This window comes from Muntiacus reevesi, chromosome X, assembly GCF_963930625.1.
Source record: "Muntiacus reevesi chromosome X, mMunRee1.1, whole genome shotgun sequence".
Classification (NCBI taxonomy): domain Eukaryota; kingdom Metazoa; phylum Chordata; class Mammalia; order Artiodactyla; family Cervidae; genus Muntiacus; species Muntiacus reevesi.
In genome coordinates this window covers 11431302-11675094 of record NC_089271.1, presented here as the reverse complement: position 1 = coordinate 11675094, position 243793 = coordinate 11431302, and the positions used below count along the sequence as shown (strand labels likewise).

At 42.4% G+C, this 243793-nt stretch overlaps 5 protein-coding genes, 1 non-coding gene and 2 pseudogenes across 17 annotated transcripts; 3 read left to right on the top strand and 5 right to left on the bottom strand.

The window, feature by feature from the left end:
- Window positions 1-2827: 2827 nt before the first annotated feature.
- Window positions 2828-67296, bottom strand: OFD1 (OFD1 centriole and centriolar satellite protein). 7 transcript variants are annotated; one of them, XM_065916214.1, is made up of 24 exons: window positions 66798-67296; window positions 64493-64634; window positions 64094-64218; window positions 54807-55007; window positions 51925-51993; window positions 51806-51836; window positions 43551-43658; window positions 41890-42026; window positions 41388-41561; window positions 35238-35344; window positions 33320-33439; window positions 31604-31677; window positions 30282-30373; window positions 29075-29264; window positions 24469-24599; window positions 23829-23940; window positions 14400-14999; window positions 13812-13932; window positions 12253-12353; window positions 7196-7315; window positions 4704-4861; window positions 4074-4232; window positions 3260-3327; window positions 2828-2970 (listed from the first exon to the last, which is right to left on the bottom strand). In XM_065916214.1, exons 3-24 carry the CDS (start codon window positions 64184-64186, stop codon window positions 2928-2930), a joined length of 3009 nt encoding a protein of 1002 aa, XP_065772286.1. In that variant the 5' UTR covers window positions 64187-64218; window positions 64493-64634; window positions 66798-67296; the 3' UTR covers window positions 2828-2927. The 7 variants fall into 7 exon arrangements, with proteins under 7 accessions (XP_065772286.1, XP_065772287.1, XP_065772291.1 ...); XM_065916215.1 differs by lacking the exon at window positions 66798-67296 and having other exon boundaries at window positions 64558-64765; XM_065916219.1 differs by lacking the exons at window positions 64493-64634; window positions 66798-67296 and adding an exon at window positions 55178-55327 and having other exon boundaries at window positions 64094-64198.
- LOC136154875 (U6 spliceosomal RNA) lies at window positions 37941-38047 on the top strand. The gene has a single exon (XR_010660581.1). It is a non-coding gene; the product is annotated as a U6 spliceosomal RNA (small nuclear RNA).
- TRAPPC2 (trafficking protein particle complex subunit 2) lies at window positions 64834-77178 on the top strand. The gene is made up of 5 exons (XM_065916229.1): window positions 64834-64934; window positions 71658-71767; window positions 74168-74316; window positions 74736-74817; window positions 76050-77178. Exons 2-5 carry the CDS (start codon window positions 71675-71677, stop codon window positions 76146-76148), a joined length of 423 nt encoding a protein of 140 aa, XP_065772301.1. The 5' UTR covers window positions 64834-64934; window positions 71658-71674; the 3' UTR covers window positions 76149-77178.
- Window positions 77179-80837: 3659 nt separating this feature from the next.
- On the bottom strand, window positions 80838-114369 carry RAB9A (RAB9A, member RAS oncogene family). 4 transcript variants are annotated; one of them, XM_065916226.1, is made up of 3 exons: window positions 114245-114369; window positions 85413-85443; window positions 80838-81925 (listed from the first exon to the last, which is right to left on the bottom strand). In XM_065916226.1, exon 3 carries the CDS (start codon window positions 81892-81894, stop codon window positions 81283-81285), a length of 612 nt encoding a protein of 203 aa, XP_065772298.1. In that variant the 5' UTR covers window positions 81895-81925; window positions 85413-85443; window positions 114245-114369; the 3' UTR covers window positions 80838-81282. The 4 variants fall into 4 exon arrangements, with proteins under 4 accessions (XP_065772298.1, XP_065772297.1, XP_065772299.1 ...); XM_065916225.1 differs by lacking the exon at window positions 114245-114369 and adding an exon at window positions 99947-100132; XM_065916227.1 differs by lacking the exon at window positions 114245-114369 and adding an exon at window positions 94241-94644.
- An 8585-nt stretch (window positions 114370-122954) lies between these two features.
- TCEANC (transcription elongation factor A N-terminal and central domain containing) lies at window positions 122955-134123 on the bottom strand. Of its 2 annotated transcripts, none has more exons than XM_065916222.1 (3): window positions 133997-134123; window positions 131085-131191; window positions 122955-124131 (listed from the first exon to the last, which is right to left on the bottom strand). In XM_065916222.1, the coding sequence occupies exon 3, from the start codon at window positions 124106-124108 to the stop codon at window positions 122972-122974; it is 1137 nt and encodes a 378-aa protein (XP_065772294.1). In that variant the 5' UTR covers window positions 124109-124131; window positions 131085-131191; window positions 133997-134123; the 3' UTR covers window positions 122955-122971. The 2 variants fall into 2 exon arrangements, with proteins under 2 accessions (XP_065772294.1, XP_065772296.1); XM_065916224.1 differs by lacking the exon at window positions 133997-134123 and adding an exon at window positions 133542-133986.
- Window positions 134124-145928: 11805 nt separating this feature from the next.
- Window positions 145929-200446, bottom strand: EGFL6 (EGF like domain multiple 6). Of its 2 annotated transcripts, none has more exons than XM_065915727.1 (12): window positions 200145-200446; window positions 183198-183310; window positions 176916-177008; window positions 173067-173186; window positions 170234-170353; window positions 168510-168644; window positions 164191-164313; window positions 155067-155378; window positions 152988-153068; window positions 151213-151317; window positions 148898-149163; window positions 145929-146529 (listed from the first exon to the last, which is right to left on the bottom strand). In XM_065915727.1, exons 1-12 carry the CDS (start codon window positions 200216-200218, stop codon window positions 146419-146421), a joined length of 1653 nt encoding a protein of 550 aa, XP_065771799.1. In that variant the 5' UTR covers window positions 200219-200446; the 3' UTR covers window positions 145929-146418. The 2 variants fall into 2 exon arrangements, with proteins under 2 accessions (XP_065771799.1, XP_065771800.1); XM_065915728.1 differs by having other exon boundaries at window positions 151213-151314.
- Window positions 200447-208757: 8311 nt separating this feature from the next.
- LOC136153966 (FAST kinase domain-containing protein 2, mitochondrial pseudogene) lies at window positions 208758-211008 on the top strand (annotated as a pseudogene).
- Window positions 211009-218937: 7929 nt separating this feature from the next.
- Window positions 218938-236760, bottom strand: LOC136153958 (aldo-keto reductase family 1 member B10-like; annotated as a pseudogene).
- Between the last annotated feature and the right edge of the window lie 7033 nt (window positions 236761-243793).

Below are 243793 nucleotides of genomic sequence, written 5' to 3'. Positions count from 1 at the left end.
TACAAAACAATAAAAAAATTAAATGTCAAAAGTTACATACCTATCAAAAATTACTTTAAATGAACTCTGAAAAACAGAATGAACTGAATCACTTTTCTGTACTCTTGAAACTAACATTGTACAGTAACTTTACCTCAATTAAAAAAAAAAGTGGACAAATGGATAAAAACAACAACAACAACAACAAAAGACCCATAAATAATGCTGCCCACAAGAGACTCAACTTTAGCTTTAAGAAACAAACCAGATTGAAAATGAAGGGAGAAGACAGCTGGCAACTCATGAGCAGGATGCATCTGGATGGCCGGGCAGATACTTGTTGCTGGTCCCGATCTTCCTGGTGCACATCTCTCCACTTGGGGCTGACTGAGGAGCCGGCAAGATTATTTTTGAATGTCCCTGGATGCGGTATGACTACAGGTAGGGGACAGATTCCTCCCTCCCCAACCTGCCTCCTGACCCATGCTTGGCTGATTCCGGGGACTGGAGTTCACTTCCAAGTTTCACCATAGGTCAGCCTCAGCCAGCCCAAGGAGGTTGAGCAATTTTCACCATCATCCTTGGTCAGCATCACACTTTGTGCATGCATGAAGAAAGCTTCCTTCCCCCCTGCCGCACTGCCACCACAACAAAAGAACATCCATAAATGAGACAAAAACATAGCAATATTGAAAAAAAAATTTTAAAAGCAGAGGGAAAAATTCTATGCAAATAGAAGTCAAAAGAAAGCAGAGGTGCTATACTATTACCATACAAAGTAGACTTTAAGCCAGAGACTGTGACAATACAAAGGAGGTCATAATGTAATGATATAGAGGTCAGTTCAGCAAAACATTTAACATTTGTAAATATTTATGCAACCAATATAAAAGCACCTATATCACGAAGTAATCAAAACAGTATGGTACTGGCATAAAAACACACACATAGATCAACAGAACAGAATATGGAGCCCAGAAATAAACCTATGTATATATGGTCAACTGATTTCCAACAAAGGAGCCAAGACTATGTAAGAGGGAAAGAACAGTCTCATCAATAAGCGGTATTGGGAAAATTGTATAGGCACATGCAAAAGAATGAAACTTGACCCCTATTTCATACCACACACAAAAATCAACTCAAAATGGATTAAAGACTTGAACACATAAGACCTGAAACCATAAAATTCCTAGAAGAAAACATACAGGGTAAACACTGGTTTTGATGAGGACTCTGATGTCACACCAAAAAGAAAAACAAGTGAGAAATCAAAAACCTTTTGCACAGTAAAGAAAATAATAAACAAAATGAGATGGCAATCTATATAATGGAAGAAATATTTACAAACCACGTTTCTGATAAGGGGATAATATTCAAAACATATAAAGAACTCCAATAACTCAATCCAACAACTCCAACTCTCACATCCATACATGACTACTAGAAAAGTCATAGTTTTGACTAGATGGACCTTTGTCAGCAAAGTAATATCTCTGCTTCTTAATATGCTGTCTAGGGTTGGTCATAGTTTTTCTTCCAAGGAGCAAGTGTCTTTTAATTTCATGAATGCAGTCACCATCTGCAGTGATTTTGGAGCCCAAGAAAATAAAGTCTGTCACTGTTTCCATTATTTCCCCATCTATTTGCCATGAAGTGATGGGACCGGATGCCATGATCTTAGTTTTCTGAATGCTGAGTTTTCAGCCAGCTTTTCACTCTTCTCTTCCACCTTCAACAAGAGTCTCTTTAGTTCCTCTTTGCTTTCTAAGCCATAAGAGTGGTGTCACCTGCATATCAGAGGTTATTGATATTTCTCCTCGCAATCTTGATTCCATGTGGTGATTCATCGACTCTGGCATTTCACATGATGTACTCTGCATATAAGTTAAATAAGCAGAGTGACAATATACAGCCTTGATGTACTCCTTTCCTCAATTCTGAACCAGTCTGTTGTTCCATGTCCAGTTCTAACTGTTGCTTCTTGACCTGCATACAGAGTTCTCAGGAGGCAGGTCACGTATTCTGGTATTCCCATCTCTTTAAGAATTTTCCACAGTTTGTTGTGATCCACATAGTCAGAGGCTGAAGTAGAAGCAGATGAAGCAGATGTTTTTCTGGAATTCTCTTGCTTTTTCTATGATCTAACAGATGCTAGGGCAAGTTGATCTCCGGTTTTTCTGCCTTTTCTAAATCCATCTTGCACATCTGGAAGTTCTCGGTTCATACTGTTGAAGCCTAGCTTGGAGGATTTTGAGCATGACCTTGCTAGCATGCGAAATGAGTGCAATTGTGCAGTAGTTTGATCATTAGAAGCCTAAGGAATAATAAACACCCCCAAATCTCCTTCCCGTTTTAGTAAGGAACTTAATGGCCAAACAAGCATCACCAGCAAAAACAACTAGCCCAATCTGAATATGTAAAGAGGAAGGAATCCTCTAGGGTTTCACTGGGAAGACAGAGTAAACAGACCCTGCCTGTGTTATGCTCTGGGTGACCACTGGTTAGCACTGAAACTCTAGAACAGAAAAACATGTGTTTGTATTTTCAGGGACAAACCATAAGGAGAATGTCAGGGAAGATGGCCTCCTGTTTGACAGGTGGGAGCCCAACACTTAAGAGGAAGTGACACAACTGAAAGTTCGAAAAGGGAGGCCTAGAACTTGACCAATAAGATAAGTTCTCAAGAAGATATAACCTAAGACAAAAATTGAGGGAAAAAATAGCAGCTCATTTCAGTGTAATGAAAGGCCTAAGAATGAGAAACCCTGAAGAGGTGTCACTTGATTAGATTATTTTTCATTTATATACTATATTAGCAAATAGAAGTAAGAAAAAAAAATCACACTGGATTTCACATGATTTTTATTGAGCAGTTTGTCTCACTACAGAGAACTCACAGGCCGTTAATTATGATATCGGAGTAAGAAGCTGGGCAGCAAACACGGCTACCAAATGTCGTCTGGTTCCTCATGGGAAAAGGCTGCAAAACTAAATTAGGGAAAGACAAAAATTTTTTTAATCTGTTATATTCTTGTCAAGTTTATTCTGTGATCTATCATGTTCTCATTCCTTTCCTGTGGGGTTTCTGCCCTTGCTCATGATTTTTATCAGTAATTTGACAGGTTAATAAAATGCAATAGATTTTTTTTTTGAAGTCAGTCATTTTGACTGATTCAGTTACAGGCAGACTCAAATATCTGAACGTTCCCCTGACTGACAATGAACCAGCAATATGATAAATGGTTTGCATAAGAACACAATGTTGGGGACACCATACCTTTCATCTTTGTCACTAGATGGCAGCGTGTCCAATTGTGAGCTCTCTCTGAACACCTTTTTGGAACTCTGACACAATGAGGCGGGGGGAGAGGAATTTTGCAATTAGATGTATATTCAAAACTTTATGATTTCTCTAAGAACTGTTTTTGAAACATATAAGTAATTGAGTCTATAAAAGCAGTGACTTTTAAACATGACATTCAGCAAGCACATCAGAATAAACTACCTGGAAGGTATTCTCAACATAGTACATTAGACTTAGATAAAATATTACTGTCTCAGGACTAACTCATTCATTATTCAATCATAGAGCTTTCATTTTATTTATTTCTTGTTCTGAAAATAATAAGATATCCCAACTTTTACAAACTTTGACAAATCAAAACTTTTTCAATCTTTTACTTAAACAAAAGCCATGATTTGTCAGGAGTGTCAGATATTGAAAAGGCTGGAACTCTATGTGACCTTCAGATTCTCTATGCTTTTCCCTTTGTCTCCAATGGAGACGGCAGATCTTTATCACAAGGTTTTAAAGTAAACCAGGAATTCCCTGGTGGCTCTGACGGTAAAGCGTCTGCCTACAATGCGGGACATCTGGGTTCGATCCCTGGGTTGGGAGGATCCCCTGGAGAAGGAAATGGCAACCCACTCCAGTACTCTTGCCTGGAAAATCCCATGGACGGAGAAGCGTTCTAGGCTACTGTTCATGGGGTTGCAAAGAGTCAGACATGATTGAGCCACTTCAGTTTCAAGTAAAACACAGAAGCCCTCAGCATTCCCCACCCACAGACGCCCGTCCACAGCATCAGCACCTTATCCGTGGTGTCCTGGTCTGGATTCTGTTGCAGGATTTTCATGTATTTCTCTAGAGGATTTTCACCACAAACAGATTTAGATTTGTCTTTCATTTCCTGAACACTTGATTCGTATTCTTTTCCAATTTCCAAATTCAATGATTCTTCAATTAGCCTCTGAAACAGATGGGTACCAGAATAGGAACTATACCTCTTTTAGAACTTCTAAGGGCTGAAAAACACAGTATGGTAATCCTGATCCTTTACCTACAACCTGCATGCCAGAGAACTGTTTTTTAATTGAAGTTACTGCTACCATCAAAGGGGCACAAGTGAAGTGGCCTGAGTAATCTGGGACCAGCCTAAGGGCCAGGAGCACATCCAAAAAAAGAGGAACCCTGAAGCAAGAGGCTCTTTTTTTAACCTCATTTACAATGAGAAAATCAACTGCAAAACAAGGCCCTCCTCATTCATGAGCCTGTTTTCAGGACCAGATGAGGATGCACGGGACTGGGCTGACCCTCTACCCTGAACCAGAAGGCCTGTGTGCTCCACAGCTGTCCTCAGGCCGCCTAAAGCTGGTTCACTTCCCCACTCCTCCTAGGACTTGGAGACACAGGGGACTCCCTCTCCCACCAGCATCACTACCCTTTGCAGCTCCAGCTTCTCAAGTTCTCGCCGCTCCCTCTGCAGAGTTTCCCGCCACTCGCTGTGCCTCTGCTCTTGTTCCTGCCTTCGTTCCCTCGCCTGCTGTTCTTGGAGTTTTTCTTCTTCCTTCTGTTCTCCAAGTGATTTCTGGTTGACACCTAATGGGACAGAAAATAAAGAACAAATAGCTTCTGACAGCAGATTTTTCAGACAAACACAGGATGGGTACGCAGGGGTCTTGCTGAGCCCCAGGGAGACGGTGCGACTGTCAGCCGCCTCTGCTGGCCTCTAAGCCCTCAGCCCCAGACCTGGTAGCGTGCCCTGCCCACCTCTCAACTGTGTCCCCAGCCCCTCCTTCCTCACCGAGGGGAGCCCTGTATTTCTGCCTCTGCATCTGGTTCTGAGCCCGCCGGATCCTTAGCATTCTGACCCGATCATTCGTCCCCATATATTCCCACAGCATTCTGGTCACTACCCCCACACTACTTCCACGGGAGTGCAAGAGTCTCCTGCCCAGAGCAGGACAAAACCACCAACCACCCTCCCCTCCTTGCTCAGGACACCTGGCCATCACTCCATTCCCTCCAGGCGGATCCCTCCCTGGGGTTTGGGGCTGCCTCTGTCCCCATCATCCCCCATGTTTTCTCTTGTCCCTCGCTGGCCTCACACCAATGCTTCTATGGGGAAGTTCTCTGCCACCTGCATGTGGCAATCCCACAATGCTGGCTTCCTTTGCCGAGCTCAATCTATGCTCTGTCCACCAACCTCCAGGGCTTTGGGCTCCCACCTCTCCTTGTCCTGCTGCTGCAGTGAGGGTCCTGACCACCCTTCACCGAGAGTACCAACACTACAGTCTCTGCACTCCCTGACACCAGTCTCTCAGCCTTCAAGCCCGTATGTTTCCTTAGCACCAGTCACCTCCCGAAGAGAAGGGAGGGTGGCACTGAGCGCTGTCTCTGCTGCGGTCGAGTCCAGACCATGGCAGCCAAGGCCCCAACAACTGGTCTTTTCCTATCAGACTGACTTCCTCCACCATCACCATCACTTTTGCACATCCGACCTACACACAAAGACCCCCGGCACGTTCACTATCACCTGACTCCAGCTGCTCTTCTCTGCCCCCGCCTTTGCTCCCCCAGTCTCCCCAACTCGACGTGCTCCCTCCCCATCTCTCCCCGGGGACTCTGCCCTCCTACCAGGTGAGCCCCCACCCTAGTGTACCCCGGTACCCCCACAGGGGCAAGGAACCTCTCCAGTGCCTGCCTTGCCCACAATGGCGTGCATCTATTTCCGTTCCTTCTGGCACGGCCCAGGCTTCATTTGCTGACTCCTGAGAGCCCACAGCTCAAGTCCCTGTACCTCATGGTTGAATCACCTTCCAACCCCGCTGATGCTTGTGTGACCTTTCTCCTGCAGCCCTGGCTGAAAGACCTCATCTCTGACCCACGCTACCCCCTACCCCCAACAGTGTGCAGAAGCAGACAAATTCTCTAGTTCACCAGAGGATTCTGAATCTCTGTGCCGGGACCTGGTTCCACGCCACCAATGGGAGACAACACAGGCTTGTCTGGCCCTTGATCCTGGCCATGAACCTGACTACCGGAGGCAGCCAGTACTCATTTGCACAGGCAGAAAGGCAATCTTCTGCTCGTTCCTGGGGGAGAAGGGTCACTCCTGAATGGTGCAGCCACACTTCTGAATACTCATTTTAGAAGACCTTATTATACTATCTAGTACCTCTCAGAGGCAGAACACCTATCTCCTCAGTTGGTTTCTCTTACTCTGTTATTTTTATTACCATCTCCTCCAGATGGCTGCCACCATCCCTACTGACTACCCATCTGACTGGGGCTCCTTGGTGATGGCTTGCTGACCATCCCCTCCTCCACAACCTGCCCACCATGAGAAGCTCCACAAAGCATGGGCTGCTTGACTGAAGGATGCCCAGCCCCCGGGAAAGTGCTTGGCATAGAAAAAGCTCTTGAGCAAGCCATCCTGAATGGATGTTTTCCACAGTGATTTACGCTGGCTCAGCAAAATCAACCCTCTCACAATCTTTCTTCCGTCAGCAATTCTTCCTGTTCCTGAGTACGGTGAATTCACACTGCCTACAAGAGGCTTTGCACAGCTTTGGGGGAGGATGGTTTTACTAGTAGGTAGTTTTACTTGAGGAAGGGTGTGTACAAGGCTTCAACACTTTGGTCCAAGGAGAGAAAAAGGACCTGTCTACTGGCCAAGGCCTGAACTGCTTCCACACGCTGGTGAGGGAAGGGGGAGTCTGCAGAAGAGACAGGGAGAGAAAGTGGGCCAGACGGGAGGGAAGGATATAATGACCACTTTTCTTTCAGGGTCATCACTGTTTTGAAGACTAAAATATAACAGGTTAACCATCCTAACTTTTTAAGCTTTGAAGGAAGCAAACAGATAGAAAGAAAGCAATATGAAATGCTGTTATTGACATACCTCGTTAGTTAAAACAGAGGAAAACTCACCCGAGTAATGAAACGAGATGGGCCTGGTGGGCACAGGGGCTGTAGCGCCGTCCACATGAGGCATGTCGCCAGCATGATGGAGGCCATCTCTCTCGAACTGCCTTGGCACACTCCGTCCATCTATAAGAAGTGCAAGTGAATCTCCCCTAGCCCTCAGCAGCAGCAGGAGAAGACAGGGTGGGGATAACTCCTTGCTGAGCACTGAAGTTTCAGACAAAGCAACTGGACCAGCCCTTTACTTACAGGGTTCCAGGAACTCCTTGGAATCACTCGCCAATGTATCTGCTTCTTAAAGCATTCTTAGGAGATTCATTGACAAATTTGATTTGTTACCCAGGAGGGAAATCAGTCTAGTGACAGCAGAATTCATCTGACTTGGCGAAAAGCATCAGAAGTCTATTTCAATAGCAGTGATTTAACAAAGTTAATGAAGTTGGTTCAAAGATTTCATAAAATATACTAAGCCCTTTCATTTCCCTGTTCAAAGTACTAGACATTCAGACTTGAGGATGGACTGCTCAAGGCAAAACTATAGGTTAACGCACAAATATAAAAACTTTCTGGGGGATGGGATCAAGATGGTGGAGGAGTAGGTCATGGTCATGTGGGTCACCTTCTCCCACAAACACATGTGCATGTGGAATGATTCTCACTACTATGAAAACATCAACTAAACACCTCAGACTTAACAGAAGGGCAAGAAAAACTCTAGGTAACTGGGTAGAATGAAATAAAGAAAAAAAGAAAGGAATTGGGAGTGGACCTGCACCTGTGTGAGGGAGCTGTGAAAAAGGAAAGGTTTCCACACCCTGCAAGCTGAGGCTCAGCCTTCAGAGGTCAGAACCCGGGAGACAGCCTAGGGCTAGAGTGTGGTACGCCACAACCAAGGGGGTACGGCAAGAAGCCTGGGATCAGCCAGGTTGTTCATGGGGTCTCAAAGAATTGCACATGATTTAGTGACTGAACAACAACTGATGGATACCTAGGTTGTTTCAAGTTTCCGGCTATTATAAATAAAGCTTCTACAGCCAAAAAAAAAATAAAAAAAGACTCGGTAACCCAGAAAGAACCTCAGAGCTGGTTGACACTACATTCCTATTGTTTAGTGAAGCAGTAGGCTCCGAGGTTAAACAATCTAAGGCAGGACCAAAGCCAGGAAAACAATTTCTAGTCTCTTAAGCTCCTTTCTGTAACTCCTCTTAATCTCCTTTCTGTAACTAAGGAAGGTATTTCTAAATCTGAGGCAATTGATGGAATCACTATAATTCAAAGAAAAGTCACTTAACATGTTCACATTCCATAAAAGCGGGGGGGGGGGGAAGCAAATTTTAAGAAGTCACTTACTTTAAATCTGAGGCAATCCTAACCTTCACAAAATAAGGATTCATTTACAAGCTTCATTTACCCCATGAACAGTATGAAAAGGCAAAAAGAAATGACACTAAAACATGAACTCCCCAGGTTGGTAGCTGCCCAATATGCTACTGGAGAAGAATGGAGAAATAACTCTAGAAAGAATGAAGTGACAGGGTCAAAGCAAAAACACCACCCAATTGTGGACATGACTGGTGATGGAAGTAAAGTCTGATGTTGTAAAGAACAATATTGCATAGGAACCTGGAATGTTAGGTCCATGAATCAAGGTAAATTGGATGTGGTCAAACAGGAGATGGCAAGAGTGAACATCGACATTTTAGGAATCAGTGAAGTAAAATGGGCTAGAATGGGGGAATTTAACTCAGATGACCATTATATTTACTACTGTGGGCAAGAATCCCTTAGAAGAAATGGAGTACCCCTCATAGTCGACAAGAGTCCAAAATGCAGTACTTGGGTGCAATCTCAAAAATGACAGAATGATCTCTGTTTGTTTCCAAGGCAAACCATCCAATATCACAGTAATCCAAGTCTATGTCACAACCACTAATGCCGAAGAAGCTGAAGTTGAACAGTTCTATGAAGACATACAAGACTTTCTAGAACTAACACCCAAAAAAGATGTCCTCTTCATTATAGGGGACTAGAATGCAAAACTAGGAAGTCAAGAGATACCTGGAGTAACAGGCAAATTTGGCCTTGGAGTACAAAATGAAGCAGGGCAAAAGGCTGACAGAGTTTTGCCAGGAGAACACACTGGTCATAGCAAATACCCTCTTCCAACAACACAAGAGAAGACTCTATACATGGACATCACCAGATGGTCAATACCTAAATCAGGCTGATTATATTCTTTGCAGCCAAAGATGGAGAAGCTCTATACTGTCAGAAAAAATAAGACCAGGAGCTGACTGTGGCTCAGATCATGAACTCCTTATTGCCAAATTCAGACTTAAATTGAAGAAAGTAGGAAAAACCACTAGACCATTCATGTATGATCTAAATCAAATCCCTTACAGTTATACAGTGGAAATGACAAGTAGATTCAAGGGATTAGATCTGATAGACAGACTGCCTGAAGAACTATGGACAGAGGTTCGTGATATTATACAGGAGGCAGTGCTCAAGGCTATCCCCAAGAAAAAGAAATGCACAATGGTTGTCTGAGGAGGCCTTACAAATAGCTGAAAAAAGAGAAGCTAAAGGCGAAGGAGAAAAGGAAAGATATACTCATTTGTATACAGAGTTCCAAACAATAGCAAGGAGAGAGAAGAAAGCCTTCCTTGATTATGAATGCAAAGAAATAGAGGAAAACAATAGAATGGGAAAGACTAGAGATATCATCAAGAAAATTAGAGATACCAAGGGAAAATTTAATGCAAAGATGGGAACAATAAAGTACAGAAATAGTATGGACCTAACAGTAGCAGAAGATATTAAGAAAAGGTGGCAAGAATACACAGAAGAACTATACAAAAAAGATCTTCATGACCCAGATAACCACGATGGTATGATCACTCACCTAGAGCCAGACATCCTGGAATGCAAAGTCAAGTGGGCCTTAGGAAGCATCACTTTGAACAAAGCTAGTGGAGATGGTATTCCAGTTGAGCTATTTCAAATCCTAAAAGATAATGCTGTGAAAGTGCTGCACTCAATATGCAAGCAAATTTGGAAAACTCAGCAGTGGCCACAAGATTGGAAAAGGTCAGTTTTCATTGCAATCCTAAAGAAAGGCAATACCAGGGAATGCTCAAACTACTGCACAATTGCACTCGTCTCACATGCTAGCAAAGTAATGCTTAAAATTCTCCAAGCCAAGCTTCAACAGCACGTGAACTGTGAGCTTCCAGATGTTCATGCTGGATTTGGAAAAGGCAGAGGAACCAGAGATCAAATTGCCAACAACCACTGGATCATTGAAAAAGCAAGGGAATTCCAGAAAAACACCTACTTCTGCCTTACTGACTATGCCAAAGCCTTTGACTGTGTGAATCACAACAAACTGGAAAATTCTGAAACAGATAGGAATACCAGACCACCTTACCTGCCTCCTGCGAAATCTGTATGCAGGTTAAGAAGCAAGAGTTAGAACTGGTCATGGAACAATAGACCGGTTCCAAATTGGGAAAGGAGTATATCAAAGCTGTATATTATCACTCTGCTTATTTAACTTATATGCAGAGTAAGTGAAAGTGAAGTCACTCAGTCATGTCCGACTCTTTATGACCCCGTGAACTGTAGCCAACCAGGCTCCTCAGTCCATGGAATTTTCCAGGCAAGAGTACTGGAGTGGGTTGCCATTTCCTTCTCCAGGGGATCTTCCTGACCCAGGGATTGAACCCAGGTCTCCCGCATTGCAGGCAGACACTTTTACTGTCTGAGCCACTATATCATGCGAAATGCCATGTTTGATGAAACACAAGCTGGAATCAAGATTCCTGGGAGAAATAGCAATAACCTCAGATATGCAGATGAAACCACCCTTATGGCAGAAAGCAAAGAGGAACTAAAGAGCCTCTTGATGAAAATGAAAGAGGAGAGTGAAAAAGCTGGTTTAAACTCAACATTCAAAAAACTAAGATCATGGCTTCTGGTCCCATCACTTCATGACAAATAGATGGGGAAACTATGGAAACTGTAACAGACTTTAATTTTTTGGGCCCAAAATCACTGCAGATGGTGACTGCAGCCATGAAATTAAGGCGCTTCCTCCTTGGAAGAAAAGTTATGAACAACCTACACAGCATAATAAGAAGCAGAGACATTACTTTGCCAACAAAGGACCATCTAGTCAAAGCTATGGTTTTTCCAGTAGTCACATATGCATATGAGAGTTGGACTATAAAGAAAGCTGAGCGCTGAAGAATTGATGCTTTTGAACTGTGGTGTTGGAGAAGACTTTTGAGAGTCCCTTGGACTGCAAGGAGATCAAATCAGTCGATCCTAAAGGAAATCAATCCTGAATATTCATTGGATGAACTGATGCTGAAGCTGAAGTTCCAATACTTTGGCCACCTGATGCAAAGAACTGACTCATTGGAAAAGACCCTGATGCTGGGACAGATTGAAGGCAGGAGGAGAAGGGGATGACAGAGGATGAGATGGTTGGATGGCATTACTGACTCGATGGATAAGAGTTTGAGCAATCTCCAGAAGTTGGTGATGGACAGGGAAGCCTGGCAAGCTGCAGTCCACGGGGTCACCACCAAGTGTCAGACACAACTGAGCGACTGAACTGACACGCTTAGCTCTGATTTGCAGTTGTTGTTTTTCAGTCCCTAAGTCATGTCCGACTATTTGTCAACCCATGGACAGCAGCACACCAGGCTTCCCTGTCCTTCACTATCTCCTGGAGTGTGTTCACCTCATGTCCGTTAAGTGGGTGATGTCATCCAACCATCTCATCCTTTGTCGCACGCTTCTCTTCCTGCCCTCAGTCTTTCCCTAAGTTTGCAATTTAGTTATCCTGAAATTTTTAACAATGGAACTGAGAACCTAAAAATCTTCCTGATACAAAAACATGGTATTATACCTGTATCACTGATTTTATCAGAAAATAAAAATGTATTACTTTGTAACTGCTTTGCATTTTGTAACAATTGGTATGTTTTGCCAAAATGTTTTACATTTTGAAACAAGTTCTACATATAAAAGCAGGTATTAATATTTAAACTTACATTCAAAAGATGGTTCAAATTCCTCATTATCCTTAAAAACGAGCTTGTCCAGATTTGACAATTCACTTTTGTCTTGAAGTTCTGCAGGTCTTTGATAAAGACTGGATGGGAAGAATAAAATTCAAGAATGTGAAGTTTAATAATGTAAGACACAAGAGCAGAGGGTGATGAAAAGCCTTTTGTGACTTGAGAAAATACTTTAGAAAATTAATTTCTCATGGACACATAGTGAATAGGAGCTACTCTGCACTGGGCGCTCTCCATGCACCAGACATCATTCCAAACCATTAATACGCATTAACTCAGTCACTCTTCCACACTGCCTCATGCCATGAGTTGGGTACTACCATTGTTAATAAAGAATATCCTGGCACTCTCAAAGCGGTTCCAAGGAGGAATTTTTATTTAAAGAACCTGAAAAATTTTTCAAAAAGCTCTTTATACCATTACCATGAGCCAGCTGAAGATGCCATGCATCACAGTGCCCTAACTCAGCCCACATGTGCCCTGCGCCTCTCTTCTTGGCTTTAACACAGAAGGACCGATACGAAAAAAAAACTACCTACTTTAGGACCAGACAAGCACCTGTGCTAGTTTTCAACTTTGTACAGTAGATGAGCATCAACATACAGATGCCCAGGCCTGAGCCCAGAGAGGAGGAGTCAGAATCTCCCACCGTGGGGAATGGGCATAGGTAGGAGGCCCACCCTGGACTTGAATCCCACCTGCTGCCCACCCCCGCCCCCAAGCTTCTCAATACAGTCACTCTATTCTGCTTCAGCCCATGTATCCTAGGACTCACTACCACTTTTGAATTTATTTTAATGATTGACACTGTGGAACCTTATTTGCTTATATTTAAATTCCTAAATATTTATAAGTGACTTTTTAATGATGTACAAAACTATTTAACGTTTACAGTGAATTGGTTTGCATTTGCAAATTTTTTATGTCTGTTTTATCTTTATAAACCAAGTCTATTCATGGAACTATGAAGATGCTTATTAATACCCAAGTACATACACTATAGGGCTTCCCTGGTAGCTCAGTTGGTAAAGAATCCGCCTGCAATGCAGGAAACCCCAGTTTGATTCCTGAGTTGGGAAGATCTGCTGGAGAAGGGATAGGATACCCACTCCAGCATTCTTGGGCTTCCCTTGTGGCTCAGCTGGTAAAGAATCTGCCTGCAATGCAGGAGATCTGGGTTTGATTCCTGGGTTGGGAAGATCCCCTGGAAAAGGGAAAGGCTACCCTCTCCAGTATTCTGGCCTGGATAATTCCATGGACTGTATAATCCATGGGGTCACAAAGAGTCAGACACAACTGAGAGACTTTCACATATACACTATACATCAAGTTTAGCAAACAAGTAGAATTTTTTTTTCCTCCAGGCAATAATTCAAATGATTCTCAGAGATGATGCATCTTATAATCTGATTGCAAATTCTATCCTGCCACATGGTCTTTAACATTACCTAAAAAAACGGAGCCAGTCCTAGCTGAGACCACAGGAAGCTAACCAGCCTCAGCAGAGGCCAGGCAGACAACGAGGTACTTACCCGGCCTTCTGCTCCAGAGGGCTGGACAGTGAGTGCACAGAGAGGTTGTGCCTGGACTCGGCAGGCGAAGGCTGTGGCTTTCTGTCGGGACAGGTGGCAGTCACAGTGGACCGGCCCAGACCTACGTGGCAGGAGGAACCAGGACAAGCACGTTACAGATTGTGTGGAGAAGATGGCAGTGCAGCTTCTAAAGATTTCTACCACTTTGAAAATGTCTTCGATCATCTTTGCAAGCAGTAGGGTATGTGAAAATCATCCACAGAACTAACAATTCAGACATGAAAATGAAACTTCAGTGATAACAAGAGAATACATGAAACTAACCAGCAGCCAAGGAAAAGCCACAGTCACTCTCTGAAAACCTCCACATGCCAAGCAAAATGCCGCACTTGACCCTCCCTCCTATGGCCTCTACACCACCTGTAACCTGGGGTGGGGGAGCCATGGTTTCCCAGGAGCCCACAGTTCAGAGGCTCCCATGACTCCCAGTTTATCAGCCTCCAGCTGCACTGTTACCCAGAGGAGAGGGGGGATGAGGAGCAACCGACCCCTGTCCAGAGCATCCACAGGCCTGTATCCATAGCTCACCTTCTAGGTACATTTCACTATCAAGGCTTCTTGATTTGGGGAGTGGCGTGGAGGAGAGCCGTCTGGAGGCTACGCTCTTGTGTGACCTTGAGGCCATGCTGCTGGGCACCTCGGACACCTCGCTCTCGTCCCCTCCGCGTGTGCTCACTGGAGGCTGCTGAGAGGTGACTTTGGCATCCACAAACACACACCTCTCGGGAACAGCTGCAGTGATATTCTTGAGAGTCCCCGGCAGACGCAGCAGGGGTGGGCTTCTGGCTGCCAAGCGGCTCTTGGCAGGGCACTGACTGACCCTTTGATGGTAGCTCTGGAAAGCTTTTTCCAGACGCTCTGCCTCCTCCTCCAGCTCTCTCACCCTTACCTTGGTACTGGCTACAAACTCGAGTTCAGAATCAGGGGAACTCCCCTCTGCGCTGGCATTTGGGTATTTGGGGATCCGCGGTACAACTGGGCCTGCTGTCACCTCCTCTTGTCTCAGTGAATTTTTCAAGAAATCCCCACTGATGTTGCCATCACGAGGCACCACCCTGGTGCTCAACCCGCTGATGGAGCGATTCAGCAGACAGTGCTTCGGGTTGCGGTACACTTCGTTCTCTAGTGCTGCAGGTCACAAACAGAGTGTGAGACAGGAAGGGAAAAGGTGGAGAACCAAACTGAAATGTTTCAGCAATTTTTTGTTGAAAAATCAACTAGCACATTAAACAGTTTGTGGCGTGTGATCAAGATGCTGGAGTAGTAAGAAGTGAAGCTCACCTCCACCCACAAATACATCAACAAACAATACATCTATGTGTGGAATGATTCTCACAGAATATCTACTGAATACTGGCAGAAGACCTTAGACCTCCGAAAGGGCAAGGAAATCTCCATAGAACCAGGTAGGACAAAAGGGGGAAAAAAGGCAAGGAAGAAGTTGGGACAGGATCTGTATCCTCAGGAGGGTGCTATAAAAGAGGCAAGGTTCCTGCACCCCACGAGATCAGCCAAGATGGAGGTGAGCTCCAGAGTCTCGGAGGAGAATGCAGCCTTTGGTGTACAGCAGCTGGGAGGGAGAAACCTGCACAAAAGGTCAGCACCACTGCCCTATACTCCCCAGCCCGAGACATGTGTCCACCCCAGGCAGGCAGAAGCTGGGTGCTGAAGCTCACACTTCGGAAATCAGACCCAGGGAGAGGGCTAGGGTGGGCTATGTGGAAACAGCCTGAAGGGGCTGGAGTCTGGAGCAGTCGTTCCTGAGGGTGTACATGAAGGAAGCTTGGGTCGCCTTAGAGGCCAGGTGCTACTGATGGTTGGGGTGTGTGAGGGGAGTGGTGGGACACACCACTGCAGCCTTTTCTGCTGTGCACACTCTCAGGTGGCATGACACGGCCTACAGGAGCTCTGAGAGGGGTCACGAGCAGCAGCAACCGCCACCTGCGTGCCACAGGCTTCAGGATCTGTTCTGAGCCTCTGCTGTGACCTACTCCCTACCTCAGGCTACAGAAGCAGTCTCGAATGGCCACCACTGCCGCCCTTCTGGGCTCCAGGAGTGGTCTCAAGCCACCAATGATCCCATCACGTGTCCTGGGAGTGTGTGAGATCCTCCACCAAAGCTGAGAACCTAAGGACTGGGCACCAGCCACCACATCTGCACACTCTGATTATAAGGTGATAATGACCGTGGCTAGCACACGCTGAGTAAAGAGGTCACAGTCACCCATACCAAAAACAGCCCTCATGCCAAACAAACACTAAACCCACAGAAGCTACACAGTGATGCTTCCACATATAAATAGTCTCCCAAGACCACAGTAGATAATTTCTCTTCTGTAAGTTTGGGAGAGAAAATTACGTAAAATGAAGAAGAGGAACCACTCCCAGCTAAAAGACCAAGATAATTCCCCTGAAAGAACAAACAATGAAACAGACCTCTTCAGTTTAACAGACACTGATTTCAAAAAAGATAATGAAAATACTAAAGGGATTAAGGAAAAATTATCAGTAGAAAAGGAGAGTATTGTAAAAAGGGAATAGAAACTATAAAGAGGAAGCAAGAAAATTACAAAACTCATTTGCTGAGACAAAAACTGAACTAAAGGCAAAGAATAATATAAAAAAACAGGCAATTCCCTGGTGGTGCAATGGTTAGGACTCCACACTTTCACTGCTGAGGGTGTGGGTTCAATTCCTGGCCAGGGTACTAAGATCCTGCAAGCCATGTGGCATGGCCGAAACAAAACAAAACAAATAATGCTGAAGAATGAATAAGTGACCCAGAAGATAGAATAATGTAAATCACCCATTGGTTTTTACAGACAGAAAGCCAAATGAAAAACAGAAAAAGAAACCTAAACAAGAGACCTGAAAGTAGTAAAAGTGAAAGTTGCTCAGTCGTGTCCAACTCTTTGCAACCCCATGGACTATACAGTCCACGGAATTCTCCAGGCCAGAATACTGGAGAGGGTAGCCTTTCCCTTCTCCAGGGGATCTTCCCAACCCAGGGATCGAACCCAAGTCTCACACATTATGGGAAGATTCTTTACCAGCTGAGTCACAAGGGAAGCCCAAGAATGCTGGAGTGGGTAGCCTATCCCTTCTCCACTGGATCTTCCCAACCCAGTAATCGAACTGGGGTCTCCTGCATTGCAGGCAGATTCTTTACCAACTGAGCCAGAGACCTATGGGACAATAAAAAGCATGCCAGCCAATCTATACATAACAGGGATTCCAGAAGGGGAAGAAAGAGAAAAGATAAAAAATGTACTTGAAAAAATTATGGCTGAAAACGTCCCAAACCTGAAGATGTAAACAGATATCCAGTGCAGGAAGCAGACAGGGTTCCACATAAGGTAAACTCAAAGAGACCTACACCAAGGCATATTTTAATAAAAAATGGCAAAAGTTAAAGAGAGGATTCTAAAGGCAGCAAGAGAGAGTAAGAAACTGTAAATTTCCCCCCTTTCCTAGAATGTGTTAGCGCCTATATGGCTACCAGTCTAAGGCAAGTAGATAAAGGATGGAGTTAACATACTTGAAAAACAGGGTAACTACAAATCAAAAATATACAACAGATTCACAAAAACCAAAAAGAACATAAAAATAATACAAAAGAAAATCATCAAACCACACAAAGAAAAACAAAAAGAAATGGACAAGTATAAAATCAATGAGAAAACAAGCCTTAAAATGGCAATAAATATATATCTAACAATAATCACCTTAAATGTAAATGGACTGAATGCTCCAATCAACAGACACAGAGTGATTGACATTGATGGGATTAAAAAAAACAAGAGCTTAGGGCAAAGGACACAGACTGAAAGTAAAGAGATATAAAAAGATATTTCATTCAAACAGAAATGAAAAAAAAGCAGGGGTCACAATACTTTAACCAGACTAAATAGACTTTAACACAAAGGTCATAAAGATAATGAAGGACACTTTATAATGATGAAAGGATCAACACAAGAAGATTTTACATGCGTTAACCTAAAATATATGCACCTAACATAGAAGCACCCAAACACATAAAACAAATACAAACAGATATAAAGAGATAAATTCACAAGAATATGATAATGGTAGGAGACTTTAACACCCCACTCCCATCAATGTACAGATCTTCTATGCAAAATAATAATAGAACAACAGAGATCCTAAAGGGTACAATAGAGCAGTTAGACCTAATTGATATTTTCACGACATTATATCCAAGAACAAAAAACCAATACACATTCCTTTCAACTGCACGTGGAACAGTCTCTACAACTGACCACATACTAGAGCACAAAACAAGCCTCAAAAAATGTAAGGGTACAGAAATTATCTCACACATCTTTTTCTGACTACAAAGGCATGAAACTAGAAATTAACCACAGAAAAAGAAATGGGGAAAAAATGACTACATGCAGACTAAACAGTATGCTACTGGAAAACCAATGGATCAACAAGGAAACCAAAGTGGAAATTTAAAAATACCTTAAGACAAATGACAATGAAAATGGAACCATACAAAATCTAAGGGCCATAGCAAAAGCAGTTCTTAGAAGTTCACAGTAGTACAGGTCTTCTTCAAAAAAACAAGAAAAATCTCAAATAAACAACATAATATACCACCTAAAAGAATCAGAAAAAGAAGAACAAAACCTAAAGTCAGCAGAAAGAAGGAATAAAGACAGAAAATAAAGTAGCAATTAAAAAATGGAAAAAGTCAATAAAACCAAGAGCTGGGTCTTTGAAAGAATAAACAAAATTGATAAACCTCTGGCCAGGCTCACCAAGAAAAGAGGCAGAACCCAAACAAACGAAATAAGAAATTAAAATGAGATACCACAGCCAATACCACAGAAATACACAAAAAATACACAAAAAAACCCTAAGGGAATACTAAGAACAATTATATGCCAATAAATTCGATAACTTAGAAGAAATGGACAACTCTGTAGAAATACAGAGCTCACCAAAACTGAATCAAGAAGAAATAATTTGAACAGACTGATCACTAGGAGTGAGAGAACCTGTAATTAAACAAACAAAAAACTCCATACAAAGTACAGGACCAGATGTCTTCACAAGTGAATTCTTCCAAACATACAAAGAACTTATACAGATCCTTCTCAAACGCTTACAAAAACTTAAGGAGGTAGGAACACTCACAAAGATCTTCTATGAAACCACCGTCACCCTGATACCAAAACCAGACAAAGACACCACCAAAAAAGAAAATTACAGATCAGTATCTTTGATGAATATACATGAAAAATTCCTCAGCAAACTATTAGCAAACTGAATCCAACAATACACACAAGAGATCATATACTACAACCACATGAGATTCATCCCAAGCTCACAAGAATGGTTCAACGTACACAAATCAATGTGAAACACCACATAAACAAAAGACAAAAACCACATGATCATCTCAATAGATGCAGAAAAACCATTTGAGAAAACTCAACATCCAGTCAAGACAAAACTCTTACTAAGGTGGGTATAGAGGAAACATGTCTGAACACAATAATAACCATTTATGAAAAACCCACAGCCAACGTAATACTCAATGGTGAAAAGCCAAAAGCCTTTCTAGTAAAATTTAAAACAAGACAAGGATGCCCACTCTAATCTCTTCAATACAGTACTGCTTTCAGGTATCCAAATTGGAAAGGAAGGGGTAAAATTGCCACTATATGCAGATGACATGAAACTACATATATAGAAAATCCTAAGGACTCTACACAAAAGCTACTATATCTAATAAATGAATTCAGCAAAGTAGCAGGATACAAGATTAACCTTCAGAAACCAGTTGCATTTCTTTACACTAATAATGAAATATTAAAAAGGGAATGTAAAAAAAAACAGTACCTTTTAAAATTACTTCCCCCACAAAAAAAAAAAAAAAAGAAAGAAAAATAAACTTGACCGAGGTGAAAGATTTATACATTGAGAACTATAAAATAGGATTCTTTACCAGCTGAGCCACCAGAGAAGCCCATGAATACAGGAGTGGGTAGCCTATCCCTTCTCCAGTGGATCTTCCAGACCCAGGAATTGAACTGGCGTCTCCTGCATTGCAGGTGAAATCTTTACCAGATGAGTTACTACGGAAGCCCATCAAATATTAATAAAGGAAATTAAAGAGGATTCAAAGAAATGGAAAGAAATCCCATGCTCTTGGACTGGAACAATACTGTTAAAATGGCAATACTACGCAAAGAAATCTATAGATTTAATGTGATCTCTATCAAATTACCCATTATATTTCTTCACAGAACTAGAATAATCAATCCAAAAATTTATATGGAACCATAAAAGACCCAGAATTGCCAAAGTAATCCTGAGGGGAAAAAAAAGAAGCCGTAAGGCATAACCCTTCCAGACTTCAGACAATACTACAAAGCTACTGTAATCAAAACATCATCATACTGACACAAAAACAGACATATGCATTAATGGAATAGAATAGACAGACCATAAATAAACCCACACATCTACAGTCAATTAATCTTCAACAAAGGAGGCAATAATATACAATGGGAAAAACACAGTCTGTTCAACAAGTGGTGCTGGGAAAGCTGAAGAGCTGCATGTAAATCAACAAAGTCAGAACACACCCTCCACCATACACAAAAATAAACTCAAAACAGCTTAAAGACTTAAACATAAGACATGATACTATAAAACTCCTAGAAGAGATCACAGGAAAATATTCTCTGACATAAATCACACCAATGTTTTCTTAGGTCAGTCTCCCAAGGCAATTGAAATAAAAACAAAAATAAACAAATGAGACCTAATCAAACGTACAAGCCTTTGCACAGCAAAAGAAACCATAAACAAAACAAAAAAACCTACACAATGGAACAAAATATTTACTAACAATGCTACCAACAAGGGCTTAATTTCCAAAATACATACACTCAATGGCAAAAAACCAAACAACTCAACTGAAAAATGAGAAAGAGTATGGAGGTTCCTCAGAAAAGTAAAAATAAATTACCATATGATCTAGCAATTCCACTCCTGGGCATATATACAGACAAAACTCTAATCCCAAAAGATACGTGCACCTGTATGTTGACAGCAGCACTATTCACAACAGCCAAGGCACGGAAACAACCTAAACCTTCACCAACACACACACACACACACACACACACACACACACACACACACACACACACACACACACACACAGGAATATTACCCAGTCACACACACACACACACACACACACACACACAGAGGAATATTACCCAGTCATAAAAAAAGGCCAAAATAATGCCATTTGCAACAACATGGATGCAACCAGAGAATACCATACTAGGTGAAGTTAAGTCTGAAAGAGAAAAATACCATGTAGCATCACTTATAGGTAGAATCTAACATGACACAAATGAGCATATCTATGAAACAGACTTGTAGACATTGAGAACAGACTTATGGTTGCCAAGGGGGAGGGAGTTGGGGGAGGGATGGAGTGGGAGGCTGGGGTTAGTAGATGTAAGCTACTATGTATGGAAGGGATAAACAACAAAGTTCTACTGTAGAGCACAGAGAACTACATTCAGTACCTTATGATAAATTATAATGGAAAGCAGTACCAAAAGCAATCTATATATATGTGTATGCAAGTGAATCACTCTGCTGTACAGCAGAGTCAACACAATAGGGTAAATCAACTATACTTCAATAAAAAGAAATAGTTTGTAAATTCAAAGTTATATCTGGTGGCTCAGAGGGTAAAGAATCTGCCTGCAATGCAGGAGACCTGGGTTCGATCCCTGGGTGGGGAAGCTCCCCTGGAGAAGAGAATCGCAACCCACTCCAGTACTCTTGCCTGGAGAATCCCATGGATGGAGGAGCCTGGTGAGCTACAGTCCTTGAGGTCGCACAAGAGTTGGACACAACTGAATGACTAACACTTTCACTTTCACAGCAGAAATCAACACAATAGGGTAAGTCAACTATACTTCAACAAAAAAAAGTCGGTAAAACCACAGTCAAAACAGTAATTATTAACATTTGAGAGCTTATGTGTACCAACTATTGCTTCATATGCCTTCTTTTGTAATGCATGCTATTATTTCACAATCCATTATGCACGACCTTGAAAATCCATAAAGTTCTGAGAACCGAAAAGGCATTCACAATGTATTCAGGGACAAAGCCTAACCAGACTTGAACTCATGTGGTTGAAAAATCTGACCTGATCTGATATAAACCCATTTATAATCTTTATTTCACCAGCAGGAACATTCACACAGTTGACTTCAAAATAATGAATGTGTCTCATTACAGGATGCCACCCCCGAACTCCCAGGGCTGCAGCAAAATCTACTGCATATAGCCTAAGTCTCAGAGAGGGGAAGAAGGGCGTGTGGTCAGGGCACCACCGTGGGCCCAAAACTCTCACTGCTCCCACATCACAGACAGGAGACTATAGCTGGATCACCCAATAGCAAAGCACCAAGTCGCTGGGCTGGCCTAATGCAAAGCCACCACATGTGACCGCTCCTCTCCTGCAAGACCACCTTGATGATGCCAGGGACAGATGCTTGGGAGGCCCGTACTCGTGAAGCTTACATCCTCAATGAACTATTTCTAATGATCTGAGCTCGGGACAGTTTCAGCAGTGGGAAGTCTGGCAAATGCAGAGTTGTGGCAAGAAAACAAGCAACAGGGAAGAGTAGAGATGAGTGAAGGACGGAAATAAAAGCAGAGTGGGAAGAAGGGGCCAAGGGCCTGAGGAGGAAGAAGTGCAAATAGGAACTGAGGAAGGCTCAGAATCACAAAGTCTCACGAACTTCTGCTGGGCTTGAAAGCAGCTCAAGAAAGTGTCAAATTCAGCACTTGTTATGAAGGAGGGGCAGATGTCATGCATCCACAGAAAGACACAGTAATAAAATGACAGCTGTGGCCATTTCCCCAGTGTTTTATGTGCTCCAGGCATTGCACTGGAGCTGACCACATAGCCCCTTCATCCTCCACGGCACAGAAGGTATTACCCTCATTACAAAGAGGGGAATCGAGGCCCAAGGAAGTTGAAAGAAATGTACCCAAAGCCAAACAACTAACTGCAAAACGGGTACAAAACCAATTTTCTGATTTCAGCAGCAGTGCTCTTTCAGCCAGGCCATGCTGCCTCTCCCACTCACATAAACCTGTCAGGGAATGTATAAAATCACTCAAGAATTGACTGGTCGTCTTATTGGGATGTGTGAGTGTTAGTCACTCAGTCATGTCCAACTCTTTGCGACCCCATGGACTGCAGCCCGCCAGGCCCTTCTGTCCATGGGTTTTCCCAGGCAGGAACACTGGAGTCGGTTGCCATTCCCTTCTCCAGGGGATCTTCCTAACCCAGGGATCAAACCCAGGTTTCCTGCATTGCAGGCAGATGCTTCACTGTCTGAGCCACCAGACAGCAAATAAAAAAGGAAAGCCTAAGTCCAGGATGAATTTGGGGGCTTCTGTGTCGCTATCACACCTATCTGTGGTATGAGGTTCCCCCAAGCATGGGGCACCTGTGAAAACAAGTCACGTTAGCTGACCACCTGGCTGGTATCCCTGAAATGGACAGGGAGCTTGACTTCTGAGATGGCACATTTCTCTATGACTGTTCCCTACGAGGTGCTGGTGCTCAGCTGTGTCCAACTCTGTGGTCCCATGGACTACAGGCCGCCAGGCTTCTCTGTCCATGGGATTCTACAGGCAAGAACACTGGAGTAGGTTGCCATTCCCTTCTCCAAGGGAATCTTCCCAACCCAAGGATCAAACATATATTTCCCACATCTCCTGTGTTGGCAGGAGGGTTCTTAACCACTGAGCCACCTGGGAAGCTTCCCCCTACTATGAGAATTACTAAGAATTCAATGAGTAACAATCACATTTTCACAAATGTCAGAAGTTTTAGACACACACACACACACACAGGTTAAAAATGTCTCTAACCTGTCTGAGTTTGTTTTAGTTGTGATTTTAAAATTGAAATCTGTGCAGTTAACCTCTTGACAGAAGCATCATATTCTAATACCTGGGCCTTCAGCTGGGTGGAGCGCTCAATCTGCAGAGAATCAGAGAAGAAAAGAAATGAACATAAAAGAAATCACAGCTCACTTCAAAGGGAGCTATTCTCTCATTGGGCTTATTCTCTTTTGCCCTTTTGCCAATTCTGAGCAGCATTACACCCTTAACGCACAGGGTCCCTACAAGATGACAAACGATAAAACAAGTTTCCACCTCTTGTCACATGCAAGTTAGAGCAGCTACTCCAGAGCAGACACAAGAAAGATGGCAGCAGTATTTTCAAGTCAGGGTGAGAATCAAGACACCGCCACTGTGGGCACCACCAGGACTTGAAAAATTGTGTGTTTAAGTGAGTTTGCTTGCCTCTGGATTTTGTGACAATTATGAATATAAAGTCACATGATCACTGGAGAGTTCTCTCAGATGAGAAAGCACACACTTTAGCACCTGGGGGGAGCTCTGATGTTGAAGTAAACCCCATTTACGCTGGTGTGGCATGTGCCAAGTTCATGTATCTATGCAGCAGACTGGCTCAACCCCTGGTTGCACAAGGAGCAATACTCACTTCGCTTTCAAGCTGTTTTTGTAGAGCTTGCTTGTGGGTTTCAAACTCCTTATGCTCAAGTGCAATAGCGTTTTCTGCTTTCTTTAATTCTTTCTGAAAAATCAGCAGTTCAGGAGACGGCTGAGCTATGCCTAGGAAAGTAGCAGAACATGATTGTTATCAAACTGAAGTTTTCTCACTGACCTTTACTTTTAAAAGCAGCTAGAGAAGTTTCAAATTGTTCTTCCTTTTTGGGCATGCACATAATTTTCTATCAGCTCCATCAAATGGACAACGAGCAATTCTGCCACAGGAATTTCAAAACAATTTAATGCACATAAATGCAAATTTTAGTATTCTTGAGTCCTTCTCCATATAATAGAGTTCTTTTTAATCCTTAAATTAATTTGAAAGCCTGCCTCTCCCCTCTACCAAGCACAGAGGTAGAGAAGGAACGCTCTAGCAAAACCTATCCATGACTGCCCTGAGATCCAATTCGATCTGTGCATCTGTGTCAGTGGCTCTCAGGGTCCAGGAAGAAAGCAGATGGCATCTCCAATTCAGGTCATTGGAGAAGCCTTCAAGGAAGACTGGCTTAGGCTGGTCCCTAGCCACAAAGGATGGTGTAGTTCCCTAGACTGCTAATGGGGCCAGGCTGTTGGCTACCAGCCTTTGGGCCTGGAGGGCCTGGGAGGGAGAAAAACTCCCAGAAATGGGGAGAGTGAGCCTAAGTCCTAGCCACGGCAATCAGAGACGAAAAAGAGATGAAAGGAAAACAAATTGGAAGAGATGAACTAAAACTGTCATGTTTGCAGATGTCATGATACTATACAGAGAAAACCCTAAAGATGCCATCAGAAACTAGAGGTCATTAATGAAATTGGTAAAGATGCAGGTTACAAAATCATTCCACAGAAATCTCTTGCAGTTCTATACACTAACAATGAAAGATTAGAAAGAGTAATTAAGGAAACAATCCCAATCACCATTGCAACAAAAAGAATAAAATACCTAGGAATAAATCTACCTGTACGTAGACAACTGTAAGGTGCTGATGAAAGAAAACAAAGACAACACAGATAAGAGAGATTTACCATGTTCTTGGATTGGAAGATTCAATACTGTGAAAATGACCAGCAAAGGAATGCTCAAAATTCTACAAGCTAGGCTTCAACAGTATGTGAACTGAGAACTTCCAGCTGTTAAAGCTGGATTTAGAAAAGGCAGAGGAACCAGAGATCAAATTGCCAGCATCTGTTGGATCATAGGAAAAGCTAGAAAACTCCAGAAAAACATCTACTTCTGCTTTATTGACTATGCCAAAGCCTTTGACTATGTGAATCACAACAAACTGGAAAATTCTGAAAGAGATGGGAATACCAGACCACCTTACCTGCCTCCTGAGAAATCTGCATGCAGGTCAAGAAGCAACAGTTAGAACTGGACATGGAACCACAGACTGGTTCCAAACTGGGAAAGGAATACGCCAAGGCTGTATATTATCACCCTGCTTATTTAACTTATATGCAGAGTACATCATTTGAAATGCCAGGCTGGATGAAGCATAAGCTGGAATCCAGATTGTTGGGAAAATTATCAATAACCTCAGATATGTAGCTGACACCATGCTTATGGCAGAAAGCAAAGAGGAACTAAAGAGCCTCTTGATGAAGGTGAAAGAGGAGAGTGAAAAAGCTGGCTTAAAACTAAACATTCAGAAAACTAAGACCATGACTTCTGGTCCCATCATTTCATGGCAAATAGATGGGGAAACAATGGAAACAGTGACAGACTTTACTTTCTTGGGCTCCAAAATCACTGCAGATGGTGACTGCAACCATGAAAAGACACTTGCTCCTTGGAAGAAAAGCTATGACAAACTTAGCATATTAAAAAGCAGAGACATTACTTTGCCAACAAAGGTCCATCAAGTGAAAGCTATGGTTTTTCCAGTAGTCATGTATGGATGTGAGAGTTGGGACCATAAAGAAGGCTGAGTGCCAAAGAATTGATGCTTTTGAACTATGGTATTGGAGAAGACTCTTGAGAGTCCCTTGGACTGCAAGGAGATCAAACCAGTCAATCCTATAAGAAATCAATCCTGATTATTCATTGGAAAGACTGATGCTGAAGCTGAAGCTCCAATACTTTGGCTACCTGATGCGATGAGTTGACTCATTAGAAAACACCCCGATGCTGGGACAGATTGAAGGCAGGAGGAGAAGGTGATGACAGAGGACGAGATGGTTGGATGGCATCACCAACTCGATGGACATGAGTTTGAGCGAGCTCCAGGTGATGGTGAAGGACAGAGGAGCCTGATGTACTGCAGTCCATGGGGTCACAAACAGTTAGACAGGACTGAGCGACTGAACAACCCAAGGCAATCTACAGATACAGTGCAAACCCTATCAAATTACCAATGGCATTTCACAGAATTAGAACAAACAATTTCACTATCTGTATGGAGACACAAAAGACCTTGAACAGCCAAAGCAATCTTGAGAAAGAATGAAGCTGGAGGAATCAGGTTCCCTGACTTTAGACTATACTATAAAGCTACAGTAATCAAGATGGTATGATACTGGCACAAAAACAGAAATATAGATCAATGGGATAGAACAGAAAGCCCAGAAATAAACCCACGCACCTATGGTCAATTAATCTATGACAAAGGCAAGAATATACAATGTTGAAAAGACAGTCTCTTCAAGTGGTGCTGGGAAAACTGTACAGCTACATGCAAAAGAATGAAGTTAGAACATTCTCTAACACAATACACAAAAATAAACCCCAAATGGATTAAAGGGCCTAAATGTAAGCCCATGCATGTATGCTCAGTCATGTCCAATTCTTTACGACCCCATGGACCATAACCCACCAGGCTCCTCTGTCCAAGGGATTCTCCAGGCAAGAGTGAAAGTGAAGTCAATCAGTCGTGTCTGACTCTTTGAGACCCCGTGGACTGTAGCCTACCAAGTTCCTCCGTCCATGGGATTCTCCAGGCAAGAGTACTGGAGTGGGTTGCCATTTCCTTCTCCAGGGGATCTTCCCGACCCAGGTCTCCTGCATTACAGGTGATTCTTTACCACTGAGCCACTGGGTAAGCTCAGATATTAAAAAACACTTAGAGGAAGACACAGGCAGAACACTGATATAAACTGCAGCAATATCTTTTTGGATCCACCTCATAGAGTAATGAAAATAAAAATAAACAAATGGGACCTAATAAAACTTCAAAGCTTTTGCACAACAAAGGAAACCATAAACAAAATGAAAAGACCACCCAACAGAATGGGAGAAAACATTTACAAATGAGGTAACCAACAAGGGATTAATTTCCAAAATATACAAACAGGTCATGCAGTTCAAATAACCCAATCAAAAAGCAAGCAAAAGATTTAAATAGACATTTCTCAAAAAAAATATAAATGGTCAAAAAGCACATGAAAAGATGCTCAACATGACTAATTATATTAGAGAAATGCACATCAAAACTACAATAAGATACAACCTCACACCAATTAGAATGGCCCTCATCAAAAAGTCTGTATATAATAAATGCTGGAGAGGGCATGGAGAAAGGGGAATCCTCCTTCACTGATGGTGGATATGTAAATTTGTACATCCACTATGGAGAACAGTATGAAGGATTCTCAAAAAACTAAAAATAGAACTACCATGTGATCCAGCAATCCCACTGCTAGGCACATGTCTGGAGAAAACCATAATTTGAAAAGATATATGCACCCCAATGTTCACTGCAGCACTATTTACAATAGCCAAGACATAGAAGCAACCAAATGTCCATGGACAAATGAATGGATAAAGAAGATGTGGTACATATACACAATGGAATACTGCTCAGCCACAAAAAAGAAATAATGCCATTTGCAGCAACAAGTATGCAACTAGAGAACACCATACCAAGTGAGGCCAAGTCACAGAAAAAGACAAATATCTTACGATATCACTTATACGTGGAATCTAAAAAGTGATACGAATGAACTTATTTACAAAACACAACAGACTACACAGACTTCAAAAACAAGTTTATGGTTAGCCTAGGGGAAAGGCAGGGGGAAGGATAAAATTAGGAGTTTTGGATTAACAGACACACACTACCACATATGAAATAGATAATAAGGACCGACTGTACAGCACAGGGAACTCGACTCAATAACCTGTAATGACCTACATGGGAAAAGAAGCTGAGAAAGAATGGATATGTGTATATGTATAACAGAATCCCTTTGCTCTACACCTGAAACACAATGCTGTAAATCAACCATACTCTAATCTAAAATGAAAAGTAAATTTAAAAATGTTTATTCTTACAGACACTATGAATTATGGAATAGCAAGCAAAAAAGAAGGAATTTCAATCTGAGAATTTTAATTTTATAAAACCTTCCCAACTGAAGCCTCCCCTAGAGCAGTTTCCTGGGACTTCCCCGGTGGTCTAGTAGTTAGGTCTCTGCACTTTCACTGCAGGGGGCACAGTTTTGATCCCTAGTTGGGGAACTAAGATCCCACATTCTCATGGTGTAGCCAAAAAAAAAAAGTAATTTCCTAACATGAACCTAACATGAATTACAAATCATGTAAAAAAAAAAAAAAGACTTACGGTTTAGGAGATGCATGTTTTCACTTTTCATGTCTTCTACTTGTTGTTTAAGTAGTTTATTTTGTGCCTGAAGCTCCAGTTTTCCTTCTTTCAGTAGAGAATAGTCACTCGTCTCTTTAACCTTCTCGCTTAGCATGTGGTTTTGCTTTGTTAACGCCAAACACTGCGCTCTGACAGACTCCAACTCAAGCTGGAATTGGAAAAGGAAAACCTGTATTTGAACAGCGACTGTACAGGACTGAGTAGGTAAATGCTGACAGTCTGCTCTCAGTTTTGTGGCATAATTTAATTATGGTCAGTTCGCTGGTCTGCTTCTCTGTAACAAGATGACTCTAACTACAACAACTTCTGTCTTGGAGCTGGGGCAAGTTCATACAACTCAATTTATGCAGAATCCTGTCCTACACAGCAAGTCCTTCAGATTCTCACCCAACTTTCCAGATGCAACTAAGGACCCAAAAGCCATCACAGAGTTAATAATGTGTCTTTTTTTTAATATGAAAAAGTGAGATAGATACTACTAAGGTGCTGGGAAGTGCTCTCCTTCCCTCAGTCTGATATATCTCATTTGAAGATAGGAGCCTATAAAGTTCTCAAGTAATTCATCACAGTTGCAAAGACAAATCTTATATACAGAATATATTTTAAGTATCTGAAGGTCCAGTTCTGGGCTTTGGATAGCAAGCACAGAAACGAACAGAAAAAAACTAACAGTATCATGTGAAAAATGCCTCTCATTTTGCTTTAATCTGTGAGATCCCAATATAGTGACAGGAACTTTTACCTGGTGCTGAGGGGAAGGGGAAAAAAGCTGAGCAGATACTAGTACATGCCAGCCACTTGCTATGGAAAGGCAGAGAAACCAGCTGAAGTCCCTGAACAAACCATGGGATGTAAGCAATATTCCAGAGTTTACAGATAAGGGATCTGAGGTCACAGATCTTGCCCACAGGCACACAAACAGTGAGGGAGACAGGATTCATGGATGACTCTGGGCCCCAAAGGACATGCTCTTTCTACGCTTCTTTAGGAGACAAAGATTGAAATGAAGAGCTACTGAATTAAGTTCAGCCATCACCCTCTGAATCATATAATAAACAGTCGAAACATACAAAGGATCACTTGAGATAAATTATGTGTGACTGAAGTTAAAATTTCCTGTGTTGTCTAACATCTATTTAAAAAAATAAATATGATTAACAATTACCTCGAGTTCTTTCACACGGTTTATAGAACGATCAAGTTCTTCCTTTTTACAATTAAGAGCTGCAAGTTCCTCTTGCAAATGTACAGCTTTCTCTGAAAGACAGAGCCAAGCAACTAAATATTATAAAGGTTTCCCAGTGAATACAAGTCATTTAAGCATTTACAGCCAGTATGGCAGACCTAATGACCATTATTTCATCATCTAAACTAGCAGAGGGAATTCCCTGGTGGCCTAGTCGTTAATACTCCATGCTTTCACTGCCCAGAGTGCAGGTTTGATCACTGATCAGGAAATTAAGATCTCATAAGCCCTGTGGCATGGCTAAAAAAAAAAAAAAAGATATAAAACAGCAGATACTGGGTCAAAAAAAAAAATAACAGGCAAGTAAGTCCTGTTACTCAATAGGTGATGTGAAGTCAGTTGTATGTGGTGAACTTCCTGCTACACACAAGTCACCAGAGTTACACCACCCTTGTGGAATGCGGGGCCCTCATGCCAACAGCTCTGAATTTCCTTAAAGACAAAGAGTGCTCTGGTAAGATTTTATAGTTACTATTTTGTCATTATCACTTCATCTAATGTAAGGCTATATAGATGTATCATCAAAAAGTCACAAGCTAACTACATGGCAATACCAATTCCTATAGAAGTATTAATATTAGTCTGAGCACAACAGGTGCAAAGGAGCAGCCACACACACCTGGTGACCTTCTGATAAGGAGCATGTTCCCAGCCCTGGTTTACTCCTTGGAATCCATTTGAAATATCCACCCAAAACTCTTGTCACAGGATAGTTCCTTGAAATACATTGCAATGTAAAATATCTGAAAGATCAATAAATTACCCAACTTTCTCATCTCAGGGTAATATATACAAGAGTTTAGGAGGCTATATGTGAAAATAAAATATCATGAAGCATAAATATGTGTTAGAAGTTAAAAAAAAATATAAGAAACCAGGTCATGAGGTACAGAGAAGTTAAAATAAAATTTCTCCTAAGTAAAAAATAATACCTCTCATGGTTTATAGTAGTATTAACCAATAGCAGTAAGCTGCTATCACCTTCTTGACATCACAGATTTATTCATCAAGATATACTGAAATATAGTTAAATAAAATTCTACCAATAAATCACTGATCTTTGTGAATATACAAAAAGTTAAACAAGAAACAAAAAATTAAAAGGACAAAATCTATGTTAGTTAATAGTAACAATGAAGTGGAAGGTACATATTTTTTGGATTAAAGAACAGACCCAACTTAAGCTAATAACCTGTGTCGAAATTGAAAAATACAGTTTCCTGCCCTGCCCCCAAAATCACCTTTATTTTTCCTTTCATCTTCGATCAGTCTGTTGGTTCTAGTGATATAGTCCTCCTTCAGTTCAAGTTGATACCTGAGAATCAGAAGGATGGAAAATGAGTTCCTGGTCACTTCCCTAGACAGACTGCTAACAACGATGGCGTCAGGGCACTGAAGGATACTAAACAGGACAACGCATGAACTTCAGGAGCACTCAGTGCTAAGGCCAGGGGTCCACATTCTGGCTATAAAAAGCCCACTAAAGTCTTGCTGCAGTTCTATAAACTGGGTCCCAAAACTCAAGCACAAAATGAAGGGTCACGTTATTGAGGCTATAGAGAGCACTGTTTCTCAGTTGGCATCCAGTGACACAAAAAAAGTAAATTTACTTACTTTATACTGTATACAGCAGACTCTAAATCCCAAAGGATAACAAGTCAGTCACTTTCAATCTACCTGTCCTGCCTTCCCACCCTCAAGCAGGATAAGACCTTTTGCCCTACGGAGCTGCAAAGTAGTACCAAGAGCTACTGTCAACAGCAAATATATTCAGACTGGTGATACCAGAGTCACATTTTCATGAAATTTTGCCATCTCCATCAGCTGTTAGCAGCTGACTTTCTGGTTCAAAGATTAGAAAAAGGAAAGAAGTACTCCCATGGTGAATACCCTCAGAACCTCAACACCTGCCAAAGTCATATGAGGACACCCACGGACAAAGATACCTGACAATTCCACTCCATAGCTGTATCAAGCTAACACACACTTTTATTCATTTATTCCTAAAACTTTAACAACTATGGATTCTTTATAGAGCTTATCTCTAAAATACGTAGACAACTCCATAAAATATGTGGATAAAAATCTACCACGTCAAAACTGATCCACAGAAAAGTGCTATATTTTTTATTAGAATTATTTTAAAGAATAACCTCCAAAAACCTTTGAAGGTACTATATCATGGACTATCAATGATAAATTATGGACAAAGCAGTCGAGAGAGGCCAATGATGAAGAAACATCGAGAGCCGCTGTGTTGAGTCATCACCTCACTATAAATTCACTGCATCAATAAACATTAAGTGAACACTTACTTTGCACCAGACGTCACACTGAGCACTGGAGAAAAAACTTACCACATATGCACTGAATGCCTCTGCACTAAGATACTATCCACTAGAACACAACAGAACTCAGACTAGAGGAAAGCTGTGGTACCACAGCTGTACATATTTCCCTTTCCCTCTATTGTTTTTTGCTTTATACAGTTAATTCTAGTTTGTTCCTTTTGATTCTGGCTTTACAGAATCTTGAAGGAATACAGATCAACAAATACTATACCGAATTAGCAGAATAATTTACAGATCATTAGCTATTCCATCTGAATGGCAGTATGAGTAGGGTAGAGGAAAACATAAAAAGTGATTATAATCCCCATTTTATAGCTTCTTAGCAAGTTACAAGGTGCCCTAAGAAATTCAAACAAATCACAGGCCCTCAATAAATACTCCAGAAGTGACAAGAACAAGCAGAGGATGCTATGTCCTGTACTATATCTTTTTAAAACCATCCTAACGCGAATATTCACAGGAAAAGCTCGATTTTCAATGAACATGTGCATTTTTTTTAAACATTGGATTGTGCCATAAAATACTAGTCTTATCTACTTTATTAGTGTTGCTGTGTTTCCATCAACTTAATTCAAACTTTTTCTTTTAAAGATGCCAAACAATTACTTTAGAAGTTCGTTCTTGAGCTTTTGGTCATAGGTCTCCTCAATGGTCTTTATATTCAACTCCCGTCTCCTCAGTTCATCAGTCATGCTTTTATTTTTTTCTTCTTGCAGTCTCTGGGCCCTGAAATTAGCAAAAACAGATAAGGCAAAATTGAAAAATATTAATATTGGGGAAAAGACACCATGTGTTTTTAGCCCCACAGCCTCAAACTGTTCTGTGACTGTCATGGCTAGAGAGTAAAAACAAAGGGCTAGAAGTGTCCCACTATTTTAGGAGCCTGACCTAGTGATGATGGATCTGAACTATAGACAGAACTCAATAGTTCTCTGGCTGGGGCGAGTGAGAAAACGCCAAAACCAAAGTGGTGTCTCACAGGAGATGGTTCACACTTTAAAAAAATGGTCACAAGTGGTAAGTGGCCATAATCAATTCAGGGGTAAAAGATTTCTGTTTTAAGTTACAAAGCTACACACACACTTCAGTTAGCATACTCAAGTGCTTATTTCTTTTATAATACTGTTTCTAACTGACTAGCCCATAGCTATTAAAGACATACAATTTGTTCTGGCCTTTCATAATCTACTAGTTCAATATCAGTGAACTAAATCAATACTGAAGAGAAAATACTGAAGAGAGAGCAAAAGATAGATGGATCAATCAGAACATCCCAACACCGAAGAAAGGAATGGTCTTGATAGTGAAACCTCAAGTCAAGCACAAAATCAATTCCAGAGCCGGGGAACTGGGTTCACAGGGACTCAGATCAAGCTAAAACCAGAAGTGCTAGGGAACAGAGACTATTCCAAGCAAAGGATAAAACGTCTGTGTGTTAGCGCCCTCTGCTGGTTAATCTGTAAAACAAAGGAGAAGTATTTAGCTTATATGATATGCTTCCCTGATGGCTCACATGGTAGACAATCTGCCTGTGATGCAGGAGACCTGGATTCGATCCCTGGTTGGGAAGATCCCTTGGAGAAGGAAATAGAAACTCACTACAGTATCCTTGTCTGGAGAATTCCATGGACAGAGGAGCCTGGTGGACTACAGTCCATGGGGTCACAAAGAGTCGGACACGACTGAGAACTAACATGTTCACTTTCAGTATGCTTAGGAAGGAGGAGGAGGGAAAATGGAGGTAAATAAGTGATTACATAATCATTAACTATCAGTGCCAAAATTGGTTTCCTTTTCTCTCTTATGGTCAATTTACCTCTTGAGTACTGCCCAAAAGAGTAATGTTGGCAGAGAGAAGAAATCAAACAAACCTAGCCTATATAAATGAGAAAACAACATTCATGAAAACAAAGGCAAATCTTTTAAGGAAAGAAGATTCCTGGAGTACCTGTGAGTGCTGAATAATGGCAGATACCAAATGGGAAAGAAGGCTTATTCCATAAACTATACAATGCTGAGCTTGCTATGTATCCTAGGTAAGATGTGAAGAATGGAAGACTGGTGAATGTATAGAAAAAGGCAACACACACATTACAAGAAACAGTTTCTCCCAGTACAAGTCAACTCAGAGCCACTGTGTTGCCCTTTTTTGCCAGCAGAGCAGGTCAATCTGGCAGGTCTGGCTGTCTGGAATTCAGTTACTGCATGCACATGAAACTGAGATCTGAATGGTTGACATAAATGGGAAACGTATGATCTGTTAAAGCATTATTTGCTTCTCCAAATTATTTGTCTGGTCCCACTGTAGCCTGATGATGGCATTTCCTTCCACTTTCATCCCAGTGTCTAATATTAAAAAAAAAATACTCATTTTCATTTCTCCTAAAGTGTGCCTTTGAAGCTAGGTGATATCACCTTTACAACCAAGAACTCTATTCTGTAGTATTAGAATATGTAGACATATTTAGCAGTTCTTTTTCATCTCATTCATTCTGAAAGTCCAAAAGGGACACATTTTACTTACAATTCAAAGGCTTCAATTCTTTGCTTCAGCTCGGCTTCTCTGCCTCTCAGCAAATCTATGTCTTTTAGTAGAAGCTGCCTTTGAGCATAGATTTCTTTTGTTTCATTCTGTAGAAGAAAGCATTAATTTTTACCAAGCAAGCTAAAGAAGACAAAGGAGATTTGAACTAATACATTGCTCCTAAATTCTAGAAAACAAAGGGTGGACATTTAGAAGAACAATTTTCAAGAGGTTCCAATGCAAGGTATATGTTTTGCCTTTTAATCCTCACAAAAATTGATTCCCCTCCTCCCTCAAGGACTGTTAAGTTACATTACCCTGTATTTCCAGCATCCCTTGTGTATAATTACTTTGTTATGTCATTAACATCTCCCAGACACTTAAAAAAACTTCGTTAAGTTCTACAGCAAGAAAAAAAATGAAACAAAATGTTCATTCAGCAATAAAATAAAACTTAAAAGATGATGGCCCGAATGAATGGCCACACTTCCATGTATGTGTTCCCTGAACACCTATCACGTGTTCAAGGCCACACTGGGTGCTGGGTACACAAAGATGGACAGATACAGGTTAGTCTCCACCTTAAAAAAAACAACTCAGTTTATTCAGGGAGAGACAGACAAACCAAGAGCTACACTACAGCGTGATGATTTCATAAAGTACATCAAGACTCCATGGGACGAATGATTCCTAGAGGAGTCCATCAGTGGGGGGTCAGGAGAGGTATCACGAGGACCTGGCATTCCAGCTGGATTTTGAAGGGCTGGATGGTTTTATCAGGCCAAGAAGGAGAATGGCATTCCAGGTGGGGGAATAAAGGCATGGTGCTCTTCACAAACCGCAACCTTCTCAAGAGCCTTCAGATATCAGTTGAATAAACCAGGGTTCGAGTCTGTGAACTGGTTGATCTAGTCAGTTGTCTTTTTTTTTTAATGTTATTGAAGTATAGTTGATTTACAATGCTATTTTCTGCTGTACAGTAGTAACTCAGGTATACAAATATATCTTTGTTATTTTCTTTTCCATTATGCTTTATCACAGGATACTGACTATGGTTCCCTGTCCCATGCTGTAGGACCCTGTTGTTTATCCATCCTATATATAATAGTTCCCATCTGCTAATCCCAACTCCCAATCCATCCCTCCTCCACACCCTTCCCCCATGGCAACAATAAGTCTGTTCTCTGTGTCTGTGAGTGTGTTTCACAGATATGTACATTTGTGTCATATTTAGGACTCCTCACTTAAGTGATATCATATGGTATATTTGTCTTTGTGAATTTGGACAACTCAGCAGTGGCCACAGGACTGGAAAAGGTCAGTTTTCATTCCAATCCCTAAGAAAGGCAATGCCAGAGAATGCTCAAACTACCACACAATTGTACTCATCTCACACACTAATACTGTTCAAAATTCTCCAAGCCAGGCTTCAATAGTATGTGAACCGTGAACTTCCAGATGTTCAAGCTGGATTTAGAAAAGGCAGAGGAACTGAGATCAAATTGCCAACATCCTTTTTGACCAACGAAAAAGCAAGAAAGTTCCAAAACAATTACTACTTCTGTTTTATTGATTACACCAAAGCCTTTGACTGTGTGGATCACAACAAACTGTGGAAAATTCTGAAACAGATGGGAATACCAGACCACTTGACCTGCCTCCTGAGAAATCTGTATGCAGGTCAGGAAGCAACAGTTAGAACTGAACAAGGAACAACAGACTGGTTCCAAATAAGGAAAGGAGTACATCAAGGCTGTATGTTGCCACCCTACTTATTCAACTTATATGCAGAGTACATCATGAGAAATGCTGGGCTACATGAAGCACAAGCTGCAATCAAGATTGTTGGGAGAAATGTCAATAACCTCAGATATGCAGATGACACCACCCTTATGGCAGAAAGCAAAGAGGAACTAAAGAGCTTGTCGATGAAAGTGAAAGAGGAGAGTGAAAAAGTTGTCTTAAAACTCAACATTCAGAAAACTAAGATCATGGCTTCTGGTCCCATCACTTCATGGCAAATAGATGGGGAAACTATGAAAACAATCACAGACTATTTTTGGGGGGCTCCAAAATCACTGCAGACGGTGACTGCAGCCATGAAATTGAAAGATGCTTGCTCCTTGGAAGAAAAGTTATGACTAATCTAGACAGCATATTAAGAAGCAGAGACATTACTTTGCCAACAAAGGTCCATTTAGTCAAAAGCTATGGTTTTTCCAGTAGTCATGTGTGGACATGAGAGTCAGACTATAAAGAAAGTTGAGCGCCAAAGAATTGATGCTTTTGGACTGTGGTGTTGAAGAAGACTTTTGAGAGTCCCTTGGACTGCAAGGAGATCCAACCAGTCCATCCTAAAGGAAATCAGTCCTGAATATTCATTGGAAGGACTGATGCTGAACCTGAAACTCCAATATTTTAGCCACCTGATGCGAAGAACTGACTCATTGGAAAAGACCCTGATTCTGGGCAAGACTGAAGGCAGGAAGAGAAGGGGACGACAGAGGATGAGACGGTTGGATGGCATCACTGACTTGATGGACATGAGTTTGAGTAAACTCTGGGAGCTGCTGATGGACAGGGAGCATGGACCGGCATGCTGCAGTCCATGGGGTCATAGAGTCGGACACGACTGACTGAACTGAACTGAATGGTATATTTGTCTTTCTGACTTCGTCACCTGTCTTCAAGATGACACTGTTAGTGCTCGCTTTGGCAGCACATATACTAAAAGTGGAATGATACAGAGAAGATTAGCATGGCCCCTGTGCAAGGATGACAGGCAAATTTGTGCAGTGGCCCAAATTTTTCCTAGAATACTGCTTTGCCATTATTAATGAACTGTGAGAAGAAGCTCAAGACAGTGTTCCTCACCAGTAACTCCAGGTGAGGTTAAGTTGAAAATGACTGAAGAAAAGGCTGGCTGTTTAAGAAAATAACTAAAACCATCAGTTACTGGTTTCAGTTGATAACGGAATGGTTTGTTGCTGCCACTGTCCATGTCTACAGATAATTTATTTTGTATTTTTGAATAAAGACAGTTGTACATTCTTGATAAATGAGCACAAGAGCCATGTACCAATATACTGCTTTCAACTTAAATCACTGAGGCATTTTTACTACAATGCTGTTAAAATCAGGATTTTAGTGCTTGCCATCACCAGATGAGAAGTTAAGAAGAAGTTTTTCTATGGAGAGTAAGAATAACTGTGTACAGAGTAGAGAAATACCCAATTATGTGAAAACCTTTCTGTAATAAAAATTGTTTAAAGTTAAGAAAAACAGATGATATTGTTAGTATAAACACAATCCAAGCCTCGCAAACACCTGTCCCTCCAACATTTATTTTACAGCTTGTTGTTATTCAGTCACTACATCGTGTCCGAATCTTTGTGAATCCCATGGAGTGCAGCACACCAGGATTCACTGTCCTTTACTATCTCCCAGAGCCTGCTCAAACTCATGTCCATTGAATCAGTGATGACATCAAATCATCTCATCACCTGTCTCGCCCCTTTCCTTCTGCCCTCAATCTTTCCCAGCATCAAGGTCTTTTCCAGTGAGTCAGCTCTTCACATCAGGCGGCCAAAGTATTAGAGCTTCAGCTTCAGAATCAGTCCTTCCAATGAATATTCAGGGTTGATTTCCTTTAAGAATGACTGGTTGGATCTCCTTGCAGTCCAAGGGACTCTCAAGAGTCTTCTCCAACACTACAATTCCAAAGCATCAGTTCTTCAGCACTCAGTCTTCTTTCTGGTCCAATTCTCACATCCATACATGACTACTGGAAAAACATAGCTTTGACTATAGGGACCTTTGTCAACAAAGTGATGTTTCTGCTTTTTAATACACTGTCTAGGTTTGTCATAACTTTTCTTTCAAGGAGCACGTGTCTTTTAATTTCATGGCTGCAGTCACCGTCTAGTGATTTTGGAGCTCAAGAAAATAGTTTCTGTCACTGCTTTCACTTTTTCCCCATCTATTTGCCATGAAGTGATGAGACCAGATGCCATGATCTTTGTTTTCTGAATGTTAAGTTTTAAGCCAGCTTTTTCACTCCTCTCTGTCACTTTCATCAACAGGCTCTTTAGTTCCTCTTCACTTTCTGCCATAAGGGTGGTGTCATCTGTATATCTGAGGTTATTGGCATTTCTTCCAGCAATCTTGATTCCAGTTTGTAATTCATCTAGTCCAACATTTCACATGATGTACTTTGCACAGAAGCTAAATAAGCAGGGTGACAATATATAGCCTTGTTGTACTCCTTTCCCAATTTGCAACCAGTCTGTTGCTCCACGTCCAATTCTAACTGTTGCTTCTTGATCTGCATACAGGTTTCTCAGGAGGCAGGTAAGGTGGTCTGGTATTCCCATCTAATCTTCCAGAGTTCGTTGTGACACACACAGTCAAAGGCTTTAGCATAGTCAGTGAAGCAGAAATAGATGTTTTTCTTGAATTCCCTTGCTTTTTCTATGATCCAACAGATGTTGACAATTTGGATCTCTGGTTGCTCTGACTTTTCTAAATCCAGCTTGTACATCTGAAATTTCTCAGTGCACATTCTTCTGAAGCCTAGCTTGAAGGATTTTGAGCATTACCTTGCTAGCATGTGAAAAAAGCATAATTGTATGGTAGTTTAAACGTTCTTTGGCACTGCCTTTCTTTGTGACTGGAATGAAAACTGATGTCTTCCAGCCCTGCAGCCATTGTGAGTTTTCCAGATTTGCTGGCATATTGAGTGCAGTGTTTTAACAGCATCATCTTTTGGGATTTGAAATAGCTCAACTGGAATTCCATCACTTCCACTAGCTTTGTTTGTAGTAGTGCTTCCTAAGTCCCACTTGACTTCACACTCCAGGATGTCTGGCTCTAGGTGAGTGATCACACTATCATGGGTATTCGGGTCATTAAGACCTTTTTTGTACAGTTCTGTGTATTCTTGCCACCTCTTCTGCTTCTGTTAGGTCCTTGCTGTTTCTGTCTTTATCGTGCCCATCTCTGCATGAAATGTTCCCTTGGTGTCTCCAATTTTCTTGAAGAGATCTCTAGTCTTTCCCATTCTAAGTGAGCCCAGTTCTCAGAACTGCTTATACAAAACTTGTAGAGGCGGTGCAATTACCATTCAATACCTGGGTCTTTTTGAGAAGCTCCAAGCAAGGGTGGACGCTGGGAGGAAGTCTCTTACTTTCAACACAACTTCCTGACAGAAGCCCCAGCTGTCCACAGGAAGCAGGGCCCCAGATGCAGTCTGGTCTAAGACATGACCTTAACAAAGGAACCAGCTTTTCCTAAAGCAATGGATCCAATCTCTCCCCACACCCACTCCTGCCACTGGGCAACCTCTCTACCTCCCATCCAGCCACCATTCTGATGGACAGGATCACACGGCCATGTGGCAGCCCTGGATGCCTCCACCCCGGGGACCTCACCTCTGTACCCATGGTTGCACGTTGCATTTTGCTTCCACTCTTGACCTCAAACCCCTACCTGCAACTCTGTCCTCTTGACCCATCTTCTTCTTCCACCCATCAGAATCCCCAGACCTGCTTCTCAGTGTCTTTCAGGCAGCCATGTCACCGTCCCTGTTGCTTTATATTAGCGGCCACCTGCCATCTTGAGCTCCCTTCCCCACCCTGCCCGACCCGTGTCTTCCATGAAATGGGCTGCCTTTCTGAAGCCAAGGAGATTCAGCTCTCTCAAGCTCATCTCCCTGAGCAACTCCATTCCTCCAGCCTTGCCAACACCGCACACCCTCCTGAGAGCTGCACTGGGGCCGTCACCTGGAAGCCCTGGACTTGGTCTACTGCCGGCCCAGGCTGCCCGCCCCGGCTGAGTTTGACACAGCTCAGCAACCCTGTCTGCTTTCCAGGGCTTCATTTCCTTTAGTGAAGGCAGCTACTTCACACCTCTGATCCTCCCCTCCCCGCTGTTAACCAAACCTCACGGCTGCTGCTGCTCTGGTGCAAGTTTTTTCCCACTCGCAGCGTGGACCAGCCCACTTGCAGTCCGCTCCCTCCAGCTGTCTCGGACGAAGGACGCCAGTACATCCTGTCCAAGTCCTACGCTTTCCCTTGCGCTCTTGACTCTGGGCCCTACTCAAGAGATAGCCCGAAATGCCCCCCACCCCAGCAAATGATTTTAGAATGTTACCTCCTGGTGCTTTTGAATTCTCTCGAGGGTTATCTTTTCCTGAGACATCAGGGCTTCAGATTTTGCTTGACAATTTCTCTCAAATTCGTTCCGGAACTCAGCAAACTCCTCCTCACACTTCCTTTTCTCTTCTGTTTTAATTTTCACTATTTCAGTATCTTTAAAGTATTTCAACTGCCAATTAATGACAAAAAATTGTAAATACCAATAACTAAGTAAAGAAACAGTAACAAATTCTCTCTTCACTGTTAGCTTTATCATTAATGCTATCTAAATATATTTAGTTTAATTCATGTTCATGTTTCATCTCATTCACTACACTTACAGGGTGTATTCAAAAGTCATAAAGAACTGACACCATCTGGCAAGAGAAATAGTATGCACAACAGTATATTATCACATTCATTAGTAAAGATTGTAGTGATTTCCCCATATACCGAAAGTGAAGACATTAAAAGACAAACAAAAACATCACTCTTAATGATAACAAGATAAATCTTACCTTCTGACTCATTTCTGCCCGTACCTGCTGTTCTATTTCCCTCTTATATTCATTTAACTTGACTTCTAAGGATTCTAACTTTGGCTGTTGAGGGCAAGCACCGGCAAACTCATTGTCAATAAGCTGAAGCTTCTCCGCTACCAAAAAACAACACAGAAAATGAGGTCAGAGAGACACAGGCAGGTGAGTAAATGGCCAGAGCTCTGCTCAAACACAGTGTATACTTAGGAGAAAGTGTTAAGGATGTCTGCCATTTACTTATTAATACAAATGTATCCAAAAAGTGAGAGAGCTTAATGGACAGACAGGTAAGTGATTAAGCAAGTATAACAAATTTCATGGCAGATTCGAGGTGTGTAAGTGTTCGCCATAAAGTTTTCAACTGTTCTGAAAGTTTGCGAATCCTATCCAAAATATAAAATAGCAGGGGAAAAGAAAACAAAAAGTATACTTTAAGTCAAAAACCAGTGGCATCCCTTTCTAGTGTCTATGTGCCACAGGAGAGGGCTCTTTCACTGCACTTTGCTTAGAGCTGACTCATGCTTTCAAAACACTGACCCAAAGAAGAATAAAACACCATGTGCTTCACTTCCTCCACTTCACAGAGGAAACTGATGCCCATCCAGTTGAAGGGACTTCCAGAGGGCTAAACAGCTACATAATGGCATCAATGGGGCTAAGGCCAGGTCTATGATTGTCTCACGTTCCAGCAGTCTTTCCAGGAGACCCCCAGCCCTCAAACCAACTGTGGATTTGAAACCAACCAGGAAGTACACCGCAAACCTGGCCCTCTCATACAGTCTTAATCATGTGTGACACCAATATCACCAAAAAGCAGGCAGAGGAAAAAACGGCTGGCAGAAGCAGACTAAAATATGTGTGCTCATTTGTGTCCGACTCATGGACTGGGGCATGCCAGGCTCCTCTGTCCATGAGGCTTCTCCAAACAAGAATGCTGGAGTGGGTTGCCATTCCCTTCTCCAGGGGATCTTCCCAACCCAGGGACTGAACCCAGGTCTTCTGTACTGCAGGCGGATTCTTGACCGCTTGAGTCATCAGAGAGTAAAATATTGGCAGTGATGTCTCTGATCGGCAAAATGTTAGGTATGGTTTTCCATCTACTTTTCTGTATTCTACAGAAGCCTGTGGAGTAGAAAAGGCTCTGGGTCATGGACCAGAAAACTTGGACTCTTCTATCAATTCTGACCCAGACAAGGCATTGCCTAGTTGTTCTTCCTCAAGTGATCTTAGTTCTGTCAACTGTAAAATGAAAGGATGGCCCACTGACTTGTCTAGTTCCCTGCAATGCAAGTAGTCTGAGATCTTCCCACTTTAGTGGCTATAACATAAAGTCAGATGAGACACAGGGAAGAAACTCCCAGTCAAGAGAGCTTCAGCCCAACAAACAAGGAAAGAAGTGAGCCTCTGGATCCCCATGAGAGGTGGAAAGCATAGCCCTGGTGGTCAGGAAGGAAGGAACAGCCCTGGAGAGGAGTTCCTGGTCCTGAGAAAAAATGAGCAATGATTCCAGAAAACATGCTACCAGCAGCCTGCAACCCTCTTAGTGAAGCAACAAATACATAATATAGTACATCAGGCTGTCGCCTTCACTGAAAAAAGAAAATGGAAGAAGTATAATTATGGAAGAGGATCACAATTACCAAGAGAGTCTTTGACAGGAAATGTTGAACTTGTCTGGGTTTCCATATTGCGACTTTTTTTATTCTGATGATATTCTGCCAATTCTTTCAGAAATTGTATAAGAAATCCTGAAAGACATAATGTATACAGTTTTTTTTAATCACTTTATTTTTTTTATTTTATTTTTTCCATGGGTTTTGTCATACATTAATATGAATCAGGCACAGAGTTACACATATTCCCCATCCCGATCCCCCCCCCCACCTCCCTCTCCACCCGATTCCTCTGGGTCTTCCCAGTGCACCAGGTCCGAGCACTTGACTCATGCATCCCACCTGGGCTGGTGATCTGTTTCACCATAGATAATATACAGGCTGTTCTTTCGAAACATCCCACCCTCACCTTCTCCCACAGACTTTTGAACTTTGTATACAGTTTTATTTCACAACTTTCTTTCATTCAACCATTGCTCAATCACTGTTTATGCAATCTTGGTTTTATAGCATCATCTTTTTCACATCATGTATCTTTTAAGAATAATTTCTGAGGAAAGGCCTTTCCAAGTATGACATCAAACATGAAAATTAAGAACTTATATAAGGCATGAAATAACAAAGTCAAAAGACAAATGATATACTGGAAACAAGTATTTGCCATAATATGGAGACAGGACTAATTTTCATAGTATAAAGAGCTTTTAAAAATCAGTAAGAAAACAGAAAAATAGAGCAAGATATGGACAAAGTTTATAGAAAAAAATTTTCAGTGTTAAATAAACATGAACAAAATAAAAATAAATGCAAATTAATACTACAAAAGAAAGATTATATTTTCCCAATACACATATTATCAAAGTTTTCATCTTTAGCACTTTAAGTGTTGGCAATGGAGCAGAGAAGCAGGCATGCTCTTTTACTTGGGAGGGAAATTGGTCAGTGTTTATGGATATTCAAAATCCAAGTATTCAAAAACCCTTTAAGCCAGTCATTCTACCTCTCTGAATTTACAGAACTACATTTTCTCAAAAGGGAGTAGCACTGCATACCACATGCTTCTAATGGCAAACACCAAATAATAAAATCTTCATCAATATGGGGATAATTAAATACATTCTTTAAACATAATTAGTCTTAGTACACTGATAAAAATTTATTGCTGGATAAAGGAAGCAAATTGCACAACAGTATAATATGATCCCATTTATGAACATATGTGGTTTAATTACATATAGACTTTGACCCCCATAAACTAAATGCTGGTAGGATACATAAGACACTCCCCATTCTAGTTATCAGCAGAAAGTAAAATTAGAGAATATGAACAGAGGTTTCTATTTTTCTTTTACTTTATACCTTTCTGAATAGTTTGAAACATTTTTTTTCTTTTTGGCTGTGCCACGTGGTTTGTAGGATCTTAGGTTCCTAACTAGAGATCAAACCTAGGTCCCCAGCAATGGAAGGATGGAGTCCTAACTGATGGACCACCAAAGAATTCCCTGAAACTTGTTTTTGTTTTTTTTTTAAGTCATGAGTATAAATTTTATAAGTTTTCACTTTCTTAGAACAGATGACTGGATTTCTGCATCAGCCAAGGACTTTTTTTTCTTTACTACTAAAGATATTACAATATACTAGATCTTTTTAACTGTGGGTGATTGACAATGTTCCTTTCCTCTGTACAGCAAAGTGATTCTGTTTTACATATATACACTTTTTAAAGAACATTCTTTTCCATTGTGATTTATCATAGGATACTGAATATGGTTCTCTGTGCTATACAGTAGGACCTTGTTGTTTATCCATTCCGTATGTAAAGCTTACCTCTGCTAACCCCAACCTCCGCCCCCTCGGCAATCACAAGTCTGTTCTCTAGGTCTGTAAGGCTGTTTCTGTTTCCTTGATAGGTTTAGTTGTGAAATAGTTTAGATTCCACATAAGTGATGTCACACAATGTATTGTTTTTTACTTTCCCCCACTGGACATACAAACTTTTCTTTCATATTCACTGCCTTGTAACTCTTCTCTCTCATCCACCCTCTTCTCCTGACTATTTCCTGTGAGCCTGATCTCACCTCATCCCCCGCCTGTCACGCTGGGGCCAGATCTTGGCTCTCTCAATGGAAAAAGGTCAACATTTGACAGAAACCTCTAAGATCCTGCAGCAGGTCATCTCCAGACATGAGCTCTTCCATCTCAGCATTTCTAACACTGTCAGTTCTGCAGGGCTTTCCACAGGCCCCTAGACCCCTACTTAGTTCCACTTCCCCCCTCCCTCCTCCACAACCCCCCTAAGAAGGATATGGCTAATCTCCTCCTCTATCCACTCATTTCTTTATATGAGTATGAATCCCCTACCTTATATTTTGGTAATTATAATTCATAGGTAATTCTGTAACTCATATATATAACCCACTCTTCTATTCTGTTCCTCCAACTGTTCTAGCTTTGGGGGCACTTTCATCGTGAGTTTTTTCTTAAGTACTTCCTTAGGCTCTTGCACTGTAAGGGGCTCCAGGCTCATTATCTTGGCTAGTCTCTGCTCCATTCTGGGAATCAACTACTGCTCCAAGGAGCCCTGGTTCCGATTATCATGGAATGGTTTTAGAAACTGAATCTTAGCACTGCAGACTGGGCTTGAGGTGTGCTCATTGCGACTGGGGTGTCACTGCTTCTAGCCCCTCAGCCTGCAGAGTAAGGAAATATGAATGTACACTAACCTATGTATACATGCTGCTGCTGCTAAGTCGTTTCAGTCGTGTCCGACTCTGTGCGACCCCATAGATGGCAGCCCACCAGGCTCCCCCGTCCCTGGGAGTCTCCAGGCAAGAACACTGGAGTGGGTTGCCATTTCCTTCTCCAATGCATGAAAGTGAAAAGTGCAAGTGAAGTGGCTCAGTCGTGTCTGACTCTTCGTGACCCCATGGACTGCAGCCTACCAGGCTCCTCCATCCATGGGATTTTCCAGGCAAGAGTACTGGAGTGGGTTGCCATTGCCTTCTCCATATGTATAAATACTTATTTATAAATATCTCTATGTCTCATCCATATCTATGTTAAGCTAAACATGAGTTCATACAGATGTCTCCAATGCCACCATTACCATATGAATCTCTAAGTTCCTGTTTATCTCTAAGTTCCCACCTGGCTCCCACCATCTCCTATTCCCTTACTGTATTGTTCAACTCCAGCCCACACATATAACGGTTTCAAAACTGTCAACCAACACCCCCATGAGAAGTAACTCTCACCTTGACTACATAGCCTATGTATAGTTTCTTCTGCCTTCAGTCGCAGTCTTCATCCCTCTCCAGAGCTAGACAGGTAGGCAGATTTTTCCCCACTCCCTTCAGTGAGGTTACTATGGTTACATTGTTTTGTCACAATCAGCATTTAATCCTGAGGTCACCTGACCTCCTACCCTTGCATACATGAAGGCTCACTCTTTGTAAAGCTCTACAGGATTTGATAAATGTCTAGTGCCATGTATTCTACATTACAGTAATTTAAGAACACTTTCACCACCCTAAAAAACATCCTATGCTTCCCCTCTTCAACCTGCTACCCCTTCCCTCCACATCCTTAGCAACCACCTAGCAACAAGGTGGTCAGGTGTGCTGACCACCTCTATAGCTTTGCCTTTCCCAGGATGTCACATATATGGAATCATAGACCATGGAGCCTTTTCAGAGGGGCTTCTTATATTAACAACAGAGAGTTGTGATTCATTTCTCTCTCCGCTTGATAGCACTATCAAGCTTCATGGCTTGATAGCTCACTCCTTTTAGCTGAATAGTATTTCCCTGTTGGGATGTACCACAGCCTGTTTGTCCATTCACTCACCAAAGACATCTTGTTTGTTCCCAATTTCTGGCAACTGTAAATAAAGTTGCTATAAACATTCAAATACAGTTTAAGTCACTTGGGTAAGTACCTAGGACAAGGACTGGTGGATCATCCAGTAAGACTATGTTTAGTTTTACCACCAAACTACTCCCCCCCACAAGCGGCTATACCATTTTGTATTTCCACCAGCAATGAGTGAGAGCATCTGTTACTCCGCATGCTTCCAGCATTTAGTGTCATACGTGAGCTGGATCTTAGCCATTCCAATAGGTAGGTAGTGTTATCTCATTTCTGTTTGAACTTCCATGTCTCATAATAAATAACATGGAGTACCTTTTGATACGCTTACTTGCCATCTGCTTATTTTCTTTGGAGAGCCACCTGTTCAGACCCCTTGCTCATTTTTCAACTGACTTGTGTCTTCATTGTTGAGTTTTCAGAGTTCTTTGTATATTTTTGACACAAGTCCTTTATGGGATGTCTTTTGCTAATACCCTCCCCTGTCCGTAATTTGTCTTCACTCTCATAGAAAGGCATTTTTAAATTTTAACAAACTCTGACTAGTCTATTTTTTTCTTTCATTTAATCATGCTTTTGATGTTTATATCTCATCACCAAAACCCAGGTCAAAAAGATTTTCTCCTAATGTTTTCTTCCAGAAGTTATATCGTCTTGTGTTTTATATTTAGATATAAGATTCATTTCCAGTTAATTTTTGTGTAAGGTGTAACGTCTGTGTCCAAATTCACTTTGTGCATATGCATGTCCAATTGCTCCAGCATCACTTGTTGAAAAGTCTAAGTTTCCTCCACTAAATTGCTTTTTCTGTTGTCAAAAACTAGTCGACTATGTTTGTATAGACCTATTTTTGGGTTCTCTATTCTGTCCCGCTGATCTATTCTTTTGTCAATCACAGGTAAGGATTTTAACTTTCAGAAAGAAGGGCCAGTGTCCAAATTCTCCACCCAGCTATCTTCTGGGTACCATTTATCTCTGAAAGAAAAAATTAGGTGTGGGAAGGATGTGTGAGTGGAATCTAGGGGAAAGTACCAAAACCATCCAATAGATCCACATCCTCAAAGTATAAACACAGTTAGATAAGACCAAAGATCTCTGTCAGGAAATACACAACTGTCAGGTATAAAACATCTTCCTACATGTTTTTTGATGGTCTCAATTTCTTGATGCCGAAGCTCCAGTACTTTGGCCACCTGGTGTGAAGAGCTGACTCACTGGAAAAGACCCTGATTCTAGGAAAGATTGAAGGCAAAAGGAGAAGGGAGCGACAGAGGATGAGATGGTTGGATGGCATCACTGATTCAACAGACATGAATCTGAGCCAACTTCGGGAGATAGAGGACAGGGGAGCCTGGCGTGCTGCAGTCCATGGGGTCTCAAAGCATTGGACACAACTTAGCAACTGAACAATAACAACAATTTCTTAATTGGAAGTCACCAATTTTAAAATCATTTCATTGTAACAGTAGCTGTTTTACTGTTAGCCAAGAGTTTAATCCAAATTATGCCACTAGGATACCCGACGTGTCTGCAACTCAGTTTTTCTTACTTTCAGGATTTTATTAGGAGGCTGGGTGAAGCTGGTATGAGATGTTGACCCGACGTCTTTCTGAACTAGAAAGACTCAAAGAGCGAGTTTAAAAGCGAAAAGCTATTTTTAATAATATATATACCTAGAAATAAGTGGATTATTAAAAAACCCCTTACAGCCCCTAATTCCTTCCTGAAATAGTAACACTACAGACAGCAGCTATTTACTTAGACTTGTGCTGTCCAATGTGACAGCTAGTAGCCAAAAATCATGTAGCTATTTAAACTGTAATCTCAGTTCCTCACACCAATCACATCTGAAGTGCTCAATAACCCCATATGGTTAGTGGCTACCATATCAGAAAACACAGATTCAGACATTTCCATCATCACAGAGTTACACTAGACACCACTGTCTTAGAATATACAACCTTGGATCACCTATCATCCTCAGCTTCAGTAAGGATGAGCTACTCTGCAGGTGGTTTATCTTGTGATCCAAATATTATATACAGCATGGATAAGCAACAAGATCCTACTATACAGCACAGGGAACTATGCTCAATATCCTATGATACTGGATATGTGGGAAAGAATATGAAAAAGACTTTATATGTATGTATAACTGAATCACTTTTCTGTACAGCCAAAATCAATGCAATACTGTTAAGTCACCTATACTCCAATAATACAATGAAGTGAAGTGAAGTGAAAGTCACTCAGTTGTGTCTGACTCTTTGCGACCCCATGGACTATAGAGTCCATGGAATTCTCCAGGCCAGAATACAGGAGTGGGTAGCCTTTCCCTTCTCCAGGGGATCTTCCCAATCCAGGTCTCCCACATTGCAGGCAGATTCTTTACCAGCAGAGCCACAAGGTAAGCCCAACAATACAATAAAGTAAAACAAAAATAGAATGTCGTGTGAGTCACTTATCCTCACCAGGCAGTTAAGTGACAGACGAATGACTGGCAGAAAGTAGGTACTCAAGTGTTTGCCGAATGGTAATTAATGAATGTTCCAATGAGGATGGTAGTAACGTTGGCAACAGACAAAATCCAGGAGCATACCAACATGAAAGGGCCATTACATCATGTTACAGATTTTTTGAAAAGCTCTAAATAACAGCTAAGCAACACAGGCAGGTTGCTGGCTTACGTTCATACTACCAAGCCCATCAAGTCGAGGCCGTGGCCTGGCACTCACAGCAGCTGTAGAGAGAAAGAGCCTCAGCTTCCCTCCTTCCGTGTAGGCAAAATCCACCTCCTTCACCTCTCCGCTCCCTGTCAGCCTCCTCGGCTTTTACACAGGACAGGGCACCACACTTCACTCCTGGCGCCCCTGCTCACCCAGAGTGTGGGGGTGTCTCCCCACACCAAACCATACTCTTCTGAGGCCAGCTGCGTGTCCTACAATTTAGCTCAATTCTGGCACTTGTCTACCTGGAGCTAGGAACCGATCCCACAGGTGAAGGGCCTCACTCCCACAACACCGATCCCCCACCTCTCTCAGATATAGTAACACATCCTTCAGATGCCGGCCCCAAGCCCAGGTTGTCACCTTTGCTTCTGAGCAATGGCTATTGACAGGAGAGGCCATCCTCCTCCTTGGGCTTGTTGAATGTGTCCGACAGCTCACAGAACTCAGTGACGCAGTTAGACCTGGCAGTTTTTTAAAGGATATGATAAACGATACAGATGAACAGCTGAATAGGAGAACTGCACAGGAGCGGAGCAGGAGCCTGGAGTTCCACGTCCTCTCCAGGCATGCCGCTCCCCCAGCACCTCCACCTGCTCACTGACCTGGAAGCTCTCTGAACTCCGTACTTTTGGGATTTATGAATCATCACACATGCGTGACTGATTATTAACACCATTTTTAGTCTTTCTCCCTTCAACAGAATGGACGGCAGGGCTGAAAACCCCAAGCTTCTAATCATGGCTTGGTCCTTCTGATGACCAGCCGCTATCCAGGAGCATGCCCAGTGCTGGCTCATTCAAGCAAGAGACACCCAGAAACTACAAGGGTTTCTGGGGTCCTGTGTCAAGAACTGAGGTCAAAGACCAACACCAGAACAAGAGCTGCTCCGTGTGCTCTTAGACATTACATGGGTTTGCGGAGCTGTGTGCTGGGACTTGGGGGCAGAGATCAATATATATTTTTTCTAGTATCTCAGAGTAGTTGGGCTTCCCAGGTGGCGCTAGTGGTAAAGAACCCACCTGCCAATGCAGGAGACTTAAGAGACGAGGGTTCAATCCCTGGGTCAGGAAGATTCCCTAGAGAAGGAAATGGCAATCCACTCCAGTACTCTTGCCCAGAAAATTCCATGGACAAAGGAGCCTGGAAGGCTACAGTCCATATGGTCACAAAGAGTGAGACATGACTGAAGCAACGGCATCAGATCTATATAAACACTTGATTACAAAAATAACATACAACATACTGTTCATTCTTCAAGCAAATACGAACACAATACTCGATATACTATACTTGGGGGATATCTAGGATACAAAGACAGATGCCTAAACTGTTCTCTTTGTTTTGGAAATGTTCCATACAGTGGGTATCTTAAAAAAAAAAAAAAAACTAGCTTTCAACCTGTTTGTAGGGCTTCTGATGTTATGTCTAGCTTTCTTATTTGAGTAAGAGCTATCTTAAAAGGTTGAAAATTGGGAAAAGGATCCACATTTGTCAAGACAGATGAATGGTTCTATTTTAAAATGAACTGCCACAAGAAAAATCTGATGATTCAATTTAAATTCCCTCTTTAAATGATTCAATTTAAATTCCCTATTCTTTCACCTAAAAATTATTAGCTTCATATTTTTATACAAAAAAACACATAAGAAAAATGTTCCAATTCTCTACAAAGATGAAGTCTCCTACCTTTTTGGTTTTCTTTATCAAATCCTGAAATCTGTTAAAAGAAAACAGTTTACTTTCATTCAACTATTCAGTTATTATTAACAAACCAAAGCAGATTATTAAAAACTAAACAATCCTACCAGTGACTTGTAGAGATTGGATTCAGGACTGATTTTAAAAAGATGCAATAGATTCTGCATAGTAAATGCCTTAAAAAAGAAAAAGTACACATATTTTAACATCAATGATTAAGTGATGATTTAAGATGTTTCCAAATATAAGACTAAAAATCATGGTTCAGACTAAATAAGCTTATAAATACATGCTAATAACGTAAAATGTAAATTTTCTCATACTATTAAATAAATTATACTAAACTTTGAAGCCAAAAGGATAAAATTTCTCTTGATCATGTAATTAACCTCCAAATAATTCACATCAAAGATGATATACCTGGGGCTTCCCGGGTGACTCAGTGGTGAAGAATCTGCTTGCCAATATGGGAGACATGAGTTTGATCCCTGGTCTGGGAAGATCCCACATGCCACGGAGCAGGTAAGCCTGTGCACCACAACTATTTTATTTACATTGTGGCTGTTTATTTAAATTACAATAAACTTTGAGGTCCCCAGTTGATGGGGACCTCAAGGAACCTCTCATGTTGCCTCAGGGGAGTCAGGCCTCCTTTCGAGTTGCAAGGGGGAACGCTGGATTGCTCTTGAGTCGCTGCAGGGGAATTGAGAGTCATCTCACGTAGAGGGGGGAACCTCGTGGTTTTTCTTGAGTTGCGGTGGAAAGCTCGGGGTTCCTCTTGAGTTGCGACGGGAACCTGAGGGAACCTCTTGTGTTGCCTCAGGGGAGTCAGGCCTCCTTTCGAGTTGCGAGGGGGTACTTGGAATTGCTCTTGAGTTGCTGCCGGGGAATCCGGCCTCATCTCGAGTTGCAGTGGGAAACTCTACAGCTCACGTGCTACAACTACTGAAGCCCCTGGGCCAGAGAGCCCGTACTCCCCAAGGAGAGAAGCCCCGGCAACGAGAAGCCTCAGGCTAGAACAAAAACTAGAGACAAGCACATGCAGCAACGAAAACCCAGCACAGTCTAAAATAAATTCAAAAAATTATTTAAGTATCTTTAAAAAATGACATGCCTGACAGAAATAACAGAAATGGTTAATGGCTTACAGCTGACACTCAAATATCTGAGTTCACCCATGAACATGTGAGTGTATTCCAGGGTTTCTCAATGGCAATGAAGTTTTAAAATTACTATTGCTTCAAAATGGAAATAAACTAAGTTTTTACTCTCTTTGAAACTATGAATGTTTAAAGCTACTTTAGATATACCTGTGGTCAAACATTTTGAGTAATTTTTTTAAATTTATTCTGGTTGCACTGGGTCTTCGTTGCTGTGCATGGGCTTTCTCTAGTTGTGGCCAGTGGGGGCTACTTTTCACTGCAGTGTGCAGGCTTCTCATCGCAGTGGCTTCTCTTATTACAGAGCATAAGCTCTAGGGCTTGGGAGCTGATTTGCTCTGCAGCACATGGGATCTTCCCAGACCAGGGAATCGAACCCGTGTCCCCTGCATTGGCAGGTGGATTCTTAGCCACTCCACCACCAGGGAAGTCCCTTGAGTAAATATTTTTAACATGGATTTCTACTATCATGTGTATTGTTTATTATGTCTACCCTGAGGACATTGATATAATCTTCAGTTAGTTTTCCTTTAAAGAAAATAGTTTATAGTACAGAAACCTTTAAGTGTGTAAACTACATCAGTGCTATAACTATGTGATTGACTATTATTCATTTGAGCGGCAAAATTGTGAAATGTGAGAAACACAGATGGAAGGACCAAAAAGGAATTTCTAAGGCTGGTAAAATTTGGTTGTTTAAATATACTGTATCTATCTATTATTTATTTACTTAAGTATTTATGTTATGTATTTGGCTGGGCTGGGTCTTAGTTATGGTATGTGAGATCTAGTTCCCTGACCAAGGATTGAACCCAGAGCCCCTGCATTGGGAGTGTGGAGTCTTAGACACAGAGCCACCAGGGACGTCCCTATGCAGGATATTTAAATTTTAAGTTTTTCCAATAACAACTCTGTTGTTCTCTTACAACTTCTGAGTATCCCACTTCTGGGCAATTATGGCCAAGATAAACAGCAAAAACACAGGGACAACCCCAAGACTGAACCCTGATGTAAACTACAGACTTCAGGGGATAATGAAGTGCAATGTAGGTTCACTGAATGTAAAATGTACATAGTAGGAAATGCTGGGGTTGGGGGGGAGGCTATGCTTGTGTGGGGTCAGGGGGCAGATGGGCCATCTCCCTTCATGTTCATTTTTGCTGTGAAACTTCACTGCTATAAAAAAAATTAAGTCTTTAAAAAAAACCCAGAAAGTTGGCTATATCTACCATTAAAATAACAAAGTGTAACTACCATGTTCAATGGTTGGTGGAGAGACAGTTAAAATAATTAGGAAAAAGCTGTTTCACTATTTAAGAACTCCACAGGTTTTTTAAAAGGTACTTATTCTTCTCTTACTTAATCACAAACAGGACAAGTAACTGAAGAGACTGTAGCAGAGTCAAGAAAGTACATTGTAGATGTAGATTAATGCCCTGGTTGCCACTTACAAATCATGTCAGTTTGAGTAAATCATCTCACCCCTCCAGAGGCTGGATTCTCACCTCTAATCCATCACCTATCTGCAGAGTGACCAGCAGCGCTAGTCTCACAACAGATGTTCAACATAAACGGCAGTTTAGGGTCTCAGACTACATAGAGTTTCAGGTCAATTCTAGTTCCAAAACATCACAATTTTATAAAGACAAACCAAGCCACCAAGGAACTGATAACGATGTTAGATTTCATACTCCTTTGTCCCATTATTAACAAATACATGATGTAATTTCAGAGACAAAAAAGAAACAGACCCAGCTCTCTAGGGAGCACTTAGCTATTACCTGAGGAAGAAGCTACTGACACAAAGTTCAGAAAAGCAAAGATGTTACCTTTTCTTTTGCCAAACCACTTTCCGGAAAGAAGACAGAAAGCGAATACTCATAGCCACATCTCTGTAAGTGATCGGCCACTAGAGAGTTGGAAGCTCCTATTAAGAGGGAGCTCTCTTCCACCGAGATGGATGGGGACTGTACTTGGCCATTTAGAACAGGGTGCATCAGTTCGTGAATCAGCTGGTTTCTGAGTTGTGTCTAGAACAAATACAAAAATGAAACAAAAGAGAAAACAATTTCAGCAGGACTTTTTTCCACTGGAGGTACACAGATTTGTCACATGAATTAGAATCCTTACTTTTACTTCCAGAATGGTTCAAGATTCATGGCCAAAAGTTAGGAACCTTCTCCTTTGCACTCTGTCTTACCCTGTGAGACAAACAGCCCAGTGGGTTCTGGAAAGAGCAGCTTGACTGGGGGTGAACCACAACCTGGTGAGACTCACTTCACTTTCCAGTTCAGGAACTTTTCATTGGGGTTTCAAATATAGGAGAAAACTTAGCTACTCCCTCACTTCTCTGCAGGTTATTGGAGGAGATGAAAATATCTGGTTAAATATGTTAACGTATATTAATCAAAGTAAAATAAGGTTCCCCAAAGGGAAATAATATATGCAAGAGAGAAATCAGTAAACCCAAAAACACTTATTAAGATTCACTTTCATGTGGACTGTTTATAATTCTAAACACTGTAAAATATCATAATTTTCCTCTATCTTACAAAGGAGAAAATTAAGGTTCAAGGTGGCTAATTTTCTCAAGGTTATGACATGAGCATCATTATTCCTTTGGGTTTTAAGAAAATCCCCTAAGTTATTTGAACTAATGGATATTTATTTTAAGTATTTTGCACATAATCTGGAAACATACAATTGGGCCGAGTTTAAGAGTACACTGCCTAGATTCATGGCACTTCAGCAGTAAATAACATCTAAGAAATTGTTATTAATAGAACACAAACAAGAAACAAATGGAGATCTTGTTACATCTCTTCTATCCTTTAGCTAAAGAGCAGAAAGTATATACTTAGTAGTGTAGAACAGAATTTATTATATGTATATTTAAAATCCTATAGTAAACAACACTTCTACACTAAACGAATATACATGCTTTGCCTCATCTGATGCAGTTAAGTACCTGAAAGAAAACTATAGCCTTCCCCACCAGTAAAATGTAATGATTTAATTTAATTTGAAACATAGGGAAGAAGAAATATATTCAGATCCAGCTTAATTAAAAGCATTTAAAGTGTCTTGCAAACTAGTACTGAAATGGGCAAGAATTAAATTAGGGATATAAGTTGGGTTAAAGGAAAAGAAGAGTAGCAAACAGTGGAATGACATTACAGACGAATTTCCATCTAGACAAACACAAAAAGCACACCATCTACCACTTGCTAGAAGGAATCCAAAAAGTGGCTGGGGGCTTTCCAGAAGCCAGTGCAAAGCGGGAAATCTATTTTCAGAATTCAAGCCTGCAATGTCCCTAAGACAGAAATAAGGATGGAGCCCTCACCAGAAAATCTGCCTATTAAAAATTTCTCCCCCAAAAGCACTGGGGAGTTTGGGATTTTGAGCATGAGCCACCTATTCTCCTTACTTGGCCCTGCAATAAACCTTTCTCTGCTCGAAAAACAAACAAACAAAAACCCCCACAAATGTTGTGGGGGGTGGAGGGGAAGTGGAAGAGATGAAAATTATGGACCCTCAGCACACCTCTCAGAAATTGACAGAGTATAAAACAAACATTACACTATCCAGTAGGGATCTCACTCATATTCAATGGACAAATCAAAAACTTAACAGACAAGCAAAAGCGAAGAGAATTCAATGCCACCAAATCAGCTTTACAACAAATGTTAAAGGAACTTCTACAGACAGGATACACAGGAGAAGAAAAAGGCCCACAAAACAAATCCCAAAACAATCAAGAAAATGGTGACAGGATCATACATATGGACAATTACCTTAAATGGAGATGGATTAAATGCTCCAACCGAAAGACACGGACTGGCTGAACAGATACAAAAACAAGACCCATGTACATGCTGCCTGCAAGAGACCCACGTCAGACATAAAGACACATACAGACTGAATATGAGGGGATGCAAAAAGATATGCCATGCAAATAGAAATCAGAAGAAAGCTGGAGTAGCAGTACTCATATCAGACAAATAAGACTTTAAAATAAAGACCATTATAAGAGACAAGAGGGACACTGCATAATGATCAAGGGATCAATCCAAAAACATACAATTATAAATATACAGGCACACAATATAGGAGCATCTCAATGTATAAGGCAAATGCTAACAGCCATAAATGGGGAAATTGACAGTAACAATAATAGTGGTGGACTTTAACACCCCACTTACACCAATGGACAGATCATCCAAGACAGAAAATAAGGAAACACAAGCTAGAAATGATACATTAGACCAGATAGACTTAATTGATATTTATAGGACATTCCATCTGAAAGCAGCAGAATACACTTTCTTCTTAAGTGCAAATGGAACATTCTCCAGGAAAAATCACATCTTGGGTCACAAATCAAGCCTCGGCAAGTTTAACAAAATTTAAACTGTATCAAGCACCTTTTCCAACCACAATGCTATGAGATTAGATATCAGTTACAGGAAAAAACTATTTCAGAAAAACACCTGGAAGCTAAACAATACACTAAATAACCAAGAGATCACTGAAGAAATCAAAGAGGAAATTAAAAAATACATAGAAGCAAATGAAAATGAAAACACAATGACCCAAAACTTGCAGACCACACAACAAAAAGCAGTTAAAGGAGGAAAGTTTAGAGTAATTCAATATCACCTCAAGAAACAAGAAAAATCTCAACAATTTAACGTTACACCTAAAGCAACTAGAGAAAGAACAACAACAAAATCCTGTAGTAGAAGAAATCATAAATATCAGAGCAGAAATACATGGAATAGCAACAAAGAAGACAATAGCAAAGATCAATTAAGCTAAAAGTTTGTTACTTGAGAAGATGAACAAAATTGATAATCCTTTAGCCAGATTCATCAAGAAAAAAAGTGAGAGGATTCAAATCAATAAATTAGAAATGAAAAAAAAAAAAAAGAAATTACAGCTGACTCCACAGAAATACAAAGGATAAGAGACTACTACAAGAAACTATACACCAATAAACAGGGCAACCTGGAAGAAATGAACAAATTCTTAGAAAGGTACAGCCTTCTAAGACTGAACCAGGAAGAAATAAATAGATCAATGACAAGTAATAAAATTGAAACTGTAATTTAAAATCTTCCAACAAACAAAAGGCCAGGACCAGATGGCTTCACAGACCAATTCTAACAAACATTTAGAGAACAGTTAATATCTATCCTTCTCAAATTCTTCCACAAAACTGCAAAGGGAGGAACAGTCCCAAACTTGTTCTACAAGGCCACTATGACCCTGATACCACAACCAGACAAAGATATCACAAGAAAATTACAGACCACTATAACCGATGAACACAGATTGAACAATCCTCAATAAAACACTAGCAAACAGAATCCAGCAACATGTTAAAAGGACCATACACTATGATCAAGTGGGATTTATCCCAGGGATGCAAGGATTCTTCAATATACATAAATCACTGTGATATACCATATCAACAAGTTGAAGAATAAAAAGCATATGATCATCTCAATAGATGCTGAAAAAATTTGACAAATTTCAATATCCATTTATGATAAAAAAAAAAGAAACTCTCCAGAAAGTGGGCATACAGGGAACCTACCCCAACAAAAGCCCGTAATAAAGGCCGTATACAACAAACCCACAACTAATAACATTTTCAATGGTGAAAACCCGAAAGCATTTCCTCTAACATAAGGAACAAGACAAGGATGTGCACTCTCACCAATATTATGCAACATAGTTTTGGAAGTCCTAGCCATGGCAATCAGAGAAGAAAAAGAAATAAAAGGAATACAAGTTTTAAAAGAAGTTAAACTCTCACTGTTTTCAGATGTACTCTACGTAGAAAAATCCTAAAGATGCCACTAGAAAAACTACTAGCACTAATCCATGAATTTGGCTTGCATTCCTACACACTAACAATGAAAGATCAGAAAGAGAAATTAAGGAAACAATCCCATTTACCAATGCAACAAAAAGAATAAAACACCTAGGAATAAATCTATCTAAGGAGGCAAAAGGCGTGTACTCAGAAAAGACTGATGAAAGAAATTAAAGAGGATATAAACAGAAATGGATGTGTTAGATTGGAAGAATATTGTGAAAATGACTCTACTACACAAAGCAATCTACAGATTCAGTACTGCTGCTGCTACTGCTGCTAAGTCACTTGAGCCGTGTCCGACTCTGTGCGACCCCATAGACGGCAGCCCACTAGGCTCTGCCATCCCTGGGATTCTCCAGGCAAGAACACTGGAGTGGGTTGCCATTTCCTTCTCCAATGAAGGAAAATGAAAAGTGAAAGTGAAGTCGCTCAGTCATATCCAACTCTTCACGACCCCATGGACTGCAGCCTACCAGGCTCCTCCGTCCATGGGATTTTCCAGGCAAGAGTACCATTGCCTGTCAAATTACCAATGGTGCCATTGCCTATCAAATTACCAATGGCATTTCTCACAGAATTAGAACAAAAATTTTCATAGTTTGTATGGAAATACAAAACACTCCAAATAGCCAAAGCAATCCTGAGAAAGAAAAACAGTTGAAGGAATTAAGCTCCCTGACTTCAGACTATATTACAAAGCTACAGTAATCGAGACAGTATGATACTGGCAGAAAAACAGAAATACAGATCAGATCAATGACACAGGATAAAAACCCATAGATAAGCCCACATACCTACCATCACATAATCTGTGAAAAAGGAGACAGGAACATACAGTGAAAACAATCTCTTCAGTAAGTGATGCTGGGAAAACTCAACAGCAACATGTAAAAGAACGAAATTATAACATTCTCTAACATGATACAGAAAAATAAACTCAAAATGGATCATAGACATAGATGTAACACTGGACATTATAAACTCTTACAGGAAAACATAGGAAGAACACTCTGATATAAATCACAGCAAGATCTTTTTTGACCTACCTCCTATAGTAGTAATAAAAATTTTTTTTTAATAAATAAATGAGACCTAAATAAAAGCTTTTGCAGAGCAAAGGAAAACATAAACAAAACGAAAAGACAACTCTCAGAATGGGAGAAAATATTTGCAAATGAAGCAACTGACAAAGGATTTATCTCCAACATACACAAACATCTCATGCAGCTCAATATCAAAACAAACAACCTAGTCAAAAAATGGGCAAAGATCTAGACATTTCTTCAAAGAAGACATAAACATAGTCAAGAGGTACATGAAAAGATGCTCAACATCACTAATTATTAGAGAAATTCAAATCAAAACTATAGTGAGTAATCAGCTCACACTGGTCAGAATGACCATCATCAAAAAATCTACAAACAATAAACGCTGGAGGGGGTGTGGAGAAAAGGGAACCCTCTTGCACTGACGGTAGAAGTGTAAATTGATACAGCCACTAAGGAGAACAGTATGGAGTGCCTTTAAAAAGCTAAAAATAGAACTACCCTATGATCCAGCAATGCCACTACTGTGTATATATCCTGAGAAAACCATAATTCAAATAGACACATGTACCCCAATGTTCACCGGAGCACTATTTACAACAGCCAGTACATAGAAGTAACCTAAATGTCCATCGATGGATGAATGGATAAAGATGTGGTACATATATACAATGGAATATTATTCAGCCATAAAAGGAAATGAAATTGAGTCATTTGCAGAGATGTGGATGGAACCAGAGTCTGCCATACAGAGTAAAGTAAGTCAGCAAGAAAGAAACAAATATCATATATTAACTCATGTACGTGGAATCTAAAAAAAAAATGGTACACGTGAACCTATTTGCAGGGGAGGAATAGAGACATAGACATAGAGAAGGGACATGCAGACACAGGGGAGGGGGAGAACGCATGGGAAGATTAGGAATGACATATATACACTACCATGTGCAAATAGACAGCTAGTGGGAAGCTGTTATAAACACAGGGAGCTCAGCTCGGTGCTCTGTGATGACCTAGAGGGGTGGGATGGTGGGTTCAAGAGGAAGGGAGGAATATATAGTGTCGGGAGCCATTATGGGAGGTCCCGCCCATGACGAGGTCATGAAGAAAATACCGGGCAGGCAAGGCCGTCCGGGACCCCATCCATGACGAGGTCATGAGGAAAATACCTGACGGGCAAGGCCATCTAGGATAAGGGACCCTCCAGGTTGGCCTCGGCCTCTACCCTACCCTATATCCTCCCACCTTTTCTGCTGTTGTTCTTATTTGCCCTGCTGCAGATTCTTGTGTTGCCTGCTGAGAGCTCTCCTGCTCCTCTTTCACTGAATAAAGACCAACTTAAAAGCTAATTAATAAATCTCCTGGATGCTGGTACCCTATGAAGGGGCCAGGGATGAAGGAAATGCTTCAATTCAAACCCTTTTGCTGGCATTCTGGCTTGTTTGATAAATGTGTGCTCTCATTGCACAAAATGCTCATGATTGTTCTAAACATCCTAAGTACAGTACGCTAACAAAAGAAACTATTAAGCATAGGCCCCTTCGCGGGGTGAGAAAAGCTCCACAAATATTATAGCCATAAATGTGCCTAATAGAAAATAGTTTAGATAGAGATTAGCTGGCGACTTTTTGCAGGTAATTAACTTTTGAACTAAGAGCCTATTTTGTGCCATATCTGCTGTTTTTGCAATCCTTTGCATTTCTGTTCTGTGAAAATGTAATCCTATCTAGTTCCCTTGGAGATGACACCTAATAGAAAGAAAATAGATTAACCACAAAAAAGACAGGGTTGGCTACTGAAGTTGCTTAAACTTGCACCAGGTGCAAACCTATAAATTGTCAACAGGCCTGAAAGCCAAAAGATATTATACATAGAGATTAACCATTAAAAAGGCCCTAATAGGCACAGAGCCCTTTGGGGGATGAGGAAGCCCTATTAGAAAATACAAAAAATATTGTTTTAAAAGTGGTTATTAGATCAACGTTTGATTGATGTTAATGTGTTGAGGTTGTGCAGTGGAAACTATTGTTAATATAGTTGGAGATCTAGTAAAATAAGAGTTTAGCCCTAGTGTAAAAACAATAAGGTAATTGTTAATTTTAACCAGGAGTGCTAAACAGGGGCTGCCTCACCAGAGCCACAAGGTCTTTGTGTGTTAAACTTTTTAGATAAATTTAGCTGAGAATTTCTGCAAAAAGACTGACTTTTATGTTAACAGGATTGTATTTTTATTATGTTACAACTTGCTGTACCATGAGACTGCCACTTTTCTGTTTTCTGCTAACCTCAAGGCCAGAAGATAATGTACAACAAATCTATGAGAAAAGACTCTCATAAACAAAAAATATACAGAGCACACCTGGTTTCATGAAGGACAAGCTGATATAATGTTAAACTAAGTCTGTATGCTTATCTGCCCCTTAGAAATGTACTGACTTAGGGTATAAAGGCTATGGTGAAAAATAAAGCAACTGCCAGACTCTGCTGCATATTCCTGGTCTGGTCTCTTTCTTTCTCTCTCTCTCTCTCTCTCCCTAGCAGACTTGGCCCTAACAAGGCCGGTCCTACGTGTCTCTCTCTCGCCGACGCCGTTCATCCTGAGGGTTCCCCTGGATCCTGCTGGGGCTGGACCCCGGCAATATAGGTGATTCACTTCATTGTACAGCAGAAATTAACACAACATTGTAAGGCAATTATACACCAATTTAAAAAAAGAAACTGACAGACTAGATTCACAATAAGGAAAAAGATTTCATAAACTTCATTTAACAGATACTGATATAACTTTGGACTTAACCATTAAAACAAATTCTTTTCAAACACTCAAACAGAATGTGAATTAGACCACTAAACACTTCAGGGAATTTCAAAAATTAGAAGTCACCCAAACCAGTCCTTAAACTGAGAAAATAAATTAGCTCAGACTGAGAAAGTAAAAATTCTTCCTGTCATTGATGAAGCTAGAGTAACAGAAACCGAATGGTCAGCTGCAAAGAACAAAGAGTATTTCTGAGGGTAGGCTGCAGCTATAAAGAGAACAAAATCCTGATACCAAAGCCATAAAAAGGATAATGATAAGTCACTATCAATGGTGACCACACACATAAAGTATAATCCTACTAAACTAAATCCAAAGCACAGTAAAAGAACATACACCATGCCTAGATGCAAAAAACGTTCTGCATAAGAAAGTGGACTAATGCATGACACACTACAATTAATTCCAAGTAGGTTAAAGACTTAACTGCAAAAAAACGAAATCTTTTAAAAAACTTAAAAATTGAATATTCCAAAAAATTGAATATTCATTCTTAGTGGAAATGACTTACTGTGGATAATCAGTAGAAAATAGTGAACAAGAGATTTGACCATAGAAAAATGCAACTTTAGCCTTTTTAGAGCCAAAATAAAATTGAACACCAACAGTATTGTCACAAAATGGAAAGACGACTAATTTGCCATTAAAAGAGCATACATCAATAAGAAATACATGACTACATCAATAAGAAATACATCAGTAAGAAAACACTAGCACTCTAGGGGAAAAAAACAGGCAAGGGGAACATGTCACAAACAGACAAAACAGTATGCCAATTGGTTGTGTTAGAGATGATGTCTCTCCTGTATGTTTTTCTATATTTCTGATGAGTTTGAAGTATTTTTAAGGTACAAAAACCATGGAGCAGCCAGAAGAAAGAGTTTTCCCTCTATTTCCTACTTTAAGTGTAAAATACTTTTATGAAATATATATAGAAAACACATTTGAGCCAATCCTACTTCCTGCTGTTAATTCATACACAAAGTGTCCTAAGAAATATTTGCTGCTCAAGTATTTATACCTTTCAATATATTTCAAAGAAGAAATTTCTCCTTCCCCAAACTTTTCTCCAGTAAGTAGTCCCTTAATGTTTCCTATATGGTGTCAATATCCTCCATTCAAATATGAGTATTACAAAACCACTTAATAACTCAGGAACATCTAAGATTTCTTAAAGAAAAAAGTTACTAAAATGTGTTTAACGATTAAAGAGTTACACGTAGGGAACAGAGCAATATAACTCACCAACACAATCTGTGTATCACGCCAGTTTTAAAACCCAAGACATGGATGTATTTACATGTACTACCTTTCACGGGTTACACTTGCAAAATCTACCTTAAAAGATATGCCTAAAACTGATACCTTGAGTGTGTCCAGTACACCCCGATCCTTAAACGTCTGGTACAGCTTTTTGCGTAGATCATCTTGACTCAACACATCAGATTTGGGGAACATGATGGACCAGAAGAGAATTGGTTATGGTTTACCTGGAGGGCAGAGCAGAGGGGATGTTAAATTCTGCACACAGACCAATGGTCTCCAAGGAAGCCCTCACGAGCTCAGGGGAGAAAGGCTAACGGAACCAAAGGCTTCACTTCCGCCCGCCTCAAGGAGGCGGCAGGTGTATCTACCTGAGCCATCAGGTGTCGGCTTCCTCCCGAACCCGCCCCACCGTGCCCCAAGTTTGAGTCCGAACCTGGGATGCAAGCCCTGGCCTAGGGGAACCCCTGCCTTCAGAGTCCCGCCTCAACCCCAGAGTACCAGGAGGAACAAGGTGAATCTTCCGCTTCGCACTGAGAACTAAGAACTCGGACAGAGACGCGCACTTCTTGGAAGTTCCGATAGGTGGGCGTGGCTATGGCCCACGCGCGACTCTCACGGGCGGAGACCGGAAGACTGAAGTCTAGAGAAAGTGCAGCATCGGCCGGAATTCGCGCCGCCCAGAGCCGATCGCATCCCTCCCCGCCGTCCGGCAAACAGAGCAGCCTTCGTTTAGGGCATTACGGCGCAAGCGCCAACTCGCATAGGGCTGCGGCAGGAAGCTCCGCCCACTACGCGAGGGCGGTAGGTACCGCGGAGTCTCGCGAGGGCTGCTTGCGGAGTCTCGCGAGGGCTGCTTCCGGAGTCCCTACGGAAGTTGAGGAGCGCGGTTCCGTTCCGCGGCAACTGACGGAGCGTTTCGATTGCCGGCGTCTCGCCGCAGGTAAGGGGATGGAGCGAGTGGACGGTTGGCGCTTGGGGACTCTGGGGGATATGTCCTGTCCCGCGGGAGCCGGGTGTTGGCCCTTTCTCTCCCCTCTGTCCCTGGCCGGCTGAGCTCATCAACAGCCCGACCGGCCATTCCACGCCAAGATTCAATCTGCAAACGTCCGCCTGCTTAGGCGCTTTGCTTCTTGTAATAACTTTCACTGGGTTGAGTTATTCAGCCCACCCTGGGTTTCTTAACTGCGGCACTATTGCCGTTTGGAGTCGGAAAATGCTCCATTGTGGTGCTGTCCTGCGCACTGTAAGATGCTGAGCAGCATCCTTGGTTTCCACCCAATCGATGCCAGTAGCACCTCCCTCCCAGTTCTGACAAACCTCCTGACGTTGCCACCTGTCCCTGGGAGGCAAAGTCGCCCCTGGTTAAAAACCAGTGAGTTACACTTGGTGCGTGCTGTGAAGAAGATAGGTGAGCTGGGTCCCCAAGGTGCTTAAATCTAATTAGAAAAGTCTCTCGAGAAGCAATGCTGAAAACGTAGCCAGAGAATTGGCTAAGAACTAAGATGCATTGTGAAAAGTGTTACTTGCTTAATTGTGTCTGACTTTTTGCGATCCCATAGACTGTAGCCTACCAGGCTCCTGTGTCCATGGAATTCTCCAGGCAAGAATACTGGAGTGGGTTGCCACTCCCATCTCCAGGGGATCTTCCCAACCCAGGAATCGAACCGGGGTCTCCTACACTGCAGGTGGATTCTTTACCATCTGAGCCAGAGATGCACTGTAGACTGAGTAAAGATTTTAGAAAAAGTGGTTGGGGATATACATGAGTGGGCACATCTCTGAAAACTGTGACTTCATCAGGGCATTGTTAGGTAGTGCTTGGATGGTGGACAAAAAGCAAAGGAGGAAGGGTGAAAATTCTGAAAGGAATAAAAAAATCAGGACCCTTTCAAGAACAGTGAGGTATCTGGCCTGACTCCAGAGCCCCATGCTGTGGGTATAAGGTATCTAAGGCCTACCTATGAGGGTGAAATTGGGCCAGTGTTAGCTTTGTGAGCAGCACTGAAGAGTACAGTGAATTTTCACCCCTAGCCATGAAAGGGTTAAACGATTTAATAAGCATCAAGAGTGACAGGACTTAAATAGGAGGTAGAGACCATGTAGGTTGGGTTGGGAAATACTTGGAGAAGGAAGGATTTGGGTAGACTTTGAAAGATGGGTAAGGTAAACATACAGAATTAGAGTATTCCAGGCATGAAGAGAGAAATAAGTCTGGACTGGAAACAATCAGCTGGAGAGGGAAAAAATAAGTATACCAATCCACTGTAGCTGAGGTAGAACAACATGGGACTAGGTTTTGGATACTGGTACTTAGTTAGATGAGAGGCACTAAAGCTTTTGAGCAGAATAGTGAGATGATGAAGAATGTTCTAAGATGTTAGTATGGAGTCATTTCACAAGGCAACCTGATAGTTCTTGGTTACTAAGTTCTCAATTATATTCACCCAAATGTCTTTCCAGGTAACTTCAAAGGAGCAGCCCTTGGCTTGGCCTCTGGAACAGTTTGGAATAAATCTGTCTAGTTCAGATTTAGCTAATACTTGGCACTCGCATAGGCACTGCCCTTTCCCAAATCCACAGCAGATGTGGTAACTGATCACAGCAATCTTTCCCCCGACCACCCTTAGTCTCAAGAATCGTTCTCAGCACTAGTTCCTGGCCCTCACTACCAGCTGATTAGAACAAGCTCATGGGGGAAAACCAATTGGCATCCCTAGTCAAATCCCTTCCCATGGACAGCATCATATTTATAAAGACTGCACCTATTCCACTGCCTCCCCCCACCCCCAACAAAAGGTCTTACCCTGCCTCCATTTTAAACATCCTCAGCTTCTTCAGTAGCTTTTATCTTGTTCCCAGGGCGTTCTTTAGCCTAAATGCTTCCCTCCTCCCAACGCACAAAGTTCAGAGTTAATGAATTTTAAAACTGTGATTCCCAGAACTGAGTATCTTCCCCAGAGATGGTATTATTAGTCATAAGGACATTATCTTTTCTTAATGCAGTCTGGAATTGCATTAGCTTTTCTGGCCAGTGTATTGGATTGCTGCCTCTGACTGAGCTGGCAGTAAATGAGAAGTGGTCCCTACAGACGAGCTACTCTTACACTAGGATTCCCTCATCCCCTTGTTGTGCTGTTGATTTTTTCAGCCCAAGTATAGGACTTTATTTTGAATTCTTTAAATTCTGTCCTGATCGTGTCACCTATTTCTCCTAGCCATGGAGGTCTTTTGAATCCTAACTTTAGCCTTCTAATAAATTAGGTGCCCTTAGCATGTTATCTTTGGGTGTGAGAAGTTGGCTTCATCTCAGTTACTGACGCAAACCCCTTGAGCTGCACTAGGTTAAGGTCACCCTCCAAGGCTCCCGAGAGACCCCATGCTGTCCAGTGACATGGAGCATGTGAATGTTCCAGTCAGTCCCCTACTGTCCCTCCTTCAGCAGAGAATGTGCACATCCTGGGTCCCCAGCACTGCTCTTGCTCTGGGGGTACCAGAGGCTGTCACCCAGGCTACTGGTCTCCCATGAGTTCTTAGGTGGAGAACCACATGAGTTCAGAAGGTGACTCACCATCTCCCTAGTTCCCTTCCACAACAGGGAGTGTAGGTCTGGAATGACTTGTTCTTCTAGAACAAGTGAGTAGTAACCCACTCTTTCTAAGATACATGTTAAAGGACTTAAGTTTATCACAGAAGTTCCCAGCATAGGGTCTGACTGAAGACAGGCATTTCATACCTGTTTCTGTTGGTGTTTTAATCTCTTCAGTAGTACTCAGACTTCAAGATAAAGTGAAAGTGAAGTCACTCAGTCGTGTCTGACTCTTTGCGACCCCATGGACTGTATAGCCTACCAGGCTTCTCCGTCCATGGGATTTTCCAGGCAAGAGTACTGGAGTGGGTTGTCATTGCCTTCTCCAGGGGATCTTCCTGATCCAGCGATCGAACTCGGGTCTCCTGCATTGCAGGCAGACGCTTTACTGTCTGAGCCACCAGCAGGGCCAACAAGATAAGCCTTTTTGTTTTCCGAAAGTTGGCATAACAGTTACTAACCTCTGAAAGCCTGGCTCTTTCTATTCCTGTGATTTCTCAAATGTCCCTGGTCAGTAGTCACACCATCAGAGTTGTTAAACCAACTGTTTCTTTAACAGGCCTGTCTTGGGGTTCATAGCCTGCCTAACCTCATGTCTTCCACACTTGCTGTGTGAAAATGATTCTTTGAGAAAACTCAAATTCGGCATACCTGTGTCCCGTGTTGTTTACACACCAGGGGCCTCAAATCATTGACCATTCTCCCTTGCTTTTTCCTGATAGTAGCCTGCACATCTCTTGTTTTTAACATATAGCACACATTTCAGCTCGTTGACTCAAACCTCCTGGCTTTCTGGTCCTACTTTATGACCATTACTAGCTAGTGCTCTACTTCTCATATCTTGTACATGGTCTCTTCAAGAAGTCCAGAGCTCCTTGTTGGTTTCTTCAGTTCTCTGTCTCTCAAAAGCAGTTCAAGACATTTTAACCACCACAGACAGCTGTTCTCCGCACAGACGGGAATCCTGGCTCCCCTCTGTTCAGCCAACAAGTCCTGCCCTTGTAAAGGAGGGTTTCTTCATCCTATTTTAACAACTGTGGCAACTTCTAACAAATGTGCTGTTCATCACATGACACAGGCTTCATCAGTCAAGGCCCTGGAGGGCCTCGTCACTAGAACTTGCAGAAGGTTCTCGTCCTTGCTGAGGCTAGTTAATCCCGCCTCCCCCACCTCCTTCCCGCCTTCCCTTTCTTATATTCTGGCATTATGCCCTCCCCCTGGAGGAGGAGATCGCAACCCATTCCAGTGTTCCTGCCTGGAAAACCCCATGGACAGAGAAGCCTGGCAGGCTACAGTCCATGGGGTCACGAAGAGTAGGACACGACTGAGCGTACAACGGCATGCCCTCCCCCTGCTCCCTGCAGGTCCATCTCGCGAGCACTGAGCAGTTTTCCTGTTAGGGGTATGAGACACTAGCTGGAAAACCCAGCCACTGTTCGCTCCACTCTCGTCCCTGTACTGCTGCAGGTTGCTCTACCTTGATGCACCATTGGCCCCCCATTTCCACAGGACTCTGAAACCTGTGACCCATGGAAAATAAGCTCACTTTGTCCCCAGTCTCTTCTACCTCCCTTTTTCTTAAGCCTGCAGGTTTTTTCAGTTTTGACGTGTTGTTGGTCTCCTACTGCAGCCATAAAGCATTACCACAAATTTACTGCCTTAAAACGACAGACTTATCATCTTACCCTTTTGTAGGGCAGAAGACCAACACGGGTCTCACTGGGCGTAAATCCCTTCTGGAAGTTCTCTGGAAGAATCTGTTTTGTCGTCCTTTCCAGCTTCTAGGGGCCACCCGCATTCCTTGGTTCATGGCTGTTTCCTCCATCTTGAAAACCAGCAAGGTTTCGTCTCTATGGTGATCCACCCACTGCCATGCTTCCCTCCCCAGCAACCCTCGACTCTTCCCTGGGGTTCCACCCTCTTCCACTTTTTAAAGACTCTGGTGATTACACTGGATCCACCTGAGTAGCCGGGATCCTTGTCCTACCTGAAGATCAGCTGATGGGAGGCCTTAGTTGCATCTACAGCCTTAATGCCGTTTGGCACCTAGATTAATTTTCAGTTCCCCAAGCCTAGGATGTGGGCATCTTGGTGGGGGCCGGGGGAGCTATTGTGGCTGCCACCACACATGCAGAATTGACCTGTTCATTTTCATCCCTCTTCCTTCCCTTTCTGATTTCTTTTATAGCCTCATCACCTTGATATTCTGCTTGATCCCCTCAGCTAGACGTTTGGCAACATCCTGAATTCTTCCTGCAGTTCCCCAGTTTCACCCACTGCCAAGCTCTGTGTAACACCTCCACACCTCGAGACCTTGGAGACACTCAAAGGGCCCCTATTTCAGGTGACAGAAAGACTGCGTAGATGGAGATCATCTCTCTCCTCGCAGAAAGTTCCATCCATCAGACAGCACAGAATTCTAGAGCAAGTCTCAGCTCTGCTCACCACTGAGGCCAAGGAGGCCCCACATATTAAATAGTTGTAGACGTTGCCTTCCTAGGACAGGGTGGTTATGTGCTCTTGCCTCTTCCTTTTCTTCCACTACACCTCTCAGCTTCTCTGCATCCTTTCTTCAATCCTGTGTAAAATCACGTGACTAGCAGCTCACATTCTGTGTAGCTGACGGCTTTGTGATCACCCCTTTCTTTCTTGCAGTTTCTTGTTTATCCTCATGCTCTTCTTAGGATTGCTTTTCTCCCCCACATGGGTCTCCACATGGGGCTGAGTGGGTTCGGGGGCCGGAGAAGGGTAATCTTCCTTTTACATATAGTGTCTCCTGCTGTTGCTTAACATGTGTGCAGGGGGAGAAGTATGTTCCTTTAGTATTTTTTCCCTGATGCTGCTGCTGCTTAAATGTTTGTGCTGAAGAAAGCAAGCCCTTCCCGTGACAAACTCCACCTATGAAACCTTTTCCAGCAAGGAATGATGTCATTGTTTGCTCTGGAAATTTCAGGCTTCCACCCCCTTCCCTTCACTTGAGCTTGAGGATTCATTGCCACTTCTCCTAGTTTTGCAGAGCTTTGGTATCTGCCTTTGTCTTCAGATTTCATGGCATGGACGTCCCAGTGAGGCTCAATGAGCCCTGGGTTCTGACACACCTTACTGTCAGTGCCCGGTTAAGTGGGTTCCCGCCCGACATCTCTGTGTGCCTGTGCTCGTGTCACTAGAGCTAGACATGAACCTAGCTTTGTCTGATTCAGACCCCATGCTAAAATTACACACGAGTCCATCGCCTATCTGTCTATCCATCCATCCAGATTGTGATTGTGCTAAAAGTCACAGAATCATTGATTTCTCCCCCAGCACCCCTACTCTCTCTTTTTATGCCCTTAGCAAACCTATGAACCCTTGTTCCAAGAGCTCTTTATGCCTCAGAATGTCTTCCTTTTGGATTATGATTGCTTCTGTCTTTTCTAGAGTACAGCACCATTTCTTCCTCTTTTGAAAGACTCCTATCACGGGCTCCTCTCTGTGCAGTTGCACTCACAGCACAGAGCCGTCCGGTGGGGAGCAGACAGGTACCTCCCAGTGTGTAGATGACTGTATAGCAGTGCTGTAAGTGCTCTGCAACGGTACACACAGCGTTTCCTACTCAGCACCGGGTGTCAGCACCCAGGCCGACTGGTCCAGCCCAAGGTGAAGCCCGCTTACCGTAAATGGTCCACACTTTCTGATCAGGAGAATGCTGTTTTTATGATTTCATGTTAGAGGTCTTCGAATCTCCCTATGAAAATACAGTAATGGAGTCTCCAGAGCATATCATAAATAAATAAACTGTATCAGTCACAAGCTGTTTATCTATAGGAATGGAATGATGTCATTGTTTGCTCTGTGAAAATTGCAGGCTTCCACCCTCTTCCCCTCACTTGAGCTTGAGGATTATTGCCACTTCTAGTTTTGCAGCACTTTGGTATCATCTTGGCGTGGTATCTGTCACTTGGTATCTATCAATCTTGGCATGGAAAGCATGCCACTTTAGAGGCCACTTCCTTTACAGTTTAAGTTAAAAATGGAGTTCTTCATTTCCTGGTTTTTGGTACTGAGTACTAAAAATACACATTATTTTCATTTAATTAGGAGCTATATTGAAGACGATGTCTGGAAGCTTCTACTTTGTCATTGTTGGTCACCATGATAATCCAGTTTTTGAAATGGAGTTTTTACCAGCTGGAAAAGCAGAATCCAAAGTGCGTATGAAACCTTAAAAAAGCCCATAGCACTTGTGGTAGTGCTGTAATGATACTGGTGTGATATGACTGTGGAATTGGAAGGGATCTGGACAAATGAGGTCACTGCGAACCCAGCACAATCACAGGTGGCTTGCTCTGCAGTCCCGCAGGCTGAGAGGAGCCCGCCGGGAGCGCCCTCTGCACTGTCTTCATGCTCTAGTTCAGCAGCACTTGGCACAGGCTCAGAGGATGCCCTGCGTCTCCTCTCCCTGGTTGTCAGTCCCTAGACCACCCACCAAAGGCGGTGATCATACTGGGTCTGCAGGGGCAGGCGCTCCAGCCCTGAAATGGCAAGAAAGCCCCTTCTGTGCCCTCACATCACCTTTTTCAGCAGGACAGACAAGCTAGAGGGTTGAGAGAGACCTCGACTCCCATGTCCTCCTGACGCCCCTAGGATGGTGGCTGTTGTCATCAACTTCCCACAGCATCCACTGGCCATGTGGGGCCCTCATGCTCTCCTCCCTGGCGACGGCACCCAACTTTCTTGTTAAGAACGGTTCCAATAAAACCAGCTTGCTTCAAGAACGTGGTGCCACTCGAGTAAACAGACCTGTAGGGTCTTGGGGTGAGGAGAGCTGGTCCCTTCAGTTCCCTGTACAAAGCCATATTCGAAGTATATTTCTGACCACTGTGCTATGTTTCTCCCAGCCTCCAAAAGTAGACTTTAACGTCCTTAAAGACAGGAACTGATGTTTGAAATTAGTCATGATGTCCAATGTAGGATGCTTTTCAACTGTTCAGACCTTGCCACTGAAATAGGATGGAAATCTAAGGTATTGTCTGAGCAGGTGTTGTTGCTCCATCATTTGCCCACATTCCTGGGAGCACACTGCTGTTTGAAACCTGGATGGGAGGCATCGCTGCAGCAGTATTTGCTTTCTGTGGTATGCGGCTACTTAGATAGTTTTTCTCTCATTTCACTGGCCTTGTGGTAGGCAAAGTGGTGCATATAAAAACTGTTGCGTTACTTGATCTTAGGTCTTTCTCCTGCTACCACTCACCTTTGTAAACCACTCCTACAATTTTCTTCTGATCTATCGAATTTGCTCATCGGTGCAAAGGGAAAGACTGCCATGAGCCAGACACAAAACACATCCATTTCTCTGAGAAATAAATTAGTTTTGTCCACGTGCTGAAGTATAAATGTGCTTTACTTGCGTGAGGGATTCCAGGGCACCTGACCACCTTCCTCCAGCCCAGGCACAGCCTCCTCAGCCAGGAAGCACCATTCGTTTCCCAAGGCTGCAGTCATAGTACCAGACACTGCCTGCCTGAGAAGAGCAGAACCGGATTGTCTCACTTCTTGGCGAGCCCAGAAGTCTGAGATGAAGCCGTCAGCAGGGCCAGCCCCATCCGAAGGTGCTAGGGAAGGCCTGTTCCAGGCCTTGCTCCCAGCTGCTGGCAGCTTGCGCCTTGTGGCAGAACTGCAGTCTCCTGTGGCTTTTTCCCTGCATGCGAGTCTGTCTCCAGATTTCCCCTTTATAAATACGTCAGCCACTGGATTAGGGACCCACTCGCTGCTAGCATGACTTCATGGTAACTGATGACATCTGCAATGACCCTCTTTTCAAACACAGCCACATTCTGAAGGGTAGGACTGTAGCACAGGAATTGGGGGAACCTAAAACAGAGGGGTTCTTTGAAAAATGCACTTTGAAAGTAAGCATCTCATGTGCGTGAGGCTGCATTCCAGGTTGTGAATTTCCTCTCCACAATCAGGGGGCACCGCCTTCTTCAGTTAGGCCTTTTAGGCCCATGAGAAGGACGTCTCCAGCTTTGACAGGATCGCCTTGCGTTGTCACTACAGGTGATTGCACACAGCTGGCGCCGAGCCAGGCTGGCAGCCCTGGGATCTCCCTACACCTCAGGGCAGCCAGTGCCAGGCTGTCTGCCCTGCGCACCAAGCCCCAGCCCCACCCCGACCCGAGGCTGGTGCCTGCAGCTTTCCTCGCCACCTCCCTGGCCTACCTTGTATTTTCCTGTCTTCCTCCTCAAAAGATGTGTACTTCTTGAAAGCAGGATCTGAGCAGAGGGGAGGGGAAGGGGAGAAAAATTGAAAGCAGGATCTACTCTTCTTTTTTTAAAAGGAAGTATCTTTTTTTCCCCCATGCTTAAATGCTCATGCAATCTGGTAACTTCTTCCTTGGCAAATTAAAAAAAAATCTTTATAGTTTCTTGAACACATTTCATAAGTAATTGGCTGTTTCTATTTGAGTTTTAGATACCAGATTAGAAAATAGTGTGAAAACACTGAAGACCTTTTATAGCAGAAAGCTTCCCCCTGCCCCCCCATGAGCAAGCTGTGTCTAGAATTCCCTGTATGGAAGTGTTAATCTGGTGTCATTCACTGTCACCTAGGACGATCACCGCCATCTGAACCAGTTCATAGCTCACGCTGCCCTCGACCTTGTAGATGAGAACATGTGGCTGTCGAACAATATGTACTTGAAGACAGTGGACAAATTCAATGAATGGTTTGTCTCAGCATTCGTCACTGCAGGTCATATCCTTACCTGTTTAGAGCTCCAATGAAGGGTTGGGGTGACAAACCAGACCAGCATGAGATGTGGATGCCAGGTTCTGAGTCTGTGGACTGCAAAGTGTTAGGCAAAAAATGGCCATTGGTGGTGCTTTTTTTTTTGGGGGGGGGGGGAACATCTTTTGTTTAACAAATAATTTTAAAGTCTGATCTCATAAAGTTAAGGTTTATCTGAACCATATCAAGGGTGCTTTTATTTTGTAGTTACTTTCTAACTTAAAAAGATTATGTTCTCTTCAAGATAAAACTAACCTAACTCTGAACCCAGTTTATGTGTTTGTCTTTTCTATCACACAATACACTGCATGTGACTCGAAGAATATTGTATCAACTGATCAACTTTTCAGCTTTCATTTCTAAAGATTATACCTTAATTATTTCACATATGAGATTTATTATGCTGCATGATGTCAGGCAAGAAGACGGAATCAAGAACTTCTTTACTGATGTCTACGATTTATACATAAAGGTATGGTATGTTCTGTACCTTGTAAAATCTGATTATAAGACATGCCAATTTTGGCAGAACACTGGCCTGTAGAGGGAGCCCCCTTAGATGCACAGTTCTCCTCCCTGCCTAGCTTTCCCCCAGCAGGACTGTTCATCGCAGCCCCCTCATCAGGCAGGTCTCTTAGCAGCAGCTTAACATGCATGCAGGACAACTCATTTTTAGATCAGTTTCATTCTTTCCCTTTTGGTGCACATAGTTCATTTTATGAGGGAACCCTAACTAGAGACACAGAAGCAGTCTATATAAGGGAAGTTGCTTCATGATTTTATTCCAGACTGTTTCCCATCTACTTATTAACAAGTAAGTTACAGTGCAATCAATGTAGATCATAAACCAGTAGGAAGTGATTCATGTACTATCAAAGTCACTCAAGGAGAAAGGGGTCACTTGCATTTCTTGATAATTAGGAAAACTGAAATAATAATAAGATGTGAGTGGTCAAACTGCAGTGCTAACAGTATATTCTTAATAATTTAAATGTTCTTTATTTGCACAAGGTATTTTGCATATCAGAATAGTTAACAATCAATATTCCTAGTCAGAAGTAGCAGAGAATATTTAGTCCTCTTATAAAGATGGACAACACCAATTGATTAAGATATAAAAGTTGGTAATTCCTTTCCTCCCTTGTGATTCCATCCAGTACTAATTTTCCCTCACATATATTATGGTTTACTCATCATATTATCTGAGAAACTTATCACTTGCCTTGTGTTAAAGCAGAGTATTAAAAATCTGATTGTTAAAAATTACCACACTTTTAAAAGTAGTATGGTATAACTTTTTCCTTCAATCAGAGCATATGGCAGATTTTTAGTGTCTTTTATATAGCCAGAGGCCTTCCACATGAATGAACATCTTGATAGTTGAACATGAGTGTAATTGTATTTCACACACAGGGTGGATCCCAGGAGTTGGTTTTGCTCACACAGGTAGTGCTTAGATATGTGCCGCCATGGGTTTTGCCACAGGTACTACCCTAAAACACCAAGACAGAAATTTCCTTAGTGGGACATTAACATTTAATAATGGAACATCTTCACTGAAACTTAAAAATGTGGTCTTTAGACTTTTGAATGTCTTTGATGACTTAATTTAAAACTTTTAAAATATTTTCCTTTCAGAGACCTATGATTTGTCAGCCTTTTTTTACCTTGACAAGCTCACCTGAGTACTTTCTTCTCTCCTAGTTTGCAATGAATCCATTTTATGAACCCAACTCTCCTATTCGATCCAGCGCATTTGACAGAAAAGTTCAATTTCTTGGGAAGAAACACCTTTTAAGCTGAATGCAAAAAAATTCAGAAGTACACAATGTCACTACAATGGGGTATACTCAGGAATGTGTACATTGTAAGTAACGATTAAATAGCATGGTAAAGTTTTACTTGTAGTTTGTTTATCTAAACCTAATGAAATTGCTTCTATCTTTAAAAATAGCACATTCAGTTTCTTACAGCTAAGAACAGATTGATATTTGCTTGTGGACACTGTTATTTATAAAGAGCTCTTTATTCGTAATCTTGAAATATCTTTATTTTTAAAAATTGAGAATAAGCTTTTGACTTTCCTCATTCAGACAGTTGATCTTGATGAAGCACTCCAGAACCAAATATCATTGTCAAGATTTGGTAGACAGATTTAAAACTAAAAGTTTCTACAGTAGGGAATGAAGTTGACAGCACATACATGGGCTCATCTATAGATCCAGAGATGTTATGAAAACACATAGGCAGTATACATAGCTTTGCCCAAGAAGCCGGAGCAGACCATGTTACAGTGCCAAGTGCCACAGGCCTGCCTTTATCAGAGCCTAGAAACAGTGATCCTGCTGCAATTCGAGACTCCTGAGCCCAGGTTTGTATAGTGGGAGGCCAGGACCACTGTGACAGGTTATGTTCTTGTTTCCTTTCCCTCAGACAATAAACTAAGGATTAAGTGAACCTGTTGATAGCTGTGCTAGTAGAAAGTCTTAAGGCAGTTTTAGAATTCTAAACAAAGAAAAGCATTAGCACTTGTACTCTAGGCTTTTCAGGCTGTATAGCTGTATACCCAAGTGGGCGGGAGTGGTCTTTTTTTTTTTTTACTATAACAGTGTGGGATCTTAATTGTAAACCAGTAAATGTCCATTGAAAAGCAAGTAAATGTCCATTGAAAACCAGGTATTTTCTGTGCTGTGAGCACTTGGAAGAATTTTGTTCCATTCTGAATGACCTGAGCAAGGAATTCTCAGTTTGGTCTTGTATCTTTGTGTGAAGCTGCTACCACAGTTTACCCTATTTATTTGATTTCCTAAATAAAGATGTTTGTCCAAGACTATGTAAGCTTAGTATCAATTTTTTTTTTAGCTGCACTGTACAGCTTGTGGTATCTTAGTTCCCTGACCAGGGATCGAACCCAGGCCCTCAACAGTCAAAAGCACCACTCAATCACCAGGGAATTTCCAGTGTTGATTTTTTAGGTGCTGCTCTCCCCACCACCTCGACCATTTTAGTCCTATCTCCCCTAATGAAAGTCTGCAAACATACATTGTAACTCATTTTACAGAATTCAGATCTCCTCAAACTGGGTGCCAGAGCTTTGGGAGCAGAAAAAGATAACTCAGAAATCCAGGAGTAACTCAGCCATGCTCACTGGAGAGACCCACACATGTACTTATCGTATATAGTTTGCTCTTCCCTCCAGGAGCACATAAGGCAGAGGGAGGCAAAGCCCCAGTCAGGAGCTGAGCCGCGTGGTGTTTCAACAGGAAGTTGTCGGGTGGAGATGGTTCCCGTCCCCGCCCATCCACAGGACAGCAGTGCCCCGCAAATAGCCTTGTCACCAGGCTCTTGACAGTGAAATGGGAATGAGAACACAGGCCCTGTGGGCGCAGATCCCTGTGGCTAAGGCTTTCACATATGCCTGCCTCTGTCAGAGCGTGAAGGCAGATCCAGTGATGGGCATAGGAGTGGGCAGGATCTCAGAGATGGGCTGTGCTGGGAAAGCCTGCTGAAGTAGGACAGCTGAAAGGATGGAACCAGGACTCGTGTAAGGGGAAGATCAGGGACTGATCATTAGGAAAACAAAGCAAAAAAAAAAAGGGCAAAAGAGCTTGCAAAAAAGAGCTAAGTGATGTCACTTAAAGTTCTGGAACACAAGACGAATTGGGGGACATCAGTAGCACCCTGGGCATCAGGCCCACCGAACATACGCAAGTCAGCACTAAGCCTGTCATCTACACTAGCACTCCCAGTGATCCAAATAAAATGCACAAGCCTGGTTCACTCCTCTTTCACTACCTAGGATGCTTCAGTGGTGCCCACATTCTCCACATAAGTAGGGACCGTGGGTCTCTCCTCCGCCCTGCTACACCCACATCTATTCCCTCTATGGTCAGGACAACACTTCCTGGTTGACAGTCCGCAGTGGTAATTTCTCAGAATCCATGGACTACACTGAGCCTTCTTCCTACCTACCGCTTCCCTGCCCCACCACCCCAAGCCACCAGCACTGTCAAAGCTCACACAGGGTTTCACAGAAACATCAAACGCCAGGTTTTAACATGTGGACCATCTTCGATACTTTAACTTCAACTGGGGAGTTTTTCCCAAGAGGGAAGAAGGAGACAAAAACAGTTAAGTATTCACTAACAAATAAGCACTTTGCCATCTTTCATGCAGCACACTGTAACCGCTACATCAACTGTCAAATGTACATCTGTCCATCCTTCCAAGTTCAGTAGTCTGCCTTTTCCTTAACCCTGCCCTGTCTCAAAGGCTTTACATCCAAAGACAGCACAAAGCCCCCATCGGACCTGTAACCCTGGGGTCCCTGGTCCAGACAGGGACAGCGTGCCCCAGTTCTCCCCTCCTGCCTGCCCCCTGGGGGCTCTGCACCTGCTTGCACCCTTCCTGCCACTGCAGTCTCCTGCTTTGCTCCTCAACTCTTTCTCCATTTCTCATCTTTGTGCAACACCAATCCGAGTGCCTTTTACTTTCTTAAAAGAATCAGACTTTCAGCTACCTTTTGCTACAGCATGAAGAACTCTTCCATCAGTGAGTTATCACTGTGACGGCCGAAGCTCTTCAGTCAGGTCTTGTTCCTCCCCTTCTTGTCCCATTTCAGTTACTGGCTTTGCTCAGTGAGCCTCTGTTCACCAGGTCTTTTAAGTCACACTGTGAAGCTAGATTACTCCCCCTTCCATCAGCCTGTCTTTACACACACGAAAATATGGTCCTTTGATCAAAACTTGTTGCTGCCCAGCTCTAGACCTCTGAAATGCCAACTAATCTTTAACTGGAAAAAGGTTACTGAAGAGATGCTTCAAAGTTTGGGAAAACGACTAAGCTATTAGTTAAAGTATCAAAATTATATATTTTATAAACACCTACACACGTTGTAAGGGGCTGAATTGTGTCTCCCAAAATTCATATTCAACAAGGCTAGCCCCCAGTCCTCAGAATGTGACTATATTTGGAGACAGGGCCTTTTAAAAGGTAATTTGAGTTAAAATAAGCTCCTTATATGTAAAATAAACAAGGTCCTACTGTAATACAGGGAAATCCAATCTCGCTAGTATTATTCCAAGAGAAGGAAATCTGGACACAGAGGGATGGGGTTAGGGAGGTAGGCAAAGAGTTGTATGCAGAGGAAAGGTCCTCTACAAGCCATGATGAGAGGACTCAGGAAAAACTAAACCTGTCAACACCTTGATCGTGGACTTCTAGCCTCCAGAACTGTAAGAAAAGAAATCTCCATTGTTTAAACCACCCAGTCCGCATGTTATGGCAGCCCTGGCAAACTAACACAATATGCTTTCCTTATGTACTAAAAATCTACATGGATATCCAAGAGTCTGATACATGGCTGCCTGCACAGGCAGGAAATGGAGACATTGGTTCCTTAGGCCTTCTACTTTTCAACCATGTGACTCTATCACCTATTCAAATGATAAACAACCAAAAATTTACTCCTAATATCCATTGGTTACCAAGGTGTAGGAAACGTTAATATCCTACTGCTAGCTAGCTAGCAGTCAAGAACAGCTTGACTGTGAGACATCCATGCAGCAAATAAATGAGGTTGGTCTACTATAATGGAAATACATCCAGACAGATTAAGCAAAAAGGGCATGTCACGAAACAATGGGCACGCTTGGTTTAAAATAACAAAGCAAGTCCCCTAGAGAAAAAAATAAAGGCAATATATAACATACACTAACTTGTTAACAGTAGATGCCTATTTTTTGAGTGGAGGACTAGTTTGGAGAAGCGAAATTGATATAAATAATAAAAACTAGAGCTCTGTCTTCTCCAACCTGAGAACATGAAGAGATTTAATCTCCCCAAATTTAAAATGTGAAAATGTTTTGCTTATGGCCAAACTGTCTGCTGTGTTAGGAAGTTAAAGACTTTCAAAATCTTAGCTTACTGCAATGATATTCTTTGTCAGTGGCTCCCAAGCTATGAGGCCAGGGAGAGAAGTATCTCAATCAACCTGTTCCAAAACATACTCCCCTGCCACAGGACCACCCCCCCTCCGCCGCCGCCAAAAGCATGTCCCTTGATCACCCACTGCTCTACAGCCCAGGGTGCTGTCCTCACTCACATGCAGTCCAGGCATCGGTGTGCCTCTGAAGCACAGGATCAGCATGAAGGGCGCAACACCCACAAAAGACCATAATTTGCTTTATCAATAAGTCTGGTCATTGAGGCAGAATTGACAAAAGATCTCCTTGCAACCAAATCACCACACAGTTCAGTGACACTGGATAAAAACATGCCCAGATAAAGAGGTCTTCGTTTACCCTAACACAAAGTACCAGCCAGAAGTAGGATTTCCTCCAAACGTGATAAAAGCTGGCTTCTGTGTTGAAAGGGGTGTGGCTCACGCGTGGCACACAAATGACAAGTGATTACTAGTGAGATCAATTCTGATAATGCAGAGTGAAAAAATGAACATAAAGAGAAAGAAGGAGTAATCAAATCACCACAGTGCAAATGCATTCAATTTTAATCTTTAATATCTAACATTATTGCTTTAGGACATGCTTTCCCTGAACCAGGTACAGAATGCTAATTACATAAAAATATACACATAGAAAAAGTAGTTCTCCATATTCCCAGGGAAAAGACAGTAACTTCTAGAATACTCAAGTGTTTTAATTATAAAGTCTTGGTCATTTATTAGCTCTGTAACATACATATTTAAATTAAACATTATTAGACAACCGTTACAATGGGTACATGTAAGGTGCCATTACTGAGTAAATGGATTCTCCCGGGAGGGGATGTGTCGCCTCTCCCACCCACTGATGAGGCAGCAATATGGTTAGTTGAATTTTTGAGTATGTGATGCATCGTTGCACACGCTTATCCTCTTCTCTGCCCAGTGCTGATCTGCGCATGTGGGTGAGCTGGTTAGGTTGCACTGGCTACCTCTCTAACTTCCACAGCAAGACGAGCTGGGCTTCGGCTTTCGGTGCAGACTGACCGTGTCTGTCTGAATCAAGGGATCTGACCTATCCTCGGTAGCGAGCACTCTTCGAACTGCTTCCTCAAAGGCTGCTGCGACATTAGTGGCATCTTTCGCGCTCGTTTCAAAGTAGGGATAGTCACCGTTGTCCCGGCACCAGGCTTGAGCTTCTTCTGCAGACACCTGCCGCTCGCTGATGTCAACCTTGTTGCCCAGAATCACAAAAGGAAAGCTTTCGGGCTCTTTCACATCTGCGTAATATATGAATTCTTTCTTCCAGTTACTCAAGTTCTGGAAGCTCTGAGAATCATCGACACTAAAGGTAAGCAGGCAACAGTCAGAACCTCTGTAGAATGGCGTCCTCAGGCTTCTGAAGCGCTCTTGACCAGCCGTGTCCCAGATCTGCATGGTGACAAAGTGTCCATCCACCTCCAAATCTTTATTTAAAAACTCCACACCTATTGTATGGAAGAGCTGGGCATCAAACTTATTAGTCACATATCTGTTCATTAGAGAACTCTTCCCAACACCACCATCTCCAAGGAGAATGACTTTGAAAAGCGATGATTTTCCTGCCATTATTAATCTCAAGATCTCTGACTGTGGAACTCTGTAAAACAGAAGAGTACCATTACATTCCTTTAGACCTGTACCTAGCTCCATGTGCCTCTCTGAACATCAGTGCTAAGGGAAAGAAAATGCAGGCAATACCTGACAGCAAGAGATGTCACCTACTGAGCTCTGCACCTCGCGCCAGGCACCACCCGGCTGTCACTCCCTACGACCACTGCTGAGGGCTCGTTCTTCCCCTTCCTCCAGTCACCCTTGACTGAGGCTGGCTCTCAAAGTCGAGTCTAACCCCCAAACCATCTTCTCAGCTCACAACAAGCCCTGCCACCATTTGTTAGAGAGGCAGCAGGAGACCGAAGTGGGCACATTTCTAGAGCAACTGCAAACCGCCCTCTGGTGGCATGGTGACCGTGTTCACTGATGGCTTTCCTCTCAGGCCAGGGGGCTTCTAGACAATCCCCTCTTTCTCTTTCCCGACACTATCACCAGAGGAGCTGGCAAGCAGGGAACAAGAGACAGAGTTTACTGATCTGGCTGTGAACAGACCAAAGCCAACCACTTGAGTAAAGGACTCTGTTCTCTTCACTGGGGACACTTTTTTGCATTGGCTGACATTAATGTCAGCACCAATGGAATTTTTATCATAATAATATATATGATAACCTAGCACATTCTACCCACAAGATTCGTTTGAGTAGCTCCAACACTTCTGGACAAATGTGAGCCTGGGCTGTTTGTTACTTGTACTTCGAGGGGGAATGCAATGAACCTTAAACCAAAACGTGGTATGGTGCCCATGCTTTAAGGGAAAGCCCTGGGGAAGGACTAGACTGCCCCTTGCACCAGCCTGGGGAAGTGAGGAGGGTAAGGGTGGGGTGGGGTGGCATATGGAGATTTAGACACCCATTTACAGCCTGGTGGGAGCGTTGTTCATATTTAAGGCTTCTATTTTAACTCTTTATTATGGAAAATGTCAAACATACACAATTTTGGAATAATGAGAATAATATAATGATACCGCACAGACCCTAAACCTGGTTTTGCCAATTATCAACTTACAGCAAATTCTATTTCCTCCATAGTATCCCCTTTTCCCTTCTCCCAAATTATTCTGAATCAAATTACAGCATTTAGTCTGTAAATATTTCAGTATAAAATGGCTTTAAAGATATTAAAATTTGTAAAAGAAGACAATCTTTAGAGTAGTACCGTCTAACATTACTTTCTGCAATGAAGGAGACATCCTCCATGTGGACTGTCTGATATGACAGCCACTAGCTACACGTGGCTATTGAGCACTGAACTTGTGCCTGGTGGGAGAAAGGAAATGAACTTTAAATTTTATATAGTCTTAACTAATTTGAATAGTCACATTTAAAGAGCAAACAGCTGTACTGGACAGCACAGCCCTACAGCAAAAATGGTAATTAACTTTCACATGAAAGTAGATAATGTGAATCCCTTAATGGGAAGGTAGTAAAGGCATGAACAATAATTGCCATATTGACTAGGATGAATTTGCAGATTCACTGCAGTATGGACCTCCCTGGTGGTCCAGTGGTTAGGACTCCATGTTTTCACTGCAGGGGGCCCAGGTTCAATCCCTGGTTGGGGAACTAATAAGATTCCACATGCTGAGCCACATCACCCAAAAGAAAAAATAAATCATTGCAGTAAACAAGCATTATCTGGCAGCCTCCTGGTATACACAAGCATGACCCAGTATAACGTAATTGAACACTTCCCATAACCAGCAACAATTCTTCATCTCTTACTACATGGTACACACTATTCTTACAAACATGTGGCAACTTGCTGCTCTTACCGACTCTTTGAAATTACTACAGCAATTACTACTATAATCTATACAATTTAAATTGGTGAGGCAATCAGGGAACATACTACCTGGAGACTTTCCAACCACAGCACATGGTTCTGCCCAGTGCCCAGGCTAAATTACTGTCGGAAAGGAAACTGAAACTATCTCAAACCCCTTCATTTCCTGACACAGTAACAGTGCACTAAACCGTTTCCTTTGTTTAATTCTTTGGGATCTTGCTTACATGACTTCAACCCAGAAAAAAAAAGTAGCAAAACCAAAAATACACACCAACTATTCTTACATAGAGAAAGTGAAAGTACTAGTCACTCAGTCCTGTTCAACTGTTTGCGACCCCAAGGACCATATCCCGCCAGGCTCCTCTGTCCATAGGATTCTCCAGGCAAGAATACAGGAGTGGGTTGCCATTTCCTCCTCCAGGGGATCTTCCCAGCCCAGAGATCAAATCCACGTCTCCTGCCACTCCTGCATTTCAGGTGGATTCCAGACAGATTCTTTACCACTGAGCTACTGGGGAAGCATCTGCTAATGTCCCCTCCTTAACATTCTTTAGTGGTCTTCCAGACTCAGGTCTAAGTCCAACTTCTAAGGCAAGACACCTGGTCCTGTTCCCCACTCTTGGCATCAGCCATTCAGAAATGTACTGTCAAATGGAAGTGAAATTCAGATCCCAGGCTCAGCCCACAAACTCACCTTTACCCTGGCCCGCGCTGCTCCCCCTGCTGGCGATCCCACCCACTGCACCTAAGTAACTGTTGGCCTTCAGAACACTCAGTCATCCCTAACACTGAAAACTTCCCCCAGCAGCCCCTCATTCTAGGACTGTTCCTTTCCCAGGGTTTTCAAGATACATAAACACGGACGTTTCATGTTGTGTTGTAAGGGTGTAAAAGACATGCTCAATTCTAGTCTATCATTTAGCCCAAGACTCTAGTTAAAGTCTCTAACTGCCTTGCTAGACACAAACTTCCACTGCACAGCATCAACTTGTTAATATCCTTACATCACATTATAAACCAGACTGTGCAATCTAACAACCTCCACCCAGATGAGAGGTTACATATCTACCGAATTAAGTCTTAGAAATTCCTTGAGATTTGTAATCATAACTTTTATCAGGATACTTTGATAGTTCTTTTCTTCTTGCATAATAATGTGGGATTTGGGATATGCTAGACTCACACACCAGGAAACAGGTACATTTTTTATATTTCCCATATATAATTTGGGGCCTCCCAGATATCTTATTTGGGAGTATGCTGGCATTTGCTCAAACAACCAATATAGACATACACAACTCTCTCAGTCTAGCTGCAGCACTGAATATAGACACACATATGATAATTATATAAACTATCTTATTTCCCACTGACATCTAACAAAAGTTAGCTTGACGCAATTATCATTAACATAATTAGCTTACAAACATTAAATTTTTCCCTTTTTCTTCTCTAAAAACAGAAAAATCCTTTGAAACCTCTTTAATATAAGCTGAATGAATAAAGGTATCCTGCTATGTTCTTTTCAAGACTTACCTTAAAATGTAACATGAAGCCTTTTATACTTCAGTTTAGGATTGCCCAAAGGCAATAATCTTCACTCAGCTAAAAGATGACTTCAGCAATCAGCTAAACACTATAAAGAAATCTAAATAAGAAAAGCATAATACACAGGCCATAAATCTTACCTTAATTGTTCAGTTCAAACATCATCATTATCTGCAAAGAAAAAATGTGAAAGTTCACCTTAGCAATATACATTCAGTCTGTTTTCATAATTTTAAGAGTAAACACAAGAATTAAAAAGTAAAAGAAATGTTAGTTTATGGCTGATTCATGTTGAGGTTTGACAGAAAACAACAAAATTCTGTAAAGCAATTATCCTTCAATTAAAAAATTTAAAAAAAAAGGAAAACTGCACCTGCAAGCTGTCCATGACCTTTCTCAGCCTAAAAGCAGCCCTAGAATCAAATACTACACTTTAACTACTGTTTTTTTTAAGAAATTTTTCACATGTCCGCATCCACCCTACTTTTCTAAGTATCCCATTCAGACAAATATAAAATCTGGTTAAGATGAAATATAAAACATTTCATTCGTTGTTCAAATTCTGCCCAAATTTTGAGTGATTTAGAATAATCATATTCCAGAGAATAAAATCAAGGCATCACCGACTCAATGGACATGAGTTTGAGCACCCTCCGGGAGATAGTGAATGACATGGAAGCCTGGCATGCCGCAGCCCACCGGGATCGCAAGGTCGGCTGAGCAACTGAACAATACCAACAAGGATAAAAGAAGGACCACTCAAGGGAGAGGCACCCAATGTGACACAGAAAAATTTGGGCTAAGGCAGCACAGAATATCCTGAAGCTTCTTTCTGGGCAGCCAGAGTAGAGGGCAAACTTTGTGAGTTAACAGAAGCCACTGGCAGAAAGGAGAACTGGCTCCCTGTGCTAAAGGCCAAGAGCCCGTACCCGTGGCCAAGCTCTAGGACACCCTGCAGCTTGGGGACTCTGGCGACAGCAGGACCTACTGGAGGGCTGTGGGCAAGATTCACTGAGACATGGACACCAGGGAAAGCGGCTCACCACTGTGCCAGGCTCATGACCTGAGCACAGACAGCTTCTGCGGAACAAACACATGAAGAAGCCTTTACTGATAGTTTCATGGAAACCACACAGGTTTCTTTTGTGGCCATTACTTCAGCCAAATTTCTGAAAGAGTCACAGGCAGAGCAAATGAGAGTGCAATGCAGGCCGACATTAGGAAGCCAAAGGATCCTAGTCTTACACACCAAATTCAGCGTGGAGGTTTTCTGGGCCAACTAGGCTATGCTAAAGTGCTAAAAACCACTACAATATTGTAAAGTAATTAGCCTCCAACTAATAAAAATAAATGAAGAAGAAAAAAAAATAAAGTGCTAGCCTCTTTCCATCTAAACCAACAGTTCCAAACTCTTCTTCCTCCCTTTAAAGCAAAGGGCACCAGGCCCGTGCCTGGTGCCCATAAATTCAATCAATGAAAAACACGATACCCTTCAAAATCTTGACATTTGGGGAATAAGGACATCACCCCCCCACCACCACCACCACCCTCACACTGACTGAGCCCTCCAGGCCACTGACTGCATCTCTGCATCCACTCGCCGCCAGCTACCCTAGGGATGAGGACTCTGACTCAGAGAGGTGACATTCCTTCCTGGCGGTCACACAGCTAGGAAAGGGGTGCAAGTGTCCACCCCAGGGGCCTCGACCCGGACAAGTGGCTCTGATCACTGCACAGCTCCGGCTGGAGGAGGAAGGAACTGGGTGGGGGATACGACTGGAACCAGGAAGCAGGACCGAGGTGCGAAGGCACCCACATGGCCAGGGAGAGCCCAGAGCAGGGAGCAGAGCACCTGGGGGTGGGGGCGGGGGGCTGTGGAGCGAGGAACGAGCTGTGGGGCCATGGGACTTCAGGGGCAGGCCACCAAAGGATTTCTGCCAACGCCCTTGAAGTGAGCCTACCCACATCCCTGAGCAGATGCGGAGTCCAGAAAAGCAGCATGTCAGCAGGCTCTGGGGTGGCTGGCCTCCTACTAGAGACTGCAGTAAGCTACTCACCCCAAACCCCTCCTCCTGCTCACCCCTGGCCAGGCGGCTAGACCTCAGCTCCCCGGAAGCCCTGCCCCCGCGCTCCTGGCACCCCCCGCAGGCAACTCTGTATGCAAAGGCAATACTGAGATCAGCGTGCCTCCCATGGCAACTTCACGTTTGTAAAGAAGCAAGATCTCGAAAAAGATTCAGTTAAGGGAAATGTCTTATACCGTGATAAAAATGCCCAGATTTTTCTGAGTCGTCCATTTTCTAGATTATACCAAAAATACATCCCCATACCATTCTAAAACCACTCGCCCTCAAAAAAAAAAAGAAAGAAAGCAAGCAAGGGGAGAAAAAAAATTGCAAAAATGTTCCCAGTGGGGCAAATGGAAATGACCTAAATGCATAATTGGGGATGCTCTGCAGCCCTTGAGAAGACTGGAGACACTAGTCTGTAGAAATGCATTAAGTAATAAACCCAAAGAACGTGTATGCCATGATGACACCATGTAAAAAATTCACAGGTTAACATGAAAGTCTGCAAGAAAATCTCAAACAATCAACACCAAGTCTTTAAAGTCCTGAATTGATTTCACACTCATCCTCCTTTTTCAAATATCAAAAGTACTTTTTTTAAAACAACAACAATCATTTATTTTGCTCTTGTATCTGCAATTTAGGTAGGGGTTGGCAAACTCAGAAGCATTTTTTAAAACTTCATTTCCACTTAAAGCCTAGCTTGACTGAATGCTGTAACTGAAATAGAAATAATTTTCTTTTAAATTTTCTTCAAATACTGCTATCTACCAGAACTTAAGGACAACTGCTTCCTAAATTTTTCTGTAACTCAGGTTATATCAAAAATAATTCAACATGAAACCCAAAACACAAGCAACAGATGAAAAAATAGGTCAAATGAACTTCATCAGAATCTAAAACTTTTGTGCTTCATAGGGCACTATCAAGAAAGTGAAAAGACAATCCACAGGATGGGAGAAAATACTTGCAAATCATATATCTGATAAAGGACCTGTATCCAGGAACTCTTAAAACAGTAATTTAAAAAGCAATTTAAAAATGGGCAAAAATGTCAATATCATTAGCCAATAATGAAACGCAAATGAAAACTATAATGAGATACCACTTCACACCCAAAAGGCAGACAATAACAAGTGTTGCTGAGGATGTGTGAAAACTAAACCTGGCATACACTGCAGCTGGGAAGGCAAAATAGTGCAATGACAATGAAGACAATCTGCGGTTCCCCAAAAATGTAAACACAGAGTTACTATCAGTTCAGTTCAGTCGCTGTCGTGTCTGACTCTTTGCGACCCCATGGACTGCAGTACTCTCCTAGGTATGTACTCAAGAGAAATAAAAATACATCCACACAAAAACTTGTACATGAATAGCACAGTATTAATCATAATAGCCAAAACATGGAAACAGCACAATGTGCATCAACCGATGAATAACTAATAAAAATGTGGCCTCTCCATACAATGGAAGATTAATCAGTCACAGAAAAGAATGAAGTTCTGATACATGCAACTACATGGATGAACCTCAAAAACATTATGATAATTTAAGGAAGCCACACACAAAAGGCCATACATTATACCACTTACATGAAATGTTCAAAATAGGCAAATCCACAGAGACAGAAAGTAAATTTGTGTTCCAGGGAATGGGGAGTGACTGCTAATAGGTACAGGTTTCTTTTGTGTGTGTGTGTGTACGGAGAAGGTATATGAAAAAAATACTCTAGAATTAGTGGTGACGATTGCATGATTTAGTGTCTATACTAAAAACAACTGAACTGTACACATTAAAAAGGTGAGCATTATTGTACGTGAATTCTAACTAATCTAGACATATTTTTATTGATACTCACACACACTCCGCCTGAGAATCAGCAATAAGACCCTAAAATTAGATTTATACGTACCACAAATGATCTCCTTGTCCCTTCAGCAGTATCCTTTTCAATAAGCCAGTTACACACACAATAAATACTCTGTTAGGATTACAAGATCATGTGCTGGCAACAATGAATGTTAAATATGGTGCACACTAATCTGAATGGGAAGTTGGTTAAGTAGGTTACTGGCAGGAAAGAAAATGAACTATGTTTTCAACAGATACCTCAAAACTAAAAGAGCATTGAATGCCAGCCCTTTCCTTCTTTTTTTTTCCCAATTATTTTTATTAGTTGGAGGCTAATTACTTTCAATATTGTAGTGGTTTTTGCCTTTCCTTCTTATAACACTATTTTCCAACAACTTTTCAATTGTACACTTTTATCTTGCACTATCAATTGTTTACCGACAGTGTATCATTAGGAGGCTTTTCTCTGGTCTCTATTTCCATGCTGGCTTTCAAAGCTGATTATTACAATAAACCAAGGGGGAGTCACATTCAAGCATGGAGAATATATATCTCAAACAGAAATGTTTGTATGGATCAAAGGTAGACCCTTTTTATTGGTCATGGCCCTAACTGCCTCCATTTGTACACATAACAAAACCCATTTCTTTCTTTATTACTTTTATTATATAGGATTTTGAGCACAACATTCAAACAGCTTTCCAACCTCACATACCTACCTGCTTGTCTTGTCCCATTTATAACCCTCCAGGTCACCACCCCCAAACCTATCAGGCATTTACTGTCCAGCCTTTGCTCAGGCCCTTATCTTGCACTAGGAGTTCCCTCCCCACATCTTGACAGCTATGAAAATCCTAGTTACCTAAAGGCCCACTTTTGCCACATCCCTCACAACCTAATCTTTCTCTTCATTTTCATAATCATTCCACTTCTATTACAGCTCTCATTCATTTATAGTTTCCTAATTACAGTGTCAACTCCCTGGGACGGACACACAACACCTAATGCCACCCATTCACTGGTCCTTTTTTGGGTCTGCAACATCTAGAATAAAACTTTCCACACGCTGAGGTACCAAATGGATACTAAATTGAGAACAACGAGTAAACTACTTCCTCCTTCATTCTTGCTGTTCTATTCTTATTTTTCTATTTGTACTTCCCGTACTTACAGTTTTTTCTCTATCCAATCAGTTCTTCCCCCATTCTGTTTTTGAGGTCTATTAAAATATGTGGGAGAGGACAAAAAATTTGATTCTTACTTGAAACTCAAATGAGAAAACCACTTTAAAATAAGTACTCTGGAATGCAACAGGAAACGCTGAAGACCCACATTCCTGTTAACAAGCTGCCGAAGGGATGCTAGGTTTATAAACGGCTTCCTCAAATTTTCAGGTTTTCAAATCTGAAACCCCTTGACTAACTTTCATTTCCAAAAATTTTAACTGAATTGATCACTCCTGGTTTAAATTCACGAACAAATCTTTCTTTTTCTTCTTTTCAAAATCACATGTTTCTTTTGCACTCACTCTTAAATGTCCCAGTTAGAGGCACACCACTTTATTTCATATCACAGCTTAAGAAACTGAGGCTCAAAGAAACTAACCAAGGCCACAAAAGCATGGTTCATCCCTCCATCGTTTCTCTTTTCACCTAAGCTGTATTTATTTCCTTATCTCTTAATGCAGGTGTGTCTCGCTTAACAGCCTTTTAGCTCCCCTCTTTTATTTCCAGTCTTCCTGGTTGTCCTGCTGAACAAGGCATGGCAAGGAGGTCATTAAGTATCATAACGGGCACTATCTCTACAGCAAGAAGTGGGGCATAACAAAACGAATTAAGCAAATAGCACAGGCACAGACCAACTCGGGAGGCACAACCTGCCAGATGAAAACACGTTATCTAGGTGACCACTGAGCATTACCTCGGAGACAGCTGGAGAAGGAAAAAACTCTACAAATCAAACCACGCTATATCACGAAGTCAGAGCAGCTCATCCTACTTAAAGAAGTCGTCCCGTAAGTGCTCTTTTATGAAGATCAGGCATCTAATTGAACTTTTAAGAAATATAAACTCTCAGTTTTGCTTAAAACAAGGTACCTTTGTAGTCAGATATACTAACTAATCATTAACAGTGGTGGAGTGAGTGGGTAGGGAGGAGAGAGGAGAAAAAAATAGATTTGGTTAAGGAACTCAATTTTCTTAAATTATCCTGAAAGTAGAGAGCAGTGTGCTCCAACACAACTTTCTGTGATGAAGGAAATGTCCTTACATTCAATATAGTAGTCACAAACCACATGCAGCTACTGAGCACTTGAAATGTGGCTGGTCCAACTGAGGAAGTGAAGTGTTAATCTCATTTCAATTCAGTTACATTTAAGTTGCTACGTGAGTACTGCATTGGAAAATACAGGTATGGAGTGTGCTTAAATAGAGTCTATGAAAAAGCCGCAACGGGAAAACCTTCTAGAATCATATGTGAGACAAGGGTGAGTGAATGGACGGAACTGTGTGCTTGAGCCTTGCTCTGGAAAGAGTCAAAAAGGTTTCATCAGATTCTTAATGGAGTATGCACCTCAAGAAATGATCAATTAAAAATATTTTTTTAAAAAAAGAAATGATCAAGACGCATCTGCAACATTTGTATATTTCATGTGATTAATTTGTGTAGTTCATAAGACCCTCAAGACTTTTACCTTTACTTGCCCTTACTATTTCAAGGTTCTCTCCCTTACCCATAAGACTTCATTAATATTACACCTGGACCATGAACTGTGACAGTTCAATCAAGAGACTTATTCACAGGAAACTGCTAATCCTTTAAGTGAGGAAAACATTTTGTTCTTTGTTTTATTTAATGAAGTCCTCAAAAGGAACAAGAATAAATTTACCTGTAATGAAGGCACCTGAAAAAGGCACTTGAAATGTTTGACAGAAAAGAGTGGGGATAGTTTTAAGGCTGCACTTTGGGGGACAGAATTAAAATGCGAAGAAATGGATAAAAGTCACAAAATAGGAATACTACACTAGGAAGTAGAGCAGGGTATTTCAGGAAGAAGACCGCATTGTGAAAGAAATGAATGTGAATGTGCATGTTAGACAAATATATTAAGAGCAACAAAACACAAACTGAACATTATCTGCAATGCTCTGCTGTAACTTAAGGGAACCCTGGTTCTGACTCGTCTCTTCAAGTTAGATAAGAAACCTACTATCTTTAATTTGAAGCAGAAAGGGGTGAAGGCTGGAGAAACTTCCATGTATGCTCAGGGAAGAGTCGGTATAGCAACCCCACCCACAAGGCAGGAGGCCACAGCAAGGTAGAACTTCTGGGCTGTTAGAGAAATTAAGTAAGAGGGTGGAATTTCCCAAGAAGATCTGTTTCAAGAGAACAGCTGTATATCCGGCATATAGGACTGAACGAGATTAGAGACTGCCATTCTGCTGGGAAACCGTCACCAGGTCAAAACGAGAAGAAACGTCAGAGCGCTGCAGGGAGCTTTCTGCAAAGTTCAGTTCATCGCACATCTCCATCGCTGATGCTGCAGTTTGTCCCCACTAAGGTACTGAAGCTGACTTGGCTTACAAAAACCTCCCCGGGCCCAGACGTACTCCGCCATCATGACACATTTCACTCTGTGCCTGATCAACTCTGCACCTGCTCACCGAATGGAGGTTCTCAACCGCTCTGTTCCCCCGAGCGTTAGCAGAAGTCACGGGAGACTTCCCAAGGCCAGTCCAAGGGCTTCTCAGTCCTCATCTAAAACCCCTAAGGTGCACGCAGCCCTGAAGTGATTGAAGAAAAACGTGCCCCTCTGAGGACTGCCCTGTGTACACTTCTACAAACACACCCTCATGGCTGACCAGTGTCTTCACCAGAGGCCCACCCAGTGGATAGTGAATTCTAAGATGGAGCAATTTGTCTGAACATATTACCTGACATCAAATCTCAGAAGGAGTACCCTTCTGAGGGCATTTAAAAGAAAAAAAAAAACAAGTAAGATAATGGAGGCCCAAATGGGAAAGGGTCTTGCAACTATCACACCTCTAACTAGAGGCATCAGTGGGACCTTCAAATCTTAGCCAGGACTCAGTCACCAGTACTGTCTCTCTTAGGTCTAACGGCCTGGCAATGACCTTGAAAATGCTTCCTACTTCATCGTCCATAAAGCTACCCTGCCTTCTCCGCCCCTCACCCCATTGGCTTTCTGCAACCCCAATCGCTCCCTTAGAGCCATTTGGCTCTCTTAGAGCATATCTAGCACCGGGCTGGTGCCCTTGCTGTTGTTCAGTCACTAAGTCATGTCCGACTCTCTGTGACCCAAGGACTGCAGCCTGCCAGGCTTCCCTGTCCTTCCCTCTCTCCCAGAGTTTGCTCACTCATGTTCATTGTGTCCATGATGCCTTCACCTCTTCCCAAACCATATCTTCCTGGGATACACCACCGAGTGATTCCTAAAGTCCACCTCCACCCTTCTGCCCCTTGGGCGCCAGAGACGAACTCCAACTCCTTGTATAACAGAGTCATCTGATGTATTCAGATGGCAGTTCAAATTCAACAGGTCTAAAAACCAAGCTAATTATTCTCCCCATTTTCAAAATCTCTTCTGTCTCACTCACTTCACCCACAAAAGAAACGTGTCCAGTTCAGTCCCTACCTACTGCCACTGTCTTGTTTGCTCAAACAACAAATGCTATGACTACAATAACATCAGCCACCACTGTTCCCTGAGTGTCTACGAGGTACCTGGCGCAGAGCACCTTGAAGTCACCTGCAACTCAAGATGCTACCACCTGTGCTTTATAGCTCCATGAACCAAGTTCATAAAGATTGAATAACTTCCCCCTGGTATAATTGAACAGGGCAGGTCAAACATGTGTGACCTCCACTCCCATCAAAAGATAGGAAAAGTAAAAAAAAAAAAAAAAAACAAAGCGAAAAAAAACAGCAAGAAAACAACTGTAGGTGAGAAGCAGCAACAAAACCAGGAAGATGGAAAGCAAATGGTCCAGCAGTGAAGAGCCAGGAAACCGAAGAGCCAGGAAACCTACCTGGGGAGAAACAGCTGTCAAGGGGGAATCGGCCCCCAAGGCCTGGGGCGCCTCTCAGCTGGCTGGGCAGAAAGCACAAGGGGAGACCCCATGACACCCCCTCAGCACCCAGGGGCCCCTCTCCCTACCAGCAGACCAACTTCCCAATAAACTGTTCGCAGCAGGAGTCGGGGGTGGAACTCTCCAGAAGATGAGGGAGGGGCCACCAAGCGACAGTGCGTGCAGGAACTGGGCAGGGCAGGTTATATGACACTTTAGTGGGCATCACAGAGGTGCTGGCGGTCGCAGGGTGCCTCACAACCGGCACTCAAAAGGGAGTTCACGAGTTCGCGGTAGGTCACACCACATTCCTTTCTATGACATCGTATCTTTGGGAGGCGGTGTTCCCTGGGGCTAGCATGATAAAAATCAAGTGCTGCACAAATATTAATGCGGAAAATGGTATGAGGGTAGCAGCTGTTTGTTCCCAAACATTTCTGAAATTTTACTGAAGAGAACTGGAACTCATTTTGGAAATGCTTTGTATTCACCAACGCGTGGCCTTCCAGTAGCTCTTCTGTTCTGACTTCCATCGAAACCACAGATGTATGTTCAGGTGTGTCCACCTAGTCACTGCTCTGATTACACACCCCAGCGCGAGACTGCGCCCACGAGAGCGGTCGCCTAGCCACATGCCGCACTCCAGCGAGTTCTGATATTTGCGAACCTGTTAAATCAGTCAAACCCTCCGTTATCTGTGATATGCTGCCACAGAGCAAGTGCCAGGAAGAGAAATCTGTAAGGCGCTTTTCAGACTTCTCCAACACTGACAAATACAGACCCTCTCACAAGAGCGAACCTTCTGGAAACGACCCAAGCCTCTGTTCCCCCAAAATCTAACTCAGTTCACGAGAACCTGGGATGAAGACGGTTCAGCCCACACTGACCCGGCAGTCGGTTCACTGGCCGCCGTGCTCCGTGATCCTTCACTCCCAGATAGTGAATGGGGCCACGGGATGAATGTAGCAGGCTGTTCCATACTGTTTCTCCGTCCCCCTCTAACAATAGCAGACACTAGGAAGGCATCAGGCCGTGGACACAGCGGGGCCTGTGTTCTGAGTCCCTGCACTCAAACGAGCAGGTTGAGGGCAGCCGGTGTGGTGAGTCTCGCCCCATTCCTCTTCCCAGACACAGGGCTGGCTCTCCCCAGCCCGTGCTGATCTAGCTGCGACCTCACCTACATTCGCTCACCGCTCGTCATCCTCTCTACGTTCGTGATAAGCACCAGCAAGCCCTACTCTGCACCCGGCATGGTCAAAAATTAACAGAAGGTAATGGAAGAACCCAGGATGTGCAAACACCCAGAGCTCAACTCCACAACATGTGCCAGGCCAAGAGTCACGCTAGGGAAGTTCTCTCCAGAGCACAGGCACCCCCAGGCTTCCTGGCGAGCTCCAGCCTCGCCTCTCCAACCCTGGGCAGCCGGGCCCCTCCTCCACCTCCACACCTGGGTCCCCGAGCTCTCCTCCCACAGGAACCTTGACCTTTCATCTGCATCGCAGCTCTCCAAACGCCCTGGGGCCTTTGGAGAGTTCACCACCTCCCTCAAAAAAAAAAATTCTTAATACATGTTCTGTTGATGATCTACTTAGTCACGGGCTCTATTTTCTTTTCCTTGGTTTTGATTAACAAAGTTATTACTGAGCTACCTTTCAAGTGAGACCTGTTTCTCACACACACACTTTTCCATTTGGCTTGTTTCCTTCTGTTGCTTCACCAGCTTGCCTGAGGCAGAACTCCAGGCAGCTCTCCTTTTACTGCGCTTCAGTTATTAGGGGCTCTTTACAAACTGAAGGTTTCTAGCAAACTCTGCATGAAGCAAGTTGATGAGCGCCATTTTCCAACAGTATTTGCTCACTGCTTGTCTCTGCATCACGTTTTCATAATTCTTGCATTATTTTAAATTTGTTCATCATTATTATACTTGTTACAGTGATCTGTGATCAGTGATACCAGCACTGAAGGCTCCGACGATGGTTAACTATTTTCAGCCACGAACTACTTTTTAATTAAATTGTGTATGTTGGTTTTTTAAGGCGTGATACATAGGTATGGCATAAACGTCTTATAACTTTCATAAGCAGTGGAAAACCAAAACCTCTGGTCTGAAACCAAATCCAAAACATCTCCGAGGTATATCTGTATTTGGAAGCCAATAATTTGACATCTTTACTTGGTGTCATAGATCCACACAGGCATAACAAAGTACAACCAGCTCTCCATTTTACAAAGAAAGAAATGTGACCTAACTTGGCCAGAGCAGCAAACCAAGTGTACATAGAGCAAGACTCCCCAGAGGCCGGTGGGTGGTCCTCCTGCACCAATTTCTCTTGATCCTCCCTAACCCTAACCCTAACCCTAACCCTAACCCCAGGATAAAGCACACATCCCTCTGGTAGACTGCACTTGATAGCCATCATGTTTAGGTGTGTAATTCAGCATCCCCTCTACCCCACAGCAGACAACTCCTGATACAAGGCAGAGAAATCTCTTCATTGGCAATGAACACACTCAGTGTCCATTAGCACGAGGCAAAAAGCAAAGCTCCTCACAAAAGATGCCATGTTGACCGAATGAATAACACTCTCACAGCAATTCCTAAACAGAGCCAATCTTTTTTTTTTTCCCCTGGCTGCGCTGCAGAGCTTTCAGGATCTCAGTTTCCCCAACCAGGAACTGAACCCAGGCCACGGCAGTGAAAGCCCCAAGTCCTAATCACTATGCCACCAGGGAACTTCCAGGGCCTTTGGGACTCCTCTCACTCACAAAGTTCACCTAGGAGTTACATCTGCCACCAGAATGAAGCAGTACATGGACTGAAGGGGCTAGTTTTAGGCATGATGAAAACATGCCGGAAAAAGTCAGGAAAAAATGCAAAAATCAATTAAAAATTTTTATCACTTATTTCTTGAATTCTTTGATAAAATTCATGCAGAACTATTGTCCACTGAAGCTAATTTAAGGAAGAATTTTATGCTCAACAAGAACGGCTTCCCGATTTGTTTCTTGTAAATATTCACAAGTGTTCAACTTACAAAGCTGTCAAAACCACATCAACCAGAGCTTGGGATTAACATACACACACTACTATATATAAAACAGATAATCAACAAGGTCCAACTGAGTAGCACAGAGGATTCTACTCAATATTCTGTAATAACCTACATGGGAAATGAACCTGAAAAAGAATGAGGATGTATATATGTATAACTGAGTCCCTATGCTACACACTGGAAACTATACACTGTAAACCAACTATGGGGTAGATGCTCAGTCATGTCTGACTCTTTGCGACCCCACGGACTGTAGCCCACCAGGCTCCTCTGTCCATGGAATTCTCCAGGCAAGAATACTAGAGTGAGCTGCCATGACCTCCTACAATAAAATTGAAAACAGAAAGAAAAAGAGAAACACATCAACCTTTCGCCATTTCACCACACACAGTAAATACCATGAAACAGGTACCTATGTGCTGGTGTGCAAATGTTTTGTTTAACAACACGTGGCCCAGGACCTTGAGTAGGCTGGGTAATGAACTCTGTGGGAGGACAAAGTTAGAACCTGATCTCATGACTGTGTCCAGACTGTATGCTTCGGGGAGGGGGGGACTCCCCACTGCCCTTGGTATCACTAGCACCTTTTTATCAGCAACTGAAGAGCTACTCAGAAAATGTTTGCTGAAAATTGGAATAATACTGAAACCAAATTTCCTAAGTCTGCTTTAAAGGCCCTAAATGCCCCTTGAGTTCCTTTCAACACTTGTGCCGACGAAATAGAAAGGGGGAGGGGATTTCTGTTATCAGAAATTTTTTGGTCACTCTTATTCTTTCAAATGGATGAGTATGTCTCTTAGTCAAGGGAGATCTCTTCAAGTTTCCAAGTCCGGGAGGTTTCCTAAACAGGAACCCACAGCACATCTGAAGGACTTAACAGAAGCACTGACCATGAGCTCTGCAGTTACATGGACTGACGTCAAGCGGGATTTCTCAACCCCGGCACAAGCAACATTCTGGGCTGGGCAACTCTCCATGGGGAACTGTCCTGGGCATTGTAGGATGTTGAGCAGCACCCCTGGTCTTTACAGACGCCTGCAGCACTCTCTCACATGTGTGAAACAAAAAAGGCTGCAGAGGTTCTAAATTCACAGGGGCCTACTCGGAATCCTGGCTCTTATCTTCAGACCTCCAGAGAAGCACAGTCTAGATGGAAGAAGTGGCTGAGGAAGAAAGAAATGGAAAGAGGAGAGCTTGAACAAGAGCGAACAGCACTGAAGCATTTCCTTCGTCTCCAAGAATTCGGCCAGGAGTCAAGGCCAACAGGGTTCTACTTAGTTTTCCTTGGTCTATTCTAACCTTCCAAATGACAAACCAAAAATCTCTCCAACTCACAAAACTCTCCAAAGTAAATAAGTCAGCAAGCCAGAAGCTTTTTAGTATAAACTAGAGGAATTTACTATTAATACAATACCCACACACAAAAAACTGAAGGCACCAGACGGCCACACCAGATGCAGAGTTTGAGACAAGTAGTGAAGGTAACTTCAACCAAGGTTCTAAAAGAGAAACGAAAAACAATCTTCTTTAAAGTCCCTAGCAGAAGAGTACTGAGCTTCCTTCATGTCTTGAGTTTTGTTCCAGTGAAAAGTTTCTGAGATTACAGCCAATTTAGGAATTTTCCACTACAATGATGATGGCAGAGAAAGACAAGCACGAAAAATAATTTTTCATTAATTTTTTAAAAAGCAACCAAAATCTATTTTTATCAGGCCACCGAAATCCTACAGAAAGAGCGTGTTCACGTGACGATTTGGAAACTACCCGAAGTCATTCCTCAAAAGAACCCTGGTCACGAGATGTATCATCATTTGAAAAACAACAACAACAACAACAACAACAGCCCAAAACCCAACTGATACTCTCTGACTTAAATAAAATTAAATCGACACAAAATTTTCATCTTGTCTCTTTAAAAAACCAACTTGGAAGAACGAGAGGAACACGATTCGGAAACCTTGGCCAGAATCCGCATCCGATAACGACCCAAACCGCCTCCAGCCCCTAGGATTAGTTTTATATTGTCCCCCTCGTCTTGGGAGTGGTACTAACACCTCCGCAAACGTTCACCTGGGTCCGGTCGCCTGGAAGCAGGTCAGAAGTCGCCAGTATCAAACCGTGCGCGCCTCCTTCTCTCTGTGAGTCACGTCAGAGTGGGCTGCTTTGGGGTGCCTGGGTCGATTTGCCCGTGTTTGTTTCCCTCTGGGTAGCATATGCCCTCTCTCCCGCCAGGGGTTGGTGTGGCTGTGTCCCTCTCCCTGGGTGTTTGTGTATGTGTGTCCCCAGCTGCTAATGGATCTCTTTCCCCGTGTGCGTCTCCAGGACTTCTGGGTGTCTGTCTTGGGGCGTGTATCTCTCTCCCCGGGTGTGTAGGTGTGGGACCCCATCTTTCCACCTGCGTCAGACACAGTAGGAGGCAAGGGGCTACAAGTTGTCCCTTCTCCCGGGGGAGGGGAGGGTGGAAAAGTGACCCGCACTGGCCGCGCGCGCCCCCCGCCCCAGTGCCCGAGCCCAGGCCGCACTCGCCGTCTACGGGCTCCGCTCAGACCCCGACGCCCGCGCAGCCGGCCCCAGCCCCCCGCCCAGCCCCGAGGGGAGTCGGCGCCCCGCTCACCTCACGGCCACACGGAATAAGTTCGGGAGCTCCGGGCCGGTCCGTCCGGGGGCAGAGGGAAAAAAGTGGAGAGGGTCGAGGAGCCAGCGGCAGGAGACGTGGGCGGCACGGCGCGGGTCAGGCTGCGGTTGCCCCCGTCCTGCACGGAGGGAACAACATGGCGACGGGCCGGGGCGGGGCCCGGGGAAAGCGGGCGGGACCTAGTCGGCGGGGCGGGGCCCGGGGTGGCGGGAGCCCTGGGAAGGTGGGGCGGGGCCTGGTCGGCAGGAGCCCTGGGAAGTCGGGGCGGGGCCTGGTTGGGGGGCCCCGGGCGCTGGGCCTCGAGGTCGCCTCCGGCCCGCCCTCACCCATTTCTTGCCGATCCCCTCTAGCTGAATCACGGGTTTTCTTCTGGTGGGCTATTTCTCTAGTCCTCCGGTTGCGTTCCCGGGAAAAGAGAGCACGGATACTAGTTAGCTTTAAAAGCTGACGTAAAGTGGGAATAAACAGACCGCAAAAGCACTGTCATACGATGCTGTGACTACGCGGCGAAATGAATATGCAAATAGAGAAGTGAATAGATTGAAAACTGAAAACAGCTGTGATATTGTGACATACCAGGATTTTTTGATTAATTTTTTAAAATTTCCTTGCTCTTGTTAAAATTTTTACTGCCTCTCGCCTCTCTAAATATAACGCAGTAGTGGGAAAAGGTATAAAGAAGCAGTGGGAAAAGGCGGTATTGAAACTCTTAATTCCTCACTTGAAATACGGAGTTAAGCGCAGGTCAATACTAGAGACCAGAGAGGGATTTTCAGTCCCTCTATAAATATATTTTGTAGGGCAGATTTAGTTTATTTTCCAAGAAAAGGATCTCACCTTTATTGCTTCCTGGGCCCACAATCATTAACGTCTGGCTCTTTACGAAGTCATTTTTGGGTAATGAATCTAATGTAATCATTCAGTACTAGAATGGTTCCGTTTGAGAGAGTTTGTCACAAGCATAAAAGGCAATTTTAGAATCCTTGTGAAAGTGAGGCATGTGACTGAATTCTAGTTTAAGCTTAAATGAATTTTTCTTTCATAGAAAAATATCATATCCATGCAGGGTATTTCCCTAAGGAAATATGAGTAAAGGTTTATAAAACACAAATCTACTGATAATAGGGAGGATGAAGAGATTCATTATCTTATTTTAAAACACATAGTTAAAACTGCACAACAAAACATGTAAGAACTTCAGAGTTAATCTTTCAAAAGAACACCAAAATAGGTAGTGTTAGATCCAGTGGACTAAATTGCAACAAGGAATCCATGGGTCACTAAGGAAATGCTCTCTGAAAAATTCTAGATCTATGTCATAATCATAGACAAGGAGTGATGCAGTAAGGGTTTATCATCGTAATCGCTAATACCAACCAGCTATTAACAGGTGCACTTATGAAATTATTGTATCTTGACTTAAAGAAAGCCTTGAGAAATCTAAGAATTTTCAAGAAAGGGTCCTAAGAAGGTCCTACAAGTGATTCTCAGGCTGTTTCAAAATGGGAGTGAGCCATATAAGCGTATCTGATTGCAACCATAGTCAGTACCTGAAGAAAGAACATGGTGGTGGTGGTTGAGTCACTCAGTCGTGTCCAACTCTTGCGACACCATGGACTGTAGCCTGCCAGGCCCCTCCGTCCATGGGATTCCCTAAGCAAGAGTACTGGAGTGGGTTTCCATTTCCTTCTCCAGGGGATCTTCCTGATCCAGGAATCAAACCCAGGTCTCCTGCATTGCAAGCAGATTCTTCACCGACTGAGCTATGAGGGAAGCCCCAAAGAAAGAATATGGAAAGGTACTTTTTCTGAAATAACTCTTACTTGGACGCTAGCCAACTGACACATAAGAATACTTGTATATTCTGGTCTCTTCCACCATCCACTTCTTTACCTAATTGATATGACAATGTGAGAGTAGGCTGAGTGGAAAGATTCTTCCCTAAAGGGCAAGTTTGGGGATTTTTCCTGTGGATGTGTCTAGTTGGCAAGCTGACACAAGTTAGATAAACATGGTCTCTATTTATTGCTCTTGCTTCATGAACTTGTTTATTAATGAAAAACATTGAAGAACTGACCTAGTTTGGCTCCATTCATCTAATTAGGGTTTTTGCCTTTATATTCTGTAAACATCTAGTGCATCACTCAAGGTGGAAAAAGAGGTCAAGGTTGCTGGGCATCAATCATGCCTTTCCTTAAGTAGCACCTACTTATTACTATGAGTGCTAGGAGTTAATACTCCATTTAAAGCTGGAGTCTGAAAGAGATCACCTCTGGTATCTCTGATGAAAAGCTACAAGTAATAAATATTATAATATTTATTATAATCAATAAATATTATATTTATTATAATCAATAAGAAATATTGATCATAATTAAATTGACTGTGGACTTCCCTGGAGGTCCAGTGGTTAAGACCCTGTGCTGCCACTGCAAGGGGTATGTGGGCTGGATCCCTGGTCAGGGAACTAAGATCCCACATGCCTCAAGGCGGAGCCAAAAAAATTAAATTGATCATACCTTTCACATATAACACAGAACTCAATGGTAGGCAATTTGACCATTAAAAGACAAATCTGAATAATCAGACCCTGGTGGCTCAGTGGCAAAGAATCTGCCTGTCAATGCAGGAGATGCAAGAGACCTGGGTTCCATCCCTGGGTGGGGAAGATCCCCTGAAGAAAGAAATGACAACCCACTTCAGGATTCTTGCCTGGGAAATCCCATGGACAGAGGAGCCTGGCAGGCTACAGTCCATGGGGTCACAAAGAGTCAGACACGACTTAGTGACTCAACAACAAAAATAATCAGATACGTGGCCCCTCAAGTACTGAGGCTACAGCGGGTAGACAAGACACTGGAGGAATTCAGGGGTGTCCCCAGACACTCTCCCACATTTTTGCTTCTATCCTCCAGCTGTGTTTATATTATATCATATGACTTTACCTTGCTGAATGACATAGATTCAGTCTGTTTCCTAAGAGAGCTCAGAAGAGTGGAGGAGACAGTAAGTAAGTACACGGATGTACAGTTATAAATTAGATGAAGGGCCTTGAAGGAAATAAACGAGGTGCAGCTGGTGGAAATACAGGGTGATGGGACCAGAGAAGGTATGAGTGAGGAGGTGATTCATACTGACCCCCAAAGATGAGCATGTGGCAGTGGGCAGGGCTGGTGCAAGATGAGGGGACAGCAGTTCACCAAGAACCTAGCACATTGCTGCAGCCAAGAAAATGATAAAGATGCAAACTATTACAAAATCTTCAGAATTGGTGGAAAAGCTGAAATTATACTTGTTTTTCTAGTCATAACTAGACCTAATGTGCTATCTTAAAAATAACAAGTATGTGTTGAATAGGGCTGCTCTTTCTTTACCACACTGAAAACATAGCATAACCCAGGTAATTACAGAGGGCAGAATGAAACAGGCATTAACCTTCAGGAATGAGGTGGGGAATTTGATCCCTTTGCTGATTTCCTGATGAATGTGAGTCATAAACTGAGCTTCACCTTTAAGGGCAGCAGAAGGAAAATCCCAGGCATACCATGGTATGTAAAAATATGTTTGTGTGTGTTTGTGTGGATCTTTGTGCATATGAGTGTTTATTTAAAAAAAGAAGAGTGGAAAGGAAGTAGGAAAATCAAAACAGTTGAATTGCTATGAGAATAGAATTTTGGGTAATTTTTTACTGAAATTTTGAATCCCACATTATAATATGCTTTGAGCAATAGGTAGAAATAGGTGAAAATAGGTTGCAAAGAGTCGGACATGACTGAGTGACCAAACAACAACAATAGGTGAAAATTTTTAACTGAAGCAATATTAGGCACCTGTATAAATACTTACTGTGATGTCAAATGTAATATTTGCCTTAGGCTACACTGGTAAAATCACTGCAGATGGTGATTGCATCCATGAAATTAAAAGACACTTACTCCTTGGAAGGAAAGTTATGACCAACCTAGACAGCATAGTTAAAAGCAGAGACATTACTTTGCCAACAAAGGTCCATCTAGTCAAGGCTATGGTTTTTCTAGTGGTCATGTATGGATGTGAGAGTTGGACGGTGAAGAAAGCTGAGTGCCGAAGAACTGATGCTTTTGAACTGTGGTGTTGGAGAAGACTCTTGAGAGTCCCTTGGACTGCAAGAAGATCCAACCGGTCCATCCTAAAGGAGATCAGTCCTGGGTGTTCATTGGAAGGACTGATGTTGAAGCTGAAACTCCAATACTTTGGCCACCTCATGCAAGGAGTTGACTCATTGGAAAAGACCCTGATGCTGGGAAGGATTGGGGGCAGGAGGAGAAGGGGATGACGGAAGATGAGATGGCTGGATGGCATCACCGACTCGATGGACATGGGTTTGGGTAAACTCTGGGAGTTGGTGATGGACAGGGAGGCCTGGCGTGCTGTGATTCATGGGGTCGCAAAGAGTCGGACACGACTGAGCGACTGAACTGAACTGAACACTGGTAAGAGCCAGACAAAAATCCAGTTATCTTAGCAATTCATTCCTTCAGATAGAAGTCCTTCCAAATTCACAGACACATCCAAAACGTTGAGCTGCTCCTAGAACTCAGGACAGTAACACGAAAGTGTGGTCCTCCTACCTCCCCACTGCCATACATCTGAGCACCGAATGCACATCAGCAGCTTTCTTGACCTTTTCGGTATAAGAGCTGAGACCACTATCGTGCTCACATAAGCAATTTCTTTCCTCTTATGTCACTGTCATCCACATAGGCATACATAACCCAAGATGGTTCAGGCTGCTGGCCACAGCTGTAGTTAGACTCAGCCTAAACTCAATCCCTGATTGGATTAAAGTGATAAATCCCTCAGCCTATCTGCGTATTGGAGGACAGAGGGAACTCTCAGTGGTGGAAGATATTAACTAGAGCATTTATTTTTCATTTATGCACAATGCCCAGCACACAACAACAAAAAAATATTAGCCATGCCAAGAAGCAGCAAAGAGTGACTCATAATCAAGAGAAACCAAAACAACAGGGGCTTCCATAGTGGTCCACTGGTTGAGTCTGCCCTGCAATGCAAGGGACACTGGTTTGATCCCTGGTCCAGGAAGATCACACATGCCATGGAGCAACTAAGCTCACACGCCACAACTACTGAAACCCATGAGCCCTAGAGCCTGTGCTCCGCAACATGGGAAGCCACCGCAATGAGAAGCCCTTACACTGCTACTAGAGAATAGCCTCTGCTCACCACAACGGGAGAAAGCCCAAGTGCAGCAACGAAGACCCAGCACAGTGAAAAATAACTAAATAAATAAAGTTAAAACAGGAGCAACAATAATAGAATTGAATATGTCATGACAATTTAAATGTATCTCAGGAATGTATGTTCACGGAAGCCTGGTGTGCTGCAGTCCATGGTCACAAAGAGTCGGACACGACTGAGCGACTGAACTGAACTGAACAGGAATGCAAGGGTGGTTCAACATTAACAGTTTAAATGAAGGAGAAAACAATCAATTCAATAGATGAAGAAAATAGTACATTCAATTAAAAGCCATTTGTGATAATCTTAGCAAACCAGGAATAAAAGGCAAGTTTCTTAACCTCATGAAGAGTATCTATTGAAAACCTATACTGAATATCATTCATTCTTAATGGTTAAAATCTGTAAGTATGAGCTTTAAAGCAGGAAAAAGGTAAGTATGTCTCTTTAATATTGAACTGGAGGTCCTAGCACACAGTAGTAAAAGAAAGAACAAGTATGATGATTGCAAAGGGAGACACAAAACAATATTAAACACAGATGATATGCTGACAAAATCCAAAGGACATTATAGAAAATTTACCAAAATGTTTAACAAGTCGTCTTACTGTAGCCTGAAAGTTTGTATCCCCTCAAAATGCATATGTTGAAATCCTAGCCGCCAATGTGATACTGTGGCCAATCACATACTCTCTTTGAAGGTCTGAGTCTCGGGCAAGCAACACAGAGATACTGGAACAGTTCAGAGTTCATTCTGAATGGAATGGAAGTTCCATTCTGAATGAAAGTCATGGTCCCTGGTATCCAGTGACCAGAGATAATGCCAGCGGTGATGATACCAGTGGCAGGATCTAGTACCTCACAAAGACAGCATCTTAATTAAGTCATTCATGATCTGGACTCCTGTTTTCCTTGTGCATATGTGTGCAACCCCATGGACTGTTGCCCACCAGGCTCCTCTGTCCATGGGATTCTCCAGGCAAGAGTACTGGAGTGGTTTGCCATTTCTTCCTCCAGGGGATCTTCCTGACCCAGGGATCAAACCTGCGTCTCCTGTGTCTCCTGCATTGGCAGGAGGATTCTTTACCACTGCGCCACCTGGGAAGGCCCCAGTGTCCAAACTCCATGCTCCATCCTTGCCTCTAAGAGCTACCCAGTATCTCCCCAAGAAATTCCTTTTCTAAGTTGATGTCTTTACTTACAACTAGGAACTCTGAATGGTACAGAGTGAGAATGTATCTTACAGATTATCTAGTGCCAACTTACTGTGATTCATCATATAAATGCAGCTAGCTAAATGAAATTATACCTCTCTTGATATTTTTGGATTGGCCTTGCTTAGGCTTAGCCACGGCAGTGGTAAAAAAAAAAAAAAATGACTGCTCCCCAAATCTCCGTGGCTTAAAAAAACGAAGATGTATTCCTCACCTTCACGTCCATTATGGGTCAGCTGGGGCTCTGCCCCATGTCATCCTGCTGGACCTAAACTGATGAACCTGAGCTAGCGGCGCGGCCTCTGTATGAAATATTGCAGGTCTCAGTGGTTGAAAGCAAAAAGATCAAACTAATATCCCTGCTAGCTCTTAGAGCTCCCACCCAGAAGTGACATTCATCGTTTGCACCCATGCGCATCACCCACTGGGATGCACATTCCTTCTAAAGGGAGGGGCACTGCATGTCAGGTGCCAAATCTGATCTGAGTGGTGTGGTGTTCTACAACTAGCTCACTGGGAGGGTCACCAAATACTTGAACAGAAACAATCAAACAGAGCTCTTACCACTCAGGGCTTTGTTTTATCAATTTGATAAGTTTTACAGTGCAGAACAGCAATGAAACACATTTATTTTGAAGAAGTTCTTTTTCTGAAGGTTGGCTTTGAAACCTAAACAACAGTAACATTTGGTCTAGTTTATTAAAGTTGGATGCGGGCTTCCAAAGTGAGGGGTCGAATATGAAGAATACAAACACATAGGAACTCATACTGAAATTCCACTCTAAATGAAAACCTATTTTACAAAGTCTCATTAAGCAGAGTTAGCCTCGGGGCTTTGAGAGAGATAAATACAACTAAGATGTGCACAGGGAACTTGATGGACAATTCAGGGGGAAAAAACATGTCCACAAATAATATAAGGCAATGATAAAATAGAGATATGATAGAGAACAATTCATAGGATTAGTTAAGCGTGAAATCCTCCAGCCTAGAGATACTATAAAATTCTATGAGGAAGGCAGTACTTTACAACAAGCCATACAATTCAAATGCATAATAATTTTACACCACAGGGTATGTGTGTTTTAGACAGAGACATGCAGAGGATGAAAGATTGATCTAATATGTTGCTAAGAATTCCTAACTTTAGTCCTTACAATGGTTATAGTGATGACATTTGCCAACTAAACTGAGAAACTAGGGGGAAATATCCAAATTTCCTTTTACTTAAAGAAAAAAAAATTATGACCTTTGTCTTATAGATAAAAGGGTTTTTTTTGCTTTCAAAATGTCAAATTTGGCATGTGGTTAACCAAAAATCATTGCAGACACAAAAGTTTGAAGAAGTGTAATTGTGACAGATGTAAATATTAATTATTTACGTAAATTCAGTTAAAGCTGCACTTTAAATAAAGGTCAGTAGAGTTCTTTTGGTTAGTAAAAGATGGCTTACTTCTTGAGTTTTCAAAAAAGCACACATGTGAAAGAAGCCAGACACAACAGACCACATATTGCATGATTTCATTTATAGGAAATGCCCAGGACAGGCAAGATCACAGAGATGGAAGATGGATGGATAGTTGCCAGGGGCTGGAGGGACAGGGGCATGAGGAGGGACTGCTAATGGGTATGGGGTTTCTTTTGGGGGATGAAAATGTTCTGAAATTGGGTAATGGTGATGGGGATACAACTTTGTGAATACACTAAAAACCACTGAATTGGAACAAAAAACAAATGCACAAAAGATTTAAAAAAAACTCTTAAGTTGCAAATAGGGTTTATAAAAGACCCACTTTTAGAAGTACTGATCTATAGTCAGGTACAGTCTGTAATGCATAAATAATTAGGTCAAAACAAGAAAATCACCAAGCAGCTCTTTTAATTCTATTCCTTATCAAATATTTGTAGGGTCTTCTGGCAAGTAAAACAGTGAACAAGTAGAATTTTATTTTTTATTTCCTTTTCCTTATTTATTCCTGGTGATAATGCTATTGAACATGAAAATGGAAAATGTAAAAGAAAGGGAAAGTTATAAGACAACTGGACAACCATCTGTACGCTAGTTTGAGCATGTGACATAATACTTGAAGGTGTATCTGATGTCCACTCAAAGACACTACATGGGGAAGAAAAGCTCGAAAATATTATGGAAAAAAAAAAGCATGTTCTCTCTTTTCCAGTTCTCCATTCTCTCCACTCTGAAACTGTTTTGCCTGTTGCAAATTACAATCACTCCTTCTAAACTTGCTTTTAATCCTTCATATAAATGTATGTATGTATCTACAGGTCACATTCCTGGCTCTTCTGGTTTTCTTAAGTACAGAACTTCCACAAATATTTATTGAAGGTTTTCTATGGGCCAGGAACTGTCCTAGGGGCTGTGAACCAAAAAGGCAAATATCCCTGACCCCATGGAGTTCACAATTTAGTTGGGGGAGGGAGGAAGCAGACAATAAACTATATAAGCAAGGCATTGAATTTAAGTAGCAAATAAGCTCCATGAAAAAAAAAAAACAAGGTGCTAGAAAAGGTAATAAACAGTCAGAGAAGCTTCATTGCCCAAGACGACATTTGAGGTATGGCTTGAGAAAGGTAAGTTAAGTTGTTAGGAATCTGCAGCAAGAGCATTCCAGGTAGAAGCAACCGCCCAGGCAAAGGTCCTGGGGCAGGCATATGCCTGGCACAGTCAAGGACTAGCAGGAGGCCAGCGTGACTGAGTCCCGGACACAGTGAGGAGGGAAGTGGTAGTGAGTTGGGAAAGGCAGGAGAAAGTCTAGGAAAAGTAGCAGAGGGGCCAGACAGGTAAAGCTTTAAAGAAAGACCACTGTGAGAACTTCGCTTTTCTCATAGAGACAGAAACTAACAGAGAGTTTTGAATAGAGGGGTGACATGATTTGATGTGCATATTTCCCAGAATCCCTCTGGCTGTTGTGTTGGAAATACACCCAAGGGACAAGAGTGGAAGTCAGGCAACCATTTAGCAAGGTGTTGTGGTCACCCAGGTGGGGGATGATGCTAGCTGAGATACAGGATGGAGGCGGAGACCTTGATGCAGCCAGATTCTGGATACTTTTACCAGCTTTACTGAAATACAATTTACATACAATAAAAGTCACTATTTTAAGCACACAGTTGAATGACTGTCATACTTTGTATAGCCATCACAATCCAATTGCAGAGTGGCTCCATCACCCTGGTTGGATCCCTCGTGCACAAAGGCAGTCGCTTCCCAGTCCTACCCCCAACCCCAGACTCATTTACTTTCTGTCTCTGGGTTTGCTTATTCTGGACATTTCCTGTAAAGGAACTCATAGGAAGTGTGGTCTTTTATGACTGGCTTCTTTCACTTAGCTAATGTTTCCACAGTGGTGGTGGTGGTTTAGTTGCTTAGTCCTGTTTGACTCTTGAGACCCCATGGACTCTAGCCCTCCAGGTTCCTCTGTCCATAGGATTCTCCAGGCAAGAATACTGGAGTGGGTTGCCATTTCCTTCTCCAGGGGATCTTCCTAACCCAGGGATAAAACCCAGGTCTCCTGCATTGAGGCAGATTCTTTACCAACTGAGCTACCAGGGAAGCATTGCTAAAGCACGTATAACTACTTCAGTCCTGTATGTTACTGAACAGTATTTCTTTGACTGAAAAGACTTTATTTTGTTTATCCATTTGCCAATTGATGGACATTTGGATTGCATCCATTTTTTTGACTATTACGAATTATACTGCTATGAACATGCACATACAAGTCTTTGTGTGTATGTCTGTTTTCATTTCTCTTGGATATGTACCAAGGGGAGGAAGTACTGGGTTTTTTATGTAACTTCTTTTTTTCAATATTTATTTTTATTTATATGGCTGTGCTGGGTCTTCACTGTGGCATGCAAACTCTTAGTTGCAGTATGTGTGATCTAGTTCCCTGACCAGGGATATAATTCGAGCCCCCTGCATTGGGAGCGCAGAGTCTTAGCCACTGAACCATAAGGGAAGTAGCTGTGTAACTTGTTAACAAACGGCCGAACTATTTTCCAAAGTGACTGCACCATTTTACATTCCTACCAGCACTGTACGAGGATTCCAATTTCTCCACATCCTCTCCAACACTTGTTATTTTCCAAGTTTTTATTATAGCCACCCTAGTGGGTATGAAGTGGTATCTCGTGCGTGTTTTGATTTGCATTTCTCTAAAGACTAAGGATTTGGGGTGTCTTTTCATATGCTCATTGGCCATCCCTGTATCTAATTTCATCTTCTTTGGGGAAGTGTCTATTCAAATCTTTTGCCCATTTTTAAGTTGGGCTTCTGGATATATATTTGGAATAGAGCCAATAGGATTTGTTGATTGCTTGGAAGTTTGATGTGAGAGAAACAGAGGTATCATTCATGCCTTCAAAGTTTTTTAGCTCAAGTTATGCAAAGGTGGGTGGAGAAGGAAATGGCAACCCACTCCAGTATTCTCGCCTAGAGAATTCCGTGGACAGAGGAGCCTGGTGGGCTGCTGTCCATGGGGTCATACAGAGTCGGACATGACTGAAGTGACTTAGCCTGCATGCATGCATTGGAGAAGAAAATGGCAACCCACTCCAGTGTTCTTGCCTGGAGAATCCCAGGGATGGAGGAGCCTGGTGGGCTGCCATCTATGGGGTCGCACAGAGTCGGACATGACTGAAGCGACTTAGCCTGCATGCATGCATTGGAGAAGGAAATGGCAACCCACTCCAGTATTCTTGCCTGGAGAATCCCAGGGATGGAGGAGCCTGGTGGGCTGCCGTCTGTGGGGTCGCACAGAGTCGGACACTACTGAAGCGACTTAGCAGCAGCAGCATGCAAGTGCAGAGTTGCCATTAAGTGGACAAGCAGTATTGGAGAGAGTCTTGATTTTAAACTTGTTAAGGGTGAGATGCTTATTAGACATCCAAGTAGACTTTTCAAGTAGGCTGTTAGACTTCTGGGCCTGGAGTGCAGAGGAGAGATGCAAGCCTGAAGATAAGGAAGGGAAGTCATCAGCATAAATGGTACAGAAAGCCATGGAACTAGATAAATCAACAAAGGAATAAGTGCAGATATCCAAGGTGTCCAAGCACTGAATTCTAAACCCTCCAAAATTAAGAAGTTGGGAAAATAACAAGGAAGCAGCAAATGATATTGAAACAGAGTGACCAGTAAGAGGGAAAGCCAAAGAAAGCACAGCCTACTGCAAGTCACCTGGGAAAAGGTGTCCTCATGATGGAAACTAGCGTGTCAACTGCTGCTGCTAGGGTTCCGGGCTGAAACTTATCCCTTCAGTTTAGCAACATGGAGGGTGCAGGCAGCCGGTAACCAAGACAGGTGGGGAGAGCACAGTGCTAGTTAGGAACTCAGGCATTTCATCCAAAAGTATATGTAGGAAGACAGAGTTCATAGGCCCAGTTCCTGTGGACAAGTCAGCATCTCGCAAGTGGTAACATACATAAGAACCACTCAGAGTTTTGTAGAAAGACAGACTTGGATTCATTAGGTCCGGGATGGGGCCCCCATTTCTGAACTGGATTCCAGGTGATGCTAGCGCTGCCAACCCCCTGGCCTCGCTGTGAGGAGCAGGAGTATAGGGCGAACTTTATCTGCAGCTTCTTTTCTGAGTGCAGATCTAACCACAGACATCAATGTCAGCCCGCTCTGGGTTGATTCTGTATGATTTTCTGTGTTCCAGGGGCTTGATGTCATCGATGGTGTGGCTCAAATGTGTGGCTTGAGAAATGGGGAAGAAATGGAAGGGGCAGTGGTCATGGAGGGAAACTTTAGCTCTGTTTGTTGTGCGACTGAAAGAGGGAGGGGCCTTCTATGCAGAAATGCAGAGGCCAGGGCCAGCACACGGCCTGGAGACAGGCCAGGGTTGCCTGCTGGAAGGCTCCTCTTTATCTGTCAGTGAGCTGGCGGGGTGCCTTCCGGAAGGCCCCTTTGAGGAAGACTGCCAGTATTTCTCCATGATATGTGTGAGTAATCGGGATCCTAAAGGTTCAGAATGACTCACTGAGATAAATATCCTATAGAGATTCTATCTTTGCTTTCCTTCCTCACTCTACCCTCATTTGACTTTTTAAAATAATACTTTTATTGAGGTATAATTCACAGACCATAGAATTCACCCATTTAAAGGGTATAATTCAGGGGACTTCCCTAGTGGTCCAGTGGTTAAGCCTCTGCACTTCCAACTAAAGGGGTGGGGGTTCGATCACTGGTCAGGGAACTAAGATCCCACATGCCACACGGCATGACCAAAAAACAAACATAAATGAAATAAAGGGTACAATCCAATGGTGTTCAGCATATTGGCGGAGTTAGGCAACCATCACCACAATCAATTTTTGAACATTTTCGTCACCCCTCCAAAGAAACCCCCAAGTCCTTGAGTCACTGGCTCATGTAAAAATGATATCAAAATCCACTATGATGTTTGGAAACTTTCTGCTCAGTCATTTGTGAGATTTCACAAAGCTGGACACAGGGGAAGGTTGAAAGTCCATCTGCTGCATGAAAACACTCTGCAGAGATGGAAGTCCTCAGTCTAAGAAGACACTAAAGACCAGATCACATGGCCTGGTGGACTCAGAGATGCCAACACATGATCCACTAGGAGCTCCTTCCTGTTGGACATGGGCGAATGTCACTTGGCCTGATTCACACCATCCCAGGAACCCTTGGAAATGTCTGAAGTTTTTGTTTCCACCCACAAAGGTGAAAGTAGCCAATTATGATCCTATTTTGATTATTTAAAAGCAACCTCTGGGAGCTCTCTCTATTTACATACTGAATATATTCCAAAAAATTTGAAGTTTTGGAACAGACCCTGTTTTTATTTGCTTATTAATTAGAGCTGTAACTTTTCCATGGCTGTTTTAGATTTTTTTTAAATACACGTCATCATATGAAAAAGATTAATGACTACTTAGAACCTACTCCTATTTGTACCTTGTTTGCATTTTAAAAGAAAGCAAGACTATGTAAGACAAATGTATTTTAATTCTATGTATTTTCAATGTCTAGCATGCACATCTGTAGTAATTTAACAAAGGATGTAAAAGAGCTTGCCTCTTTTGTCATAACTGATTATCTGTGTCATATATTAATAGTTTCCCTAGGTCATAAAGAAAGAGAATGAAAATGTAAAGGCCACTATATTTCATAGGAAATGGTATTTGCAACTGCATTTATATAGTCTTCAAACTCATAAAAGACACACACATGTCCCTTTAAAGTGTTAGTCACTCAGTCGTGTCCGACTCTTTGCAACCCCATGGACTGTAGCCCACCAGGCTCCTCTGTCCCTGGGATTCTCCAGGCAAGAACACTGAAGTGGGTTGTCATTCCCTTCTCCAGGGGATCTTGCCAACCTAGGGATCAAACCCAGATCTCCTGCATTGCTGGCAGATTCTCTACTGTCTGAGCCACCTAAAACTACATGTTTTTGTATGTTATTACTAAAATGTAAGTATTTTATATATAACTAATGAGAACCTACTATTTAGCACAGGGTACTCTACTCACTGCTCTGTGGTGACCTAAAGGGGAAGGAAATCCAAAAAAGAGGGGAAACATATATATATATTTGTTGCTCAGTTGTGTCTAACTCTTTGTGACCCCGTGGACTGCAGCACACGAAGCTTCCCTGTCCTTCACCATCACCCGGAGCTTGCTCAGACTCATGTCCATTGAGTCAGTGATGCCAAATATGTACGCATATAACTGATTGACCCTGCTGAACAGCAGAAACTGATACAATATTCGAAAGCAATGATACTTCAATAAAAATTCATTTTGAAAAGTTTAAGTATTTTAAAAATCACTTACTTTTCAGAAAACCACATTAAGGCACCTGGGTATCACGAGAAGGTTCAAGAAGGTTCCCCTGTGTCAGGAGCACCAGCAACCACTGCCAGGCATTCCTGGGTAGTCACTCCAGAGAGGGACCCGCAGCACTGTGCCAAGGTGATGGCTGCAAACCACACACTCCTGTCATTGGGAAAACAAACCACAATTGAAAAACAGCTGTACCTTGCATGCCTGGACGTTTCTGGAAGCAAACTGATATGCAAAAATAAAATAAAATAAAACCTACCTGTTTTATATGACTAGCCCTGGCTTTGTCTCTGTGTACCCTAGGCAAGTAATTCAACATCTCTCAGCCTCAGTTTTCTCATCTCTAAGTTGCTGGCTGGCTAGTTGTGAGGCTTAAATGAGATGCTATATATAAAGTGTCAGGATCTAGCAGGTCTAGTGATAGAATATCATCCTTGCTTCCTCTGCCTAGCTTACTTCCTCTCAAGATTTACCCTAGGGGTCACAGCCTCTTAAAGCCTTCCCTGACTCGCTGGGTCCTTTGCACCTGTGCCTCTCTTACAGTTCTTGAAATATAAAATGACTGGCTACACCACCTGCACGTTGTGGGCCCTGAGACCTAGGATGACGTCTAGCTCATCTCTTCGCCCCCAGCACCTGGAAGAGTATAAAGCAACGTGCAATCATTATTTTATAGCATTTCTAGTAAAGCTTAGTAACATCTCTGGAAGTTCAGTTCAGTTCAGTCACTCAGTCGTGTCTGACTCTTTGCAACTCCATGAATCACAGCACGCTAGGCCTCCCTATCCATCACCAACTCCGAGTTTACTAACTCATGTCCATCGAGTCGGTGATGCCATCCAGCCATCTCATCCTCTGTTGTCCCCTTCTCCTCCTGCCCCCAATCTCTCCCAGCATCAGGGTCTTTTCCAATGAGTCAACTCTTCGCATGAGGTAGCCAAAGTATTGGAGTTTCAGCTTCAACATCAGTCCTTCCAATGAACACACAGGACTGATCTCCTTTAGGATGGACTGGTTGGATCTCCTTGCAGTCCAAGGGACTCTCGAGTCTTCTCCAACACCACAGTTCAAAAGCATCAATTTTTTGGTGCTCAGCTTTCTTCACAGTCCAACTCTCACATCCATACATGACCACTGGAAAAACCATAGCCTTGACTAGATGGACCTTTGTTGGCAAAGTAATGTCTCTGGTTTTTAATATGCTGTCTAGGTTGGTCATAACTTTCCTTCCAAGGAGCAAGCATCTTTTAATTTCATGGGTGCAGTCACCATCTGCAGTGATTTTGGAGCCCAAGAAAATAAAGTCTGACACTGTTTCCACTGTTTCCCCATCTATTTCCCATGAGGTGATGGGACCAGATGTCATAATCTTAGTTTTCTGAATGTTGAACTTTAAACCAACTTTTTCACTCTCCTCTTTCACTTTCATCAAGAGGCTTTTTAGTTCCTCTTCACTTTTTGCCATAAGGGTGAAAGTGAAACATCTCTGGAAACCTAATTTTAAATAATAATGTAAATGAGACTATATGAAGTTATCATACTATAAATGGGACTATTGGTGTTTTCATCAGTGGGACAATAGGAAGTTATCAATAATGGAAATGGGACTATATGAAGTTGTCAGATTGTGGGTTCTTCTGAAAGCAAGAAGGCACCTTTTACAATCAAGGTATTTACAGTAAATAACCTCTGAGGGATGAAAAAATATTTTAGGAAAATATCTACCATTTATTGGGAATTTATAAATAACAAAGCAAATCTGACCTAAAAGATGAAGGCCCAGTCCTTGCAAAGGCAGTGGAGCCCTGCTGGCTGCAGGCTTCCTGACTGGTGTTTAGAAATGGTAATCGGGAATGAAAGGAACCTCTCATCACAGGAAGTGCTCAGCGAAGAGACAGAGCTGCAATTGTATCCAATTTTTAATCTAAAAAAAAAAGCAGCATGGACAAAAGGAGAGTGATGTGTGAAATGCCATGAAGACACCCTGCTACAGTCAAGTGTAACACTGATGTTTATGTCCTGTGCGGGTGTTCCCCGAACCAGGGCAAGCAGGAGCCAAGCTATACATGTGCTCAGTTTCTGTGCTGTTTGTTATTTTTTTTATTATAGGTCATGGGTTGGGAATTCAGGGTTGTGGTGTTTTATGAAACATCCATTTCCAAAACTGCCAATGTAGGAAAGGAAAAAATTGTTTTCTCTCCTAACCATCTAGCTCTTGGCTGGGGCTCTGAAACAAAAGACAGATTAATGAAAAGAAAGTACACACGGTTGGGAAAACTGGACAGATACATGTAAACGAATGAAATTAGAACACCCCCTAACACCACACACAAAAATAAGCTCAAAATGGATTAAAGACCTAAATATAAGGCTGGATACTATAAAAACTCTTATTAGAGGAAAACATAGGCAGAACACATTTTGCCATAAATAGCAGGAAGATTGTTTTTGATCCATCTTCTAGAATAATGAAAATAAAAACAAAAAATAAACACATGGGATGTAAAAGCTTTTGCACAGCAAAGGAAACCACAAATAAAATGAAAAGACAACTCTCAGAATGGGAGAAGATATTTGCAAATGAAGCAACCAACAAGGGCTTAATCTCCAAAATATACAAACAGTTCATGCAGCTCAATATCAAAAATAATAACTCAATCAAAAAATGGGCAGAAGGTCTACATAGACGTTTCTCCAAAGACAACATACAGATAGCCAAGAGGCACATGAAACGATGTTCAATATCACTAATTATTACAAAAATGCAAATCAGAACTACAATGAGGTATCAACGGTCATCATTAAAAAAATGTACAAACAATAAATGCTGGAGAGAATGTGGAGAAAAGGGAACCCTCCCACACTGTTACTGGGAATATAAACTGGTACAGACAGCCACTATGGAAAACAGTGTGGAGGGTCCTTAAAAAACTAAAACACAGAGCTAGCATATGATCCAGCAATCCTGGGCATATATCCAGAAAAAACCATAATTTGAAAAGATACATGAACCACTGTGCTCACAGCACTATTTACAATAGCCGAGACATGGAAACAACTGAAATATGCATCAACAGAGGAATGGATAAAGAATATGTGCTACACATATACAAAGGAGTATTAGTCATAAAAAGAATGAAATCATGCCATTTGCAGCAACATGGTTGGATCTAAAGAGTGTCAGACTAAGTGAAGTTAGTTAGACAGGGAAAGAAAAATACATGATATTGCTTTTATGTGGAATATTTTTTTAAAGGTACAAATTAACTTATCTGCAAAACAGAAACTGAGTAGCAGATGGAGAAAACAAACTTATGGTTACCAGGTGGTTATGGGATGTGGGGGGAGGATAAATTGGGACGTTGGAATGGACATACACACACCACAGAATATGAAATAGATAACCAACAAGGACCTACTGTGTACCACAGGGAACTCTACTCAGTTGTCTGTAACAACCTATATGGGAAAAGAATCTAAAAAAAGAGTAGATGTATGTGTATGTATAATCGATCCACTTTGTTGTATACCTGAAACTAACACAACACTGTAAATTGACTATACTCCAATAAAAATTAAAGGAAAAAAAAGCACACACATTTTTGTAAGATAAATTTTATCCAATCTGGGAGGCTTCATAAGGAAATGAAGACTCAAAGAAATGGTTACCCCTGAGTGTTTCTATACTAGATCTGATAAAGGGTGGAAAGTTGTGGCAAATTTCAACCGGGGGAAACCCAGCAAGGACAGTTCCTTCAGATTCCCTCCAGCATCATTCCATCTGCAGAGAAAGGAATGCTCCTCTCCTCCGGTATAAGGGTGAGGGGCACCTCTAACCTGAGGGTCTTATGACCTGCCTCAGGGCAAGGGCAGAGGCCTTCCTGCACCTACCATTTCTCAAATTCCTTCAGCTTAAAATATTCACTATGCCAAAGGGCCAAATGGGGTAGCGTGTCCTCAACCCCATCACTGAGGACTCCAACTATAAGGATGCAAGGAGCGCAGTCTTTGTGCACTCTTGCTAGAAACCAGTTAAATGACACTGGTGCCCCTGCCTCTGTCCTTGCTTCCCTCCTCATCTGCCTTCACACAGCAGCCAGAGAGATGCTTCCTGAGGTCATTCAAATTGCATCACTACCCACCCTCAGCTATCATGGCTTCCTATCAAGCTTGGCAAAAATTTCAAAGTCCTTGTCATGACTCACCAGGGCCCTCACAAGCCTGACGTCTCAGGCTCCTTCATCCCCTTCATCCTACTGTGCCTTGTCTGTGTCAGACACCCTCCCATCCTGGGGCCTTTGGATTTGCTGTCCTTGTAAAAATGATTTTAATGGAAACAAGAGCTCCTTTACCCCATAAGTGCCTTAAAAGAAAACCCCTTTCTTTTCAGGAGATAAGCATAGGATGTAAAAGAACTCTTATCTATACTTAGAAAATGTAATGCTCTCTCATTGACTAAAAGAAAACAAAAAAAGATTACTATTTTCCTATCTATAGTTGCAACAGTCACTGACAAAGTTGATACAAAATGAAGAAGACATGCATACATGTACATATGTCAGTTGCTCTGTTGTGTCCGACTCTTTGTGACCCCATGGACTGTAGCCCGCCAGGCTCCTCTATCCATGGGATTCTCTAGGCAAGAATACTGGAGTGGGTTGCCATTCCCTTCTCCAGGGGATCTTCCCTACCCAGGGATCAAACCTGGGACTCCCACATTGCAGGCAGATTCATTACCGTCTGAGTCACCAGGGAAGGCCATAAACTTAGAAAATGTAATGCTCTCTCACTGACTAAAAGAAAAAAAAAATCACTATTTTTCTATCTATAGTTGCAACTCACTGACAAAGTTGATACAAAATGAGGAAGACAACTCAGATTTTTAGATCTTGGAGAATAAAGGAATTTCCATTTCAAGTGCCTCTATTCATCTGCACATTCAGTTTGCAAAATCCTGGTACAAATAAAAAACACCAAAATAAAAAACAAAAATATCCTACCCGCTAAAACACACCCCAAAAGCCCCAAACCAAAAGACAAACCCTGACATGAACTAATCACACGCGGGTTTCATGTGCTGTGCTTTTTTCTAACCACTGAATAGTTTTTAAGACCGCTCCAAGCAAGTCACATGAAACCACACTTGATGAAACTTGAAGTTCTAGTTGGCTGTGCGGAGTTCTTCTTTAAAAGACTGTTACATCACAATGGGCAGTGCTGGGAAGCCTCCCAGAGAAAGATAATCAAAACAGAATTCCTCCCAGAGGGCCTCAAGCTGCTTTCTTTAAAACCGTTTGAAAACACAAATATATTTGCTTTGTGTGTTCTGCACATTTGGGGGAATTCTGTCATGAGGCAGGTAAACTGTATAGTCCGTGAAGACTTCAGAGCTCTGCCAAAGGGAATTAGGAGAGTAAAGAGAGGAGAACTGGTGAAAATGTGTAGGTTTGGAGGTAACTTACAAACTATAGTGAAAACGATAAAAAGTAAAATTCTATGAACTTCTAAAACAAATCAGCTGTAATCACACAGAAGGACTGTTGTATTTGAACATTATACAGGTTGGTTTGACACTGCTTACAAAAGCCTCACGGAAGTGATTCCCTTTTCATCGAAGAGACAAACATTGGGAGATTCAAAGGCTGAGGTAACGGACTTCCTCTGAGAGGTTAATGCCAGTTTTTACAAAATCAGAATTGGCGCTTCAGACCTGAAGGGGTTTGGAGCATGCCACCCTCAAAATACAAGGGCAGAAGGATCACTGCAACTGAAAGCACATGAGAAAGAGGAAACACGGCTGAGCTGTCTGCCCTCCCCCTCTGCCTGAAAGCAGAACCTAAATTCCCCTTGTGAATTCCCTACCAGGGGATAACCACCCGATCACTGGAGGCAGCATAGCACAGAGAGGCGTCTACACAAACCATGCTAGACGACCCATATCGTCCATCAGTTCCCTAGCTAAAGGACCTTCCCACAGCCTGCTGCCCCTAAAAGCCTACAGCCATTTTCCTTGATATTAGTTGGGATTTCACTGAAAGTTGTTGTCTCTGCTCTCATGGCTCAGACGGTAAAGCGTCTGCCTACAATGCGGGAGACCAGAGTTTGATCCCTGGGCCAGGAAGATCCCTTGGGGAAGGAAATGGCAACCCACTCCAGTACTCTTGCCTGGAAAATCCCATGGACAGAGGATCCTGGTAGGCTACAGTCCATGGGGTCGCACAGAGTCAGACACGAATGAGCGACTTCACTTTCTTGGTCTTTCTCTGCAAATGGACTGTTCTTTCTTAAAATGTGGTCTAAGCCCAAGTTCTAAACATCCCTTTGAGTTACTCATCACTGAGTTTCTCCTGCAGGTATAGGTGCTGCATGTGTAAATAAACTTGACTTCTCTCTTGTCCATCTATCTGTCTTTCGGCATTTCTAACTTGCAGGGTCCCAGCTATAGAGTCTAGGGTTTTGTTTGTTTGTTTGTTTTTACTTCCCTACAGATCTAAACACATGCCCTTGAGAACATGAAGACTCCCTAACATCAGTAACCAAATGTCCTAAAGAGTTTATGTACCCTGGAGAAATTGTGTGGAGGAAAAACAATGTGTCAGTCCTATGACTGAACAAGAGGGCTGGAAACAAAATTCTAACTGGAATTATCAGGGGAACTTTCAGGGCTCAAAGGAGACCTGTAAAGTGGAAAGAGAAAAGAAAATGGAAAACAACAAAGCTCCCGTCCCCCGATGTGAGAACTTGAAGGCGCTATTCATTTAGCCCCACATCTCCAGGGCTATATTTCTCAGGAGTCAATATGGAAGCTGTCTCAGATAGGGAATTAGAAGGAAGAAAATCTAGTCGCAGTTCATATGTGACTATTTATGGTTGTGCTGCGGAGGTGAGCCACAGGACCTCTGTGGAAGTTTCCTCAACTGCGAAGTGTACAAAACACTCTTTTCTTAAAGGTGACAAAAGTATCAAGTGCAAGCCTTTGGAACTCTGACTGCATCTTCAAGTAACTTGAGGAAAGAAAACAGAAATGTTGATGCTGGGGCTGCATCCCCATAGTAAAAAGTCAAAGTGTTAGTCACTCAGTCGTGTCCGACTCTTTGTGACCCCACAGACTGTAGTCTGCCAGGCTCCTCTGTCCATGGGACTCTCCAGGCGAGAATACTGCAGTGGGTTGCCATTTCCTCCTCCAGGCATTCCACAGATCCAGATGTAATTGTCCCGGGGTGGGGGGTGGTCAAACTATCCCCCACAAAGCACAAAGAATGCTCCAACTACCACACAATTGCACTCATCTCACACGCTAGCAAAGTAATGCTCAAAATTCTCCAAGCCAGGCTTCAACAATACGTGAACCGTGAACTTCCAGATGTTCAAGCTGGTTTTAGAAAAGGCAGCAGAAACAGAAATCAAATTGCCAACATTGGCTGGATCATCGAAAAAGCAAGAGAGTTCCAGAAAAACATCTATTTCTGCTTTATTGACTATTCCAAAACCTTTGACTGTATAGATTACAATAAGCTCTGGAAAATTCTGAAAGAGATGGGAATACCAGACCACCTAACCTGCCTCTTGAGAATTTTGTATGCAGGTCAGGAAGCAACAGTTACAACTGGACATGGAACAGACTGGTTCCAAACAGGAAAAGGAGTACGTTAAGGCTGTATATTGTCACCCTGCTTATTTAACTTATATGCAGAGTACATCATGAGAAATGCTGGGCTAGATGAAGCACAAGCTGGAATCAAGATTGCTGGAAGAAATATCAATAACCTCAGATATGCAGATGACACCATCCTTATGGCAGAAAGCGAAGAACTAAACAGCCTCTTGATGAAAGTGAAAGAGGAGAGTAAAAAAGTTGGCTTAAAACTCAACATTCAGAAAACTAAGATCACGGCATCCAGTCCCACTACTTCATGGCAAATAGATGGGGCAACAGTGGAAACAGTGGCAGATTTTATTTTTGGGAGCTCCAAAATCACTGCAGATGGTGACTGCAGCCATGAAATTAAGATGCTTAGCTTACTCCTTGGAAGAAAATTTATGACCAACCTAGATAGCATATTAAAAAGCAGAGACATTACTTTGCCAACAAAGGTCCGTCTAGTCAAGGCTATGGTTTTTCCAGTAGTCATGTATGGATGTGAGAGTTGGACTATAAAAAAAAAAAAAAGCTGAGCACTGAAGAATTGATGCTTTTGAACTGTGGTGTTGGAGAAGACTCTTGAGAGTCCCTTGGACTGCAAGGAGATCCAACCAGCCCATCCTAAAGAAGATCAGTCCTGTGTGTTCATTGGAAGGACTGATGTTGAAGCTGAAACTCTAATACTTTGGCCACCTGATTCGAAGAGCAGACTCATTTGAAAAGACCCTGCTGCTGGGAAAAATTGAAGGTGTGAGGAGAAGGGGACAACAGAGGATGAGATGGTTGGATGGCATCACCAACTCAATGGACATGAGTTTGAGTAAACTCTGGGAGTTGGTGATGGACAGGGAGGCCTGGTGTGCTGCAGCCCATGGGGTCACAAAGAGTCAGACACGACTGAGCGACTGAACTGAACTGAATCACTTTGCCATACACTTGAAACTAATAAAACATTATAAATTAACTATACCTCAATTAAAAAAAGAATAGCATGTATAAGATTTAAGACAAGCATAAAAAGGTGGTACAAATAAATCACTTCAGTTATCTGCTCTTAAAAGAACATTTATTTATAATCACAAGCACACCCACTTGTTATGATACCACTGCTCCCCACACTCATTGCAGATGACATAGGTCATCATTTCTTCATCTGGGCTTGAATTCCGCACCCAACTTGGAAGGAAGAGTGTCCCTCTGGGGATGATGGTGACCTGGCAGTTGAATTTCTCGCAGCGCTTGCATTTTATTTTCCTGGTCGGCGTACCCTCCACCACTTGGGGCAGGTAATGTTCCCGTAAGGCAGATTTCGTATAGGAGGCTCTCAACTGCTTCAGTTCCTGGCTGGCCATCTCCATGGCGGTCATTTCAGCAAATTCCTTTGGAGATGTGGTCCCAGAGAGCAAGTTCTGCTGTAAGTGAGAATTGCGGGGGTTCTTTAGATTAGCCACTTTGCTGCGGATGCACGTTTTGTATTTTTGGAGGTTCTTGGGATGAAGGGCAAAAATGTGTGCTTCGATTTCTTGTGCCAAGTCGTGCCATACGTGGGCTCTGGGCTGGCCTGGGGAGGAAGCAGTCAGAGCTTCGTACAGCAGCTCTGCGCATCTGGCTCTCACGGGCACTGCAGGGTCCGGCTGCCCACTCGCTGCCAGGTCAGTGGACTGAGGGTCCTGGGCGCTGAGAGGCACTACCTTAGGCTCTGCTCCACCACAGCTATCTTCCGGCACGATCGTTTCAACGGCTCCTGCCACATCTTGGGATGGGAATAGAGGATTACACCTGGAGCCGCCCTGTACCTCCTCCTCCTGATCTGGGTCAGGAGGAAGGCCTTGATTTTCTTCTTGACTTCCACCCGGAGGAAATCGTTTAGGGCTGCCCTCTGGCTTACAGAGAGTATACTTATACAGCGCTTTCCATTCTGACAGCAAATGCTTGGCTTTCTGCTTCAAAGCCGCTGTGGGGCAGTTTTTGAGGACTCTGTACACAGCCCTGACCACCTCCGTCTCCTGAAGGTGCTCTGGAGTCACATGCAGAGTTTCCAGTGCAGTGAGGTGATGGCCGAGATCCTCAAAATTCCTCTGAGACATCAGCTGCTCGATAAGGGAAACTCTGGCTGTTATCTGGTTTTTGTCAGACATCGTTAGAGCTGCCAAGAAAAAAGGGCTTTCTGTGTTCTCAAGCTTGCGTTTGCTGGGTGCAGCTCCCTCATACATGCACCGTGCTCTCTGCCAGGTACCTAGGCAGAGAAAAAGAAGAAGATGCTGAGTCGTGTTCAACTCTTTGCAACCCCATAGACTATACAGTCCATGGAATTCTCCAGGCCAGAATCCTGGAGTGGGTCGCCATTCCCTTCTCCAGGGGATCTTCCCAAGCCAGGGATGGAACCCAGGTCTTCTGTATTGCAGGTGGATTCTTTACCATCTCAGCCAGGCAGAGAAAGAGTTAGGTAATAAAAGTGGGTGTGACATGTTAGAAAATGCAATCCGCAATGCAGTATGATTCAGTCTCAAAAGTCTGAGTCTCAGTAGTTAAAAAAAAAAACAAAAAAATAAAACAAAAACAGCAGCCCTGTAAATAGCCTCTGCATTAACAATCACTTAAAGGAAGCTTGCTGAAAGAGCTGCTGTAACTTTCACATCTCTACTTTTACAAATGAATGCCCTTTCCAGATCAAGATTAGTCAACTCCTTTGTGTGGAATTTGGTGGTTATGTTGGGAATGAAAACATGCCAATGTCAGCGTCCATGGGGAAAGGCTGAGGAGGCCAGACTATTTTCCCCTGTGTTCAGCTATTTAAACTGAACTCCTTGCTGATTTTACAGTTTGTTTTTTCTTTAATATATAGCTTTTATTGGCTGTACTGTGGCTTGTGGGATCTTAGTTCTCCAATCAGGGGCTGAACCTAAATTCTTAAAGAGACAGTAGTAATACAAGACAACCCGACCTGCCTCCTGAGAAATCTGTGTGAAGGTCAAGAAGCAACACATAGAACTGGACACAGAACAACAAACTGGTTCCAAATCAGGAAAGGAGTACGTCAAGGCTGTATACTGTCACCCTGCTTATTTAACTTATATGCAGAGTACATCATGAGAAACGCTGGGCTGGAGGAAGCACAAGCTGGAATCAAGATTGCCGGGAGAAATATCATATCGATAACCTCAGATATGCAGATAACACCACCCTTATGGCAGAAAGTGAAGAAGAACTAAAGAGCAAGAGATTTGCCATCTATTTGATGAAAGTGAAAGATGAGACTGAAAAAGTTGGCTTAAAACTCAAAATTCATAAAACTAAGATCATGGCATTTGGTCCCATCACTTCATGGCAAATAGATGGGGCAACAGTGGAAACAGTGGCAGACTTTATTTTTTGTGGTTCCAAAATCACTGCAGATGGTGACTGCAGCCATGAAATTAAAAGATGCTTGCTCCTTGGAAGAAAAGTTATGACCAACCTAGACAGCATATTAAAAAGCAGAGACATTACTTTGTCAACAAAGGTCCATCTAGTCAAAGCTGTGGTTTTTCCAGTGGTCATGTATAGATGTGACAGTTGGACTATAAAGAAAGTTGAGTGCTAAAGAATTGATGCTTTTGAACTGTGGTGCTGGAGAAGACTCTTGAGAGTCTCTTGGACTGCAAGGAGATAAAAACAGTCCATCTTAAAGGAAATCAATCCTGAATATTCATTGGAAGGACTGATGCTGAAGCTGAAACTCCAATACTTTGGCCACCTGATGCAAAGAACCGACTCAATGGAAAAGACCCTGATGCTGGGAAAGATTGAAGGTGGGAGGAGAAAGGGACAGCAGAGGATGAGATGGCTGGATGGCATCACCAACTCAATGGGCATGAGTTTGAATAAACTCTGGGAGTTGGTGATTGGACAGGGAGGGCTGGCGTGCTGCAGTTCATGGGGTCACAAAGAGTCAGACATGACTGAGCGACTGAACTGACTGTGGCTTGTGGGATCTTAGTTCTCCGATCAGGGGCTGAAACCGGGTTCCCTGGAGTGGAAGTGTGGAGTTCTAACTGCTGGACTGCCAGGGAATTCCCTGATTTTATAGTCTTGAAGTAGGACTTTTCCGAATATAAAAGCATAAAAAACAGAGCCAAAATCAGATGCTGTTCAGAAGTCCCAAGGAATCTACAGAAATGATGAAACACCACAGGTTGGGAGGCAGCTGGACACAGGTCAGATGGGCCCCAACGGTCACCAGGCCACACGGTGCTGACGTCTAAGTCTTCTGAACATCGGGGTCAAGGTTCTGACTCTGCAATCCAGAGGATTTAGGACTTTGGAATAATGGGTCCCTAGGCCGGAATTCTGTTCCATTAACTCCCCCCCCCACCACTTTTAGTGTAAAAAGCTGGTCTGTGTGAACCTCATCCCAAGAAGGCAAAAGTTCACTTTATCTATAACCTGTCTCTTTTTCTCTCCACCTAATGCACACAACCTTGCCTACAAAATACCCTTGGATCTGTATCTCCCTGTTTGGTCTAAATGTGAACATAAGCATTTTGATGGCAGGGATATCATCTTTTCAAGACTTCATGGACTCTTGTTTTATAGCACGTGATATTAAATAACAATCACCAAAGACACACAGGCTCATAACACTGAAGTGATTATAAAGATAGTTAATGCAGTCTTCCTAGACACCATCTGACAAGTGCTGTAAAGTTTAAGGTCCTTTTAGTCAGCAATTCTATTTCTAAAAATTTACTTTAAGGAAATGAGAGATGTGGAGGCTGTTTTTGTAAGAATTTTCTGCAAACTTAGAAGAAACGATGAGATTCCAAACGGCTAGGCTTGCACACTAGCATTCATAGCAGCATTGCTCGTAACAGACAAAAAGTGGAAACAATCCAAATGTCTATCAACTGAGGAATCGAGAAACAAACCATAATATATCCATACAATGGGATGTTGTCAATAAAATGAAGTTCTGATACAGACAACATGGATGAGCCTTCAAAGCTTTATGCTAAATTTAAGACACAGATTGTATGATTTCATTTACATGAGATGTCCAGAATACACAAATCTAGAAACAGAATGTAAATTCACAGTGGACGAGGGCTGGGACGGAGGGAATCAGGGAACCAGTGGGGTGGAATGAAGAGGCAGTGGCTATTAATGGGTACACAGCTTTTCTTGGGGGAGGTACAGATTCTTCTCTCAAATTGACTGTGGTAACCGTTGCACAGCTGTGAATATGATTTAAAAAAGCCACTAAACTGTACACTTAAATTAGGTGAACTTATGGTACAAAAAGTGTATCTGAACAAAACTGTTATTTAAAAACAACATCGAGGGAATGCCTTGGCAGGCCAGTGGTTAGGACTCAGTAGTCTCACTGCTGAGAGCCCGGGTTCAATCCCTGTCCAGTGGACCAAGATCCCATAAGCTGTGCAGTGTGACAAAAAAAAAAAAAAAGCTAAAAATTAATAAAAATAAAACAACATCTAAAGTCTATTTATTTGTATCTTTAATATTTTTTCTGGTCATGCTGCACAGCTTGTGGGATCTAAGTGAAGTGAAGTCGCTCAGTCGTGTCCGACTCTGCGACCCCATGGACTAGAGCCTACCAGGATCCTCAGTCCATGGGATAAAGTCTGATCCAAATTTTATTTAAAAATCACATGTGAAGAGAAAAGGCTGAAAATAGATACAAAAGATTTCCGCCAGTGTTATTTTCTGAATGGCAAGATCGCAAGTGATTTTTGTTTGTTCTTTTACTCTTTTTTTCATTTTCTATTGATGTATACATATGCACTGTTTTCCTAATCAGAAAAGGTATGGGTCTATTACAATTTCATGATAAACCCTATATGTTCCAGAGATTTGCCTACTGAAAAATGACATGGTACATGGATCACCCCAGTCCTACTGCCCTTTGGAATCAGGACACCAGAAAGGAAGTGCCTCACCTCATCTGTGACTCTGCATTCTTATCAGCTCTCACCTTCCTCAGAAGCCCACTGCTGCACTGAAAACCGTTCTGTCTCCCCTCAAACCTGATCCCTAAATATGAACAGGTGATCACCCACAGCTACAACTCTGAGGTTCCTACTGGTTTTTCCCCATTGCATAGTGCACATGATCAAGGTTCTGGGTCTTGTATTTTTACCACCTGGTGGTCTTTTTTAGTTATTATTCTTTTTTAGTCAGTTAACAAGAATGCAACGGGTCACTGATTCTGAATTGTAAGCGGTATTCTCTAATTATTGAGAACTGGTACTTCAAGATCATTGTTTTTCCTTTTTGAATTACATTTCTTTTTTTGAATGATCATAATGAAGATTTATGTATTGATTAATTTTTCTATACATAAAGTTTTATTGGAACACAATCCTACCCATTTACTTATATATTGTTCCTTTTAAAATTTTATTGTAGTTGATTTACAATGTTATGTTAATTTCTGCTATATGACAAAGTGATTCGGTTATATATAAATATTCTTTTTCATATTCTTCTCCATGATGGTTTATCACAGGATGCTGAATATAGTTCCCTGTGCTCTACAGTAAGACCTCATTGTTTATCCATTTGTATATAGCCAGTTTGCTTCTGCTAATCCCAAACTCCCAATCCTTCCCTCCCTCACCCTGTCCTCTTGGCAACCCCAGTCTGTTCTCTTATGTCTGTGAGCCTGTTTCTGTTTCATAGAGAGGTTCACTTGTGTCATATTTCAGATTCCATAGATAAGTGATACCATATAGTATTTGTTTTTCTCTTTCTGACTTATTCACTTAGTATGATAATCTCTAGGTCCATCCATGTTGCTGTAAATGTCATTATTTCATTGAAATCCACTGCAACAGTAAAAAGGGTCTTCCTAAGAATCAAAGGCTCAGTCAACAAAGAACAGGCAAGACAGCACAGAAAAATTAAAAATACACATCCTCACTTGCTGACTACTGCTCTCAGCACTGTCTGCTTGAGATCTCGGGACCTGGAGGAAGTCAAGCAAGGGAGTCACGACGGTCCGGTCACAAGGAGCTCAGGGCATTTGAACCCTCCCCCACGTGTGGGAACATTTCCTAGCAAGGACTCAGTCTCCTCACGTTCTATACTCATTCTCTACGCATCGTTACCTGAGAAAGCAGGATTAAACTGGGCTGGTTGTCAGCAAGGGGGTTAATAAGACACTGGTCTAGAGTTCCCCCAAGGAGGTTAGGCAATCTTTAACTCAGGTCGAATTTCTCAATGAAAGGTCAGAGCTTTAAGGAGACTCTAAAGGCGAAGTTATTTGTAGCTTCAGGGCTTCAGGGAGATGGAAGCACTGTTTGTTGAAACTTTTTCTTTACTCATGGAAATCTACTGAAGTTAAAGTTTTCATATATATGAGCACTCTGCTCTTCACTTTATAACCCTTTTATTTACTGTTCCTCTACATTTAAGAATTTTGAATTGTGGTAAAATGCACATATAATTTATCATCTTAACAATTTTGACATGGATGGTTCATTAAGTACATTGACATGGTTGTGCAACCAGCTTTTGGAATGCTAGTTGTCTTGCAAAACAAACTTTGCACCTATTCAACAGCTCTTCACTTCTTTCTCCCCTGCATTCCCTAGTAACCATCATTTTACTGTCTGAGTTTGACTACTTTAGATACCTCATATAAGTGGAATCATACAGTATCTGCTTTTGTGTGTGTGTGTGTGTGTGGCTTATTTCACACAACATAATGCTCTCAAGGTTCATCCACATCAGAGTGTCTGTCAGAATTTCCCTCCTTTCAAGGCTAGATAAGATTCCACTGGATGGGTAGACCACATTGTGTTTATCCATCCATCCGCTGATGGACACTTGAATTGCTTCCACCTTTGGGCTCTTGTCAATAATGCTGCCATGAACATGAATGCATAAATATCTTTCTGCTTTCAATTCTGTCAGGTATTTACCCAAAAGTGGGGTTGCTGGATCATATAGGCATTCTATTTTTAGTTTTTTGAGAAACTGCCATATATATTTTTTTTTGGAGGAGAAAGTGGCTTTATTACTTTGCCAGGCAAATGGGGAACACAGTACGCTAGTACCTCAAGAACTGTGCGCCTCTCTTCCATATTTTCTGCAGCATTTCAATGATGTCAAACTTTCTATTCTCCCTGTGGGAAAGTCATGTGGATAGAAAGCAATTTATTGCCTTAGGAGGCTGTAGTATGTAAGCAACTGGGATATAAAATTTTGAGAACTGCCATAAAAAGATGAAGTAGGCTGTGTGTCCAGTTTAGAGTTCTACACAGTTCACTGAATAAATATCTGTTATGTATCTCGTACATGATAGATGCTAAACCTAACGAGATACTCTCTGCCATAAAGGAGCTGACAGCCTAGCAGAATACAGACAAGAAACTGGCAAATACAAGGACAGACACCGCTGCTAAGGGGCACACGTAGGAGGGATACACAAACCTGCTGCTATCTGGCTGGCTCCAGTTCTTCACTGCTTTCCCTCTACTCATGACATTTTGTTAGAGGGATCATCTTCTAGTAGAGATTTCAGCAAAAGGTCCCCTCTTTTTCTCGCTTAAGGCCCTTCAGAGATTCCCCTCTGCTCTCAGGATGGAGCCCAAGGTCCCTGGCCAGTAATGAAAAGCCCCTTTCCGGCCTCTTTCATGATCTCACTGAATCACTGGCAGGCACTTGCATCCCCCAGCTCAATGCCTTTGCTCCACTAGCTCCCTGAGCCTGTGTGTCTCTCACCAAGAGTGGTTCTCACTCCTGCCTGCCAAGCTGTGTCATCTGGAGAACTTACACAGCCAAAAGAAAAACAATGTCAGGGCCTCACCCCAGACAGAATGAATATGAATCTCTGCGGGCAGGCCTGGGTACATTGTAGCTCTCCAGGTGACTGTGGTCTAAACCAGAGCCATCACCACGGCCCCAAACACACAGGCACAACCCCTCTCCTGCAGCAGGACCGACCCGGCTCGTGGGCCTCCACCCAAAGGCAGTTCCTGACCTGCTCCTGGGCTAAACGCACACCACCTCTCCAACTTCACATTCTGCTGGAGGGAGCCTCATTAAATTGTGAAATGTTTAAAAAAAAAAAAAAAAACCTGCTGTGCACAACTCACCTGAAAACCTTCTCTACAAACTCCAACCGGCGACTGCAATGTTTTCAGTGTCACTTTGTACCCAATCCCCTGCATTCATTCCTGCACTTACCTCCTAACAGCGGAAAGCAGTGCACGTGGAGTAAGTCTGCGTGCTATAGACGCTCAGCTCCATCCTCACAGGTACAGGGTTTACCGCCATCTTACAGATGAGGAAACCTGTTAAGAACATCAAATATTTGTACCTTTTTTCCCCATGGTGCATATCACACTAAAGAGGAGAGTGAAAAAGCTGACTTAAAACTCAACATTCAAAAAACAAAGATCATGGCATCTGGTCCCATCACTTCATGGCAAAAAGGTAGGTAAGCAATGGAAACAGTAAGAGATTTTATTTTCTTGGGCTCCAAAATCACTGCAGATGGTGACTGCAGTCATGAAATTAAAAGATGCTTGCTCCTTGAAAGAAAAGCTATGACAAACCTAGACAGCATATTAAAAAGCAGAGACGTTACTTTGCCAACAAAGGTCCATCTAGTCAAAGCTATGGTTTTGTAGTAGTAGTCATGTATGGATGTGAGAGTTGGACCATAAAGAAAGCTGAGCACTGAAGAACTGATGCTTTTGAACTATGGCATTGGAGAAGATTCTTGACAGTCCCTTGGACTGTAATGAAATCAAACCAGTCAATCCTAAAGGAAATCAATCCTGAATATTCATTGGAAGGACTGATGCTGAAGCCGAAGTGTCAATATTTTGGCCACCTGATGCAAAGAAATGACTCATTGGAAAAGACCCTGATGCTGGGAAAGACTGAAGGAGAAGGGGATGACAGAGGATGAGATGGTTGGATGGCATCACCGACTTGATGGACATGAGTTTGAGCAAGCTCTGGGAGTTGGTGATGGACAGGGAAACCTGGTGTGCTGTAGTCCATGGGGTCACAAAGAGTCGGACATGACTGAGCAACTGAACTGAATTGAATCATACTAAATAATTTTTTTCTTGTCTGTTTTCCCTACAAGACCACAGAAGAATGATGTATGTTTCATTCACTGATACACATTTGGTAACACCTGGCCAGGGCTCACTATTACTCAACAAATTCTCTCCTCTCTGCTTGTGAGCATCATCCTTTGCACCACAGACTGGCTTGCTTGTACCCACTGTGCCTAAGCCCCTCAGCTTCTTCCATGGGAAACCAACCTTATCTCAATTTTAGTTCAGAAAATAATTTTAAAATATTCTAGTTTAAAAAAAAAAAAAACAGAAGCACAGTGCCTCCTGTGGGCTAATCAGCTGGACCCCAGGAGTCAAGTCATTTGGGGATAAGGAAGGACTAGAAGGCACAGTTCCCAGAAGTATGTTGAGTATGTTGGTGGTGGAGGGAGAATGCAACATCATAGGATTAATATGAGAATTAAAAGGGATAGTCCTTACAAAGTCCTTGGAACTATGTCACACACTAAGCCCAACTGAGGATTATATAGCAATGAAGAGGAATAATATATATTCATTATATATACAATGTATCTACCATACCTGACATTGTTCTAGAGCAGAGGTTCAGCAAACTTTTTCTATAAAAGGCCAGATGGTAAATACTTTAGGCTTTGTAGTCCATCCAGCTTCTGTATGGACTACTCAGCTTTACTGCTTTTGTAGCAGGAACAGCAGCCACAGACAATAAGTATTGTGTTACTGGGTGGTTCAGACTGTAAAGAATCTGCCTGCAATGCGGGAGACCTGGGTTCCCTAGGTCGGGAAGATCCCCCAGAGAAGGAAATGGCAACCCACTCCAGTATTGTTGCCTAGAGAATTCCACGGACAGAAGAGCCTGGTGGGCTATAGTCCATGGGGTCCCAAAGAGTCAGACACCAGCCACAGACAATATATAAATGAACAAATATGGCTTTGCTACAATAAATCTTTTTCCAAAGACAGAAAGGCTGGATTTGGTTGCAGGCAGTGCTGTCCAACAGCAGTATAACAGCAAGCCAGACAAAGAATTTAAAAATCTCTAGTGGCCACAGAAAAAAATATAAACAGGTGATATTAGTAAAACATCTTATTTAACCCAGTGTATCCCAAACACTGCCATTTCAACACGTTGACTGATATAAACAAATTGAGATAGTTTGCATTCTCTTTTTCATACTAATTCTCCAATATTTGCCATTTTACACTTAATGCACATCTCAGTTCCGACTAGGCACATTTCAGGTACTCAGCCTTATGGCCCTAGTGGCTACCATACTGGACAATTCTAGAGCATATGCTAGAATCGATAATGCTGAGGTACACACCTATACCCCTAGCTACTCAATACATATCAAAAACAGAGTTTATATAGTGCCCGAAATATCTGTTGAAAGAATGCATACAAAACTTTGTTAATATTAACTGATGTTACAGGTATATGCAGAAAGTACACACATCTGCTCTAAAAGCTAACAACAGATCAAAGAGAAATCCCCCAAAGTTGGTAACAAATCAGGAATAACCTAGCTCAGTTTAGACCTAAGATTTAAAGAGAAATTTTAAATTTCTAGCCACAACCCAGGTATACCTCTTTGGCTATACAAGCAGCCCCTTCATCTATGGCGAGAAATTATGCTGTCAGGAGCATGGCGGTTTCTGAAGTGGCACAATACTGCTCTAGCGCCCTTCTGCTTTATGACGACCAATAGCAAATGAGAAGTGAGCGGAAGGGACAAGGGGAAGGGACTGGCACAAGGGCCCACTCTGGCCCGGGTTCGGGTTCCAGTGGGTGGGGTGGAGTGACAAGCAAAGTCTGCTGCAAGACTTCCAAGGGTGGCAGCCTGGCACCCAGCGCGCAGGGAGCGGCGGCCCTGAGGGATCTACCCACGCTCGGCTGAAGCAGAGGGGAAGGCGAAAGCACGTCCGGGTCTACCGGCCCCGGCAACACCGACAGCCTCCCCGAGCGGGGTGGGCTTCCACTGGGAACAGTGGGTCGCCTGTCTGCAGCCAAAGAGACATTGGCGAAACCTGAACACCGCTCACCCAGAAGCTCGGGCAAAACGCGGAAGTCCTCGGTGTCCTCGGGGTCCAGAGAGGACTTCCGGTCCTAGGGCGGGACCACGAAAGCTCAACCAATCCATCCAGCGGACTGGAGAACAAGGCCCGGGACCCAACGCATGCGTGCTAGGAAAGTGGTGTCTGCGCAGAGCGATCGGCCTGGCCCCACCCCCGCCCCCCACCCCCTCAGCTCCCAAATTCGGGTCCCGGTCTGGGGCCGGCAATCTGCAGCCGTCCACGAATTGAAAAAAAATAAAAAGAAATAAACAAACAGCCCTACTGTTGCTTTTGAGCATCGAAGTTTATTGAACTACCCTTTCTGTTTCCCATCAAGACAGTGCTCGGCAAATGTTGACAACACTTAGGACGAAAATGAATTTACTTAACGCGGTAATTAAGTCAACAAGTACTTATTGCACCCCTCGCATGCATCAGTTGATATGAAAGCAGAAGACATTCATTAAGGAGCCTGGTGCATGCTGCATGTCCCACCTGTACACATTCTTTCCCTGCCAGGGTCCCGTAAAGACACCCTGATGGTAGGACTAGAGAAAGTGACAGCCTTCTTTGCTGATCTCTTACTCTAGGGTAACTTGGGGGAAGATTCAAGGAAGCAGGGTGACTGTATGATTGAGCCACGTGATAAACCTTACCTAGAAGGAGGGAGGACAGGACCAGGACTAACACTGTAATCAGTAACGCAGGAGCAGCAACTTCCTCTTAAAAACCTGAAACACTGCAGATTTATCCTAGATGAAATCTAAGAGACTAGTTTCAAAAGGCTATTGCTATGAAATTGTTTCCAGCACAACAAAATGCTGCTGCTGCTGCTGCTGCTGCTGCTAAGATGCTTCAGTCGTGTCCGACCCTGTGCAACCCCATAGACAGCAGCTCACCAGGCTCCTCTCCCTGGGATTCACCAGGCAAGAATACTGGAGTGGATTGCCATTTCCTTCTCCAAGAACAAAATGAGACACCTATTAATCTAATTTATTGAACAGCCCCGGCTCTGTAGGGTGTAAGTGAGAAGAAACTTTAAATTTTTTCTCACCATTGCCTTGAAACACACTCTGTTGGCTCTCTTCCTGCATCCTGGCTCCTCTAGGGCTGGAGCTTGAGGCTTGAGCAATCCCACAGCTTTTCTTTTCCTTCCAGTTTTATTGACATATAATTGACGTGTGGCACTGTATAAGTTTGGGCTTCCCATGTGGCTCAGCTGGTAAGGAATCTGCCTGCAGTGCGGGAGACCTGGGTTTGATCCCTGGGTTGGGAAGATCCCCTGGAGAAGGGAAAGGCTACCCACTGCAGTGTTCTGGCCTGGAGAATTTCTTGGACTGTATAGTCCATGCAGTCACAAAGAGTTGGACAGGACTGAGCAACTTTCACTTTCACTGTATAAGTTTAAAATGTACAGCATAATGATTTGACTTATATACATCATGAAATGATGACCACAGTATGTTTAGCGAACATCCATCATCTCATATAAATATTAAAAAAAAAAAGTTGTTTTCCTTGTGATGAAAGCTCCCAGGATTTACTCTGAACAACTTTCATATTCAACATACAGTGATTGTCAATTATCTTTATCACGTTGTACATTATAGCCCTACTGCTAACTCGTAACTGGAGGTTTGTGTCTTCTGACTACCTCCATCCAATTCCCCTTCCGCTTACTTCCCCATAGATTTTTCTAGTCACTTTCAGTATAAAGAAACAATCTTAAGTTGTTAAAAAGTCCATTCTAATCAGACCTTCGATTACTTAACCAATTCAAAGCACCGATGCTCCCTCAGTTCAGGTGTGATCTGTAATTCTGTGGACCAGCAAAGGACACACGGATCTATTCCTTCACTATCCTTCTTGTACCCTTTCTTGGCTTCCTGTGCTATTTTTTGGTCTCTCTGGGATAAGGACAGGAAGAAAGAGGGGTAAAAAGTTTTATCTGATTAGTATTGTGGATTGAATGGTGCTCTGCCTCCCCAAGAAAGATATATTCTCTTCCTAACATTGGAACCTATGAATGTCACCTTATTTTTTTAAAGGGGGGGGGTGCTCTTTATAAATATAATTAAGTTAAAGGTCTTGAGATAAGATCATCTTGGATGACCTGGGTGAACCCTAACCCCAGTGATGAGTATCCTTAGAAAAGATGGAAGAGAAGACACAGAGACAGAGGAGAAGTCATTGAAGATCAAGGTGGGCATCAGGGTGATGCAACCACAAGCCAAGAGACTCCTAGAGCCACCAGAAACCACAAGAAGCAAGGAAGGATTCTCCCCAGAGGTTTTTGGAGGGGCATGGTCCTGCCAACACTTTGAGATTGAACTTGTAGCTCCAGAACTGAGAGAATTGATTTCCGTTGTTTGAAGCCACCCAGTTTTTTATGGCAGCCACAGGAAACTAATTAATGATGGTGTTACCTGGTATCGGAACACTCTGAATGCTGATATTCAAAGACTGCCTCTTTTGTGTGCTCACTTTGGGGATATTTTTTGGAGATCCCCACCCCCTTGCTGGGGGGCCCCTACTCACCCATTCTCTGGTTCAGATGGTACAGTGGTTGACCACCAGCTCCTGCATTTAGTGGCATGTTGCACCCAGCCTTCTGTTGAGTCAGGCCACCTGCAGACAGGCCTCCTAGGTGAGGTCCTTCCAGAACAACCCAGCTACTTGCTTGCTATGCACTTAGCCCTTGGGAAAGTCCTAGCAGCTCTGCCCCCCTCCCCACCCCACCACAAGCCCTGGAAGCAGAGGCTGCTCCCTCTGCCATCAGAGGTCGGTTTAAGCAGCCGCTGCTAGCTCCTCACCTGTAGGGTTTTTCCAGGGAGTCAAGCACCTTGTGCCCTTTCAATTCAGTTCAGGAGCATCTGTCAGTCTCTCTTGAGTGGTTCTCTCAAGTTCCCCTCCATTTGCTGGAAAGGCCAGAGGAAGTTTCTAGAATTTTAACAACCATCTTCCAATTTTGCCTTCTCTGGTGCATCAGCTGAAAAGGGGTGACAAACCATGGCTGGCAGATATAGTGTTGGGCTCCTCACTTAGCCCCATGTAGACTGTCTCTCTAGAAGAGTGCCCAGAGGGCACTTAGACACTGAGCTCAGATCTAGGTGAAGTCAAATCAGGAAATTCCCGTTTAATATCCTCTTGCCCCTGAGGTGACCCGGAAGTCATTTCCATACCTCTTGTTCTCTCCTCCCACACCTTCTGTCCATTCTGCCCTTTCTCTGGAAGGGAAGTTCTTTTACCATAGATTTGTGGCAACAGAGTAGGAGAGAATGAAGGATCCACAAGCCTGGCTTCCATTACTTGGTGGTACATATCATTCAAGAGTCAGCAAAACAACATTGATACTACTTGGTCACTGTTGGGGGGAGCTTCACAATCCATGTAATCAGAAAGATAGAGAAAAAGTACAAAAAGAGATGGGATGAAAGGATACCAACTCAAATACCTCTGCCTGTCTATTTAGCTGACTCCTGCATTGCTGTTAACAAGTTTGAGCCGAAGCCCAACCCCTGGGACGTCACTCTGTCAGAGTGACTTGTTACCATGAGGAACATGTCTACCTGTGATGTGGACTATTCCATGAGAGCCCCCACTGCATTTGATTCTCAGGGTTTTCTGTTACAAGGATGTTGTTATGTAAGAGCATTTCATCAGAGGAGCAGCATGTGTCTGACTCTTTGTGACTATAGCCCACCAGGCTCCTCTGTCCATGGGGATTCTCCAGGCAAGAATACTGGAGTGGGTTGCCATGCCCTCCTTCAGGGGATCTTCGAACCTAGGGATCAAACCCAGGTCTCCTGCATTGCAGGCAGATTCTTTACCATCTGAACCATCAGGGAAGCCCAAGATGTAAGCAGTGAACGAAAATCCATTGATGTATACTGCTTCCTTGGTCTTTCGTGCTTGTATCCCACAGCCTGAAGACTTATTGTCCCAGATTCACCACTGTACACAGCATCCACAGATTCCCTTTCCCCACATAACCAGGGCGTGCTGCCAGAAGCGACCATTCATCAGGAATGACATTATGAAGGAGAACCACGCTCATCCCAGGTCTTCTGAGTCTTCAGTGGGAGATGAATTTGCCCAGAAGTGTACCATTCTGATTTATGGTGCCCAAGAGAAGCAGTTTTTCCATTTCAGCCTCACTTTTCCCCCATAACAACCTATCACATTCTAGTTGCTACATCATTTGGTGCATGTAATAGTATTTATGTTATTATTCATTTCAAACCTGACTGAACCACCACCTAGGTTTCTAGCTGCTGAAGACGATGGTGTTCAACTCCTTAGTCATGACAAGAGTAAATTACTTAGCTTGCTATGTTGGCTGGGACAATTACATGTACTCAATACCAGCTTTTATGTGACGGAGTTCATGTGGTGGACTTGGACAGGTTTTTCAATCCAGCTTTCACCCCACCTTCTGAACAGCCCATCAGGTGCCCTGCTCTGCCCTAGCCAGGGGGCAGCTACGTGATCCAAGGTGGCCTGATCGCACACCCCTCCCTGGAAAGTGACTTTTGTGGAGCAATGTGGAGAGTAACTTGGTAAGAGATTATTCCAGTAGATGGTGGCTTCCGGATCAACAATTGCTTTTTCCTATCTACTTCTTGCCCTGGAGCTCATTTCCAAGGCTGGATTGCTGGGCTTTCTTCATCCTCCTACAGACTCGTCTTTCCTTACTGTAACTTCCCTTTGCTGTAGGTTAGCAGAGGTCTGTTTTCTGTTGCTGGCTACCAGCAAACACTGACTCAGCCTCCATCTTAATGCAGCTGTGTGATCTGACTCATCAGAGGAGAATCCCTGATCTTACACAGTGCTGAAAGTGCCTTCTTACCTGTTCCTTGGTATTAAGGCAGTGGAAGCTACTATTATAAAAGAGTAAGTATTATTTGGGCTTCCTTGGTGGCTCGGTGGTAAAGAATCTGCCTGCCAATGCAGGACCCGTAGGTTTGATCCCTGGGTCAGGAAGACCTCCTGGAGAGGGAAATGGCAACCTACTCCAGTATTCCTGCCTCAGAAATCCCATGAACAGAGGAGCCTAGTGGGCTACAGTCCACGGGATCGCAAAAGAGTCGGACACGACTCACTGACTAAACAACAACAACAATTACTTAGTAAGGTTACAGTTCCAGCTCTTTATTCCTTAAGCCTGAGTGGTTTTTTTTTTTTTTTAAGGGTAGTTTCCTTTTCATTTGTCAGAGATCAGCAGAATGGGACACAGGACAAGTCAATGTTGACAGGGCGAACGGGGAGAGACTGAGAGGCCTGCAAGCTTGGATTCTTCAAGATCTCAGGGGTGAGTGACTGGAAGGTTCTGGGTACCCAGAAAGAAGCATGGGTTCACAAGACACTAGGGAGAGAAGAGATGGAATGAAGAGGAAGCAAGAGATGCTGAAGACAGTCCTCTTTGCTGTTTGCCAGCCACACACGTGCACGGAAGCTGCCACGAGAGGGCACTGCTGGAACTTTGAGAGAGGAGCTGGGAACCAAAAGAGGCAAGTGCCAACCGTCGCTTTCAGTGGGGGAGCTGTGGGACTCCAGCTCAAATTCAGGAGGAAAACTATTTTGGTTTGGTGAAACAGATCACCAGCCCAGGTGGGAAGCATGAGTCAAGTGCTCGGGCCTGGTGCACTGGGAAGACCCAGAGGAATCGGGTGGAGAGGGAGGTGGGAGGGGGGATCGGGATGGGGAATACGTGTAACTCTATGGCTGATTCATATCAATGTATGACAAAACCCACTGAAATGTTGTGAAGTAATTAGCCTCCAACTAATAAAAAAAAATAAACAAAAAATAAAAATAAATAAATAAATAAATAAAAAAATAAAAGGACAGTGGCAGGGAGCGCAAAGGGGGATGTGGAAACTTTTATCATTGCCTAGAAAGACCAACAGATGTTGGGGAGATGGGGGTTCCAGGCACCCGAACAGCGGGAAGGAAAACCCTCAGGCCTGAACCCCTGGGCCTGTTGAACCCACTCCTCAAGATTCCAATGCTGGGATTTCCCTGGTGGCCCAGTGGTTAAGACTCCATGCTTCCAATGCAGGGGACCCAGGTTCCATCCCTGTTCAGGGAGCTGATCTCATATGCTGCGCAGCATGGCCAAAAAGAGCCGGGGGTGGGTTCCAAAGCCATTTGTCCCCAGGCCAGGGTCCCTGGGTATCCTGGATGGCAGGCTAGGGGACATCCCCAAAGTCAAAGTCATTAGTGGCTGGATTATGCATGAGTCTGTGGAACTGCAGTCACAACCTGCCTGTATTGAGAGATGAATTCATGTCCCAAGTCAGCAGGCACCAAGTCACATTGATGAGGTTCATCTTAATGAGGGGTAACACTTTCACTTAAGTGAAACAATGACCACCCCCAGAAGTCCCCCTGTGTTCCTTCCTAGCACCCTCTCCAAGGGTAAACACAATGCCAACTTCGCCACCACAGATTCATTGCATCTGATCTCAAAACTTATATAAATGTGTGTGTGGGGGGGAACATATGTATGGAACCATACAGTATGTACTGTGTTTTTTGTTATTGTTGTTTTGTTTTGTTTTTACTTTGCGGGTGTGCTGTGTGGCTTGTGGGATCATAGTTTCCCAACCAGAGACTGAACTCAGGCCCTTGGCAATGAGAGCGTGGAGTCCAACCACTGGACCACCAGGGAATTCCCAGGCTTCTTTTGATCAATGCCATATTTCAGAAATTCATCAGTGTTCCTGTAAGTAGCATTAGTTTGTTTGTTCTCATTTCTTGCTAATATGTCCCTGAATAAATATACAGTTTATTTATCCATTCTACTCAAAAGGGACGTGATGGATATTTGAGTTGTTCTAGTGTGACTATTATAAACAGTGCCATGATGTGTTTCTATCGAGTATATACCTAGGAGTGGAGTCCTGGGTAGGTAATATGTGCTGTTTTTGGTCATAAATGACGCATGACCATAAATTGACAGATCAAATTTTCTGTATGATTTTTGTACCCCAAAAAAGGCACTTCCAAATGTGTTTTGAGCAACATTGCCAGTGAAATACATATATAGGCTGTCAAAGAAATTACTGAGAAGGAAAAAGTAATTAGTTCTTACCTAATTGCACCGAATTGGTCACCCATCATGGTCTAGAAAGTGGCCACAGGGTGGGAGAAACCATAACAAACAAAACTACAACCTAGAAATGGAAAACAATTTCTATAACATTCCCAAACCGACTAGAGATATACACGGGACAAGTTTTGGTCAAAAATAGGCAGATGTAACCTTTCCATTCTAAACCCACTTTGGGGAGCCCTCCTCAGCTCCAGGAGGGGCTCTCACCACCCCGCAACTGCCTCTCAGATAAAAGTCAATTTGCAAACTGTTCTACAGAGTTTTTTCACATGTGCGCTAAGGATGGAATTTTTATGAAGCAGGCTAGGGTATTTAAAGATGTAAGCATTCCCCAGAGGTGATAAATAACTACTCCAATCTACAACTCCATTTTCCACAGGAAGAAAGAACCCCTATCTGTACACATTTACAGAAATCCCAAATTGATAACTGCTTTGCCGTTCCCTGGCCACACAGAATGAAGCTGCCTCCATGTAGCAGCAGGATAAGGCTTTGAGTGAAGACCGAACACAGCGATCTGGCATTTGCAGTCACTGTTTCACTGACTTGAAGAGGAAAAAGAAAAAGGTTGAACTCATTTACAGTGGCCTTTTAGGTCTGACCTGGTCTAAACCTTCTCAAAGGGCCTCAGGCCTGTTAAAGGAGTTTTAAAAATATCTACAGACAAACGTGGTTAGGGGCATTCCTCTATAAAAGGTAGTTTGAAAATACACACATGTGTCTAGCCACTACCCCTAGCCCTCATTCCTGCTTGGGGAGCAACTATCAGGCATCTGGTCTATCTGTCTGATAGCGCTTCACCGACCAAAAGAATTGCATTTACTTGAAATGATGCTAAATAGTCATCATCAACTTGGCCCTGTCAGATTTCTACAACACTTTAAATCTTCTAAAAGGCAAGAATATTTGACTTAAAAACAACCATTACTGGAGAAAAAGTATCAAATTATAACATATTCTAAAATTTTTGGATGCCATTTGCAGCAACGTGGATGAATCTAGATTATCATACTAAGTGAAATGAATCAGACAGAGAGAGACAAATATCATATGATAGCACTTACATGTGGAATCTAAAAAGATGATATGAATGAACTTATCTACAAGACAGAAATGGTATCACAGACTTTGAAAACAAACTTATGGTTACCAAAGGGGAAAGGTGAAGGGGAGGGATAAATGAGGAGTTTGGGGTTAACATATACACATTTATATAAAATAGATAATCAACAAGGACCTACTGTATAGTGCCAGGAATTCTACTCAATATTCTGTAATAACCTATATGGGAAAAAAATCTGAAAAAGAATGGATATATGGACATGTTTGAACTAAACCACTGTGCTGTACATATGAAATACAATATTGTAAATCAACTCTACTCCAATGTAAAATACAAATAAAATTACAAAAAATAAAAAAAATTGATAGTTCTTTCTCAGAACATAAAATGATTTTACTTTATGTCTGTTTATTTTGCAGAAACTAATTCACCTGATTTCTTCTGGTCTGATCGGAAAAAGATTTAAACATCGGTCCTGGAAAAGTAAGTTCCAGAAAGCAGTAGTATCAAAGGTGAGAATGTTAGTTGCCAAGTTCTAAACTTCTCAGAAGCCCACGCTGCTGCCCAGCTTTTCTCACTGCCATCCCCTCACCCAACTGACTCCTGAAAAGTCCTAAGGGGCTGCTGTCGGGAGGCCATTCTCCATGGGTCTCGTGTGTTTCTGCCCGTTTTCTGTACAAAGGCATTGGCAGCTTTTGTTCTGTGCTGTCTTATCAAGGATGGTGGTAGGGCACACAGTCTGGGAGAATAGAGATAGTATCTTATTTCTCCAGAGCAGATTTGTTTCCTGACAAAGGCAAAAAACCCAGTCTAGAACCTTCTAGGGCAAAGTTTGGGCAGGTGGGCTAGTGGTCCCTTTATAAGACTGGGGCTTTCCTTAACTCAGGACTCTTCAGCTGGGACACAAGCTCGCCCTGTGCCTGGCATCCCTCTGGACCCGCCCCCTGGGAAACTCGGGGTGGGGGGTAAGGGGCAGTGGGGTGACCCTGAGGCCCATGCTGCCTGTTGTCCCATGAGAAATAAAGTCTCTCTCTGACCCAGGAGGCTTTTCTTTTCTACTGATACCTAAGAAAACTGTGACAGGTCAACTTATTAGCTTTGCAAGGAGGGCAACGATTCTTGACATCTGAAAACATCTTCAGGTAAAAGTATTCCAGAGTCATCCCACAAGTATTCTGTGCCTAAGGAAAAAAGAAGAGCACCAAAAATATAGGCGACATCAGGCCACGCTAGAGATCAGTGCAGTCTTCAGGAGGCATCAAGTGTCCGAGCAGAAGGGGTTGTTCAGTATTCCTCCTTGCTTAGGAGAGGAGCAGGCGTGATGGGGAAGGGCAGAAATGGTGGGAGTTAGTGTCCAGAGGAGGGAGCCCCTAACAGCGACGGGAGGAGAGAGTGGGAGAGGATGAATGACAAGGGGAGTTCCATGTTGGGTGGTGGCCAGGGTCCACAGGTATGGGAGTAGTGGCTGAATTATTTGACCTTGGGTTCGCCAAAGGAATCCAATGGGATTCCGTGCTGCTGCAGGCTAGAGATCCATGACTATAGGCTGTGGACTGGAATTCGAAACAAGATATTGGTATTTAAGGCCCAAGAAGTTAGTACCAAAGACTATGGTCTTGCAGTGGACATAGCCCCAGGGCAGCCCTCTGGGGCTCAGGAAGAATGGTCACCTGACACTGGATTGTGTTTTGTTTGAAATCCTAGATAGGCCAAGAGAGGACTTATTTTTGTCTCATGTAACGTCAAGCAGTGACCAGTGTGGGACAGGGTAGACATGCCACCATGTCATCAGGAACCCAGCTTTCCTCCAGCTGTGTATTTCATCATAGTTTGTGACCCTTGCCCTCATGGTTATAAGGGAGCTCCCAGAGCTCCTGCCTTCACAATCACATTGCAGGCAGGAAGGAGGAAGCAAAATGGCAAAAGGAACTGCCAACTGAGAGCCTTCTTTAATGATCCTTCCTGGAAGCCTCACCAATGACTTCAGTGAGCTCCCCCATCTGAAGGAGAGGTTGGGAAACACAGCCTTTTAATTGAACACACTGCAGTCCCCCCATATATATTTATACATGGTTATACTGGTAAGGAAAAAGGTGAGAAAGGATATTGGGCAGGCAACTAGAAGTCTCTGCTACAGATACTAGAGAAACATGCAATATTACTAAATTCAATTTAAATCAGCTTCATATTGATTTTCTCCCTATATGTAACATAGTTGCAGGCCTCCCTATTTCATTTCAGTTTAACATCTCTTCCTATAACATGGGTTACTGGGGCACTGACTGGCCTTCACTGCACATTCTCCTCTCTATCTTCCTTACTCTAAGCCATAACTATGCTCTCAAATTTCCTTGGTCACTGAGGAGACATGGTGGGGGAGGTCTTCTTCAGGTTCTAGCACAGTCATATAATAGAAATCACTTGTGTCAGTCAACTTTTGCCGTGTAACAAACCACCCCACATTTTCATTTTCACATCTTAACACAACCATTTTATAATATTATCTCTTACCATTCTGTGGGCTGATTTCACTGAGCCAGGCAGTTCTTCATCTGGTCTCACTAGAAACACTGTTTTGGGGGTTTCTATAACTAGTAGTTATCCTAACAGATACAGCCACAGTCCTGTGTCGGCTTCCTATGGGCAAAGAACTTCACACTAAACGAAAACAATGTATTTTTTCCCACCATCTTAAAAGTTCGATTTAAACCCTTGTAATCCTTCTTCAGATCCAACCAGTCCATCCTAAAGGAGATCAGTCCTGGGTGTTCATTGTAAGGACTGATGCTGAAGCTGAAACTCCAATACTTTGGCCACCTCATGTGAAGAGTTGACTTATTGGAAAAGACCCTGATGCTTGGAGGGATTGGGGGCAGGAGGAGAAGGGGACGACAGAGGATGAGATGGCTGGATGGCATCACCAACTCAATGGGCATGAGTCTGAGTAAACTCTGGGAGCTGGTGATGGACAGGGAGGCCTGGCATGCTGCGATTCATGGGGTCACAAAGAGTCGGACACGACTGAGTGACTGAATTGAATTGAACTGACTGAATCCTTCTTCTTGTCTTTTTTTTTTCTTTTAAATAATCCTTCTTCAACAATATGTTGAAGAAGGATTATTTAAAAGAAAAAGACAAAGAAGAAGGATTACTCTGAGTTTCAACATAAAAAACTAAGAAAAAAGCTACAAATTTTAAGGATTAGTAGGTGGACACATTCTCGCTTTCCTTCCTTTTACAGGTCAATGCCTTCGTCGCTTCCAGGGCTAACAGGCAAATATCTGGGGAATCTTCTGTTTGGGAGCTGTCCCGAACTGCCTTCCAACCTAGAATCTTAAAACAGAATATACTTTCATCCACATGAATGTACACTCAGGATTCATTACCACACAAAGCAGCTCTTGAATTCAGAAGAAAAGAGAAATAGACAAGGAGGCATTAGTCTTTTTTGGAACCTGGTTACTAGCATCATTTGATTTCGATAATTCTCTGAGACCTTCAGTTCAACAATTTAAGCTAATTGGCATCATAGTTATGAGGCCTAGGAAAGCAGTTGTGTGTTTCCATAATAGCAAGTAATTTTAAGAATTTTTAAGAATATAAGTCAAAAATAACATAAGTATTTTCGCAGAAAAAAGAATATAAAACACATTTTCTAGCAAAGCAAATAACCATACACATAATTAAGCATATAATCAATAACACATTTTATTATTTAGAAAAACTTTAACCATGACACAAGGTGGTTATTTGGATATTATTATTACAAAGGACTTAAATATACAAACTTGGTTGTAAAAGATCTGGCTAAGCCACTTAGGTAAAAGTCTATCTGTGATGTTATAGTTTCTAAGAAGTGCCATAAAAGTCAAACAGTTAAACATTTCTCTGTGCTGCCTTTTTTTTTTTTTTTTGTAATTCTAGAAACATCACATAAAATGGTTCATCAAGTCATGTAGACACATCAAATGTATTGGGGTGTGGAGGGCTGAACTGATACGTCCACATTTTATAGACTCAGAAATGAATGAGAAGACACAATGGTACTATATTTAAAGCAAATATCAGTATATTGTATACAAGAAAGGCATCTTACAATAATGAGTCTGTTTGTACACCACAATTTTTCAGTCTGTATTTCTAAAATGGTAGGGGGGGAATATATTATAAAAAAAACAGAGAACTGACATAAAAAGTCAAATATAAAGATATAAAAGATAACAGTAACATTCAACCATCCACAGATAAAAGGCCATCTGGACATAAGCCTGAAACCAGCAAGACACCATCCACTGCAATTTCTCCAGTCTTGCCCTTGCCACGTTCAACTTCGAAAATGATCTAATAATGGAGAGGGAATAAAATATTACTTGAAAATATTTAAAGCAATGATAAAGTCCCACTATTTAATTGCTATTAAACTGAACTCAATTCATATGTCCCTATTCCATAGAAACAGGCTTTGACATTGAATATATGGTAATTTATTTTCCAGATGCCTGGTATCTACACTGAGTGAACTACAATCAGAGAAAACAGGACTCCTGCAACACCTAAAAGAATCTGGAAAGCCCTGGAAAGCTGAGAACAGTAAAGTTTAAGAGGAAATTTTGGAATTCCTTCCCATTTAGAAGAAAAAAAAAAAGCAAAACTAAGGGAATAATACGGTTTTCTTTTCAAAACTCAGGCTAGAAGAAATTTAATTATCATCGTGAACCCTCCTACTCCACTGGTGGGAATGCAAATTGATACAGCCACTCTGGAGATCTGTATGGTAGTTCCTTAAAAGATTAAACACAGAGCTACTGTATGATAGGCCAATCCCACTCCTGGGTGCCAAGAAAACCGTAATTCGAAAAGACATATGCATCCCAATGTTCATTGCGGATCTGTTTACAATAGCCAAGATATGGAAGCAACCTAGATGTCCATCAACAGATGAATGGAAAAGAAGGTGTGGTATAATGGAATATTACTCAGCCATCAAAAAGAATGAAATAATGCCATTTGCAACAATATGGATGGATCTAGTTGGTCCTACTGAATGAAGTAAGACAGAGAAAGACAAATGTGATATGATTTATATGTGGAATCTAAAAAAAATAGTGGGAAAAAATAGTACACATGAACTTACTTACAAAACAGAGCCACAGACATAGAAAACAAACATGATTACCAAAGGGGACGGGGTAGGGAGGGATAAACTGGGAGATTGGGATTAACATACATACACTATTATATGTGAGATAGTAACTGGGAATTCCCTGATGGTCTTTTGGTTAGGACTTGGAGCTTGCACTGCCAGGGCCCAGGTTCAATCCCTGGTCCAGGAACTAACATGGATGGACCTAGGGAATATCACATTAAGTGAAGTAAGTCAGACAGAGAAAGACCAACACCATATGATATCAGTCATATGTGGAATCTAAAATATGACATAGATGTGGACTTCCCTGGCAGTCCAGTGGTTAAGACTCTGCATTCCCAATGCAGGGGGCATGGGTTTGATCCCCAGTCAGGGAGCTAAGATTCTGCATGTGGCACATTGGGGCCAAAAAATAAATAAAATAAAATATGAGACAAGTGAACCTATCTACAAAACAGAAACAGACTCACAGACAGAAAGAACAGACTGATGGTTACCAAGGTGGGGTGGGGGAGGGATGGATTGGGAATTTGGGGTTAGCAGATGCAAACTGTTAGAGAGTGGATAAACAGCAAGGTCCTACTGTAGAGCACGGGGAACTATATTCAATACCTTGTGATAAACCATATGGAAAAGATTAGGAAGAAGAATTACAGTTAAGTCCCCTACAGATGAGCCTTCAAGTTTCTAGCTTTCAGAGATGCGAATGTATGTTCCATTCATGTCAGGCCTGAGTGACATTACAGCTCGCCCTCCATCTCCTATTGCTGACGATCCTTCAGCTCTACCATCTCCCACCTCCCCTCCCTCCTCCATCGTAACTCTTCTTGCCTGTCCACTTGATGCCAGCCCCTGTGTGCCAGCTGTTGTTCTGCACTACTGTGCTTTTCGAGGTACTGTGCTATAAGATTTAAAATGTTTTCTTTATTTTTTGTATTTTTTATGTATTATTTGTGTGAAAAGTATTATAAACCTATTACAGTACAATACTATATAGCCACTTGTGTTAGATAGGTACCTAGGCTAAATTTGTTGGATTTACAAATTCGTTCTAGGAACAGAACTCATTCATATGCAGGGGACTTACTATACAGGGGACTTACTCCATATAGAGGTAGAACTGAGTCACCTTGCTGTACAGCAGAAATGAACACAACATTATAAATTAACTATACTTGAAGAAAATAAATATTTTGGAAAATGACCTTCTAGTTTCCATTCATTGTGATAAGTGCTGGGCACAAAATCAATGAGCAGGATGTGCTTTTCTGTCCTAAGGAATTTAGAGTCTGGTTTGGAAGGAAGTTGGTGGGAGGAGCCTGACACATGAGCAGTTCATTTCCACAGAATATGACATGCCTGCATCTGACAAGTATTATCATTAGTTGTGCTGTTAAATACCTTGCCTATTTCACTCCAGAATATAAGCTCTTTACTTAAGCGGAGGGGAAAGTCTTATTTATCTTTGTAGCCCCAAGGCCTAGGTACTTCAGTAAGTGTTTTGCTTTGTTAAGTCACTGAAAAAGAATGTAAATATCTCATTTAATACAGTTTTCCACTTACGCTTTTGGGAGTATCAATTCCATGATACAGCTGAATTTTCCCCATCTTCCACCGTTCATCGGTGCTCCTGGTTTTCTCCCAGGCCAGGGCACTGTTACTATTTTTTGCAAACACTCTAAGCTTCCCTACTTTGTTTCCAGCCAGCCGGTAATGAAAGACCAAACAGAAGTTGCTGTGGGGTTGCAGGTTGGGGAGGAGAAGTTTCAAACGGCCGATGTCCTTCTTCTGACCTGTCAGGGCCGAAACAGCCATATAGTAGCCAACAGCTAGAAGAGAAGAAAAACCCACAGTTAATGAGGCCATTGCAAAGGGTTTGGCTACAGTGAATAAAATAACTGTTAAAAAATGAACACTAGGCTCCTATAGGGAAAGCTCAAGTTCTTTTCATTTCAAATATTTAGGAACAAAATTTTCATGCTAACATGAATTTTAGTATCCTAGGGCTGAAATTCTTTGCTCTGTAGAGAGGAAAACTGAGAGTTAGAGAAACTGAGGAATCTGTTCACATTCACAAAGCTTGGTAGTAGTAAATATGGGGTAAGGATCTAATTTAATGGTCTTTGAGCACTGTAGATAATTTTCAGCTAATAGAAAACTTGTGTTCCAGAACTTTCCACCTTGGTTATTTGACTCTGAAATGCATTTCTCCACTGAGTTGTATGTATGATGGCTAACTGGTTAGGTGAGTCCACAGTATGGTATTTAATTCACAAGACACATGAATTTGTACTAATGGTATCATGGAGCTCAGCCACCATGTGTAACGTATCACTCCAAGTTCGTTTGAAGATGGCAGGAGCACAGATCACCTTCTGTTTCTCAGATCCTTTTCCCAAGAATTTTGTAACCATTGTAGTAGATGTTTGCTCATCTGCAGCCTTCTGGTTGTGGCTTTGATGGACTTGAACAAAAACTCTCATAGGGTGGGGTTCGAAGAAGTTGACAGAAAGAAGATATTCCTCTAGAAGCCAGGAGAAAGACATGGTGGGTGGGGGAGTTTTCTGGTAGTCCAACTCCTAGAGACATTCTCAGGGCCCAGGTTGACATTGCTTTAGTTTTCACTGGACCCAGAGACTGTCTGGTCTTCTTCCCCCAGTTAGTAAGTTTGCCAGATTCAGAGAATAAAAGTACAGAATGCCCTGTGAAGTTTGCATTTCACATAAACAACATGTCTGAGATGTACTAAAAAGCATGTGCTGATTATCAGAAATGGAGGCATCCTACATTTTATCTAGCAGTTCTACTAGCTACAGTCTTTTGTGACCCACCGTGGTAGGTTTCCCTTTCACTCCAGTTCAAGCCCACTTTGATCTGTCCTTGAGATTTCATCCTTCTAAAAATGCTGATTCATCCCGTGTTGAGTGAACCTCAGGGTTATTTGCAAATCAGGGGTTTGTAAATAGGGAACCTCTATCCTCTACCTTAATCCCACGTTCTAAAAGGAATTTTTGTTAGGAGATACCCAGGTTTCCTGATTGCATGTAAGGGCTCGCAAGGAAGGCTCTCAGGGAGGAATCAGTGTCAAGGAAGGATCTAGAAGGATCTTTTACCTGAGGGCTGGGCATATACCTCCCCAAATAAACACTTTGATTGGTAAAAAACCAGATTTCCTGAAGGTATAACAGTTATTTCTAATTACAGTCAGCCTTAAATGACCAAAATTCAACTTATGCTCCAAATGGGATCTGCCGACCAAATGCTCTGCCTCAAAGGAAGTTAGAGCCCATCAATAGTAGACAGTGGAAAGTAGGCAACTCAAAGCTTCGGCAGAGAAAAATTCAAGGTTAACTGGAAAGAAAGAAACCCTCCAACGATAGGTGGGCAAGTCCAGTCCAGGAGTTCAGAGTGCTGATCTGTTGCTCGTTATTATTTCAGTGCTCTGAGACGTGACACTCCTAAAACTCCAGGTTTAGGGAAAGGTCATATTAATATTTTCTTTCGAGATTCATTTCCCCCTCCTCCTAAACTCAAAAGAAAACCACAGAGCACCATAGCTGGTAAATTGGGGAAAAGAAACAACTTCCTTCTACCTTTTCCCAAATACTCTTAAACCTTATACAAAGTGCTACATCTGTGTCTCAGCAGCAGGGGTGTGAATATGGAAGAGGTTTGCTGGAGAATCCTTTACAGGGTAGGTGGGAGGGAAACAGACTAAGTCAATCATTTATCAGGGAAGACTTGGGAAGGTCTAAAAGCTTCCAAACGTGACCAACAACCCTGACTTCACAAGGAATGAGAACAATTACCCTTGAATCATTGGATAACTTTAATTCCGGGGCCGGATCACAGGACATGGATCAGTGAAGACTACATACCATTATCTCGGTCTGCAGGGTTCCAGTCAAAATCATCTTCTACGTCCTGTTTCCAGTCACAGACGCCGTGGTCAAAGGTGCAGTCAACTGAGATATTTAAATCTGCTAAGAAAAAGGGTGCATTTCAGCATCATTAAGCAGATTAGGAAATGTTTTAACATTGGGAGCTTTGGAAGGCATGGCCATGTTTGCAATTGCTGTCAAGAGTTTAGGGAATTTGGGACTAAAAGATGCAAACTATTATATATAGGATGGCTAAACAACAAGGTCCTCCTGCATAGCACAGGGAACTATATTCAATATCCTATGACAAACCACAAGGGAAAGAATATAAAAATAAATATATGCATATGAATGTATAACTGGATGACTCTGCTGTGCAGCAGAAACTAACACAACATTGTCAATCAAATGTATTTCAATTTAAAAAAAAGTTTAGCTAAGTATGGCTGTCTTGGCATCCATTTGGTTTGGCCCTGCAGTCCGCGAGGGCCTTAAACTGGCACTAGCCCTCACGCAAGTGCAAGCCCTAGATAAGAGCCCATGGAGTCACTAATAAAAGTGAGTTCCTCATATGACTTTCCTAATGTCCCCTGTGATTGACACCTTCCCCTGCTTCCCAGGGCCTTGTGTCTGCCTTAAATAAGATCCCCCTGAAGCTTACTAACACCCCAATTGTTTTTGTTGGAATCCATCAATGCAACCTTAGCCCAACAAACCCAAAGCACTACACACACATGGACCCTCATATAGGCGCGTGCCCAACGTTCTGCTTGGACTTCCCTCTGGGGCCTTGCCATGTCGCCCCCCAAGACCTGGAGTAATAAACTTGTCTATTTCAATTTCTTTTGTGGTCTTTTGTTGAAGCATCTGGCACCCAGGGGCTCGATCTAACAAATGTTCACTTAACAAATCCTAACAACTGCATGGAGTACAGGGTCAGCTAGCATAACCTTTGACCCAGTGCGTCCAGTTACTTTTATGTAGATTGGGGTCAGCAAACTAACATCCTGGCCCACTGCTTGTTCTTGCAAATAAAGTCTTATTGAAACACACCATGCCTATCATTTACATATTGTCTGTGGTTGCTTTTGAGCTGCAGTGATAGAGCTGACAGATGCAACAGAGAGTGTATGGTTCACAAAGTCTGAAATATTCACCCTCTGGCTCTTTATAGAAAAAAGTCTTGACCTCTGATGTAGGTGTCAGTAATTGCCACTGGGAAAAAGAGGAAAGACTGAGATGTTTCTGATTTGTAACGAATACCAGACTCTGGCTTGGAATGGGGGGCTTTTGCAGTTTACACTAAGGAATACAGGAAGGGCAAAGAAAGGGGAAAAGCTAAAGTGATAAGGGGCAGCAACTAGTTGTTGATGCAGTAACGATTTGCAAAGCATTTTCACGTACATTACATTATTTGATGTGGCTGCCACAAAAATTCTACAATCATGCCCATTTTCAAGAAAGTAAAACTGAGAGTCAGAAGTGATTTGACCAAGTCCTCCAAACACTGAAGGCTGGAACTAGACCTGACTCCTAAACTAGATTGGAATCCAGGCTGTCCATCTACATATATCTTAAGCCAGTACAAACACATGGCCTCTTCTCTCACTTTCCTTTCTTCTTAACCAGTATTTTCCCCTATTCCAGAAAAGATTTTTTTTTCTAACTTCTAAAATTAAAAGATGCCAGGTAATGCTTGCTTCCATTCTTCAATATTCTTTATGAGTGCTATTACTCCTAAAATATACTCATTTCTAATATATGTTACTCACCTTTGTGTTTCAGGTGGGATGATGTAGTTTTTCTTTGGACCAGAACCAGATCAACTTCACCTGCTTCATTCACCTTAGGGGCTAACAATGAACACTTGATCAGTAAAAAATATATCCCTAAAGCCCCACATACTAAGAAGGTATGAATCAATGAACAAAGAGGGTTTATCATATATGGCTTATCATACACAGCTGGCCACTCATAACCACGGGCTCCACATCCACAGATTCAACCAATGACAGGTTGAAAAAATATATTTAAAAAATCCAGAAAGTTCCAAAGAGCAAAACGTGAATTTGCCTTGCACGCCAGGAAACCATTTACATAGCATTTACATTGTATTAGGTCTTTTAAGTAATCTAGAGACTACTTAAAGTATAGGGGAGGATGTGTTTAGATTATATATGAATACTGCACCATTTTATATAAAACTTGAGCATCCATGGAATTTTGTGTCTGTGGGGGTTCCTGGGACCAATCCCCCAGGGATACCAAGGGACAGCTGTGTTCTACTTACAGAGTATGTTACAGCAGTGTTTCCCTAACATTTCCAAAGCATTCATATTGGTGCCAGTTTCCTCATCTAGAACATCTTTTTCGAAAGGTGCCCCCAGTGGACCTCATTAGGCATCACCTAACTAACCTAAACACAGCGTATTAAAAAGCAGAGATATGACTTTGCTGACAAAGATCTGTATAGTCAAAACTATGGTTTTTCCAATAGTTATGTATGGATGTGACTGTTGGACCATAAAGAAGGCTGAGCACTGAAGAACTGATGTTTTCAAGCTGTGGTGTTGGAGAAGATTCTTGAGAGTCCCTTGGTCTGCAAGATCAAACCAGTCAATCCTAAAGGAAATCAATCCTGAATAGTCATTGGAAGGATTGATGCTGAAGCTGAAGCTCCAATACTTTGGCCACCTGATGGGAAGAACTGACTCCTTAGAAAAGACTTTGATGCTGGGAAAGATTGAAGGCAGGAGGAGAAGGGGACAACAGAGGATGAAATGGTTGGATGGTATGACTGAGTCAATGGACATGAGTTTGAGCAAGCTCCGGGAGATGGTGAAGGACAGGGAAGCCTGGTGTGCTGCAGTCCATGCGGTCGCAAAGAGTTGGACATGACTGAGTGACTGCACAACAGCAACAACAATGAGGCAAGCACAGACAAGGCAAAATAGAGAGGGAGCAACAGATGCCTGGTGAGAATGAAAGGGAAAGTCCTAGACTGGGTCAACATGGAAATCCCCCTGCAGGAGCCGAGGCTGATGATGGCTCTGCATGGTCACCGGTGCCAATGGTGATTCTCCGGCTCATGTAGAAAACTGAAGCTTAAGCCCTATATAGAATGTTCCTCTGTCTATTTTACCTTTTTAAATTATAACCACACAACTCTGACATTCTCCTTTCACTGAGTGTGCCTGTAAAAAGTGCCTTCAAGAAGGAAAAAGGTAGAGATCAGCAGATCTACCTGGGCTGCAGGGGGGCTCTCTGGGGTTTAGGGGTGCATTGCATGCAAAGCTGGGCAGCCAGATGACTGAGCTGGAAGGACAAGCAGGCTTCCTTGGTCAGGAGCAGAATGAGGGGCTGCATCAAATAGGATACCCCCCAGATAAGTGGAAAGGACTGACCTTCTGTGCATCCCACAGCAGCAAATGTGATTTTGTATCTGCAGAAGATGTTAGTTTCCAGACCGTACAGAGAACCTTGCTTCTTAGGATTTAAAGCTGACCCCATCTTACTTAGGCTTCCCTGGTGACTCAGATGGTAAAGAATCTGCCTGCGATGTGGGAGACAAGGGTTCAATCTCTGGGTTGGGAAGATTCCCTGGAGTAGGGATTGGCTACTCATTCCAGTATGCTTGCCTGGAGAATTCCATGGGCAGAGGAGCCTGGCAGACTATAGTCCATGGGGTCGTAAAGAGCTGGACAAGACTGAGCGACTAACTGTCACACTTTACTTCACCATCTTAGTTACGGCATGAAACTATCTTCCTCTTTCCTGTCATTTGCCAGGGAAAACTACAATTCACTTTTTATAAGATGCATAAATTAACAAAAGTCATACTTGATACTCACAAAACACATCTCCACGAAGGCTTTGCTCCTGCTCCACATGGTTCTCATCTCTTTTCTCATCCTCCAGTCTTTCTTTCTTTCTGTGTTCATTCCTCTTTTTTTCTCCATGAGGGTTCCCATCTCTGGAAACATTGTCTTCAGAACTGAAGGGCTCCAAGTCAACCTTTGGGGTGGGAGTCCCTCTGGATCCTTCAATGTTTTTCATTTTTACCTTCTTTCTCATGCTATTCTTGTGAGCAAGCAACTTCTTAATTCTGTCCTTGATGGTACCAGGTGCTCTGAGGAATTCTTTCACAGAATTTTCGGGGATAACTAAAACCAACAGTAAAAGAGAAGTCCCACACTGACCAATAATTATATCTCTCACAAAAATGGAGCACTTAAAAAATGTCAAAGTGCAGTCAATGAATGCTTCCAGAATCAACACATATAAGGCTCAATCATCTGATATTTTAGAAAGAACTGCATTTGCATCTGTTTTAAGTGGTTTCAATGGTTACAGCAGGATCTTAACTACCTTAATCGTTCAAAGACAAACTTTCATTTTGCTTCATAAACTATGATGATGAAATACCTGCTCCTACCAAGCTGGGTTATAGATCACAACGTGATGGATTTTCCAGAATCCTCTAATATTTCTGCTTTCACATTGGTATTTGTCAAAGCTGCTATTGCCCAGGGAGCCCTGCAATTTGTTTAAATGTGATGTTAAAAAATTATAGCTAGCATTATGTTGAACCATATGTACATTGCCAATAATGAGCCATTTGTGACATACAAAAATGGTGATTTTTGATTCAGTGTATATGTATCTTTGAATTTCTTCACCTCAACCAACTAGTATCAAAAGCTAAATGATTTTACTTATTATTTATAGAGAGCATCTATTTTCAGTTTTACATTCATTGTGTATTTCTCACCACTAAATTAAATTCTTTTTTAAAATGTAAATCCATGGCTGATTCATGTCAATGTATGACAAAAACCACTACAATATTGTAAAGTAATTAGCCTCCAACTAATAAAAATAAATGGAAAAAAAATAAAATGCATCTTTGTAATAGACTGACAGACATAGAAAGCAAATTTATGATTACTAAAGGGAAAAGGGAGGGAGAGATAAAATAGGAGTTTTGGATCAACAGATACACACTACTGCTATATGTAAAATTATCAATAAGGACCCTACTGTATAGCACGATCCCTGATTGGGGAACTAAGATTCCATAAGCCACTTGGTGCGGCTGGAAAAAAAAGAATTTAAAAAGATTAAAAACTCTGACCTTTAAAATCAAATATATTGTCTTTTTATAAAACATCCAGGCATGTCCTAGTCTGAGACAAAGCAAAAAGGTTCTTATACCATCTGAAACAATTCACTTGATTCCACGACCTGGATAGAGTCCAGAGGGAAATGAAATAAGGGAGTAGGCACCAATTTCAGTGTTCGAAAAGATTATTACAAAAAGGCATTGGATTGGGATTTTATTAGAATATTTTTCTTGTGTGTGTTAGTCACTCAGTTGTGTCCGACTCTCTGCAACCACATGGACTGTAGCCCGCCAGTCACTTCTGTCCATGGAATCCTCCAGGCTAGAATACTGGAGTGGGTTGCCATTTCCTTCTCCAGGACTAATACAAATAATGCATCATTACTCATTTACTTGACCTTCAGATAGCTCGTTTCAGTTGATTTGCCAGAAGCTGCATAAGTTCTGATTTTAAGTAATGTGCATACATATATCTTCCTCTGGAGGCCCCACTGTGCAACTCTGTCTACGGGACTCAGATTCCTTTCCCAGGATCCAGAGTGAAAAATTAACAGGAAATACCCATTCCCTGAAAATTTCCTTCATGCAATCAGTAACACGACACTAATGACCTTTAATATTATAAATAATGAGGAGAGGGTTTCAATCCACACCAGGCAAACCTAAACATCTGCCTTTGGTTTCTGCTTTGAAGTTTTGAGTTTTCCCACTGAAAAAAAAATCAATCAAACAACATTTGTGGTGTCAACAATTTCACTTCTTTAGTATGTAAAGAGCTGGGGCAGGGGCAAAACAAACTCTGCCTATGCATGACTATGAATGGATAGATTCGGCTGTGTCTAGGTGCTGCTGTTTCATATTGGACATAGCTGATGACTGCTTCTTTTGAAAATTTCTTGATTAGCACATCTTCTTTTTGAGAATATATAAACGTGGCAGGAAGCTGTGGCAGGAGGGTCTGGCACATCTGGGGATCTCAGATATAAAAACAGGGACTTCCAGGGTTTTCACACGCACAGGCCAGTCTTATGTAAGTGAAACTGATAATTTCTCTTGGGAGAGATCTGAGATTTCTCTAAATATCCACTTTGTCAAAAACTTCAACCTACCTAGATCCTCACTTTACTTGGAGAAGATCACAATGATGTGGGAACATCTTTCCCAGGAGGAGCACGACTCTGACAATTCATTTCCCTGTGCTGAGCTCACCAGATGTTCTCCTACCACCTGGCAGCACAAACTCCCCTCTCATTCGTGTCTTAGACATAGTCTTGGGTGGAGAGGCTTGGTCATGGGTGAGGAATACACTGCACCATGAGATGCAGGCATTGGGAAGGGTGTAGGACAGCAGAAAAGCTGAGCCAGGAGTGTCTGATGGGGAGGGCCCAGGGGAGGCATCTACCCCAGAGGAGTAGCCATGAGTCACGGACACACCACGCTGCCTTGAGGCACACAGACCTAGAACCCAGGTTCCTGGATATGACTCCCAATTCCTCACACTTTCTAGTCCGAGGACCTCGAGCCCACTTCTCTTTGCCTCAGTCTTTGCATTTTTCAAGCTGGGATAGGGACTTCCCTGGTGGTTCAGGGGTTAAGAATCCACCTTGCAAAGCAAGGGGCACGGGTTCAATCCCTGGTTGGGGAACTAAGATTCCTACATGCTATGGAGCAACTAAGCCCACATGCCACAACTAGAGAATCTGTGTACCACAATGAAAGATTCTGTGTGCTGCAACTAAGATCCGACACAGCCAAATAAATAAATAAATGACAAGTTGACTTAAAAAAAAAAAAGCTAGGATAAAAAGAGGGCATTCATAAGGTTGAAATGAGTGAATACATGTCAATTACTAAGATCAGTGCTCCACATATATTGGGCCTGTGTTTACTATTATTTTTAGAATTCATCACCAGAATGTCAAAAATCTTATACTAAGTTAAATTTTTTTCCAAATCATACCTCTTCTGCTTATGTTATTACTGAAGGAAAAAGTATTGGAATGGCCTCGTTGTACTCACACCTATATTCTTGAATATGCTCTGTAAAATGTGAACTTCTAATGATTAAAGCATATTTTCAATGACTAAAGAAGCTGCTTTCCAATGGGAACCATCATTGAATTTTGGTAAAGAAGCCATTGTCACTATTACTCCTCCTATGAGTGCATGGTTATAGAGCATTTAACACATTCTGGGCTGGAGTTAAGCCCTACACATGGATGTTTTTATTATTATGGATTATTTCATACAATAGCCAAAACAGTATTAAGGCTCAGATACTATTATGGGCTTCCCAGGTGTCACTAGTGGTAAAGAACCCACCTGCCAATGCAGGAGACATAAGAGACACAGGTTCAATCCCTGGGCTGGGAAGATCCCCTGGAAAAGAGCATGACAACCCACTCTAGTTGCCTGGATAATCCCATGGACAGAAGAGCCTGGCAGGCTATAGTCCATAGTGTTGTAAAGAGTCGGATATGACTGAAGTGACTTAGCATGCATGCACGCACTATTTTGAAGAGAGAAACTGAGACCCTAAAAGTTTAGTTTGTTCTTAAATCATAGGAATTAGGCTAGGGAGCCAGGAATCAAGCCAAGATAATTTGATTCCAGAAGCCATGCTCTTGGTAACTAAATGACACAGTGTCCTTTCTTAAATTGACTGTTACTAACCAAGTTGTTTAGTACTAGAGTTTTGATTTCCTTAGAATGACATATAGCTGCTGTCAAACTAAGGCCAAATTATCTAATGGTGCATTATTAATACACACATATTCCCTGGTGGCTCAGATGGTAAAGAATCCACCTGCAATGCAGGAGACCCGAGTTTGATCCCTGGGTTGGGAAGATCCCCTACAGAAGAGAACAGCTACCCACTCCAGTATTCTTGCCTGGAGAATTCCATGGATAGAGGAGCCTGGTAGGCTACAGTTCATGGGGTTGCAAAGAGTCAGATATGACTGAGAGACTAACACAAACACACACATATAAGAACAGTAAAAAAAAACAAAAAACTACACATATCCACATTTAGGTTGCATTGTTCTTTGGATATAGCTGGTGCATAAGGATAATTGACTAACTCCTCTTCTGTAGGGTCTGGACTTTTTCAAAAACAATAAACTCATAATAAAAGCTGCTTTATTATTATATACAAACAGCTCACATGGATACACATGTATTTTACAACACAGCATTTTATAATGCTGAACACTAATTAGATGTGATTCTCTCATTTTTTCTATGACTTTTCTTTGCATGTAAGGGTGGATTTTGGCCATGTTTTAAGCAGTGTGTGTTAAGATGTTAAGATCAATTTTCAAAAGAGATATGGCTGTTTATTTTACAGAGAATCAATCAAAGCAGAATGGAAAGGACTGGGCAAATAACATAGTGAGTGACCTGAAGATAGTTTTCTCTTGTAAATAAACATTTTGGCAAAAGACTAGAGAAATGATTCTGCTGCAGAATGGATAGTAACAAAATGGATGATTTTTCAGATATCAAAAAGAACATTGTGAAGAGTTTGAGGTTTTGAAGAAGCAAGAAAAATTTGTTTTAAACTACTCCCCTAAATAAGCTTAGAGTTGGATGATCAAAGGAAAAAAAAGTTTTCTTAGCATAAGAAATGTTTAGGTTGACCAAAATAACAAACAACTCATGCAACTCTTATGTCAAAAAAACAAGCCAATCAGAAAAATGGATATTTCTTCAAAGAAGACATACAGATGGCCAAAAACCACATGAGAAAATGCTCAGCATCACTAATTATCAGGGAAAGGCAATCAAAACTACAATGAGGTATCACCTCATACCAGTCAGAATGGCCATCATCAAAAAGTCCCCAAACAGTAAATGCTGGAGAGGGTGTGGAGGGAAGGGAAGTCTCCTGTACTGTTGGTGGGAATGTAAATTGATACAGCCACTGTGAAGAACAGTATGGAGAGTACTTAAAAAGCTAAAAAAAGAACTACCACACGATCCAGCGATCCCACTCCTGGGCATGTGTCCAGAGAAAACTCTAATTCAAAAGATACTGCTATGCTCATAGCACTATTTACAACAGTCAAGACATGAAAACAACCTAAATGCCCAGCAACAGAGGAATGGATAAAGATGTGGCACATATATACAATGGAATATTACTCAGCCATAAAAAGAAAAAAACAATGCTATTTGCACCACATAGATGGACCAAGAGATGATCAGACTAAGTGAAGTCAGTCACATAGGGAAAGACAAATTTCATATGATATTACTTATACATGGAATCTAACTTTAAAAAGTGATACAAATGAACTTATTTACAAAACAGAAACAGACTCACTTATTTCAAAAACAAATCTATGGTTATCAAAGGGGAAAGGCGGACGGGTGGATAAATTAGGAGGCTGGGATTAACACATACTCACTACTATATATAACATACATGAACAACAAAGACCTACTGTGTAGCACAAGGAACTCTACTCAATATTCTGTAATAACCTATATGGGCAAAGAATCTGAAAAAGAATGTGTGTGTGTGTATGTATATATGTATGTGTGTGTGTATGTATATATATACACAAACATATATATATATATCTGAGTCACGTTGCTGTACACCTGCAACTAACACAACATTGTACACAAACTATACCTCAATAAAATTTAAAACTCTTTGGGTTGATGTGGGATTTATAATCTCTAAACACTGGGCTACAATAACAAAAACATGGGTTGCAAATAGCTACCCACTGGCATGCTTACAAGCGGTGTCTTCATTTGGACGTTGATGACACACTGCGGTTTCAAGAGGGAGCAAGTGATTAAGAAAGAAGAGCACTCCAGGTTTGTTTTGACCAGTTCTTCCTAATCTCTGTGATTCTTTGGTCTGGGGGGCAGGGATGAGTACATGGAGGTGAGGTGAGTTGCTCCCTTACTGACACAAGTATTTTCCCAGTGCATCTTTTTTTTTTCTATGCACAGCATTTTTCTGCATTTGCTTTTACAGGATTTCAGAGTCAGGAGGAGCTAGACCTTAATGAATATGATTGAAACTGTGCTAATAACAGTCTGAGCCAGAGCTAACTTTATTGAGCATCTACTATGTACCTGGCTGAACTAAGCCCTCTATCTATATTACCTCATTCAAGTCTCAGTGAACCTATGAGAGAGGTATTGGGAGGAATGTGGGGCCCCCAAACATAACCCAAGAAAAAGATTTGGGTGCTGGTGGTTTACTTAACAGGTGATTCCAGGAGGCAGAAGAGGGGTAAGAGGGACAGTGAGACAGGAAGGGAGGAGAGTTGAAAATGGTGCCTCAATGGACAGGTAATCACTGTGGGTGACGAGGGACATCTGGGGACCAGCACAGAACCCGCCTCAGAGTTGGGCCGCTGCACAGGGGAGGCTGGGGGATTGAGGTGTAGACCCTTGGCCCTCACGGCTTGAGGACTGACTGTCCCTGGGGGTGAGAACTTGGGGGTTTAGCTCCAGGGGGAAGCCGCAAGGCCACAATGCAGAGAGAGTCCACTGCACTGGGGCTTGGGACATGCACAGAACTGTCCCCCACCTCACTGAAGTCAAGGGTCTCTGAGGGATGGTGGCCTGGCCCCTTCTGAGGACTCGCTAAAGGACCACCACGGGGCCCATTTCAGATAGAAAGACACTGAGTTTAGACAGGTGAAGCACCTGGCGAAAGACCACAGGCAGTACGGGGTACAGCTCAGATTCAAATTCAGGCCTTCCTAGCCCTAAGCTGGGCTGTCGACCAGACGACCTGAGACCAGTGAGGCCAGAATGGACATGTGCAAATCTGGTGGCATGAAGGAGCCCTTGACCACTGATCCTGTGTGGAAAGTTTACTGATTCCATCTCTTCTCTGCAGGTCTTTCAAAATTATGGCCTCTTTCCCGCCATCCCACCTACCCATGCACATCCCTACATAGGAAGCCAGTCTCTCAGTCTTTCTTTGAATAAAGTTTCAGAAGGACACCACGGGCACGTCTACACAGAGGGACGGAAACCACAGCAACAAGCTAGTGGAGACCGAGGACTTGCTGAATCCCAGCTCCAGCCCAAGGCGGGGGCCCTCCTGGAACCCATGGTCCCCACTCCACAGATTTTCTTCACTCTGAGACCCCTGGTGGGGAAATTTGTCAGAGAGAATGCAATCCCGCTCTTGGCCTACTTTGGCTATGGGAAGGCACTTTTACTTTTGTTGCTGTTCAGTCACTCAGTCATGTCTGACTCTCTGTGACCCCATGGACTGCAGCACACCAGGCCTCGCTGTCCATCACCAACTCCTGGAGTTTGCTCAAACCCATGTCCATTGAGTCAGTGATGCCATCTATCCACCTCATCCTCTGTCGTCCCCTTCTCCTCCTACCTTCAATCTTTCCCAGCATCAGGGTCTTTTCCAGTGAGTTAGCTTTTTAACTTTACGTTCCTCAAAATATTGACAGGGGCACTATGTCTGCTTTTCCATACTTTTTTTTTCTTTTTTCTTCCAGGTTAAACACTGCCCAGTTCTTTTGGCAGTTCTTCAAGGAATGTGATTTCCAGACTCATCTTCTTTGCTTATACTCTTCTGTATATCATCTCATCCAGTGTCGCTGGGGTATGATGAATCTTTTATGAGTGTGGTGCTCAGAGTCCATCATGGTGTGTGGACTGTTTATTTTTGCCATCACTGAGTTCGGCTCTGTTGTCATCAGGAGTATCAGCCAGGTGGGGGTACAGGATGGGATACAGGTCAAGGGACGACTTACAGCCATATTTATTGGAATATGTGGCCATGCTCCTAAGGCATCTATGAGAGAGTAGAGTCAGGGTGGCCAACGAGTCTTGGCACACAATGAGCCAATGCTAAAAGGGACACGATCAGAGGATAAGCCCAGGTGACTAAACAGAGTGGGACACGGTTGGTCAGGCACGTGACCATCCTGTAATCTTTGCTGGCTGGTCTTGGAAGACATTCCGTGTGCTCACCATGATTTCCAGTTTTCTTCTCTTTCAGGATGCATGACAGGATTAAATTTATTTTCTCCCCTGTTTCCAAGCTTAATCATGATTGTCTACACTTCTTTAACTGCTGTGAAGAACCCTCAGCCTTGGATTGACACCATGGTACCATAAGACAGTGGGACCTCTGTTAGCCTGCATTCCTAAGTGACAATGTGGACAAGAAACGCCCTGACAACTCTCTCTGGGTATAGCACAAGTGGCAAAAGAAAGTGTGATTATTGTTGTAGCTTTTGACACAGTGATGTTTTCTTATTATACATTGAGTGTATCAGAGTTTACCAGCTGAGCATTAAAGAATTCATCAGCAAAAACCATGGGACTTTACTCTACATCAAAAAAAAAAAGTTTATAGAGGCTTGAGGAGGATAACAAAGGGAGGTTAGCTTCATCGTACTTTTTTTTCAGCTGTATGTTCTGAAAAATGTCCTGACTCACATGGTTAAAAACCTTCTCTGGTTCTAAGCCACTGATACTTCAGGACTGTTTGTTATTGCCCCATAACCGAGCCTCTCCTGACTGATACATTTGCTCAGTGTCATTGTCCTCAAATCTTATTTTCAGTATTTGAAAACATGTCGTGAGCAGAAGACCCTTCAGAATCCTTGCAGTACTTTAAGTGCAGTGCCTACAACTTCTGTGAGAACTGGAGGTGTGGTCTGATTAGCTGAGACCATGAGTCGGAGGTGGAGTTAAGTTTCCAAACACTGTATGCACGCATCTTGCTCCCCCCGTCCGCCCCCAACACACAGAGGGGAAGGAGCAGGGAGAACGAAGGGAGGAAGGAGACAAGGAGTGAATGCTTTATAGGGAAGAGCGAAGATACTGTGACAAAGTGTACTTACGGGCGCACTGCAGTCCGCTGCCTTTATAGCCCTGCTTGCACTTGCACTTGAAGGATCCCTGGGTATTGAGGCAATTGGCATGGAGGCTGCATGTGTGGGTATTTGCAGCGCATTCATTTATATCTGAAAACGTGAACAGTCCCATGAATCATCTTGTGGTAACAGCACTTGCTGAAAGACTATCCCCTGAACTTGAGTAACTCCAGGGCCAACCGCTCCACCCAGCCAGCGAACCCTGTGCGGCCAGGGAACTGAGAAGCATTAAGGATGCCTGGTGCCTTGGCCCAAAGCCCTGGCTTTGCTTGCTGCCCGGCACCTCCCCCACAGCAACCTCCTCTCCGCCTTATCAATGCTACTGACATCTCGAAGCTGTTTGGGCTTGATTGCTTAACATTGTCATCCACCAAACTTACCACTAAATAACAATATCAGAAAGTAAATTCTGTACATGGAAGGGCTTGGGACTCCTAGCCCACAAAGAACATGATGCACTAGGAAGCACTGACATCATCTGAAAAATGTGAACCTTTTCTTCACAGGCTGCCAGGAGCAGGGGTCAGGCCGGTCTCAGCTCGTCTGTTGGGTTTAGACTCAGAAAGTTTACTGAATTCCACTCATGTGACAGCTTCCTTGGCCTTCTTTTCCCTCCCACTTTTTTTCTATACTTCTTGAGGGCTTCCCATGTGGCACTTGTGGTAAAGAACCCACCTGCCAATGCAGGAGACATGGGTTAGATTCTTGGGTTGGGAAGATCCCTGGAGAAGGAAATGGCAAACCACTTCAGTATTCTTGCCTGGAGAATATGCACACAAAACAGGCTATTGTTTGCTTGTTTAATTAATTAATTTCTTTATGGCCGTGCCACGTGGCATGTGGGATCCTAGCTACCTGACCAGGGATCGAATCTGGGCCACCCTGCATGTGAAGTACAGAGTCTTAACCACCGGACTGCCAGGGAGATCCCCTAGGCTATTGTTTTTAACTCTGCCACAAGGGGGCTCAGGTGCTGATCTTAGTTCAGTTCAGTTCAGTTCAGTTCAGTAGCTCAGTCATGTCCGACTCTTTGCGACCCCATGAATCGCAGCATGCCAGGCCTCCCTGTCCATCACAAACTCCCGGAGTTTACTCAAATGCATGCCCATCGAGTCGGTGATGCCATCCAGCCATCTCATCCTCTGTCGTCCCCTTCTCCTCCTGCCTCCAATCCCTCCCAGCATCAGGGTCTTTTCCAATGAGTCAACTCTGCATGAGGTGGCCAAAGTATTGGAGTTTCAGCTTCAGCATCAGTCCGCCCAATGAATACCCAGGATGGATCTCTTTTAGGATGAACCGGTTGGATCTCCTTGCAGTCCAAAGGACTCTCAAGAGTCTTCTCCAACACCATAGTTCAAAAGCATCAATTTTTCGGCACTCAGCTTTCTTCACAGTCCAACTCTCACATCCATACATGACCACTGGAAAAACCATAGCCTTGACCAGACGGACCTTTGTTGGCAAAGTAATGTCTCTGCTTTTTAATATGCTATCTAGGTTGGTCATAACTTTCCTTCCAAGGAGTAAGCGTCTATTAATTTCATGGCTGGAGTCACCATCCGCAGTGATTTTGGAGCCCCCCAAAAAATAAAGTCTGCCACTGTTTCCACTGTTTCCCCATCTGTTTCCCATGAAATGATGGGACCAGATGCCATGATCTTAGTTTTCTGAATGTTAAACTTTAAGCCAACTTTTTCACTCTCCTCTTTCACTTTCATCAAGAGGCTTTTCAGTTCCTCTTCACTCTCTGCCATAAGGGTGGTGTCATCTGCGTATCTGAGGTTATTGATATTTCTTCCAGCAATCTTGATTCCAGCTTGTGCTTCTTCCAGCCCAGTGTTTCTCATGATGTACTCTGCATAGAAGTTAAATAAGCAGGGTGACAATATACAGCCTTGATGTACTCCTTTCCCTGTTTGGAAGAAGTCTGTTGTTCCATGTCCAGTTCTAACTGTTGCTTCCTGACCTGCATACAGGCTTCTCAAGAGGTAGGTCAGGTGGTCTGGTATTCCCATCTCCTTCAGAATTTTCCACAGTTTATTGTGATCCACACAGTCGAAGGCTTTGGCGTAGTCAATAAAGCAGAAATAGATGTTTTTCTGGAACTCTCTTGCTTTTTCGATGATCCAGCGGATACTGGCAATTTGATCTCTGGTTCCTCTGCCTTTTCTAAAACCAGCTTGAACATCTGGAAGTTCTCGGTTCACGTAGTGCTGAAGCCTGGCTTGGAGAATTTTGAGCATTACTTTGCTAGCGTGTGAGAGGAGTGCAATTGTGCGGTAGTTTGAGGATTCTTTCGGATTGCGTTTCTTAGGGATTGGAATGAAAACTGACCTTTTCCAGTCCTGTGACCACTGCTGAGTTTTCCAAATTTGCTGGCATATTGAGTGCAGCACTTTCACAGCATCATCTTTCAGGATTTGAAATAGCTCAACTGGAATTCCATCACATCCACTAGCTTTGTTCTTAGTGATGCTTTCTAAGGCCCACTTGACTTCACATTCCAGGATGTCTGGCTCTAGGTGAGTGATCACACCATTGTGATTATCTGGCTCGTGAAGATCTTTTTTTGTACAGTTCTTCTGTGTATTCTTGCCACCTCTTCTTAATATCTTGTGCTTCTGTTATGTCCATACCATTTCTGTCCTTTATCGAACCCATCTTTGCCTGAAATGTTCCCTTTATATCTCTAATTTTCTTGAAGAGATCTCTAGTCTTTCCCATTTGTTGTTTTCCTCTATTTCTTTGCACTGATTGCTGAGGAAGGATTTCTTATCTCTCCTTGCTATTCTTTGGAACTCTGCATTCAAATGGGAATATCTTTCCTTTTCTCCTTTGTTTTTCGCTTCTCTCTTTTCACAGCTATTTGTAAGGCCTCCTCAGACAACCATTTTGCCTTTTTGCATTTCTTTTCCATGCGGGGATCTTAATCACTTCTTAAATCTCAAAGATTTGCTTCCTTTGACAGTTCCCCATGCGGACTCCCCCTCTGTCCTGTGGCATCTCCCTCTAGGTCTAAGGAAACAGGCTCCAACTCTGTGACACAGCCTGGAGATGGACCCCAGAGATGGTGGGGTCTGGAGCAGCTTGGAGGATCCCAGCTCACAAGAAGTGAGGATTTTACAAGCCGGATTAGGATGGCCTTTAGGCTTGAGGGAAGAGCTATGGAGGCTTCATACTATGTGTTCAAAACCCAGGAATGGATACTACTCCAACACGATTACACAGGACACGTCCTGGTCAGCTCTGAGCTTGGGGTGGAAAGAAATCCTACTTTCCCTGCTGCTGTTAGCTTTCCGTGTTACGCACACATATCTGTCATCTGCACATCATGTAAACAGGACACTTCAGGGGGACGAGATGTCTGAGGGACCAACCCCACCCATGCTCTATCAAGGGCAATGGAAAGCCATCCAAGGGCTCCCCAAATACCCCACTTCACTTGCTCATTGAGGCTTGGAATTCCTTCCCTAAGGAACAGGATCTCTGATTTCACCCATATTGGGCTAAGAGCTGAGTGATATCTCAGTCTTATCATAGAGTGATCTTGATGACCCCAGAAAGTGAACATTTTAGGGGACATAGAGCTGGAACCATGGAAGGGTTGAAGGAGGAGCAAGGAAAGAGCACATTGCACCCCCTTCATTTTTCTAAAGCCACTTGATGGAGACTTAGGCAAGGGCCACTGAGATCAAGATTAAGCAGGACTTGGTATTCCTCCTTTTATCAAATATAAATATGCTTCACCGTCCTCATTTTTAGGGCTTCCCAGGTGGTGCTAGTGGTAAAGAAGCCTCCTGCCAATGCAGGAGACATAAGAGATGAGGGTTCGATCCCTGGGTCGGGAAGATCCCCTGGAGGAGGAAATGGCGACCCACTCCAGTATTTTTGCCTGGAGAATCCCATGGACAGAGGAGCCTGGAGGGCTACAGTCCATAGGGTCACAAAGAGTCAGACACAACTGAAGTAACAGCACTTTTAGCTATACCTGGAGATAGAATCAAAAATATAAACAAAACAAAACCAATCTTTTTTTTTCAAAAAACCCACAAAAATCATCTCAAGCTATTTATCTCCATAATAGAGCTGCAGAGACTGCTATTCTTTACTTTAAACTTTGACAAACCTGGCTTTATGTAATTCATGTCATCAGAGTTCCCAAATGACAAAAATTTTTAAATAATTACTTTCTCTGTGTTGTTAAGCTGGTCAGTACAGTAGATGTTTCAACTAATAGACAGAACTGATATCTAAATATCTGTAGAGAAAGCCTATAGGTTTCTTACCTACACAGTCGTACCAGCCACTGATATATTTCAGTTCAAAACCAACATGACATTTGCAAAAGTAGCTTCCAAATGTGTTCACACATCTTCGATTGTAGGGGCAGAAGGCTTTATCAGAGACACATTCATCGATATCTAGGATGGAGAACCAGGACATGTCAGACACACCAAGAAAGCACCCCCCCTCAAACACTCTCATGCCCGCACGCAGAGCACACAGTGCACACACGCACGTGTGCTTTCTTCACTGGAAAACTCTGATTATTTTGCTACCAAAGTCCTATCCTCCGGGGAGAGTTCTGGATCCCCGAGGCACATTCACTGGATTTCTATCACTTTATATACCTTATTTTAGAGGTATTACCTTGCTCTAATGGCATTACTTATATGCACATTTTCTCTCTCATTAGGCCCTGCCTTTCTGAGACAGGGAACTTGGCACTTGGCACACAGACACTCCATTTTGCTGAAGGAATTAATATTCTTCCAGCAATGAATATTGCATGGCAAACCTAATACACAAACATTCAAAGCTTACATTATACAAAAGAATTATTTCATTAGCAACCGCCTCCAAAACCTGTCATATTGTTCCAAATCACAGAAACACGGTTTTTAAAGAACGTACTGATACATAAATTGTGGGTCAAGTGGAATGAAGCCATGATGCAGCTGAGGAGACAAGAGGCTTCCTTCCTTTACTACCATGGAACGTCACATCACAGGGGGGCCGACAACTATGCAGACCAAACCATTAAGACTCAGACTTTACCTTAACTTTCAGATGTCAAATCAAGTAAATTTGGAACCATCATTGTTCTGTAACAGTGGTTAAACATGAAACTTGGGGCTGGCTTATTGCTCTTTTTGCATTCTTGATATAATTAACAAGTAAGTGTTGGATTGACCAAAATTATTTTTCAGGGATTACTTTCATATACATCAAGTTTCTCCTCCAATAAAAATGGCACTTGACAAATCAAAGAGGCGTGTGAACACTTGGATTCATTTGGCCAAGAATTAGCCTTGACATAAATCTGATTTTACTGAAGAGCACTAAACCCTGTGAATTGAATTAAATATTTGCCTGCTCTCAAAGAGCAGAACCAAATTTTAAATTTATACAGACTTATTAAAGTCGTTAACTGATTTAGGATCTATTTGGGTGAGCTTTCTAAATGTGGTTTATCAAGTTATGTATCAATACATTTAGGGTAAATAAGCACCAACCACCTCAAATGAAAAATATATTTCTATTGTAGTCCAGAAGTTAGAATATTAAATCATAGTGCTATTTGCTTGCTTCCATCAAAAAAGATTAAGAACTCTTTCAACATTCTGTTTGGTTTGACATCCCCTATTAATGCTATGTGTTAACTTGGTCATAATATTATCTATCTTTAGTGTAATATAGTTAAATACACTAAGAATATATACAACTTGGTAGTTGAAGCAAAAAGTGCAGGGTAAATATACAAAAATAAAATTACTTATATCTTTTTCCATTATGGCATCAGGCAACCCAACAAATTATAGAGAAGTGTTTTCTCTAGCATGGCAAAGTGTGTTTAGAACATATGTGCTATAAATGTTAAGGAAATGGACATAAATCTGTCATTTCAGGAACTTTCGATGTCTAGTCAACAAGTAGGCTGTGGCGGATGAAAAAGGAGGAATGGAATAAAAGGAGAAGTCAGGGGAGGAGGTGACCCCGGATACTCTACCTAGACAAGCTCTTCCATTGGGGGCCAAGCGGAGGCCCGGGGAGGGACACAGACAGCGCGGCCCCTCTTCCGTGTCTTTACAGCCGTACTGGCAGTTGGTCATGGCACACGTCCTAGAGTCTGAGAAAAGAGGCACGGGTCAGCCTTTTCCCCAAGAGATGATAAAAAAATGCTCACTAAAGAACAATCCCTGACCCCTGAGACATGAAATGTAACACGTGGAATGGTATCAGAGGATAAGCTTCATCAGCTGAGTCTCAGATGGAGATCCAAACGGAATCTGTGCAGGGGTGGTGTCTTGATGGCCCCATGGCTGATTCTGTTGGCCAATGCATTGCACTTGAGCGTCTTTAGGCAGAGCATGCACCCCTCAGTCACCAAAGACGGCATCTCTCTCTCTTCCTATACAAGCTCCAATGACTCCTTCACGTCACCTGGTTGGTCTCTACTATTGGCTGAAATGCAACCTCTGAGGAAGATGATTCATTTGAATACATAGGGTAAAAAAATGCCAATTCTATCCATCTCTCTATTCATATCTAGCCTCAGTGAGAGTCACTCAAATCACAAAACCTTGTCTTTCAGGTGCATGTATTAAAACACGCAGCAGATAAGGCTGATCAGCTACCCCAAAGCCATTCCCATTACTGAGGCTGAAAAGCCAGTTACACATCTTTTTCCTAGCTTCCCCTGCAGCAACAAGGGAGTGGCCATATGATTCAGTTATAGCCAAAGAGATATTAAGATAAATCTGCTGGAGTTTCTGGAAAAGATGCTGCTGCATGACAAAACGGATGGACATAAAAGAGGCGTTTGTTTCCTGGCATCACTCCTTTCCCTTCTGTCTTGCCTACCTTTGATGTGTGTGTGATATCTGGAGCTAGGGCAACCATATTGTTACCACAAGGCCACAAGCATGAGGATGAAATCAATACCCTGAAGATGGCAGAGGCTGAGTCCTTGCTGACCTGTTCTGGAACTGCTTGCCTCCAGCTTTTAAAAATAAAGATAATTTATTTCAATTTTTCTAAATAGACCTTGTCTCACAAAAACACATATCCCTAGTAGGGTTCCAGTATATATGGATCAAAAGTGCCTATAACAGGGGAGCACAGTGAATATCCTCTCTTTATCCACCCGCATCTATAACATGCCAGTCAACCAGCTGGACGAAAGAGGCTTCAAAGGGCTGGGTAATAAAATCAGCATTCAGGGCCACCTGGCCACTGTAAGCTATAAACAGGGAGGCAGAGGCAGCCCTCACATGTATAGTAATAGACAAAGAGGGTACCGGGACAGACACACAGGCCATGGTAATATAGCAAACACTGACCGATGGTTATATTTCTAGTTTATCCCTTTTCTCTTGAGTTGTCTTCTTTCAAAATTAATCTTCAAAATTTGCCTCATTTTATCCTTCCATTTGGAGAAAGATATCTTTTTTTGGCACTAATTAGGCTTTTGTGGAATGTTTCAGAAACATCCATTAGCATATATCTTTTTAAAAATGTTAAGTGATGACTAGAAAACTCTGGACAATTGTTCCCAAGGGGCTGGGGGGTAAGGGGGTAGCTCTGGCAAAGTTCTATTTGGTAGTGGTTACATGGATGCTGGCTTTATAAGAATTCATTAAGCTACGTATTTGTTTCTTGGGGATTTCTGTTTAATTTATAATAAATATTTTTAAAAATACTCAAAAAAAAAAAAAGACTCTGAATGCCTGCTTTATCTCTTAAGCATGCTTGCTAATGGAGACTCTAGTGGTGTTGGGGCACTTTGCCAAGTGGGGCGAGCAGCTAAAGGATGAGGCAGGGTGGGGGAAGCGAGCTATGCATGAGCCTGGATTTTACAACTGAGGGAGAGCCCAGGATAGGCTGGGGAGTCAGAGGACCCTGCAACCATGGGAAGCTGGCAGAAGGCACAAGCTGCAGGCTTGTTGGGGGCGGCAGGGTGGATGGATTTGCTTTTCAGCTGCAACATAAAACCTGAAAAGCCTTCCTTCTCAATAAGTGAACAGATATAGACATTTAGGCTCCCACAGGACATGGGTTCTCTTTATCAGAGAAGGGCTTTTCTTTTCAGGAATGTGAACTGGAATGGACTTCCAACAAGAGTCACTAATCTTTGAGTGTGGGGCAAGGGGCGTGAGAAAGAGAGCTGGTGGGAAGAACTGATGTCCTGAGATGGAACTGAGATTTATCACCTTCCTGAAACAATATGCTTATATTTTCAGTATGCTTATTTTTTTCATGAAGAATCCTAGTTCATCCCTGTATATAGAGAGATACTCAATTTATCTTTCTCCTCAGTTAGTCTTTTTAAAAAAATGTGGCCAGAACAAGCAAATCCAGAGAGACAGAACGCAGGGCTGGGGTGGAGGAGATGAGTGGAGAGTGACTGCTAATGGGGACAGGGTTTCCTTTTGGGGTGATGGAGATATTCTGGAGAGTGGTGATGGTTTGCACAACATTGTGAATGTACAAAATGCCTGAATTGTACACTTAAAATTGTCAAAATGGTGAATTGTACAATATACGTATTTTGATACAATTAAAAATAAGTCCTAGAGGGAAGGGACATTATATATATGGCTGATATGCATTGATGTTTGGCAGAAACCAATACAACTGTGTAAAGCAATTATCCTTCAATTAAAAAATAAATAAATTGAAAAAAATAAGTGCGCAAAGATATTTTAGTCTAGGGTGATGTGAGAGTCTTTGGGGTGGGGGGTTTCCCCCTCCAATAACTCAAGTCAACTTTGCCCCAAGCATTAAGTGGCAAAAGTCAAGCCTCTGGGTTGACTGAGAGCAGGCCAGCTGCTGAAACTTACTGGAACATGTGGCGTCTGGCAGGCGCATGTGGCCGCTGGGGCAAAAGCACTTGTAGCTACCATGTGTATTCACACATCTGTGTTGGCACGGCCGGGGTTTGAATCCACACTCATTCACATCTGCAGGGGGCAGTCAGAAAACGGAGAAAGGTGAACTGAAGGAGGAAACACCCAGATGTGGAACGGGGTTGGCCTCCCTGGACCCCAGCTGTGGGGGTAGTTTCAAAGGGTGGTGACTCGCCTCTTCTCCGACCATCATTAAAGTGTTGGTGAGGATGTGGAGCAAATTGATTCATCATACACTGCTGGAGGGAATGCAAATATAGGTACAACCATTCTGGAAAACTGTGTGGCAGCTAGATACAGACATACTCGTGAGCCAGCCATTCCACTCCTGGGCGAATGTCCAACAGAAACATGGGTACATGCCCACCAGACTTCCCTGGTGGCTCAGTCAGTAAAGAATCTGCCTGCAAGGTAGGAGACCTGGGTTCGATCCCTGGGTCAGGAAGATCCCCTGGAGAAGGAATGGCAACCCACTCCAGTATTCTTGCCTGGAGAATCCCATGGACAGAGGAGCCTGGCAGGCTATACAGTCCATGGGGTTGCAAAGAGTTGGACATGACTGAGCAACTAAACCACCAAAAAATCACATGCTAAAATGATCACAGTAGCACTATTCTGCACTGCCTCAAACCAGAAAGAATTCAAATCTCTCCTCCCAAAAGGATGGATAAATGACTTGTATACTCATGCAATAGAATACTACGCAGCAGTGAGACTGAACAAACCACAAGTACAAACAACTGTGAATGAACACAGTTCAAATGAGCACACTGAAACCCAGGCATGAGTGAAAGAAGCAAAACAAATCCAGGCCAACGATTCTGTGGTGTGAGAGATAAGGTACAGTTCCGTGCTGGGGGCTGGGGGCAAGTGATGGGAGGGAGCATGAGGGGTCTTCAGGGAGGCTGTTTCCATTTCTGGATCTGAATGCCAGCTACATGGGTGTTCTTGAACATTCATGGAGTTGTACATTGTTGACAGGTGTACAATTTCGTGTGTTTCCTACTTGAATAAAAAGTTAAAACATATCATCTAGATACTGCTGCCTTTAATGCTGTCCCAGGTAGCCTATGATAGATGCCAACCGCACAATCTCCTTTCAATTATTATTCTGAGCAGCCTCATGATGGCCAAATGGCCTTGTCTCACACCTTTCCTGAGGGAGCCCTGCCAGGCAGCTATTACTGGTAGTCAGGTCACAGGACAATATTTAATCCCATATAAAGGTGCTCAGAGGATGCTGTTACACAAGAAGGTTACAAAAATATGTATATAGATACCACATTTTTAAAATAAGCATAGGAAAAAACACCTAGGGAAATTCCCTAGCATTCCAGTGGTTGAAACTCAGCATTTTCACAGCTGAGGTTCACTGGTCAGGCAACTAATATCCTGCAAGCCATGTGGCACAGGCAGAAATAAAAAAACTTGGGAGACCAGGCTCTACACGTTTATAATGGTTACCTCCTGGGAAGATTGAGAGGGACTTTCTTCTCTGAGCTTTTCAGGGTTTAAAACGTGAAACATTAAGAATGAATTAGCTTTTATTAAAATAAAAAATGATACATAAGAAAAGAAAAACTTGTAAAGCCATCATGGGTTTCGTCTTTGGGTACGTGGTGATGTGGGTGCCACATGTCATAACTCCTTCAAGGCAGATATAGAAAGGAGAAAAGAACCAAATTCCATGTAAGATCAAAATTCAGCACAGTAACAGGCAAAAGCCACTCTTTAAAACAAGTAAGTGGTTGCTTTCACCTCTGAAAAGAACCTTACGTGGAGATTTTCCAACACCTTAGCTGGACACTTGAACCCCCTTCTCCATCGCCAGTCCCCCGTACACTACCATCTCCCATCTCCTGTCTGGATCCTAACTGCTTCAAAGGTATGAATTAAATAATGCTGGTTGGGCATAACAGGAAAGCCAGGGATATTCCATCACTTGGCCCTAAGTCAGAGGCGTCTCTTGGAAGAAGCATTTTGGGGAAAGACATCAGTTGGGTTGAGGCCTGTGGCCATCAGTGGATATACATGGACTTTGATCAGGCAGCCCTGAGGCAGGGAGGCTGTGGGGAAAAGCCAGACAGGCCCACATCTGAGCCAACTGGACACTCCCTCAAAGTGAATATTTTGCCGGGACTTGAAAAGCAGCATGAAAAAATACCTCCTCCATTCCAACTCTTTTGAGAAGGTATCTTGGTACAGAATCCAAGACATATGGAAAAACAGGTCTTCTGGTGGGAAACGCTCTGGTAAGGGACATGGATTATTGAATTATTACTTATGAGAGCAGGGCTCCTGCCGCGCTTCCCTCAAGCCTTCTGGACACGGTTCTGAGGAGCCCCTTGGCGGTGCTGGCCCCCGTCCTGGGGCTGGGACAGAAGAGCTAGAGGGTCCTCCCTCAGCCTGCAGGTCTGCCAGCACAAAGAAAGGCTATGTGAGCATCTGGCCTTGGCGGTGAGGTTGGTGGTGGGGGGGCAGAGTGGGGCAGACTCCTGGATTTCTCTGGAATTCCATTCTCCCTTCTAGAACCCTGGCAGGGCTCTTTCCTAAGGGCAGCTGAACTGGATTTGCTGCTCTTTGCTTAACTGTGTTATAGAACTGGGGACCCTTTCTTAATTAGCGCAGGTTTCTCAGTGCCTGGGCTCCTCCACACTGTGGACATCTGGGGCCAGATCACCCTTAGCGGGGGGCTGCCCTGTGCACTATAGGTGTTCAGCTGGGCTCTACCCACCAGAATGTCTCCAGGCACCACCAGATGACCTCGGGGGTCAGACTTCCAGATTTGTCAAATGAAAATACAGGATGCCCGGGTAAATGTGAATTTTGGAAAAATGACTAATATTTGTTCAGTGTACATATGTCCCATACAACATTTGCAACATACATACACTATATAAAATTATTTGTTGTATATGTGAAATTGCATTTGAAAATAAGATTTAAATCTAACTAGGGATATGTATTTTATCTGGCAAGTCTTCCTAGGGGATAAAATTGTCCACCTTCAGAACCACTGTTCTTAATATTATAACTACTTTAATATCTTCAGATAAACAAAAGTCATAAACTGCCTTTTAAAATATACCAATTGCAATAAAAATATGCATGTCATTCAACCCAACAATTCCATTTTTAGATATTTACCCTATAAAAATACTCAAAGGTACAAGGATATGCATAGGATAATGACTGATACAGTGCTATTTGTAATGGCAAAAAATTGGGGACAACTTCTATAATAGTGGTTAAAGTATTTTTACATAAATGACACAAGCATTTGCTCGCAGGACTAGGATAGAGCCTTAAAAAATATGAGACAGCTCTCTATGTGCTGACATGCAGAAATGCCCATGAGAAATATCCATATTTGTAACTATAACAGAAAAGAAACTACAGAGATTAACTCTTAGCTAAGGGCGGAGGATGGACTGTGGGTGTTCACACTCACTTTTTAATTTATATCCTTTTGTTTTGTTGCATTTTCTTAAATAAAATATATGCATTGCTTTCTTAGCTTAAAAAAATACACATTATTTGTTTAGAGGGAAAATAATGTTTTTTATCTGGCATCCTAACAAAAGCATCAGAATGACTTTGACATTTTTCTAGAAGAGACTGATTGAAAAATCTCATTCTGAGACCACTTTTGTTTGAAGATTGGAGTTACAAACTGCAGAATCCTGAGTGCTATGCTGTGTCCCAAACACCACTGCACAGCCTGAGTTGATTCTGAAAGCTCTGGGGTAGGTCTGTATTACCACCGTGGTCTCTAGTACTGACCTTGACTGCAGGTTTTCCCGGTGTATCCTGGAAAGCATCTACATTTGTTTGGTCCCACACACTCACCGAACTTGCATCCAGGTTCACACATAGCTGTGGAAAGAAAAGGTATTTTGACGATTAAAAAATAGGAACCAAGAGGCATATGAAAAGATGTTCAACACGGTTAATTATCAGAGAAGGGCAAATCAAAACTACAATGAGGTATCATCTAACACCAGGCAGAATGGCCATCATCAAAAAGTCTACAAATAATAAATGCTGGAGAGAGTATATAGGAAAGGGAACCCTCCTACACTGTTGGTAGGAATGTAAATTGGTGCAGCCACTAGAAAGAACAGTATGGAAGTTCCTCAAAAAGCTAAAATAGAGTTGCAATCCCACTATTGGGCATATATCTGAACAAAAATTTAATTTAGAAAGATACATACATGTACTGTCAACAATGGCCAAGACATGGAAATAACCAAAATATTCACTGAAAGGTAAACATATGAAAAAGATGTGATACATATATACAATGGACTATTACTCAGCCACAAAAATAATAAAATACCATTTGTAACAACCTGGATGGACCTAGAGAGATTATCATAATAACTGAAGTAAGTCAGAAAGAGAAAGACAAACACCTTATGATACCACTTGTATGTGGAATCTAAAATCTGAGACATATAAACTTATCCGCAAAACAGAAATGGACTCACACACATAGACAACAGACTTGTGGCTGCCAACAGGAAGGGAGGATGAGAGAGGGCAGGACTGGGAGTTTGGGAGTAGCAGATGCAAACTAGTATATACAGGATGGATAAACAACAAGGTCCTACTGTAGAGCACAGGGAACTATATTCAATATTCTGTGATAAACCATAATAGAAAAGAATATTAAAAAGGAATACAAATATATATGCATAACTGAATCACTTTGTTGTATAGCAGAAATCAACACAACATTGTAAATCAACTATATTTCAATAAAGAAATTAAAAGGATCAGGGGTAGTCAGTCCAGTGAAATGCACACGTGTTAAACTTAGCTGCCTTCTGTGCGGCAGAGAAATCCACGGTGACATACAATACAGAGGGTGATCTGCTTCCTCTCCAGTTTGTTTTCACCTTTAAAATACTAAATAGTGCTTCGCTTCGGAACTACATTACCAGTCCCCATCCCCTCACCCCCTTCCACCCCATGAGTACAAGTTGACCATAACTTTGCCTAGCACTGCCATACCTCCAGTGGCATTCAAAGAAAAAGAAAGCCTCCTACATCGCAATTAGCCAGTTTTGTATGTAAACACAAAAGATTTAACAAAAGGAATATGATTTGTGAGCTGGAAGAAACTCCATAGTTATACTGGGCCAAGGTCCTTCTCCCCCTTTCTACTGTTTTTTTTTTTCTCTTCTTTATTATTTTCCCCGTTTCACTTTTGAATGATCAAAATTTTTCAGTTCTATGTGTTATCAGCCAAAATGAACAAAGCACAGGTTGGAGGCAGGGAGACACTGCCTCCGGTTCCAAGGATGGGAACCACAAGCATGATGATGATGGTGATAGTGGTGGTGACGGAGGCATGCCAAAGGCAGGATTTGGCTTTCTGTTTTATCCACTTCTGTATCCAGACACCTGACACAAACTAGGAACTCAATAAATATTTGTTGGATGACCGAAGTGGCAGGAGAAACAAGAATAGGATGGGTAACAGATTGGATTGGGGGCAAGAAAATGTAGTCAAAGATGGTGGAAAGTTTGAGTCTGGCTCATAACGAGGAGATAGGGAGAAAACGCTATGGATAGAAAGAAAGGAAAATGGGAGAACCCAAAGACACGAGGGGAGTGAGAGGAAAAGCAATGAATGAGAGAGAAACTAGGCAGGTAGTTTTCTGGATCTACTAGGAGTTCCAGAAACAGCCAGCATATGAAAGGATGACTCAGCAATTTCCAGAAATGCTTGCTTACTTCTCCGCACATTGATTCTCTGGCTCATAGAAGGTCCACTCCTAGGCAAGCCTGTTCCTAAAGACTCCGGCATGTTCCCATTTGACCCAACGCTACCTTTGCTAATGTCACCATTCATCTCCCAGCTATCTGGAGTCAAAATCTCAGCTGTCTCTATTTATTCTTGTTCCTCAAACAATCACCTAACACACAATCCCCAAACAATCCCCAGACAAGCACCCTACCCCTTGATCCCTGTTTCTACCACCAATTTCCTTGAATAAGTATTGGGTTAGCCAAAAAAGTGTGTTTGGATTTCTCTACAGTCACTTACAGAAAAATCAGAATGAACTTTTTGGCCAAGCCAATATTTATCCAGCTGCTTGGAACCACTTTGCCCATAGATGTCTGGGAGATTTGTCACATGCCTCTCTCTCCGCTTTCCTCACCTCAGTCTGTGACCAGGGCTTGGCTGATGCACAGGTCTAACAGCCTAGACCCTGGTTTCTGGGCAGGACAAATGCTGCGGTGTAATTAACACCCCAGAGCTCCCTGTGGGATCAGGATGAAGTCAAACTTCTCTTGAAGCCACATCTTTGCCTCGATTCTTCCCCAGTTTCCTCACTCCCTTACAGATTTCTCCTGAGTGCCTCTCAACAGGATATTTGTGCAAGAATCACCTTCACAGGTGCTGCTCCTAGGATATCGATGTCTGACGTGACATTAAAGGGATATTCCAGAAGTATAGCTCTGATAATGCCATGCATTGCCTCAGTTCACTTCAGTTCAGTCGCTCAGTCGTGTCCGACTCTGCGACCCTGTGGACTGCAGCACGCCTTCCCTGTCCATCACCAACTCCTGGAGCTTACTTAAACTCATGTCCATCAAGTTGGTGATGCCATCCAACCATCTCATCCTCTGTCATCCCTTTCTCCTCCCGCCTTCAATCTTTCCCAGCATCAGGATCTTTTCCAATGAGTCAGTTCTTTGCATCAGGTGGCCAAAGTATTGGAGTTTCAGCTTCAGCAACAGTCCTTCCAACGAATATTCAGGACTGATTTCATTGCCCAGAAGTCATCAAATAATCTCTGTTTGGTCCTGAATCCAGGACAGGGGTCATAACCATGACCTGGCCTCTGCCTTCTTTTACTCTGTTCCCTGAACCCAAGCAACAATGAGGTCAAACCAGACTGCCTGCTCTTCTCTGACCTACTCTGAACTTTCTAGCCAATCTCTATTGTCACCCCACCCTGCGGCACCCCTCCCCGCCACCCCAATGGTTAATATCCTAATAATCCTTCAAGGACTACCTTGTAGGGCCCCTCCTTCCAGAAGCTTGTACAGATTTCTCCAGCCACACATGAACTTCTGCTCATCTCTGAGAACTCCACAGAACTCTGGCAGGCTTCTCCCATGAAACTGATATTTTCATCTTATTCAATAACTAGCCAGATATTTTGCTTCTATGTTTGACTTCTATCTACTATCTGATACTAAGTGCTTTCAGAACAGGGATATAAACATTCATCTTTGTTTCTCCTCCTGCATTTAATAGTGTGAACATGTTAGACATCGAAATAGTTTTGAACGACAAATAAAGCACTAAATGTAGAACTTTGAATAGGGAAACATTTCAAGGCTTGAAGTAGATTGTGAGAGAAGGTAGGGGAAAACACACTTCCCACCAAAGTTCTTCTACTTTTGGAGACAAATGAGATAGAACTGGATTTCCAGGGTCTATTTTGTTATGGTTATGTTCTTGGAGATGCAGCTTTAACTGTAAATGTTAGAAAAATAAACCTTTTTTTTAAGCCCCAAAGACCTCTGATTGCTCCCTGGAAAGTTATTTTCAATGTAGTCCAGACAGGAAAGCCCAGGATAAATGCCAAATAGGAGAGAGGAGAAGTGGTGAATATTAATACCCTTGCTGTTTGGAGGTTAGCACTCCAGAAAGACGTTTTTGATTTACTGTAACTTCGGATCTGTGATGGGAACAGCCAGTCTATGGCATAGGGAAATTCTGTTTATGTCTAAAATGGCCTGAGATTTAAGTGTGCTTTAGATAAATGAAGCTCTCTTGTTTAATTTCCCTGCAAACTCCTCCATCTTTTTGGAGTGTTGGACGGCTCTTTATCCCATATCTCACTAAGTGACCCATATCTGAAGGCTAATGATACTGAGTGAAGCAGACCCTGCCCTGGGAGCAGATTTAAGCAGGGCGGAGGCTGAGATCTAGAAAGCTCTGGCATAGAAACAGGGGCTCTGAAGGACTGAGGGGTGATCACTCAGTGGAGGTGAAGGCTGGGGCAGACTGCACCCTCACAGGCTGGAGCCTGGCTCTGCCTGTTCAGGCAAGTTGGCATGCGTTCCTATCTCATCACCATGCACCCCACGGCTTAGAAATCAGAGGCCTGGTGATCAGGGACTAACTAGTCTGTTACCTGGTGCTTCGAAAAGCATATGACTTTACCATCAAGAAGGACCATGCCGATTAGATGTAATATGTTAGCATAGATACAAAAATCATTGTCATTTACTGTGTCAACATTTGACGGGGGCAGGCGGTGGGCTGACCATCTCTTTGACTTGCCAAACATGCAGTGGGAGCGGTGTGTTGGAATGCCCTTTAGCATCTGGCTTTCAATTCTCTTCAGGCCTCTGGTATGAATATTGGCCACAAAAGCAGTGGGAACGTGATTGGTTGTGTACACCATGGTCAGACTGCTCCAATCGAGTTATAGAATAGCCCTTCCAGAAAAGCAAAGCTCACACTCACTTATTCACCAGAGACATGTAAGTTTTATGGCCGGAGGTCCTGAGGTTCGTGTGACTGTAACAGAGATTCCAAATCAGGTATCCCGTGTGGTTTTTGGCCCTTTCCACCTGACTGACTTCAAAGAAAAATGTATTATGTTGTGTTTAGAAGGAGAAAAAAGCAACACTGAACCCCCTCATCACCTGCTGCTTTGATGGACAGAAGTCTGCAAGGGAGCAAATGGAGCCTGAGTGAGCTTATCTACCTTGTCCAAGGTCACCCACATCGGTTTGGTTCTCAAGACAATGCCCTTGATCATGACCCACCCGACCAGTGTGAGGACCACCCTTTTCAACCGACAAAGTCCCAGGGAAAAATGTTCTAACTTTCTTCTGCTAGGCAGGCAGTGATGGCCTTCAAACATTTCTTCTACTATCTTCACACTCTTGTCATCTCCTCGTAAGGAAACTGCGACAGTGCAGGGTTTTACATAATATCAAACATGTGGGAGCGAGATCAATGTCCTCCAATGTTTCATGGATTTCGGACATTATCAAGTTCTGCCCACAGCTATGGTCTACCCAGATTATTTTTGAACCAGCTAAATCAAAGAGGAGGAGGTTGGGGCAGGGAAAGAGCAGAAAAAGAAGGTAGAATTATTCTTCTTAAAAATCGCTAACACTTTTGGGCTTTATAGTTTATAATCCAATATGATCCACACCAGTGCCTAAAGTATATGGGACGTGCAAATGTCTGTTCATCCCACTTAACAGATTAAGGATTCAGTTTCTATGCCACCTACTAGATACACAAGGCCCCAAGACCAGATTACTGCCCTGAAAGAATGGTTAGTCAGCTACGAAGAATACAGATTTGACTCTTTTACACTGTGAGTGTCGATTATTATAGAAATTTACATGAAAAACAATGCAACACAAAACTCTGTGCTCATCCCTAGCCTCCCCAACTCTTGAAATTGTCAGAGGCCTCTCTTGGAGTTCCTAACACTGGTCTGAGAAATGAGGTCAAAAGCAAATTATGCAAACTTAGTTTGAAATGTACACAATAGAACCATGCATATCTTGCATCCCTTGCATCTTGCATCAAGGGATGCACGCATCCCTTGAAACCATCTAGAAATTGGCACAATGGACTTGAAAAATGTGAGTAACTGAACTACAAAGTAAATGGCTAACCTTTTTGTTTGTGACCAAAGCCTTCCACATAATTAAAAAGTGGAATTCATTAGAAATCAGTTGGAAAAATTAGAATGAGGTATTTCTTGACCTGTAACTCAGTTTCTCTAGATTAAAACAAAAACAGCCATACTGACTAAGAGAACAGCAGAAATAATTGATGAAACAGGGCTCCTAAAACAAACACATCATATCAAGGGTGATGGTGTCAGCCATATTTTGAATGGGAAGAGATCTCACAAGAACTTAGACCTTGGGTGTCAGTTAGGACTGTGTCCCTGCTCTGGGAAAGCCACTGGTAACCTGGTGACAGCTTATGGTGTCACAGAGAAAAACTGCAGGACCCAGGCCAACTACCTGAACACCAGGTGGTCTGAGTTTTTACAAAAGTACCTTCACAGACTCCCTTGCTGCTCCTTCTCCAGCCATAGCAGCAGGCCAGTATGGTTCCATAGCGACAGACACCAGGCTGGAGCGATGATGCCAACAACTCGTGATCCCTTGGACTGTGGATAAAGAGCCAGATGTTAGTACTGAGAAAACAGGAAGCACCACAGAGACTCTGCCCTGCTACTCTATGGACAGGAGACATGACAGTTACCTGGTCAATTTCCACAAACCTGCTGGAAGTGCTAGATGGGATTTTGAAAACCTGAATTTCAGATTGCCAGCCTCTGCTATCATCCCTTGCCAACCTTCACCAATAATTGTGCTAAGTCACTTCAGGCATGTCTGACTCTTTGTGACCCCATGAACTGTAGCCCACCAGGCTCCTCTGTCCATGGGATTCTCCAGGCAAGAATACTGGAGTGGATTGCCATGCCCTTCTCCAGGTCCCCAATATTTAGCATCAGCCATTTCCTTCTTCCCCAGGGTTAAAAGAATTGGATTACATGGGACTTCCTTGGGGGTTCAGTGGATTCTTATCCACCTGCCAATGCAGGCCACACAGGTTCAATCCCTGGTCTGAGAGGGTTCTGCATGCCGCGGGGCAATGAATCCCACGTGCCACAGCTAGTGAGCCCGGGCTCTGCAACAAGAGAAGCCAGCGCAATGAGAAGCCTGTGCACCGCCCCTGGAGAGTAGCCCCCACTCTCTGTAACTAGGGAAAAGCCCGCACAGCAACAAAGACCCAGCACAGCCATTAAAGAAAGAAATAAGTAGAACTGGGTTACATATAATCTATGAAACTAGGACATATGAAGGTGGCCCAAATCGTCTGCTTCTGAGCCCTGGAGAGGGCCCGTTTTCAGATCTGCCCTGTACAGACACACTGGCTCCCCAGGTCTGTGTCCAGCTCCGTGCTGTGTGCTCACGTGACTCCCTGGCCCCCGTGGCTTTGTCCCAGACAAGAGCGCTGCCCCCTGCCCCACTGGCCACCTGGGGACTACCGAACAAACTGGAATCTCGATACACTAGAGACAGTCAAAGCTGGAAAGACGCTATAGAGAGACTTCATGCAAGCCGTCTCCTGTTCCAGATGAGGCAACTCCAGCCCGAAGGAGCAGTCACAACCCCAGCAGAGCCCTGTCAGCGGGTCCAGCCCAGAGCACCCTCCTCACTCCTGGAAACACAATTTACTCAACTCTTTATCTGTAGAGCAGAGGCTGGCAGATGTTTTCCATAAAGGGGCAAGATGGTAAATAGTTTAGGCTCTGTGGGTCACAGGGTCTTTGTCCAAGTGCAAAAGCAGCTGCAAGCAACAGTAGATAGATGGGCATGGCTGTATTCAGTAAATATTTATGGACACTGAAACATTTGAATTTCATAAGCTTTCCACATGTCATGCAATAATATTCTTTTTTTGGTTTAGTTTTAACCATTTATAAAGTAAAAGCCATTCTTAGCTCAAGAGCCACATAGAAACAGAGGGCCACCTAACCTTGGTCTGAGGGCTGCAGTTTGCTGACCTTGACCTAGAGGCCAGAAAGAGTGGGCCCCGACCCCAAGCGCCAAGGCGGTAGCTCACTGCGCACTCAATGACTGGACAGGGTTACCACCAGATTCTGGAGGAAAAGACTTCAGCTATATATTTGGTGGATGGCTAGGGTTGTTTCCTCTTGCATATTAAATACACGGTAAAATGCATGCATATTGAACACCCGGGCACTTTAACAGACAAGGAATGTACATTTGACCATGCTCTTTCTGCTGCAACTGTCACCACCATCCAATTCCAGGACATACCTAACAGCACTTAATTCACAATTCTCCCCTCCCTCCATCCCCTGGCAACCACAAATTTACATTCTGTCTCTAGATTTGCCTATTCTGGACATTTCACATAAGTGTAATCATATATCATATGGTCTTTTTGTGTCTGAGTTTTTTCATTTAGCATGTTTTCAAGGTTCATTCATGTGGCACATAAGAGTAGTTTGTTCTTTTTTACTGATGAATAATGTTCTATTGTATGAATAGACCACATTTATCTGTTTGTCAGTTGATGGATATTTGGGATGTCACTACTCTTTAGCTATTAAGAATAATGCTGCTATGAACACTGTGTATTAGCTTTTGCATGAACATATGTTTTTGTTTTTCTTGGGTATATACAGAGGAGTGAAATTGCTGGATCATAGGCATTCTATGTTTAAGTTTTTGAAGAACTGACACACTGTTTTCCTTCCTTTTCTCCTTTGCCTTTTGCTTCTCTTCTTTTCTCAGCTATTTGTAAGTCCTCCTCAGTCAATCATTTTACCTTTGCATTTCAGGAAATGAATGGAAGCCTGGCTGCAGTCCATGCAGTAACAAAGAGTCGGACACGACTGAGCGACTGAACAAGAACAAAACACTGTTTTCCAAGATAGCTGTATTGTTTTACACCTCCACCAACAGTGTATGAGGACTCCAACTTGTCCACGTTCTCAACAGCACTTGTTACTGTGCATTTTTAAAATTACAGCTATTCTAGTGGTTGAGAAGTAGTACTGTGCTTTGATTTGTATTTCCCAGATGGCTAAAGATGTTGAACATTTTTTATGTGTTTATTGGGTCTTTGTGTATCTTCTTTGGAGAAAGGTTTATTCAGGTCCTTTCCCAATTTTCCAACTGGGTTATTTGTCTTCTTATCCTTAAGAATGAAACACAAAGATCAAAACTAATTGGTAAAAACAGCTGTCCCCATGCCCTGATGAATAAGGTAATGCAATTTTACCTCACCCTGAGAAAAAAAAAATCTTCCATCTAGATCCTCAAAGAGTCAGTTTATTTTTACCATGTTTGTATTAAACTTTGACAAAGTGCCCACATCTGTTTTTTCTTCCTTTAACAACATGGAGCTGAGTTTGGGGAGCAGAGTGGAGGGAGAAACTGACTGCCCGGAAAAGAAGATGTCACATTTCAGGTGGATTTAAAAAGAACATATGACAAAGAAGAAACCTATAGAGAGGGATATTCTGCCTATGGGAATTTAACTCCATATTTTTATAAGGAACATGTAGTTCGTTTAGTGAGATTTCAATCTATCAACAAATCATGGAGCTGACCTGTAAACTTCTTTTTTGAAATATTTTTATTTTGTATTGGAGTATAGCTGATTTACAATGTTGTATAGTTTCAGGTATACAGCAAAGTGATTCAGTTATACATATACATATATTGATTCTTTTAAAATTCTTTTACCATTTAGGTTATTACAGAACATTGAGTAGAATTTCCTGTGCTATAGAGTAGGTCCTTGCTTGTTATCTATTTTAAATATAGCAGTGTGCACAGGTCAACCCCAAGCTCCTAAATTATCCCTCTCTCCTACCTTTCCCCTTTTCCCACTTTTCCCCTTCTTGACCTCAGATTTGCAAGCAATAAGTGCCCCAGCTCCAACAGGAAGGGCCTTACCTATTCCCTGCTGCCAAAAAACCCAGCTTCATTCTCAAAAGGAGCCATCAAGAACATGAGGGGTGAGTGGCCTGTAAGTTGGAGCAGAGAAAGTGGTGTGTGTGTGGACCAGGGGAGCGAGAAGGGAAACAGACAGAACAGTGGGAGGGAGAAGGAGCAGGAGATAAACGAGGGCCAGAAAGGAAGGGCCTGTGTCCACATGAAACATTTGGCCCATCCTAAAGGCGCCAGAGAGTTATACAGAGATTTCAGACAGTTGGAAACAGCAAGGATTTTGCAAGACACAAAGCAGCTTCCACAGAAGTGAGGTGAACTCAACAGGCACCAACAAGATTATTGAAACATTACACCAAAAGCAAAGGCAAGAAAAGCAAAAGCAAGCAGGTAGGAACTACGTCAAACTAAAAGGCTCTGCACAGCAAAGGAAACCAACAGAATGAAAAGGCAACCTACCAAATGGGAGAAAATATTTGCAAATCATGTATCTGATAAAGGGCTAATACCCAAATATAAAATATAGTGCAAATATTTATCATATAAAAGGAACTCAAACAACTCATTACCAAAAAAAAAAAAAAAAAACCACTCTGATTTTAAAATGGGTAGAAAACATGAAGAGACATTTTTTCAAAGAAGACACTCAGATGGCCATATGAAAAGATGCTCAACATCAACTAGTCATCAGGAAAATGCAAATCAAAACCACAATGAGGCATCACCTTACACCTGCCAAAATGGCTATCATCAAAAGATAACAAATAACTAGTGTCGGTGAGGATGTGAAGAAAAGGAACCATCCTACACTGTTGTTGGGAATAAATATTGGTACAGCCACTCTGGAAAACAGCATGGAGGGTCCTCAAAAATTTTAAAACAGAACAAAACAACCATACAATCTAGCAGTTACATTTCTGGGTATTTATCCAAAGAAAATCTATATGCTCCCCTATGTTCACTGCAGCATTATTTACAATAGCCAATATATGGAAACAACCTAAGTGTCTATTAATGAGTGAATGGATGAAAAAAGAAGTGGTATGTGTATACAATGGAATATTATTCAGTCATGAAAAAGAATGAAATCTTGCCATTTTCAACAACATGGATGGACCTTGAGGGCATTATGCTACGTGAAAGACAGATTCTGTATGACCTCACTTATATATACTTAAATATGGAATCTAAAAAATAGATTAAAAAACCACCCCAAGCTCAAAGATACAGAGAAGAGATCTGTGATTGCTGGCAGGAGCCACAAAACAGGTAAGGGGATCAAAAGGTACAGAATCCCAGTTATACAATAAATGAGTCCTGGGGATGTAATATACAGCGTGGCCACTATAGTTAATTGTGCGTGCTCATGCTCAATTGCTAAGTCATGTCTGACCCTTTGTGACCCCACAAACTGTAGCCCGCCAGGCTCCTCTGTCCATGGGATTCCCAGGCAAGAATACTGGAGTGGGTTGCATGCCCTCCTCCAGGAGATCTTCCCCACCCAAGGATCAAACTCGAGTCTCCTGTGGTGGCAGGCAGATCTTTACTATTGAGCCACCAGGGAAGCCCCATCATTAATAATACTGTAATGCATATTTTAAAGTTGCTAAGATAGTAAATCTTATAAGTTGCATCACAAGAAAAAAATGCTGTAACTATGTATGGTTTAGAGATGATAACTAGACTTACTGTAGTGATCATTTTTCAGTGTATACAAGTATTGAATCACTGTGTTGTACATCTGAAATGAACATAATGTTTTATAACAATTATACCTAAAAAAAGATTATTGAAACTATGAGATGTGTAATTACAAAGAACCAAAGTGAAATGTTGAAATATGATTTTTTTTAAAAAAAGCTTACTTAGAAACTTTGGTGATAAAGCCCAGGTTTCCCTGTACAGGTGGTCAAACCCATTTCATATGTATTTGTCAAAGTCAATTAGTTTTGATTGTGGAGAATACTGCCTGGAGTTAACTAACAGGAGAAAGTTACCAGAAGGTGAAATTCATATACTGCTGTACATTAACAGAACTCTACAGAGAAATCTGCTTTCTCGAGTTTTATTGCTTTCACATGTTTGCCTTTAGGTGAAAAGGTGAAACTGAGAAATCTGAGGTGTATAAATTTCTTCCAAGACATCATTTTTGACATTGTACAAAGTATCACTTGTAAAGTTCTCCAAAATGTTAATGATGAACATTTAAGCCATCAAAAACTTGTTAATGAAGTCAGATTTCTTATCTACTATCAGGGATTCTTTCCCTGGTCACAAATGCATTTTAGTATTACAGCTCTGTTGGAAGACATCAGAAATTCGACATTACATCTAGCCTTCTCCTCACTTGTTTAAAATACGGAAAGAACAACTAAGACTCAACTCGTGATTGAGAAATATACAATGGATTCTGGATGTTCAGGCAACCACACAAATCATAAAACATCGCTTCGGTCTCCAGCTGCTCTATGGATGCAGAGACATGTTCTGTGCATATTTCCTACAGGAGAGCAAGCACCTTGAAAGAACTCTGTAGAAAAAGCCATCAGAGAACCATGTGCGTCCATAAATGAGCAACGTGCCTGGTAATTAATGAGTGTGCAGTTCATGTAGTCACCCAGTTTTGAGAAACAACTTCAAATGGATAGCCACAAATGGGATTTTACTGGTTTAATCATCAAATTCTACATCTGGTCAGGAAAGTGGGAAAACAATTTAAAAGAGGGAAAACACTAGTGGATAGAATGGCTAATAATTACTTGCTGATTTGTAGATGCAGGAGGAAATTCATTTATTGCACCAAGAATCCAGTTCTGCATTCTATGCTTGCTAATTTTTTTAATTCACATATGGCAGCTATTTAAAATTATGGATAAAAAGAAAATTAATTATTAAAAATGTTTCTGATTAAACTGAAACAATATTATTGAGGGGAAGAGAGAATCTACCACAGGCAAGCACAATATTGATGATAACAGTGGGAGACATTTTCTTATAAAATCTTTTTAAAAACTGCTAAAAAACTTTTTTTTTAACTTTTTGTTTCTCGATAGTTCTCAAATGACATTGCAAGTGAATGTTAGTAAGTAATTCAGATTACTTTCCCAGCATCGTCTCCTACCTGCCTTTTGCCCTAATTCCAGGGCCAATCACTAACTTTCCCACCACTAATTTGATCACTGTTTTAGTATCTAGTTGTGAGTACTCTGGATAAGAAACACAAACTATTAGGTGAAACCATATGAAACTATGATGTTAGAAGTTAAAAATGTCCAAATATCTGTTATATCATATGTTACAATTTAATGATCACAAAAGAGAGGGCTAAGTGCTCAGTAAATCCATTTCTGTGTCTTCTGGGCACAAATATACTACACTATACTTCCCAACCAGCCTGCTGTTTAGGTGGGGACACATGACTGGTTTTGGCCAAGAGAATAGGAGTAGACCGTCTTCAAACCTGTGCACAAAGCCTCCTGTGGGATCCTCGACTCCGTTTCCATCAGCTCAATATAGAGGACACTGTGGCCCTGGCCAAAGATGGATGGAACCTGGTCCCATGTGAAAGCATGTAGCAGACTCTCTCAAATGTGTGTTGGACTTGAAGGCAGGCAAAGAAATGAACTTCTACTTTGTTCAGCCACTGTGATTTTGGGATGGTTTGACACATAGAGTTAGCCCACCTTGATGAAGAGAGTAATATTCTAAGACCATTTCTTTTCCTAAAGTCTAGTACACATGATGGAGAAGGCAATGGCACACCACTCCAGTACTCTTGCCTGGCAAATCCCATGGACAGAGGAGCCTGGTAGGCTGCGGTCCACAGGGTCGCAAAGAGTCAGACATGACTGAGTGACTTCACTTTCACACATTGGAGAAGGAAATGGCAACCCACTCCAGTGTTCTTGCCTGGAGAATCCCAGGGATGGGGGAGCCTGGTGGGCTGCCATCTATGGGATCACACAGAGTCGGACACGACTGAAGTGACTTAGCAGGAGCAGTACACAGGATCTTTTTCTCATGTGTGAATCCACTGAAACAACAAACAAAAACTTAGAAAGCTATCAGTGTGATTTGCATTTAGTTTCATATTTAGTGAGGCATTTTTTTAATGTACAAAACTGGAGCAGTGCATTCTGGGAGATCAAGAATGCATGGTTAAGGCATAGTCCTGAATTTAAGAGATGTCTGAGTATAATGAGCTCATATGCATTTGGCTGGATTAAGCCAACTTCATGGAACTTGATAAACCTGGGGTGATCAATAAAAAACGAGTTCCTGATTCTTTCAGGAACTTAGAAAGAGAAAGCTAGAAAGAGAATTCTTAGTCTTGGACTGAAAGAATCCCACCAACATTCTCTGCCACCCTTGGAGGTCTGACCAGGCTAGACAGCTGCTTGCGCATGTGTGGTTGTGTGCTCTGCCTCTGACCTCTCTTCCTAAACAACACTGGACAAATAGAAGGTTCAGGGCACCCAGTCCTGAGGCAGGGAAGTGGCACTGTGAACAAGTCTCTGTGGGGAGGAGGCCCTGAGCTGTGGCTGTCTGAACTACATGCTGAATTGCCCAGAGCTCCTTTCACGCATCATACAGCTTGTTGTCTACATTGATCAGATTAATCACAAATCGCCATCTCCACAGCTGAAGTTAATTTTTAAAACATTCCAGGCATTGTGTAAGTCGTATAGTATTTCTTCATGGGATTCCTTATTTTCTGCACAAATACACTTTGCCAGAATTCTTAGTATCCTTGTTTTATGGTAATGTTCCAGGAAACTTTATGATATTCTCCAAGACAAATTGAGATGCTAAAACTTTTTTGCTGATGTTTTTACATTTAAATATTGCCAAACGAAAGAAATGGAAGAGTTTTCTAAATACGGACAACAAGGTCCAGCCAGAAGAGATTTGTTTTTGCTTTCTCCTGTTTTTATCATAACTCCCAACATGGCAAGTCCATAGTACCCAACTAGTTAAGATAAATTCTGGGCTCCCATCCATCTTTGACATACAGAGTTCAAGTCCAGCAGGCCCAGGGATGCCCCCAAAACATCTCACTTTACTGGATGTGTAGGCAGCTGAGAACCCAATCCAAAATGCCTAAGCTATCAAGTGTATCCCAGTGTGTGTTGATGCATCTTCAAATTTCCCATGCCATGAGTATACAAAACTTTGAACTCTCCACTGCTTCCTCTATTTCTCTCACTTATTCTTAATCCAATGGAGAGTCGCTGGAAGGTTTTAAGGAGAGGGTTGACCTGATCTAATTGATTCTCAAGGAGAAAACTCTAAGACATGGACTAGAGGGGACAAAAGAAGAAGCAAGGGGAAACCCTTGGAGGGGGGGTGGTTCCAGTGAGAGAGGACGGTTATGTGGCTGGGGGGTGGCAGGTAGGAGGGAGAGAAGTAGATGGACTTGACTCATGCTCTGGAGTAGGACTTAGCACCTGACTGTGTAAAGTGGGGAGGAAGAGTGAGTTGTCAGGAATGATGCCCAGGTTTTCGACACCAATCAGTCTGGACATTCCTGGAATGGGGGGAATGGATGAGAAGCAGGGAATGAGTTTTAGAGAGCTGACCAAGAGTTCGGTTCTGGATGTCCTAAGCTCAGTGAGACATCCCGAAGGATAGGGCAAGAATTGACAAGGGATTAATCTCCAAAATATATAAACAGCTCATGCAGCTCAATATCAAGAATATAAACATCCCAATCAAAAAATGGGTGGAAGATCTAAGTAGACACTTCTTCAAAGAAGACACTCAGATGGCTAAAAAGCACATGAAAAGGTGGTCAATATCACTAATTATGAAGAAATGTAAATCAAAACTACAATGAGGTATCACCTCACACCAGTCAGAATGGCCATCATCAAAAAAATCTAACAGTAAGAGAGGGTATGGAGAAAAGCGAACCCTATTACACTGTCAGTGGGAATATAAACTGTTACAGCCACTATGGAGAACAGTATGGAGGTTCCTTAAAAAACTAAAAATAGAGCTACCATATGATCCAGCAATCCCACTCCTGGGCATATATCTGGAGAAAATTATAATTCAAAAAGATACATGCATCCCTGTGTTCATTGCAGCACTATTTCCAATAGCCAAGACATAGAAACAACCTAAATGTCCATCAATAGAGGAATGGATAAAGAAGATATGGTACATATATACAATGGAATATTATTCATCTATAAAAAAGAATGAAATAATGCCATCTGCTGCAACATGGGTTTATCTAGAGATTGTTACACTGAGTGAAGTAAGTCAGAGAAAGACAAACACCATATGGCATCACTTATAGGTGGAGTCTAAAAAAAGTGGGTACAAATAAACTTATCTACAAAATAGCAATAGAGCTACAGATGTAGAAAATAAACTTGTGGCTACTAGGGGGTAAAGAGGGGGTAAGGGATAAACCATAAGATTGGGATTGACATATACAAACTACTATATAGAAAGTAGATAACTAATAAGGGCCTACTGTTCAACACAGGGAACTATATACTCTGTAATGGCCTATATGGGAAAACAATCTAAAAAAGAGAGGATATATGTATATATGTAACTGATTCACTTTGCTGTATACTTGAAACTAACATTGTACACTTACTTACATTGTAAGTCAAGTACTCTCCAATAAAAATTAGAAAAAATTAAAAAAATGGAATGCAGCAGAGAGAGCCTAAGATTTAAGATTCACATTTTTAAGTCATCAACATATAGATGGCATGAAAGAGCAAGGACTGGCAAGATCACCTAGAGATAGTTTAGATACAGAAGATAATAGGGTCAGAGACTGATCTCTGTAGAAATGAAGGCTGGGAAAGGAGGCTGAGGGGTAATCAGTGTGAGAGAAGGAAAATAAGAATGCTTTGTGATGTTTTTAAAATATGCCCACCAATTCTTTGATATTCCTCCTTTTAAAAGTTAAGCCCAATTCCCCCTCCCTTATGAAACAGAGCAGGACTCTATAGTCTTTCCCCAACATGTCTTCCTCTTGCTTTTTGTCTGTAGAAAAATTTAATCAGATAAGTGAGAAAATGCAGAAGCAAAGGAGACACAATAATAATAGTTTCAGTTCAGTTCAGTCACTTAGTCCTGTCCAACTCTCTGCGACCCCATGGACTGCAGCACACCAAGCTTCCCTGTCCATCACCAACTCCCAGAGCTTGCTCAAACTCATGTCCGTCGAGTTGGTGATGCTATCCAACCATAATAATAATAGTTTGGTCATTAAGAAATGTCAAGGACCTTTAGTTCCTCCTCAAGAGCTATAGATAATATTCTGAGCTATATCCTTTGAGTTGTTTCATAGATACTAAAGCCCTCACCACGTGCAAGAATGTAACTATACAGTGACCAGGCTGTAGTCATGACATAAGCTGCCACAGTTCTGAGAACTGGCCTCAAAGAAATGGGAACAAACCAACCTTGGGAGCTGAAGATTAACTGTACTTAAAACAATCAAGATTAACACTGAGCAGACCACCACATGATCAATTCCAAGACAGGACTGTCAGTGTTGACTATGTTGTTTCCACTTGTAGCCCCCTCCCTCCATCAATACACCCCTGAAACTCCCCTATGAGAGCTCTTGCCTACTGATTGTCAGTGAGGAGTTGGCCTTCAGACATGAGTTCACCCTGTCCTCTGAAATTAAGCAAACTTCCTTCCCACCAATCTTGCCTCTCAAGTATTGGCTTTTGAGTGGTGAGCAGCTGGACCTAACACTGATGTGGAACTGTAGTTAGTGACTGGTTTCTGATGAAGAGATTATCATGGGAGTGATAGAGAGTAACTTCTGAGATTAGGACATAGGAGGCATTATAATTTCCTCTTTGTTATCTCTCTTTTGTAACTCTTGATATGTAGGAAGTCAGCTGATACCTCATAAGGACACTCAAGTAGCCTTATGGAGAGGTCCACAAGGCGAGGAACCCATGACTGTGTGAGCACGTCATCTTGAAAGAAGATCCTCCAGGTGGAGTCAAGCCTTTCGATAACTGCAGCCTCGTCCAACAACTCAACTGTAACCTGGTGAAAAACCCCAGGCCCCATTCAGGCACACTGCTCCTGAATTCCCCATTCGCAGAAATGGTGAGATAATAAATGTTTTAAACCACTAAGCTCTGCAGTATTTTGTTGAATTGCAATAGATAACTGTAATATACGTGGGGACCAGAAATTGAACAAAGGGAAAACTTGAAGGACAAGGTGATGATCTTTATAAAGGTATTTGCTGCTTTGGGATCTTAATTTTTAATTTGTATTAATTAAATCTGAGATACTATGGACTATTATTATGTACACTAGGGGAAAAAAATGTTGCCAGGTAAACTAACTTATTGCTCATTATCTTAAAAATTATTTTGTGCAATTGTGTGATAATTTTGAGCATGAATTGAAAATAATGGGGTTATCATTAAAGAATTCAGCCAGCGATGCCCTACTTTGCTCTCTACTGCCCTCAGATCAAAGCTCAAATTCCTTACCCAGACATGCAGGGCTCCTTACAGAGCCCACGCTGCCTGTGAGCATAGCAAGCTGAACACGTAGACGCGGCATCCTCTGAGGCCCTCCACCAATGACTGCTGGGAGCACAGATACCCCAGCTCCTGAGCTTCAGCGGGGATCATTCTAAGGCTTGGGCCCTACTGTCTTCTAGAACTCCCCAGAAGAATTAAATCACAATAGTAACTTATTTATATAACATGTCTTTCCCTTCTCTGTCCTACTAAAACTAGAACTTTTGGGGACAACCGCCCAAATAAACCATGCACATTTGAATTCTGGTCTCAGAGTCTGCTTCTGAGAGAATGGAAACCTAGAGAGGAAGGGCTTGGGAGAATGGAGCACCAGGAACTCCCCACTTATTCTACACACATCCCTTGATGGTGCTGGGCAAGCATCAAGCTCAACAGGCTCACTGGTGATAGCATGTGAGAAAGTACTTTGTAAGAACGTCAGCTTTTATGTATTCAGTTTTTCTTGAGAAACAAATTTGAAATATTGGAATGTCACTGTTGTTAGGGCAGAAGACCAAATCCAATGTAGTTCTTGAGGAATTCTCTAATTTCAATTTTCTCCATCCCACTGTCTGTCAAAGAGACCCAATACTTATTTCTTAGGATTGAAGAGACAGGTGACTGATATCACACTGAAAAAGTGTTGACACATAATAGTGTTTCAACAAAATTAGCTGAATGCCAATCTGATTTATGAAGACTAGATAATATACTTATTCATTTTAATGTTTACATAACCTTAGATTATATACATAAATTACATAGAAATAGGACTTTAACACCCTTTGAACCAATGAAACTATTGAAACAAGACTGCTCAGAAATGATTTCTATACTGTAATTGGGCATTTCATGGTCACCATTTCCTAGAAACACTCAGCTCTTGAGTTTTGGGTACATTTCCACAAACCCTGGTTTTAAGAAAAAAGAAAGGAATGATATGCCAACCACTCACAAGTCATTAAAATCAAGTTTAAATATAAGATCCAATCCATAAAACCAAGAACAACAGACTCATAGCTCAGACTTCCTGTGGCAGGCTGAATAATGACCCCCCAAATGACGGTCATGTCATAATCCCTGGAACCTCGAAATGTTACCTTATGGAACAAAAGGGAAATTTCACATGTGCTCTTATGCATCTTAAGACAGGGAGGTCACCCTGTATTTTCTGGGTGAGCCAGGTATAATCACAGAGGTTCTTTTTAGAGGGAGGAACATGATTAAGAGTTAGAGAAAAGGCAAGGTGACAAAGGAAGAAGAGATGCAGTGATGTGCCTACAAGCCAAGAACTGTTGGAGCCTCTATAAGTCTAAGAGACAAGGAATGGATTCTCCCATGGAGCCTACAGAAGGAACAAATCCTGCCAACAGCTTAGTTCTAGCCCCATAAGACAAATTTTGGACTTCCAACCTCCAGAACTCTAGGGAAAAAAAATGTATATCCCTGCTCCCACCCCTGCCCTATGCTGCAAGGCTTGTGGGATTTAAGTTCCCCGGCCAGGGATTGAACTGATTTAATCTTAGTTCCCTGTGCCCTCGGCAATAGAAGCACAGAGTCCTAACCACGGAACCACCAGGGAAGTCCCAAATTTACGCTATTTTAAGCCACTAAGTTTGTGGAAAATTGTGACAGTGGCACTTCCTTAGCAGGGCTCTGAGAAGAATCAATTCTCAAACAGGGTGTAGTTTGAAGAAAGCAGGCCTCTGTCCATGAATACATGAACTCAGTAATTCCTTTATCTCTCACATTATTGTTACTTGAACTCAATAGAGAAAAAAAAATGTATATTGCATAAATATAAGAAGGGAGTTGTTCCACACATCAAACTCAAGAACAGCAAAGTTAATAGCATATTTATCTTACGTGCCCAAGGCAGAAAGGTACCAGTGTCAGGACCTGGAATGCTGGAGATGGAGTTCAGATCAGTAAGTGTTCTAGACTAACACCACGCAATAAAAATATAATTCTAGTAGCCATATTGTTTTAACTGTAAAAGAAACAGGTGGAATTAATTTTAGTAATATATTTTATCTAATGCACTATATTTACAACATCATCATTTCAACATGTATTCAATATAAAATGATTAGTGAGATGTTTTATGTTCTTTATTACAAAGTCTTCAAAATGTATATTTTGCAATCACAGCACATCGCAACTTGGACTGGTTATGTTTCAAGTACTCAACAACTACATGGGGCTAGTGACTACTGTATTTACTGTATTGGACCAAGCAGGTTGAGAGCATCTAAATAGTCCCAAAGCCCAAATGGCGTTAAAACGCATGGGGATCACGTAGGGAAATAGTCAGTACTTTATAAGAACTCTGTATGGTGTGTCAGCTACAAAAATACTGAATCACTATGTTGTACAGTTGAAAATAATACTGTAAGTCAGTGATACCTAGAATATTAGTTTGAAGTAGCATACAAGATAAAAGTAAAGGGTTTACGCCAAATTCTGACACTGAAGATGAAAAAAATGCATGCTGCTGAGGATTTATTCACTTGATGACTGTTTTTGACAGCTGCTGCTGCTGCTGCTAAGTCGCTTCAGTCATGTCCGACTCTGTGCGACCCCATAGATGGCAGCCCACCAGGCTCCTCTGTCCATGGGATTTTCCAGGCAAGAACACTGGAGTGGGTTGCCATTGCCTTCTCCATTAATTGACTACTAATACACTAATCACCATTTAAGAGGCATATAATCTTCTAGGTCACTGAAATTAAGGTACGGTGTCTCAATTAAAAAATACAACAATGGGTGCTTATCTTAGAAATCCCTATAAAGCAGTCAGATTTTATTGAAAGTCGTAAAACCTCAGGAAATAACCAGTGGACACGCTCTCGTGCTCCGAGCTCCTTGCCTTTTTCACGTGCCGTCTGTAACCTGGGGGCTGGGGGTGATTACACCTGGTCCCTGGGCAGTTCCTGAAAAACTGAGCATGAGATGTTTCCAAGCATGTTGCACAGATAATGAGCGTACCAGTTCGTGAACCTGAGACCACAGAAAGAAATCACGGCTCACTTCTTTAAAACTGTGAAACTGCAGAATCCTGATGTCAAGCCTCCATTGTAATATTCTTGGGTTTAACTTGGGAGCTTTTCGACTTCTGATTTAATTTGGTGGCCCTCTGAAACTGAGGCTCCTGGAGGTCAGTTTGTCCACTCCTAAAACAACTATTAATCTCATCTCCAAATAGCACTTAATGTCTCTTAAGTGGGCTTTCTAGCGATGCCAGAACCTCTAGCATTCCAGGAAATGTGATCATGAGCAAATTGCATCTCCTTACATTTTTATCACGAAAAGGAAATTGAAACTTGTGATCATACATTCTAAGAACCGGGTCTAAAGCTTATTCTATTTGAACTTCAAAATCCCTTAATGTTATGACTGACACTGATGAAAGATTTTTCCTGTAATTCAAACAAAGATAGCTAGGCTCACCTTTAAGAAGCCCATTCCAAACCAAGGCTCTCAGCCAGCTCTCCACAGAAACTGTTGACTAAAAATCTAATAGTGCAGAGGTCCTCACTCAGCTTGAAACAACTGTGCAAACCCCCCAGCCCCATATCAGTACTTTGGGCAATGTCTGGACCCAGTTCTGATTGTCACAACCTAGGAAAGTTGCTACTGATCTAGTGTGCAGAGGTTACAGATGCTGCTAAGAATCCTACAGTACATAGGACCGCTCTCTAACCACCCTGAACAAATAATTGTCCTGCCCAGCCCAATAGGGTTCAATAGTGCCACAGCAGAGAAAGAAACTAGGGCACCCCTTGGAAAGCAAGAGAAACAGGAATACTTTTTCAGTGAGTGATTCCCAAAAGGCTGTTCTAGGGCTTCCCTGGTGGCTCAAAAAGTAAAAGGTAAAGAACTTGCCTGCCAATGCAGGAGATGCGGGTTCGATTCCTGGGTGAGGAAGATCCCCTGGAGAAGGAAATGGCAACCCACTCTGGTATTCTTGCCAAGAAAAGTCCATGCACAGAGGAGCCTGCAGGGCTACAGTCCATGGGGTCGCAAACAGTCGGACATGACCGAGCGATTAAACAACAGCAACAGTGCAGCACTGGGGAAGAGCAGGGACTCCAGACCAGATGGCCTGGGCTTCAACACCAGTGTTTTCATTTACTGACTGTGCCTCTTGGGGCAAGCTGCTGGACCTCTCTGTGCCTCCTTTTTCTCTTCTACAACACGAGGATTATAATAACAGTATCTTCCAGGCAGAGCACTTACAGGCTTTAGATGGGTTCATAACTCTCACGTGTTTAGAACCCTGCCAAGCCTACATGATGCACCATAAGTGTGTATTTATTAGGTGGCTTTGCTGATCTCTGGAAAAATAAGTTTCAGAGCTTAGAAAAGTTTGTCAGAAGTAAAGAAACAGCTTCAGACTGAATTGCCAGGCAAGAGAGAGTCAATTTCATCTGACAATCCCGGCCTTTCTTTCCAGTTCATCAACCTTAATCATAAAGGCATTGAGTAGAGGGCCCCCCAGCCCCTCATAGAGGGCTCAGTAAACCCTCACCATGGATCATCCTCTGGTTCTCTCCCTCCTTCCCCAGCAAAACTAGCCACTGACGATCGGTTGGCCCCCTTCCAATAGAGTGGAAAACAGGACGGTACAAGCACGGAACACAGCCACCCACAGACAGACACACACGCCGGCCCAACGGTGGATGTCTGCTGCCCACCGAGTCCGAACGCACCGGTGGGTCCGCGCACGTCTCCCTCCTCCTAAGGACGCAGCCAGGTGGGGCACAGCTGATGGCAAGGAGGTGCTGCGAAGCCCGCCAGAGAGGCGTGCGGGGGAGTCCATAGGCGCACCCAGCCTGACATCCTCTTTGAATTCCGGCTCAACGCGCACAGATACACATGCCCACGGGTGCCTAGGGGGGACGGGGGACAAAGAAAAGGGGCCAACGGTGGGCGGCGGGGAAGCTCATGGCCCGGGGCCAATCGTCAGCCAGACACTCACCTGGCTGCCTTCCCTACTCCACCTGCCACCCAGGAGAGCAGAAGTGGGAGCGCCAGAGCCCAGGGCGGCAGCATCTTCGCGGGGGGCCTCCTTCTTGCGTACCTCCTGCTGCGCCCCCTCGGGAGGGCGCGGAACCCCGGGCGCCCCGGGGCCACCACCTCCGCTGCGGTCCGCCGCTCCGGGCCTCGGCTCCTCCTGGGGCTCGGTCCTCGTGGGCGGGAAGGGGACGCTGGGCAGCTGCGGCGGGGGCGCTCGCGGCCCAGGAGAGGCTAGGGGCGCCCCGGCGAGGCGCACTGCGGCTCCTCTCCGGGTGCGCGAGGGAGGGCGGGGCGGGCCGTGCACAAGTGGCCGGGGACCGCCTCCAGCACCACCCGCCGTCCTTCACTCTCTCAGTAAGACACTTCTGTCTTACTTTCTGCGCTTTCATACTCTGCGAGGTTTTCTTCCCAGACGGCAAATCACGGGCGGTTAGAGCTGGAAGGTACAGGTCCTGGGCGACCGCTTCAGCTGACAAGTGATCTCTCCTGCTCATTTGCAACAGCTTTCCTGACATGGGGGCCGCCAGAGGATATTGTAATATAATAACCAGTGCAGAAATCACGGTAGAAACACCAGTGCTATATGAGTTCAGAGAATCCACGTGGGTATTTAGAGGTTCTTTGTTTTGACAACTTGTTATAATATAATGAATGGCTGGTCCCTCCTGCACCCCCTCCCTGCATCCACATCCTGTAGCTTCATGGTGGGCAGAGACTATGGTCCCCACACTTTGGCTTTGGACGTGGCTGTGTGACTTGCTTTGACTAATGGCATAAGGACCAGTTCCAAGCCTAGACGTTAAGACCCTATTATGGTGGTGAGAAGACGATGCCCCAGTCAGCCTCATGACTCAAGGAGAATGAGGATCAGGGGGAACAGAGCTACTTGGTCAACTGCAGACCTGTAGCAAGGCTAGTGTATACCAGCCAACCTGCAGATGCATGAATAAACTCAATCACGGTCAGCAGTGCCAGCCAAGCTACTGAGGCTTATTAGGATAGTTTGTTACACAGCAATAACAAACAGTCTGATACACCTGTGACCTGGTATCAGAAATAAAATGAAAAATATAGAGAAAGAGGAGATTTGTCTTGACTGTAAGCTTGACTCCTGGTTACATAATGGGTATATGCCTTAATTCTAGGCAGTGAAATATGCAAAATGGGGATATGGCAGATGTCTGTTGCAGACAATGGACGTCTGTACTAGTGTAAGCCATGCTTCACTGGATCTTCTGTTTTATGCATGAAGACATCTTAATGGACTCAGTATTCTTGGTTAGTAACCACTTAAGCCTTGAACTGTTCATAGCTAATAGTGACAAGCATTATCCTAAACACTTTACACACATCTTACTGAACACTCACAACTGTATAGGTTAGGGGTGAATAGCTCCCTCATGTTTGAAGCATCCACCTGAGAGGCAGAGAGGTGAAATGACTTGCTCCAGTTCACAAAGCTAACAAGTATAGCACCAGGATTGGAAACCAGCGCCTATCTCCCCCTGGGCTGTGCCACTATTATACTGACCCCTTTTTTTCATCTTCTTACTCCTTGGTAACTTCAGATGTCAATGAGTCTCATGAACAAGGTAATAAGATGATCTCTTCAATGCCATTACTAAAACCCTTTGGAATCTTCATATCATAACTAGTTCCATCAACTGAAAATATCAAAATTGAATGGAAAGAATATAAAGGCATGAACGGTATACAAGTATCTTAAAGCAAATGCAAGATTAAATTTGTCTAAGTGTGGGTTTTCCCACAAGCAGATGCTAAGGCAAGGATTTGAGTGAAAGTAGATTGCCTACCGGAGAAGGAAATGGCAACCCACTCCAGTGTTCTGGAGAATCCCAGGGATGGAGGAGCCTGGTGGGCTGCCATCTGTGGGGTCGCACAGAGTCAGACACGACTGAATCAACTTAGCAGCAGCAGCAGATTGCTCTACAGGCACACAAAACAGTAGTAGGGGAGTGAGGGAGTGAATCAGGAAGAGAGGAAAACAATAGCAGGAATGTATCAAGTTATCATGTGTCAAAAATGGAAGGAAAGATATTAAGCAAAAGTACTTTGTTATCATGAGGCCACTGAAGCGTCAGCCTGCCAGCATCACCCAGAGCCAGCCTAGATTGTGCATCGCCACATGATCTCGCTTAACAGGCGAGGGAGGTTTTAGACACCATCTGAATTCAGAGATTGCCTAAAGGGCACTGCCTTCTATCAGGGCACTGATCCTAGGACTTCTGCTTGCTGAGCTGGGGGCAGAGAAAGCTGAGGGCAGAGAGCTGAGCCAAAGAAAGCCCTTAGTCCTGCAGATGCCAACTGGTGAAGTCCTATTGAAATGTTAAGGCTGGAGGCATGTGGGCAAGGCACCACAGTGACTGTGACCTAAAATCTAGAAACTGAATTGAACTGAGACTTAAGTTTTCACCCATGCCACTTCTCTCCAAACATTCAGACCCAAATCACTCCCTCCTCCACAAACACCATTATTCAAAAAAGTCCTACTAGAACATGATCAGCCTCCCACCGGCTTAGCCCTGAGTTATCAAGGGTCAGAATTACATCTCACATAACATTTATCTGTCACTTCCTAGCTTTAGTTTCAGCATTTTGATGCCGTTTCTGCTTTGTTTTTTTTCAGCAGTGACTTTTGTTTAATTAAAGGAGGTGATGAACATGACAAGGGGAACATGAAAGGGGAAACTTTCAGAGAAAGTCAAACACTCCTCCGCCAATGCACCCATTACTTCCTGGGGAGAGCTATCGATGAGGGCATGGTTAGAAAACATGAGGAACAGAGAAGAAAACCTGGAAATGATGTGCGGCCAGGCGAGAAGATGCTGGTCACAAACCGCCACTTAGAGGCAGGTGTTTGTAATAACCACACCGGCAGGGCTGACTTTGAAGAGAACTGCTCTTTAGACGGCCCCACTGAATTCTACAAAGGAAAAGCAATCTTTGATCAGAATCATAAAATCACCCGCCCTTTTTACAGGGATACTTATTTTTTCCCAATCTATTTCCACTTAGCCCCCTGCATGGAACAGGTGTGATGTGGTATTTTTGTGCTTGCTGAATATATACACATAACACACATATAAAGCTTTCAACCCTTATGATCTGCCTGAGGTTGAGATTCAGAAGTTATATTGAAATATCAACACCAGAAGTAAAGCACTGTTGGATGAAAAGGCAGGGTGGGAGGGTGTCCAAGCCAGAGTTTTCAAACTTTAATGTCAATTACCAGGGGGTCTCTTGTTAAAATGTTCCCAGGTGGCGCTAGTGGCAAAGATCCTGCCTGCCATGCAGAAGACCTAAGAGAAATAGGTTCAGTCCCTGGTCAGGAAGATCCCCTGGAGGAGGGCATGGCAACCCACTCCAGTATTCTTGCCTGGAGAATCCCATGGACAGAGGAGCCTGGCAGGCTATGGTCCATAGGGTCGCAAGGAGTCGGACACGACTGAAGCGACTTAGCACGCACTTGTGGAAATGCAGGTTCTATCTGTGTGGCTCTGGAATGAGGGCTGAGTCTTGATTACAAAAAGGAACCCAAGTGGCGCCCAGGTAGTTTGTTGAAAACCACTTAGGGCAGTGAGGGTCTAGGGACCACATGGCCCAGTAGTTCTCAAGTTCAGCTGCATATTGGGATCATCTGGGAAACTTTGAAACTACTGATGCCTGTGACCCACCTAAGGTGAGTCTACTGTCTGGACTACGGCTTGAGCATGGGGACAGTTGGAAACTCCTTGGGTGGTTCTATTGGAGAACCAAGATTGAGATCCATTAATCTGGACCAGCGCTGACATCTTACAGATGGAAAAACTCCATGTGTGAGGCGCCTTGTGTGAGGCCACACCCAGGATGTTTCCATCACATCAGTCCTCCCCTTCAAACTTTACACCATTTTCTCCATCGCCAATCCTACTGAAGAAGAAAATGGCATCACTTCTTCACTTTCCCCATCAATTGTACCCCAGCAACATGGTCTAGAAATGGATGTCTTTTCCTAGTCTGTTTCTTTTCATGTCTGCTTGTTCCATGAAAGGAGGCAGTGAAGAAGTGTTAGACTCAATGCAGACACTGTTAAATTCTGCAGGAGAAAGTGTGTCTTTAGGGACACATTGCTTTCCTTCATCCCGTGCCTGTCAAGGACTCTGTTCTCGGGGATTTATGGTAGAAAAAAAAAATTCCAAACAACTTCATTCTTCCTTCCTTTTCTCCCTTCCCACCTCACTGCCTCCATCCTTCCCTTTCTATTCCTACCCTCTTTCCTTACTCAGACATTTACCTGTGTGCTATATTGCTGTCGTGTCCGACTCTTTGCAACCCCATGGACTGTAGCCTACCAGACTCCCCCGTCCATGGAACTTTCCAGGCAAGAATACTGGAGTGAGTTGCCATTTCCTTCTCCAGGGGATCTTCCCGACCCAGAGATTGAGCCAGGGTGTCCTGCATTGTAAGCAGACCCTCTACCATCTGAACCACCAGGGAAGTCCATAAAACATTTATCTGGAAGCTACAAAATGCCAGGCCTTGGTATTTATTGTCCACTGAGTGAGGACACTTAGTGGAGATGGGTACACAGATGGTCCCTGGCTCCTTTTACTCCCTGGTGACATGGGCTGAACAACCAACAATATAAGAACATATGATCTTTAACAATAGGACTCTCACTTCTTAGGAAGCAGGAAAAAATGAAGGTAAGATTAAAAGAGGAAAAAAAATCATAATCCATATTCTCAAATTTTGCCAACTCCCCACTTGAGATTTGGGGAAGAGAAAGTAATTGATATTTGTTGAGTGATTGTGACATGCTACACATTTTAGTCTTCCCTGATAGCTCAGTTGATAAAGATTCTGCCTGCAATGTGGGAGACCTGGCTTTGATACCTGGGTTGGGAAGATCCCCTGGAGAAGTGAAAGGCTACCCACTCCAGTATTCTGGCCTGGAGAATTCCATGGACTGTATAGTTCATGGGGTTGCAGGATTGGACACGACTGAGTGACTTTCACTTTCAAACATTTTAGAGAGAGTAACTGTTTACTCTTAACAACACCCATATAAAGTATATATCACTACACAATTTTACATCAATGGGAGATTTAGAGCAGAAAAAATCTTAAGATCACTTATCAACATAACAGGAAGAACATGAATTTTGAAGTTAGATCTCACTGAAGATTAATTTTGCCACCAGATTTCATTCTTCATGACATGAAGTGGTGATGGTGGGGAGGGGAGCGGGGATCAGTTCACCACCAGCAACAGTGAATAATGTTGTATGTGGAGGGGAGGGGTATATGTTATAGTGAGGAGCCATAGGAGTTTCTTCAGATTTTTAAGTGAGTCTCTGACCCTTTCAATATGGTTACTTTATAGAAAAATCCCCTTGTCTGTGAATAGAATCTTGTTGTCTGCATGTGAGCTCCCTTGACTTTTACCAAATTCATGTTTCCAACTTAAGGCACTCAATCATCAGGGGCTTTTCTGTCTTTATTGGGGGAAGGTATGGCTTGAGTTCATCCTGAGCACTTCCTTCCTGTCCCATGTGTAAACATCTTTTGCTATTTTCTTGTTCACAATTGAATGTAATAATAACTTGGCACACACCTACCAGGCTTGTCTATTTACTTTTTCATATGTAAACCCTATAGAATGATTTCTGAGAGCTAAAGCCAGGAAACTCAGTTTAGATAGGCCTTAAGAGTAAAGGCTTTCACTCAAAGTCACTCCAACTTGATTTAGGGAAGTTGGGTTGAGAAATATTCTGTGAACTCTAAGATTAGAACTACATTTGTGACCTTTTTTTAAAAAAAGATAAAAATAGGAAAATTTGTTAAACATATTTGCCTATTTTCAAAAAGTTCTCATACATGGTTTATAGATTTATTCATTCTTTTAACAAACATTTAGTGTCTCCTGGCCATCATGGGCTGGACAGTGTTGGGCTGACATATAAAGATGACTAAGACATAATCCCTACCCCTAGGTGACAGCAATGTAAATATATTATTAGAATAAACAGCCTAAGTCTTAAAGAAGTACTTTAGGGTGCTGTGGAAATAAAAAAGTGAAAGTCGCTCAGTCGTGTCTGACTCTTTGTGACACCAGGGACAATATAGTCCATGGAATTCTCCAGGCTAAAATACTGGAGTGGGTAGACTTTCCCTTCTCCAGAGGACCTTCCCAACCCAGGGATTGAACCAGGTCTCCCTCATTGCAGGCAGATTCTTTACCAGCTGAGCCACAAGGGAAGCCCACAGAAATAAAAAAGGGAAAAGGTAAATTCTTTGTGTTCTATACATGCAAATGTTTGTCCTTGTTTGACTCCCTGCATTCATGAATCATCTTATAAAATGATTTTTAGATGGCAAGATTTCTAGAAAATAGAAAACCCTGACAACTGTATTCACTCAGATAATAACTTGCCCCAAACCCACTGTCCTGACTCGCAGGAGTTCTGCTATTCTTGAGTGAGGCACTATTTGGTTGTTGTTTTTTTTTAAAAAGCCCAGAACTGGAAATTAGAAGAATCAGAATTTAGTTCCAAGTTCAATCCAGTCTGCCTGTTTGGGTCTCACTTTCTACATGTATATTCTGCTGGCAAAGGATTCTGGGGGCTTCCCAGGTGGCTTAGTAAAGAATTTGCCTGCCAATGCAGGAGATGCAGGTTTGATCCCTGGGTCAGGAAGATCCCCTGGAGAAGGAAATGGCAACCCACTCAAGTATTCTTGCCTGGAAAATTCCATGGACAGAGGAGCCTGGCAGGCTATGGCCCATGGGGTCAGAAAAGAGTCAGACACGAATGAGCGGCTAAACAACAACAAAAAGATTCTGGACCCTTCACCATCTTTCTCCAAAGTTGCCTGATTCAAGCATTTTGTTTGGGAGGAGGGTGGGGAAAAAAATCATCACCGTATTTGAAATGGCAAAGTTGGGTTAACTTCAGCAAAGGAATCTTGATCTCAAGAATCAATGATAGGCAAATGAGTGGATTTTTTTCTTCCATTGTGGTTAAGATCCATCCTGCTTTGCTTCTAAGAGTTTATTCCACATTCTGTGAGAGCTGTTACATGTACACATTAATTTGTTGAGTATCCATTTGGGGCCACGCACAATGCCTGGGGTTGGTGATATAAAGTTCAGGATGTCTAGCGTTATTTGACATTAGTGCCCTCAGCCATCATGCCTACCTTTAAAGCCACTGTGAATTTTCAAAACACCCTCATGAAAGTGGTACTGTCCACTGGCCTAGCATGCTGACGAACTTCATGAGCCTGGCTGAAGGGTTTGGACTTCATCCTATGGGCTCTGGGAGCCACTGAGGGACTTTAAACAGGGAGTAACATGATGCATGCCAACATCTATTGGATCATCCAAAAAGCAAGAGAGTTCCAAAAAAACATCTACTTTTGCTTTATTGACTATGCCAAAACCTTTGACTGTGTGGATCACAACAAACTGTGAAAATTCTTCAAGAGATGGGAATACCAGACCACCTGACCTGCCTCCTGAGATATCTGTATGCAGGTCAGGAAGCAACAGTTAGAACTGGACATGGAACAACAGACTGGTTCCAAATTGGGAAAGGAGTACATCAAGGCTGTATATTGTCACCCTGCTTATTTAACTTATATGCAGAGTACATCATGAGAAACGCTGGCCAAGCTGGAATCAAGATTGCCGGGAGAAATATCAATAACCTTAGATATGCAGATGATACCACAATTATGGCAGAAAGCAAAGAACTAAAGACACTCTTGATGAAAGTGAAAGAGGAGAATGAAAAAGTTGGCTTAAAACTCAACATTCAGAAAACCAAGATCATGGCATCTGGTCCCATCACTTCATGGCAAATAGATGGGGAAAGAATGGAAACAGTGGCAGACTTTACTTTCTTGGGCTCCAAAATCACTGCAGATGGTGACTGCAGCCATGAAATTAAAAGACGCTTGCTCCTTGGAAGAAAAGTTATGACTAACCTAGACAGCATATTAAAAAGCAGAGACATTACTTTGCCAACAAAGGCATTACTTAGCCAAGTCAAAGCTATGGTTTTTCCAGTAGTCATGTATGGATGTGAGAGTTGGACTACAAAGGAAGCTGAGTGCTGAAGAATTGATGCTTTTGAACTGTGGTTTTGGAGAAGGCTCTTGAGAGTCTCTTGGACAGCAAGGAGATCCTATAAGTCCATCCTAAAGGAAATCAGTCCTGAATATTCATTGGAAGGACTGATGCTGAAGCTGAAACTCCAATACTTTGGCCACCTGATGCAAAGAACTGACTCATTGGAAAAGACCCTGATGCTGGGAAAGATTGAAGGCAGGAGGAGAGGATGACAGAGGATGAGATGGTTGGATGGCATCAAAAGTTTGAGTAAATTCCAGGAGCTGGTGATGGACAGGGAGGTCTAGTGTGCTGCAGTCCATGGGGTCACAAAGAGTCAGACACGACTGAGTGACTGAACATGATACATGATCAAATATGTGTGTTTAAGGGCACGGAGGCGATACGCTCAGCTCGCGAGCAAACTGTCATGGCCGCGCCTATCTACAATCACAGGCTTCTATTCTAAGGAAAACGACGGCAGGCATGAGTTTTTTTTCATATGTAGAAGCGACATGTGTGTCATCTTGATAACTTTAAAATCTTTTGAAAGTATTTCAGTAACTAGAAGATGAATAACAGAACAGGTTCCTTTTTATGGAACCTCAGACAACTCAGTACTTTAGTTCCAACAGGCAGAACTATGAGACTGTATCCTTTGGCATTTTGCAGACCAAATATTGCTTATTCAAACTGGAACGGAAGAAACCTTTTAAATACCTTTGATAATAAAATGCAATCATCTATTATATATCTCTTTCAGGATGCTTTAATTTTTAAATCAGGAGGTGATGGCTGTCAAACAAAGGGCATAAGCACAGTAACAGTCTTTACAGTTGACAAACTACTTTGTCCTAGAAGACTGTCCTAGGATTCAAAACACTTTCTTGCCTCTGATAATGAACTGAAGAAAAGCTTTCATCAGGAGGCCTCTGATGAAGATGTTCTCACCAAGAGAAGAAAACCAACTCTGATCAACAGTAGAAAACTGTCTCAGGAGTGTAATTCCCTGAGTGATGTGTTAGATATATTTTCAAAAGCACCTACATTTACTAGTAGTAACTATTTCTCAGCCATGTGGACAGTTGCCAAACGGATGTCTGAGGACCAGAAGCGCTTTGAAAAACAGTTGATGTTTAACCACCCTGCGTTTAGCCAGCTGTGTGAACAAGTTATGAGAGAAGCCAAGATCATGTATTTCGACAACCTGCTGTTTAGTCTTCATGCTATAGTGAAGCTTGGAATTCCTCAGAACACGCTGCTCGTACAGACTTTGCTGAGGGTGGTCCAGGAACGTATCAATGAGTGTGATGAGAAATGTCTTTCAGTTTTGTCAACTATCTTAAACACAATGGAGCCATGCAAGAATGTGGATGTTCTGGCAGGAATGCGATGCTAGTTGATGAGCAAGTTTGGAAAATAAAACATGTCTTCACATTACAAACTGTAATGAGAAGTATTGGAAAAGATGATCCAATTGGTCTTAAAAGGAAATTGGAGATGAAAGCCTTGAAAGAATTAGACCAATTTTCTGTTTTGAATTGCCAGCACATGTTTGCGGTACTGGCCGCCATGAATCACCATTCTGTTATCCTTCTGAATGAGTGCAGTAAGAGAGTCACAAGTAACATCCATGGGTGTCCTTTTAAAATATTGATCAACATATTGCAGTCTTGCAGGGACCTCCAATATATTAATATAGACCTCTTTAAAGGAATAGCAGATTATGTGGCTACAACCTTTGACATCTGGAAGCTGAAAAAAGTTCTGTTTCTCCTCATTTTATTTGAAAACTTTGGCTTTCGACCTGTTGGTTTGATGGATTTGTTTATAAAGAAAGCAGCAGATGAATCTGGCTTCTTAAATGTGAAAAGCCTTGTCTGTATTCTTAATGTATATTCTTCTCTCACCCACTTCTACAAATGCCAGACCCACAAGTTCCTAGGAGTTATGGCCAGTGCTCTGACTGGTAGTCTTCACCACATATCTTCTGAAAACCTGTTAAATGCAGTGTGTTCATTTTGCTGGATGAACCATTTTCCCCCTGGCCCTCTTTAATCAGCTTCTTCAAAAGGACGTCATTGATGATCTGCTGACGTCAGGTGACGTGGAGAGGAATGCTCACAGGCTGCATGTTGTGGCTGCTTGTCTAAAGCTCGATGACGCTCCTTGTCACAAGGACCTGGACTTGGCGCTGCCGCGGCTGCCCCCCCGCACCCTCATGTCCTCAACCAAAGGTTGCTGCAGCGCTGAGTGACCTTCTGGGAGAAGGATGCTTCTCTCAAAGTGTACGGTTGCCGCACAATTATTTTATTGATTTTGAAATCAGAGTGGATAATAACCGGAGCCAAGCGCTTCCATTTTCTGATGTGGATGTGGTGACTGCTACAGATATTCAGAGAGTAGCTGTACTCTGTGTTCCTAAATCTGCTTACTGTTTGGATTCAACCCACCCCAAAGGATACCTTGCTATGAAAATGCAGCATTTGAAAATAATGGGTTTTTATGTAATCGTGGTCAATAATTGGGAGGTGGAAAAACTACAGATGAAGGATGCAGTCGTGTTTTTGAAGACTAAAATCTATTCACCCAAAGCACTGTCTGCTGCTGATACACATTTGCAAAGCACGTGTTAAAGTAAAAAGTAACCTTTTAATGTTTTGAGACCTGAATTTGTAAAAATAACTTTAATAAATACTATAATTTAAAAAAAGGGCACAGAGACTTCTGAATCCATTAATTACCAAAGGTTTCTTACTGTGAACACCTGCAACTCTTTGAGAGTTTCTTAGTCACTGATGGCAGCCTGAAACCAATGATGGATAAGGACTTGGTGAGTCAATACCCCGGCCACCTCACCCCTTGGTTGGGAAAACTGAGTCATATCGTACATGCTCCCTTAGCATCCCCAGTGGGAATGATGTCCAGAGGCCCAGAGTGGAAACAGGCTTCATAACTTACTCTCCCATAGCTTCCTTCTCTTCCTTGGCTCACTTTCCCCTCCCTTGCCAGTGTTTCCAGGAATCACCTTCCAAATACTTGCTTGCCTCTAGGGAAACGCCAAACAATACATTTATATATTCTGGCAGAAACAATTTCCATTTAAACTTTGAATTATGTCTTATGGCAGATTTGGAAACAGAATCTCCTTTTAATTCCATCTAGCATAAATTCTATTGTATGTGTGAGCTCTGAGGTTCCCCAAGGCCAGTTTGAGAAGAGTGGGGTGTTTTGCTCTTCTTTAGATGGAGAACTCGTCATTTTGGTATGACCCATTCATTTATTCTAGTCTGATTATAACCAAGTGGATAAAACCCATGAGTCTAATCCTAAACTCATCATTTAGTCACACACCTTTCACTTAGTGAACTTGTAAGAATGTGGTATTTTCTCTATGGTATAAAATTTGTATGGTGTGAAAATGAAGAAAACACATCTTTTAAATTTGTTTTCAGTGCAACAAAGTACACTATAAATTCCCTAAATCACAGATTTATGACATATGTGAATTCTGGTATTTCCTTCTTTTGTCAAATGCATGGTACTGCTTGGATGCCAGGGACATGAATTTATGTAATGAGAAGCATATGGTATAAACACAATATGACAACTATTATATATTTCTTTGATAAACAGAAAAAGAATATGTATTTTTTTTGATGCTAACTACTCTTCAGATTGTAAAGATAAGCTATCCCATGTTTGCTACTTGGCTCCATTAAGATGACTTAATTACTACAACATTTTAGATGACTGCATATTCTCAAGAATTAATAATACAATATAGATCTGAAGGAAATATGTGACTGTGATCAGAGTTTACTGTTAAAAAGTCTATTTTGCTTGCTTTCAGTCAATAAAGGTTTACATGGCACAGATCCATGGGACAAAGCAGGGAACAAGAGAAAATTCCTGCTCTGAGAACTTCCTTATAATGAGGGAAAACAGGCAATTAACAATTAGATAAAAGCAAACCAAACCCAACAGTACCTAAAAGAGATCATACACCGTGATCAAGCTGGATTTATTCCAAGGTCACAAGGATAGTTCAACGTAGGCAAATCAATCAGTGTGATACACAACATCAACAAAAGACAAAAACCACAAGATCATCTCAACAGGAGTAGGAAAAGCATTTGACAAAACTCAATATTCATTCATGACTAAAAACTCTCAAAATGGGTAGAGAGGGACCATATTTTAACATAATAAAGGTTGTTTACAACAAACTCACAGCCAACATAATATTCAACAGTAAAAAGCTGTAAGCCTTCCCACTAAATTCAGGAATAAGACAAGGAAGCCCACTCTCACCACTTCTATTCAACATAGTATTAGAAGTCCTAGCCACAGTAGTCAGACAAATATCTAGGAATAAATTTAACCAAGGAGGTATAAGACCTATACTCTTAAGACTTGAAAACATTGATGAAGAAAACTGATGATTCCAATAAATTGAAGGATAGCCCATGCTCTTCGAATGGAGGAATTAAAATTATTAAAATGGCCATATTACTGAAAGTAATCTATAGATTTAATGCAATTCCTGTCAAAATACCCATGACTAAAACAAATAGTCCTAAAATTTATATGGAACCAAAAAGGACCCCAAATTGCCAAAGCAATCTTGATAATAAAGGACAATGCTGAAGATATGACTCTCCCAGACTTCAGACAATACTACAAAGCTACAGTAATCAAAACAGCATGGTATTGACACTAAAAGAGACAGATATATTAATGGAACAGAATGGAGAGCCTAGAAATAAACTGACACGCCTACAGTCAATCTACAACAAAAGAGGCAAGAATATACAATGGAATAAAGACAATCTATTCAACAAGTGGTGCTGGGAAAATTGGACAGCTACATGTAAAATAATGAAATTAGAACATTTTCTCATACCATATACAAAAATAAACTCAAAATGATTTATAGACCTAATTGACCTGAAACCATAAAACTTTGAGAATAGAACATAGGTAAAACATTCTCTGACACAAATCAAAGCAATATTATCTTGTGTAAGTCTACTAAGGCAAAAGAAATAAAAATAAATGGGGCCTAATTAAACTTTTGCACAGCAAAAGTAACCATCAATAAAATGAAAAGACAACCTACAGATTGGGAGAAAATATTTGCAAATGATGAGACTGACAAGGGGTTAATATATGAAATATACAAACAGTTCATACAACTCAATATCAAAAAACCCAAACAACTCAGTCAAATATGTGAAGAAGACCTAAATAGACATTTCACCAAAGAAGGCATACAGATGGCCAACGTGAAAAGATTCTCAATATTGTTCATTTAGAGAAATGCAAACCAAAACCATAATGAGATATCAGCTCACACCTATCAGAATGGCTATTATCAAAAAGTCCACAAATAAAAAAATGTTGGAGAAGATGTGGAAAAAAGGGAACCCGCCTATACTACACTATTGGTAGGAATGTAAATTTGGTACAACCACTGTCTGGAAAGCAGTATGAAAGTTCTTAAAAAACTAAAAATAGAGCACCATAGGATTCAGCAATACAACTCCTGGGTATATATCCAGAAAAGATAAAAATACTAATTTGAAAACATACATGCCCCCCAATATACATAACAGCATTATTTACAATAGCCAAGACATGGAAGCAACCCAAGTGTCCATCAACAGACAATGAGGTTTAGAAGACATAGTATATATATATGTATATATACTATATATATATGTATGTATATATGTATATATACATATATATATGTATATATATGTATGTGTATATATGTATATATACACATACATATGTATATATATACATACATACTCAGTATATACATATATACATTATATATATATATATATATATATATAGGCTTCCCAGGTGATCCTAGTGGTAAAAAATCCACCTGCCAATGCAGGAGACTTAAGAGACGTGAGTTCAATCCTTGGGTCAGGAAGATCCCCGCCTAGGAGGAGGGTATGGCAACTGGCTCCAGTATTCTTGCCTGGAGAACCCCATGATGGACAGAGAAGCCTGGAGGGCTACAGTCCGTAAGGTTGCATAGAGTTGGACATGACTGAAGAAACTTAACAGACATGCAGGGTATGTATATATACACACATATATGTATGTTTGTGTGTGTATATACACACAATGGAATACTACTCAGCCACAAAAAAGAATGAAATATTGCCATTTGCAATGTGGCCGGACCTAGAGAATACTATGCTTAGTGAAATAAGTTGGACAGAGAAAATACAAATATCATATGATATTATCTATATGTGGAATCTAAAAGATAACACGAATGTATATGCAAAACAGACACAAACTTACAGAATATAGAAAACAAACTCGTGGTTACCAAAGAGGAGAGAGAAGGGGAGGAGGGACAACTTTGGTATATGGGATTAACAGGTGCAAAATACATATATACATAAGCAACAAGCATATACTGTGAAGCATGGGGAATTATATCCATTATCTTATAATAACCTATAATGAAATATAATCTACCAAAATACTGAATCATTTTGCTATATACCTGAAGTTAATACAACACTATAAATCAAATAAACTTCATTAAAAAACTATAAAAGTTAAAAAAAACTATAAAAGTTTAAAACCAAGTACATAAATGCATAAGTAATATAACATGCTTTTAATTGTAGACAAAATTTTTAAATAATCTGGACATCTTCTTACATACCTAGGCCCTCTCTTGATTTGGCTTTATAAATCACAGGAAAACAGAACTGGAGATTTTAGTCAAGTCATTAACTTGTGTTTGGCTTTACATGTCATTTATTTTTTGAAGCTTTTTTTACACTTTTTACATACTTTTTAAAGCCTATCTTTCAGGACTTCCCTGGTGGCCCAGTGGTTAAGATTCTGCCCTTCCAATGCTGGAGTCCTGAGTTTCATCCCTGGGCAAGGAACTAAGACCGGCACATGCTGCATGGTATGGGGGAAAAAAAAAACACCTGTCTTTTAAAGAAACATTTTAATTAAGATTTTTTAAAGTAACAAAACATGCATTTGGTCTCCTTTGGAGACATGGAGAGGGGTATTAATCACAGCATGTGTACTTTTCAAATGTGACTTTGCACCTCATGCAAAATAGCTGTCTAAAGCTTAATTATTACTAAGTCCCAACTGATCATGAATTATTCAACATCAGGAAATGCAGAGAAATAATAAAAGTGCAAACTTGAGCAATAAAGCCGCACCAGACTTCCTACTTCTCAAATAAGGTCAAATGCCTTTAGAGTAGTTGTGCTATATTATTGAGATTTGCTTCCACTTTGGGGAGCTAACTGAAGAAGCTTTTCTCTATTGTTCTTAATGAATCGAACCACAGACATGACCCAAATCTGCAAATGAGTGTCACCTGGATGTCAACACTACTACTGAAGTACAGTCCAACTCCAATCTCCATACCCTGAATGTGACATGACCCGTTTTCTTGTAGTGAGAGCATCACGAGCATGTAATTCTGAGATCAAATATGGCTGGACTTCCAAGACTTACAAACCAAGTGTTCTATCTCAAGCTGCTACTAATTCTTGGTGAAAGTGAATCATTTGATCATGGTATTTCTTCACCAGTTTTGAGGGTCAATGAGAATACTCTTAGACATTTGACATTTAGAAAGTTTGTACTCTGATTTAACTGTAAGTACAAATAGGTATGAGACACTGTCATTGGAGGGGGTGACAAGTCTGCTGTACTGTGTATGCTTAGTTGCTTCAGTTGTGTCCGGCTCTTGTGACCCCATGGACTGTAGCCTGCCAGGCTCCTCTGTCCTTGGGATTCTCCAGGCAAGAATACTGGAGTGGGTTGCATGCCCTCCTCCAGGGGATCTTCTCAACCCAGGAACAGAACTCATATCTCCTCTGTCTCCTGCATTGCAGGTAGATTCTTTACCTACTGAGTCACCTGGGAAGTTCCCCAAGTTTGCTATCCAAGGTTTGATCTCTTCTTGTGCTTTTCCCTTTCTGTCCTATGCAAATTGATGCAAGGCCAGCTGGAAGTTCTGGTTTCCACTCTTATTCATAAAGGCATGGACATGAGAAATAATGAATTCTAAGACAAATTTTGGAAAATAACCTTCTACAGAAGTAGACCCCATTTTACCTGATTATCCTCTATCTTTATTTTGTTTTGACTTTATTTTATGACATAAAATTTCAGAGCTAGATGGCACCTTGTGCATGTTCTGGATCACTTCCACAAATATAGAACTGAGGTTAAAGCCCCACTTCTTACTAACTGCATCACATGGTATGCATTATTTTTTTTCTTAATTTCCTTAACTGTGAAACAGGAAGAAGCTACTTTGCAGAGTCATTGAGAAGTTACATGAGTTGATATAAACTCAGCCCTTAGAGGAGAAGGAAATGGCAACCCACTCCAGTATTCTTGCCTAGAGAATCCTGTGGACAGAGGAGCCTGGTGAGCTGCCCTCTATGGGGTCACACAGAGTCGGACATGACTGAAGTGACTTAGCATGCATGCATGCATGCGTTGGAGATGGAAATGGCAACCCACTCCAGTATTCTTGCCTGGAGAATCCCAGGGATGGAGGAGCCTGGTGGGCTGCCGTCTATGAGATCACACAGAGTCGGACATGACTGAAGCGACTTAGCATGCATGCATGCATGCATTGGAGATGGAAATGGCAACCCACTCCAGTATTCTTGCCTAGAGAATCTATACCTGAAACACAACATTGTAAATCAACTATATTTCAATCAAGGTTTTTAAAAATATTTGAAACCAGAAAAAAAAAAATGACACATGTTCAGTGAGTTGTATATGACACAAAAAAACATAGCTAAAGACTTTATAAATGTCAACGTCTGGGTACTATAAATGCTGATATTCAAAATCTATCATTTAAGCAGATGAAAGAATATATATCTGGAGGGAAACATACTGGCAGGAAGGTTATGGTTCCAGACCTTCGGGAGTTTAAAGGTTTGTTTTTTTAAAGAGAGTTTGAAGTTGGTTGAGACAGGACTGGTGTTTTAAATAAAATATGGGTTTCAACAGCAGCACGTATTTCCTATGCTATAAAGATGCTATTTTGAATTTAGAGCTGTAGTGTTAAGGATTTTTTCCTGCTATTTCCTACTGGAGAGGCACAGGACAAATCATTTCATCCTGAAGTCTAAGTGACAATAATGGTTCTAAGAAGACTACATCATCGTGTCCTGTTCATTCCTAGAACCGTTGTCCAGGGACAGGATATCTTCCATAGGTATGGAGAGCCTGGACTTTGTTGGAAAGATGAAGTCTGTAGGATTCTGGCAGTAGGAACTGAAGAAAAGGAGTCAAAGAAGGAAAAAAAAAAAAAGAATCAAGATTTGATAACAAAATCAATATAAGTAGTAAGAAAGCAGAAACAAAAGTTAAAGACAATCTTAAGGTTTTAATTTGGGAACCTCTCACTGCTACAAAGCAAGCTGTTAAAAAAGTATCACATCTGTATGAGAAAGAAATAAGAGAAACTTATTCAAAGAATGATGTCCAATGAACAGCTAGAAGTATGGAACAAGGGTTCAGATAAGAAGTTGAGGCTTATCCACATTGAAAGCTAGTTACCCACAATCTTGGAGCGTTCTTCGGATTTATAGAGAATGGAAATTAATTTTCTTTGTAGACATTTGAGAAGAGACTCTGAACTATCATTTATAAACAAAAAGATTGAGATTTACTGCTTAGCATCCTCTGAAGTTGTTATAACGGTGCTGAAAATGTTCAACAGAATGATAATTTCTGGCCACATTTAACATCATTGGCAACATGTTCCTTTGATGAAAAAGGGCATTGATCTCAGAGAGTGCGAGGCAGCCCTGGCCCCTGAGACAGACATGACGGACTTTATAAATGGACTTGGTCCCACTGAGCACAGATGTGGCGAGTCCCGGTGAATCCGGGCAGACCTCTGCAGCCCTGAGCTACAAGGATGCTCACCAGCTCTGTCTTAGCAACTTGCCCTCGTGTATTCAGGCCTCAGCAAAGACCGTGAAGGTCATGGGCAGACTGCCAAGGGACGGTCCCGGACCTTACTGCAGAGCGGTGAAGAGTGAAGTTGAGAAAAGCAAACTTCTCCCGGTTGTCAGGGGGGTAGTGGGGGGGAGGCACTGAAGTAAGCATTTCTAACGAGATCCCAGGAACTGGGCAGGACCACCCCTCCACCTCTGTCACACTACCTGTTTCATTTTTCTTGTGACGTTTCACATTTTGAAATTACTTGTCTGTTTGTGTACTGGATTGTTCATGGGTGGGCTGATCTATTTGTTTACTAGTAAATTCCCTAAGAGCAGAAGAGCGGGGACTTTTTTTTTCACACGATTCTTTCTTATACTTTAATCTTTGTATTCTCAGCATTAGCAGAGTTCCCTTGGTGTTCAAATCAAGTAAGTGGTGAAAAAAATTGTAATCTGCTTATCTGAATCCTATTTCCTTGTGATAATCTGCTCCCAGTGGAACATACTAGATACAGCACTGCCTAGATTCTGGCCTCAGTGGAGCCAGGCTCACTATGATCTCAGACTAGCTCAGCTAAATGAGGACTCTGGTGGGGAGAGTGCGACTTCAGTGAACATAGAACGTTTGCTGGGCAATTTTTGGGGGAGATTCAGCTGCAATATTCTACACTGAAGGGAAAATCCTCCAAATGGGACAGAGGGTTCATGGTGCAGGGCCTCCAGTTTCTGTTGAAGCTGAGTATGATCACTATCTCATTGTTCAATGTAAAAGACAAGGCCTGAAAGTTCTCAACAATGCATGCTTGTGTCATAGACTTGGGGATTAAAACCACATTTCTCTGGATGGGGGACCGGATCAGAACTTGGCCTGCAGTTTTTGTGCTTTGCAGCAATCTCCTTAATCTTGGGATCTTCCAGTAGGGAAGAGTCCTCTGGGTTGGCCTGAGGTTTATCTGGAGAGCCCAGAGGGCTATGCAGGCTTCCCAGGTGGTACTAGTGATAAAGAACTCACCTGCCAATGCAGGATACACCGGAGCTGAGGGTTCGAGCCCTGGGTCAGGAAGATCGCCTGGAGGAGGGCATGGAAACCCACTCCAGTATTCTTGCCTGGAAAAGTCCATGGATAGAGGAGCCTGAAGACTGCAGTCCATGGGATTGCAAACAGTCAGACTCGACTGAGCACACACACACACCAGAGGGCTGTATAGTATGACAGCTATGCCCCTGGAGTGGCATTACTGGCTCCATTCCTCCTTCCTGTATGAAATAGCGGTGACAACCTGGTTAGTCACTGTATTTCATTCCGGGTCTGCTCAACAGCATTGTCTGTCTGAACATACAACAAGGTACTACTGTAGAGTACAGAGAACATATTCAATATCCTATAAGTCATAATGGAAAAGAAATATTTAAGAAAAGATATGTGAGTATGTATATATATATATATCTATATTAATATGTATATTAGTGAGTATATATATATATATATATGAACCACTTTGCTGTACGGCAGAAATTAACACAACATTGTTGGTCAACCATACTTCATTTAAAAAAATTTTTATTTATTTATCTGGCTGTGCTGGTTCTTAGTTGCAGCATGTTCTTCGTTGTGGCATGTGGGATCTAGTTCCCTGATCAGGGATCAAACCCGAGCCCCCTGCATTGGGAGCTCGGAGTCTTAGCCACTCAACCACCAGGAAGTCCCTATACTTCAATTTTAAAAAGATTTTTTAAAAAGTTAAATAAAGAGTCCTTTGATCTGGAAGTCACTGAAGTTAGAGATTCCAATGGCTTTCACCAACCCCACCATGGTCTCCCAGGCTTCCAAGAATGCTATTTTACTGGTGAGGACATCGCTTTTCTTGTGTTTAGGGAAAAGTCTTCCCCAGGCTGGAAGCCCAGCCATTAAGATAAATGTCCAGATGGTCCAGTTTTAAGTCCTTAAGGATCTTCTGACAGATTTCCTTCACCAGCTTCTCTCAAAGAAGATGGACCATAACTTGTTCATGATGACGAGGTCTCCGTGCTTCACAACCTTCTCTCAGATGACTTCCCCCATCTTATTCTTCTTCTGATAAGACACAGGCACAGTCAACGTGGCGGTTTCCTGCACCAATGGCCTCCTTCACAGGCTCCTTGACTTTGCTGGTGGGAGACTTTCATGTGTCCAGGCCCACAGTGGATGCCCCAGCTTTGTTATTGAGCACCAGAAGGTGGCCATGGTCAGTGCAGACACAGTTCTGAGCAAAGAGATAGGGACCCTGTGCCCTGGTAAAGAGGACTGACCCTCATGCAGGGACTCTGTTCAGCATATTCACTTTTGTATTCCTAGCACTTAACATAGAACTTGGCAGATCACAGATGCTCCATAAGTACAGGTGAATGAATGAGGCTTTTCAGGATTAATTCCTTTATCCCTTTACTCCCCTCTTACTGCTTCACTGACTGCTCCTTCATACCATAGGATCTAGACTATAAGTGATAGAGGGCAGTGCCACCTGACTGCCAGTCCAGGAAGTGCGAGTTACTGGTCTAAGCTGAGATACAAATCTTCTACCAAAATGTACATCTGATATGCCAGTCAGCAGTGTTTATCAGGATGACTTTTTTTTTCATAGTAAGATTTTATTGATGAAGGAAATTGCACTCCATTCTAGCACAGGCTCATCTCATAAAACAGTGTGTGAACTGGTACCTGTGTTCAGGATGCACTGTGACCAGCACAGACACAGGGGTTAAACAACTAATAAAATATATTTTCTGACTTCAGAAAACTCACAGGAAGGAGAAATACACAGTTTAAGACACATTTACCAACTCTGTGTTAAGTCGTATAATAAACAGTTGTGGGAGAAAACACGGAACTGCGGAAATAATAAGGAATTGTGGGAAAGAATGGAAAATTGTGAGAGCTGTGGGAGAAAACAGAATTTTAAAAGAGAATGGAGAACCAACACAGAGAAACAGAAGTGTGAGAGTAATATTAAGAGGAAACTGAATTGTGAGAGAAAAATGGAGAACTGTGTGGGAGAATGGGAACATCCCAAGAGAACACAGAGTATTTTAGGATAGAGGATTATAGACGAGATATGGAACTGTGGAAATGAATGGAGACTGAAGGAGCTGCATGGAACTGTGGAAAAAATAGGGACTTGTGAGAGTTGGGAATTGTAAGAAAGAATGAAGAATTGCTAGAGAATAGATAACTGGGAAAGAGAACAGAGAACTGCCTGACAGGAAAAAATGGGAGAGAAAACATGGAATTGTGGGAGAGAATGAGAAATTTTGGGAGAAACAGTGACTTGTGGCGACAATGAGGAATTGAGGGCACGAGTAAGGGAATTGTGGGGGCTAGATGGCATTGTGGGAGAAACTTATATGGAGAGGTTGCATGGAATTGTGGGAGCAAGTGGGTGATTTTGGGGGTCGTGGGGAATAGTAGAGGGTACATAGAATTGTGGGAGTGATGGGGACTATGGGGGCCACTGAGGATTGTAGGGGAACAGTGACAAGTGAGAGAGAGGGCTTTGTGGAATTGAGGGAAAATAGTAGGGGCTGCCTGGAATTGGGCCAGAGAATGAGGAATTATGGGAAAAGCAGTGATGGGAGAGTGAGTAGGAAATGGGGGAAAAGAGAATTATAAAAGACAAAAAGAATCATGGAGAGATCAAGAATTGTAGGAAATATAGGAAATTGGGGGAGGGAATGGGGAATTCTGGAAGAGAATGAAGAATTGAGAGAGACAAGGAATTGTGGAAGCTGGAGAAATACAAAAGGAGCACTGATAAAGATGAAGAACTATAGATTTGGAAAGGCAACTCACTTTACGAGGACCAACCCTAAATCGAGCTAGCAACCCAGAAAGAGTGGTTGATTGACCTCTCCTAACCCTTCAGGTCTGACAGGGGCAGTTCCTATCACAGTGTCATGGGCTGGCAACCTCCTAGGCACTTCCTCATGTGTTCCAAGGTCTGGTATTATTATTCTAGACAGTATCGCTGCTCCTCTCCTCACAGGGCTGGCTCAGCCTCCATTCAGAAAGTTAAATGCAGCAGATTAGTGCACTTTGCCACACTTGAAACTCTACCCTGAGGAGCCCTAAAATGTGTGCCCCACACCCATTTTTCATGTCACTTTCAGTTGTCAGTCCAGAAAGGAAAGGAACATAGGTCTTTGCTCAGTGACATTTTCCCTCTTTTGTACTTTATTTTCCATTGAAACTAGGAAATCTGCTCATTCATCAGGAAATGGCCCATTTATCATTTTTATGAATAAATGTAATGAGAATGCTAGTTTCAACTTGGAAGTGTTATACATATAAATCATTGACTTTGGAATGGGAAAAAAAAAATCTTTGCTGACCTCTGGCCAAGAGCTGAGAGCTTCATATTGCTGCATTTATACATCGATGATTTTGTGTTTATAATTATAACCAGGGAGATCTCCTGGATGTAATTCAGGACTCTTTCACTTCTTGGTCAATAATACTTTCCATATGTTAGTTTAGAAATGCTGTACCTCTCTGTTAGCAGCCTTTCCCCCTCTAAAATGCCAACAGCTTTTAAAGATATAGGGATATTTCACTTTTTCAGTGGGAAGAACATTGTCACGTTACAGATAGTTACCTTCTCTCTGAAGTACTTTCACGCCTATACATTTATGCATGTGTGCTCAATCACTTCATTTGTGTCCGACTCTTTGTGACCCCCTGGATTGTAGGTCACAAGCCTCCTCTGTCCATGGGGGTTCTTCATGCAAGAATACTGGAGTGGGTTGCCATTTCCTCCTCTAGGGCATCTACCCAACTCAGGGATCGAACCCACATCTGCGTCTCCTGCATTGCAGGCAGATTTTTTATACACTGAGCCACCTGGGAAGCCCCTATACATACATATGGACTCTTTAAAGACTCTTTAAGCCAAAAGTCAGCCTCCCTTTTGCCCGTGTCCTCTCATCACTCAATATCCCTTCCTGGAGATAGTATTACCATTTCCTATGTACAAATGACTCATTTTCAAAATGAACATGTGTTTGAATTCAAACTGTTTTCCACTAATATTATTCAATATTTGATGTAGCAAAATTCCACTCCAACAACATAATTTGCAATGAACTGAAACGATATGACCCGAATGCATGTAGCCCCACAATGACTGTAAATGGGGTTAAGTAGTAAACCAGTCAGTAAGTACACTGGAATCAGATATCTGAATTATCACCTAGTCAGTGACTTCTGGGTCAGAGGAAACTTTGGGGGTCATTGTCAATCTGTAATTTGCTTTCACACACACCAAAACTTCCTACCATTTTAACCCACTTCAACAGCTTCAGTCCAACTTAGAAAGCCCAGAATGTCCTGAGACAAACAAAAGACCTGCTAAGTCACTGGGGAATGGCAGCCAGTGTTTTCTAGCCTGTATCAAAGTTGAGATGTAATGTGCTGGAATTTCTCAAATCTGTGCCATAACAGTTAGGGACGGCAGACTCTAAATCTTAAAAACACAATCAATAAAGGATGTACACTCTCTGAAAAGAAATCACAGACTAAGACTTCTTATCAGTGTGCGTGATTCTTTGCGACCCCATGGACTGAAGCCCACCAGGCTCCTCTGTCCATGGGGATTCTCCAGGCAAGAATACTGGAGTGGGTTGCCATTCCCTTCTCCAGGGGATCTTCCCAACCCAGGGATCAAACCCAGGTTTCCTGCATGGCAGGTGGATTGTTTACCTTCTAAGCCACCAGGGGCCCTTATAATTGAGACAGAGCATTTAAATAAAAGAAATCATACAGGTGAGACTGGCACAAAACACCCCCCCCCCGCCCAGTGTGGGGACATGAGGCCCAAGGACCACAAATAGAACCAAGACTCCGGGTGGGGCCTGTGTTAGTGCAGGTCCTCTGTGAAGCATTCACGATGGGCTTAAACTGCGAGGATTTTATGAGGGCAAACGCCTGTGGGAGAAATTGAGGAGGACGCTGGGGAAGGCTGGAGCCACTTCAGTCCTTGATGGAGGTCAGACCCCAGTGAAGAGGAGCAGGAGGGCAGGCTGGTGGAAGCACCCTAGACTCCCGTGCAGACTAAGAAAGGGTCAACCAGGCTGCTCGGGTGTCTTGGAGCCCAAGTCCACCAACAGAGTGAAGTGTGTCACTGGTAACAGGCTGCCTCAGGGTCCTGTCACACTTGGCCACTGGCGGGGAGCCCCGCCCAGGAGGCGTGGCCTCAGCACAGATGCTGAGATGGTGTTCCAAGCACAGCCTCTGGGGCCCTTAGTTAACTAGGCTCCTGCAGGTAGAAGTCAGCAAGGCACGTGCTTATAACATTCTCAGGCCCTTCTGTTTCAGAATCAACATTCCCATCTAAAGCTGACGGGAGTTGATGTCACAACTAGTCCATCTCCTGCAGGTTGGACCCTTGGGTGGAGAATATCCCCTGGAGGAGGGCATGGCAACCCACTCCAGTATTCCTGCCTGGGAAATCCCATGGACAGAGGCGCCTGGCGGGCTATGGTCCATGGAGTCACAAGAGTTGGACACGACTGAAGCAACTGAGCACACATATGTACTAGTCCATCTCCAGCCTTGTTCTGATCAATCTCTATTTGCTCAAACTCACCACAATCAGCTCTCTGTATCCACAGGTTCCAAATCCATGGATTTAACCAATCATGGGTCAAAAATACTCAGACAAAAAATTTCCTGAAAGTTCTAAGAAGCAAAACTTGAATTTGCCACAGTCCGGCAACTATTTCCGCAACATTTCCCATTGTGTTAGTATTATAAGTAATCTAGAGATGAATTAAACTTTACGGAAGGATTGAATAGGTTATATGCAAATGCTATTGAACCATAATCAGTATCAAAGCTGCAAAGAACAAAGAGCTTTACTTCTTTAGTTTAGTTCCTAAGTCATGTCTGACTCTATATGACTCCATGGACTACAGCATGCTAGACTCCTCGGCCCATGGGATCTCCCAGGCAAGAATATTGGAGTGTGTTGCCATTTTCTTCTCCAAGAGAAGACCTGGGGTGTAAGAAATTTCAATTCAGGAGACACAGATTCAGATAAAACAAAGACTGACCTGGGGAAGAGAAAGGTAAAAGTCACGAGGTTATTAAAGTTGTCCTGCAAGAATTATGATTGGTTCTGATACAAAAAGGATGTCTTTGTCCTTAAGGGCTAGGCTGTCACAAGTTATTTAGGATAAGGATCCCATAAGTATCTGAAATTTCTGGAACACTGTGAAGATGTTCTGGATGCTTTTGTTAAGACAAAAAGTGGTCAAAAGTTCAGATTCTATCTGGGCTGAGATGTAAAACCACCTCCTCAAAGACCTCCTGGCCCCATTTTAGAAAGCTCTCTTAGCAATACTGGGCTTCCCAGTTGACACAGTGGTAAAGAATCCACCTCCCAATGCAGGAGATGGCAGGAGATATGGGTTCAAACCCTGGGCCGGGAAGATTCCCAGGATAAAGAAATGGCAACCCACTCCAGTATTTTTCCCTGGGGAATCTCATGGACAGAGGAGCCTGGAAGGCTCCAGTCCATGGGGTTGCAAAGAGTTGGCCACAACTGAGCACACAGACACACTTAGCAATACTGACTCTACTTTGATTTTCCTTTCACAGTACTTCCCTTTTTATATAAGGGACTTGGGCATCCATGGATCTTGGTATCCAAAGGGTTGGGGGTGGGATGTCTTAGAACCAATTCCTTGCAGATACTAAGGGAAAACTGTATTTAGAAAGCTGTACAGAGTTCATTTCCTGAGAGTAGGTTTGCTTATTCAGCTATTATGATATCTTTAGTAAAAGAAACTTATAAAGTATTGTTAAGACAACTGGACTGGTGAACTTTAACTGGTGACTGATATCAAGTTTCTGGTGCTCAGAAGAGGTAGATCAAGTGAACAAACGCTCCATACAACCTGGGTCCTGACAAGACCAGCATCTTTAGGAGTGCAATGCTGCCTATGCACCTGTAGGCTGGAACACTGACACACTGATGAGGGCATGGTGAGACTTCTGGCTGAGGTCGAAAATGAAGATTTCAAAAAGATGAGTCCCCAGTGGTGAGAGAAAATCCTCGAACTCTGCCAAATCGTCTTCAATCAGCTTCACAAGGGCTCCATGTGACAACCACAGGGCTTCAGCAAAATCCCTTTCAACAGACCAGGAATGCTCTATTCACATATATTTGGGTTACAGTTTGGCTCCTCTTTCATGATTTGTTCTTGTGTAGGAGGTGGAGATAAGAAAACTTGGCACATTCTTGGAGAGTAGAATGCCTATCTGTACAATCAAACTCAGAGAGAGAGGGTGGACTCTGCACGCAGCAATGTGCCACCTTCACGCACACAGCACCCCTCCCATGTGTAGCAGGAAAACTCAGAGCCAAGCCATCAAAATACTGGAAAGTGTCTAACCTCAGTGCTTTCATCAAAGTTCTAAGAAACACTGGCCACAGATACATGCACCCTGGTGTTCACTGCAGCGCTGTTTACAATAGCCAAGACATGGAGACAACCTAAATGTCCATTGACAGGTGAATGGATACAGAAGATGAGGTGTATACACACACACACACACACACAATGATATATTACTCAGTCATAAAAAAGAATGAAATAATGCCATTTGTAGCAACATGGATGGACCTAGATATTGTCATACTGAGTGAATTAAGTCAGACAGAGGAGAAATATCGTATGATATCCCATATATGTGGAATCGAAAAAGAAATGATACAAATGAGCTTATTTACAAAATATGAACAGACTCACAGACTTAGAGAATGAACTTATGGCAACCAGGGGGGAAGAATGAGGAAAAGAGATAGTTAGGGAGTTGGGGATGGACACATATACACTGCTGTATTTAAAATGGATAACCAAGAAGGACCTACTGTAGAGAAGAGGAAACTCTGCTCAATGTCATGTGGCAGCCTGGAAGGGACAGGAGTTTGGAGGAGAATGAATACATGTATATATACATGGCTGAGTGCCTTCACTCTTCACCTGAAACTACCACATGGTTAATCTGCTATATTCCAGTATAAAATAGAAAGTTTAAAAAAAGAAAAGAAACATTGCCCAAGAAAGAGCTTTCTGGAATTTTTGGTCTTCTCTTACTTAAAGTTTATTTTTAAATTTTGTATTTGTTTAAACTTCTAATTTTTTTTTTTTTTTTGGCCACACCATGTGGCATGTAGAACTTCCCTGATCAGGAATCAAACCCATGCCCGCTGGAGTGGAAGCAGAGTCTTGACCACTGGACTACCAGGGAAGTTCATAAACTTCTAATTTTTGGACAGATAAAATTCACAAGTACAAAGTGCATATGCCAGGAAAAACACACCCTGTTTCTTCTCTCTGCAACAAGGGCATTGATCTCTCCTGGAGCCCTGTGTGCATGGAAAATGGTAGAAAGTTAAGAAATATCCCTATGCTTTTGTGTTCCAGGAAAAGGCTTACTGCAAAGAACCACCTTTCCCCATAGGATTTAGATAAGATTCGTGCACAAAACCCTTGTGATGTACTACAAGGTCAGATACAGGCTCAAAATGCTTTTTTGCCTTAAAAATGATTTGCTGAACTGTTGTCTCCAGTGATCCATCAGAACAAAATGCTTGACAATCAAACTTTGGTGAAGTTCCTCTCTTTTCCCGAGACCCTGGAATCCCCTCAGCTTGAACCAATAGATAACCCTCCTGAGGACAGGCAAGGCTTCCGGTGCAGGCATTCTTGGAGGACTGTCCTGTGTCCTGCCTTACCTGGTCCTTCCCTATGGAGGAAGACCCCTTCCTATATAACCCTTGAGAGCAGGAAGATCTGTGCTGAGGTGTTCTTCCTGTTATAATCATCTCTTGCACCCCATCACTACAATCTTTCTGAATAAAGTCTTGAATTATTGGATCTGGTTTTCATTTGATACCCATCTCCCAATTCTCCCCCTTGGAGGCAACCACTATTCCCAGATTCTTACAAATTCTTGCCTGGTCTCTATCAATAAAATTGTCAATATTTACATAATTTCTACTTCATGTAACAGAGTCATTTACAAATTATTCCCTGTTAGTACAAATGAATGACCTTATTGTGTTTGAAGTCTATAGTTTTCTATGGCCTTCTATGGGTGCGCCATCATTTATTTACAGTTCCCTATTGATGGACATTTAGGTTGCTGTACAAACTCTAATGCAATGAATTATGCATATGTTTATCATTTTTAAACCTGTGTATACCCACAAGAGAAAGACTGTAAGCAGATAGGGTAATGGTTGCCTGGAGAATGAAGCAGGCAAGGCTTTCTTGACATAACAGGAGCCATATTTGGCCTAAGCCATTTTGTGATCTAAGCCTGGCCACAATGCTTGCCCTTGAACAGGTCTCAATAATTAATGATTTTAAAGGAAAAAAAAAAGAAAGCAGGAACAATGCCTGCTATAATGCAAGAGAAGTAACAACAGCAAAGATCAGGTGAAGAAATAGACCAGTAAACATAGAAAACAAACTTATGATTACCAAAGGGGGAAGAGTTGGGGGGAGAAGGGATAAAATAGAAGTTTAGTATTAACATATGCACACTACTATATATATATTATATATATGTATTTTGTTTACATATATAAAATAGACAACCAAAAAGAACCTACTTTATAGCTTGGGGAAGTATACTCAATATTGTGTACTAACTTATCAGTGAGAAGAATGTGAAAAAGAATATATATATATATGGATCACTGTTCTGCACACCCAAAACTAATGCAACACTGTAAATCGACTACTGTTGTTGTTCAGTCACTCAGTTGTGTTCAACTCTTTGTGACCCCATGGACTGCAGGATGCCAGGCTTCCCTATCCTTCGCCATCTCCCAGGGCTTGTTCCAACTCATATCCATTGAGTCAGTGATGTCATCCAACCATCTCATCCTCTGTTGTCCTCTTCTCCTCCTGTCTTCAATCCTTCCCAGCATCAGGGTTTTCTCCAATGAGTCAACTCTCTGCATCAGGTGGCCAAAGGATTGGAGCCTCAGCTTCAACATCAGTCCTTCCAATGAATATTCAGAGTTAATTTCCTTTACAATCAACTGGTTTGATCTCCTTGCAGTCCAAGGGACTCTCAACTGTACTTCAATTAAAAAAGAATTTTTAAAAATCAGGTGTAAAGATCCCCAGTTCTGCTTCAATAGTAAAGAGTAGCCTGAAGTGCTCAACCACAGGATCAACTGGAATCTAAGGTATGATAATGCTGACCCGTGTGACCTTCATGATTTCAATCAGGCTTGGACTCTGTTGTTGACTGCCCAAAGCCCCTTCATGAATACACATGAACCCTTGGCTTAAAATTGCCCCAGTTTTGCTGTTGGCGAGACACTGCTTTGGGAAAGGTTCCTGGTGTTCTCCTTACTTGCCGCAATTAATAAATCCTTCTCCTCATCTTTGGCTTGGTTGTGCCTTTTGATACCCACCGAGAGGGGAACCCAGTTTTTAACAACCATCTAAAGATTTCCACTTTGCTGAAATGAGTCCTGTGGTTTTCCCTTGCTGTTTTCTCTCCTGTTTCACTCCTGTCAATATTTCTGCACTTAATATCTCAATAACCTTTTAAAAATTTCCACCAAGTTCGGAAGAGTCCCTTGACTCCCACTGGACCAACTGAATCAGACTACTTGGGGGCAGGCACTGGCCATCTCAGGTCATCAACTATTTCACAGAATTGAGCACCACTTCATTCAAACCTTCTTACCCTCCAGCTCAAACTCACTTGTGAGTTCTTTGGGATGGGCTGATTTATCTTTATAGTTTTTATTTTATTTCAATACCCTTGTAGATCTGTTCATCTCTTTCTCTCTCTAGATCTGTGCTGTCCAATATGGTAGCTACTAGCTGCACATACAATTATAATTTAAATGAAAATAAAAGAAGAAATTTAGTTCATCAGTTGCACTAGCGATGTTTCACACACTCAAAGGCAAAAGGTTAAGTTAAAATTAATTAAAATAAAATAAAGTAAAATAAAATTCCATTCTTTAGTCCCACATTTTTAGTGTCTAACAGCCACATAGTTACTGATTCCTATATCAGACAAAGCCGACCAAATGAGGGCTAATGTGATGGAGTGACAGTGTATGTAAGGGCTGCATGCTCTGACAAGGTACAGCACAACTATTTTTTAAATTGGGAGAAAATGGAGACAGCATTTGTGGGTTTTTTTTTAATGTTTCAATAATCATATTGGTGGGAGTGTGAGGACTGTTATTCTGAGGCCATTTGATATATAATATGAGATAAAGCAAATGATTACAGATTATATTTGGGGTATTCTAATTACATTATGTCCTATGTCTTGGAAAACCAGGATGCTTGGTGTGGAAGAAAGGAGTTATAAATGTAATGGAGAAATGCTTAAGTCAAAGTTCTGTATTCTTATATTTGAATTGGAAGTATCATTAAGAGCTCATGAGATTTTATGTCTGTGTGCACATGTATGGATGGGGTAATCCATCCTACTCCCAGGCTTGAGTCACTGAAATGGACTAGAAACAGTGACTGACTCAGTAGCAATGAATATCTCCAGTGACCAGACTGGACTAATTAATTATTTCTCACTAAAAAACCCCAGGACTTCTTGGAGAGACAACTGACTCCAAGTCTGGCCCAGGAAATATACAAGATGAACCTGCATGATAATTGCCTGACATAAGGCTCTTGATTGTCATTTCAAAGGTGTCATTTCAAAGACACCTATCTCAATGGATAAAGAAGTTGTGGTACATATATACAATGGAATATTACTCAGCCATAAAAAAGAACAAATCTGAGTCAGTTCTAGTGAGGGGGATGAACCTAGAGCCTATTATACAGAGTGAAGTAAATCAGAAAGAGAAAAAACAAACATCATATATTAACCCATATATATGGTATCTAGAAAAATGGTATTAATAAACCTATATGCAGGGTAAGAATAGAGACACAGACATAGAGAATGGACTTACAGACATGATGCGGGAAGGAGAGGGTGGGAAGAAATGAGAGAGTAGCACTGAAACATATATATTACCATGTAAAATTGACAGACAGTGGGAATTTGCTGCATGGCACAGGAGGCTCAAACCCGGTGTTCTGTGACAACCTAGAGGGGTGGGGTGGGGTGGGAGGTGGGAGGGAGGTTCAAGAGGGAGGGGACACATGTATACCCATGGCTGATTCATGTTGATCTATGGCAGAAACTGGGGATTCCCAGGTGGCTCAGTGGTAAAGAATCTGCCTCTCAAGCAGGAGACCTGATCCCTGGGTTTGATCCCTGGGTTAGGAAGATCCCCTGGAGAAGGGACCAGCTATCCACTCCAGTATTCCTGGAGAATTCCATGGACTATATAGTCCATTGGGTCACAAAGAGTCGGACACAACTGAGAGACTTTCACTTTTCACTTTCATGGTAGAAACCAACACAACATTGTAAAGCAATTATCCTCCAACTAAAAAAAAAAAAAAGACAGCCATCTCGAATAAATACAATGCCAGTTGTATGACACAAGCTACTAATAAACTAAGTAGACAAGGAGTCAGGCCACCCCGACCCATGAAGTTCCCCTTTTAGAAAGGCCCTGGGTGGCCTAGACAACTGACCACTTGAGTGACCCCATTTCTCCCTTCACACTCTCTCACTGCCACTCTTATGCTCTCCATCTGCCACTGAAGAGTGAATCCTTGAAACCCTAGATCCCCACCTTCAGACCCTAATAAAGGTAGAGCCCCAGGTCTGCACACCCTCCCCCTCCTCTCTCTACCTGTGACCTGGCTGTATGGTCCTTGGGCATATCAGGTAACTTCCCAGATTTGTGAGTAATAAATCTCATTCTTCAAACTTCCCTGAGGCTTGGTGCTAAGGTACATTTCGTAATTATAAGAACCACAAAGGCTGGTCCACCCACAATATTGGCTCTGGTTTGGGAAGTGTCTATGGGGTTTGCCACAGGTAGTGGGGGCCCAGGTGAGCGCTTCAGGCATTTCTGGACAATAGCATCACTATCAAAAGGCTGACATGACAGAACAGAGTCTGGAACATCTTCTGACACCAGATAGCAAGGACACTTTCAAAAGCATCCAGGATCACATCAGATGACTTAGAAATCAACTTGATGAGGCTCCCACTGGCCAAATATAAGATCTAAGAATAATACTAATTGCCATGGACTGAAATCCATCAAATGTTTAAATACATGAGTTCATAATAATATTCAGAATGATGATGATGATAATTGCCACCTTTATAGGTAGATAGGACACTAATTCATAGTCTTAAAAAATGATAAATGAAGTGAATCAGAGATTTATCTGACCTTTCCTCTTTGAACTACTCAGTTCAGTTCAGTCACTCAGTTGTGTCCAACTCTTTGCGACCCCATGGAATGTAACACACCAGGCCTCCCTGTCCATCACCAACTCCCGGAGTTAACTCAAAGTCATGTCCATTGAGTTGGTGATGCCATCCAACCACCTCATCCGCTGTCATCCCCTTCTCCACTCACCTTCAATCTTTCCCAGCATCAGGGTCTTTTCAAATGAGTCAGCTCTTCACATCAGGTGACCAAAGTATTGGAGTTTCAGCTTCAACATCAGTCCTTCCAATGAATATTCAGAACTGATTTCCTTTAGGATGGACTGGTTGGATCTCCTTGCAGTCCTAGGGACTCTCAAGAGTCTTCTCCAACACCACAGTTCAAAAGCATCAATTCTTCAGCGCTCATCTTTCTTTATAGTCCAACTCTCACACCCATACATGACCACTGGCAAAACCATAGCCTCGACTAGACAAGACCTTTGTTGGCAAAGTAATGTCTCTGCTTTTTAATGTGCTGTCTAGGTTGGTCATAACTTTTCTTCCAAGGAGCAAGCATCTATGAACTTTACCAGTAGGTAACAGAGAGTGAATGAGGAGACTCTTTCTCTATAAAAGTATTCCAACTAATAAATGAAAAAGAACAGATAAAGCTTTAAAAATAACCATTTTGCAACCCCTGACGAATACACAGATAATGTATAGGTGTTAGACATCGGTGGCTGGTGACGTTATTTGAAACAGAGACAGACAGACACTGTGAGCCCTCTGACAGGAAAACACCTTGCCATCCTGTGGTCCGGGTCAAAGAGAAGTGACTTGAGTCTGACAGATTTCAGGATCCAGATGCTGAATTGCAGAAATATGGAAGACAGAGGAATATATTGAGCTGTGTGAGTCAAGAGTGCTGTGTTAGTTATTTACTGTTGCATAACAAATGACCCCAAAACATAGTGACTTAAGACAACAATTCACATTTATACTCACAGTTTCCTTGGGTCAGGAATTCTAGAGTGTTTTGTCAGGGTGGTTCTGGCTCAGGGTCACACATAAGGTCACAGTCAAGATGTTAGCTGAGGCAGATGTCATCTGAAGGCCTGACTAGGGCTGGAATACCTGCTTCCAAGGTGGGTCATTCACATGGCAGCTAAGTTAATTCTGGCTGTAGGTGGGATGCCTCAGCTCCTCCTCACATGGGCCTCTCCCAGGCTGCTTAAATGTCCTCATGATGTGGTAGCTGATTTCCTGCTGAGTAATCTAAGGGAGAAAAACAGAAACAGTACAATGTCACTGATGGCAAAACCCTAGAAGTCACACTATTACTTTGGCTGTATTCTGTTGGTCACATAGACCAACCCTGATACCACGTAGGATGGGATTATACAAGTATATGAATGACAGGAAGCGTGGGTCATTGGCACCCATTTTGAAAGCTGGAAACTACGAGTATGCCATCAGCAAATGCCATGCTGTCAAAACACTACTGTTCAAATAGTCTATGAACTTCATCAGATAAATTATAAGCAAAAGAAAGGAATGAGCAGGGAACTTATAGATTGAAAGAGATATAAAAGCCATCAAACTTTAAAATGCCAGCAAAACTATATATCTAGGTACATCTATCAGGACAACAAAACTATGTAACAGATTACTAGAAAAGTAAATTAATATTTTCTCTTGTAATATTAATTATAATAAATACTTGATGCTTGGAAGTGATTACTAGAAAACCCAAAATGGTTTCTTATGGGGAATGGGTGGGAAGAGATGAGGACTGGGCACAAAGAAGGGGCTTTTGGGTTGGCTCACAAAAATCTTTCTGGATGTGGTAATGGTTACAAGCACAAGGGTGCTTGACTTAGACTACTTCACTAAGACATATATTTGCTTTGTGTGATTTCTTGTGTTTATGCTTTATCTTACAATAAAAATTTTAAAAAATAAAAATCCTAGCCCTGGAGGTATACTGTTAAATCTTCTTAAAGATATTTGTTGAACTTTGTGCAAAAGTCACGGTTCCTTTCAATATTAGAAATTAGGAGGCCAGAACACAAGTCTGACTATCTATCTACCCATCTATCTATTCAGCTGTGCTAAACCTTAGTTGAGGCACATGGGATCTTTACTTGCAGCATGCAAACTCTTAGTTGTGGCATGTGGCAGGCATCTAGCTCCCTGACCAGGGATTGAACGCCAGCCCCTTGCACTGAGAGTGCAGAGTCTTTAGTCACTGGACCACCATGAAGTCCTCACAAGTCTTTTTGTTTAATGAAAATTTTCAAAAGTACAAAAGGAAATGCAAGCATGCAAACATATTTACAACATTCCTACAGTTTTTTTTCCTTCCACTAATTTTCAAGGTAGTAAAAATGAGAAATTTCAAATAACTCCTAATGAACTGTATAAGCACAATTATTCTGTCTTTCCTCAAAACCAAATCATTGTATTTGAAATGGAAATAGGAAATTGAATGTGATGGAATGTCCTTCCACCCACCTTTCAGGACAGGAATATTCAATGCAAGTAGCACCAGTACCCCAGGCCTGCGTTTTGAATAAAAGAATGAAATCCATCTCTTCCTACCTCCTCTGTCAATAAGCTGGGCTTACCAGGTAGCCCTAGTGGTAAAGAACCCACCTCCCAATGAAGGAGATGCAAGAGACGTGGGTTCGATCCCTGGGTCAGGAAGATCCCCTTGAGGAGGGTATGGCTACCCACTCCAGTATGCTTGCCTGGAGAATCCCATGGACAGAGGATTCTGGCGGGCTACAGCCCATGGAATTGCAAAGAGTTGGACACAACTGAGCAACTTAGCATGCATCCAAAATATTGGAGGCTTCCCTGGTGGCTCAGATGGTAAAGAATCTGCCTGCAATGAAAATAATAAAAGAAATAACCTCCCAGCTAAAGATGTAGGTTCTCATAGTTCCTTATAAAGACCAAGAAAAAGAAAAAAGAAAACATACTACTCTAATCTCAAGATATTACTTAGCTATTGGAGCTAAAATAGAAAAGCAAATCCAGTCAGATCCATCTTTTTTCTCAAGTGAAAATGATTTTACAGTGAAAACCAGGTAAATTTTACTGGTGAGTTGCTGAGTGAACTGTTTCCACAGGGTATCTTTTAGTTTTCTAAAGGCTGTTACAAGTTCAGGGCCGCTCATTATTGGTGGAGAGAAACCAGTTTCTGATCAACGTTGCTTCAATCAGTCACAGTGAGCTGAATTTCCCGTGTGCTTACCACCCTGTTATGTATGCCCTACTCTCATACTAAGGAATGTTTTTATAAACTGGGTACCAAAAAGGGAAGAAGAGCCCTAATGAAAGTCTCCCTGGGATGCTCGGGGACTGGGCCAGAGTTGAAGAAATTTCTGGAGCTTTTTCATGTGTCTGTCAGGAGTGGGCCAAGCCTGGATTGCCTCCACAGCAAACTGAGGGCTTTGCTGTCCTTTTTTCTTTCCTTTGACTCTTTTTCTTCTCAGTTCAGTTCAGTTCAGTCACTCAGTCGTGTCCGACTCTTTGTGACCCCATGAACCACAGCACGCCAAGCCTCCCTGTCCATCACCAACTCCCAGAGTCCACCCAAACCCATGTCCATTGAGTAGGGGATGCCATCCAACCATCTCATCCTCTATCGTTCCCTTCTCCTCCTGCCTTCAATCTTTCCCAGCATCAGTGTCTTTTCAAATGAGTCAGCTCTTTGCAATAGGTGGCCAAAGTATTGGAGTTTCAGCTTCAACATCAGTCCAGTCCCCCCAATGAACACCCAGGACTGATCTCCTTTAGAATGGACTGGTTGGATCTCCTTGCAGTCCAAGGGACTCTCAAGGGTCTTCTCCAACACCACAGTTCAAAAGCATCAATTCTTCGGTGCTGAGCTTTCTTTATAGTCCAAGTGTCACATTCATACATGACTACTGGAAAAACCATGGCCTTGACTGGACAGACCTTTGTTGACAAAGTATTGTCTCTGCTTTTTAATATGCTGTCTAGGTTGGTCATAACTTACTTGGGTTTCTCTTACCTTGGACGTGGGGGTATCACTTCACGGCTGCTCCAGCAAAGTGCAGCCGCTGCTCCTTCCTTACCTTGGACGTGGGGTAGCTCCTCTCGGCCGCTCCTGCGCCATCTTTCTCCTCATCCTCCTCTTTTTATAGTTTAGAAATTAAATTTTAATAACATTTAATATATATTTATATAATTATATATATGTGAAGTGACGTGAAGTGAAGTGAAGTCGCTCAGTCGTGCCCAACTCTTTGTGACCCCACGGACTGTAGCTTACCAGGCTCCTCCATCCATGGGATTTTCCAGGTAAGAGTACTGGAGAGGGTTGCCATTTCCTTCTCCAGAGGATCTTCCCGACCCAGGGATCAAACCTAGGTCTCCCACACTGTAGGCAGACGCTTTAGCGTCTGAGCCACCAGGGAAGTCCTAATTATATATATAATATTTTATAGTAATATATTATATATAATACAAAAACATATATAATAATATATGTAATGTTTCATAATAATGTTTATATATAATAATGGTGATGTGAATGACATTCACTCTTCTCAAACATGTTGGTTCAAGAACCTCAAGGCATGTCAAATTATCTGGGTGAGGTGGGTAGTTCCTCTATCTGTGTTGTCTGAGAACAGTGAATGTCATTCACATAATCATTATTATATATAAATTTAATTTAAATCAATTTGGTGAACACTGAAAATATTTTAGATATCAGATTTTTTTCTTTTCAGGCATCAAATATACAATATCAATATGATCTCTTTCCATCAGTCGCATTTTGAGCAAGGCCTGGAGGTACAGAAGTAGATTCACACACCACGGAGAACCTCCAAAGGTCAAGGATCTAGAAAAACGAATGGAATCTGGAATCTGACCCACAGACTATCTTACCTGTGTTCAGAGACATGTGAGTAGGCGGAGGAGGAAGACTGTCTGTTAGGAATGCCGCTCTGTTGGTATCCTCTGCTTTAATCAGTGGACACCTCCTCCATGTTGGGATGAGCTAACTGGTAAATCCATCACAGGACTGATCAACTGAAATGACAGAGGAGGGGCACTCTGAGTATGTTTACTAGGAAGTATAGCTTGGAATTTAGTCTTTCTGAAAATTTTTCTTGAAAAAAATATTTAGGGGAGCTTGCTCAAACACTGCATATTCCATCCATTGCTCTAGTTGGCACTTCTCAAGGGAGTTTTGCATCAGAACCACGTGGTAAGGGAGTTAAGAATACATGGGCATGGCTCCATCTGGGATACAGATTCCCAGGTCTAGGGTGATGTCAAGGCAGTTCATGGAGAACACTCCTTAGGTGGTTTTGTGTCTGCTCCAGGTGACCTCTCACCACAATCTCCATTCTCCATTGAGGTTCCTGCCCCAACACACAGGAGTGATTCACTTCAGGCTCATTGTTAGTAAATTTCAGGACAAACATCCTAAAGTTCTATAATGGTAGAGTATGTAAAAGAGAATATATATCTGAATCACTCTTCTGTACACCTGAAACTAATAGAACATTGCAAATTGCTATTATTTCAATTAAAAAAAAATCCAAGAGTCCTAGTAAATCTCAGAGAGGATGGCAATGGGGAGGTGCTTATGGAGTTTGAAAAGATCCCCAGCTGATTCCAACATTTGGATCATTTTCCCAATTATTCTAAGAACCACACCTCTACCATTTATCCTTGGACAAAAGGATCCATCAGAAAGATTCTCATCCAGACAAAATTATTTTGATCCCTAAGCTCTTTGCTTCAGAATTGCTTTTTGATTTCCATTGGCCTTACTAGAAGAACAAACATACCAAATAATTTTTATGGGGTCATGGATAAGGTCCTTCATCACTTTTATACTGTTCTCTTTGCTAGGACTGGGGAGAAGAGAACACCTTAAGAATTAGTTTATGCTTTATGAATGCTGGATCATGTAACTGCCTGTGTTTCTCTTATTGTCTTGGCTGTTTGGAAGTTTAGAACTAACTATGTTGAGCAGTTCACTCTATTTGCTTCTGCCCAATTTCTTCACTTACTTCTTTTTTAAGATTTTTTTTTTTTTTTGATGTGGACCATTTCCAAAGTCTTTATTGAATTTGTTACAAGATTGCTTCTGTTGTTTCTGTTCTTGTTGTTTAGGCTGCAAGGCACAGGGGATCCCAGCCCTGACCAGAGATCAAACCCACATCCCTGTCAACTACAAATTGGCACTTGCCATGGGTGCTTGCCATCTATCTCTACAAGGATTAGATCGTGTGCTGCTGCAGCTGCTGACCTCTAACACCCCCGAAAGAGTTCAGGGTGGAGAGAAGAAGTGAGGCCCTCTGTGCTCTGGGAAAAGTGGCAGGACAGGTCTTCAGATAGTTAGACATTCTCAGGAGCTGATTTTATGAGCCCAATTCTTGTATCTCCAAATATCTAGAAAACCACTAAAATCCTTCATGGTGACACTGTTCCTCATACTAGTGAAGACTTCACAAGACTAGTAGAAGCCTTCTGGAGAAAGTGCTTCATGGCATGGATTTCCCCTTCACCAAAAATCACACATATACTGACCTCCCCTGCCTCTTTGGAGCAATTTCTCAGAGCTATCCGAGGTGCTGGCTCCAGGGCTGCAGTCTCCATTTTGCCCCAAATAAAACTTTACTTACAACTCTCACATAGTGCATTTTTTCTTTTAAGTCGACATCCTCATATCTAGAAAGGCACTGAAATCTTTTGTGGTGACAACTGTTTCTCATAACTAGCAGAAAGCTTCTGGAAAAATATGTGCTTGATTGCATGTATTCCACCTTCACCAAAATCACACATATACTGACCTTTCACCCTGCTCATTTGGAGCAGTTTCTCAGAGCTATCTGAGATGCTGTCTCCCGGGTTACAATCCTCATTTTGCCTCAAATAAAACTTAACCCCCAACATTCACATTATGCATTTTTTGTTGTTGTTGTTGACTTCGCCCTCATTGGAAGGTGAAGTCTCAACTACCAGACCACCAGGAAGTCTCTCCACTTATTTTTAAAGTTAACTTTACCTCTTATGTTTAAACACTGTTCAATGGATACTTCTGAGATATAACAATCAATACATTTAACACAATGTATAAGAAGTATACTAGTGAACAGTATATTTATAATGATTGATAAATTTGTAGCAGTTGATGAGTTTCAAGAATATGTAATGTTTTGTATTTGTCTTAGATCCATTCTTGAAGGATAGCCTGCTATAAACAAACAAAACAACAGACAGACACTACTGTTTCCTAGATATACTGATGAAATATTTGGTAATTTAATAGGAATATGTTTGACTATTAGTGGGGGAAGTGGAGTCCATAGGCAGACTACAGTTTACTTTCAGTTCAGTTCAGTCGCTCAGTCGTGTCCGACTCTTTGGGACCCTGTGAATCGCAGCATGCCAGTCCTACCTGTCCATCACCAACTCCCGGAGTTTACTCAAACTCATGCCCATAGAGTCGGTGATGCCATCCAGCCATCTCATTCTCTATCGTCCCCTTCTCCTGCCCCCAATCTCTCCCAGCATCAGGGTCTTTTCCAATGAGTCAACTCTTCACATGAGGTGGCCAAAGTACTGGAGTTTCAGCTTCAGCATCAGTCCTTCCAATGAACACCCAGGACTGATCTCCTTTAGGATGGACTGGTTGGATCTCCTTGCAGTCCAAGGGACTCTCAAGAGTCTTCTCTAACACCATAGTTCAAAAGCATCAATTTTTCGGCACTCAGCTTTCCTCACAGTCCAACTCTCACATCCATACATGACCACTGGAAAAACCATAACTTTGACCAGATGGACCTTTGTTGGCAAAGTAATGTCTCTGCTTTTTAATATGCTATCTAGGTTGGTCATAACTTTCCTTCCAAGGAGCAAGCGTCTTTTAATTTCATACAGTTTACTTTAGTCAGTGTCTTTTCCAAATGGTTTTCATCTAGGGCCTTCCAAAATGGAATCACTTGGGGAAACTGGAATAACAGATCTGTTTTCTCAGCTACATCCAAACTGATGATCCTTTCTAGATTTCTAGGGTTCTCGTGGATGTCTGACTTGTGATTGTCTCTAGTGTCTTCTTGATATTAATGGGGAACCCAGACACAATTTTTTGCATACACCAAACACACATACATACATATATATACACATATGCATGTTATGTGTTATATAAAGTATATTTTAAGAAAAATAACATTTAAAAAGGAGCAATTCTTCTTTATCAATTCTTCTATTCTTTCTTCTTAGTCCTATTTCCTGACCATAGTGGTATGTATTTCATATGGTGCATGTATCTTCTTTAAAAATAAGAGAATGACCATTCTATAAATAACTGCTTTGAATCTGGGCACATTTTCTTCTTTGCTCTGGTGGGATCCTTTATAATACACCATAAAATGAGACCCCAATTTCCTCAGCCTATAAAATATCCAGAAGTATTCAAAGCTGCCTTCAAAATGCTGGAAACCATAACATCTGAGGCCAGTCCTCAGAGGAATGGCCTGGGCCTCACATATGGAGAAGCTGTTAAAACTTCATCGCAGAAGTGTTCAGTTCTTCAGTCTGGAAGTCCTGCTTTCAAGCATGTGAAATGTGTCCTGGTGGAAACAGCATGTGAGCTGCTCGGGGGCTACTGAGACCCTGTGAGCAGGTGGCAAGGGCAGCAGGGGGTTGGCTGGATATAAAAGACATGGAAAATAATAAGCTTGTACTTGACGGTGATTGCCAGCTTAGCTGTTTCTAGCTCCCTTCCATTCCATTCAGAGAATTGACCTTAATAAGGTGTCCCCGGAACGTTTGGAAAATGACCAGAAAGAAGGCTCCAGGGGCATATTTAGAGAAGAGAGTACAGACACCACTTTGCTGCATGCTTAGACGCATGCTGGATAACAGAAGTCTCTGCAATGAGGCAGACATTCTATGTCTGTGCCATCCAACATGGACCCCACCAGCCACCTGTGGCTATGAAACCCTTGAAACATTGCTATTGTGACATGAGAACCAGATAACTTTATTTCACTTTAATTCACTGAAATTTAAATTGCCACATGTGGGTAGTGGCTACTCTATTAGTTTCATGAGGATAATGGAGTACAATTTGGCTCACCTACATGCAAAACAGTAGGACTGTTCAGTCTGTAATTCTTAGTTACTTTCTATCTCTAAGGCTGTGGTCCCTGAGGATTTGTATCACTCACAATGACTGTGTCTGCGCTCTAGCTTGTCTCTGTCTGTCATCTTTGCTGTTGCTTCCTCCTTTGCAAATAAACTTGATTTCTTCCTCCCCAGCCTGCTTCTTGCATACAATGCCAGAGGACAGGGCTGTCTGCTAGCACTCGACCCCAAGGCTTAACTCAAAAGGCTGAGAACAAGTCCCTCAGGGCAGATCTGTTTAGACAGAGTTCTCCAGCACAGGGCTGGAGCCATCTCCCTTGACACGACTGGCCTACCTCCTCCAAACAAATGTCAGGTGAGTTTAAATCACTTCCAGATGAGGAATGTAGGTCAGTGACAAGGGTGAGAGCCTGAACAAATTGTGAGCTTGACAACTGTTACTTCTAATTGCACTTGAGCCAGGCTGTGTGATGGCTGAAAATCAAGACAGGACTCTAAATTGGGCTAGCTCACTAAGTCACTTTAATGCCCCGCAAGCGGGAACTCTGGTGGTCTTAAGCCCAATTAAAGAACTTGGCCCAAAACACAAGATGTGGTGAACCCGCCTGACCACATTTTACAGTGCTAATCTGGATCACAGCAGGGCCAGCGAAGCCCCACATCTGATGGTAGCAAATGAAAACTCAACCCAAAATGCCTGAAAAAAAAAGCGAGTGTATCTAGAAACACAATGATTGAAGAACAGGGATTAGTGGTTACTGTATGTCAGGCCCTAAGCTGGGAGCTGGAAATACAGATAGAAGGGAAACCAAGCCTCTGCCTTCAAGTTGCTCACTGTCTAGTAAAAAAAAAAAAAAATAGCAGAAAAGACCCAAATATTGTAATAGACTGTGGTAAGGACTCTCAAGAAAGAGCAGGTGAAATACTGTGAGAACACATCAAAGAGCCTGGATTCAGCCTGGGGTTTCACCAAGGGGGCTTCCTGGAGGCAGTGGCACGGGAGCGGGTTGCTGCTGCTTAGTCACTTCAGTCGTGTCTGACTCTCTGCAACCCCATGAACTGTAGCCCGCCAGTCTCTTCTGTCCATGGGATTCTCCAGGCAAGAATACTGGAGTGGATTGCCATTTCCTTCTCCAGGGGATCTTTCTGACCCAGGGATGGAACCCAGGTCTCCCACATTGCATGCAGATTCTTTACCGTCTGAGTCACAAGGGAAGCCCTGACAGCAAAGTAGGAGTTTGCCAAGTGGGCAAGGGCATCCTGGACAGAGGCATCTGTCCAAAGGCAGAAGTGAGAAATACTTGGTGTATCTGGAGTAAGTTAGATGGTATATCCTGATCCTCAGGGTGGAAAGTCAGTTTATTTGACAACTCAGGCCACACAGAACTGCCTAAAGTAGAAAGTCACATGAAATACTTTGCTCCCAATTCCATGCTCCATAGACGTCCACTGCTAACTATGTGTTGGATGTATCCTTACAGACTGTATGTAGAGTGGTGACAAACAGCGCTCAGCGCAGAGTTCAGCAGATAATAAATAAGGTTAGTTCAATAGATGCTGTGCCTGCACGGACACAGATGTATGGAATGGCTACAAAGACCAGACACAGGCTCCCTCATTCTCCCACACACAGGTATCTCCCCACATGCTCCTGAACATCTTCCTCTCTGAAACCTGGAAACCTCCAGAGGGAGCCTTTTCAGCCGGTTCGGGGTCTTGATTGTGAAACCGTCTCAGGTATAGAGCTTTGAGGCCCCTGGGTGTTTTTGCTGGGAGGTTGATTTTAGAAACTCCCACTCTCATCCTGTTGAATGCTAGACTCTTTTGAATCCTGGAGGGCCTGCCCCTAGGAGGACTGCCTTGGAAGGCCTAAGCTACCATTTTAAACCTATGCAGTCACTTGGCCGACAAAGGTCTGTATAGTTAAAGCTATGCTTTTTCCAATGGTCATGTATGGATATGAGAGTTGGACCATAAAGAAGGGTAAAAGCTGAAGAATTAATGCGTTTTTTTTTTTTTTTTTTTGAACTGAT

Excerpts from the sequence above, each read along its gene's own strand:
- OFD1 (XM_065916214.1), bottom strand. The coding sequence starts at position 64,186 with ATGTTCCCCAAATCTGATGTGTTGAGTCAAGATGATCTACGCAAAAAG. Across the intron at positions 42,027-43,550 it reads TCCTGTCAAAGACTCTCTTG|CGGAGAAGCTTCAGCTTATT; the intron begins GTAATTGTGATC and ends GTTTTTTGGTAG. Across the intron at positions 4,862-7,195 it reads CATCTCGTTTCATTACTCGG|GTGTCAACCAGAAATCACTT; the intron begins GTGAGTTTTCCT and ends CTGTCCCATTAG.
- TRAPPC2 (XM_065916229.1), top strand. The coding sequence starts at position 71,675 with ATGTCTGGAAGCTTCTACTTTGTCATTGTTGGTCACCATGATAATCCA. Across the intron at positions 71,768-74,167 it reads CTGGAAAAGCAGAATCCAAA|GACGATCACCGCCATCTGAA; the intron begins GTGCGTATGAAA and ends ACTGTCACCTAG. Across the intron at positions 74,317-74,735 it reads TTCGTCACTGCAGGTCATAT|GAGATTTATTATGCTGCATG; the intron begins CCTTACCTGTTT and ends TATTTCACATAT.
- RAB9A (XM_065916226.1), bottom strand. The coding sequence starts at position 81,894 with ATGGCAGGAAAATCATCGCTTTTCAAAGTCATTCTCCTTGGAGATGGT.
- TCEANC (XM_065916222.1), bottom strand. The coding sequence starts at position 124,108 with ATGTATGAGGGAGCTGCACCCAGCAAACGCAAGCTTGAGAACACAGAA.
- EGFL6 (XM_065915727.1), bottom strand. The coding sequence starts at position 200,218 with ATGCTGCCGCCCTGGGCTCTGGCGCTCCCACTTCTGCTCTCCTGGGTG. Across the intron at positions 173,187-176,915 it reads CGGGAAAACCTGCAGTCAAG|ATGTGAATGAGTGTGGATTC; the intron begins GTCAGTACTAGA and ends TGCCCCCTGCAG. Across the intron at positions 168,645-170,233 it reads CAATGGAAGAGCTTGTCTAG|ATATCGATGAATGTGTCTCT; the intron begins GTAGAGTATCCG and ends TCTCCATCCTAG.